This window comes from Bufo gargarizans, chromosome 3 (genome assembly GCF_014858855.1).
Source record: "Bufo gargarizans isolate SCDJY-AF-19 chromosome 3, ASM1485885v1, whole genome shotgun sequence".
NCBI classification, from domain to species: Eukaryota; Metazoa; Chordata; class Amphibia; order Anura; family Bufonidae; genus Bufo; species Bufo gargarizans.
This window is the reverse complement of record NC_058082.1, coordinates 215,008,876-215,288,211: the sequence shown is the minus strand read 5'-3', so window position 1 is coordinate 215,288,211 and position 279,336 is coordinate 215,008,876. Positions and strand designations below refer to the sequence as shown.

Here is a 279,336-nt window from a genome sequence, read left to right as displayed (position 1 = left end):
GGTCTGAACCCAGGGTTAATCTCCCCAATTGTATAAGTTTTGCCTGGAGTGACCTTTCTAAGGTGGTTTTTCAGCTCAGTCTTCTGCTGTTTCACAATGGTGCCGGGTGTCAGAGCCCCACTGATCTTCGGCCTCGCAAACACGTTTGTTTTTGTATAATCTTATTATAGCAGGCACTGTAAATTAGTATTGGAAAAATAAACTCTCCCACAATGCAGTGCAACAGGGTCTGTTGAAAAGCTCTCTTCTGGTTTTAGGATAAAGCTGCAGAATTGTGAATGCAGCTCTGGAACAAGATAAATATCGCAATGCATTTGTCATGTTACTGTTTAGAGGTACATGTTATGGTTTAAAGGTAGACAGAAAAGTTACTGTGTTTTTTTATTTATTTAGAATAAGCCAGAGCAGATGATTTATTATCATCTAAATGGTGTAAAAATGTCAGGATGCAGTGCGAATCTGATCTGTATGATTAATACGTCCAAAACTCCACAGCTGAAAACTCATTATGGACTAACTTTTTGACATAAATAAGCCCTCATTCACGACGACCCTCTTTATTTCTTTTGTTCTGCTCTGTTATAGAGCAGAATTATAAAAATAATGGAGGGTCACAAACAGCGCCCCATGATCCAGCATATTAACAGGCAAAATAGCGTAACATTTTTCATGTATTTTTTTTACTGAATTTGTAAAGGAGGCCTCTGACACAGATGTGAACTCATGCACATGAAAGTGTGTCGGCTGGGCCCATTTTGCGCCCTGCAAACAGTGGGTCTGCAATATACGGGCCCTGGCAGTTTGTGCATCGCATGACTTTCACTTAAATGGGTCCGCAATCCGGAAGGTGCGGTCCAGAACAGAGGAGTGCCTCTGTGGGGTTTCTATCTGTACCGCTAAAAAATAGAACATGTTCTATTTTTGTTTGCGGTGCGGACGGATCATGGACCCATTCAACTTGAATTGGACTGGATCCAAAATCACCGAAAAACCAATAATGTCTAAACTCTTGCAAGAACAGACAGGGATATCACTGAAGGCAAGGATTACATCCAATAAAATCATATAACTCGGATCCACAAAGATCCTATACAAAACCCCGCAGAAAGCTATTGCCAAAATCCACGTGGGCTCAAGCAGTGGGATGAGTACTCCGGGAGACTGTGTGAAAAATATAAGACTGTCCCTGATCTCACCCTCTAAACTGCTCAGCCCGGGGACGCACCTTGATGGTAGATGCTCCCCGTCCTCGTGCCTAGAACTGCACTTTCCTTATTATGTCCTTGGCCTACCCTTGGACAATATTCACTATATCTCAGTAAAGCCAGTCCCAGAATGCACACATACAAAGCCAGTCCCTTGAATAGGACTGGATCCATCTGTTGCAGCCGCACGGATGGTGCCGTGCATTGAGGACCACAAATTACGATTCCCAATGCACAGAACGGCCGGGCAACAGCCGTGTGCATGAGCCCTAAGGCTGAATTCACACTTCAGTTATTTGGTCAATTATTTCCATCAGTTGTGGTGAGCCAAAGCCAGTTGTGGGTCAAAGCCACAGAACAGGAGGAAATGGTCACATTACACCTGCTCTCTGAGTAGGCTTCACTATGGGTTTTGGATCACAATCACTGATGGAAATAACTGAAGTGACATGACATTCCTAATCCTTTGGGTATTGGCTTTTGTGCTTTTAGATAATTTTTTTCTAGTTTTATAAAAGGGTGTATTTTATGCTTTAGGAGGTGTAGGAAATATGGGCACCACAGAAAGTTCATTGTTCTTTATTATGTAGGTAATGTAAGGGAGGTATAATTGCAAAATCCTGCACATCAGTAAATGATATATGATAGATCGCATGCTGCCATCATTTCATGTTTATGGATTATATGATTCTAGGTTTAGGCCCCTTTCAGATGGTTGAGTTCCACACTCTGGACTTGCCGCAGCTCCCGTTCTGACCTCCCAGCACTGCCGGGGTCGCATAGCATTATATTGATTTATGATGGTATGTAACCCTTACAATTCTGGAATGTATTGTATAACACTGACATAATGCTGTAATGGTTACATAGAAGCATAAATTAATATAATGCTATGCGACCCCTTCAGTGCCAGGAGGTCAGGACGGGAGCTGCTGCATACTCGCGCTGCAAGTTCAGAATGTGGAACTCGCTCGCCTGAAAGAGGCCATAGGCTAGGTTAGCCATCTGCTGTGCTGGATCATTGTTCAGTGAATCTTGATGGATCCCATTACAAAAACATGAACCTTTTATGGCGACTTTCAACTCAGTAGCTGTAAGACATGATTGTTGCATTTATAATTTTGACATCACAGTGATATGTCAGAAGATCTTATTTCTAAAACTCCATAAACTCAGACTCCCCTTTGAGTCCTGATAGAATGACTGTAAATTTTGACCACAATCTCTCGTGCTTCAGCTCTCTAGAAAGCGATGGCACAGTAATGAGAATGGTGCCTGAATTGTCCAGTCACTGAAGTCTCCCATTTGGTTATACATCTTAAATTGCTTTATACTGAACAGCCCGTCAAGTTACTCCATCGGATTTTTGCTTTTTGTTTGCGTATTATACATTTCAGTTTACACACATACATTATATATTTAAACATCACACTACTTTAGGCTGCGTTCACACGGGCGAGATTTCCACGCAGGTGCAATGCGTGAGATGAACTTCACTTGTGCGTTGCGTGATATATTGTGTGTTTTTCACGCAACGCAGGCCCCATAGAAGTGAATGGGGCTGCGTGAAAATCGCAAGCATGCGCAAGTAAGTGCGGATGCAGTGCGATTTTCACGTATGGTTGCGAGGAGACGATCGGGATGGTGACCCAATCATTATTATTTTCCCTTATAACATGGTTATAAGGGAAAATATTAGCATTCTTCATACAGAATGCTTAGCAAAATTGTGATGGAGGGGTTAAATAAATAAATAAAAATAAATTTAACTAAAGTGGATTTAACTCCCCTTAATCCACTTGTTCGCACACCCCGACTTCTCTTCTGTCTTCTTCTTTGCTGTCCAGAAGTAAAAAGGACCTGTGGTGACGTCACTGCGCTCATCACCTGGTCCATCACATGATCCATTACCATGGTGATGGATCATGTGATGGACCATGTAATGAGCACAGTGACGTCACCACAGGTCCTTTTCCTCAAAGAAGAACACAGAAGAGAACCCGGCCTGCGTGAACAAGAGGATTAAGGTGAGGTAAATTTATTTTATTTTTTTAACCCCTCCATCACTATTTTGCTAAGCATTCTGTATGAAGAATGCTATTATTTTCCCTTATAACCATGTTATAAGAGATAATAATAATGATCGGGTCCCCATCCCGATCGTCTCCTAGCAACCATGCGTGAAAATCGCACTGCATCCACACTTGCTTGCGGATGCTTGCGATTTTCACGCAGCCCCATTCACTTCTATGGGGCCTGGGTTGCGTGAAAAACGCACAATATAGAGCATGCTGCGATTTTCATGCAACGCACAAGTGAAGTTCACCTCACGCATTGCACCTGCGTGGAAATCTCGGCCCATGTGAACCCAGAAAATAATAAAATCTACAGAACACCTAAGCCAAACCCGAACTTCTGTGAAGAAGTCCGGGTTCAGGTCTGGGTTTCAAACATGCCGATTTTTCTCACGCACGTGCAAAACGCATTAAAACGCTTTGCACTTGCGGGGAAAAATCAAGCATGTTCCTGCAACGCACCTGCATCTTTTCCCGCAACGCCCGTGTGAACCCAGCCTTACTCTGGTTTATGACTGAGGATTGTTCTTCCAGAGGTTTCAGTAGTGTTTTAACATGACGTCATACTATTAATCTTCTATATTTAAGAACTCCAAAATTGTGAAGTTAAAAATGGAATGCTTGGATAGTGCTCTATTTTATATGGTTTTTAATAAATCATTTAGAATTGTAAACATATTTATAAACATTTTTATATAATTTAGAAATAAACATTGGTCTGGAATGTTAACGGGCATGTATTTACCAAATCATCCACTAGATGGTGATATAACAGCTGCCAGTAATAGTTTTAGTAACCACCTATGTTTTTGACCAAGAACAGGTTTTTATTATTTTATTTATTTTACAAACTTATATGGTTTTGAACCAATTCTCTAAAGTAAAAAAAAATATTATAATGGCAAATAATTATTTTGTACAGTCACAAACCAGAATTATATTTTAATTTGAAAGCCAGAATAGTAACCATTGTTCATCACTTGATTATTGCCCTGTGTACTGGCCCAAGTAAATGGGTCCTTAGCTAGAACTGTTGGTTCTTACTACATATTTATCAGGGTATCGTGAATTATGAAATCACCTTTCATAAACCTATTAAAATAATCAATGCATCAATATTTAAAAAGAGATATCCTTAAGATATACCAAATTATTGAGATTAGTTTCATAGTTTTGGAGTTCTTAGATGCAGATAATGAATTGGTAGTATGACTTGTCATGTTAGGAGACTGCTGAAACCTCTGGAAGATCAATCCCCAGTCATAAACCAGAACAATTTAGTGTTATTTGCAAATATATAATTTATCTGTGTAAACTGATTGGGACTGAGCTGCAATATTAGACACAAGAGTAAAGTCTAAGGCTTCCCCATCATTTCCATGCTTGTTGGAATTCCCAGGGATCGCACCCTTTAATCAAGACAATGTATTAGTCATTTGGTAATGTATTATTATGTTTGAAAAGCATTATATTTGCAAAAATACTTCTGTAATTTAAAAGAGCATTGATAACTGGCCTGAATATTACCTAGCATGTAGTTTCCAAATCCTCCACTAGATGGTCACATAACACCTCTGAATAATGGTTATATCGCCCAGCTATATTTATGGCCAGGCCAGGGGAGTTTGACATGCCATATCTATCAGGGTATTGTTCAGTATCAACTCCTTTTGCATAGATCTGTTACAAAATTATAAAGCAGTTATATTTGTAGTCTGTAAATACTGTATGTTGTGTCTACATTGTCTATTTCTTAATATTCTGCACAATAAAGTATTGAAATGGTTTACAGCTGATGTACTGGGTGTATTGTGTATCTTTTATGTTTTACCTGAGCAAGTTTATATATTTAAAAACGTGCAGAAAGTGACGCACAGGAATGGTGCAAACAGTGGAGGAGGTGCTCTCAGTAAAAAAGGAATCACCCTTCCTTTTGGAAATAAATAGTAAATGAATAAAAATACTGGGCACTCTCCAAAATATATGTACCTCACAATTTATTGAAAGTTAAAAATTAAAAGCTAACAATGCATATAACATACATGATCTTAAAATAGCTGATAAAACATACAGATAAAAAAAAACAATGAATAGTTAAAAAAAATATATATAAATATATATATCAAGAGTCCTGGATATTGATAGGATCCAATCTATGGGGATGATGATGATAGAGAAAATAGTCTATTCCACCTTGGTGGTTATACTCTGTGCAGTCTTTATAGGAATTTGAGTCCACAATGTTAGTGTCCTCCGAGTAGGAGACACAGAGGCAGCCGGTAAAATAACAGTGAATGATACGTGCGGCGTCCCGCTGTTACTCACTGTTAGGTGCTATACAAGATTCCGCTGCTGTGCCAAAGCCTTTTAGCCTTTTAGGATCGGTATTTCCTTCGGTCCTTTCACCACACTGTCCTTTAACACGCCGCTCTATAGTTGTAGGTTCCGGCGCTTGTTGTAATCATCGACTCCTTTTTCAGCGCTGGACGGGCGTCATGCGTCCCTCTGGTAAACCAATGTCCAATGCGCCTTGGGTCTCCGATAGTGACAGGGTTAACTTGGGGTGTCCGTAGTGTTTAGGCTGGCAGATTCAATGTCCATAGGGGGGTTTTTCTTTACACCAAACGCGTTTCGGGGTCCTTTATCACCCCTTCCTCAGTGGTAGTTAACACCCCAAGTTAACCCTGTCACCCCAAGTTAACCCTGTCACTATCGGAGACCCAAGGCGCATTGGACATTGGTTTACCAGAGGGACGCATGACGCCCGTCCAGCGCTGAAAAAGGAGTCGATGATTACAACAAGCGCCGGAACCTACAACTATAGAGCGGCGTGTTAAAGGACAGTGTGGGGAAAGGACCGAAGGAAATACCGATCCTAAAAGGCTAAAAGGCTTTGGCACAGCAGCGGAATCTTGTATAGCACCTAACAGTGAGTAACAGCGGGACGCCGCACGTATCATTCACTGTTATTTTACCGGCTGCCTCTGTGTCTCCTACTCGGAGGACACTAACATTGTGGACTCAAATTCCTATAAAGACTGCACAGAGTATAACCACCAAGGTGGAATAGACTATTTTCTCTATCATCATCATCCCCATAGATTGGATCCTATCAATATCCAGGACTCTTGATATATATATTTATATATATTTTTTTTAACTATTCATTGTTTTTTTTATCTGTATGTTTTATCAGCTATTTTAAGATCATGTATGTTATATGCATTGTTAGCTTTTAATTTTTAACTTTCAATAAATTGTGAGGTACATATATTTTGGAGAGTGCCCAGTATTTTTATTCATTTACAAGTTTATATATTTGTATTGCAAATACAATAGATTGGGCAAAACAATAAGAAAAAAACTGTTAAAAACTATACAAAGGTCATGCCTTAGATCCATGATAAGGTCACAAGGCCGTCTCAAGACATAGAAGTCAGAAATTGGCCCAAAAATACATTTGGCTCTATATACAAAAACAATAATTCACCATATACTGTAATAATACAGTGTATTAAAGACATGCATAAAAAACAACACAAAGTATACATATGAATGAAACACACCATGAAGCGGTGACAGATTAGCCCAATAATGCAGTATCTAGCCAAAGGATAAGATGTAATATGAACCTGTTGCAGAAGGAGTATGAATAACCTGAAGATGACCAGCACCAAAATGAAATGTGGGAGGAGAGCCCACGAGTATCGGTGTTAGGCTACTTTCACACTAGCATTTTTGTTGGATCCGGCAGGGTTCAGCAAAAACGCCTCCATTACTGATAATACAACCATCTGCACAGGGGCGTAGCTATAGGGGGTGCAGAGGTAGCAGTCACTACCAGGCCCAGGAGCCTGAGGGGGCCCAAAGACCCTTGTGCCACATAAGAAAACACCAGTTCTACAGAAAGTGCATGCTGGTCAATTTACACCGCTGGCGGGAGGTAAGGAGTTAGGTTAAGAATTTCTCTTTTGTAATTACAATTTTTGCCTCAGGCAGTTCGAGAGCTATGTGTTTCCCTGCCCCTGGCCACAAAGCACTGAGATATAAATGTAAAAACACAAAATGCAATCGCACACTGCAACCAGCACTCTGCCCTGCCTATTGGAGGCGTGGCGATCTCCAAGCAGTCAAGCACACCTGTCCAGTTAATCTGCCCCCTGGAGGCTGGTTTTAAAGTCAGTATAAAACTGAGTCTGCTTATATAGCACCTACCAGGCCATTAGGCTCCAGGAGAAGTATATAGTGGGTTCAGCATGCATGTGAGTACTTGCATCCCTGGATCCGATGAAAGCTGTAATGGCACCGGACGGGGTTAAAAGCAGAGTGTGCTTGGCGTGCATGCTGTACCTGCGCTCCCTGGACTTTATGTGGCTGTCATGGCCCATAAAAGGTAGGAACTAGTGTTAGGGACCACTCATGAAGGCGACCTTGACGTGGTGAGTGGCTTATTACGCTTTGGCCAAAATGTACACCAATGCCTTATTCAATATCCAGCATAAAGGCAGGGCAGAGTGCTGGTTGCAGTGTGCGATTGCATTTTGTGTTTTTACGTTTGTATCTGTATTTCGCCATAGCAATCTGCACCTGCTAGGGGTTGTGCGGGCTGAATTTTCCATATTTTTTCTTTGTAGTATATATTGGAGGTGTGGCGATCTCCATGCAGTCATGCACACCTGACCAATTAGTCTGCCCTGGAGGCTGGTTTTAAAGTCAGTATAAAACTGAGTCTGCTTATATAGCACCTACCAGTAGCCATTAGGCTCCAGGAGAGGTATATAGTGGGCTCAGCATGCATGTTGGTACTTGCATCCCTGGATCCGATGAAAGCTGTAATGGCACCGGACGGGGTTAAAAGCAGAGTGTGCTTGGCGTGCATGCTGTACCTGCGCTCCCTGGACTTTATGTGGCTGTCATGGCCCATAAAAGGTAGGAACTAGTGTTAGGGACCACTCATGAAGGCGACCTTGACGTGGTGAGTGGCTTATTACGGTTTGGCCAAAATGTACACCAATGCCTTATTCAATATCCAGCATAAAGGCAGGGCAGAGTGCTGGTTGCAGTGTGCGATTGCATTTTGTGTTTTTACATTTATATCTCTATTTCGCCATAGCAATCTGCACCTGCTAGGGGTTGTGCGGGCTGAAATTTTCCATATTTTTCTCTTTGTAGAACATTATATATAAGAAGATATTTCGGTCATTTATAAATAGTTGATCAATGGTCTGTAATGTTAACTGGCAGGTAGTTTCCAAAACCTCCACTAGATGGTGATATAACACCTCTTAATAATAGTTTTGTCAACTGCCTACATTTATGATCAAGAAGAGGTTTGGTTTGAAATCCCAAATAAAAAAATATCAACTAATTATTTGGTGCAGTTACAGACCAAAATGATGCTTTAAAGGGGTATTCCAGTTATAACAAGTTGTCCACTATCCACAGGATAAAGAATAACTATCAGCTTGGGGGGGGGGGGTCCTATTACGGGGTCCCATTACCCTGTGGAGCCCCTCTGGAATGGAAATGGTCAGAAAAGCGCACTGCTACTGCATTCATTTTTATGGGGGTATAGCCGAGTGCTGTACTTGGTAATCTCCGTCCGTCCGTCCCCCCCTGTAAAGAACAGTTCCACGATATCTCCATTAAAGTTAAACAGCAGAGCAGTTCAGGGGATAACGTGTCATTTCCATTCCATTCGCCTTGACAGAAAACCCACCCATTTCAATGTTCTACTTTGCCAAGTCCTGATAAAGGAACATTTAAAAAAAAAAAGTCAGTTTGGCGATAATTTTATAATACAAATCTCATTATACCCTAGTGCAGGGATGGCCAACCTGAGGCTCTCCAGCTGTTGCAAAACTACAACTCCCAGCATGCCCAGACTGCCTACAGCAGGGCATGGTGGGAGTTGTAGTTTTACAGCAGCTGGAGAGCCGCAGGTTGGCCATGCCTGCCCTAGTGGCTACCTCACTAGGGGTGTATTTCTAATTCCTATTCCTATAGCAAACGGGTTCCTTTTCTGTGCCCGGCACATATGTATGGAAATCGGTGTGTCTTCTTTGTCGCTGGAATGTTCTCTGATTCTGTGGCGTATTTCTCTTTTCGTTTTACCAGTATCAACTTACATTGATACAGTATTGTTTTCCAGTTCTTGAGCAATATTTAGTCTGAATAACCTGGCTGCAAGCAATACAGTTCCCACATCGAAACCTGTCTTGTTTTGCTTTCTAGTCACATCTCACTCCTTGGCACTGCATTGTGGTGACCCGTGAGTAAAAGGTCTTTCAGACATTAGTCTGAAGGTGATCTGTGAGTACGCCTGCTCAATCTGGATCAGCTCTAAGTATATCCCAATGTTTTGCTAGGATCTTTTTAATGTCTTGGTGTGCTCTATCTTAAAGGGATTCTGTCACCTCCCCTAAGGCAAAAAACGATTTAAAACCAGCCATGCAGCACAGCTTACCTGGATTAGGCTGTGCTGTTCAATCTTGAAATCCGTCCAGCAGTTAGTTCAAAAAACGAGTTTGATCAATGAGGAAATGCGTCCTGAAGGTGCCCAGAGGGGCGTTTTTTTCTTCTGAGAGAGCCCAGTCCCGCCCCTTTTTCAGTGCCCAGCCCGCCTTCCTTTTACTTCCTAACCGCCGCCCCCAGCCTGCCACAGCCTCTCCTGCCTCTCCTCCCCCTCCCTCTTGCCGAACGAAGTCTCGCACAGGCGCAGTACCCACTGAGGGCTGCGCCTGTGCGATCATCAGGAGACTGAGGGCGGCAGCTTCATCTTCGTCACTGGGCATGCGCCGAGCCCAGTGACGTCCGATGCTCGCTCTTCCCTGCTGACTGAGGGAAGAGCGAGCATCGGACGTCACTGGGCTCGGCGCATGCCCAGTGACGAAGATGAAGCTGCCGCCCTCAGTCTCCTGATGATCGCACAGGCGCAGCCCTCAGTGGGTACTGCGCCTGTGCGAGACTTCGTTCGGCAAGAGGGAGGGGGAGGAGAGGCAGGAGAGGCTGTGGCAGGCTGGGGGCGGCGGTTAGGAAGTAAAAGGAAGGCGGGCTGGGCACTGAAAAAGGGGCGGGACTGGGCTCTCTCAGAAGAAAAAAACGCCCCTCTGGGCACCTTCAGGACGCATTTCCTCATTGATCAAACTCGTTTTTTGAACTAACTGCTGGACGGATTTCAAGATTGAACAGCACAGCCTAATCCAGGTAAGCTGTGCTGCATGGCTGGTTTTAAATCGTTTTTTGCCTTAGGGGAGGTGACAGAATCCCTTTAAAGGCCAATCATCTGAATTTTCTTCATAGTATAATTAGATTTTTTGGAGACAACAAACAAGACACACCAATTTCCAGACATATTCACAGGGCACACAAGGGGGAAGCTATTCAGTTTATCAGTATTTCCACTGTACCCTCTAAGAAAACAGGAGGTGTTTGTGACCAGAAGATCCATTCAACTTGAATGCCGATGGAATTACAGGATGAAGTCAGTGGCACCGGATGGACTCAATGAGAGCATTAATTTCAGCTGCTTCATATAGGATGATTTATGTAGACAGAAGAGTTGATACTCTGATCTTTAAACAAAATGTAGGGCCTCCGTGTACTTATGGATACATCTATGACACATAGGGGTCAGATTCTTTTACCAAGCACTAGCAATTATCATACAATTCATACAAATAATGCCTTATTTAGCAGAAGACCACTGCCATCAGTATGGTGCAACGCACTCCTCTTCTTACCATCCAAATGAGCATCACCTTCAGCATTGTGACTATTTAAAGAAGTCCTGTCACCATTCCTGACATGCCTGTTTTAATAGCTTCATGCATTCGCCATGTAATAACAATTCTGGATCATCTATTCCTATGGCTCTATGTTGTGCCATTCCTTCATTATTTCTACTAGAAGTTATGAATGAATTGCTAGCAGTCTGCAGTAAGGGTACAGAGGGGTGTTAACAAGTTGGGGGTGTGTACCTGAACAGACTCACTCTATCCAATCAGTGCTGCCATTGTCAGACTGTTCAGGTATCACACCCCCCAACTGGTTACCACCCCTCTGTACCCTTACTGCAGGCTGCTAGCAATTCATAACTTCTAGTAGAAATAATAAAGGAATGGCACAACATAGAGCCATAAGAATAGATGATCCAGAATTGTTATTACATGAGGAACGCATGTGGCTATTAAAACAGACCTGTCAGGAGAGGTGAAAGGTCCACTTTAACATTCTTCTTTAATATTGACCATGTATCTGATTGCTGACGAAGTAACATCCCCTGCCATGTTTTTATACTGTGGTTTGATAATCGTACCTTGTACGACAATGTAATGAATATGTATACTGTGAAGGCTCTACTTTTTCCTAAGTACCCTCGTGTCATATTGATTATTCCTCATTGATATGACGATCTATGCCTCTGAGTTATACGACCTAACCCCCCCCCCCCCCCCCACTGAACAATTGGGTGCTTTAACACATGAGCATGTCCGTTGACCCTTTGTATAATATTTACCTAGTGATGAATTCAATGTTATATCCTGTAGAGAAGCGATGGACTATGCAATAGGTCTCCATAGCGACATCATTCCAGACCAGTTTGGGCTTACTCTCTTCAGTCCATAAATGATTAGGTAACTATCCTATGGTTTTTTTCTACGCTCCGATTGACCAGGGGGCTTAAACAGCCCATTGTGATGAGGAGTCATATATAAAGAGGGCTCTATGATAGCCTCTATAATAGCTAACTATTCTGCCAGTAAGCTTCTTGATCAGCCAGTCCAAATGACTGGCAAACCACATTGGAGCAGAACGCTAGAATTGAACTTAGGGATAGGTATGAGGACCAGACCCAGGGATCGTCCTTATCCGGAAGGGCGCTCCACTCAGCATCCGGCATAGGGCTTAGAAATACACCACCACTGAGCTAGCCACTAGGGTATAATCAGATTTGTGATATATGAGCCCATCCGTATGCACAAATTAAGGTCAATTGCTCTCTCTGTAGATCACTCGCTCACCTACCCAGCTGACAAGTATGTACCTAATTTACACCAGGTTTTTATGTCCTGCCCTATTTTTAAGTTAACTAATAAAGGTTATCTTTAACCTTCACAAACTAAACTCTTCTCTCTTCCTGTACAAGTATATTCTATGAAGAAAAGTATCCAAGGTGATGGGCGTCAATTCTTTTGCACCTTCTACACGTTTATGTTTTTCTTAACAGTCAAGGGTATGGTCCTATTGGAAATGTGAAATATTTTCTACTTCAGCCCATGGCAGGTCAAAGCCGGTATCTGTTGGGGAAGACATTTGTCTACAGGAGCAAATTGTCTCAAGTGAAATTTTTTTTGTGTGACAATTTTAGTGACTGCAACTTATAGTACTTAGTATACCAAATTCTCATATATTCTTACACCTGTTTTATGCATTCACACGTGCAAAGAAAATTCTGCACTAATATTACTGACCAGATTGTCAACAGAATGTTTCTTCAGCGGGCCCATAAGATCAATGATTTTGGGCGGTCATAAGATATTAGGAAGAATACAGTGTATGCAGCCCACCTATGTGTACACACCCTACAATACAGTCATAATATGTTTAACACACTGCATTCCAGTTCCTTGGCTCGGCTGTCTGAACGTGTGGAATATAACTCTGATGTCCCAGTTAGCTAGGTTGAAGGTTGGCTCTCTCACCTTGAGTTGTGCTCTTACTCCAAATAGAAAGTGACCTACAATCTGTGGCTTTCTTTTTGTGACAATGAGACGTTCAAGCATCTGTTGGAAAATGTAGCTACTAATTAATTTACTTCCCTCTTTGGGAACCCCTTTGAGGAACTATGTGTGATGGACCATCAGACCTTTTCAGTGGACCCTGGTGCTATTTTTGCCTTTGTAGGTATTGATGCCCTGTTATATCTTTTATGATATGATGTGTCTGTGCTGTATTTTCTTATGTGCACTCTTTGAACTTGTCATGGCAACAACTAATAAAAAAATAGATATTTTAAAATAAAAATACAGATAGATGTACAGGTTCAGATTTTTTTTATTATAAAAACAATTGCGCTGCATTTCAGCATTGCTTTATTAAACCTGTTCTAATGTAATAAATAACTTTCTAAAATCAAGGTATATATTAAAATATTAATGAATTATCTTTCTGCAGCAATTCATTAAAAATCTCTTAATGGGAAAGCAGAAGGTGCATGAGTCCACAGGAAGCAAACTGGAATTCTATGGGAATAGCTGCAGAATACACAGTCAATGAGATTTATCAACACTGGTGTAACGGAAAAATGGCTTAGTTGCTCATAGCAACCAATCAGCTTTCGCCTTTCATTTTTCAGAGCTCCTTTAGAAAATGAAAGGATTACTCTGATTGGTTGCTATAGGCAACTAAGTCAGTTTTCCGTTACACCAGTTTTGATAAATCTCCCCCATTGTATTAGGCAATTCACTCACAGAACCGTCACGTATATTTCGGTGCACATCTCTTTAGGAACTGAGTCACAGCACTTAGAAATGTGATCCTGAAATTACCTTTGCAGTAATTAATGACCTGTCTGGGAAATGATCAATATAAGTTTTCACTGAGAAGACAGAACTGCATTAGATGTGTTGAATTTATGCATCCATGTACCCAACAGTCATTTTTTTAATTGGAATTACTAATTTAATTTATTTTAAACCAGGCCTGGGAGTGTCTGGTTATCATTGGAACTAGTCAACACCTTGCTGACAGATACATCCCAGGGAGTTCTTTTAAAGAGGTTTTCCCACCATCAGATGTGATAGTATATTGGGCAGACTAGATGGGCCAAATGGTTCTTATCTGCCGACACATTCTAGAGTTTAACATGACTTCCAAATTAGTGAGGGCCTGACTGCCAGGACCCCTTCATGGTTTTCCTGTACAGTGGGGCCACCATCCATTCCCTGGGCCAGAAGCAGCAATATGGCTCCATTTCATTGAATGGAGTTGTGTCTCCCTGCAAAGTGGGTGAACATGAGCACAACAGTTCAAGGAAAAACCTGAAGGGGCCACAGTGGCCAGGATTGGTGGGTGTCCCATAGGTTTTACTCCCATTAATCATAATGATATGTAGTACCTTAGCAATATGCCATAACATTATGAAATGTTCACAACTTGAAATCATTTCAACTTTCCCACCTGCAGAAAATCAGTGCAATGTACCAATTTAATATAAACACATCTCTCAATTGAATTGCCTCCAGACCTCAAGATCCTGATTTCTTACAATTTTACCTGGTAAGAATTGCTTGAACATGGCACTGGTGTAAGTACTTTATCAAACATTTCTGAACACGACAATAAGTTAAACAATCTGTAGGGAAGACATCTACAGTAAAAGGAGCTAGAAAAGTTGTAAAATACATGGTATCCTGCAGCCCAGATGAATTTAATAGAGTGGCTTCAATTGTTTCATTTTTAAAGCTATTCAAAACTATGGTTGGTTTCTCTACTTTGGTGATCGATGGTGAGGTCTATTCTCTCTATATCTATGTTTTTGACTGTCATGTTCAGATGTTCGTCTAACTCTTGGTGGAGCAACTGGTGCCACAGTTTCTTCAGTTTGCCCCCTGTCCTCTCTTAAAGTGCCAAACCTTGGTTTAGGTAACAGTGGCTCCCGAACTCTTCCTTGTAATGGAGTGTCACTGACTGATTTAGAGTCCTGAGCTTTACCATTCTGTCGCTCATCTGTCCATTCAAACTTGCTGTTGAGCGGAGTGCGTCGTTGCCTCTCGTTCCGCAAGATGTCAGCTGCCCTAGGGTAGAAATTTAACTCTTGGCTGGAGTTACCGCCATCTGAGTCGTCACCACCCACTGTGCAATTACAAGAAAAATAGTTTCTCAGCATTATATATTACATGGCTTATAGTAAAAAATAATAGGCTAAATAGATTATGACAAACTAGTTATGGCAGTTTACGTCATTACCCTAAGAAAAGTTCACCCCAGTTGTAGGAAACTTCTGACGTCATTGAGACATCAAAAGTTTTTAATGATAGATGTTCGTGCCCCTTTGAATGTTCTTGACTTCACTGAAGGAGAAGTGAAGACAGGTCATAGCTTTTCGTAACAATCAAAAGGACATCATTAATGTTTCAAAATCCAAAAAGGCACAACATTTTGATTTGATAGAACTATCGGTAGAGGTACAAGGACGCCTACTGATGAGAATTTCTGATATGTCTGTATGACAAATGTTATATTAGTGTGGAATGATAATATCAGGACACAGGCTAACCATGCTAATATCACAATTCATCTGCCATTGTTGATAGTGATTAAAATAGTTGTCCAGAATTAGAAATACAGGTCCTTCTCAAAAAATTTGTATATTGTGATAAAGTTCATTATTTTCTGTAATGTACTGATAAACATTAGACTTTCATATATTTTAGATTCAATACACACCAACTGAAGTAGTTCAAGCCTTTTATTGTTTTAATATTGATGATTTTGGCATACAACTCATGAAAACCCAAATTTCCTATCTCAAAAAATTTGCATATTTCATCCGACCAATAAAAGAAAAGTGTTTTTAATACAAAAAAAGTCAACCTTCAAATAATTATGTTCAGTTATGCACTCAATACTTGGTCGGGAATCCTTTTGCAGAAATGACTGCTTCAATGCGGCGTGGCATGGAGGCAATCAGCCTGTGGCACTGCTGAGGTATTATGGAGGCCCAGGATGCTTCGATAGCGGCCTTAAGCTCATCCAGAGTGTTGGGTCTTGCGTCTCTCAACTTTCTGTTCCCAATATCCCACAGATTCTCTATGGGGTTCAGGTCAGGAGAGTTGGCAGGCCAATTGAGCACAGTAATACCATGGTCAGTAAACCATTTACCAGTGGTTTTGGCACTGTGAGCAGGTGCCAGGTCGTGCTGAAAAATGAAATCTTCATCTCCATAAAGCTTTTCAGCAGATGGAAGCATGAAGTGCTCCAAAATCTCCTGATAGCTAGCTGCATTGACCCTGCCCTTGATAAAACACAGTGGACCAACACCAGCAGCTGACATGGCACCCCAGACCATCACTGACTGTGGGTACTTGACACTGGACTTCAGGCATTTTGGCATTTCCCTCTCCCCAGTCTTCCTCCAGACTCTGGCACCTTGATTTCCGAATGACATGCAAAATTTGCTTTCATCCGAAAAAAGTACTTTGGACCACTGAGCAACAGTCCAGTGCTGCTTCTCTGTAGCCCAGGTCAGGCGCTTCTGCCGCTGTTTCTGGTTCAAAAGTGGCTTGACCTGGGGAATGCGGCACCTGTAGCCCATTTCCTGCACACGGTGGCTCTGGATGTTTCTACTCCAGACTCAGTCCACTGCTTCCGCAGGTCCCCCAAGGTCTGGAATCGGTCCTTCTCCACAATCTTCCTCAGGGTCCGGTCACCTCTTCTCGTTGTGCAGCGTTTTCTGACACACTTTTTCCTTCCCACAGACTTCCCACTGAGGTGCCTTGACACAGCACTCTGGGAACAGCCTATTCCTTCAGAAATTTCATTCTGTGTCTTACCCTCTTGCTTGAGGGTGTCAATGATGGCCTTCTGGACAGCAGTCAGGTCAGCAGTCTTACCCATGATTGCGGTTTTGAGTAATGAACCAGGCTGGGAGTTTTTAAAAGCCTCAGGAATCTTTTGCAGGTGTTTAGAGTTAATTAGTTGATTCAGATGATTAGGTTAATAGCTCGTTTAGAGAACCTTTTCATGATATGCTAATTTTTTGAGATAGGAATTTGGGGTTTTCATGAGCTGTATGCCAAAATCATCAATATTAAAACAATAAAAGGCTTGAACTACTTCAGTTGTGTGTAATGAATCTAAAATATATGAAAGTCTAATGTTTATCAGTACATTACAGAAAATAATGAACTTTATCACAATATGCTATTTTTTTTTTAGAAGGACCTGTACATGGCTGCTTTCTTCTAAGGCCCCTTTCACATGGGCGAGAATTGCGTGCGGATACAATTCCTGCTGAATGAAGATAGAAGATTTCTATCTTCATTCAGCAGGACCTGCGCTGACGTCACCGCGCTCACCACGTGATTACGTCATCAAATGTCCTTTTGCAGGTCCTGCAAGAAGACTATGCCGGCTGCGCGATCAATTGGATAAGGCGAGTGAATTTATTTTTATTTTTTTAACCCCTCAATCCACATTTTAGTAAGCATTCTGTATTAAGAATGCTATTTTCCCTTATAACCATGTTACAAGGGAAAATAATACAGTGAATTTACTTTAATGGGGTCCGGGGTTGCTTTCATCCCTATAATCTCCTAGCAACCATGCTTACGATTTTTACGCAGACCCATTCATTTCTATGGGGCATGCGTTGCGTGAAAAACGAGTAAAGAACATGGTGCGATTTTCACGCAACGCACAAGTGATGCATGAAAATCACCACTCATCTGAACAGCCCCATTGAATTGAATGGGTCCGGATTCAGTGCGGGTGCAATGCGTTCACCTCACGCATTTCCCCCGCATGGAATTCTCGCCCGTGTGAAAGGGGCCTAACATTGTAGCAGTAAAAATGCTTGATCTTTAGAGAAAGTCAGTGTATTTGAGTCTTACAAGTGTTACCTCTAAAAGAAGATATATTCTTTCTTGGTGGTTCCTCAGACAGCTTTGTATGCCCAGGAAGTGACAAATACCGAGCATGGTGGGCAGTAGCCTGTGTAAAAGAAATGCATGTAGTATGGTTACAAAAGTCATGCAGCTACCAGCACATTGCTTGTTGTTTTGCCATTTGTATCAACCATAATCAAATGAGTAATATTTATTTTCTTACATCAAATGTACCTAAAAGTTGACAAATGATCCCTCTAAAATTAAAGGATCAGTGCCACTAGCACACCCTTATAATCCTGTACTGAAGAAGGGAGGCTCACCCTTGACAAACACTCCCCAAAATTTAATTGCCTCCACTTTCAGACTTATTTTTCTGTAACATTACATTTAGTCGTCATCTACAGTGTGCCCAGCCCGCAATGAACTAGGGATGTCCATCCAGATCCTTTTATCAGGCATAATCATTGTAACCGTCTCAGCTATAAGCGTTACCACTGTCTTTATGAGCACACGACAAAGGAAAATGTCATCACAAACATGGACTCTAATAAGCTAGTATTTCTATTAATTGCATGCCTTACCTACTAGAACCACACGAAAGAGAAAGTTCTGCTAACAAGCTCTACTACATCATACAAAAAGCAAACTAAACATACCGCTCTGTTCCTGGTGACAAGACTATTATGCTTCTTTATACTGTCTCTCATGGTGTGCCTCCGACGAATCAGTATTTCTTTGGCTTGTTTTTCATTGGTCCCACTTGCAAGGTTGTGTCTGTTGTAGGAAAGTGTCTGCAGTGATGGAAATATAATCAGTCTGCATTAAATAGGCATTTTTTTATATTAGTCACTATCACACAATAAGTCATCAAAGCAATCTGTTTTATCTGGATCATAGAAACACAATGATATACACTTGTTCTGAATAGCTAGCTGGTTCTAGATCTAAAAGTTGTGCAGAATTCTTCTCTAAAGTTCTGTACACATTTGTGTCATCATGTCTTCTGGTCATAACAGAGCTATTACAGATCAGACAAAGCCTATAGACTTCTAGTAGGGTTTGATTAGGTTCTGGTATTTTAGACATGTAGAATAGCACTGAAAACTGCTCTGTTCTTGCTCTCAGCAATACTGATGTAAACCTAAAAAAACATCAGTGTTAGAAATGGATTGGATTTTAGGAGCTTTTACACATAAACGTATCAACCAATTTCTGTGCAGTATCATTATCAATTAGTTCCCTTTTACATGGGAAGGTGATCAAGAAGAACAATGCTTGTTCCAGTTCATTATCCCATGTAAACACGACTCCGATAACCCAACAAATTCTTGTGATCTGGTGATCGGAGCAAACGCTTGTTTGTTGGCAGCACATCTCTGCATCTAAAGATTCACTCCCATACAGTGCAATGATTGCTCTAATGCAAGTAACGAGCATTGATCAATATGCTTTTATCATTGATCAGCACTCATTACTGGGCAGGATATCTGTCTGTGTAAGAGGAAGTCTCATTTGTGAGAAATATGATCTGACTTGCCCATCTGAGACAATAGGGGCATGTTGCTAGAACGAGAACTGAGCAGGCAAGGTGGTGGCCAGAGGTTATCCGTGATCCGGCCACCACCAAGCGCCCTGAATGGGAGCGCACAGCGCTTGCATGGCCACCGCTCCTATTCATTTCTATGGGGCCAACGGAAATAGCCAAGCCAGCGCTCGGCTATTTTCAGCGACCCCATAGAAATGAATAAAGGGCGGCTGAGCAGGCGCAGTGCGCCCTCCATAACTTTTGGGGCTCCGTTCTCAGTATAGGCGTGGGACCCGCACCTATCAGACAATATCCTAGCAATATGCCTCCATTGTCTGAGATGGGAAAACCCCTTTAACTGCATCTGAGAGACAAGTCTATTATAGGGAACAAAAGATTTTATTTTAGGATGATAACAACAGATGAGGAACATGAGAGAAATCTGTGTGTAAATCCAGACAACAAAATTAGGGTCTTACCCGTTGTCGTATTTGGTAAAGGTTCTTGGATAACACATCTCGCATCTCATTGACTTCGGTTGATGAAAGAGGCTTCACTCTATTTTTTTCATATGTTCTGGTTTATGAGAAGAAGAAATTAAACAGAAGATGATGAGAAGATGAAACAACAAACTGTAAAATGAAATTCATTAATCTAAATCGGAAACGTGAAACAATATAAACCTAAAATATTGGATAGGTAGGCAGTAACAGAGAATGTAAAACATGACTGCAAGCTCAGGCTTGTATTGTACATGCAGTACATTGGTCACATCCAAAACATCATCACGCCTGGTCCTGTCAATCAAAGTGCAGAGGGCGCATAAGTTGCAGAGAGAGCAGAGCCTCTAGGTATAATGGCAACGCCCCCATTGCTCCTAGAGGCTCTTTTGCATGTATTAAAGCTTAATTTTCCTTAGCAATGTAGACACATATGAACAGGGGCCAACACAGATGTCTTCATCTGCCAAGCGCACATGTAACAGGTCAGACAGTTTCATAGCTACAAATCCAGGGCCGGCTCCAGGTTCATGTGGGCCCTTGGGCGATAAATCCCAGTGGGCCCCCATGAGGCATTTTTTTACATTGACATGTCCCCCTGTGGCTCCCACATGGTATAATGACCCCCAGTGGCCCCTATACAGTATAATGACTACTAGTGGCCCTTCACACAGTATAATGACTACTAGTGGCCCTTCACACAGTATAATGAACCCCCAATTCCCCCCCCCCACTGTATAATGACCACCTGTGGCCCTGCATTCAGAATAATAACCCCCAGTCGCCCCCATTCAGAATAATGACCCCCAGTAGCCCCCACACTGGGGGAATACTGTATGGAGGGGGCTCTGGGGGTCATTATACTGAATGGAGGGTCATTGGTGATCATTATACTAAATGGGGGATACTGGGGGTCATTATACTATGTAAAGGGCCCTCACAGTATAATGACCCCACAGTGACCCTCCATTCAGAATAATGACCCCCAGTCGCCCCCACACTGGGGGTTATACTGTATGGAGGGGGAACGAGGGGTTATTATATTTAATGGGGGCTCTGGTGGTCATTATGCTAAATGGAGGGTCAATGGGGATCATTATACTAAATGGGGGCACTGGGAGTCATTATACTGTGTAAGGGGCCCTCACAGTGTGATGAATGACCCCCAGTCGCCCCCAAACTGGGGGTTATACTGTATGGAGGGGGAACGAGGGGTTGTTATATTTAATGGGGGCTCTGGTGGTCATTATGCTAAATGGAGGGTCAATGGGGATCATTATACTAAATGGGGGGCACTGGGAGTCATTATACTGTGTAAGGGGCCCTCACAGTGTGATGAATGACCCCCCAGTGGCCCCCTCACATACCTATAATTGCAGGGGAGCTGGTGGTCCTGTCATTCACTAACCGCAGCTCCCTGCGCTCCTTCTCTCCGGCGGCCAGGCCTGGAGGAGAGAAGGAGATGTGCAGTGATGTAGCTGGAACTGACAGCAAATTTTAGTACGCCCCCCTCCCCCCCAATGTGTGTTCACATCACGTTTTTCCTATCGGTTTGATGTATACAAATGTGCAGCACTCCACGTTTTTGTATCCTGCAGAGTCAAGTAAAAAAATGCATACGTTAACGTATATGTTTTTTTTCAATGGAACTGTATGGTGAACGGACGCCACTGTATGGCATCAGTCTGAGGATTGTATGGTGAACGGACGCCACTGTACGGCATCAGTCTGAGGATTGTATGGTGACCGGACGCCACTGTACGGCATCAGTCTGAGGCATCTGTTAACGCATACATTTTTGGTATACATTAAATGGATAGCACAACTGGGATGTGAACCCAGCCCTAGTGTCAGAATAGGCACCAGTACACAGCGGAGCAGCGTGGCGGAGAGGGGAGGCCACCATGTACTGACAGAGCGCTACCTGGTCCTGGTGGTCAGGGATGAGGACTGTGCTTCCCAAGGATCATTTTCTACAGGGAAATACAGGGCACAGTATAATACACTAGAATCTATATAATATAAAGATATTAGCCCTACCCCCGAATAATAATACAATTAGGGGGTCATTTATTATATAGAAATACGTCTATGGCCTCTTTCACACTTGCGTTGTCCGGATCCGGCGTGTACTCCACTTGCCGGAATTACACGCCGGATCCAGAAAAACGCAAGTGTACTGAAAGCATTTGAAGACGGATCAGTCTTCTAAATGCTTTCAGTGTTACTATGGCACCCAGGACGCTATTAAAGTCCTGGTTGCCATAGTAGGAGCGGGGAGCGGGGGAGCAGTATACTTACAGTCCGTGCGGCTCCCGGGGCGCTCCAGAAGGACGTCAGAGCGCCCCATGCGCATGGATGACGTGCCATGCGATCACGTCATCCATGCGCGTGGGGCGCCCTGACGTCACTCTGTAGCGCCCCGGGAGCCGCACGGACGGTAAGTATGCTGCTCCCCCGCTCCCCACTACACTTTACCATGGCTGCCAGGACTTTAGCGTCCCGGCAGCCATGGTAACCATTAAAAAAAGCTAAACGTCGTATCCGGCAATGCGCCGAAACGACGTTTAGCTTAAGTCCAGATCAATGCCTTTCAATAGGCATTAATTCCGGATCCGGCCTTGCGGCAAGTCTTCAGGATTTTTGGTCGGAGCAAAAAGCGCAGCATGCTGCGGTATTTTCTCCGGCCAAAATACCTTCCGTTCCGGAACTGAAGACATCCTGATGCATCCTGAACGGATTTCTCTCCATTAAGAATGCATTAGGATAAAACTGATCAGGATTCTTCCGGCATAGAGCCCCGACGACGGAACTCTATGCCGGAAGAAAAGAACGCAAGTGTGAAAGAGCCCTATATTAGGCGTATTTCTGACACAGATGTGGCACAAAGACCCTTAGCACCGCAATCTGTATCTTTTCCCGCTCATGCCAGGTCTAAAAAAAGTGGTGTGGGCATGGAAGGGGATACAGTTATGGCCATGCAGTTATTGGATACCACCGCCATATAGTGATAACACCGCCATACAATGATAAAACCACCATACAGTGACTGGATAAAAGGGTATAAGAGGGCACAGTACAGGGAATGACTAGGGGCACTGTACAGGGTGTGGTAAGAGGGCACAATGCAGGGTATAAAGGGGCACAGTCACATGACCCTGTGACGTTAGAAGGTCCTTATGGTGAATGCTGTTCAGATGCCACCATAATGAGAGGCAGATGAGTGAGACAGGGGCCCTGGATGGACAGGAGGGGTGGACACAGCAAGTAGGTTGAAGGGGCTCTGAGGGGGGTTCATACAAGAAGTAGTGGCAGGAGGTCTGTGCAGGGCAGCAATAGGAGATAAGAGGGTGAAACAGGAGCTCTGGATACATGAGGGAGGAAAGGAGACAGCAGGGGCTCCATGAGGATGAGATAGGACAGGATATGGGGGGGGGGGGCAGGTGTCACGGAGGCAAACTGCTTAATGAAACAGTAATACAACTAAATAGAATGAAGCAGCAGCAGATCGAAGAGTCCCCCCCTTTTGTCCCACAGACAAGAGACAGTCACAGTGCAGACTCACTCACAGACTGTCTTCACACTTCTCTGCTTCAGCTCCAGCCCTCCGTCTCTCTCCTCAGGCAGCATGTCCTGTGTAGAGGGGGCGTGTCTGAGTCTCTGCAGCTCAGAGGGCCCACCAAAGGGGTACTGCGTAAGTGAAATGACAGCAGTGAGAGCTCCCATCTGTATTGATGGAAGTGCTCATAGCAGCTCAGGGGGCCCCCCCAGGAGCATTGGGCCCCGGCACTTGCCCGGGGATGCCGGGTTATGACGCCGGCCCTGTACAAATCTGCTGACAAGGTTATGGCTGATCAGTGTATTTTTAAAATGAAAACTACAATGTATTTTTCATAGAATTCTGATGGAAGTTACCAAAGTTACCAATTCTTAAAGTAGTCTTTTATAGGCACTTTACTTTTAAACAATATTGTTGTATACAGTATATTGTAGATAAAACAAATATGGTGACCGACAAGTAAGGCTACTTTCACACCTGCGTTAGATGCGGATCCGTCTGGTATCTGCACCTATAATGCAAACACTTGTATCCGTTCAGAACGGATCCGTTTGCATTACCATGAACAAAAAAATATATTTTTTTTTTTGTTCATGATAATGCAAACGGATCCGTTTTGACTCACATTGAAAGTCAATGGGAGGCGGATCCGTTTTTAATTGCACCATATTGTGTCAGTGAAAAGGAATCTGTCCCCATTGACTTACATTGTAAGTCAGGACGGATCCGTTTGGCTCTGCATCGTCAGGCGGACATCAAAACGCTGCAGGCAGAGCGAATGGAGGCTGAACGGAGGCAAACTGATGCATTCTGAACGGATCCTTATCCATTCAGAATGCATTGGTGCTAAACTGATCCGTTTTGGGCCGCTTGTAAGAGCCCTGAAATGGATCTCACAAGCGGACCCAGAATTGCCAGTGTGAAAGTAGCCTAAGTAAGCGCATGGTGCATGGTGCATGGTGGATGCATACTGGCTGGAACCCTTGTCGTTGGTATAGTCATACCTGTAAGAACAGATCATTTTGGGGAAATAAATAGCAACAGTACACATGATATATATATATATATATATATATATATTATATATATATATATATATATTATACAGAATCTCACAAAAGTGAGTACACAGTACCAGTGGCGTGCCCGGGGGGATGGGCGGTCCGACCCAGGTGCCGGCTCCCACAGGGGTGCCAGCAGGCCCATAAGCAATGAGCGCTTCCATCAATACAGATGGAAGCGCTCATTACTGAAGCGCTGACACCCACATACTGCGGCGGGGCAGGGAGCGGAGCGCATAGTTGCCTGCCCCGCCGCCGATCACCGCCATAGGCTTCAGGCCTACTAGGCCTGAAGCCTATGCGGTAGTGAAATCCCAGCGCGGGACTCAGCAGCACAGTGCCAGGACTCTGCCAGCAAGCGCAGGTAAGTATTCAGCTTTTAGTTTTTTCTTTTATGTGCCAACTTTGGGGGACATGAGGGGGGTGCACACAGGAGGACAGGAGGGGGGGGGGGATATGGTGGGATACAGGTTGGGGGCAAATTATTATGGGAGGGATTACTATGTGGGGGGGGAGAAATTACTATATGGGCAATGTGGGGGACACTACTGTGTGGAGGGGCAGTGTGGGGGCGCTTGCTATTCGGGAGGCACTGTAGGGGCAATTCTATTATTTCTGGAGACACTATACAGGGATTATTACCTGGAACACAATATAGGGTGTTATTATTACTGGGGGCACTCTAGGGGACATTATAACTGCTGTAGACCCTATAGGGACATTTGGGGTACTGGTGTCAAGTAGAACTAGCTTAGTTGCCCATAGCAGCCAATCAGATTCCACCTTTCATATGCTTGATAAATGACCCCAATTATGTCTATTTTTTTCAGCAGTATAGTACCTGGGGCATTGGGGGGCACAACGGGCACAGTATTGGGGGTGGCAGCAGGATGACACTGTGGGAACACCAGGATGGGGAGGTTGATGGAAAAATTTAGAAATCTAACATGTCTGTGTTACAAACTCTGTAGAGACGAGATGTGGCTGAAAGAATTGGTCATGGCGGTCTAACGGAGAAGAAAGAGAAGGTCTACATGACAGGAGATTTCCCTGGATGTAAGAGGTATGTGGCCAACTATTGGGGGAGAGGGGAAGCGCCAGAGAAATGACCTGCCCCGGGTGCCAAACACCCTGGGGACACCACTGGGTACACCCCTCACACTTCTGTAAATATTTAATTATATCTTTTCATGGGACAACACAGAAGATCTGACACTTTGATACAATGTAAAGTAGTCAGTGTACAGCTTGTATAATAGTGTAAATTTGGTGTTCCCTCAAAATAACTCAACACACAGCCATTTATGTCTAAACTGCTGGCAACAAAATTGAGTATACCCCTCAGTGAAAATAGCCAAATTATGCCCAATTTGCCATTTCCCCACCCCGGTGTCATGTGACTTGTTACAAAGTCTTAAGTGTGAATGAGGAGTGGGTGTGTTAAATTTTGTGTTATCGCCCTCACACTCTCTCATACTGGTCACTCGAATTTCAACATGGCACTTCATGGCAAAGAAGGATCTGAAAAAAGAATTGTTGCTCTACATAAAGATGGCCTAGGCTATAAGAAGATTGCCAACACCACGAAACTGAGCTGCAGCACGGTGACCAAGACTATACAGTCGTTTAACAAGACAGGTTCCACTCAGAACATGCCTCGCAATGATCGACCAAAGAAGCTGAGGGTACTTGCACAGTGTCATATCCAGAGGTTTTCTTTTCAAAATAGATGTATGAGTGCTGCCAGCATCGCTGAAGAGGTTAAATGGGTGGGGGGAGGGGGGGGGTCACCTGTCAGTGCTCAGACCATACGCCACACACTGCATCAAATTGGTGTGCATGGCTGTCGTCACAGAAGGAAGCCTCTTCTAAAGATGATGCGCAAGAAAGCCAGCAAACAGTTTGCTGAAGACAAGCAGACTAAGGACATGGATTACTGGAACCATGTCCTGTGGTCTGATGAGACCAAGATAATCTTATTTGGTTCAGATTGTGTCAAGCGGGAATGACGGCAACCAGGTGAGGAGTACAAAGACATTTGTGTCTTGCCTACAGTCAAGCATGGTGGTGGGAGTGTCATGGCTTGGGGCTGCATGAGTGCTGTCGGCTCTGAGGTGATACAGTTCATTGAGGGAACCATGAATGCCAACATGTACTGTGACATACTGAAGCAGAGCATGATCTCCTCCCTTCAGAAACTGGGCCGCGGGGCAGTATTCCAACATAATAATGACCCCAAACATACCACCAAGACGAACACTGCCTTGCTAAAGAAACTGAGAGTAAAGGTGCTGGACTGGCCAAGCATGTCTGCAGGCCCAAACCCTATTGAGCATCTGCGGGGCATCCTCAAATGGACGGTGGTTGAACGCAAGGTCTCTAACGTCCACCAGCTCAATGATGTCATCATGAAGGAGTAGAAGAGGATTCCAGTGGCAACCTGTGAATCTCTAGTGAACTCCATGCCCAAGAGAGTTAAGGCAGTGCTGGAAAATAATGGTGGCCACACAAAATATTGACACTTTAGACACAATTTGGTCATTTTCACTTACAGGTGTACTCACTTTTGTTACCAGTGATATAGACATTAATGGCTGGGTGTTGAGTTATTTTGAGGGCACACCAAATTTACACTGCTGTACACTGACTACTTTACATTGTATCACAGTGTCATATCTTCAGTGTTGTCCCATGAAAAGATATAATAAAATATTTACAAAAATGTGAGAGGTGGACTCACTTGTGTGAGATACTGTGTGTGTGTGTGTGTGTGTATGTGTATATATATATATATATATATATATATATATATATATGCGATTATATCATAGAGACATTGTTGCACACTATAGATTTAGACTTTTGTCAGGTTTCAGAATTATAGCATATCCAAACCCTTCTGTGATATCAATTACGGTGGACTATTATTGGAATGCTCTTAGTAAGTTAGTATAGGGCAGGGTTTCTCAACTCTGGTCCTCAGGGCCCACCTACCGGTCATGTTTTCAGGATTTCCTTAGTATTGAGCGGGTGATATAATTAGTAGGACTTGCCACAGCTATTCATTCTGTGGGATATTCTCAAGTCCTGACCGGTAGGTGGGTCCCGAGGACCGGAGTTGAGAAACCCTGGTATAGGGAAATTTCTCCCACTGTGTCTCAGGAATCAGTAATGCTGTCATAAACGTAATGCATATTATTTGAAACCCTACACATAATACTTAGGCGGCACCTACCCCAAGGAGGATAGAGATGGATCTCTGCTGAGGCCGGTTTCAGCCATCTCAATAGCTTGCTTTATTTCCAGCTTCTTATATAGGGAAACAATACTTGACTTGGGCACGTTTTCTTTCACCAACAACTTTCTCAAGAATTTTTGATCAATATATTTATACCTAGTTGGAAAACATAACTATTTAGTTCAGCTATAGATATGTTAAAAATGAAAAAATAGAAACATAATCTTTCATGATTTAACCTCTGACAGAAACATCAAAAGGTTAATAAGCAATAAGCAAAGCATTCAACCGACCCTCCAGTCAATTATTGACGTTACATTTATAGACACGCAATAAAATCTAGCAGTCATTGCCTATGTCCAGCATTAAAACCCATAGTAAAATGGTAACAATGTGATCCTTGTGATGTTGTGACCTTGCTAATGGCATGCAAAGTCATGTTGCTTGTGTACAGATTATTCACTCATTATTCATGTATTCATGGGCCATAGGTGATGCTACTATGAGTGAGCAAAGGGTTTAATGGGGCAGTTATTTTTCCACATGGATGTTGTGAGAGCTGGACTCTCCCTCTTAAAGAGGTTCCCTTGAACTACAACATTGTAGGCTTCTTCTTAGGAAAGGCCCTCACTGTGTCATGACCGACAGCGATCAGTGAGATCTTGTCCATTCAGGTGTATCTAAGGTCTATACCAAGGATAGACTGTCAATGCTATTCCTACTAGAAATTTGGCAGCATTGCTAGCAGTCAGCAATAAAGGTTCCACAGGGTGTGAATTTGCTATTACTAGGGGAAAGCAAGTATGTAGTAAAACAGACATGTTAGAAGATCTTTTTAGGATTTGCCCGATTTTTGTTTTTACATTTTAGTTTTTTTCCTTTCTAGCTTCCAAAAGCCACAACTTTTTTTCATTCACATAATCGTGAGGGCTTATTTTTTGTAGGACAAGTTGTATTTCTAATGGCACTATTTATATTTACCATATTTTGCATTGATAAATGGAAAAAAAATTAATCTTTGTGGGATGATTTATTTTAGGTTTTCATATTATGGCATTATATGTGCAGTAGTAATTAGAACATGACATCCTTATCTTATTCTGCAGGTTACTACAGTTACAGTGATACCAAACTGATACATTTTACTTTTGAAAAAATAAAAATTTTCTTGGCTTTGCCATTTTCTTACACCAATAATGTTTATTTTCTATTCCGTCTACAATTCTGTATGAGGCTCTGTTTTTTCCAGGGTGAACTGTAGTTTTTATTGGTACCATTTTGGGATATGTATGACTTTTTTATCACTTTTTATTAAGTTTTCTTAGGAGGACAAGAGGACCAAAAAATGTTGAATCAAGGATTTCTATTTTTTTTCCATTGCGGTGTTCACCATGCAGGAAAAATATTTTGAGATTTTAATAGTTTGGATATTTCCGGACTTGGCGATTCCTGATATGTTTAGTTTTTTATTGTTTATTTTTGTATGCAAAGTTTTTTTAAGTTTTTTTACTTTATTTGGAATTTCATATTCCTGTGTTCAAAGGCTTCCACGATAAAGGTGGCCATATACATTAAAGTAACATCTGCTGAGCCTGCTGAGGTTGAGAGGAACAGTTGTCGGCAAAGCAAGCTATTGAAGGTATATGGCCACCTATATATATATATATATATATATATATATATATATGTGATGGGAATAAATCAGGCAATTCCCAGCCTTGAAGGGGTTGTCCAGCCTTTATTTGCCATCACTAGCTGATGGGCGTAGGACCGAAACCGCGCACCCCGATCAGCTGTTCTGACATAGCACTGTCCACCTTTTAGTGTAGGGAGCTTGTTACTACAGTCCTGCTAGACAACCCTTTTAGTAACCTGCTCAACAGTTAGGCTGTTTAGGACTGTTCCCAGACAACTCCTGTCTGTAGGCCATATTTTTAGGGTATATGAACATTATAAAGGGGTCTCCTTTTAGTTAGAACGTAGAAAGTATCTGCAAAGAACAGTTGTAGAGAAATGGGAGCCATATGTAATAGTAGAAATACCCAGGAGAGGCTCAATTGGGACAGAATATAAAAACATGTGCAGTGTGCTGGCTTTTTCCAGCTACAAACACAAGATCTGAGGATGGGCCAATCCAGGGTTGCCAACCAGAATTTTTCTTTTTTTTTTTTTTGACAAATTATGCCAAAATCACAGACATTCAACTTTTTTTTACGGACAAATAGGAAAAACATAATGAATGATAAAGATTCTAAGTAATACACGTCTATAGCTCGATATAATGATAAGAACTCATTACCAGCATTTACTGTGAGCTGTAAAATGATAATTACCACCAAAATAATCTAGTCAAAAACCACCAGCCTCAAAAAAAAAAAATCACAGACACCCTAAGTCCCCTATTTTTACAGACTTTGCAGAAATTTCTGGACGGTTGGCAACCCTGGGCCAATCACTCATAAGTGTTGCTAACATGTCGCCATAATCGTACTGACCTGAAGAATGAAAGTAACTGGTCAGTTTTACCGTAGAGGGAATGCCGTAAAAGCAAAACCCATAATTTATTTATTTTTTTCAATTTCATCCCATTTGGAATTTTTTTCCAGGTTCCTACTACATCCTATGCAATATTAAATGGTGGAATTAGAAAGTGCAACTTGTCCCGCAAAAAACAAGCCTCATACAGCTATGGAGGCAGGGAGTTTAAAACAAAAATGCAAAAACAAAAAACCCTTCTGGGCTGAAAGGGTTAAAGAACAACTGTTCACATTTCTACAATTCCCAATTTATAATTTATACAATTTCCAAATTTTCATTATCATAAAAGGGTAATCCTACTTGTCTCTGATGTAGTTGTGTCCCCAGTGACCACATATGTCTTCAACGCCAGCTTTTACATGGTCCAAGAACTGTGGATGAAATGACAGTTATTGAAAGAGCCATATTCATACCGTAGATCAACATAAATAATGTGCATGATCATTATAGAAAATATCTGACCCTTCACTAACAGATGAAACTAACCTTGTGCTTCCCTCACAAACTACTATTGTCTTTTCTGGTCCATATACAGTACAGACCAAAAGTTTGGACACACCTTCTCATTCAAAGAGTTTTCTTTATTTTCATGACTATGAAAATTGTAGATTCACACTGAAGGCATCAAAACTATGAATTAACACATGTGGAATTATATACATAACAAAAAAGTGTGAAACAACTGAAAATATGTCATATTCTAGGTTCTACAAAGTAGCCACCTTTTGTTTTGATTAATGCTTTGCACACTCTTGGCATTCTCTTGATGAGCTTCAAGAGGTAGTCACCTGAAATGGTTTTCACTTCACAGGTGTGCCCTGTCTGGTTTAATAAGTGGGATTTCTTGCCTTATAAATGGGGTTGGGACCATCAGTTGCGTTGTGGAGAAGTCAGGTGGATACACAGCTGATAGTCCTACTGAATAGACTGTTAGAATTTGTATTATGGCAAGAAAAAAGCAGCTAAGTAAAGAAAAACGAGTGGCCATCATTACTTTAAGAAATGAAGGTCAGTCAGTCCGAAAAATTGGGAAAACTTTGAAAGTGTCCCCAAGTGCAGTCACAAAAACCATCAAGAGCTACAAAGAAACTGGCTCACATGCGGACCGCCCCAGGAAAGGAAGACCAAGAGTCACCTCTGCTGCAGAGGATAAGTTCATCCGAGTCACCATCCTCAGAAATCGCAGGTTAACAGCAGCTCAGATTAAAGACCAGGTCAATGCCACACAGAGTTCTAGCAGCAGACACATCTCTAGAACAACTGTTAAGAGGAGACTGTGTGAATCAGGCCTTCATGGTAGAATATCTGCTAGGAAGCCACTGCTAAGGACAGGCAACACGCAGAAGAGACTTGTTTGGGCTAAAGAACACAAGGAATGGACATTAGACCAGTGGAAATCTGTGCTTTGGTCTGATGAGTCCAAATTTGAGATCTTTGGTTCCAACCACTGTGTCTTTGTGCGACGCAGAAAAGGTGAACGGATGGATTCTACATGCCTGGTTCCCACCGTGAAGCATGGAGGAGGAGGTGTGATGGTGTGGGGGTGCTTTGCTGGTGACACTGTTGGGGATTTATTCAAAATTGAAGGCATACTGAACCAGCATGGCTACCACAGCATCTTGCAGCGGCATGCTATTCCATCCGGCTTGCGTTTAGTTGGACCATCATTTATTTTTCAACAGGACAATGACCCCAAACACACCTCCAGGCTGTGTAAGGGCTATTTGACCATGAAGGAGAGTGATGGGGTGCTGCGCCAGATGACCTGGCTTCCACAGTCACCGGACCTGAACCCAATCAAGATGGTTTGGGGTGAGCTGGACCGCAGAGTGAAGGCAAAAGGGCCAACAAGTGCTAAGCATCTCTGGGAACTCCTTCAAGACTGTTGAAAGACCATTTCAGGTGACTACCTCTTGAAGCTCATAAAGATAATGCCAAGAGTGTGCAAAGCAGTAATCAAAGCAAAAGGTGGCTACTTTGAAGAACCTAGAATATGACATATTTTCAGTTGTTTCATACTTTGTTATGTATATAATTCCACATGTGTTAATTCAAAGTTTTGATGCCTTCAGTGTGAATCTACAATTTTCATAGTCATGAAAATAAAGAAAACTCTTTGAATGAGAAGGTGTGCCCAAATTTTTGGTCTGTACTGTATGTAGATTAATCTATGTGATGGTATGTACCTAATCTGTATATGCCAATTATTATAAACTACAACTTTTTTGGGTTTATGTCCATCCAATTGTTTGGTAAAGTAACATGTACATTTTATGCGGTTTACTAGGTTCCTTTGATACACAGATTGAGGTCTGAATTCTCAGACATAACTAGAATGAAGCAAAGTGTAGATTGTATCATAGAAAATCACTCTTTGCCCCCTAGTTTGGTATAATTGCAGTATCATTATTACTGTCAATTAGAGCCACATATTTTTTGAGGAGATCCTTCACGGTGTTTTTCTTATCCTAATGACTTTAGTAAAAATAAGTTAATGTTTTTTTTTATAATACAAATTAAATGAGTTCACACTGTTTCAGACTGGGATATTTTAGGACACTGATTTTGAAGTCACACCTTCCATCTATATGGAAAGTGCATATTCACTTTAAATTGCATTGTGAACTTAACATTGCACATACAGGATATATCATTGATGAAGTCTAATCCTGGAGTGCACAACTGTTGGGCTGAGGGCCATTTGCATCCCACAATGCCATTATGTGTGTCCCTCAAATATCTGAACCCAGAAATGCACTGTGTAGACATCTCTGTGCTCCCATATGTCAGGATATTCTGGAGGCCCCTGTTTGGAGCTCCAAAAAGGTGTATATTAGTTAGGGAGGTGGCCACATATACATCCTAGGCTGTTCCAATACCAGTAACATTCAGTGGAGACAGCCACTTGCATACATATCATCTTCTCTATGGAGGACTGATTGGGGGAAGAAAAGGACTTCCCATTCTCCTGATAGGTGGGATTCCTAGAGGTAGGACCTGCAGCTATTAAATCAGGGCTACCATCAGGATTTTCAGGTCCTCATACAGGCAAACCATATGCCCCCACCCCAGCCTTTCTCACATTCATAGCCATAACAGCCATACCTTTTTTATCGCGTCAGGCCATTTTACTGTTTACATCATTAAGATTTTAATTTCTATCAACTTATTATGGGTTAACCCCTTAAAGAGGACCTTTCACCTGAAAATGAAAGTTAAACTAAAGATATAGCCTTACTTACATGCCTCCGGTATTGCTTATTCAGTCATTCATTTTTAAATCAGTGCTCCCATTTGTCCGCGCTGCCCCCCGGAATATTTGCCGCCTTGTATGCTAATGAGCCATTCGGCTCAACTGGGCGGGCTTTCAAAAGTTCTCCCGGGTGTGTCATTCTTTTCCTTAGCACGGAGCGCATCCAATCAGCGTGCTCCGCTCTTAGCCAGGAAAAGGACGCTCCAGTTCTCGCGAGATGGTGCCGGCTCCGGATGGATGAAATCGATCCAGTTCTTGCGAATCTTGCGAGAACTGGAGCGTCTTCTCCCTGGCTAAGAGCGGAGCAAGCTGATTGGATGCGCTCCATGCCAGGGAGAAGAATGACACGCCCGGGAGAACTTTTGAAGGCCAGCCCAGTTGAGCCGATTGGCTCATTAGCATACAAGGCGGCATGCTGCGCTATTTCCTCAGTCCAAAACGCCATTCAGTGACTGAACTGAAGACATCCTAGTGCATCCTGGGCGGATTTCTCTCCATTCAGAATGCATGGGAATGAAAATTATCATTTTTTTCCCGGTATTGAGCCCCTATGACGGAACTCAGTCCCGGAAAAGAAAAACGCTAGTGTGAAAGTACCCTTAGAAGTTTAGAAGCAAATCTTAACATTTTTAAGAAAATTTCCAAAACCCAATTTTTAAGGACCAGTTCAGGTCTGAAGTCACTTTGTGGGGCTTACATAATAGAAACCACCCATAAATGGCCCCATTTTAGAAACTACACCCCTCAAGGTATTCAAAACTGATTTTATAAACGTTGTTAACCCTTTAGGTCTTCCACATCAATTAAAGGAAAATGTAAATTCAACTTCAGAATTTCACTTTTTTGGCAGATTTTCCATTTTAATCCATTTATTCAAGTAACAAAGCAAGGGTTAACAGCAGGGGCGTTGCTAGGGTCTGAAAACATCCGGGGCACAAGCCCATTGCATCACGCCCCTGTGAAGCCATGCCCCTACCCCATGAAGCCATGCCCCCATGGGCCTTCACAGTAGTTATTAACCCCTTTCAGCAGTCCTCCCTTCACAGTAGTTATTAAGCCCTTTCAGCAGTCCACCCTTCAGTGAATGGAGGACTGCTGAAAGTGGTTAATAACTACTGTGAAGGGCCTAGCCGTCTGGGCAACCCAACAGATCATCCCCTCAGTAATCCGTATCCTGCAGTAACTGAACTTTAAATCAGCGCACATCTCATTACTATCTTGACTTAGACACTCAGCTCCAGTAACAGGCAGTGCGGGCGGCGTTCACTCACTGATGTCACGCGCCTGCGCCACCTAGTGGGAGGAGCAGGCACGTGACGTCAGTGAGCGAGCGCCGCCAGCACTGCATGTTTCCGGAGCTGAGTGTGTAAGATAGTAATGAGATCATAAGCCTGTTTTAAAGTTCAGTTACTGCAGGATACGGATTAGGACGGCGGGGCTGTGCAGTGCAGGAGAGTCAGAGCGGCCGACCCTGCCAGCCAGGGGCGTAGCTAGAACTGACTGGGCCCCACAGCAAAATTTTGTATGGGCCCCCCCTCCATGACTATCCTGGCATCCTATATGTGCATATTTAAGGGAGCGTTCACATGACATTTTTGCCATCTGTAATGTTTACGTTGGAAAATGGGATACAAAAGCGCAGCACACTACGCTTTTGTATCCTGCAAAGTCTGTTAAAAAAAAAAAAACTTATACATTAACGTATCTTTTTTTTTTTTATGGTGTCAGTCTGTATACATTACCAGGGGTCAGCCACCTTCGGCACTCCAGCTTTTGCGAAACCACAATTCCCAGCATGTCCCATTAATTTCTATGGGAGTTATGAGAAGAGCAGAGCAATAATGCATGCTGGGAGTTGTAGTTTCACAACAGCTGGAGTGCCATAGGTTGCCTACCCCTGCATTAGACGAATGGCAAAACGTGATGTGAAACCGGCCTTAGTGTGCCATGATAGTGCCAAGTGGCAAGCATTAGAGACAGAGAAGGGAGGTTGCAATGTACAGGGCACAGTATAGTATAGGGGGTACAGTACAGGGCAAGGGGGGGGGGACACACAGTGCAGCATAGGGGGCACACTAAAGGGCAAGGGGGACAGTACAGCATAGCAGGCTCAATACAGGGCAGGGGGCACACACAGTGCAGCATAGGGGGCACAGTGAATTATAGGGGGTACAGTACAGGGCAGGAGGCACACACAGTGCAGCATAGGGCAGGGGGCAGAATACAGCATGGGGTGCACAGTACAGGGCAGGGGGCAAAATACAGCATATGGGGTACAGTATAGGGCAGGGGGTATACACAGTACAGCATGGGGGGTACAGTACAGGGCAGGAGGAACACACAGTGCAGCATAGGGGGTACACTAAAGGGCAGGGGGGACAGTACAGCATAGAAGGCGCAATACAGGGCAGGGGGCACACACAGTGCAGCATAGGGGGCACAGTGCAGCATAGGGGGTACAGTGTAAGGCAGGGGGCACACACAGTGCAGCATAGGGGGCACAGTGCATTATAGGGGGTACAGTGTAAGGCAGGGGGCACACACAGTGCAGCATAGGGGGCACAGTGCATTATAGGGGGTACAGTACAGGGCAATGGGGGGATGCACAGTGCAGCATAGGGCAGGGGGCAGAATACAGCATGGGGTGCACAGTACAGGGCAGGGGGCAAAATACAGCATATGGGGTACAGTACAGGGCAGGGGGTATACACAGTACAGCATGGGGGGTACAGTACAGGGCAGGAGGCACACAAAGTGCAGCATAGGGGGTACAGTACAGGGCAGGGGGCAGAATACAGCCACAACATGCACCTAGAAATGCTCCATTCACATGTCCTACCTCAGGAGTTGATAGTTCCTAGTGGGCAGAAGGACCTTTCATGATGTCAGGAGCACATGATCAGTCACATGAGTGGGCGGAGTCAGGCTCCGGGCTGTGCAGGAGATTGTGTGGAAATGACTGCCAGCATAACATTCGGGGCACTGGTCAAAACATCCGGGGCTCAAGCCCCGAATGTTTTGACCTAACGACGCTCCTGGTTAACAGCCAAACAAAACTAAATATTTATTGCCCTTATTTAGTAGTTTACAGAAACACCACATATGTGATCGTAAACTGCTGTACGGGCACACGGCAGGGCGCAGAAGGAATGGAACACCATATGGTTTTTGGAGAGCAGATTTCACTGGGATAATTTTAAGTTGCCATGTCACATTTGAAGACCCGCTGATGCACACCTAGAGTAGAAACTTAAAATTACCCCATTTTGGAAACTACGGGATAAGGTGGCAGTTTTGTGTGTACTATTTTAGGGTACATATGATTTTTGGTTGCTCTATATTACACTGTTTGTGAGGCAAGGTAACAAAAAAAATAGCTGTTTTGGCACAGTTTTTATTTTTTGTTATTTACAGTGTTCATCTGACAGGTTAGATCATGTGGTATTTTTATAGAACAGGTTGTTACGGATGCGACAATACCAAATATTTTTGTTGTTTGTTTCAGTTTTTCATAATAAAGCATTTTTGAAAAAATATATATTTTTTTAGTGTCTCCATATTCTGAAAGCCATAGTTTTTTTTATGGAGCAAATTTTTTATTTTTTTGGTATGAGATGACGGTTTGATGGGTACTATTTTAGGGTACATAGGACTTTTTGATCGCTTGGTATTACACTTTTTGTGATGTAAGGTGACAAAAAATAGCTTTTTTGACACCCTTTTTTTTATTTAAAATTTTTTTTTTTTTTACGGTGTTCACCTGAGTGGTTAGTTCATGTGATGTGTAGTTTATACAGCAGGTTCTTACGGACGCGGCGATACCTAATATGTAAACTTTTTTATATTTAAGTTTTATACAATAAAAACAAAAAACTACAAAAAAAATCATGTTTTAGTGACTCCATAGTCTGAGAGACATATTATTTTTTTTTTGGGTGATTGTCCTAGGTAGGGTCTCATTTTTTGCTGGATAAGATGCCAGTTTGATTGGTATGATTCAGGTTCAATGGTGTTTTTACTGATGCCGGCGCATACAGCAGGGGTCCGGCTATCAGTGACTGCTGGACCCCTGCTGCTGATCGGGCGGGCGCAGCTCCTGCACTCGCCAATCAGCCCGCCGTACATGTACGGCGCTGGTCCTTAAGTCACGGTCACCAGCGCCGTACATGTATTGCGCGAGTCCTTAAGGGGTTAAATGAAGGGAAAACAAACAATTTTTATTTACATTGTTTAGCGATCACCATAAGTAATATTGTACAGGTTTTTTTGATTACAGGGATACCAAATAATGTTTTCTGTAAGTATGTTGCAAAAACACATTTATTGTAATTGTTTTTGTGCTATTTTTTTGGTAACAATAACCTTGCAGAACGATGTAACTAAAAAAACAGGAAAGTGAAAATTTTCTGCCATAACTTGTAGTAAAAATCTTTTATCATAAAACTATATGTCAGCTCAGTTCCTCTATAACATGCTGCCTGTAGTTTACATTGCATTTTCATGGTGGCAGGTTCCCTTTAACTGGACTGAAGTGAATACTAATGAGGCTGCCAGGGTCTCTGACTGCAGTATCACCAGTACTGCCCTGATGGGGCCCAGCTTTAGATATTTGCTGCGCCATAAATATCTTACATGGCAATAACAGTTTCAATTTTATTGCGGCACTTGGGAGCAGTTAAGTATGATTATGTGACCCTCGAAACAAATAATAAAGAAAACAATGAATCCATAAGGAATAGACCCTAGTCACATATAATGGAACTCAAACTCGGCTTCAAACAGGAGGATCGCCTGGTTTTTACCCAAGTAGGCCACAGTGATCAGGACTAGCACATGGATGGTTTTGCCTTACCCGGTTATGGATTTCTTCACTGATAATTTGCTGCTTTATATTTGCTCTTTTAACATTCAAAAATTCCACCAGAGGACGTATTGAAATTCCCTAAGAAAGAAAATATAAATCACATTCAAAACTTTTTTTGTTAAAGATACAGGAGAACATATGTCAAATCTGCTATGCCAGTTTTTTTTTTTGCGGAATAATCTCACATGTGATATGTTGTGCAACATTTATGCATTTTTTTGCGACTTTTGATGAGATTCACGACTTTCAAACTGAGCACCAGCTTCATAAATTTGGCGCAGGTGCATAAAGCAACTGCAGTCTAAAAATAGCTTCAAATAAATATATATATATATATATATATATATATATATATACACACACACACACACACACACAATGAGGAATTCCCCCTCAAAATCCACCTTCTTTGTAAAGTATAACAATATGTTCTAAAGAAAAATATATAATTTTCCCTGCCCCAACGCTCACCAACAGCTTCAACCAGTGGTGCACTGGGGTGCCAGGGGCCCACCAGTAAATTTTTCTCTGGGGGTCCACAGTGCAGCTACATGCAAATATTACCCCTAAAAACTTTGTCAAAAACATTTTCAGTAATATCCTGGTGTATAAACTGTTCTGTTTTGGAGCCCCTGTCAGTATCATGTTGACTGGTTCTTGCATTGGACTAGGACTCTCTTAGCCATATGAACCAGGAACACATTCTTAAGCCTATATTCACTGGTCGACTATCAGCCAGATCATCGCTAATGAGCGTTCGTAGGAACGCTTGTCAGCGATGATCTGGCAGTGTAATGCTGCCACTGATTACAACTAGTCAGTATGGGGATGAGCGATGGCATTAGCGATTGCTCCTGTCCATACTGTGGAGGAGATCACTCCATGTACTAGCAGCACTCTCCTCCACTAATGAGTAGGCAATTGTCAAGAAGGAACGCTTCCTGATCTGCTAGAGTGCTACTAGTCTTACACAGAAGCAGACAGCAGCAAGATGATAGATGGTTGCCGCTTCTGAAGCAACATCAAGGAGGTGGATCCCCGGGGAAAGAGGGCACTGGCTGGCCTGCCTCTATGCCTGAGGTTATCTCATTCACCCAATGGATGTATAATAAACTAGGTAGTTTGTTAGCTATGGATGCATAGGCTGGTTGAGGTGCTGTACGTTGCATCTGTATGTAGTGCAATCAGTGTGCTATGCCATGTGCCACCTGTGCAGGGGGGGGGGGGAGAGTAGGGCCTCCCCTGGCTAAGGGCCCACTGGGGGATTCATCTGCTCCCCTGTAGGTCAGTCCGAGCCAACAGTATATATGGCCTAGTACAAAAAGTGCATTTTAGAACTTTATTCTCACCTGAATAAAAACTGTAAAAAAGATCACCACTATGACTGATGTAATGAACAGTTTCTTCCTTGGAAACAGAGGCGTATCAGGAAGTAGAAACACTAAGGAAAAGCAGATTGCCCCGCGTAGTCCACCGTATGCAATGATGAACTGATCTTTCGGCGTTAGTTGTATTGTACGGAACTGGTTGATTATCAGAGTCAAAATAAATACACCTAAGAAATGAAAAAAAGAACACGTTTCTCCTACTGGTAACTAAAATTCAGAAGAACAAGAAGAACAATGTCTCAGTGGTTTCAAAGAGCACTTGTTCATCCACCACTTACAATGTGTGTTTCGGTTTACTGCTCTGCTTTGTACAGTGTATATTTATTACATGGGTCCCCATAATAAGCTGATAACAAGGTGCCTACTGCTGGGTCCTCCATTAGTTGTAATCTGTATAAGTATCTAGCAGCAAGTGATGAGTTCTGCTACAGAGCCACCGCAGGGGAAATGAAGCGTTACATCTTTCCGAATGAAATCATCAGACTAGATGAGTGTGGTCTGGTATAGAGAAGTGGTGTTGGGAAGAAATGGTCTGGAAAACACTCACTGAGGAGCCATCTAGAAATGGTCAGTGTGACTTTGAATTTATTACAGGAGGACATAGAATTATTATAAGTAAATGTATCTGTCTGTATATATATATATATATATATATATATATATATATATATATACACACACACACACACACACACACACACTCACACACACTCACCTAAAAGAATTATTAGGAACACCATACTAATACGGTGTTGGACCCCCTTTTGCCTTCAGAACTGCCTTAATTCTACGTGGCATTGATTCAACAAGGTGCTGATAGCATTCTTTAGAAATGTTGGCCCATATTGATAGGATAGCATCTTGCCGTTGATGGAGATTTGAGGGATGCACATCCAGGGCACGAAGCTCCCGTTCCATCACATCCCAAAGATGCTCTATTGGGTTGAGATCTGGTGACTGTGGGGGCCATTTTAGTAGAGTGAACTCATTGTCATGTTCAAGAAACCAATTTGAAATGATTTGAGCTTTGTGACATGGTGCATTATCCTGCTGGAAGTAGCCATCAGAGGATGGGTACATGGTGGTCATGAAGGGATGGACATGGTCAGAAACAATGCTCAGGTAGCCCGTGGCATTTAAACGATGGGCAATTGGCACTAAGGGGCCTAAAGTATGCCCAGAAAACATCCCCCACACCATTATACCACCACCACCAGCCTGCACAGTGGTAACAAGGCGTGATGGATACATGTTCTCATTCTGTTTACGTCAAATTCGGACTCTACCACCATTTGAATGTCTCAACAGAAATGGAGACTCAGACCAGGCAACATTTTTCCAGTCTTCAACAGTCCAATTTTAGTGAGCTTGTGCAAATTGTAGCCTCTTTTTCCTATTTGTAGTGGAGATGAGTGGTACCCGGTGGGGTCTTCTGCTGTTGTAGCCCACCTTTCTTTCCCATTCTGAAAATTCAGTTTGGTTTGGAGTTCAGGAGATTGTCTTGACCAGGACCACAACCCTACATGCATTGAAGCAACTGCCATGTTATTGGTTGACTAGATAATCGCATTAATGAGAAATAGAACAGGTGTTCCTAATAATTCTTTAGGTGAGTGTGTGTATATATATATATAATATACACACACACACACACACACACACAGTGTGTGTAAATAAATAAAATATATACAGTACAGACCAAAGGTTTGGACACACCTTCTCATTCAAAGAGTTTTCTTTATTTTCATGACTATGAAAATTGTAGATTCACACTGAAGGCATCAAAACTATGAATTAACACATGTGGAATTATATACTTATCAAAAAAGTATGAAACAACTGAAAATATGTCATATTCTAGGTTCTTCAAAGTAGCCACCTTTTGCTTTGATTACTGCTTTGCACACTCTTGGCATTCTCTTGATGAGCTTCAAGAGTTAGTCACCTGAAGTGGTCTTCCAACAGTCTTGAAGGAGTTCCCAGAGATGCTTAGCACTTGTTGGCCCTTTTGCCTTCACTCTGCGGTCCAGCTCACCCCAAACCATCTCGATTGGGTTCAGGTCCGGCGACTGTGGAGGCCAGGTCATCTGGCGCAGCACCCCATCACTCTCCTTCATGGTCAAATAGCCCTAACACAGCCTGGAGGTGTGTTTGGGGTCATTGTCCTGTTGAAAAATAAATGATGCTCCAACTAAACGCAAACCGGATGGAATAGCATGCCCCTGCAAGATGCTGTGGTAGCCATGCTGGTTCAGTATGCCTTCAATTTTGAATAAATCCCCAACAGTGTCACCAGCAAAGCACCCCCACACCATCACACCTCCTCCTCCATGCTTCACGGTGGGAACCAGGCATGTAGAGTTCATCCGTTCACCTTTTCTGAGTCGCACAAAGACACGGTGGTTGGAACCAAAGATCTCACATTTGGACTCATCAGACCAAAGCACAGATTTCCACTGGTCTAATGTCCATTCCTTGTGTTCTTTAGCCCAAACAAGTCTCTTCTGCTTGCTGCCTGTCCTTAGCAGTGGTTTCCTAGCAGATATTCTACCATGAAGGCCTGTTTCACACAGTCTCGTCTTAACAGTTGTTCTAGAGATGTGTCTGCTGCTAGAACTCTGTGTGGCATTGACCTGGTCTCTAATCTGAGCTGCTGTTAACCTGTAATTTCTGAGGCTGGTGACTCGGATGAACTTATCCTCCGCAGCAGAGGTGACACTTGGTCTTCCTTTCCTGGGGCGGTCCACATGTGAGCCAGTTTCTTTGTAGCGCTTGATGGTTTTTGTGACTGCACTTGGGAACACTTTCAACGTTTTCCCAATTTTTTAGACTGACTGACCTTCATTTCTTAAAGTAATGATGGACACTCGTTTTTCTTTACTTAGCTGCTTTTTTCTTGCCTTAATACAAATTCTAACAGTCTATTCAGTAGGACTATCAGCTGTGTATCCACTTGACTTCTCCACAACGCAACTGATGGTCCCAACCCCATTTATAAGGCAAGAAATCCCACTTATTAAACCTGACAGGGCACACCTGTGAAGTGAAAACCATTTTAGGTGACTACCTCTTGAAGCTTATCAAGAGAATGCCAAGAGTGTGCAAAGCAGTAATCAAAGCAAAAGGTGGCTACTTTGAAGAACTTAGAATATGACATATTTTCAGTTGTTTCATACTTTTTTGATAAGTATATAATTCCACATGTGTTAATTCATAGTTTTGATGCCTTCAGTGTGAATCTACAATTTTCATAGTCATGAAAATAAAGAAAACTCTTTGAATGAGAAGGTGTGTCCAAACTTTTGGTCTGTACTGTATATATGTATATCAATTAATAAAATTAAGGTAAGGCCTCTTTCACACGACCGTATGGCTTTTTCAGTGTTTTGTGGTCCATTTTTCACGGATCCGTTGTTCCGTTTTTTGTTTCCGTTGTGTTTCCGTTTCTGTTCCGTTTTTCCGTTCCATTTTTCCGTATGGCATATACAGTATACAGTAATTACATAGAAAAAATTGGGCTGGGCATAACATTTTCAATAGATGGTTCCACAAAAACGGAACGGATATGGAAGACATACGGATGCATTTCCGTATGTGTTCTGTTTTTTTTGCGGACCCATTGATTTAAATGGCGCAACGGAATGTGATTTGCGGGCAATAATAGGACATGTTCTGTCTTTTAACGTAAATACTGAAACGGAAGGCATGCGGAGTACATTATGTTTTGTTTTTTTCCCAACCATTGAAATTAATGGTTCAGTATACGGACCGTATATGGAAAGCAAAAACGGTCTGTAAACAGAAAAAAACAAAAACGTTGTGTGCAAGAGGCCTAAGAGTAATACTCCATGTTAATTTATTCAACTCTTCTTATGTCACACTTACCTGTTGCTCGCCAAATCAAACAGAAAAGCAAAGTAAAGCAAACAAAGGCCCAGTTCCATTCATGATTTCTTCCAACAGTAGAAACGCCCATGAAGATAAAAATCAAGGTTTCGCTGACGCTGCTTAACATCTTCATGAAATATTTAATTGTTGTGTAAGACTTCTGAGACACGTTCTCCTCAACATATTTGTTCATGGACATAGCGCAAGTTGTGATCCTAAAATAGGAGCATCCAATAGAGAAGTGTAATAAAATCTGTATTTCTATTCTTGAATTTATCTATGATTGTCACAGTTTCCCATGTAGTAATGAAAAAGCAGTAATTATTTAACCCCTTAAAGACCGGGCCTATTTTCATTTTTACATTTTTCATTTTTCCTCCTTGTGTTCCAAAAGCCATAACTTTTTTATTTTTCCGTTCACATAGCTATATGAGGGCTTATTTTTGGCGGGAGAAGCAGCATTTTTTTTAATGCCACCATTTAATTTACCATGTCTTGTATTAGAAAACAAGAAAAAAATTATTTGTGTGGCAAATTAGAAAAAAAATTCTGCTAAGGTTTTTGGGGTTTTGACATCACAGCGTTCACTATGCATTAAAAATGACCTGACATTCTTATTTTGCGGCTCAATATGGATGCGGCAATACCAAACTTTTACTACTTTAAACAAAAAAAAACCTTTAGAAAAATCTAAATCTTCTTTGCATCGCTATATTCTGACAGCCATAACTTTTATATATTTCGGTATACAGAGCTGTATAAGGGCTTGTTTTTTGTGTAACGAACTGTAGTTTATTGATACCATTTTGGTAGTATATACAAAGATTTGATCACAGTTATTCAATTTTGGGGGGGCAAAATGAAAAAAAATGGCTAATCGCGTGTTTTTGATTTTTTTTTTTTGTTCACTGCACAGGAATTTTTTTAAAATATTTCAATAGTTCAGACATTTTTGGACGCGGCGATACCCATTATGTTTATTTTTTTATTGTTTATGTATTTTGTAATATTCGGAAAGGGGGTGATTCAAACTTTGAATATATTGGTGTTTTAAAAAAAAAATGTTTATCTTTCTTTCACTTTTTTTTTTTTATAGCTATTAGCCCCCATAGGGGCCTCGCACATGGGATCTTATGATCCCCTCTCCTATTCACCCTATTAGAGATCTATTAGGGTGAATAGGATTTTTACTCCCTCCATTCTGAGCTATGCCTCTTTAATGTTCAACGAAAATTATATGTATATATATATATATATATATATATATATATATATTTATATAAAATCCCTGATTGCTCCATATGTCCTTTTTCTTAGGTATTCTCTTATACTAGAGGAAGAGATTGCAAAAAGGTGGCAACCACTAATCTTTGGTTAGAAGGGTTTAAAAGGACTTGATAGTCTTTGCATTCAGCATCAAAATGAAAAATAAACTGAGCAATATACATAATTTTACAGTTCTACTTCTGTCTCCTGTGAGGCAATGACAGGCCTCATATATGAAGAGGGAAGATATATGTCTCCTAGAACGGTGCAGGAAACCTATTAGAGGATATGTATGGTATGATTTGTTGTGTTTTCCCCACGATCACCTGGCCTGAGGTGAGGCCAGGTGCGATAATCACTTGGGGATAAAGCAATCCTCAGGTGTATGAGAGGATGGAGTTGGGCCCCAGGGAACAGACCTGCAGAGAGCCTGTCTGGTCCCAGCTAGGAGGGCTGGGGAAGCCTGTGAGAGAGGAAATTGAGAAGGAAGCCTGCTGAGGCTCTGTGTGGTTCCAGGCAGGAGGGTTGGGCGGCCACAAGGCTGATGAAGCCTGAGTTTGGGGGGGACCCAGCAATGCCTGAAGAAGAAGAGAGGTGTCACACGGTGAGAGTCAAGAGGACGGCTGGACCATATCGCCCCAAGTTATTTCGCTGCTTCCACCAGGAGGACTGGTGGGTTGCACTGGTCACAGCTAGGAGCTAAATACCACAGTGTGAACACTGACCTAGAGGTGAGTTAGGGAAAACCTCTGTATAGTAAGCTCCCAGCTGGGCAAGGATTTATTGTTTTGTGTTGATGTAACACGTTGTGATGTGAAGCTGTGACTTCATGGGGTCAAGTGATGCAAAACTTGGAAGTTCAATGTGCTGTGTGACAAATAAAGCACTGTTTGAGCTTGAAAAACCCCTGTTTGGTGAAAATCTGTCATTGCCGACCCCTGTGAGAGAGAGCGATCCCTTACACCCCATTCCCCATCCCCAAAACATCATGTTCATTGTGATGAGATGTGGCGAGCAAACACTGTCCATAGTGATGAGTTCCATCTACCATGACATCACCGCTATGGACAGCAACTGGCCACCATAATATTACCAATTTCCATAAACAGTGCATTCTTGAAAGGGAACCTGTCACTTGGAACTTGCTGACCGATATGCAGGAAGCATGTTATAGAGCAGGAGAAGCTAAAAATGCTGAAAGTTTGTGACATGAATATAATAATTTTTCACTGGAAGACCTTGGTAATGACTAGTGCAGGACTGTGCTGTGTTTAGGCTTTGTGCAAAATTACATTGATCTCTATGTTGTATTGTTCCATCATTTTAGATAAATGTTTGCATTGAAGGCGTTTTCCAAGAATTCAGTTTTGATGATCTATCTGCTCGTAGGGGGGCTGACTCCCGACATCCCTGCCGATCAGCTCTTTAAAGGGGCTCCGTCACCCTGATCATATAGCCTGGTAGGGCTGATGACGCAGACAAAAACCATACCTTTTACAGTCATGTGAAAAAATTAGGACACCCTTTGAAAGCATGTGGTTTTTTGTAACATTTTTAATAAAAGGTTATTTCATCTCCGTTTCAACAATACAGAGAGATTAAAGTAATCCAACTAAACAAAGAAAACTGAAGAAAAGTCTTTTCAAGATCTTCTGTAAATGTCATTCTACAAAAATGCCTATTCTAACTGAGGAAAAAGATAGGACACCCTCACATGTATTCCCTCTTAAATTGGCTCAGATCTCACACAGGTATATCACACCAGGTGCACATAATTAGTAGATCGTTACTCTGCATGTTGAATGAGGCTTGCCCTATTTAAACCTCAGACATTTAGTTTGGTGTGCTCCTGACTGTTGAAGTGAGAGTGAGCACCATGGTGAGAGCAAAAGAGCTGTCAGAGGACTTCAGAAAAAAGATTGTAGCAGCCTATGAGTCTGGGAAGGGATTTAAAAAGATCTCAAAAGATTTTGAAATCAGCCATTCCACTGTCCGGAAGATAGTCTACAAGTGGAGGGCTTTCAAAACAACTGCCAACATGCCCAGGACTGGTCGCCCCAGCAAGTTCACCCCAAGAGCAGACCGCAAGATGCTAAAAGAGGTCTCCAAAAACCCTAAAGTGTCATCTCGAGAACTACAGCAGGCTCTGGCTACTGTTGATGTAGAAGTACATGCCTCTACAATCAGAAAGAGACTGTACAAGTTTAACTTGCATGGGAGGTGTGCAAGGAGGAAACCTTTGCTTTCCAAGAGAAACATCGAGGCCAGACTGACATTTGCCAGAGATAAAGTTGACAAAGACCAGGACTTCTGGAATAATGTTCTTTGGACAGATGAGTCCAAAATTGAATTATTTGGACACAACAGCAGAGGACATGTTTGGCGTAAACCAAACACAGCATTCCAAGAAAAGAACCTCATACCAACTGTGAAGCATGGAGGTGGAAGTGTCATGGTTTGGGGCTGCTTTGCTGCAGCAGGACCTGGTCAGCTCACCATCATAGAATCCACGATGAATTCTACTGTGTATCAGAAGGTGCTTGAAGAACATGTGAGACCATCAGTTAGAAAATTAAAGCTGAAGCGGAACTGGACCATGCAACATGACAATGACCCAAAACATACTAGTAAATCAACCAAAGATTGGCTGAAAAAATAGAAATGGAGAGTCCTGGAATGGCCAAGTCAAAGTCCAGATTTGAATCCCATTGAGATGCTGTGGGGTGACTTGAAAAGGGCTGTACGTGCAAGAAACCCCTCAAACATCTCACAGCTGAAAAAGTTCTGCATTGAGGAGTGGGGTAAAATTTCCTCAGACCGATGTCGAAGACTGGTAGATGGCTACAAGAACCGTCTCACTGCAGTTATTTCAGCCAAAGGAGGTAACACTCGCTATTAGGGGCAAGGGTGTCCTATCTTTTTCCTCAGTTAGAATAGGCATTTTTGTAGAATGACATTTACAGAAGATCTTGAAAAGACTTTTCTTCAGTTTTCTTTGTTTAGTTGGATTACTTTAATCTCTCTGTATTGTTGAAACGGAGATGAAATAACCTTTTATTAAAAATGTTACAAAAAACCACATGCTTTCAAAGGGTGTCCTAATTTTTTCACATGACTGTATTTCTCATGTAGTAGGTCCGGTGTGGCAGGAAAAGCAACTTTTAAAAATATGCAAATGAGGAATTCGAGCACTCTGAGGCAGGCTTATGTCTTCCAAGAACTGCTTCTGCAATGCCCCCATTCCTTGTTAATGTCATCCTTCTGCACCTAATCACGCCCCCATGACCGCTGAGATTCCGCGCCTGCGCACTTGGTTCCATGCCGGCGCAAGCGCACTGGATCTTTTCCTTCCTTCCCAGCTTGTGTGTCTGTCCAGTGTGCACGCACCTAGTAGAGTAGGCTTGATCCGGGTGACAGAGCCTCTTTAAAGAGGCTGTGGCACTTTGAGTACCTGAAAATAGGCCATCAATATTGAAATCCTGAACATCCATAGAAATGTCAATAGGACTTTTCTAATAGCAAATGCCATCAGTTTACTTCAGTTAGTCTCCATATGCCATCCTACCAAGTAAAAAAAGAAACCCTTAAATTCCCTTTCAATCAATTAAACAGATCCATCTGTCAAAAATTGAAAGGTTTGACCCAGACCTAAGCATACTGTCTTACTTGCACAAAAGGGCAGATTTATTGTTAAATAGAATCTGTCACATCTTTTTACCCTATAGAGATGCGGACATGTACAGCTTTATCGCCGCTAGCATGCCCGCAATATACCTGTCCTATAGCTCTGCGTGGTTTTATTGTGTAAAAAAAGATTTTATAGATATATACAGTACAGACCAAAAGTTTGGACACACCTTCTCATTCAAAGAGTTTTCTTTATTTTCATGACTATGAAAATTGTAAATTCACACTGAAGGCATCAAAACTATGAATTAACACATGTGGAATTATATACATAACAAAAAAGTGTGAAACAACTGAAAATATGTCATATTCTAGGTTCTTCAAAGTAGCCACCTTTTGCTTTGATTACTGCTTTGCACACTCTTGGCATTCTCTTGATGTGCTTCAAGAGGTAGTCACCTGAAATGGTCTTCCAACAGTCTTGAAGGAGTTCCCAGAGATGCTTAGCACTTGTTGGCCCTTTTGCCTTCACTCTGCGGTCCAGCTCACCCCAAACCATCTCGATTGGGTTCAGGTCCGGTGATTGTGGAAGCCAGGTCATCTGGCGCAGCACCGCATTACTCCTTCATGGTCAAATAGCCCTTACACAGCCTGGAGGTGTGTTTGGGGTCATTGTCCTGTTGAAAAATAAATGATGGTCCAACTAAACGCAAACCGGATGGAATAGCATGCCGCTGCAAGATGCTGTGGTAGCCATGCTGGTTCAGTATGCCTTCAATTTTGAATAAATCCCCAACAGTGTCACCAGCAAAGCACCCCCACACCATCACACCTCCTCCTCCATGCCTCACGGTGGGAACCAGGCATGTAGAGTCCATCCGTTCACCTTTTCTGCGTCGCACAAAGACACAGTGTTTGGAACCAAAGATCTCAAATTTGGACTCAGACCAAAGCACAGATTTCCACTGGTCTAATGTCCATTCCTTGTGTTCTTTAGCCCAAACAAGTCTCTTCTGCGTGTTGCCTGTCCTTAGCAGTGGTTTCCTAGCAGATATTCTACCATGAAGGCCTGATTCACACAGTCTCCTCTTAACAGTTGTTCTAGAGATGTGTCTGCTGCTAGAACTCTGTGTGGCATTGACCTGGTCTCTAATCTGAGCTGCTGTTAACCTGCGATTTCTGAGGCTGGTGACTCGGATGAACTTATCCTCCGTAGCAGAGGTGACTCTTGGTCTTCCTTTCCTGGGGAGGTCCGCATGTGAGCCAGTTTCTTTGTAGCGCTTGATGGTTTTTGTGACTGCACTTGGGGACACTTTCAAAGTTTTCCCAATTTTTCGGACTGACTGACCTTCATTTCTTAAAGTAATGATGGCCACTCGTTTTTCTTTACTTAGCTGCTTTTTTCTTGCCGTAATACAAATTCTAACAGTCTATTCAGTAGAACTATCAGCTGTGTATCCACCTGACTTCTCCACAACGCAACTGATGGTCCCAACCCCATTTATAAGGCAAGAAATCCCACTTATTAAACCAGACAGGGCACACCTGTGAAGTGAAAACCATTTCAGGTGACTACCTCTTAAAGCTCATCAAGAGAATGCCAAGAGTGTGCAAAGCAGTAATCAAAGCAAAAGGTGGCTACTTTGAAGAACCTAGAATATGACATATTTTCAGTTGTTTCACACTTTTTTGTTATGTATATAATTCCACATGTGTTAATTCATAGTTTTGATGCCTTCAGTGTGAATCTACAATTTTCATAGTCATAAAAATAAAGAAATCTCTTTGAATGAGAAGGTTTGTCCAAACTTTTGGTCTGTACTGTAAATTAGCCAAGTAAGGTGCCCAAGGCGTGGTTACTTACGGTTAAGGAGCGCAGCCACGCCCCCTGTGAAGGAGCCCAGCACCGCCTGCATCCAGGAATCTCCTCCTTGCTCACAAAGTTACAGTGCTGTAATCTTGTGATGCGCAAGCTAGCGCATGCACAGTGCCGGCAATGTGTTCGTTCCCTTTGCTGGCATCAGCCTCAGTGAACGAACTGCGCATGCACTAGCTCGCGCATCGCGAGATTACGGCACTGTCACTTCATGAGCAAGGAGGAGATTCCTGGACTCCTTCACAGGGGGCGTGGCTGGGGTCCTTAACCCTAAGTAACCACGGCTTGGGCTCCTTACCAGGCTGATTTACATATCTATAAAATAATTATAAATTAATAAATTATAAAAATAAATATAAATAAATAAATATTGCGGACATGCTAGCGGAGATCTATACCTGCATGTCCACAGCTCTATAGGGTAAAAAGTGGTGACAGATTCCCTTTAACATCATAGGATACGTGCATTTAGTCAACAATTTATCAAACTGTTCAGGTAAGTGAAACCCACCATGTATTCCAATTTTGGGGGGCATTTTGAGAGCCTTATGTTGATCGTCTAAACTCTAAAGAGCTTATAGACACTATTTAAAGACATGTCAAACATCAATTATTGGATGTGGTTGAGCCTATAGGAGACTACTTGCCAGCATTTTCTACAGAAGTGTTCCTCAACTCCAGTCCTCAGGGCCCACCAGCCGATTTGAGAATATTCCACAGAGTGAACCCCTGTGGTAAGTCCTGATGCATTGAAACTAATATCACCTGCTCAATGCTAGGGAATTCCTGAAAACAAGAACGACAGGTGGGCCCTGAGGACTGGAGTTGGTGAACACTGATCTACAGAACACATTAGGGCTCCATTCACATGTCCGCAACGTGTTTTGCAGACCACAAAACACGGACAGCGGCAATGTGCGTTCCGCATTTTGCGGACTTCACATTGCCGGCACTAATAGAATATGCCTGTTCTTGTCCACAATTGCGGACAAGAATAGGACATGTTCTATTTTTTCCGAGAACGGAATTGCGGACCAGGAAGTGCGGGCCCATAGAAGTGAATGGGTCCGCAATTCCGTTCCGCAAAATGCGGAACAAAATTGCGGACGTGTGAATGGACCCTAAAGGAGTTTTGCAGTGCTAGTATATTGATGACCTATCCTCAGGATAGGTAATCAGTATCTGATCGGTGTGAGTCCAACTCCTGGCACCCCTGCTGATCAGTTGTTTGACAAGGCCACGGCACTCCTGTGAGCACTGCTGCTTCTTTACTGTTAACTGCACATACCGCTTAGATCGTAGTGGCGGTGCCGTGTAACTACAGCTGCTCGTCCCATGCTTGAATGCACAACCCCTCTTATAACTGTGTCATTTGATAAGGATGCACTGGCTGAGAGTTTATGGCTTCTAGCAACCAATTTGCCTCTGACAAGAATCCTACTCGTTTCTCTCTGTCACTAGCATATTATTATTTTTGATTACTGATTTGTATAGAGGAGTACCTTTCTGCTTTGAGGGGGAAATACATTGTTAAGCATGGTGGTTCAGGGACTAGCACCGGTCCCTTGCAGCGTTGGGGTTCTGGGTTTAAATCTGACCATGGGAAATATCTGCATTGAGTTTGTATGATCTCCCCATGTTTGTCTGGGTTTCTTCCCAAAGACAAAGAGACGGGGAACATACATTGTGAGTCCCACTGGGGACAGTAATAGGATAGTAAGGAATATGCTAGTGCTATATAAGCAAGGGAAGAAAATAAATGAATTGAATGTAGTCAGATCGTTATACCCACTCACAAATGACACTTTAGCCTGTATTACACTGCTCGATTTTTCGGCAGATAATCGCTAATGAGAGCTCGCATGAACGCTTGTTAGTGATCATCTTGCAGTGTAATACTGCTGCCGATTTGCCCGATTAACAAGCAAACAAGTTCATCAGGCCATCAAAATTTTTTGACATGTTAAAAAATTATCATTCGCCAGCAGCGGGTTGTGGCGTCTAATAAAGATCTGCCGCCGGTAAACCACTACACAGGAGTGGAACGAGCGATGGCATAGTGATCGCGCCTCCCCATGCTGCAGAGGAGATTGCTGCATGTAATAGCAGAGCAGGGGCGGACACGGGCAGCAAAGGTCCCCTGTGCAAAGGATGTACCTGCCCCCCCCCCCCCCCATCACACATACAAATATAAACGTATATGTGCAAATAAAAAACATCTTGTGACTATGTTTACAATATGTATATATATTCTTTTCATACTAGGTCACGCCTCAAACTCTGCCCAAATTATAACTATACACACCCAGCCCCCTTAATGCCCCCACATAGTAATTATTCCCTCCTTGTGCCAGTACATAGTAGTAATGGTCAGATATGTGCCCCCTCACAGTAGTAATGGTCAGATTTGTGCCCCCTCACAGTAGTAATGGTCAGATAGGTGCCCCCTCACAGTAGTAATGGTCAGATAGGTGCCCCCTCACAGTAGTAATGGTCAGATAGGTGCCCCCTCACAGTAGTAATGGTCAGATATGTGCCCCCTTCACAGGAAGTTATAAACATATACTCACCTAGTTGCTCATGATCACAGTTCAGCCGCTGGCGCTCCACAGCAGTAGCAGGATGTAGTGTCACACATTGCTCTGCTGGTCTGTGTAGGAGGAGGAGCACAGCAGATTCCCGGCCGCACTGCTCCTCATACGCAGACCAGCAGTGTGATGTGTGACACTACATCCTGCTACTGCTGTGGAACCAGGTCCATATTTAGATTTGATGCTGCCCTAGGCACTTTAGTGGCAGCTTCCCCCCCCCCCCCCCATTAAGTCCATAGCTGATGCTCCCTAGGCCTTCAGCTATCCTCAGGACTCCCTCATACACTTGGACAATTAAAGGGCTGACCTGTTACGTGTGCACTTGGCACCTGAAGGCCTCTGTGTTGGAACCATGTTCTTATGTGGCTGCACTGCTGAGAAAAGTGATGTTTTATTATATACAAACAGGGGCGTTACCATTAGACCTAGAGGCTCCGCTCTCTCTGTAACTGCCGCGCCCTCTGCACTTTAACATGGCCCGGTGGGATGACATTTTCACTGCCAGGCCCTGTCAAAGTAGACAGGGAGCGGCAGTTGCAGAGACAGCAGAGCCTCTAGGTGTAATGGTAACGCCCCCATTGCTCCTAGAGGATCATTTGCATATATTATCATTTTTTCTCAATAATGCAGGCATATATGAACATTCTTAAAAATGCCTGATCAGTCAGAAAAATCCATTGAAATGCTGGATCCGTCTTTCCGGTGTTATCCGGCATAACGGATCCGTCATTTTTTGTTTATTTTTTTCCAAAAGAATTCCGGTCTGCGCATGCGCGGGATGGAAGGACGGATCAGGCATTCCGGTATTTTGAATGCCGGATCCGGCCCTTATACATTCCTATGGAAAAAAAATATCATTCATTCAACTTGCATTCAGGCAAGTCTTCATTTTTTTGGGCCGGAGATAAAACCGTAGCCTGCTGTGGTTTTATCTCTCTCCTGATCAGTCAAAAAGACTGAACTGAAGATATCCTGATGCATCCTGAATGGATTACTCTCTATTTAGTGTTCTTTCACACTAGCGGCAGGACGGATCCGACAGGCTGTTCACCCTGTCAGCTCTGTCCTGCCGCTATTTTGCAGTGCCGCCGGACCGCCACTCCGTCCCCATTGACTATAATGTGGGCGGAGCTCCGGCACAGCACGGCAGTGCAAGGCGAGAGGCCGTCGGACTAAAAATTCCTGCCGCTAGTGTGAAAGTACCCTTAGAATTCATGGGGATATACCTGATCAGTTATTTTCCGGCATTGAGCCCTTTTGACGGAACTCAGTGTCGGAAAAGAAAACCGCTAGTGTGAAAGTACCCTAAACCATGTCATATGTCACCCATTCAATGTGTTCAGGTCATAGAGAAACGCACCATCGAGAAATCAGTAAATATGAATTTATGATGTAACGTTCACCTCGAGCCAAGGGTCTGAATGTGCAAACACAATGAACACTCATATTGTTTCCTAGCTTCCTGCTCCCACAATAATATTGACTTTCCACAAGCACAATGGTGGATTCATAAACAGCATTATTTGGAACAGCACGTGCAGTTTGTCTTTGCAAAATTAAGAAGTGGATTCAGAAGGAATAGTAAATATAAAGGAAGGACTTGTACTACTCCTGCTGGATCCACTTCTGGCATTGGCTCAAAAACTGCATTAAGAACTGCAGCCCAGATTTACTAATATGACTGCACCAAGAATCTGTCTAAAAAGTGGTGTAATTTTCTCCAATATTTCTTGAATAGTGGGGTAGTGCTTAGTGGGGATGGCATGGCTTTGCAGAAAGGGGGCATGACTTAAGATATGCCGTTTTGCATCAAAATTGTGCATCAATTCTGGCCTAAAATTTTGTCTCAAAGTAAGGCTAGTTTCACACCTGCGGTGTGAATTCCGACAGGCAGATTGGAAATCCCAGATACAAACGGAATGCCCGCTGGCCCCATTAAGTATAATGGGTCCAGCAGAATCGTCCAGACACTAACCGCGGCAGTTTGTGCCTGGCTGATTCCCAGCATTGTCTGTTGGAACAGCCTGACGGAATTCACACCGCGGGTGTGAAACTAGCCTTAGCCAACCAATAGTTAGTACAGAATTAGGCAAATGTCCCTATCCCTACACCATAGTTATTATCCAGCCTGACTGAGCTACAGTACTGTGATAAATCTGGTGCAGGTCTAGACAGCCTGTCTATATTTATATCATCACTACAGGATTAGTAAATCTGTCCTTGTGTGTGAAACCACCCTTAGGCTTAGTTGATATATAGGGGCACATTTATTAAGACTGGTGTTTTAGATGCCTTCTTAATATACCCCTAAGCTGGTGGTGGATCCGCAGGAGCTATTAAGAGACACGAGCCTCTCCATAACTTCAGCGCATCCAGTGCCTGTCAGGCTTCAGTGTGGGAGGGAAACACCACACCAAGCATAGGAGGGAAGTGAGGGGACAGGGAATCAGGCCTGAGAACTAGGGAAGGAAGATGGACACCTAGTGAAAACCAAAATCCTGACTGACTACCAATATGAACAGACCCCAAAGGTAGGTGAGTTCATATGCGGTAATACCTAGAGTCCTATCTACCCCTATAGGACCCTGGTACTAATGGCAGGGATGAGACTACCTGTTCCTCCAAAAGGAAGAATGAACAGGAGTCTCCCTCAGACCTAATTCAAACAATAGGGAAATGCAACACTCAGATAACCAAAACAGAATACAAAGGGGAAAGGAAAGACTTAACTTTAAAGGGGCTATGGAAGCACCAGGAACTCAGCCGAGATACAACCACCAACTATCCACAGGTCCAACAGAAGCTATAAACCGCACAGCATTGTGGGAGAAGCAACAATAAATAAGGAAGGTAAAATGACCACATTAGCAACACCTGGAGGCAAGAGGTGTGGACATTACTAGAAACAACACAGACCCCTAATGATCCACAAGGAAACCTGTCAGATCAAATCACGTGTTGCCAGTCTCACAGATCTCCTGCTACTCACTGTCGCCAGGACGTCCGTATGTCTCGGTACGTCCATGACAGCGCCACTTCTAAAAGAAAGACAATTCCCGAGCTATCTTACATTTAGACCTTTTTCTATGCCTAAACCAAGTGTAGAAAATGCCCATGCCAAGCCCACAATTTCTAGACCTGGTGTGAGCGGGGAAAAGTTGCAGATAGTGGTTCAACTAACTGCTGCATCACCATGCCTAATTTAGGCATATTTCAGCTTAGTAAATGACCCCTGTCGTTTTTTGTGCAGTTTTTGCTACTTTTTTGACATGTGTTTTTAGTTTGTTTGTTTTTTAAGCAAAAAAATGCCACCTCTAGATTTTAGCTGGAGTCACTATGATTCTGTAGAAGTAAGGTCAAATCGTGATAATGCTATGCACTCCAAGTCTAGAATGGAGGATCACACTCACACACGGAGTGGACTCACTCGTGTGCAACAGCCATGTTTTTCCATGCCATTATCTATAGCAAAACGGAAATAAAAAAGTATAATCTGTAGGGCATGCTGTGGATTTTTACATCTGTAATATGCACTATGGGAGTCATTGATGGAACATAAATACTCCTATATTAGGCGTATTGCTGTGCAAAGGTTCATTGCACTGCAATCTGCGACTTTTCCCCGCTCATGCCAGGTCTACAAAAGTGGGCATGGCATGGGCGTAGAAGGGGACAGGCCAGCAGGGCTCATCTCAGTTACCATTTTTTTCTACCCCTGTTTTAGGCGTAGATAACAGTTAGGACATCCAAACATGAAGTCACTATAAATAACTCTTTACATACTATAAATAACTCTTTTAACAAAAAGAAGAAGAAAGTAGATGATGCCGGTAGCGCGTATAAGTGGATGAGGTGAGTTCATTTTTATTTATTTAATTTTTAACCCCTCAAGCAACATTTGAGTTAGCATTCTGTATTAAGAATGCTATTATCTTCCTTTATAACCATGTTACAAGGGGAAAATACAGTAAATTGACTTTTATCAATTTACTAACATCTAGCAAACATGCGTGAAAATTGCATTTCATTCGCACTTGCTTGCGATTTTCACGCATCCCCATTCATTTCTATGGGGCCTGCATTGCGTGAAAAACGCAGAATATAAAACATGCTGCGATTTTCACGCAACGCACAACGCACTGCTCACCTGCACATTGAAGTGAATGGGTCCGGATTCAGTGCGGGTGCAATGCGTTCACCTCACGCATTGCACCCGCGCGGAAAACTCGCCTGTGTGAAATGGAGTACTATGCTAAAAAAAATTCCACACAGGAATCCACAAGAAAAAAAAAAGCACATACTGGGTATTCCTCTACATGTACAAGCACACTTAGGACTTGTTTAAATTTCAGTGTCAGTGTGACATGCGTGAAAAAAGCGTCCGTGTCTTCTCTGTAATCCACAGATGCTGCTCAGCTGAAAATGAATTTCCAAAGCATCTCCTCTCAGTCTGTGTCCAGGAAAAGCATTTTACGTGTGCTGCCCATTGCGGACCGCATTTGCGGTTCCGCAATACACGCGCACCGTTCCGTGTGCATTTTGCATCACGGATGCAGACCCATTCACTTCAATGGGTCTGCAAATCAGGAGATACGGAACGGAACACTACGGAGTGCTTCCTGGGGTTCCATTCCATGCCTCCGCATCGCAAAAAGATAGAACATGCTCTATCTTTTTGCGGAACAGAGGGATCGCGGACCCATTTAAGTGAATGGGTCCACGATCCCCATGCGGCTGCCCCACAGACGGTGCCTGTGCATTGCGGTCCACAGCACAGGTACGGGCTTCGTGTGAACGAGCCCTTATTCTGCTAGAAAACAGCTCCTAAGTGCCCAGCTCTCCTGCTCCAAGAGCTAGGGTTGCCACCTTTCCCAACAAAAAATACCAGTCAAGTTATGCCACACAGGGTGTGAAGTCGCTGTCATACTGTGGCTCCCCAGGAATATTAAAGCCCCCAGTAATAGTAATGCACCCAGTAATAGTAATGCACCCATTAGTGTGCCCCAGTAAGAGTAATGGCCCTATTAGTGCACCCCAGTAAGAATAATGCCCCATTAGTGACCCCTAGTTAGAGTAATGTAGCCCTCCTCCCCCGGGAACAGTCACTCGGGGCCGGTACACTGACTGTAGAGTGTTGTCTGAGTCCGGCAGCTTTCCTGGGCCCGGTAACAGATACCGTGGAAGAGGGGAGGTGATAGGACAGGAGCGCAGCAGAAGAGCCAGGGACGGGAGGAGAGCAGCTCCTCCCTGATCTGGGAGCGAGAGCAGCTCAGTCGCCATGCTGTGGGGTGAGGGTTTCCTGCTCTCCTTTAGCAGCGTCTTTGTGCTCCTGCTCCTGACCACCTGCAGCCCCCAGCTCTCCGACTTCCAATCCATCCTGACGGCGGCCTCGTCCTCTTCAGGTTTGAGCCGGTCCCGGAGTGCCGGCTGCTCACAGCTCGCCGCTGATCACTCGCCGCCAGCTGTCAGGACCATGAGCAAGTCAGACAGTCTGCAGTGCAGCTTGAAATTAATCCTGTGCCCGGGTCTGAGAAAGGCTTGTACCCGGGCACAGGATTACAAACCCGGACTGTCCGGGTCATTCCCGTACGGATAGCAACCCTACCAAGAGCCCAAAGCAAACCAGACTGAAGAGGGGAGGGCTGCTTTAGCTGCTCATATCTTAGGATTGGTACCAGCTAGAAACATGGGCCTGACCTTTCAAGAAGAAATGGCGATTAGAAGTCGAGTCAGGAGTCAAGGTTTCATGCACCCGGCCATTTAACGGTCGCTCCGTGCATTGGGGACCGCAATTTGCGCTCCTCAATGCACGGGCAACATCTGTGCGGCGGCTGGGATGGATTGAGACCCATTGAACTTGAATGGATCCGTGATCCGTCCGCACTTTACAAAAATAGAACAGAACACGGACAGAAACACCACGGAAGCATTCAAGTGAATAGGTTTGCATCCGTGACGCGTGGTGCACACAGCCGGTGCTCATGTATTGCGGACCTGCTGTATGCGGTCCGCAATACGGCGACGGCTGTGTGCATGAGGCCTAAAAGTGTTTTCCTGCACATGGAATAGATATAGTACACACAGGTATGCTTGGAAAGCGTTTGCAATCTTCTATGGGGCAGTGTCGTTAGTTGTATTGGTGAAAATGAGGGGACAGACTCCCTTTAAGGCTCTTGCAGATTTGCATTAAATGCTTCACCTCCACATAATGCTAAACTAAAATATCTCTAGGATTCTATTTGAATAGGCGTGAACCTCCATAGGAAGTACAAAAGAGCGCACACACAGTATCTGAGGGCCAGATATGCAAAAGAAGACTGATCAGATTTGAGTCTCATTTAGGCCTCTTGCACATGATCGTATGGTTTTGCGGTCCGTTTTAAACTGATATTTTTTTCAGTTGTGTCTCCATTCCGCTTCCGTTCTGTCATTCCAGTTGGTTTCTGTTTGTGATCTGTTTTATGCGGATCGGAAACGGAAGCATACAATAATGTTTAAGCAGTAAGTACATTAAAAAATTGGGCTGGGCATACAATTTTCAATAGATGGTTTCCCAAAAACGGAACAGATACGGAAGACATACGGATGCATACGGAACCATTGACTTGAATGGAGCCACAGAACGCGATTTGTGGTCAATAATAGGACATCTTCTATCTTTGAATGGAAATACGAAAACTGAATGATATGAAGTACATTCCGTTTTTTCTTTTTGGCGGAACCATTGAAATCAATGGTTCCGCAATTGGAACCCCTCAAAAACGGAACGGAAATGGAAAAAAAGAGGCAAGAGGCCTTATATGTAGAAATGTGCAGCGATTCATCAAATGTGATTATTTAAAAGAAGTTAAAAAGAACTGAAATGGCCTAAAATACTCTTTCTCTGCAATAATAACACATCACTCCACCATCCTCACTGCAAAGCTGTTTAATCACAATGTGAGAGCCAAATACACAGTCAAACTGTGATTTACTAAAGAAGTCTAAGGAAGCAGATGAGTCACCAGAACACAAGAACAAACTGTTTAAAGGGTTATTCTGAGATTTATTTTTTTATTTCATGTTTCCTATCTTATCTGTGAAAAACAACTTTTCCATTGCTACTTGGCCAGCGCTGCTCTGAAATTATGCTGCAGGAATTTCCTGGATTACATGCCACCCATTGCGCACGTGATACTAGCCTGCTGTGAGGGATTAGCTCTCTTTCGGGGGTCACTCTCACAATTATCTCCACAAACAGCCAGGTTACAGGGCAAAACTTGTGCTTTAGTCTCGCTCCAGAAAAACATAAATAATACAAAACCAACACCTGCCCGGCTGGGCTCTAACTAAACATATGATACAATCCCTGACTCACCTATACAGCGCTGTTCAGATACAGCGTCAGGTCCGGCTTCCTCAGCCAAGCATATACCAGCCCCCAGGCTGTAACACGGTCAGTCTAGGCTCTGTCCCAGCCTCATGGTTTCTCAGACTAGCCCGGCTGAAACCACACACCCAAAGCCTCACCTGGCCTCTGTTTGCAACCATGCCCCCGACTGACCGTCTGGGATGGGCTTTTACTCCCCAGTAATGATCCCAGGTGATTGCACCTGGGGATCCCTCATGGTAGGGAAAATCTGCCCTGGAATGAAAGGGGTGGATTGGGAGATCCCACTACCAACCTAGCTCCCAATCCAAGTAAAATCCAGTCCTTAAATACTAAACAAAATAGCTCCAGCAACTATGCCTTGGTGAAGCCAGCACCACTCTGGAACTTTACTTATCTCACCCAGTTGAGGAACCTGGGTGAGATATACCCCTCTTCCGGGATCCTTATTCACTTTAGCGTTCACATCACCACACTGCTTACAACCCACAATAAATGTGACACGTTCATGGCCTGCCCCCGCACTCCATCATCACAGCACATACAGTGGATATAAAAAGTCTACACACCTCTGTTAAAATGTCAGGTTTCTGTGCTGTAAAAAAATAAATCATTTCAGAACTTTTTCCACCTTTAATGTGACCTATAAACTGTACCACGCAATTGAAAAGCAAACTGAAATCTTTTAGGTGGAGGGAAGAAAAAAAATAAAAAATAACTGGGGATGTAGCTGTGTTCAGAATTAAGCAATCACAATCAAAATCATGTTAAATAGGAGTCAGCATACACCTGCCATCATTTAAAGTGCCTCTGATTGACCCCAAATAAAGTTCAGCTGCTCTAGTTGGTCTTTTCCTGAAATTTTCTTAGTCAGATCCCACAACAAAAGCCATGGTCCACAGAGATCTTCCAAAGCACCAGAGGAATCTCATTGTTAAAAGGTATCAGTCAGAAGAAGGGTACGAAATAATTTCCAAGGCATTATATATATCATGGAACACAGTGAAGACAGTCATCATCAAGTGGAGAAAATATGGCACAACAGTGACATTACCAAGAACTGGACGTCCCTCCAAAATTGATGAAAAGACGAGAAGAAAACTGGTCTGGGAGGCTAGCAAGAGGCCTACAGCAACATTAAAGGAGCTGCAGGAATATCTGGCAAGTACTGGCTGTGTGGTACACATGACAACAATCTCCCGAAATTTCCATACTTCATATGTCTGGGCAATGGGGTAGAGTGGCAAGACTAAAGCCTTTTTTTACGAAGAAAAACATCCAAGCCAGGCTACATTTTGCAAAAACACATCTGAAGTCTCCCAAAAGCATGTGGGAAAAGGTGTTATGGTCTGATGAAACCAAGGTTGAACTTTTTGTCCATAATTCCAAAAGATATGTTTGGCCCAAAAACAACACTGCAGATCACCAAAAGAACACCATCCCCACAGTGAAGCATGGTGGTGGCAGCATCATGCTTTGGGGCTGTTTTTCTTCAGCTGGAACTGGGGCCTTAGTTAAGCTAAAGGGAATTATGAACAGTTCCAAAGGTGGAAAAAGTTCTGAAATGATTTATCTTTGTCTAATTTTTTTTTACAGCACAGAAACCTGATATTTTAACAGGGGTGTATAGACTTTTTATATCCACTGTACGTGAGAATGAATCTCTCACTGGTGCAGTAAAAGCACAAAATAGTATCGCACCCCCTAACCAGGCCAGCTGGAAAAATTGGGAGACATTTATCAAACTGGTGTAAAGTAGAACTGGCTTAGTTGCCCATAGCGACCAATCAAAGGAGCATTGAAAAATGTAAGGTTGAATATGATTGGTCACTATGGGCAACTTACACCAGTTTAATAAATGACCCCATTGTGTTTTACATCAAGGGGGAACCTAAAACCATAAAATAAAATTGTCAAAATACCCCTTTAAAGGGGTATTCCCATGACAATGATCACTGTTAAATCTGTTAATGATTTGACAGTGATCATTTTGTAAATACATTACCTAATTTCCACCCTTCTTAAGAAAATAAGTCCCCTCTTACCCGATCGTTGTCTTTCGTCTCCCCTGGTTACGGCCACCTCTCCTGTCGAATCCCGCCGGGCCGCGCTTGCGAACGCGCACGCCGGCTCTGTACTATACAGGCCAGGAATAAGTCACCATGGCGCGTACGCATTCAGGACATTGCGTGGCCTGGCCAGGAGAAAATCTTCAGTCTCTTGCGCAAGCGCGGCCCGGCCGGGAGAAGAATCCAGGAAGTGAACGTCGCGCTCAACAAGGGTAAGTATAAAAAGTGAAGATGGGAATACCCCTTTAAGCTCTGTTCCCAAAAATTCTAGATGAAATCTGAATACGTCCTTGACATTATCCCTATAAATATGAGGTCAAAGCCTCTTGCACACGACCGTATGGCTTTTTCAGTATTTTGCGGTCCGCAAAAAACTGATCCTCAAGAAATACAGATGGCGTCCGTGTGCATTCCGTTTTTTGCAGAACGGAACAGCTAGCCCCTGATAGAACAGTACTATCCTTGTCCGTTATGCGGACAATAATAGGACATGTTCTATCTTGGAACGGAAATACGGAAACGGAAGGGATACAGAGTACCTTCCGTTTTTCTTTTTGCAGCTGCATTGAAATGAATGATTCCGTATACGGAATGCAAAAAACGGAACGTAAACGAAAAAAAAACGTTCGCGTGCAAGAGGCCTAAGAGTATAAAAAAATTGCACCTTTCCATTGCTTAAAGATGATCATGCCTCTTTAACCCCTCAAAGCAGTGATGTCCAACCTGTTGCCCTCCACCTTTTGCTCTACTACCATTCCCAGCATGCTCTGATAGCTGTAGGATGTCCAGGCATGATGGAAGTTGTAGTTTTGCAACAGCTTGAGCCCAGTTAAAACCAGACTGTGACACATCTACTTTTTTCTAATTTGTTTTTATTTTCTGATTGTAGATTTTTTTTTTAATTCTATTTCCTGAATAATTATGGGGGCGGGCATCTTGCCTGAACTGTTAACAGCATACAGAGATCTACTTTACAGCACCTACATGGGCCATAGACACAATGGTCAGGAGCTGACGCATTCACTTCTATGGCAGAGTTTTCTAGGCATGCTCAGTGACCTGTGCAGGGGTCAGGAGGGAGCAGATGTGATATCACCTATTATAAATGGTGGATCCTGTGTTATCTGTATATAAGGCTTATTGCACACGAACGTGTGCGCCCCGTGGCCATATTGCGGACCGCATTTCCGGATCCGCAATACACGGGCACCATTCCGTGTGCATTCTGCATCACTGATGCAGACCCATTTACTTTAATGGGTCCGCAAATCCGGAGATGCGTAATGGTGCGGAACGGAACCCTACGGAAGCATTACGGAGTGTTTCCGTGGGGTTTCGGCCTGTACTTCCGTTCCGCAAAAAGATAGAACATGTCCAATCTTTTTGCGGAATGGCCGGATCACGGACCTATTAAAGTGAATGTGTCCACGATCCGCTGAGGCTGCCCAACAGTGGGTGTTACGGGGCGCACGTTCGTGTGCAAGAGGCCTAAGTGAAAGCTGTCATTGTTATCCTACCTGTGATGATGATGAAAAGTGACCAAGAAGTGGCGCCTGTTATTAGGCTTAGTGGCCAGTGCAAAAACCGCAGGATTATATATAAAATTTAAAATCGCACACAAAAAAACACAAAAATTCTTTAAAAATATGTTTGACATAAAACATGCCATTTTTTTGTTTGTTGCTCTCCACATGACAAAAGCCATATTTATTTTTCCATCAACATACAGGTCCTTCTAAAAAAATTAGCATATTGTGATAAAGTTCATTATTTTCTGTAATGTACTGATAAACATTAGCCTTTCATATATTTTAGATTCATTACACACCAACTGAAGTAGTTCAAGCCTTTTATTGTTTTAATATTGATGATTTTGGCATACAGCTCATGAAAACCCAAATTTCCTATCTAAAAAAATTAGCATATTTCATCCGACCAATAAAAGAAAAGGTGTTTTTAATACAAAAAAAGTCAACCTTCAAATAATTATGTTCAGTTATGCACTCAATACTTGGTCGGGAATCCTTTTGCAGAAATGACTGCTTCAATGCGGCGTGGCATGGAGGCAATCAGCCTGTGGCACTGCTGAGGTGTTATGGAGGCCCAGGATGCTTCGATAGCAGCCTTAAGCTCATCCAGAGTGTTGGGTCTTGTGTCTCTCAACTTTCTCTTCCCAATATCCCACAGATTCTCTATGGGGTTCAGGTCAGGAGAGTTGGCAGGCCAATTGAGCACAGTAATACCATGGTCAGTAAACTATTTACCAGTGGTTTTGGCACTGTGAGCAGGTGCCAGGTCGTGCTGAAAAATGAAATCTTCATCTCCATAAAGATAAAACACAGTGGACCAACACCAGCAGCTGACATGGCACCCCAGACCATCACTGACTGTGGGTACTTGACACTGGACTTCAGGCATTTTGGCATTTCCCTCTCCCCAGTCTTCCTCCAGACTCTGGCACCTTGAATTCCGAATGACATGCAAAATTTGCTTTCATCCAAAAAAAGTACTTTGGACCACTGAGCAACAGTCCAGTGCTGCTTCTCTGTAGCCCAGGTCAGGCGCTTCTGCCGCTGTTTCTGGTTCAAAAGTGGCTTGACCTGGGGAATGCGGCACCTGTAGCCTATTTCCTGCACACGCCTGTACACGGTGGCTCTGGATGTTTCTACTCCAGACTCAGTCCACTGCTTCTGCAGGTCCCCCAAGGTCTGGAATCGGCCCTTCTCCACAATCTTCCTCAGGGTCCGGTCACCTCTTCTCGTTGTGCAGCGTTTTCTGCCACACTTTTTCCTTCCCACAGACTTCCCACTGAGGTGCCTTGATACAGCACTCTGGGAACAGCCTATTCGTTCAGAAATTTCTTTCTGTGTCTTACCCTCTTGCTTGTCAATGATGGCCTTCTGGACAGCAGTCAGGTCGGCAGTCTTACCCATGATTGCGGTTTTGAGTAATGAACCAGGCTGGGAGTTTTTAAAAGCCTCAGGAATCTTTTGCAGGTGTTTAGAGTTTAGAGAACCTTTTCATGATATGCTAATTTTTTTAGATAGGAATTTTGGGTTTTCATGAGCTGTATGCCAAAATCATCAATATTAAAACAATAAAAGGCTTGAACTACTTCAGTTGGTGTGTAATGAATCTAAAATATATGAAAGTCTAATGTTTATCAGTACATTACAGAAAATAATGAACTTTATCACAATATGCAAATTTTTTTAGAAGGACCTGTAATAGCTTGTGTTATGTGGGGCAAGTTGTAATTTTCAATGGCATTACTTGAGGGTACATCAGTTGAATTGTATAATTTTTTTACAACTTTTTGGGGCGACTTTGCAAAAACAATGCAATTCAGGCAATTTCTTTTTTAGGGTTTCCTTTTTGGACATTATGGACACTCCAAATGTATATGTTTTTGTAGGATTTACTACTTGAGCTGTGTGAGGCCTAATTTTTTGTGGGATGAGCTATAATTTTTTATGCATACCTTTTTGATAATTTTTTAATTTAATTGTTTGGGGAGAGGCAAGGTGACCAAAAAAACTATATTTCTGGCATCAGGGACTTTTTATGGGGTTCACTGAGCAGGTTAAATAAGATATTTTAATAGATTGGGTAATTGTAGACGCAGCAATACCAATTATTTTCATCTTTATTATATATATTTAAAAAATTGAGTTTTTTGAATATTTTATATTATTGCTATTTCAATATTTGAGAAAGACTTTGTAGAGTTGTTGTTTTTTTGTCTCCTTAGGTGAAATAAACCTGTGACCTTCTGATCTCTTGTACTATGCACTGTAATACTCCTGCATTACATTGCATAGTCATTCTGATAGGCACGCTGTACATCCTGCCAGAACATGGCAGGCCTGAGACTCTTTAGGCCACTGGCTGCCATACCAAATACTCTGCACCCTGCATTTGTGGGGTGCCGATTGGAGGACAGAGGGAGCTCTTTCCCTCTGTCTAACGGTTGAGATGCTACGGTTGCTATTGACTGTGGAATCTGAGGGGTTAAACTGCTGAGATCTGAGCTATCCCTGATCCCAGCCATGTAAGCTGGGTACCTGCTGTATTATAAAAGTGGCACCAGCAGGTGATGACATAGGCCTAGGTCCTGAGCCTACACCATTACCTTGACATACAGAGCATTAAATACCATCAATAGTATGAGACAGAACAAGAATGGAATACTTTAGGGCAAAATGTCTGTGGGTGCTAACTGTGCCTCTGGAAGGAGAATGTGATTCACAAACACATGGGCATATTTATGGCACCATCCTAGCTAAGGTTTAAATCTTCTTAACTAGGGATGAGTGAATCGACTTCGGATGAAACATCCAAAGTCGATGTGCATTAAACTTTGTTTCAATACTGTACAGAGCGAAGCTGTAGGGGATGTATCAATATCAGGTGCCTGGGGCTGCCTAAAAGACCCCCTGTTATATTGTACACTGGGATCCAGGAGGCTTCTGGGTGGACAAGTAGAGCAAAACATTGGCAGTATGGAATACATGTGTAATTACTTACGCCATAATTCCTGAGAGATGGAACATTTCTGCAGTTAGGTACGACAAGTAGCTATACAGGAAGACGAAAAGCGGCTCAATCACCCGGATATTGCGAGTGAATCGGGTAGTAAAGGCAGCCACAAATCCAAGTACAATGCCAATCAAAACTCCTCCTATTCCCACCACAAAAAAATTAGCCACTCCAGATAGGATGTCAGTCGTTCCAATTGTTTTCATCTCACAGAATGATTTGAATAAATTATACAGCACCTAGAAAGAAACAGAAACAAGCATTATGTATAAATAGGCAAATGCATACCAACAAGGATTTATTTCCTGCTTTGAATGGGATCCTATTTTAGCACCTGGCACAGTTGAAGATACAGTGTGTAATCTTTGGCAGGGGTCCATAACCTTTTGTAGGTCACAAACCACTTTCAGATCTGACACATGGAATATTTAAAGGTTAAAGAGCCAATTAAAGAGGTTTTCCAGGTAATAGATATTGATAGGTCATTAGAAAGGGTCATCAATAAAAGATCGGTGGGAGTCCAACACCCAGCACCATTCTTTGTGCTATCTGCAGTGCCATCAGCTACTACGAACGGCTAATCTATGAAGGTGCCGGATGTCGGACCCTCACCAATCTGATACTGATTGGTAAAGATAGTTAATCAATATCTATAACCTGGTAGACCTCTTTACATTTATAGCCCAATGAGGTGGCTTTCACGTTAGTGTTAACTGCCAGTGATATGGTTTATTACCTGGTACTTTGTTCTTGAATTGCTACTACCTCCCTGGTGTCAGTAGTGTACAATAGTGTATGGAACTGCAAACAGGTGGGGAGCCACTTGTAACCCCCGTAATCTGTGCTCGTACGAAACCCTCCTCCTCCTCCAAATGTATCATGCCCAGTTCTTGATCTACTAATTTGAGATCAACAAATCTATTCTAAACTAATTGAATTCAATTCAGATTGGGTAAAATGAAAATTTTTGCCAATTCAATTTGGGCAAATTGCTCAAAATGGCATGAGTCATTTTTCGAATCAGAGGACAGAAAAAGTGAACACACGACCTCAGGTGGTGTGTGTGTGTGACATTTTTGGGCCATTTTTTTTAAACATTGACAACATTCTTAAAGTGCTGTATGTTTTTTTTAACCCTTTAATGTCACTGTAGGTCATAAGCAATAAGGGGAGGTATGGAGAATGCTCCCGCATGTCCCATATTGCGGTGGGTGCCGGCTGTGTAATACAGCTGACACCTGGTGGCAGTGACTGGGATCGCAGTGACTTAACTTCTCAGATGCCGCTGTCAATACGACAGTGGCATCTGTGGGGTTAGACAGAGAGAGGGGGTTGACTCTATTGTCTGTGTGGAAACCCCGTAGTGAATTGTGGTGCTTCGATTGGCTGCTATGATAGCCCGGGGCCATATGAATGCTCTCCGGCCTGTCATAGTGAGCTTCCTGCAAAGCCGTTACCAAGGCACGGCTTCACAGGAAGGCTGTGAAAATGCTTATTACTATTGCAGTCTATAAGTCAACCAACAGAAGACTGCATGTACAAGTGGACTAAAAAGTACCTAGAGAAAAGTGGAAAAAAATATTTAACAAAAATAACAAAGACGAAAATATAAATTCCCATTTTCCAATTTTACGCATAAAAATAAACCTCATTGGTATCACCTCATCAAAAAAATATCCGAACCATTAAAATATAGCAATATTTGCCGTTTACTGTGAACGCTGTAACAGGTAAAAAATAGCCATTTTGCAGTTTTTTGGTCACAATGCTGAATAAAAAGTGATCAAATAGGCACATGTACCTCACTATAAAAAATGACAGCTCGCTCAGCAAACAATGAGCCCTAACACAGCTCTGTAGGCAGAAAAATAAAGCTATAGCAGTCAGAATATGGTGATGCAAAGAAAAAAAAAAAACACAATAGAAACTATATTAAAATTGTCATGTCATTTTTAGTGCACCGTGAACACCATAAACACAAAAAACATAGCAGAATTGTTTTTTTTCCCCCTCTATTTTCCAGTACAAGCTATGGTAAATTAAATGGTTTCATTAAAAAACTAATTGCCCTGCAAAAATAAGCCCTTATATGGCTATGTGAATGAAAAATGTATAACTTTTGGCAGGTAGAAAATTGGCTGTCTCTAAACAAAGAGGCTGTTTGTTACCACCACCAGTCACCATTTAGCCATAGCCATATATGTTGCTGTCACTTTGACATTACTAATGCTGTCTTGAAGAGGTTGAAAGGGGCCAGACACAGTCCTAGGAGACGTCAGTGTCATACATGACTTTTCAGGGAAATTGCAGTACATTCCATTCAGGTAAAATGTATTCAGACCCGAAACAAACCAATCGTTTTGGCCAAATGAAACCCAAAATCACTTTTACCTATTACCTAGTACTCTATTACCTTCATTATTGGTAATATTTAAGTTACTTCTCATGTAAGGTCTCCTCCACTCTTAAAAAGTTCCTTTACTATATTTGGCTTCCATAAATCGCTGCCCAGTGTGAAAATGGAGCAGTTTTCAGGAGACAGTGGCTCCATGCTTTGCCCTGACTGTAGTAGTTGTATAGAATTACAAGTGCTGTGTTTGGATTGAAATTGTAAAAATTTACTTCATGGGTATGTTCACATGATGGCGCTTGAACGTTTGCCTACAAAATTCAGTGCAGAATCCGCTTGTTTTGTTTTCAGTGCATATTTTCCATGCTTATTTCATTAGGCTTTTGATGCATTTTTATGCAGGTTTTTCAATGGCTGTTTATTTCAGTCCAAAACAGAATTTTTAGCTTGTGGTTTTTCGTATGAATCAACTACAAAAAAATTGGAAAAAACATTCGGACATGTACCAAGTGGTTTTTTGACCCTTCCCATTCATTTCCATGGGAGAGTCGATGCAGATTCCGTCCCCTGCTTCTTTTTCCCATGCTTCGTTTATTTCCACATGGAAAAAAATCAAGTGCTGCTTCCCATTGAAATGAAAGGAAGGTTGTTTTGAGTTTTTTCCCCCGTTGATTTTGAGGTGGAAACGCGCCAAAAAAACCTTTGTGTGAACTGGCCCTTTGAATAAAAAAGGTTATAGTGTGCCTATTTTGCAAGGCATGATTTTCTCTGATTATAGGATAGACACCATCCTTTCATAAAGTAATGATTAAAACATTCCATATTTTTACCCCAAAACCAGGAACTTTCTGCGTTCTACTTACCTAATGTACTTTACCACAAAAGAATGTCAACTGTCAAGTACTGGTATGTCTTGTGAGCACTATGCAGAAATGAATAACTTCTTCACATGCGTGTATTATGTATCTGTACGACTGGATGACATTGCTTGTTGTGAAGTAACCCTCAGTGGATTGTTTTACCTCAGTTTTAATAGCAATTATAGTTAGAACTTTCAGAAGGTTACTCTTCATCGAGTTTGACGTGAGGCTAGTTCACGCTTCAGTGTGGTCAGTGATTTCCATCAGTGATTATGAGCCAAAACCAGGATTGGAGGCTACACAGAGATGAGGTATCAGGCAAACAGCGGGTCCGCAATATGTGGGGACCGGCCGTGTGCTCCCTACGGTGCGGATGGATCACGGGCCCATTCAAGTTGAATGGGTCTTGTCCCGGCCGCGGAACAGACATTGCCCGTGCATTGCAGTCCCCAATGCATGGAACGGCCACACAACGGCCGTGTGCATGAAGCCTAAAGGAAAGATCTGTACCTGTTCTGTTTTTGACCTGCACCTGGTTTTGGTTCCCAATCACTGATAGAAATCACTGACCGAACACTGAGGCGGACATTTATCATGCCAAAAGTGGCGTAAAGGTGTCACAATTCTTGGCACACAGCTTATTCACACCCCTTTTCCAAAGTGTCGAGAAAAAGGGGGAGTGATTTGGACAGGGACAGCAGAGGGGGCTGGCAGTGTTAGGCCTCGTGCACACGGTCGTTCCGTGCAATTTGCGGTCCCCAATGCACTGGCACCATTCGTGCGGCTGCCACAGATGGAACCAGACCAATTCAACTTGAATGGGTCCATGATCCATCCGCACCGCAAAAAAATTAATAAAACATGTTTTTTTTTTTTTTGCGGTGCAGAGAATCGTCATGGAAGCACTCCGTAGTACTTCTGTGGGGTTCCATGCCTCCTTCCAGATGGCACCTTCTGGATTGCGGATCCATTCGAGAGAATGGGTCTGCACCTGTGATGCCGTGCACAAACGGCCAGGGCCCGTATATTGCGGACACGCTGTTTGTGGGTCGCATTACGGGCACGGCCGGGCAGTTGTTGCACAACCCGGGTAACGTGAGGGCGTTTTAACCCCTTAGTGACATAACTAATTTTATCCTTAAAGGGGTATTCCAACCGGGGACATTGTGATATTACTAGGATATACCATCAATGTCAGATAGGTGTGGGTCTCACCTCTGCGACCCACTCCTATCACCAGAACTGGGTCACCGGAGTTAGGGATGGCACACCACTTCAGAAAGTAGCCGAGCCAGTGTCAAGCTATATTTGAAAGTCCCATAGTAGTAAATGGTGAACAAGCTGCACAAGCTCCGCCACCTCTTCTATGGGACTGCTGGAGATGGCCGAGCCAGCACTCTGCTTTTTTCAGAACTCCCCTAGTGGGGGAACAGTGGATGGACTCCATTGTGTGGCTGCTCTCCCCTGATTTGACCCCGTTCTGGAAATTGGAGAGGGTCACAGAGCAATATACCATCAATGTCCCAGATGGAAATACCCTTTTAAGGACCGGCAACATTTTCCTGCTCGGCGTTCTAGCGGTCAGATATTTTTTCTTCAATTTAACTGTATGGGAACTTGAAATTTGCAGTAGTTGTTGTTTTTATATGAACCATGTTGGGGCAAATATAATGTATTACATAACTTTTCTTATTTTTTGAGAAAAAAAAAAGAAAAAAAAAAGAAAAAGCAATTACATCGTTTTGGGGATTTATTTTTACAGCGTTTAATGTGTGGTATCAATAACATGATAACATTATTCTGTGGGTCAGTACGATGACAATGATACCAAATTTATAACGTTTTTACATAATTTGTCACTGCATTCCAAGAGCCATAACAAAGTATGTGAGGGCTAGTTTTATGGGGGATTATTAGTAGTTTTTATTAGTTCCATTTTGTATTACTTTTTAGCAGCATATCTAGTGTTGCCATCTTTACCAACAAAATATACTGCCCAAGTTTAGACAGTAATAAAGTGGGTGTAGATTCAGAGGCAAACATCAGGAGTTATTTAACACCAAAAGTTTGTTCATATTTTACTTGTATTTTAATTTTTTAAATTCTTGTCATTTTTAAAATAAAATGCAGTCAAAAATGATGCAAAGGTCTCACGTGGAAACAGGTGTTATTTAATGAGCGCTAATGGAGGAGTAAATACCCACAGAACCAGGAAAAGTATATCCTCTATACCTCTTTCAGTGCTGCCCCTGAACCGTATAGCCCTATGCAGGAGCCCAGTTTGCCACCCCTTTATTATACACTGCTCATATCCAGGGGTGACGAGTACCCTGCAATCCAGCAGCATTGGCTGTGCTTGCACACTATAGAAAAAAGTGCATGCCTATGCAGACTCCTGCAGTCCTAGGCACCAGAGACCGGTGCTTTTTACTATAGTGTGCAAGGACTACCACTGCTGGTAGATTGCAGGGTGGTCATAACCCCTGGATACAAGCAGTGTATAATGTGATGGAAAAATGAGTCAGTCCACCAAAGGAAGCAATATGGACAATCACAGTACATTAGTAAGTGCCTTGTATTAACCTTCTCTACATGATAGATGCCATTTGCTGAAGTGAGACAACCCCTTTAAGTCTAATTTGGATAGTCAGCAATAAGTATATTTTATGTACTTTGATTTCAGCAAGCAAATACAAGGGCTGTCTATTACTACTTTACTAGGATCTAATTTTAGATACTAGATTTATTAGCAGTTCACAAATGGTTGTGTCTAGCATTTTTGGTAGATTATTAACCTCGCTCCTGTCATAAAGTTTATAACTCTCACTCATAGCTCAAAAAATGTTACCAAAGGAAAATACTTTTAATATGTTCTTCTATTACCTCATCATATCTGAGATCCATTATCATTGTTTGAAGGCCTATTATCATTTTTAGACCTTCTTTATTTTACCCGTGTGAGTATTTTACATTGGAGGGCAGCACTTCTGATGTTTTAGAAACTAAGGGGGTTATTTAATATCAGACATACACCAGTTTTCTGGTGTATATCTTTCACAGATTGTGGCGCAAAGGTTATTTATCAGAGGTTTTCCTTTTCTACTGTACAGAGTGTTGTAAATTTCAAAAACTAAAGCTGTCTATGAACTTCAGTTTAGCCCATTTTAAGTTGAGAATGAACTTTTTGTTTTGTTTAGTTTTTTAGGGGGGGAGGGGGATTTTTATTGCCTATCCTCCCCTGTTTTCCTTAGGAATGAGTTGTGCCAGAATTGCAGTGCTACCATCCTTCTCTCTTAAATAGTATTTTTCTTTCACTTTCCTTGTTATAAACACATGCACTCCCCAAAATGTTGCCCTACTTTTTCCCAAAGAAACAAAAACATGCAGTCATGCTAAAAGAACAAGAAAACGTTTACGCTGGGTTCACACCTGAGCGTTTTACAGCGCGTTCCTACGCGCTGTAAAACGCACAACAGGCAAGAACCAATGATTCCCTATGGGAATGGTTCTCACCTGGGCGTTTTACAGCGCGTACGATCGCGCTGTAAAACGCCCGACGCTCAAACAAGTGCTTGAGCTTTTTTTTGGGCGTTTGTCGCGCGTTCCCGCACATAGATATTTGGGAACGCGCGACAATGTGTGCACCCCTGTCTCTGTATGCGCGATTGTAAACGCCCGTACAATCGCGCATACAGAGCGCTCGTTTCCGAACGCTCAGGTGTGAACCCAGCGTAAATAACTAGAATGTGGGAACACAGAAGACTGTGCCCTGAAGACCTGAATTGACCTGGTTAGAAGGGGTTACATTTTTACCCATTTTATTAATTTTTTGCTAAATCTGTAATTACACAAAGGCAAAATAATACAATGAAACTTGTTGAAGCACCGGACAAACCAGAACTTACTGTATTTAAAAGCTTTCATGATAAAGAACAAGAAGTCTATTGTATAACGGCTCAGTGTGCGCTCTTCCTCACCCAGCACGCCTAAGTCTATCACAATGCATCAGGTCCGATTCCTCATCCTTTATACAAATAAAAGTAACTTTATATATTAGAAAAGATAACAGTGTGAACCTAAATATCATGTTGCTTCAAAAGCTACCTTTAGAGTCCATTCAAATTTTTATTTTTTTATTTATGGTGAGGGTGTTCTACAAGCCAAAAAACGCACCCCCCCCTCCCCATAGTGATAGATCAGGCATGCCAAGTGAGGAAGGGCACACACTGACGTTATACAATTCATTTTCACACTGCTATCTTTTCTAATCTATTAAGTTACTTTGAAATTCATGCATTTTTACACATGTTTTTATGGCGTGGCATATTTTAGTTGCAATTTATTTGCGTTGTTCAAAGTTTTTATTTCCTATAGAGAAGCCTATGGTAAGGCATCTAAACTAACATACCCAAAAAATAAAAATGGCGATGGACAAAAAAAACTACAGAAAACTGTCTTTAAAATACCACCCCAAATTTTTTTTTTTGCAAATGATGGCTTATCCTCAACATTAGCGATCGGCGGAGGTCCGACACCCCATATCACCGTCGATCAGCCCATTTCAGAGTAGACATTTGACAGTGTAGTGTACGGAGCTGGTAGTACTGCAACACTGCTTGAAGTGAATGGAAGCAGCACTGCAATAACCAGGTCTGTCCAACACAGAATGGACCGAGCTGTGTAATCCAGCGCAGGTTGTCAGACCCCCCATGATCAGACTTTGATGGAGATAGGTTATTACTTGTAAAATCCTGGCCAACCTCTAAGTGACAAATAAGCCTGGTTGTCAATGTGTTAAATTTGCATGTTCATCCAATACTTTCTGCTGAAAACATCCAACCAAAGTAAAAAATACTGGTGACAGCCAAATGAAACTTCTTCAGCTTTCTCATTATGAGTTTCAGTGTGGAGCAGGTAAGACTGGTTTTCAGACAGCGACAAGAAACTCATGCTCCAGTTTTATTCGCACATGAATGGTGACCTTGTAGTGTCCATTTTTCCCCACAGACTTGACTTGCTAGAAAAACTGACAAATATAGAAATGTCTACAATTTTCTCAGCATGGACCAACAGACCAATCCCCTGTGCAGAGACCTATTCAATTAAATGGGTCAGTGTTCAGTCCCGTTACTGTCCATTCTAAACTCAGATGGGAACATTTACTGTCTGTGTTAGGTGGCTGTCCTCCGACAATCCCCCAGGATTCCATGTTGGCTCGGTGTTTGCACATTGTAGTTTTCATACTATACTAGACATGTTACAATAATTTGATGGAGGAAACTGTCCACCTGTGTTAATAAGTTGTCAAGTGTTGATGAAATGTTATCTAACTCTTAGGGCTGAAACAATTACTCAAAAAAAATCCTCAATGCAAATTTTTTGCATCAAGGATTTGTTTGTGACATGTTTGTGTCATGTGGCCACGGAGCAGAAAGTGTCATGTGCATGTGACCACGAAGCTCTTGCTATTACTTACCGCTCCGTGGTTACCCGCGCCAGACTGCAACGCGCTGTACTGGATCCTGACACATCGCCAGGTCACAGTGCACGTAAGCGCGCACTATGACCCGATGCTGTGTGCAGAGTGGCTGGCAGCGGAGGAGGCGGGGAACGAGTGGCAGTACAGATCAGAGCTGTTGGTTATTGGCAGAAGGCTGGTAAGTGGCTGCATGTATGGAGGGGCACTGGGTGATTAGTGCTCACCATGTGTGTCCCGGCACAGAGAACCCCTCTGATAAAACGTTTACCGCCCAGTGGCGGAGCATGGACTTCTAGTTAGAGCTGTGTCACCTGTGCCGGTATGGCCAGAGGATGATAGGGGTAGTACTGCTCACTTGGCTTGTTCAGAGGGGCTGATGACTGGCAGCATAGGGTGTTAGAGGGCCCCCTGTCATTAGTGGCTGTTTAGGGGCGGTTTGGGTTTTGTTTCCTTTTAGTCCTTATAACTGTTATAATATTCTTTGCTTGTTTCCCTCATGGGTCTCCTCTGCTGCCTGGTTGCTACTGTCTCAGGTTGCTGGTGACCTTACATGTCAACCTACTGAAGCCTGTGGGGCAAGGGAAGTGTCAACAGTCCTGAGCCCATCTCTGATGCAGGTATATCCCTGCACCCTGACATCACACCGCGCACTGTGACATCACTGTGCACACTATCCCTGCACTGTGACATCACTGTGCACACTATCCCTGCACTGTGACATCACTGTGCACACTATCCCTGCACTGTGACATCACTGTGCACACTATCCCTGCACTGTGACATCACTGTGCACACTATCCCTGCACTGTGACATCACTGTGCACACTATCCCTGCACTTTGACATCACTGTGCACACTATCCCTGCACTGTGACATCACTGTGCACACTATCCCTGCACTGTGACATCACTGTGCACACTATCCCTGCACTGTGACATCACTGTGCACACTATCCCTGCACTGTGACATCACTGTGCACACTATCCCTGCACTGTGACATCACTGTGCACACTATCCCTGCACTGTGACATCACTGTGCACACTATCCTTGCACTGTGACATCACTGTGCACACTATCCCTGCACTGTGCACACTATCCCTGCACTGTGACATCACTGTGCACACTATCCCTGCACTGTGCCATCACTGTGCACACTATCCCTGCACTGTGCCATCACTGTGCACACTATCCCTGCACTGTGCCATCACTGTGCACACTATCCCTGCACTGTGACATCACTGTGCACACTATCCCTGCACTGTGACATCACTGTGCACACTATCCCTGCACTGTGACATCACTGTGCACACTATCCCTGCACTGTGACATCACTGTGCACACTATCCCTGCACTGTGACATCACTGTGCACACTATCCTTGCACTGTGACATCACTGTGCACACTATCCCTGCACTGTGCACACTATCCCTGCACTGTGACATCACTGTGCACACTATCCCTGCACTGTGACATCACTGTGCACACTATCCCTGCACAGTGTGTGATACCAGTGATGCCGGCGTCTTCTCTTCCGGGTGTAGGGCTGATGTCATCAGCGCAGGCACACTAAGGAAGGAGCAGCCAAGCGAGTGTCCTCCTCTCAGAGCGCCTGCGCCGGATGAGGACCGGTACGGCGCAGGCGTGGGATTTCAGCTGCAAACAGGGCCAGCGGAAGGAGGAGAGCGCTCGCTGGCCCTGTCACTCAAGTGGAGGTGGGGGCGTTATTTTAGACGGAGGATGCGGCGGCTACCGGCAAGTCCGCCCAACTTGCTGGTAGTGAAGAAATTTGCATATCACACTAGTTTTACTATTTTTAAAGAATTGTAAGCACAGCCAGAGGTTAGAGGGGTATATATGGACTATGCGTACATTAGCAATTATATTAAGTCCAATACTGAAAATTGCTGTTTGGGGGGTGACAGAAGCCCTTTAACCCTTAAATGTGACCATGGCATCTGAGATGGCTTTCTCCAGGAGCACTGCACTCCTGGGGTCTGAACGACTTTCCCACGCTAAGATGGGGAAGCTGTTCATTTCTGGTTATAGGCCTAGTAGCCTAGTACAGGCTACAGCCTATCACAGATATATTCCAATGTAGGCCTACAGGTGGCAGCGTTGCACTGGAATACACTGAATTTCCCATATACTGCTGTATTAAATCACAGTAGTATATGGAAGAAACAATTTCATGAATGCAAGTTCACGTCCCGTTGGGAGGCTAAACAAAAAAAAACAAAAAAATATTCCAATCATTCTTTCCCCATAATAAAAATAAATATTAAAATAATAAAGATCATATGCACCACCACATTCCAAAAAAAGGTTCAAAAGTATGGTGCAATTGCGTTTTTCTTTTTTTTTCCGAGTTCCACTCCATTTAGATTTTTTTTTACAGCTTCCCTCTACATTGTATGTAATATTAAATTGTGACATTACAAAGGGTCCAGCAGATATTTATAATGGAAAAATTGGTGGAGTAAAGGTAAAACATAAAAATAGAGCTAAATATCTCAAAATATGGCAATCCTGGCTTGACTTCATGGCTCGGAGTACCAAATTCCTAGACATGTTATGAGATTTTAAGACTATCTCACTGGACTGTAATAACCCCTCCTTCCAACTGGAGAAGTTAGATTCCTTCTATATACATCTTTTTACAGTACAATAGAATATATTTTTTGGTACTTCATAACTCTTATGTGACCATTGCTGTGAGAGGATACCCCTGCCAAGAATCTTTTCATCTTGATCCAACGGACTGGACTTGTTCATTTTACCTTCTTAAGTTTCTAACCAAGACCATGCTTCTCATATTTTCACCTACTGTATGTTGGGAACCACACGTACCCATCGGCTCTCTTCAGACTGAGTGGTTCTTTGGTGATCTTTCTCCTAATTCTTATGTTATGCTTGTTAGTACACAACCTGATTCTTGTTTTATGTTTTTGTACTAAATAAAAACAGATTTATAAAAAAAAAGAAAAATGTACAACATATTCCACAAAAAACAAGCCCTCATACAGCTTTGTGAATGGTAAAATAAAAAAAGCTGTGGCTTTGGGAAGGTAATAATTCAGAAGGTTAATGTCTCTAAATGGAAGCCAGCACTGCAATTAGCTGATTGATTGTTTCAAGCTTAATTTCTGTCTCTTATTGTCAGAAGCCTCACCTGACCAGACATTTCCACTGCAGTTGCCGGGTGAAATATAGTAATACAAGACAGCCGTGGGATTATAAATCATACCACACTTTAGAAAAAAAATGACAAGACAACCCTTTGAAGTGATGTCAAATTGCACACAGCCTTCTTTATTACCCATAATTATTTAATTAAATAAAATAATTCCTAATTATTTTAAAATTAACACCATTAAAAATGTACATATACAACATAAGCTTCAGCCAACAAGCAGTGTAAAATGTACTCAAAAGGAGCAATTTCACCCCAGGTAAACCTAGTGGTGAGCTGTCCCACAGCTAGCCACTGCTTAATGACCCCAGGCAAGTCACCTTGGAAAATAATTCCCAATTAGGCTATATTGACACAACAGTGAAACAAAGGCTATTAAAATGGTTAAACTGTCAGTTTTTCAGGGCAGTTTTTTCACTGATGCCTTTCTGAAAATCAGCCATTAAAAACAGTCCCCTTTGTAAGGGACTGCCAGGCTATGAAAACTTAGAAAGGGCTCATTCACATGACCGTATTTGTGTCTGCATCCTTTCCGCAATTTTGCAGAAGGGATGCGGGCCCAATCATTTCAATGGGGCGGCAAAAGATGTGGACAGCACACGGCCGTACTTCCGTTCCGCGGCCCCACAAAAAAGATAGAACATGTTCTATTCTTCTCCGCAGTTGCGGACAAGAATAGGCATTTCTTTCAAAGGGCTGGCCATGTGCGTTCCACAAAATGAGGAACGGATGCGGTCGGTCGGCTATGTGCGGACCACAAAACACACATGGTCCTTATAGGTATTCAGTCTGTGCCAATAGACTGTCCTTGCTCTGAAAAGGGCCGTCACATCGCCATTTTATACTGTCATGTGGATGTAGCCTAACAAGCTAATTACTGGCCACAGGCAAAATCTGGAGCCGCATCTAAAAAACATAATCCGGTTGAGTATAGTTATTCCTCTGAATTAAAAGGTTAATAATTAGCATTACATTGCATGACTGTCCGTACAGTACCTCACAATATTTGTCTAGTAACAGATTTGTGCCAGGAATACTAAAGCACTATTACATGAGGAAATAAAGTATGAGCCTGTTCTTTGTCAAATATCAACTCAATGACTACACTTTTTATTGTCTTTCCAGAGAGAGCTGCAGATATCTACCTACCTTATACACCATAGTTACACTGAGGCTCATATTACAAGGGCAGAACTTAGCCTGATTGTCTCTAATTACAGACAGTAGCATGAAGCTGCTATTAGTTACTTGTTTGTATCCTTGCCTACCTCTTCCCACAAAATAAAACACGGACTCCAGGTTGGATTAACAAAATACATACAGTTGCAAGAAAAAGTATGTGAATCCTTTGGAATGATATGGATTTCTGCACAAATTGGTCATAAAATGTGATCTGATCTTCATCTAAGTCACATTAGACAATCACAGTCTGCTTAAACTAATAACACACAAAGATTTAAATGTTACCATGTTTTTATTGAACACACCATGTAAACATTCACAGTGCAGGTGGAAAAAGTATGTGATCCCTTGTATTTAATAACTGGTTGAACCTCCTTTGGCAGCAATAACTTCAACCAAACGTTTCCTGTAGTTGCAGATCAGACGTGAACAACGGTCAGGAGTAATTCTTGACCATTCCTCTTTACAGAACTGTTTCAGTTCAGCAATATTCTTTGGATGTCTGGTGTGAATCACTTCTTGAGGTCATGCCACAGCATCTCAATCCGGTTGAGGTCAGGACTCTGACTGGGCCACTCCAGAAGGCGTATTTTCTTCTGTTTAAGCCATTCTGTTGTTGATTTACTTCTATGCTTTGGGTCGTTGTCCTGTTGCAACACCCATCTTCTGTTGAGCTTCAGCTGGTGGACAGATGGCCTTAAGTTCTCCTTCAAAATGTCTTGATAAACTTGGGAATTTATTTTTCCTTCGATGATAGCAATCCGTCCAGGCCCTGACGCAGCAAAGCAGCCCCAAACCTTGATGCCCCCACCACCATACTTCACAGTTGGGATGAGGTTTTGATGTTGGTGTGCTGTGCCTCTTTTTCTCCACACATAGTGTTGTGTGTTTCTTCCAAACAACTCAACTTTGGTTTCATTTGTCCACAGAATATTTTGCCAGTACTGCTGTGGAACATCCAGGTGCTCTTGTGCAAACTGCCACAATGTTTTTTTGGGACAGCATTGGCTTCCTTTGTTGTATGCTCTCATGAAATCCATTCTTGTTTAGTGTTTTATGTATCATAGATTTGCTAACAGCGATGTTAGCATATGCCAGAGACTTTTGTAAGTCTTTGGCTGACACTCTAGGATTCTTCACCTCATTAAGCAGTCTGCGCTGTACTCTTGCAGTCATCTTTACAGGACGGCCACTCCTAGGGAGAGTAGCAGCAGTGCTGAATTTTCTCCTTTTTTAGACAATTTTCTTACCGTGGACTGATTAACATCAAGGCTTTTGGAGATACTTTATAACCCTTTCCAGCTTTATGCAAGTCAACAATTCTTAATCGTAGGTTTTGGATGCGGACCAGAACTACGGTCGTGTGCATGAGGCCTTAGTCTTTCTCTCAGTGCCGCTCCTCGCTCACTAAAGATCACCTGTTTCTTGTCAGAATTCTCCGGCCTCCTCAGACATCCAGCTGTTTCTCCCCACAACAGCATACTATACTGCTGGTAGTGGTCTTCTCTCTCTGGATTGAACAGTTTTCGCCTAAAGGGGAGGTATAGTGAGCAACACTTAAAGGGGTTCTCTAGAAATAAAAAAAATGAAAATACTTCAATATTATTTTATAATAAATATATTCACAAATACCTTTCATTACTTAGAATGGCTTGTTTTGTCTAGGGAGCAATCATTAGGAGAAATAAAATGGCCGCCGTCCTATCAGTACACACAAAACCTGTCCTAATCACATAGGAGGTCAAGTTACTTCACCACAATGAGCCATAGTGCTGCCTCATCCTCCTCTCTGCTTTGCTTGTCAGGATGAATTTCTGGTAATGGAGATGATGAGGAGACAGCAGCTCTTGTATGCAGCCTCCATTATCACAGTATGTCCTGTCTGTCCTCTTTGTACTTCATGTCTCCTCATGAACTAAATTCCCCAGAGATTCAGCTAAAGTTCTTATTTGTATTTAGTATCATAATCCCTGACTAGTAGAGAGGAGGAGGAGGATGAGTCTGCTCTTTACCTCAGTGTTGTAAAGTAACTTGTCCTGCTGTGTGATTAGGACAGGTTTTGTGTGAACTAATGGGACAGCGGCCATTTTGTTTCCCCTGATGATTGCGCCCCAGACAAAACAAGCCATTATAAATAATGAAAAATATTTGAGAATATATTTACAATAAAGTAATATTTAAGCATTTTCATTTTCTTAATTCCCCTTAAAGAACTCCCGCCAAAAATTGTATTCTCTGGCCTGCTAGAAAGGTACATGATGTAATCTGTACTGAATGTAATATTCTTACCTGTGTCTGTATATGTGAGTTATACCTCCCTTATGCTTCTCACCTGTGTCATGTGACCAGCAATCAGACTCCCCGAATGACACATCTTATGTGTGGACAGGAAGTCACTTTCTCTATGTGTCCCTATGGGAGCCTCAATTTCAGTCTCATAGGAATGAATAGAGACGTAACTGACTTCCTGTCCTGTGTCAGTTGGAGATCAGAGAGTTGGTCACATGACATTACTTTCTAGCAGTTAAGAGAATAAACATTTTGCCGGAGTTCTACTTTAAGGGTCCATTCACACGTCCGTGTGTGTTTTGCGGATCTGTGGATCCGCAAAACACGGACATCGGCGATGTGCGGTCCACATTTTGCGGACCGCACATCGCCGGCACTTAATAGAAAATGCCTATTCGTGTCCGCAATTGCGGACAAGAATAGGACGTGTTCTATTTTTTTTCGGGATTAGAATTGCAGACCCGGAAGTGCGGGTCCGCAATTCCAGACCTGGGCCGCACAATGTGCGGCCTCATAGAAATGAATGGGTCCACAATTCCTTTCCGCAAAATGCGGAACGAAATTGTGGACGTGTGAATGGACCCTAAAGGGGTTGGCCACTTTCTGGTTACTGTTGATTAGTGTGTTTGTAAGATGACTCTATGGCACTTACTAATATAGCCTTTGTTGAAATACTGTGCCATATTCTATATTTCATAAGGTATGTTCCCCTTGATTGCCAAGTCTTTTGTGCTGTCCACACAGAGGCCCTGACTCTTGTCCATAAAATGGCTGCTGATGGAGGGTCATGTGACCAGACATATCACCTCCATTTAAATACACTGAACCTGCCATCTGCACTTTCACTTTTGGAGTTTAGTGAAGGTGCGGTGTGTTTGAATGGATGAGACTGAGTGATGTGTCTGGTCACATGACCCTCAATCAGCGACCATCTTATGGACCGGACCTCTATGTGGACAGAACAGAAGATTTGCTAAACATGTCTTATGAAATATGCCAAAAGGTACAGAATATCAGCAAAAAGCTATATTAGTGACATCTGGTCACCCCACATACACATTGGTCACAAGTAGCCAGAAAGTGCCAAACCCCTTTATCAAGATTCATAGCTCCCATCGGCTAAGTTAGTTTGTGCTGTGCTCCACTACCACCAATGAGCACAAAAATATACACCGAGACAGCGTACATTAGGAAGGGAGACATGATATGTGCACAATAATTTAACAAAATGCTTCCATTTAAAGGGGCAGCAATATTTAAAGGGAACGTCTTCCTTATAACCAGAATATATCTAATGATTTGCCTCCTAAAGGCTAAAAAGCATATAATAAAAATGGGGGCACACTGAAAAAAAAGAATAGCAGAGTTAAATTCAGGCGACATTGGCACATGCATAATGTCAGCCTGTTTAACAGTGAAAAGTGTGGTGACAGAAACCCTTTAATAATATGGCTTAACATTCCTGACTGTTTAAAAATGATGTATGGAGTAGAATGTCTTTCCACATGCAACATCTCTCAAGTGCAACTCCTTAAGTGCACAGTCTGAATTATACCAGAATTGGACCAGAAGGGGACCACAGGTAATTAGACATAGTCAATGCAAACAATGTTTAACTTTTTCCTCTTACTCCTCCTACTTTGCCACAACCTCCTGAAATACCCCCACATCCATTCACCCAGCAAGGAACTATTCATCACTTCTTCCATCTTACCTTCTCATCTGATCGCTTGCACAAACCTGTTTGCAAACATAAAACACTTCCTTCCAAAACACACACAGACACCTCATGCCCTCTCTTATTCTCACCTATTAACACTTTCTCTGCTTCTCCCTACTGCTGGTGATATCTCTCCAAATCCAGGACCCCCTCAGCAAATCCCCACCATCACCTCCATGTACCACTACAAATCTCTTTCTACAAATTCCTGCAACCCCTTAAACCTAATTACCATTCCTCTGACCCCTGCCCCTTTGGCTCCTCTTGCAGGAGCATTATGGAACGCGCGCTCTGTCTGTAACAAACTGTCATACATTCACGAACTGTTTATCTCTCAAAACCTTTCCTTTCTGGGTCTCACAGAAACATGGCTGACACCCTCAGACACCTCCTCCCCTGCTGCACTCTCTTATAGTGGATTTCAATTCACTCACACCCCCCGCCCCGGCTGCAAACATGGTGGAGGAGTTGGTATTCTCCTATCAGACACCTGCTCCTACAGCCCAACTCCACTGCCACCCTCCATTACGCTCACCTCATTTGAAGTACACTCTGTTCGCATCTACTCTCCCTCCAACCTTCAAGTAGCTGTCATTTACCGCCCTCCAGGCCCAGCAACCATCTTTCTTGACCACTTCAACACCTGGCTACTACACTTTCTTTCTGCCGACATCCCCACTATCATCATGGGTGACTTCAACATCCCTATTGACACCTGCCACTCGGCCGCCTCTAAACTCCTGTCGCTCTCTTCCTCCTTCGGCCTATCACAGTGGTCCTCAGCTCCCACCCACAGAGAATGTCACACTCTGGATCTGTTCTTTACCCGCTTTTGCTCCCTATCTAACCTTTCTAACTCGCCTCTCCCCCTATCCGACCACAACCTACTCACCTTCTCTTCACTGGTCTCTTCTGTAGCCCCCCCGGTCCACACACCAGCACACCCCCGCAGGAACCTTAAACATCTCTACCTTCGCTTGCTTTCTGACTCTCTTCTCCCACTCTCTACCATCTGTTGCCTCCAAGACCCAGAAGCTGCTACCACCCTATACAACACCACAATAAGTACAGCTCTGGACACTGTTGCCCCCCTCACACATAACAAAATCCGGAAAATCAACAGACAACCCTGGCACACCAACCTGACCAAGAAACTCAGACAAGCTTCCAGGGCTGCTGAGCGACGATGGAAAAAATCCCCTTCTATAGATCATCTCACTGCATACAAGCAATCCCTTCTCATATTCAAATCCTCACTCGCTGATGCAAAACAGGCCTACTTCTCATCTCTCATATCTTCCCTGTCACACAGCCCTAAACAACTTTTTAGCACTTTTAACTCCCTTCTCCGCCCCCCAGCGCCCCCACCCTCTCCTCTCTTCTCAGCTGAGGACTTTGCCAAATATTTCAAACAAAAGATAGTCCACATCAGAGAAAGCTTTACTACACAGTCCCCACAGACCCTCTACACATCTGCTTGGTCCTCTCCCCCTAAAACCCGCTTCTCCACCATTACAGAAGAAAAACTCTCCACTCTACTCTCCAGATCACATCTCACCACCTGTGCACTTGACCCGATCCCATCCCACCTCATCCCTAACCTCACCCCAGTGTTTATCCCAGCCCTAACTCATCTCTTCAATCTATCACTAAACTCTGGTGTCTTCCCCTCTGCTTTTAAACATGCTACCATTACACCCATCCTCAAAAAGCCTTCACTTGACCCATCTTCCTTGTCCAGTTATCGCCCCATATCACTTCTTCCATATGCCTCAAAGCTACTTGAACAACATGTCCATTCTGAACTGTCCTCCCACCTCTCCTCTTGCTCCCTCTTTGACCGCCTACAATCCGGCTTCCGAACCCACCACTCGACCGAGACTGCCCTTACCAAAGTCACCAATGACCTACTGACAGCCAAAACCAAGAAACAATACTCTGTCCTCCTTCTCCTTGACCTGTCCTCTGCCTTCGACACTGTTGACCACACCCTTCTGTTGCAAACTCTCTCATTTTTTGGCATCACTGACCTGGCTCTCTCCTGGATCACATCATACCTCACAGACCGGACATTTAGCGTCTCCCACTCCCGCACCACCTCCTCGTCTCATGCCCTCTCTGTTGGTGTCCCGCAAGGCTCTGTCCTAGGACCCCTGCTCTTCTCAATCTACACTTTTGGCCTGGGACAGCTCATAGAGTCCCATGGCTTTCAGTATCACTCCTATGCTGATGACACACAAATCTACCTTTCTGGTCCAGACATCACCACCTTACTATCAAGAATCCCACAATGTCTATCTTCTATATCATCCTTCTTCGCCTCTCGCTTTCTTAAACTTAACATGGATAAGACAGAATTCATAATCTTTCCCCCATCTTGTTCAACCCCCCCAACAGACCTATCTATCACGATCAATGGCTGCACATTATGCCCAGTCAAAAAAGCCCGCTGCCTTGGAGTGACCTTAGATTCTGCCCTTTCCTTCCGACCGCACATCCAAGCCCTTTCCACCACCTGCCGCCTCCAACTCAAAAACATCTCCCGCATCCGTGCTTTCCTTAACTTTGAATCTGCGAAAATGCTCGTACATGCCCTCATTATCTCCCGCCTAGACTACTGCAACATTCTCCTCTGTGGCCTTCCATCTAGCACCCTCGCACCCCTCCAATCTATCCTCAACTCCGCTGCCCGACTAATCCACCTCTCACCTTATTACTCCTCTGCCTCTCCCCTCTGCCAATCCCTTCACTGGCTCCCCATTGCCCAACGAATCCACTTCAAAGTACTGACAAACACATACAAGGCCGTCCATAACCTGTCCCCTCCCTACATCTCTGAGCTACTTTCCCGATACATCCCCACACGCACTCTCCGATCCTCACAAGACCTCCTTCTCTCCTCTTATCGCCTCTTCCCACAATCGACTCCAAGATTTCTCCCGTGCATCCCCCATACTCTGGAACTCGCTACCCCAACATATCAGACTCTCACCTACAGTGGAATCCTACAAAAGAAACCTGAAAACCCACCTCTTCAGACAAGCCTACAACCAATGACCCTGCTGCCTCTATACCCCCATGACCAACTCAACCCGCACCTACTGTGTCCTTCTCCCATACCATGTAGATTGTAAGCCCTCACGGCAGGGCCCTCTCTCCTTCTGTACCAGTTTGTAACTCATCTTGTTTATGATTAGTACAATTGTCTGTTATGTATGTGCACCGCTTATCATATGTACAGCGCTATGGAATGAATGGCGCTTAAATAATAAATAATAATAATAATAATATACCACCCCAGTCACATCAAAAGTATGTCACTTCAAAAGCAGTATTACATATTATAAATCCTACCATATAAAGGAAGCGGTAAGCAGGTTTGCATGATATTTTATTAGCATATAAATCAGTCAGGTACTACTGAACGAGTCGCTCCAAGAATTCCGATCCAGCGGCAATACTCCTCCCACTCTCACGCTGGGTAACATGCATTGTCTCTTATCACTATTTCTGCACTGTATGGATACTACATTATTTTTGAGGGCTTATCTACTATTTTTTTTTCTCATTATCATGTTATTTGATTATTTATTTGGGTTGTATATGATGGCTTATCCAAAAAGTGTGGGATGAGTTATCTGGCTGTGGGCACAGCTTATAAGCATCCATATTAGAGGTCGGATCATTCTCCCTTTTTTGCATTTTTTTATATATTTTAAATGTTTTTACCTAAACCTTCTTGTGTTTTTTTTATAATGTATTGGATGGTGTTAAGGAAGTGCTATCTATTTTTTGTTTGTGCATGATTCACTTTCTTTTGTATGACACAAATGTCAATTTTTTTAAGTCCTAAATTGGAACCCTCATTGGAATTTTTTTAATGGGACCACTAAGAAGCCTCGTCACTTACTAGTGGTATTGATCAATTTCTAATCTAACTAACCTCCTCCCTGTCATTCAGACTTAGGCCTCATGCACACGACCGTTGTTGTGTCCCGTGTCCGTTGTTCCGTTTTCCGTGATTTTCTGCCGACCCATTGACTTTCCGTATCACGCGTACGTGATCCGTGTTTCCAAAAAATAAGACCTGTCCTATTTTTTTCACGGACAACGGTTCGTGGACCCATACAAGTCAATGGGTCCGTGAAAAAACACGGAGGCACACAAGATTGTCATCCGCGTCAAACTTCATGTCTGGTGATCCTCCAAAAATCAAGGAAGACACACGGAAACGGACACGGATCACGGAACAATGGAACCCCGTTTTGCGGACCGTGAAAAAATACTGTCGTGTGCATGAGGCCTAAAGCTGTTATTAAACTCAGACAATGTTGCCTTTGGATGTTACTGGAATATTTAAGGCTAGTTTCACACTAGCGCTTAATATACAGCATTAGTGTTGAGCGAAGCAAAGCATCCAAAGTGGAATTCGGTCCGAATTTTAGGAAAAATTTGATTCTAAAGAAAGCCGAATTTCCTTGCGCTTCGTGGTAATGAATAATTTTTTTTCTACAATGGCAGCTGGAGTTGTATTAGAAAGAACAGAAAAAAATAATCACTGATGATGTCTCCAGGTGATCATGCTGGGAGCGCACAGTGGCGTCATCACGCTAAGTGTAGGTCCTTCGCCAGGTCTTTTTCAATAAAGAGAGGAGTGGACTGCCTCTGCGATAGCAAGTGGATGGGGTGAGTGATTATTTTTTTTTTAAACCCAAAAAGGCCACATTGCACTAGCATATTATCACTTTTAACTGACGTTAGATGGGTGCTTTTCTGTCTAAGCGGCCATTTAAAAAGGTCCCATTGATTGAAAGGCTGAATGGGGTTTTAACGTAGCGATTCGCAATGAATTAATTTGTAACAAATCAAATTACTTGTCAAACGTCAGCAAAGCTGCCTAATCAAATTTTTTAAAACTTCGCTCATCTCTGTCCAGCAGGGTGTTCTGGCAGGGAACAGCCTGCTGAATATCTCTGCATTTTGGCATTGCTGGAAGCTAAAGCGTCGCTGTCCGGCACCATTAACTATAATGGGGATTGGCGGACATCCGGCCGCAACCAGGTAAATATGGCGAGAATCAGTGGCGTGTGAAACTAGCCTTACACTATTGCTTGCTTTTATTTCTTTACATTCAGTTCAAAGAGGACCTGTCACCTCTCCTGACATGCCTGTTTTAGTAGCTTCATGCATCCCCTGTGTAATAACAATTCTGGAGCATCTATTCCTATGGCTCTATTTTGTGCCATTCCTGTATTATTTATACCAGAAGTTATGAATGAATTGCTAGCAGTCTGCAGTAAGGGTACAGAGGGGAGGTAACAAGTTGGGGGGGGGGTGTACCTACACAGTCTGAAAATGTAGAAAATTCAGCCCGCACAACCCCTAGCAGGTGCAGATTGCTATGGCGAAATAGAGATATAAATGTAAAAACACAAAATGCAATCGCACACTGCAACCAGCGCTCTTCCCTGCCTTTATGCTGGATGTTGAATAAGGCATTGGTGTACATTTTGGCCAAAGCGTAATAAGCCACTCACCACATCAAGGTCGCCTTCATGAGTGGTCCCTAACACTAATTCCTACCTTTTATGGGCCATGACAGCCACATAAAGTCCAGGGAGCGCAGGCACAGCATGCACGCCAAGCACACTCTGCTTTTAACCCCGTCCGGTGCCATTACAGCTTTCATCGGATCCAGGGATGCAAGTACTCACATGCATGCTGAGCCCACTATATACCTCTCCTGGAGCCTAATGGCTACTGGTAGGTGCTGTATAAGCAGACTCAGTTTTATACTGACTTTAAAACCAGCCTCCAGGGGGCAGATTAACTGGACAGGTGTGCTTGACTGCTTGGAGATCGCCACGCCTCCAATACGTACTACAAAGAGAAAAATATAGAAAATTTCAGCCTGCACAACCCCTAGCAGGTGCAGATTGCTATGGCGAAATAGAGATATAAATGTAAAAACACAAAATGCAATCGCACACTGCAACCAGCACTCTGCCCTGCCTGTGAGTACTTGCATCCCTGGATCCGATGAAAGCTGTAATGGCACCGGACGGGGTTAAAAGCAGAGTGTGCTTGGCGTGCATGCTGTGCCTGCGCTCCCTGGACTTTATGTGGCTGTCATGGCCCATAAAAGGTAGGAATTAGTGTTAGGGACCACTCATGAAGGCGACCTTGACGTGGTGAGTGGCTTATTACGCTTTGGCCAAAATGTACACCAATGCCTTATTCAACATCCAGCATAAAGGCAGGGCAGAGCGCTGGTTGCAGTGTGCGATTGCATTTTGTGTTTTTACAGTCTGAAAATGGCAGCACTGATTGGATAGAGTGAGACTGTGCAGGTACACCCCCCCCCCCCCCCCCAACTTGTTACCTCCCCTCTGTACCCTTACTGAAGACTGCTAGCAATTCATTCATAATTTCTAGTAGAAATAATGAAGGAATGGCACAACATAGAGCCATAAGAATAAATGCTCCAGAATTGTTATTACATGGGGAATGCATGTAGCTATTAAAACACGCATGTCAGGGATGGGGACAGGTCCTCTTTAAAGTTGGTTGAAATCACTTGTAACTTTGTGCTTGTAGTGTATTTTGCCATTGAACAGCTTTTTCAAGCACAATTTACATACAATCGTTTTCACACCGATAAATACGTGAACCCCGACATCAGAATGAGCAGTAGTTTCTACAAATTGTCATAGAATTTATATTTTTTTTTAGGTAGGTTGTTTTATTTTATTTATTTTTAAAGAGAAGCTGTCACCACAAAATGCAGTACAATCTGCGGACAGCATGTTATAGAGCAGGAGGAGCTGAGCAGATTGATCTATAGTATTATGGAAAAAGCGTCAGTAAAACTTGTATTTTATACATTGATATATCTGTTTTTTTCTGAACTATATATCAATCTGCTTTTCATGGCAAAGCCTTGTGCACTGAGGGTATAAAGCTGCACACTTATTACAGGAAAGTAGGTGCCCATGTGTCACCATACAGGTATATATAAGCTCTGTATTCTCCCCTAGAAGTAATACTTTGTAAAAAAATTTTTTAAAAAAAAAGGGGCGATCTAAAGGCCCCGTACTGCGCTAAAGGCATCTGCAACTTTTATACACAGATATTTGGTGGTGGGCTACACCAGGTGCAGCTGGCATAGTTCGGCGGCTGTGCCACATTCTTTAACTAGCATGCACGGTGTTGATCATCTATTGTAACAAATAGAGCAGCAAAAGTCCATTGTGTTAAATAAAAGTGGCAGTGAAGCACAGGTAAGAGAAAACTATCTACTCAATGAACATCTACATGGAGGTTTCACTTTACCTAATGACGTTCAGGAATCTGGAACCTGCTGGATCAGAGTGCAGATAAGCGAGATTTTCTTGTTTCATTCATTTCATCCCACTAAACATTAGAGGCAAAGTTCTACTGGTTCCTCTAGTCTAAAACAAGCAAACTGGTGTGAATGATCAGCAGACTAAACTTTCACAAGATTTCAGACTCCCTCTTGGGGTCCCTTAAAGGGCATCTGTCAGCAGATTTGTACCTATGACACTGGCTGACCGGTTACATGTGCACTTGGCAGCTGAAGGCATCTGTGTTGGTCTCCTGTTCATATGTGTCCGCATTGCTGAGAAAAATTATGTTTAATATATGCAAATGAGCCTCTAGGAGCAGCGGGGGTGTTGCCGGTAAACCTAGAGGCTCTGCTCTCTCTGCAACTACTGCGCCCTCTGCATTTTGATTGACAGGGCCAAACAGTGAAAACATTATCGCACTTGGTCATAATCAAAATGGATCGGGCACGGCAGTTGCAGAGAAAGCTGAACCTCTAGCAACCTCTTTGCTCCTAGAGGCTCATTTGCATATCTTAAAATATAATTTCTCAGCAATGCGGACACATATGAACATAGGACAAACCCAGATGCCTTCAGCTGCCAAGTGCACATGTAACAGGTCAAACAGTGTCATAGGTACAAACCTGCTGACAGATGCCCTTTAAGCGAACCTTCTCCGGTCTTTCCGACACAGGCAGCGCTTCTTCCCTTTCTGTATTATTGATGAAGGGAACTGGCTGCCTGGCACTGCTCATTAACTAAGCCAGTTCCTTTTCTATCTCTATGTAAGCCACTTCTGAGACTGCAGTCTGCAATAGGCCATCTGTACTGTTTTCTGAATTAAAGTAGTAAGGTTTAAGAACCCGTTCCAGACTGGGTCCTTTACCCTTCTTTCTGATCAAGCGCATTTTCGCATGAGGGTCTTATGTTGTCATTAGCGTATTTGTGGAAAAATTGTTTCTTTTTTTTTCTTTTTAAAGTGCAAATAAATTATTATTATTTTTGTCTGCAAATTATGCATGTTCAAAAACAACCTTCAAGAGTTGTGTCGACTGCCCAGATGTTTATAATCAACAGGTGGTTGTCAATTGGGTAATTTACATTGGCAAAACAACCAGAGAAGTGTGTTATGTTGCTGGACAACCCCTTTAAAAGAATGAAGCAAAATGTGATACAGTTTAATAAAATGAATAGTGGATTTTTTTCAATGAGTCTGAAAATATCAATACAATTTAAAATAAAGAAATTGGTTCTACTGATCTTCTTGGTCTATGTGCAGATATCTGATTGGAGCTTACTTAGTGACTTCTTTTTTTCTCTTTTGCACATAAACGGTTAAACTATATTCCTTAGTAAAAAAAATGACCACTCCACACCACACCATGAGGGCCCCCCTGAGCAAAGGGTGACACCAGCTATAGCAACGCCACTGCCTCTATCTGTAAGTCGCTTGAGTCCACGGCAGGCTCGCTTTTCTGAAGAAAGTGGAACTGTGAACTGTCTGAACCCTGAATTATTATTTTTTGTGTGTGTTGTGGTGGAGAGCGTGATTGCCTGCTAGGGTGTGTGACGGTGGGATCCAGGGGGCCCAAGTAAATTCTTGCCCAGGGTCCAATCAATATTAAAGACGGCCCTGGTTGGATGGTTTGCGCTTGTGGACAGTAATCTTTAAGTCTTACCACAGATTTTCTATTGGATTGAGATCTGGGCTTTGACTAGGCCATTCCAACACATTTACATGTTTCCCCTTAAACCACTCCAGTGTTGCTTTAGCAGTGTGTTTGGGGTCATTGTCCTGCTGGAAGGTGAACCTCTATCCTAGCCTCAAATCACGCACAGAGTGGTAAAGGTTTTGCTCAAGAATATCCCTGTATTTAGCACCATCCATCTTTCCCTCAACTCTGACCAGTTTCCCAGTCCTGGCTGCTAAAAAAATGGATGGTGTTCTTTGGGTGATGTGATGTGTTGGGTTTGCGCCAGATATAGCGTTTTCATTGATGGCTGAAAAGTTTAATTTTAGTCTCATCAGACCAGAGCACCTTCCTCCATACATTTTGGGAGTCTCCCACATGTCTTTTCTCAAACTCACAACATGCCTTTTTGTTTTTAGCTGAAAGTAATGGCTGTCTTCTGGCCACTCTGCCATAAAGCCCAACTCTATGGAGTGTACGGCTCATTGTTGTTCTATGTACAGATACTCCAGTCTATGCTGTGGGACTCTGAAGCTCCTCCAGGGTTACGTTAGGTCTCTGTGCTGCCTCTCTGATTAATGCCCTCCTTGCCCGGTCCATGAGTTTTGGCGGACGGCAGTCTCTTGGCAGGTTTGCTGTTGTGCCATGTTCTTTCCATTTGGTTATGATAGATTTGATGGTGCTCCTGGGGATCATCAAAGATTTGGATATTTTTTTTATAACCTAACCCTGACTTGTACTTAACAACATTGTCCCTTACTTGTTTGGAGAGTTCCTTGGTCTTCATGGCAGTGTTTGGTTAGTGATGCCTCTTGCTTAGGTGTTGCAGCCTCTGGGGCCTTTCAAAAAATGTGTGTATATGGTATGACAGAATCATGTGACTTAGATTGCACACAGGTGGACATCATTTCACTAATTATGTGACTACTGAAGGTAATTGGTTGCACCAGAGCATTTTATGGGCTTCCTAACAAAGGGAGTGAATTTTTCTGTTCTCAATTCCTAAACAATAGTTTAATTTATATATTTTTCTAATTTCACTTTACCAACTTAGACTATTGTGTACTGATCCATCAAATAAAATTCAGATTAACAAAACATTAAGGCTGTAATGTAACAAAATACAAAAAAGTCAAGGGAGTTGAATACTTTTGCAAGGTACTGTATATCCTATTCACAAGTATGAAACCATAAAGTAGGTGCTTTTATTTTATTATATATATACTATTTTGCTAGAAAGAATTAAAAAAAATCACCAGTGATATTTCCAATCTGAAGATCCTACAAAAGGAAACCCCATATCTTGACTTGACATCACATGGATGGCTTATATAGTTGATAAGGACTAAAAAGGACCTACTGCCAGGTTGTGCTGACTAAACATATCTGTCAAACATAGTGAAAAGTGTGTACTATACACAAGGTCTTCTAGGAAGCAGCAGTGAAAATGTGTTTGCTAGCTTAGCCTTACATTTCATGTTGAGGGTTGTTCTGTGATACAAAATTTTACACCATTCTGAGGCTTGTGTAAATAATTTCTCCATTCTAAGGCTTTTATACACAATTTGTATCCCTAGTCAACCCCTTTAAAGACAGGGCCTTAAACAGGACTGGACAAATCCAAAGTAGCCAATGGGCCTATCAATGTGCTGTAGACATACCACAATTGCCCATTCATTATTCACCAGTAGTCCATATTTCTAAAACAATGCAGCAATATTGTCATCTAGGTCACTCAATTAGGGTGCATTCATGCAACCATATGAATGGGTCCGCATCCGTTCCACAATTTTGCGGAACAGATGCGGACCCAATTATTTCAATGGGGCTGCAATACATGCTGACAGCACACGGTGTGCTGTCCATATCCATTGTTCAGTTTCGCGGCCCTGCAAAAAAATATCGAGCATGTCCTATTCTTGTCCGCAATCCCGGACAAGAATGGGCATTTTCTATATTGCGCCAGCCATGTGTGGGCATTTTGTGGGCCTCAAAACACTGCACGGTCGTGTGAATGCACCCTTACACTGACAGGGTCATGCCATAACATGGTACATAATTCTTCTCCTGCTGCAAGGCCAAGAGTGATAAACTAGGGGAATGAAGCTGATGTATAAGCTATAAGGTCTCATGCGAATTGCTGTATTACAGAGGTATTCACAATTCTTTTTTCTGTTGGATTTCTGTAGACATATTGCATCATACTCCATCAGTATTTTTTTTAAGGGATAATAGTTGTTTACACGGGGCACCAGATAAAGCCTGAATAACAGCACCCAGAGGCCATTTACAGGGGCGTAACTACCATAACGGCAGACCACGCAACTGCTATGGGGCCCAGGGCAAGACGGGGCCCAGTTGGGATCATCTCCTCTTCTACTGGGGGTGAGAACTTGGTCAGGACTCTCAACTCGAGACCCACCTATCGGTCGATATTTGAGAATATCACACAGAATAAATATCTGTGGTAAGTCCTGATACATAGACACAAATTATATCACCTGCCAGTGGCGTACATAGAGAAATAAAAGCCCCATAGCAAGGATCAAACCAAGCCCCCCACACAGAACAAAAGGGTTTCTGCCTAAACCCCTTTCAATGACCCTTGCGCCATTTTTTCAACAGTCTCATTTATTAAAAGTTGTTCCTTTAGAGCAGGGTTTCTCAACTCTGGTCCTCGGGACCCACCTACCAGTCATGTTTTCAGGATTTCCTTAGTATTGAGCAGGTGATATAATTAGTGTCCATGGATCAGGACTTACTACAGGTATTAATTCTGTGGGATATTCTCAAATCCTGACTGGTAGGTGGGTCCCGAGGACCGTAGTTGAGAAACCCTGCTTTAGAGGGTAGAGTCCTGACTAAGGGGTTTAGGCAGAAACCCTTCTGTTCTGTGTTGGGGGGCCTGGTTTGATCCTTGCTATGGGGCCCTTACTTTTCTATGTACACCACTGGCCATGTAGTACCCTAGGTATTTAGCACTGACGCCCAGGCTCTGTTCATATGGCTATGTGCAAGAGGCCCCAAACTTGTACATTTACCAGTCACCCAGCCACTTTTGCACTTAAGTTGGGGTGGGGGGCAGCCAGAAGAATTTCACCCAATAATTTTGATCTGTCATTTTTCAAGGTAGTTATTTTTAATACATATTCTCACAGTTGCCTTTTGAGCCACTATTTCATTTAACATGTTCTCTACCAGGTGTGAGGCTTTAGTAGCCAAACCAAGAGAAATCAGAAAAAATATGAAAGAATTGTTTTGTACCTGAGTAAAGGTAACACAATGAACTGACAACGTCCAAGCACAACATATAGTTACTGCATATAGTTTCAAAATAGAAATAAATACACTGGTTGTCTCCTCCCTCCTATGATTAAATAATGTAATGCTTGGGTCTACACCAGAATAACAGTAGAAGAAAAACTGGTTTTATATAATCAAAATGGTTGTTCAGAAGTACTGTGGAATCGGCATACACCTACTATAATAATTCTGTCTGTTTTAGCTGAATAGTTATACAATGTTTTCTGCATTAAAATGAATATAAACTTGATAAATTTAGAATTTTGAAAAAGAAAAAAGTGATAAGAAATAGAAAAATGTACTATTTAGAAGATAAATAAGGAAATTTGATTCTGTAAAGAATTAAAGGGTTTTTCCAGGACCTTAACGATCAGCTGTTATCTAATGATCTAATGAAAATATAACTACTAGTATTATAATAAGACAATTAGTAATAAGTATCATCATAACTATTAAAGGTGTTTTCCGGGAGTAGAATATTGATGACCTATCCTCAGGATAGATCATGAATATCTTGTTGGTGGGGGTCCAACTTCCAGCGAGTGTTGCAGCCTCTTCCTAGGCCAGTGATGTCTCGTTTATTGATCACTCAACCTATGTGCAGATCAGTCCCTTTCGAGTGAATGCGCCTGGGTTGCAATATCAAACACAGCAGCTATACAATGTACAGACTGTTTAGTAAGCTGTGAGGAGGTTGCAACCAGTGGTGGACTGAGAAGATAAAGTGTCCCCATTTTGTAGTAGGGTAAAAATTGAAGGAAGGTAGGACCAGCACAAGTGGACGGGACCAGCAATAGCATATTATAGCACATTATACCACTCCAACGGAGCTAAATACCACAGTGCATCACAAAGTATCTCCCCAAAAACCGCTCCTATGTGGTGGTCAGCACGTGCTGACACATTCTCTTCCACTACTCTAGTTGCCTCAGGATGGCAATATAGTTCAATCCAGGAGTCAGAAGGGGAGCATTGGATCATTATTTACCTGGTTACTGGCTCAGAGGAGGTCTCAGAAGGCCCTTGGGCATTGGTCCCACTGGGAAGTTTCCCTGTAGGGTCTATGGCCAGTCTGCCCATGACTGCAATGTCCACAGGAGTGCCATGGTCTCGCATGGTCTCTTCAAACAGCTGATCAGCAGGGGTGCCAGGAGTTGTACCCCTACTAATCGGATATTGATGACCTACCCTGAGAATAATATTCTACTCCCGGAAAAAATGCTTTAATGTATACAAACGAAAGTGAAATGCTTATATACTCACCACTGTGACAGCATCATTCAGCAAGGATTCCCCAAATACTAAAATGTACAGCTGTTCATTTACGTGGATATTTTCAAAAACGGCAAGAACGGCCACTGGGTCCACAGCTGAAATTAAGCTGCCGAACAATAGGCATTGCAACAAACTGATGTTTAATAATCCGAATGCTTCGATCTGACAAATCCCAAACAAAGATATACCGATCCCAAAGGCATTCCACAGAGTACCGACCAAGGCATACAAGAATATTGTGCCTATGTTGTCAAAGAAAGGGCGTGTGGGGAGGAAGTAACCTGCATCTAGCACAATTGGAGGTAGAAGATACAGGAAAAAGACATCAGTTTTCATTGCAGGAGGAGACTTTTCATTGATAGCAAACATTATTCCACCAAGGAGAAGTCCAACCAGGATAAGTAGGCAGCTCTCTGGTACTATGGTATGCAGCTTGTGGTAGAGATGGAAGCCTGTATAAGAAAGGGAAAAATAAGCTGTAAGAAAATGCAGTGGAAATGCATGAGCTAAGAGCATTTTGTATCCCTTCACTGGAGAGAGGTTACAACAATATGTTTGCAGCCATTTTCTTTCTCCATCGAAAGAAGACGAAATTGTGTAAATGATGCATTCCTTTATTTCACAACCTTTAAATCTGAAATAAATTTAATCTGTGGCAATATAGGTGTAATGCATAACTTGTCTTTCCTGTAGTGTGGCATAGTACTGGTACATTTCTTCAGCTCCATTGAGTTTGTTGCATAAATGAAGACTCAATGATTTTAAGGCCTGAACGACATGGCAGTTTTCCAACCGAGAATGATTTCATTCAGAATGAAACCAGATTACAGTCAGCTGCAACTCTTGTGTTACATAGTAGTATCACACAACATTTCCATTCATCCATTTGGCAACTTTTTACATAGAGGTGTAGTTGCAGTTCTGCAATCTAAAATACTATAGTCTAAGGCTGTATGGAGCTCTCCTTCTAGAAGAGGCTATCTAATGAACTTCAAAAAAAAAGATATCTGGGTGTAACATTGACATACACTATATTGACATAAGGAATGAGACACCTACACATTACATGAGCTTTTAGGAAACCATAGAACAGCTAAAACAGCTTCCAATCTTCTGGGAAGGCTTTCTACAATATCTTGGAGTGTGTCATCCAGAAAAGCATTTGTGAGAACAGCCACTGATGTTGGAAAAGAGGACCTGACTTGCAATCTCTGTTCTAGTTAATCCTAAAAGTCTTCGATGGGGCTGAGGTCAGAGCTCTGGTGAGTCATATTCTTCCAAGCAAAACTCAACCAACCATGTCTTTATGGACTTTGCTTTTGTGAACTGGGGCACAGTCATGCTGGAGCTGAAAAGAGCCTTCCACAAAGTTGGAAACATGCAAGTCTAAAATGTCTTGGAATGCTGAAACATTAACCCTTTCATGACCAAGGGTCATTGGTGCCCCAGTGTCCAGGTCAAAATTTACAAATCTGACATGCGTCACTTTATGTGGTAATAGCTTTGGAACACTTTTACTTATCCACGCCATTCTGAGATTGTTTTCTCGTGACACATTGTACTTCATGATAGTCATATATTTGAGTCAATATATTTCACCTTTATTTATGAAAAAATCCCAAATTTACCTAAAATTTTGAAAAATTCTAAATTTTCAAAATTTCTATTTCTCTGCTTCTAAAACAGAAAGTCATACCTAATAAAATATTTATTACTTAACATTCCCATATGTCTACTTTATGTTGGCATCATTTTGGAAATGTCATTTTATTTTTTTAGGACGTTAGAAGGTTTAGAAGTTTAGAAGCAATTCTTACAATTTTTAAGAACATTTCCAAAACCCACTTTTTAAGGACCAGTTCAGGTCTGAAGTCACTTTGTGGGGCTTACATAGTGGAAACCCCCATAAATGACCCCATTGTAGAAACTACACCCCTCAAGTTACTCAAAACTGATTTTACAAACTTTGTTAACCCTTTAGGCGTTCCACAAGAGTTAAAGGAAAATGGAGATGAAATTTAAAAATTTCACTTTTTTGGCAGATTTTCCATTTTATAATTTTTTTTTTCTTTAACACATTGAGAGTTAACAGCCAAACAAAACTCAATATTTATTACCCTGATTCAGCGGTTTACATAAACACCCCACATGTGGTCGTAAACTGCTGTACGGACACACGGCAGGGCGCAGAAGGAAAGGAATGCCATACGGTTTTTGGAAGGCAGATTGTGCTGGATTGGTTTTCTGAACGCCATATTTTTTTTTTTTTTACTGCCGATCGTCTTGTGCAGGGGCTCGTTTTTTACAGAAAATGTTGAGGTTTTTATTGGTACCATTTTTGGGTGCATAGGATTTTTTGATCATTCATTATTACACTTTATGGGGCAAGGTGACCCAAAAATTGGCTGTTTTGGAACAGTTTTAATTTATTTATTTTTACAGCGTTCATCTGAGGAGTTAGGTCATGTGATAGTTTTATAGAGAAGATCGTTACGGATGTGGCAATACCTAATATGTATACTTTTTCTTATTTATTTAAGTTTTGGGTTGATGAATAATGGTTACTGAAATACTTGGCTGTCGTCACATGGGAGGCAGTGATCTCAGCAGCTTTAAAGGTCCCTCAGCGTGACCTGTAGTCGGCCCCTCCCCTCCAGACCTCTGGGAGGGGTCCACGACGACTCTTCTGGGCTGACAGCCAGCGACCCACAAAACCTATTAGGGCTCATGGCTCCAGACAGTCACAGGGACATGGTTCTGGGACGAACAGGTCTGCCTGGGTTCTGGCTACAGGTAGAGTCCAAATATGGTACCGTTATTAGGTTTATGTGGGGAGATTTCCGTATCTCCCCTCCTTGGCATCCTACCACCAAACTATGAGCAGGTGCCTATACGTCTTGGCCACAGGGTCGCAAATATATATCTGGTTTATGCCTGTGATGGATGGGCAATTCATAATTCCTTATGAATCGCCGGTTCCATGATGTCTGATAGTTGCTTTTGTTCTGAGGAATGACTTAGACCCCCTGCAGGGAAGTTTTCCTGCAGAATCCATGCTGTCTAAATGGAGGTGTGAAATGTAACCAAATGTGGCCTGCTAGGAGTTTTCTGCTATTTGGCTGCGTTTTGAAGCAGGGCCCCCCCCCCCCCCCCCCCTCCGTCCCCCGGAGTTTGATTTCCTCTGCCCACTCCTGGAGCAAATGGCAGGGATAAAATCATAACTCCATATTCCTCACAGAAACCACCCATAAATGACCCCATTTTAGAAACTACACCCCTCAAATTATTCAAAACTAATGTTACAAACTTTGTTAACCCTTGAGGTGTTCCACAAGAATTAAAGGAACTTTTTTTGGTCGATTTTTTTATTTTTAATTTTTTTTAATGTTAATCAATTTTTTCCTGCAACACAGCTAAATAAACCTCAATATATATTACTCTGACTCTGCAGTTTACAAAATTACCCCATATGTGGCGGTAAGCTGCTCTATGGGCACGTGGCAGTGGTCAGAGCGCCATATGCATTTTGGAGGCAGATTTTGCTAGAATGGTTTTTAGGTACCATTTAGTATTTAAAGAGACCTTGACGTACCCCTACAGTGGAAACCCTCAAAAAGTGACCCCATTTTGGAAACTACACACCTTAAAGAATGTATTAAGGGGGGTACTGAGCACATTGACCCCCTAAGTGTTTTACGAAATTTGGAAACACTTGGCTGTGAACATGAAAAGTTTCATTTCTTCCAAGAAAATGTTGCTTTAGCCCCAAATTTTTCATTTTCACAAGAGGTAGAAAAAGCACCCCATAATTTGTCACCCACTTTTTCCTGAATACGCGCAACACCCAATATGTGGTGGTAAACTGCTGTGGGGGCACATGGCACGATTCAGAACGGAAGGAGCGCTATATGGCTTTTGCAGCGCAGATTTTGATGGATTGTCTTATGTGGGGGCTAATTTTTTGCGGAATGAGGTGACGTTTTCATTGGTGCCATTTTGGGGTACATAAGACTTTTTGATTACCTGGTATTACACATTTTTTGTGTGGCAAGGTAAAAAAAATGGCTGTTTTGGCATAGTTTTTTTAATATTTTTTTTTTTACAGCATTAACCTGAGGGGCATATAATGTGATTTTTTTTTATAGAGCAGGTTGTTACAGACGTGGCGATACCCAATATGTCTATAATTTTTATTTTTACATTTTTAAGTTTTACACAGTAAAATCCTTATTGAACAGAATAAAATCTTGTTTTTGTGAGCCATTTTCTTAGAGCCATAGTTTTTTTTTTTTTGGGCTGATTGTCTTAGGTAGGTTCTCATTTTTTGCCGGATGAGATGATGGTTTGATTGATACCATTTTGTGCTAAATACACCTTTTTGATCACTTGATATAACACTTTTTGTGAGGCAAAGTGACCAGAAAATGGCTGTTTTGGCACAGTTTTTTTATTTAGTTTTTTTTATGGCGTTCACCTGACGGGGTGGATCATGTGATATTTTTATAGAGCCGGTCGATATGAATACAGCGATACCTAGTATGTCTAATTTTCTCTTTTTTACAATACATCTGTATTGTAATGCATTGGCTGTAAGTATATTACTCGGTGTAATACACTTACAGCCAGTGTCCTGTAAGATCCAGGGGGCTGGATCTCACAGGCTCACAGGGATGGCAGCCATGTTGCCTAAGACAGCACTTAGGCTGCTGTCCAAGCCATCGGGTCTCCGTCACAGCAGCGCAGGGACCCGATAGACACCTGGGACCCGTGAGGATACTGCACATGCCGCAGTCAGTGCAAGGGTTAATGCACCGGCATTGGTGTTTTCACTGATACCGGCGCATACAGCAGGGGTTCGGCTATCAGTCACTGCCGGACCTCTGCAGCTGATTGTGCCCACCCGATCACTGCACCATAGCTGTACGGCGCTGGGATTTCAGACCCAGTTCCCAGCACCGTACATGTACATCGCTGGTATCCTACAGGTTAATAGTGTGGGCTTAATCCCATGATAGGTGTCATTATCTATTCTATTATGTGATACACCGCCTGCTCAGTCATTGCAATGTCATTTGGATAAGAACAAAGGTGTGTCATAAAGACAGTGGCAGCTCCCAGGCAATAATACCACCATTTTATTACAGTCATGCTCCAGTTTTTGTGGCAGATTTGTGATTTGTTAGAGAACTGCACAACTTGCCATTCACTTGTCTAAGGCTGGCCATACCCATTAAATAGCTGTCGGCCAAAAGCTCATTCTGCAGACGGCTATTTCTCCTATTTCTCATGCACACGCCTGCTCAGCAAGAGTGCAGGTATCTTGAGTCGGGTGAGGGGAGAAAACAGCTGAAAGTTGTCTGTTTATCTCACCCAATACAACAAGGCTGGAAGTTTGGAATTCAACTACTGATCCTTATTTCCCCTGCCATGAGTCTAGTCACCCATACACATTAGATGATCGGCCATCCCAACCAATATTGGCAGGATACAGGACCTTGGGGCACATTTACTAAAGTATTTGCGCCTATTTTTACTTAACAATAAGTTACAGGACAAAAAGGGAACAGCTGCACTGTGATATGCGTCGCGTCTACCAATGTGGCGCAACATTTTTTATAATGAGTCATGGGTTTTGCAATGTTTGATTACTGCTGCTGCGGATTTTGTCGAAGAAATTTCTGCAACTAAAAATCAGTCCCATGCATTTGAATGGGGCAGCAATGACGGGAACTTCTGCAAGTCCCAAGTGAATGGAACTGATTTTCAGTCATGGAAAATTCTACAGGTGCTAAAGATGCCTAGTCGTGTTGAGCTACCACGGACTATAAGTTATGGTTCGCGGTAGCCGAATCCATAACGGAATTTTTAGATAACCCGAACCTTGTACGCCGAATATGAAACACAAGTTCGCTCATCCCTAGTACCTAGCTATTGAATGCTGGTTTGTTGTCCGTCACATCTTTTAAGAGGGAATAAAAATGATAATTTGATCAAAGGTGTGACGGATACAAACCAGCATTCAATAGCTAGGTACTAGGGATGAGCGAACTTGTGTTTCATATTCGGCGTACAAGGTTCGGGTTATCTCTTACGATGAGAGTAAAATTATATTTGGCTAACGTACATTTTGACAAACTGTAACAACCCGAGAGCGCATACTGCCATAAAGAGCTCCTGCTGGCCAGGTGTGAGATATCTGATAAAAACAGCACCACACATGTCCACAGGCTGTGTTCGGTATTGCAGGTCAGCCCCATTCACTTCAAAATACATCAACTGCAATACCAGACACAACGCACAAAGAAGGGGAAAAAAAAGGTATTAACTATCTTGAGTGTCTACTCCAACTCTCTTCTTTGTGTATTTGTTTTATATACCAATAAAGTTATTAAATTAAAAATAAAGTGCGGCACTATTTTTGAAAGAAAGCATCACGTTTTTCTACTCCTGACAACCCCTTTAAGTTAGGGCGGGTTCACATCAGCGTTATGTATTCCGTTATGGCTTTCCATTATAACATGGTTATAACGGGAAAATAACGGAATTCTTAAGACGGAAGTAAAAACGGAAGCCTTTAAGAGGCATTCCGTTTTGTTTTCCGTCCTAATAGAAGTCTATGGGAATCATAACGGATCCGTCTGGTTCCCTTCATGCAGAACGGACAAAAGACCTGTTGACAGGACTTTGTTTTCTGTCTTGCATAACGGGAACCAGACGGATCCGTTATGATTCCCATAGACTTCTATTAGGACGGAAAGCAAAACGGAATGCCTCTTAAAGGCTTACGTTATTTTCCGTTATAACGGAAAGCCATAACGGAATACATAACGCTGATGTGAATCCACCCTTAAGTAATTGCAAGATATACAATAGGCTGATAATTGAGAAAGTGTATGTAATACAGGTGTGGGCATTTTCCTGGGCAGTGTGATATTATTATACCCATTGCACAATAGCACTATATATTATACATGCCAGAACATATTATTATACAGTGATCATAATAATAAAAACTTGCCCTACCCTGGCATACATGCCTTCAAGCTGCAGGGCAGATAAACCCAAGATTTGTAAATGACTGTTACAGTGTCAAGTGTACAGCCGATCTGTAACAAGAAGACATCTGATCTACTCACCAATTTTTGCCAGGGAAGCCAGCAGAATCCATAGAGTGATCTCAAATGGCACCTGTACATGCAGGTAGTCAAGTGTGAAGACTGACAGCCGAGTCTCAGGGTGGGCGACCTCATGCTGGGTGCTGGTCTCTGGATTGGAAGCAGGTGATGAACTGGTTAAGCGGGCGACTGTGATGAGACAGATGGACAATGAGTACAGAAAGCATCTGCGCATTGGCCGGTTCATGGTGTATCACTCAATCTTTAGTAATAAGCATACAGATGTGCCCCTGTTCACAGTATATGGGAAGGTTACGCAGGCATTGGCATTATCCTTGGCAGTGGTGGTTCATTAGAATCAGTGTCAGCTCTGCAGGCAGAGAACTGATTCAGAGAGACCTTGCCCTGACTTCCTGCCTTGTCTCCAGGAGTCTCATAGTGGGAACAGGTGCTGAACACAGTGCCTGCCCGTCAAGACAGGCACAGCCCAGCAGCTCTGCCCTAACCCCGCCTGCCTGCAGTACGTACACTGCAACCATCATCACAAAAGCTGAGTCTTAGGAAGCTGAAGAACTACTAGAAATATCCAATGATCTAACATTACTTTAGGATTCCCTCTCCCCAACTGTGGGAACAAAGAGTAGTAATAGTTTTTTACATGGATGGATGGTGGAGCCAATTGCTTTAGGGTAAATTCTCACCAAACAGATTTGTTGTAGAAATGTATGCAACTGAAAGCCATGTACTAAACAAGCAGCAAGTACTTTTGTCCTACAAGTTCTCCTGAAATGTAAAAGTATTGAAAACTTCAGAACAATATCAGATCTCATGTGTAACATATACCTGATACACATGAGATGATATTGCATGTTCGTCGCATGGACAAATCTGACATTTGCAACTTTACTTTCATTAGTACTCAGCACAGAGTACAGGCTGCTATAGACAGCTGATACTAGCATGGCAGGGGTATTTGAAATTCTCTATGCCTGGAGCATCATGTGGAATTATATATTCTTTATAGCATCACCAAAACTATGAGCTTCACTTAAAGGCGTTTTCCTACCAATTGTAACAACACCACCAGGACACTAGATGTCATAATCGGACTTCACTTTTAGCAGTCTTACGCTAGTTTGACATTTGCGACACAGCTTTCCGGCAGGCTGTTCCAGCAAAGAACAGTCTGTCAGATTTCTCCGGTTCCAGCATTGCCAGATATTATGGGAATGCCCGTAAGCCCCATTGACTATAATGGGGTCTACCAGAGATCCGGCCGCTCCCCAGAAAATATGCCAGGATTCAGCCAGACAAAAATCACTGCATGCGAAGGTTGCTGCCCAGCCGATTCCTGGCATTCTATGCCGGAACAGCCTGCTGGAGAACTGTGCCACAAATGTGAAAGTAGCCTTTCCTGGGGTACTAACAGTGTCTCCCAGTACTCGGATACTCCCAGGAATTACAGTAGTACTAAAGAGTATAACAGCTGGATAGTTTCATGAACAATATTATGAAGTACGTAATGAAATAAATCTATTGGCCCTCAGGCAACCCACATGGATATATAGTTATCCTTATATTTTATAAAAAAAATGTATAAAACACACAGGAGAAATTCCAGGTTGGCCTGAATACACCTAAACAATGTCAGAACCGTGATGGGATGTGGCGCTTCAGTATATCTTAAGGCGTTATTGTCCATGGCCCATGTCATACAGCAATTTTCTTTATGCTTTTAAAATGCTGTTAAGAACAGATCAGGCAATATAGCTGACCCCATAATCATGTTCAAGAAAAAAAAAAAGAGCCCTATTACACAGGAAGATAGAGCAGACGATTGTCGGGAGGGAAGCGTTCGTCTCTATATTGTCTCATTGTTTGCCAGCAGCAAAGAGCCTATTACACAGTGCAATCTGCCGCCGACAAACCAGGATTTCTTAATATGTTAAAAGAGCCCAATTACCTGATGAACGAGTAATTCATTGGGTAACCGGCAGCAGTATTACATTGCCAGATGATCGCTAACGAGCGTTCATACAAATGCTCGTTAGCGATCATCTTAATAATAATCTGCTGTGTAACACGACCTTCAATGTGAACTCTGAATTTTGTTCTATTTATATGGACCAGGAAATTAAAATCTCAACTACTATCAAAACCATATTGGCCTTAATTGAACCTAATATACCCTTTTTAAAAGCAAAGAAATAAAATAATTAAACTAACATAATAATACTAACGTAAAAACTAAAATATATCATCAAAATAAAAAAAAAACACTGTATTTGAACATGGCCTGATGTATATAAGGTGGATAGGTCTAGTCACAAAAGACATGACCGCATCGGAAATCAGCCTGGCTTTGATGTCTCATGGGGCCAGGCTCATCCACTATTCTGAATCTCATAGGAAATCAAGTCTCGATATCCACATTTAGACCCTTAGGAACCAAGGTGTCAAAATCAAAGATTAATCTGAATTCTGAATGTGACATCTGCACAACATAGTTGCCTCCTCTCCAATTTCTTCTAATTTAATTGGAAAGCACGTCATATTTATTAATGATTATATTTATTGTAGCTGTCCAGCTAGGACCTGTCCTAGGTTGCTAGTATAGCTTTTATGTGTATAGAGCTAGACCTGCCAATAGCCTTAATACAGTTCCTATGTTTATGTGTTAAAGACAAAAGCAGAGTTATTTACTGTGACATCATGTTTTGGATGATTATATTTTGTGTTCACAGAAGCAGAAAAAAGATAATATGCCTTTAAGATTTATTTTGTAATGTAAGGTAAGCTCAGTGACACAGCAGAAACAGAAAGCATAGTGTTAATCTGTTGTTACTGGGCAGAAGTCTAGACCAATCGCAGCCAGCTTCTCACACAGCAAGAGTTTTCACCAATCACAGCCAGCCTCACGCACAGCCTGTCTGGGAATTCCCCTAGCAGGAGCTGCTAGAATCATTATTTACCAGAGACAGGAGCTGAAGAGACATTCACTCCACTAAGAGCTGTGTTTTTATGGAAGCAGAGAGGCCAAAATAGTTCTACCAAATTGCAAGCATACAAACCAGATTCCATACAAATTGCAAATACAAATTGCAAGCATACAAACCAGATTCCATACAAATTGCATACAAAATGCGAACTGCAAACCAAGTCGAGCAAGTAGAACTATTAGTTAGACCTCAGATATACCTCTCAGAGAGATCATAAAGTGCTTAAATAACTTAAAGCGAGAGTACAGATACTCAAGAGAGAAATATATCCACCATTTTATATTGAATGACAAGATTGAACAGTTGAACCACCATCTTATGCATACCGCCAGTTTGTGATATCTTTTCAACATGTGTTTTGTACATGGACTATCTGCTGTGGAGGTGGCAGTGTTATATATGAAGAAAAGTTGAAGTTGATAATGCAAAATGGTACCCCCAAGGGGAGAGTGTACAGTGCTGCCCATAATTATTCATACCCCTGGCAAATTTTGACTTAAAGTTACTTTTAATCAACCAGCAAGTAATTTTTTGACAGAAAATGACATAGGTGTCTCCCAAAAGATAATAAGATGATGTATAAGAGGCATTAATGTGGGAAAAAAACATTTCTCAGCTTTTATTTACATTTGAGCAAAAAATACAAGATGTTCCGCACTGTGGAAAATCTCAAAGGACACCTGTGCTGGCCAGGAGGATAGTTAGGGAGGTGAAAAAGAATCCAAGGATCACCACCCAGGCCATCCTGGTGAATCTGGGCTCTGCTGGTGGCAATGTCTCAAGGCAGACAATCCAACGGACACTGCACAATGCAGACCAATGAGGACGCCTCTTCTCCAGATAAGACACACAAAAGCTCGCTTGGCCTTTGCAAAAGCGAATCTGGACAAAGAAGAAGACTTCTGGTCTTCTGTGTTATGGTCAGATTAAACAAAATTTTAATTGTTTGGTCACAATGATGTTTCCTTCATTTGGCGTAAAAAAGGAGAAGCCTCCAACCCAAAGAACACCATCCCCACTGTCAAACATGGTGGAGGTGAACCTAATGCTTTGGGGGAGTTTTCAGCCAATGGACCAGGGAACCTAATCACAGTAAACGGCACCATGAAAAAAGAGCAATACATGAGGATTCTCAATGACAACATCAGGCAGTCTGCAGGGAAACTTGGCCTTGGGCACCAGTGGACATTTCAGCATGACAATGACCCAAAACACACAGCAAAAGTGGTGAAGAAATGGTTAGCAGACAACAACATTAAAGTTTTGGAGTGGCCCAGCTAGAGTCCAGACTTGAATCCAATTGAGAATCTGTGGAGGGAGCTAAAGATCAGAGTGATGGCAAGAAGACCTTCCAACCTGAAAGATTTGGAGCTCATTGGTAAAGATGAATGGGCAAAAATACCTGTGGAGACATGCAAAAAGCTGGTCTGCAATTATAGGAAGCTTTTGATTGCTGTAATAGACAATAAAAGCTTTTCTATTGATTATTGAGAAGGGTATGAATAATTTTGGACTGGACACTTTTTGCTCAAATCTAAATAAAAGCTGAGAAATGTTTTTTTCCCCACAATAATGCCTCTTGTACATTGTCTTATTATCTTTTGGGAGACACATATGTCATTTTCTGTCAAAAAATTACTTGCCAGTTGAATAAAAGTAACTTTCAGTCAAAGTTTGCCTGGGGTATGAATAATTATGGGCAGCACTGTATATATCTAAAACATAACTTTTAATTGATGATGAGAGAAAACCTGGTACCCCAATAATACTGGTAGACAAAGAGAAATTCTGCTCCACCCAGTGAAAGGTGTGAGCAGTCTTACCAGACCAATCGATATACCGGGACCAGGGAAGCCTGAGGAGGGCGAATCTGACAGACTTCAGGTGTAGGTCCAGTGGAGGATCACTGTAATGGACAGGGTCAGTTAAAGATGGTGGAGATCTGTGCCCTAATACACCCTATTGAAGGTGAAGGGGGCTAGTTTCATTCTACCTATCTACACAGAGCACCCTCCCCAAGAGGGGCGACCCCTTCCGGATACTTGTCCTTCCTCGGGCCCGATCCCTAAAAGTATGAATAGCCAGCTAGTGTGCTCCTGTTACCATCCCGACATGGCACTGTCACGGCCGATGGTATGTTGTGTGACGCTTTCCTTCATTTGGTTGTCCGTGGCAACGTGTGGTGTTGAGTGCGTGTGGTGGCAGTGTCTCAGCCCTATGGCTGATCCCCAGGACATGATTGCCACACATGTCGTTGCCCGCGGCAACAGGTGAAGTGTGAGGTTTATGTGTGTATTCCCCTTTTAAGTGGCCGTCTTCCCTTGCCTTGTGTTTGAAGGGTTAATTCCCTTCTGTGTGTGTGAACACTGGGTGTGTCTGTGTGGGTGTGACTACTTGGGCCTATAAAGCCTCAGTGTTAATCTCCAGTCTGAGGGGTACTTCAGCCATGGCTAGCTGGAGTACCCTCCTGTGTTATATCACCTGCCAGTGGGGGCCACCCTTGTGGTCATAAGTTTAAGTTTTATGTCATGATGTTCAGTTGATGTTTTCCTTGTTATCTGTTTATTGCAACTATGGATGTCCTGGTTACCTGTGTGATATGTGTGCTGTGTCTTTTAGTGTTCTGTGGAGATTAGTAGTCATGCATGGGTTCCAGTCAGCGTGGCTGTGACAGGTACGTTTGGAACTACTTTAGTTCGCCTGTCATATCTGTATGTTGTATTTGTTCCCCCATTCCTTGCAGCTTGGCCAGTGAGACTCCTGTTCCTCCGTGTCCAGAAGGAACAGGTCGTCTTACCCTACTCCTAGTTCAGGGACCGGTCAGAGGGTGAGTAGGGATCCGAGGTTCCTGAGCATGGGCCCTCCTACCTTCAAGGTCGGCCCATGCAGCTAGGAGTTAGGGACGGATTAGGGATGTATTAGGAGGTGACCTGCTCCCTAATTCTGTCGTCCTGGCCGAGCAGCCATTAACATCTTCTGGCATCGCACGGCTGAGGGTTTTCCCCATCCTCAGCTGTGACAGGCACATTTCTGTTTGTGTCGACTCTTCAGGGGAATTCGTACAGAACGATATAGACACCGCAAGTAATAACCTGTGGCGATAACTGGGTCAAAATGCCTCTCAGATGGGAGGGTGCATTTGTAGTACAGAGGATTGGTAATCCTAGGCTGAATGGTCAGGAGGATATAATAGTCCTCCGCTTTATAGTACCCCTATGGTTGGGGGAATCAAAACTACTAGTGGGTTTTTAAACTTTACCTGTCCGCGCTTCTCCATGAGCAAGGCCCCCCCCCCCCCCCCCCCCCCCGCATACAGAGCTGGCGTGTGACGTCAGACGCACGCATGTGATACGAATCTTGTCCAGCATTTTATTTCTCTCATTGTGTAACAGTGGGCATAAGTAATAAGGTCAATTGCTCATTATAATTGTTTGACTACTAATTTACATCTTTGTACATATAGCCTATTCTTTGCCTCTACTCTTGTCCTCATACATGTCAACAATGCCATTGTCTTCACAGACTGTATTGACTAAGTTACCATGATGCACATGATCTGTGCGTCCTAAACGGTTCCTGTTTACTTCGGTAACCAGGTAACCACCTACGCTGCCTCTCCCGACTCTGTCACTGACCGCCCCAACCCACGTGACTGCAGTGCCGGTACTTCGCGTCACATGCGTGCGTCTGACGTCACACGCCAGCGCTGTATGCGGGGGGGATGGGGCATTCCTTATGGAGAAGCGATTCCCCCAACCATAGGGGTACTATAAAGCGGAGGACTATCATATCCTCCTGACCATTCAGCCTAGGATTACCAATCCTATACTACAAATGCACCCCCCCATCTGAGAGGGATTTTGACCCAGTTATCGCCACAGGTTATTTATTACCTGCGGTGTCTATATCGTTCTGTACGAATCCCCCGGAAGAGTCGACACAAACAGAAATGTGCCACGTCGGGATGGTAACAGGAGCGCACTAGCTGGCTATTTATACTTTTAGATTTAGGGATCGGGCCTGAGTAGGGACATGTATCCGGACGGGGTCGCCCCTCTCGGGGCGGGTGCTCTGTGTAGATAGGTAGAAGGAAACTAGCCCCCTTCACCTTCAATAGGGTGTATTAGGGCACAGAGCTCCACCATCTTTAACTGACCCTGTCCATTACCATAATCCTCCACTGGACCTACACCTGAAGTCTGTCGGATTCACCCTCCACAGGTTTCCCTGGTCCCGGTATATCCATTGGTCTGGTAAGACTGCTCACACCTTTCACTGGGTGGAGCAGGATTTCTCTTTGTCTACCAGTATTATGGGGGTACCAGGCTTGGACCCCTTACATTTTTAAAGTTTTGCATCACAGTGGTGTGTTTTATTTCATCATCAATTAAAAGTTATGTTTTAGATATATACACTCTCCCCTTGGGGGTCCCCTTTTGCTTGAATATTGGAGTGTTCGATTGAGCCTACACACTTGAGAGCTCTCATTTTGCTAATTAGTGAAAAGTTGAAATTAATAAATACCGTATTTATCGGCGTATAACACGCACGGGCGTATAACACGCACCTTCATTTTAGAGGGAAATTTCAGGAAAAAAAATTAAATTTCAAATAAAGCCTCTGATCTGCCCCCTCTGGTAACGCAAACCCCCCCCCTCCCTCCCCAGTATTAATCATTGGTGGCAGTGGCCACAGGGTCCCCCTCCTCCCCCCCATCATTGGTGGCAGTGTCAGTTCCTATCGGAGCCCCAGCAGTGTAATGCTGGGGCTCCGATCGCTTACCATGGCAGCCAGGAGTCACGCTACTGAAGCCCTGGCTGCCATGGTATGTTAGTGAGCAGAGAGCAGCGCATGATACTCACGTGCGCTGTGGCCGCCGGTCGCTCCTTCTCATAGGTCTGTGCGGCGCATTGCTAATGCTGTAAGCATTAGCAATCCGCCGCACAGACAGAAGAAGGAGCGACCGGCGGCCACAGCACACGTAAGTATAATGCGCTGCTCTCTGCTCACTAACATACCATGGCAGCCAGGGCTTCAGTAGCGTGACTCCTGGCTGCCATGGTAAGCGATCGGAGCCCCAGCATTACACTGCTGGGACTCCGATCGGAACTGTGGGATATGGCCGGCACATTCATTGGTGGCGCAGTGGCCACAGTCCCTCCCCTCCTCCTCCTACTCTGTCCTCGTTGGTCTTCAGCGGCAGCCGCGCACAGTGGGGAGGGAGGGACTCCCTCCTCCTTCCTCCTTCCTCCTCCCTCCTCCTCCCTCTGCTGTGCCGGCCGGCTCAGTCCTGCCTCTCTGGCCTCCGGAGGACACGTTTCAGCCCTAATCGGCGTATAACACGCATACATCATTTGCCCCCTATTTTCAGGGGGAAAAAGTGCGTGTTATACGCCGATAAATACGGTAAGTTATTTGAAGCATTTGGTGTGCTCTTTAAACCTACTATTTCCGTAGAACGGCGCTAGAGGAATTACAGAGTAATAGACAGTCTGGTTAGTTTAAAAGTCGGAGATATCAAAATTCTTCTAATGCCACAACACAAAAGGCACTTCATAGTGCTGCGCCTGCCACATTTATTAGGGTTATTTCATTTAGAAAAAAGGTGACTGAAGGACAATCTAATGACCATGTATAAATATATCAGGGGTCAGTACAGAGAACTCTCCCATCATCTGTTTATCCCCGTGACTGTGACGAGGCGACAACCTCTAGGTCTATAGAAGGTTTCTTCACAAACATAGAGGATTGTTTACTGTAAGAGCAGTGAGACTATGGAATTCTCTCCTAGAGCATTAAACGAATTCAAGGGGGTCCTAGATATATTTCTGGAGTATAATAATATTACAGTGAAGGGGCAGTTACTGTGGAATTTTGGAGTGGATACCCACTCTGAAATTTGCTGAAAACCCACCAGCGTCCACGTCCTTTCTGCCTCCCATATATTTCAATGTTTCACATTAACTTTTCGGTGCAACCATGGATTTAAGCTGCCGCTTCATGATTCTTAGCACTGCCTCTCATTAAAATGGGAGGGCACAGCCACTAGTTATGGTTTTGGTTAAATTTTGGCAAAACCCTCTGTGTGAACAGCTCCGTATTGTTATCAGAATTGTAGGGTCGTTAATCCAGGGAGTTATTCTGATCGCATGATTAGAGTTGGGAAGGGAATTTTCCCCCCTAAAATTAGGAAAATTCGTTTGTACCTCATAATGTTTTTTTGCCTTCCTCTGCCTGACTCTGCTCAGTTTCCTGATCACTTTGCTCACTCTAATACATTGTAGCTTGCAATTCCTCTTTGGCCTAGGACCTGCAGTCTCCCTGCGGCAATTATGTCTTCCTAGGTGAGCTGCCTCTGTGGGCCACCTGGGGCAATGACATCCTCTTAGGTAAGCCATCTATGTGATCCACCTGGTCTGGAGGAGCGGAAGATGGATTGCATTTTCCCTCACTCTCCAACTCTAGACTAACTTTCCCTAGCTGAGCCCCACCCTTGGCAGGAAGTCGGACCACCCACTACTACCAAGAGGGGAGGAATTGAATGGTAAGTTCCATTCCTGTTACCAAACATTGCCAACAGTCTGGCCCCATCTACTGGTGAACATGATGTATTACATTACATTCACATTGCATTTAAAACAGTACACAATTGCAGACACCATAGTAGCTCCCCCAGATCTAGGATATTACAAACACACAGAGCTTACACTATAATAAGCAACTCACTGTAGAAGACAGAAATATTTAAAGTTTGAAGTTAACCAATCAGAAACTCTTCTCCTAAACAAGCCTGAGCTACAGCAGAGAGCTGACCCACACTAATGAATCTGCTCTTAGACAGTTACATAGCAACTGTACCAAACAAATAGCCAGGAACAGATGAAACCTCAGGAAAATTCCTACTGATCATAACACCAATAATATTTATACCATATCAATCAGAGTGCTGCTGTATACTCTGTGCTACGTACACAGCTTAGGATACATTTATTCCACAGATGACATTTGGGACAATATTGCCTTTGGAGAGACTCAGGTGCTGGAATGCAAGAAATCCGATGGCGCACTCGCTTCAACAATAAGGATATGGTACTCTGTACTGATTCAGGTACTAACTTCCACAGAGGCAATGACATTTATAATGCCAAAGTGAAGGAAATGCATAAGTTATTGTGTTTAATAAATGTTCTTTAATCTACACCATTAGAGTTTCACAAGATAAAGTAGCAACATTTTGCACTGAGGCATCATGTGCTACTCTGCCTTCTCTCTTTTTAGGGGATACTATATTTCCATATGGAGAGCACCCAATCGGTGTGAGGAGTATTTTAGGCCAGTCAGTGCTCCTGGGAAAAGGGTATCTAAATCGGCTCTCAGCAAGGTCTGCCTCTAATGCCACCAGATCTAAGGTAGCTATCCTATAGGTCAATGTTTGACATTTTAAACAGGCCTTGAGACATGAGCCAACACCTCATCTGCAGACAGCTCTTTCAGGGTGGTGGCCAACTTTTCATTCAAGAGGCAGAACCATGTTCAAGGGACCTCCATCCTTGAAATAGGTGTGGATAGAAGTGACATATCAGACATTAATGGCATATCCTGTGAATAGCGCATAATGGGAATACACTTTACGCTCAACGAGCCTTTTTTTTTCACATTACAGTACTATTCCCAATTAAGAACTTAATAGAAATTAGGAAGACACCACATCCAGTTTGCCCATTAATGGAATTGAAAATCCCCTTCGAAAAAGGTCAAACTTTATTTTATTGGTATGAAAAAATAGAATCTTTTATTGCAATAGTCATGGACTGTAAATGGATAATGTAATGTAAATGATAAGTGCTTCTTTCCTGACTACAGATGCTGAGGGACTGTTGTGCTTTGCTCCTATGTAATGACTCCAGTATAATAATGTCCAGTATAATAACTTGTATCATTTACTTACCATTGGACCCCTGTATCATTTATAACCCTGGTCACTGAAATCTAAAAAAAAGTCTAAATAATGGACATGTATTTACAGAATACAAGCAGTGGCGTAACTACCGGGGAAGCAGGGGAAGCGACTGCTTCGGGCCCGTGCTGACAAGGGGCCCGGCACCCAGCAGCATGCCCTGTCTATCCCTGCATAGCTGACAGGCACGCACTCTGAGCTACGAGACCCTGGTGTATTTAAATCTCATTTGTCTTTCAGAAAAGTTTATCCTGGGATTCAAACTCACGACCTTTCACATCAGAGGCAAGGCATTTACCCTCAGCGGTATTACCAGTTACTTAAAAAATAAATAAATATATATATATATATATATATAAGACTTCTACTGCAGGTAACTTTGATATCTAGTGTACATACACATGACAGCTTCCCCAGCACACTGTGTATGGATATAGCAGAGCTGGGTGTGTTGGGGCAACTGTCATGTGTATGGTTGTATACTAGGTATCAAAGTTATCGACAATAGAAGTCTTATATTTTTTTTATTATTATTTTTTTTTTAAGTAACTGGCTGTACAGCTCTCATAGCTGTGTGGGTAAGTGCTTTGCCTCTGATACAGAAGGTCATGGGTTTGAATCTTATCATAAACTTTTCTGAAAGACAGGCTAAATAGGAACACGAGCACCAAATCTTCAACACAATAGGCTGGTGGGAATACAGGAAGAGGAAGAGACCTGCATCGCATCGCTGACATGGAGGTAAGTAGAAAAGTGTCATTTTTTTTTTTTTAAATACCAGACTGGCAGATTGGCACCATGATACTGGCACATGGAGGGGGGAGGAGATAGGCACTTGATACTGGCACATTAGGGGGCAGGGGGAGAGGATGGCACTATGATATTGGCACATGGGGGGGGGGCAAAATGTATTTTCGCTACCGGCCCTGGATAGGTGTTTAGCGTAAATCCAGCACAGTAGTGTGTGTGGTGTATGTAGCAGAGCTGTATGCGACAGACAAATGTATAATGTGCACAGCACCGCTGTGTATGTAAAATGTGCAACACAGTGATATATAATGTGCCACTCAGAGCTGTGTGTGTAGCAGAGCTGTGTATGTAAAATGTGTAACACAGTGATATATAATGTGCCACTCAGAGCTGTGTGTGTAAAATGTGTAACACAGTGATATATAATGTGCCACTCAGAGCTTTGTGTGTAGCAGAGCTGTGTATGTAAAATGTGTAACACAGTGATATATAATGTGCCACTCAGAGCTGTGTGTGTAGCAGAGCTGTGTATGTAAAATGTGTAACACAGTGATATATAATGTGCCACTCAGAGCTGTGTGTGTAGCAGAGCTGTGTATGTAAAATGTGTAACACAGTGATATATAATGTGCCACTCAGAGCTGTGTGTGTAGCAGAGCTGTGTATGTAAAATGTGCAACACAGTAATATATAATATGCCACCCAAAGCTGTGTGTGTGTTTGCGCATGTAGCAGAGTTGTGTATGTAAAATGTGGAAAAAACCCTGATGCTCTCAAAAAGAGCAAGCAATATAAAACCCGGGCCCATTTTTCATTTTTACATTAGCCATAATCTTTTTATTTTTCCATTCACATAGTCATATGAGTGCTTTTTTTGTGTGGGACAAGATGCATTTTTTAAATGTCGCCACTTAATTTACCATGTCTTGTATCAGAAAGCAGGAAAAAAATTAATTCTTTGTGGGTTAAAAAAAAACCCACACAATTCCGCCAAGGTTTTTGAGGTTTTGACTGCGGCTTAATACGATACAAAACTTGTATAGTTTTTATTTGGTTTAATTACTTAAAAAAATTACTTTTCTATATTTCGGTCTATGTGAGGGCTTGTATTTGTGTAACGATCAGTAGTTTTCTTGGGAGGGGGGGCGCCATACAAATATTTGCTGTGGGGCGCAGTCACTTCTAGTTACGCCCCTAAATACAAGAAGAGGTGTACAATTCTGTAAATATACTGCCCCTACAAAACCCAATTCTCAGAAATTAAGGGGTTGTGCTTTGTATAAAACTATAATAATAGCAAGCATGCCTTGTCTGGTGACGTTGCTAATATGCAAACATGTATACTGTGTTGGTTTTAGTTTTCCTGTGGCTAAAAGGAGCAAATCTTATGAAAATGATTGCATAGGGGTTTGAGACTTTGGCGCCATTACTATTTTGTGTCATAAACCTGCCATAAATCATGTAGAGAAGTATTGTGGAATCGCACTCACCAGAACTTGTGGTCATCCGGAATGCAACAGCCTGCCTGGAGTCCTAGATCCATCAGGGCTCCTATATATGCAGTCCAATGAATAGAAATGGAGGCAGCATGTCCGGTACAAAAAATCCCTTTATTGGGAGCCACTTCAGTGAACAAACATGTTCAGAGGGTAGTTACGTTTCGGCTGACCCACAGCCTTTATCAAACACAATGTGTACTCTAAAAGATCATGTTTAAATACCATAAGCCACACCCACTCTCACAAATGTGGCCAATTGCCCACTCAGTGGAGTGTTCTTTACATCACAGGTGTGTATATACGTGCTCATAAATAGTGTCATAATACACTACGTGCAGAATTATTAGGCAAATGAGTATTTTGACCACATCATCCTCTTTATGCATGTTGTCTTACTCCGAGCTGTATAGGCTCGAAAGCCTACTACCAATTAAGCATATTAGGTGATGTGCATCTCTGTAATGAGAAGGGGTGTGGTCTAATGACATCAACACCCTATATCAGGTGTGCATAATTATTAGGCAACTTCCTTTCCTTTGGCAAAATGGGTCAAAAGAAGGACTTGACAGGCTCAGAAAAGTCAAAAATAGTGAGATATCTTGCAGAGGGATGCAGCACTCTTAAAATTGCAAAGCTTCTGAAGCGTGATCATCGAACAATCAAGCGTTTCATTCAAAATAGTCAACAGGGTCGCAAGAAGCGTGTGGAAAAACCAAGGCGCAAAATAACTGCCCATGAACTGAGAAAAGTCAAGCATGCAGCTGCCAAGATGCCACTTGCCACCAGTTTGGCCATATTTCAGAGCTGCAACATCACTGGAGTGCCCAAAAGCACAAGTTGTGCAATACTCAGAGACATGGCCAAGGTAAGAAAGGCTGAAAGACGACCACCACTGAACAAGACACACAAGCTGAAACGTCAAGACTGGGCCAAGAAATATCTCAAGACTGATTTTTCTAAGGTTTTATGGACTGATGAAATGAGAGTGAGTCTTGATGGGCCAGATAGCTGGATTGGTAAAGGGCAGAGAGCTCCAGTCCGACTCAGATGCCAGCAAGGTGGAGGTGGAGTACTGGTTTGGGCTGGTATCATCAAAGATGAGCTTGTGGGGCCTTTTTGGGTTGAGGATGGAGTCAAGCTCAACTCCCAGTCCTACTGCCAGTTTCTGGAAGACACCTTCTTCAAGCAGTGGTACAGGAAGAAGTCTGCAAGGTAAGAAAAACATGATTTTCATGCAGGACAATGCTCCATCACACGCGTCCAAGTACTCCACAACGTGGCTGGCAAGAAAGGGTATAAAAGAAGAAAATCTAATGACATGGCCTCCTTGTTCACCTGATTTGAACCCCATTGAGAACCTGTGGTCCATCATCAAATGAGAGATTTACAAGGAGGGAAAACAGTACACCTCTCTGAACAGTGTCTGGGAGGCTGTGGTTGCTGCTGCACGCAATGTTGATGGTGAACAGATCAAAACACTGACAGAATCCATGGATGGCAGGCTTTTGAGTGTCCTTGCAAAGAAAGGTGGCTATATTGGTCACTGATTTGTTTTTGTTTTGTTTTTGAATGTCAGAAATGTATATTTGTGAATGTTGAGATGTTATATTGGTTTCACTGGTAAAAATAAATAATTGAAATGGGTATATATTTGTTTTTTGTTAAGTTGCCTAATAATTATGTACAGTAATAGTCACCTGCACACACAGATATCCCCCTAAAATAGCTAAAACTAAAAACTACTTCCCAAAATATTCAGCTTTGATATTAATGAGTTTTTTGGGTTCATTGAGAACATGGTTGTTCAATAATAAAATTAATCCTCAAAAATACAACTTGCCTAATAATTCTGCACTCCCTGTATGCGCCCACTACGGGCATACGATCCAACCCCCCACATACCTTCATGGTGCACGTCTCTCGAGCGTCCACCAACAGTCAGCGCACATGTCAGAGGAGGCGGGGCCATGTCATCACATGTCCGTTTGCGAGTCATCTGATCGCCAGCAGCACCGCCTATGTGACCATGGTGTCATCGAAACTCCTCCCAATCCTCCTCCAACCAGCGCACTGCTGCTAGGGACGCATCAGGAACCAACCCGCCCACAGCCCCGCCGTGCGTGTAGCGAACCCATACCATCGCGTCAGGGATCCCGGCGGAAGGGCAATCGCCCTATCAATAGATTAACTGTAGCGCAACAACATGCCTCATGTCAATCGCCTCACCCGTGTCATCTGGCAAGCAGGGGGACTGTCTGGGGAGGCGAAGTCACATAGTCTCCAGGTCACCAGCCGCACACCTGACCGAAGTGACGTCAAGACTTCTCCCCATCTCCGTCCAGTTAACCCTGCGTTGCCAAGGACGCGCAGGGGGCCATCCGCCCGCATCTCCAACGCGCATACAGGGATCCACACACACACGTCAGGGATCCAAGCAGGGAAGAACCACACTAGGATCAGGTGCATCATGACGCAGTGTAGGCTGGAAAATTAAGTGCATGTAAAATAGAAAAAAACAAAAATCCATTAAAAACACTATACAGATAGCAGATTCTAATGAAAGGTCACTGGGATCATTTACACATTCCCCACATAGAAATCAAGATTCATCCCAAAGGGCTGGAGTGCCCTCATATCAAAGATCCATTTTAGCTCTTTTTTACGTAGGATCCGATCCTTATCTCTCCCACGTCTCATTTTGCCAACCGAATCAATGATTCGGAACCTGAGTTGGTTGACCGAGTGTCCACGCTCCAAGAAATGTTTCGCCACAGGTTTGTCAATCTGGGCCCTTCTGATATTACTCTTATGAGAGTTAATCTGTTCACGGCCTTCCATTGTGGTCTCACCTATATAGATGAGGCCACAAGGGCACGTGATCATGTATACCATGTCCCGTGATCTGCATGTAAAAAAATCGTTGATCTTATAGGTTTTGCCACTGTAGGGATGGGCAAAGGTATCTCCCTTCACCATGTTGCCGCAGTTGCAACAGCCAAGGCAAGGATAACATCCTAACTTCCTTGGCGCCTTAGGACCACCTCAAGGAGATGGAGGACAAACCCACGGCCCCCCGGGGAGAGCCCGGTGCCGGCCAGGGCCACATCGACGACATCTAATCCATATTTGTGTTCAATGGAGGTATACAGCAACCATCCACGACGGATGGTGGAGTCACTGCCCGGGAGCCAGCTGTTGAGGGTGAGATGGGTGGTATCGGGGGACGAGTTGTTTGAGAAGAGAGTGGATGAGATGGGGAAGAAATTCCTTGACAGGGGCTATCCACGTAAATTAGTGGAGAGGATCTCACAAAGGGTTGGGACGGTTGGCCGCGAGTCCACGTTCCAAGGAAAGAAGAAGGATAGGGACCTGAAACGGATCCTATTTGTTTCCACATATGGAGCCAGTAGTGGAGATATAGCCCGTATCATACGCAAAGAATGGCATATTCTACAGAAAGGGCTACCCGCGATAGATGAATTTGAGAGTTTCCCCATGATGGCATACAAGAGAGGTGCCAACCTACGTGACAAGTTGGTAAAAACGGAGGTTGGGGAGCCCCGTGGGGATGGGCAGAGGTATCTGGCGCCAAGGAAGTTAGGATGTTATCCTTGCCTTGGCTGTTGCAACTGCGGCAACATGGTGAAGGGAGATACCTTTGCCCATCCCTACAGTGGCAAAACCTATAAGATCAACTATTTTTTTACATGCAGATCACGGGACGTGCTATACATGATCACGTGCCCTTGTGGCCTCATCTATATAGGTAAGACCACAATGGAAGCCCGTGAACGGATTAACTCTCATAAGAGTAATATCAGAAGAGCCCAGATTGACAAACCTGTGGCGAAACATTTCTTGGAGCGTGGACACTCGGTCAACCAACTCAGCTTCCGAATCATTGATTCGGTTGGCAAAATGAGACGTGGGAGAGATAAGGATCGGATCCTACGTAAAAAATAGCTAAAATTGATCTTTGAAAGGAGGGCACTCCAGCCCTTTGGGATGAATCTTGATTTCTATGTGGGGAATGTGTAAATGATCCGAGTGACCTTTCATTAGAATCTGTTATCTGTATAGTGTTTTTAATGGATTTTTGTTTTTTTACTATTTTACATGCCCTTAATTTTCCAGCCTACACTGCGTCATGATGCACCTGATCTTAGTGTGGTTCTACCCTGCTTGGATCCCTGACGTGTGTGTGTGTGGATCCCTGTATGCGCGTTGGAGATGCAGGCGGATGGCCCCCTGCGCGTCCTTGGCAACGGGGGTTGACTGGACGGAGATGGGGAGGAGTCTTGACGTCACTTCGGTCAGGCTTACGGCTGGTGATCTGAAGACTATGTGACTCTGCCTCCCCAGACAGTCCCCATGACACGGGTGAGGCGATTGACATGAGGCATGTTGTTGCGCTACAGTTAATCTATTGATAGGGCGATTGCCCTTCCGCCGGGATCCATGACGCGATGGTATGGGTTCACTACACGCACAGCGGAGCTGTGGGCGGATGGTTCCATATGTGTCCCTAGCAGCGGTGCGCTGGTTGGAGGAGGATTGGGAGGAGTTTCGATGACACCATGGTCACATGGGGGCAGTGCTGCTGGCGATCAGGTGACTCGCAAACGGACATGTGATGACATGGCCCCGCCTCCTCTGACATGTGCGCTGACTGTTGGTGGACACTCGAGAGACGTGCACCATGAAGATATGTGGGGGGTTGGATCGTATGCCTGTAGTGGGCGCATATTATGACACTATTTATGAGCACGTATATACACACCTGTGATGTAAAGAACACTCCACTGAGTGGGCAATTGGCCACATTTGTGAGAGTGGGTGTGGCTTATGGTATTTAAACATGATATTTTAGAGTACACATTGTGTTTGATAACGGCTGTGGGTCAGCCGAAACGTAACTACCCTCTGCACGTGTTTGTTCACTGAAGTGGCTCCCAATAAAGGGATTTTTTGTACCGGACATGCTGCCTCCATTTCTATTCATTGGACTGCCATAAATCAGTCATTGACATACAGGGCACAACACATTACAACAAAGCATGCACAATCATATATTGCTTTGGAGATTATTTCACCATCATATTGGGCAGAAAGACAATTGCTTTGGAAAATAAATCCTTTTGTTGGGTTTTCACCAAAGAGTGGAGTCAAGCAGACCAGTGTCACGTGAATTGTTCAAAAGTAGTAAAGTTGGTATACCGGTAGTTCTTTTATTATCTCATAGATCACAATAGTTAAAACCTACAAAATCCATTTTATAAGAAACTATGGGAAAAAAAGAAGCAAATTTTATTGAACGTGCACAATATTCTTAAAAATGCTGGGTATGTATAGATATTGTAGACCTTGGTGCAAACCCTTTTTAGTGGCAAACGCCCATCAAAAATCAGCCATTGACATATCATGCACAAAACTGCAAAAAAACTGCAGTAACAACATATAAACATATAAATCACATATATGAGGCTTTAACTAATTTAGTGTGAATATTCACATCTAGCAGTTGTCATCTAGCTGCTTTTCGTCCTTGAAGTCCAGATCTGTGATTTATGGATCTGTTCACTGTGTACAGTTTATTTTAAAGGGGGTAATCCAGGACTTCAAAAAGATGGCTGCTTTCTTCCAAAAACAGCACCTCTCCTGTCCACAGATTTTGTACGGTATTGCAGCTCAGCCCCATTCACTTCAATGGAGCTGAGCTGCAATACCAGGCGCAACCCATAGTCAGGTGTATTTTTTAATAAACCAGCCATGTTTTTCTAATCCTGGACAACCCCTTTAAGGCCTCATGCACACGACCGTTTTGGTCTGCATTCGAGCCACAGTTTTTGTGGCTTGGATGCGGACCCATTCACTTCAATGGGGCCGCAAAAGATGTGGACAGCACTCCGTGTGCTGTCCACCTCCGTTGCTCCGTTCCATAGTCCGCAAAATAAAATAAAACCTGTCCTATACTTGTCCGTTTTGCGGACAAGAATAGGCAGTTATATCAATGGCTGTCCGTGCCGTTCAACAAATTGCGGAACGCACACGGACGCCATGCGTGTTTTGCGGACCACAAAACACACAACAGTCATGTGCATGAAGCCTAAGAGTATGTTTATTGGAAAATAATAAGACTAAGGGCTCATGTACACGACTGTTGTCGTTTTGCGGTCCATTTTGCGGTATCTGAGTTTTTTTTTCTTCTAATTTAAGTCCTCTTCCATCCCGTTATTCCACTAAACATATCCGTATGGTTTCCGTTTGCGAACCGTTTTTTGCGGTTCGGAAACGGAAACAGTAACTTATTAATCACCAAACATATGAGCAATATGGGCTGGGTGTAGCATTTCTACAGTATGGATCCGCAAAATATGGATGAAATACGGATGTGTTCCGTGTGCGTTCCGTATTTTTTGCGGACCCATTGACTTGAATGGGGCCTCGGACTGTGATTTGCGGACAATAATAGGACATGCACTACTTTTTTGTGGAACGGAAATATGGAAACGGAATGCACATGGAGTAGCTTCCGTAGTTTTTGCGGACCCATTGAAGTGAATGGTTCCGCATACGGTCCGCAAAAAGAAATTGAACGGAAGTGGAAAGAAAATACCCAAAACACAAATATATAAATAGAAAAGATAGTAGTGGTGTCCTCAGAAATTAGATATTAGTTAATATAAATTGCAGAAAAAGACCCTTAAAACATACATTTTATTAGGGATAAAGTTAAAATCCCCCTATAACCCCAAGGAGGATAGAGCATAACTATGGGCAAAAAAAAAAATTAGCCCAACTATCATTGTGCATGTAGCATCCAATTAATAGAAAAAAAAAACCTTGAAATTTATTTAAAGAAGAGGACAGGGTCATGGAACAGTGCACTTTGAAAACAGCGAGCTGGGAACACTTTCTCTAGAAAGGCTATGATTCAAACTCAGCCCAGGGACAACCCCTGATGGTGGGAATTCCCTGTCCTCGTGCCTGTCCTGCAAGACCCTGGAATGCCCTAGATGGTTTGGATTTTTAATACCCCAACGCATTTCTCCCGGTTGGGTTCCTCAGGGGGTCGATACTAGTTAGGAAAAGTCCCATTTATATTGATAATAGTACAGACCAAAAGTTTGGACACACCTTCTCATTCAAAGAGTTTTCTTTATTTTCATGACTATGAAAATTGTAGATTCACACTGAAAGCATCAAAACTATGAATTAACATATGTGGAATTATATACATAACAAAAAAGTGTGAAACAACTGAAAATATGTCATATTCTAGGTTCTTCAAAATAGCCACCTTTTGCTTTGATTACTGCTTTGCACACTCTTGGCATTCTCTTGATGAGCTTCAAGAGGTAGTCACCTGAAATGGTCGTCCAACAGTCTTGAAGGAGTTCCCAGAGATGCTTAGCACTTGTTGGCCCTTTTGCCTTCAGTCTGCGGTCCAGCTCACCCCAAACCATCTTGATTGGGTTCAGGTCCGGTGACTGTGGAGGCCAGGTCATCTGGCGCAGCACCCCATCACTCTCCTTCATGGTCAAATAGCCCTTACACAGCCTTGAGGTGTGTTTGGGGCCATTGTCCTGTTGCAAAATAAATGATGGTCCAACTAAACGCAAACCGGATGGAATAGCATGCCGCTGCAAGATGCTGTGATAGTCATGCTGGTTCAGTATGCCTTCAATTTTGAAGCACCATTTTCGCTGCTTCTGTGCCGTGCTGGTGGAGTGATGGGATCCGAGGCCTAAGTGGCTCTGCCTCTCGGTAGGGCCGCGGTGTGGCTGCCGGATCCTGTTGCCTGCTGGAGCGGTGTGGAGGCGCGGTGGTCGCCGCACGGCGCCGCGCTATGGTTAGAGTAGGTCCCCACTTAACAAGAGGCAACCTTGTCGCGGTAAGTGGGCCTATGCTCTTTGATCAAACTGTATACTAATGCCTCTTCATTGTGCACAGCAAATGATTGATACTAGTGCTGTATAGCCTTGTTTTATCAAACGAAATGCTGAAAATTACAGTTGACATTTTAGAAGTATAGGAATGAGGATGTGCGACCCAGATTCTCTCTACATTATACCAGGCATGTAGAGTCTATCCGTTCACCTTTTCTGCGTCGCACAAAGACACGGTGGTTGGAACCAAAGATCTAAAATTTGGACTCCTCAGACCAAAGCACAGATTTCCACTGGTCTAATGTCCATTCCTTGTGTTCTTTAGCCCAAACAAGTCTCTTCTGCTTGTTGCCTGTCCTTAGCAGTGGTTTCCTAGCAGATATTCTACCATGAAGGCCTGATTCACACAGTCTCTTCTTAACAGTTGTTCTAGAGATGTGTCTGCTGCTAGAACTCTGTGTGGCATTGACCTGGTCTCTAATCTGAGCTGCTGTTAACCTGCGATTTCTGAGGCTGGTGACTCGGATGAACTTATCCTCCACAGCAGAGGTGACTCTTGCTCTTCCTTTCCTGGGGCGGTCCGCATGTGAGACAGTTTCTTTGTAGCACTTGATGGTTTTTGTGACTGCACTTGGGGACACTTTCAAAGTTTCCCCATTTCTTAAAGTAATGATGGCCACTCGTTTTTCTTTACTTAGCTGTTTTTTTCTTGCCAAAATACAAATTCTAACAGTCTATTCAGTAGGACTTTCAGCTGTGTATCCACCTGACTTCTCCACAACGCAACTGATGGTCCCAACCCCTTTTATAAGGCAAGAAATCCCACTTATGAAACCTGACAGGGCACACCTGTGAAGTGAAAACCATTTCAGGTTACTAACTCTTGAAGCTCATCAAGAGAATGCCAAGAGTGTGCAAAGCAGTAATCAAAGCAAAAGGTGGCTACTTTGAAGAACCTAGAATATGACATATTTTCAGTTGTTTCACACATTTTTGTTATGTATATAATTCCACATGTGTTAATTCATAGTTTTGATGCCTTCAGTGTGAATCTACAATTTTCATAGTCATGAAAATAAAGAAAACTCTTTGAATGAGAAGGTGTGTCCAAACTTTTGGTCTGTACTGTATATCTGTTTTTTCATCTGTAGGCTGCATCCTCTCCTATTAGCCCTGAAGGAACATGTGATGTATCTGGTACCCATTTTTAAGTCTGCCTAATCTGTCGTATTTTGTGTTCATCTTAGTATATCAAGTATATTATAAATATAGATGGGACTATTCCTAAATAAGCCCATCAGCCCGCCCATCAGTGCTGGTGAAGTCACAGGGAACACTGCTAGGCGGAAGCCTCTGCCTAGCAGTGAAAAATGTAATGCTCCGATGCTCATATCAGAGTGGCTGCCTCAGTGAAAATGGGGATATGTCCAGGTTCAGCTCTGAATCGGGACAACCCCAGTAAGAAAAATGGGTAGATTAAGATAGATGGGTATGGGGTTATAAAATATTTTATTTCGGTTTATGTTGTGAAAACTAGCCTGGAACAAATAGGTTAATACTGAGAAAATCCCTTTAATAATAAAATACTTGGGCATGTTAAATTTTAGTCTGAAAAATGATTTTATTAACACTTACATTTACATTGAATGTTGGCTGCTAAATGTTTATCAGTAATGGTACACAATGTCACATATAAAATGGTATTGCACCATCACTGATAATTTAATCTATTAATTAATAAATATGCGCCTAAGACACCAGTCAATCTAATGATATTTCTGCTCTAATCCTTGGTTTACCTGTGACGCATGTGAATAAGAGTGTTAGAAAACTTCTCACACCTGAGGGTATTTTATATACATCTGTTCGGCTACACACCTTACTCATTGTTAAACGCCCTTGTATTGTTCTATCTGTTTAGCATTAAATAAATTAAATTTTTCAAGCTCTCAAGATTCCAGGAACCTCCTGTACTTTTAAGGCTAGTTTTACATCTGGGTAGGCTGGAACAGCATGCACAGTTTTTTGTCCAGCCAAACCCGGAACTTATGTATCACCGACGGATCCCATTATAGTCAATGAGGTCCTACAGTGATCGGCTCTGCTGAAACAGCCTGCTGCATCAGCTAAATGCAGATATGAAACTATACTAACTTAAGAGGGAGATACTGAGGTTCAGGTGCTTTTGCAGTATGTTTTTTGTTAAAGGGGTTATCCCATAATTGAAGGGGTTGGCCACTTTCTGGCTACTGTTGACCAGTGTGTTTGTGAGATGACTATGTCACTTACTAATATAGCCTTTGTTGAAATTCTGTACCATTTTCTATATTTTCTAGGGTATGCCCCCTTGTTTACAAAGTCTTTTGTACTGTCCACACAGAGGTCCATAAAATGTGACCAGGCAAATCACCTCCGTGTGATGTCTCTTCTAGTGTTGAGTGAGCATGCTCGGCCGAACTGCTGTTCGGCTCAAGCATCGCTATGCTCGGCACATGGCGGTACTCGGCCGAGTACCGCATGTGCTCAAGCGCCATGCTCGAGTCTCCTCCCCCCACGTTTCGCTGCTGCTATGCAGACAATAAACATGCAGGTAAGTACTGCCCTCACGGGGACATGCAATCGCCCAGAGGTTATCTAGAGTCACCAATGCGGCAGCAGGCCCTTGCCCCTAATGTTTTTGAGGGTCACCAGCAGGCCATTAATCATAATTTTTCAAAGGTGTGCGCCTTTATGTGTAACAAAGGGTGTATTGGAGTGCCAGTTCCTTGTAATTTTTGGCAGCCCTTTAACTTAGTGCATAGGCTTTGAGTGTAGGAGTCCCACTACCTGAACTATTGTACCACAATGTGAATGAGGCCCTCCTTTATGTGATATACAGGTTGTATCGGAGTGCCACTTCCTTGTAATTTTTGGCAGCACTTGCACTTTATATACAAGTAAATATACAGGAAAGAATGTTTCTTAACATTTTTTTTTTCTTTCGGTTTTGTGCGTATTATTGTCAGTCTGTAAAAGTGGCGTACTACTTAGGCTACTTTCACACTTGCGTTCAGAGCGGATCCGTCTGAGACGGATCCGCTCATATAATGCAGACGGTGGCTCCGTTCAGTACGGATCCGTCTGCATTATAATGTTAAAAAATTTCTAAGTGTGAAAGTAGCCTCAGACGAATCCGTCCAGACTTTCAATGTAAAGTCAATGGGGGACGGATCCGTTTGAAGATTGAGCCACAGTGTGTCATCTTCAAACGGATCCGTCCCCATTGACTTACATTGTAAGTCTGGACGGATCCGCACGGCCAGGCGGACACCCGAACGCGGCAAGCAGCGTTCAAGTGTCCGCCTGCTGAGCGGAGCGGAGGCTGAACGCTGCCAGACTGATGCATTCTGAGCGGATCCGCATCCACTCAGAATGCATTAGGGCAGTACGGATGCGTTCGGGGCCGCTTGTGAGCCCCTTCAAACGGAGCTCACAAGCGGACACCCGAACGCTAGTGTGAAAGTAGCCTTAAACAACATGGTTCCTAGCAGCGACCTGGGAGTCCAAGATGCATCGTGACACCCTCCACATGCCGTTCCCGAACCATTTCAGTGGTGTTTCCATCAATTTCTGACCTTTTCCTATGAACCAGGCACCCTTCCCTCTTCAGAGCAGGGGGTGCCTCATTTAATGTTTGGGTTTTCCCATCGACTTCCATTATACTCGGGTACTCGACAGAGCACCCGAGCATTCCGATGTGTTTGGCCAGAGCACCCGAGCATTCCGATGTGTTTGGCCAGAGCACCTGAGCACTTTGGTGCTCGATCAACACTAGTCTCTTACATTCAAACACACTCCACCTGCACTAAATTCCTAACAAAACAAGTGCAGGTGACAGGGGCAGCGTATCTGAATGGAAGAGGCATGACATGGAAGTGATTTGCCATGGAAGTGATTTGCCAGGTCACATGAGCCTCCATCCATCTTATGGACTGGACCTCTGTGTGGACAGCACAAAAGTCTAGCTATTGCTCTCATACAATGTTATTTTGCCCCCTGGTGTTCTTTTGATTCCCTCACCTGAAGAGTTGAATGCTGGTGAGAAAGTCTGTTTTAGAACAATGATTCTTATTGGATGTGCACAAGAAGATCTAGACAGTGGGATTGAGAGACTGAGCATGTGTGACCATCGACTGTGGACACTTTATGTGGATCTTCTAAGAGAAGCAAAAGAATAACAGGGAGCACTATAACACAGAAGCCTTTTTAACAAAAATTATATTTGAAATTTCATTGTTTTGTGTGATATAACAGTATATTAATATTTATTCACGGGACAATTCCTGTAAGAAATAATGTATGCAATGAATCCGTTCCTGAGTCCTTATCATATTTATGAGAATCAATCTTATGTCAAAATGCCATCAGTTTTATGCCAGTCTCACAGGATTTGTCACAATCATTTGAAGCCAATGAAGGACAGACAATGCGGAAAATTTATTAACCCTGTCTAAAATGTATACAGTGTAAACATCGGCAGTCTGAGGATGCACCAAATTTATCACAGTGCCTTAGGTTAGATGATAGATTTGGTGCCCAGCTAGGCACTTTTTTGTTATACCGCCTATTGATTGGCTTAGTTTCAGACAGAATTTTGCAGTGCATCTTAAAGCGATTGTCCAGGAATAAATAATTTTTCCCAGATGCTTGCAACCTGCTTCCCGAATCATATTTACCAGCTTTCAGCAGCTCTGGTCCTGCGCGCTGACATCTGCGTGTCCATCCTCCGGTCTGTGGCTTGTTTACTACCTCCCCGGCATGGACAAGGTCACCTGCTCTGCTGCTGCCAATCACTGACTTCAAGTGTGACATTTCAAACAAACAATCACGGAAAATAATGCCCTAGCACAATAGATGCAAACATTATAGCGTAGGTATGTTTAGAGTAGGACCTGCCTAACTGAGACCACCTTGGCGCGGGTAGGCCGGCACAGATGTGTTTTGATCAAAATATATTGTCTGTTTTTTGTTTTTTTTGTTTGACAATAAAACTGTCTCTCTAGGTTGCTTTTCTGAACATTTGAAAACTATTTACTGATAAAAACATTACCAAGTGTCTAGGCCACTCAAAAGGCATACTGGTCCAGATGTACTAATGTGTCTGCACCTCAAGTCTGTCTAAAACAGGGATGCCCAACTTACGGCCCTCCAGCTGTTACAAAATTACAATTCCCAGCATGCCTGGACACCCTGCAACTATTAGTGCATGATGGAAGTTGTAGTTTTGCAACAGCTGGAGGGCCACAGGTTGAGCATCCCTGGTCTAAAAGGTAAAGTAAATTGGTGCTAGATTTTTTTCTAACTTGCTTGAAAAAGGGATGGAGTTTATCAGAAGGGATGGCGCTTAGTGGGAGGGGCGTGATCTAAGGTGTCATTTTGCACCACAATTATAGTTTAAAATTCTGTCTGAAAGTAAGCCAACCAATAGCTTTTATAGAGTTGACAGGAGTGTTTATCCCTGCACCAGATTTTTCATCTAGTCTGAGCCATTGTAATAAATCTGGTGCAGATCTAGACAAGCACCGGCAGTGTACCCCCAATGTATCTAACCACAGGCTCATGCACTACATATAAATGGGGCCATTTATCAAACTGGTGTAAAATAGAAGTGGCTTAGTTGCCCATAGCAACCAATCAGGTTCCACCATTCATTTTGACAGCTCCTTTGGAAAATGACAGGTGGAATCTGATTGGTTGTTATGGGCAACTAAGCCAGTTCTACTTTACACCAGTTTGATAAATGCCCCTCAAAGTGCCTATTATTGCAATTCAATTCTTGCTGGGTACCACCCAGCTTTCCACAGTATACACAACTTTACAATCCACAGTCACGCAGAGTAAATGGAAATAGTTATGACCTATGATGGTTCTAGGACTTGCTGAGAGGCCTGTTTACTCCTATTCCATGAGGACTATAAACTCAACAGACTTGTTGGCCACCACCCAGCTTTCCACAATGTACAATTGCAAGATAACATAAGTGAACCCATTGAAATGACCTGAATTATGCATTTCTTGCTACTAAAATGTGGCCCCTGTTATCTTGTCTAATTATAGATAAATACAGTCTAAGCTAATAACACATCATTCATGTATTTTAGGCTACTTTCACACTAGCGTTCGATCGGATCCGTTCTGAACGGATCCGATCATATTAATGCAGACGGAGGCTCCGTTCAGAACGGATCCGTCTGCATTAAATTGGCAAAAAAAAGCTAAGTGTGAAATTAGCCTGAGCGGATCCGTCCAGACTTTTACATTGAGCCATATTGTGGCATCTTACATTGTAAGTCTGGACGGATCCACACGCCTCTGCACGGCCAGGCGGACACCCGAACGCTGCAAGCAGCGTTCAGGTGTCCGCCTGCTGAGCGGAGCGGAGGCTGAACGCCGCCAGACTGATGCAGTCTGAGCGGATCCGCATCCATTCAGACTGCATCAGGGCTGGACGGAAGCGTTCGGGTCCACTCGTGAGCCCCTTCAAACGGAGCTCACGAGCGGACAGCCGAACGCTAGTGTGAAAGTAGCCTTATTAAGCACACTGAGTAAACGTCTATAGAGCAGGGAGAAAAAGTAAGTGTACCCTTGAACTTAGTAATCTGTAGATTCACCTCCACCATACATTTCTTGTACCGCCAAATAACAGCCCTGTACATCACATGGATCCAGAGATCTCCACATTCATTGCTCTGCTAGATTTAGATCAAGCTGGCAGCTCAGCAGGGGTGTCTTTTCTAGTGCAGCTCAGGAGGAGTGTCTTTTCTGCTGCAGCTCAGCAGGAGTGTCTTCTCTAGTGCAGCTCAGGAGGAGTATCTTTTCTGCTGCAGCTCAGCAGGGGTGTCTTTTCTTGTGCAGTTCAGCAGGAGTGTCTTTTCTGCTGCAGCTCAGCAGGGGTGTCTTTTCTAGTGCAGCTCAGGAGGAGTGTCTTTTCTGCTGCAGCTCAGCAGGAGTGTCTTCTCTAGTGCAGCTCAGGAGGAGTATCTTTTCTGCTGCAGCTCAGCAGGGGTGTCTTTTCTAGTGCAGCTCAGGAGGAGTGTCTTTTCTGCTGCAGCTCAGCAGGAGTGTCTTCTCTAGTGCAGCTCAGGAGGAGTGTCTTTTCTGCTGCAGCTCAGCAGGGGTGTCTTTTCTTGTGCAGCTCAGGAGGAGTGTCTTTTCTGCTGCAGCTCAGCAGGAGTGTCTTCTCTAGTGCAGCTCAGGAGGAGTATATTTTCTGCTGCAGCTCAGCAGGGGTGTCTTTTCTTGTGCAGTTCAGCAGGAGTGTCTTTTCTGCTGCAGCTCAGCAGGAGTGTCTTCTCTAGTGCAGCTCAGGAGGAGTATCTTTTCTGCTGCAGCTCAGCAGGAGTGTCTTTTCTAGTGCAGTTCAGCAGGAGTGTCTTTTCTGCTGCAGCTCAGCAGGGGTGTCTTTTCTAGTGCAGCTCAGGAGGAGTGTCTTTTCTGCTGCAGCTCAGCAGGAGTGTCTTCTCTAGTGCAGCTCAGGAGGAGTGTCTTTTCTGCTGCAGCTCAGCAGGGGTGTCTTTTCTTGTGCAGCTCAGGAGGAGTGTCTTTTCTGCTGCAGCTCAGCAGGAGTGTCTTCTCTAGTGCAGCTCAGGAGGAGTATCTTTTCTGCTGCAGCTCAGCAGGAGTGTCTTTTCTGCTGCAGCTCAGCAGGAGTGTCTTTTCTAGTGCAGCTCAGCAGGAGTGTCTTTTCTAGTGCAGCTCAGGAGGAGTGTCTTTTCTGCTGCAGCTCAGCAGGAGTGTCTTTTCTGCTGCAGCTCAGCAGGAGTGTCTTTTCTGCTGCAGCTTAGCAGGAGTGTCTTTTCTGCTGCAGTTCAGCAGGGGTGTCTTTTCTAGTGCAGCTCAGGAGGAGTGTCTTTTCTAGTGCCGCTCAGGAGGAGTGTCTTTTCTGCTGCAGCTCAGCAGGAGTGTCTTTTCTGCTGCAGTTCAGCAGGGGTGTCTTTTCTAGTGCAGCTCAGGAGGAGTGTCTTTTCTAGTGCCGCTCAGGAGGAGTGTCTTTTCTGCTGCAGCTCAGCAGGAGTGTCTTTTCTGCTGCAGTTCAGCAGGAGTGTCTTCTCTAGTGCAGCTCAGGAGGAGTATCTTTTCTGCTGCAGCTCAGCAGGAGTGTCTTTTCTAGTGCAGCTCAGCAGGAGTGTCTTTTCTGCTGCAGCTCAGCAGGAGTGTCTTCTCTAGTGCAGCTCAGCAGGAGTGTCTTTTCTGCTGCAGCTCAGCAGGAGTGTCTTCTCTAGTGCAGCTCAGGAGGAGTATCTTTTCTGCTGCAGCTCAGCAGGAGTGTCTTTTCTAGTGCAGTTCAGCAGGAGTGTCTTTTCTGCTGCAGCTCAGCAGGGGTGTCTTTTCTAGTGCAGCTCAGGAGGAGTGTCTTTTCTGCTGCAGCTCAGCAGGAGTGTCTTCTCTAGTGCAGCTCAGGAGGAGTGTCTTTTCTGCTGCAGCTCAGCAGGGGTGTCTTTTCTTGTGCAGCTCAGGAGGAGTGTCTTTTCTGCTGCAGCTCAGCAGGAGTGTCTTCTCTAGTGCAGCTCAGGAGGAGTATCTTTTCTGCTGCAGCTCAGCAGGAGTGTCTTTTCTGCTGCAGCTCAGCAGGAGTGTCTTTTCTAGTGCAGCTCAGCAGGAGTGTCTTTTCTAGTGCAGCTCAGCAGGAGTGTCTTTTCTGCTGCAGCTCAGCAGGAGTGTCTTTTCTGCTGCAGCTCAGCAGGAGTGTCTTTTCTGCTGCAGCTTAGCAGGAGTGTCTTTTCTGCTGCAGTTCAGCAGGGGTGTCTTTTCTAGTGCAGCTCAGGAGGAGTGTCTTTTCTAGTGCCGCTCAGGAGGAGTGTCTTTTCTGCTGCAGCTCAGCAGGAGTGTCTTTTCTGCTGCAGTTCAGCAGGGGTGTCTTTTCTAGTGCAGCTCAGGAGGAGTGTCTTTTCTAGTGCCGCTCAGGAGGAGTGTCTTTTCTGCTGCAGCTCAGCAGGAGTGTCTTTTCTGCTGCAGTTCAGCAGGGGTGTCTTTTCTAGTGCAGCTCAGGAGGAGTGTCTTTTCTAGTGCCGCTCAGGAGGAGTGTCTTTTCTGCTGCAGCTCAGCAGGAGTGTCTTTTCTAGTGCAGCTCAGGAGGAGTGTCTTTTCTGCTGCAGATGCATTTTATTGAATAGCTCACTGGATATAGTAATTTTTTTTTATAACATGCAGTTACAAAAGTATTCAGCTCCAGGTGCTGGTTTGAAAACTGTAGAATATTCTTTGTGGGACTGTTCAATACACCTGGCACCCTGCTCTCACTGCCGGGATTGGAGATAACTCTGATCCCATCACTTGAACCTCCCAGATTCTGTGGTCAATAACAACTGCAGCACCTGGGAGGTAGAAAGATCCCTCTGTCCTCTGATCAGCACCCTGAGTACGCACTCACAGGGGAGCCGAATACTTGTCATGGTAACCTAGGACCTTCTGAAGACCACCAGGATGGCCATTAACCAGCCACTATTAGATTGTATAAAAATACAATATAATACAAGGTAATAGACTACCTGTTACAATCACCCTGTGGAGTATTACAGTGTATACTACAAGAGATGCAATGATTGCAGGTTTAAGTCCTGTAAGAAGAGTAAAAGATGTAAAAAACACAAATATTAAAGGGACTCTGTCACCAGTTTCTGACCCCCACTTTTAAAAATATGGTTCTGTGCATGGAGCCCTTGTGATTACTATTGTGGTGTTATAAGCTAAATCTGCAGGCTCATTTAGTTAAAAAAACGTTTTATCTAACCTGTCAGTCATCTTGTTAAGGTGCCCAGGGCGTTGCTCATGGCTTGAAGATGCCGCCCGCCGCCGCCGCCGTTGGTGCCCAGCTCCTCCTCTGCTCTCATCAGCGCCGCCTGAAAATACTTAGATACGCCTCCGGCACTCCCTCACTCCCCCCTCCTTCTTTTCTAAGATCCCGCGCGTGCGGCAGTGTTCGCGTTATCGGGAGGTTGAGCGAGGTGCCCGCGCATGCGCACTTCGCTCAATGAGGCTGAACGGAAAAGTCTGCACGGGCGCATCAGGCACAGGCCTGTGCGCACGCGCGGGATCTTAGAAAAGAAGGAGGGGGGAGTGAGGGAGAGCCAGAGGCGTATCTAAGTATTTTCAGGCGGCGCTGATGAGAGCAGAGGAGAAGCTGGGCACCAACGGCGGCGGGCGGCATCTTCAAGCCATGAGCAATGCCCTGGGCACCTTAACAAGATGACTGACAGGTTAGATAAAACGTTTTTTTTAACTAAATGAGCCTGCAGATTTAGCTTATAACACCACAATAGTAATCACAAGGGCTCCATGCACAGAACCATATTTTTAAAAGTGGGGGTCAGAAACTGGTGACAGAGTCCCTTTAAACATAAAAAAAAACTTTCCTTATTTCACATATATTGATATTGCCACATCTCTGTCGAGATCTACATATTTTTGTAGGAATTTATCTATAAATAATGTAATATGTGTTATTTGTATGTGACACCTGATGAAGGGGAATCTTTCATCCCCAAAACGCGTTGTTTCTTATTAAAACTAAAAGAATCTACTTACCAAGACCGATCTTACTGGTGAATTTGCGCCGATGCAGAACTTTTTTCCTTTACCTACGAATTCCTTTGGGGGGACTGAACATCCCAGCCAAGAGATCTTAAAATCTGCGGCTGCAATCCTGGTTTAAAAGGTCTTGTTCCTATTAAGTCTACAGTAGCGTTGTGCCTGCCGGAGCACAACCCTAAAAGGTGAGTTTGGATATTTCTCACTCTGACATCCCTATCCGGTGTTTGAACATACTACCCTATTGTGCGCTCTTTTTTCTCTTTTTTTCCTCGCTCACGAGGGAAATTTAGATCTGTCCGTGTTCTATGCTTGAGATCTACATATTAACATAGTTTATAAGGCCGAAAAAAGACATCTGTCCATCCAGTTCAGCCTGTTATCCTGCAAATTGATCCAGAGGAATTTTCCCCACTTCCCAACTCTTTAATATTATTACACTCCAGAAATACATCCAGGCTCCTCTTGAACTCTTTTAGTGAACTCAGCATCACCAGCTCCTCAGGCAGAGAGTTCCATAGTCTCACTGCTCTTACCGTAAAGAATCATCTTCTATGTTTGTGTACAAGCCTTCTTTCCTCCAGACGCAGAGGATGTCCCCTTGTCACAGTCACAGTCCTGGGGATAAATAGATGATGGGAGAGATCTCTGTACTGACCCCTGATATATTTATACATAGTTATTAGATCTCCCCTCAGTCGTCTTTTTTCTAAAGGGAATAACCCCAATTTTGATAACCTTTATTGCCCTCCTCTGAACCCTCTCCAGCTCTGCTATGTCTGCCTTGTTCACAGGAGCCCAAAACTGTACACAGTACTCCATGTGTGGTCTGACCAGTGATTTGTAAAGTGGTAGGACTATGTTCTCATCACGGGCATCTATGCCCCTTTTGATCAGGGCCGTCTTTACCAAGGGTCAAAAGGGGCAGCTGCCCTGGGCCCAGTTGCTCCTGGGGGGCCCAAGGCAGCTGCCTCTTGAGCCCTGCTAGCTACTGCCCCGGGTGTCAGGCTGTCGGCTACACGGGCATCATGATCGTACTGTGTTAATGATCTTAATTCTAGGACCTTAATGAGTTTTGCTCTAGGACCTTAATGACATCATTACCATGTGACCAGTAACCTATCAATTACTGGTCACATGGCTATGAGGTCATCACAGGTCCTACTGAGTGTTGCAGAAGTTAACTGTGGAGCTTTTTTGTGTAAAGATTACATCAGAAAAAGGGTGACAGGGGCTGTTATGTTAATATACTGTAAACTACTGTATAGTGGGGTGCTGTATACTGTGTGGTGGGATGTATACTGTGTGGTGGGCTATATATTGTGTAATGGGCTGTATATTGTGTGGTGGGCTGTATACTGTGGGGGGGGGGGGGTGGCCTGTATACTGTGTGGGGGCCTGTATTCTATGTGGTGGGCTGTATACTGTGGGTGGCCTGTATAGTGTGGGGGGGGGCCTGTATAGTGGGGGGGAGTGCTATACTGCTGTACTGTATAGTGTGGGGGGGCTGAATCATGTATAGTTTGGGGTGCTGTATACAGTGAGGTGTTGTATACCGTGAGGTGCTGTATACTGTGGGCTGCTATACTGCTCTACTATATACTGTGGGGTACTGTATAGTGTGGAGTGCTAAACTGCATACTGTGTGGTGCTGTATACTATAGGGTGCTATACTGCATACTGTGGGGTGCTGGGGTGCACTGTAACACTAGGGTGAGCCGAGCCCTGGTCTCCTTCCTGCAGAGCGGTGCCCACTTCCAGCCCAGAGCACTGATCCTGAGCCGCTGGAGTCTTCAGAACTGGAAGTATTTACAGTCATTCACTGTACTCTACCAGATGTGTGGATTTTTTGTGTGTGTGTTGTGGTGGAGGGCGTGATTGCATGCTAAGGTGTGGGAAGGCGGGATCCAGGGGGCCCAAGTAAATTTTTGCCCAGGGTCCAATCAATATTAAAGACGGCCCTGCTTTTGATGCAACCCATTATCTTATTGGTCTTGGCAGCAGCTGCCTGGCACTGGTTTCTACAGTTTAGTTTGCTGTTCACCAAAATTCCTAGGTCCTTTTCCATGTCAGTGTTACCCAATGTTTTACCATTTAGTATGTACGGGTGACTTGCACTATTCCTTCTCATGTGCATAACCTTACATTTGTCAGTGTTAAACCTCATCTGCCACTTCTCTGCCCAAGCCTCCAATCTATTAAATTATTCCATTATTTAAGCCACACAATGAACTCCATAAAAAATGCTAGAATTATCATTTTTATTGACAAATCACCTCCCAAAAAAATGGAATACAAAATGATCAAAATGTCACATGTAACTCAAAATGATATAAAAAAGAAAAACACATTGGTCCACCAAACCTGAGCCCTCACATAGCTTTTCAGTAGAAAAAGGAAAAATGTATGGGTGTCACAATATCGTGACACAAAGCTATCTGTATTTATATTTTTCTAAATAAGAGCTTTTAAATACTTAAAAAGTAGTAAAACTTAACAAAAACAATATAAATTTGGTATCTCCATAATCGTACTGACCAGCATTATAAAGTTAACGTGATTATTACCGCACAGTGAACACCATAAACACAAAACCATATAAGCAATGGTGAAATAGCATTATTGCTTACATTGTTGCCCTAAAATGTTTTTTAACATCTATACATTACAGTAGAGGTTTCCCAGAACTTTAAAAATACAAGGTGTTTCACATAAAAGAAGCCCTCATGCAGCTATGTTGACTGAAGACCAAAAAAAGTTATGTCTTTTGAAATGCAGAGATAAAAAATAAAAGCGAGAGCGTTAAGTATCAAACTAGACTGTGTCCTTAAGTCCTCATTCGTACATCGGTGTCTGTGCTGACATCCATGAGAAGATGGTCTGTGGTTCATCCATGAAGATATCTGTGAAGGGTCTGTGTTTGGTCCATGTGTCCGTTCTTTGGTCTCCGTGTGTCTTCCATATTCAATTTGTACTTCTAGGCCGAAAATTAATTTCCAAAGTTTATTCTAGCAACAATCCGTTAAAACCATGAACCAATCACGGATGGCATCCGTGCTGTGTCTGTGGTTTTGGGAATGCTTCTGTGGTGTCACCATGGACCCACAGTCCGTGATAAACCACTGAGATGTGAATACTCACATTAAAGTCAATGGATACGTGTGCTGTCCATGGAATCCATGGACAGCACACTTCCATGATTCACTGACCTGTAAAAGGGGCCTAAGAAGTTCATCAATAACAATGTCCAATTGTGGTTTTGAATTGGTCACAAAATGGGAAAGAAATCTATGTGGAGATGCTGCTGAAGTGAAACGAGTGCTTGTTCCGCTCTGACTGGGAATTGTTTCCTTACTAATGGTGATTGATAACACATTGTGGACTACAGTTTTTCATATTAGCAAATAAAACTAAAACTAAGATGAGCTGCTTATTGTTGGAAGTAGCGCCATTATAAGGTATCAAATGTTTGCCCACCAACAGTCATATCCAAGTTAGTCAGGTAGTTGAATAAAACAATGGTTGCTATTCTATTCTTTCAATGTACATCTTACTGGCGTGTAGAAAGGTGTGATCTGCAGAATAGTGGCTAATAACCTATATATGCAAAGGTTTCCAGAAATGTAATAGCTGACTACAAACACAGTTAATTAGGCGCAAGCTAAGCATAGGCGGAAGCTACAGGGGGACAAAGGGGGGAAATTGCGCCCCCTAGGTTATTCCTTGCCCCCCACGTTACCCCCTGCTGATTCCCCTGTAGCGACGCCCCTTAGCGCTCTATGATGAGTATACGCATCATGGCATTAAACTGTCACCATGTCTGCGCTGAGACCCTGGCTGTGTGATCTCAGCTAACTGGCCCGGGACCAATGAGGGTGGTCCCGGGCCAGCGATCACTCTGATTGGTTAGTCTGTACAGACTAACCAATCAGACGATCATAATGCCGGCTGACAGGTTCTGATCCCCACAGTCACGGACAGAACTTTCTAAAATGTATATATAATATCCCCCCCACCCCCGCAGCCCTCAATGTGCCCACTCCTCATTTTATAGATGGCCAAGCGGGCAGGTGGGCGCGCGAACCACTGCGTGCGATCCCACTTCCCCAATTTTCAGGGTGGCAGAGCGGTTTCACAGAGTGTCAGCATACAGCTTGACATCGGTGCTGGCCGTTTAACCCCCTTCCATGCCGCAGTCCATAGGGACCGCTGTATGGAAGGGGTTAACAGGGAGGGAGCTCTCTCCCATCGGGCGCTGCTGTGCCGTTGCAGTGCGTTACTTGACAGGATCACAGAGGGAGGGGGCTCCCTCCCTCATCAGTCGCTGCTCTGTTGTGGCAGTGTCCTATGGTTACCATGGCAACAGGGCTCTTCACAAGTTTCTGGCTTGCCATGGTATAGCTAAGCCGGTTCAGGCTTCTGCTAAAGGCAGCAGCCTGTTCAGGCTAAGTGTAAAGTCACAATACACTACAGTACACTATATAGTGTACTGTAGTGTATTATATAGGCATCAGACCCACTGGATCTTCAAGAGCCAAGTGGGTCGGGGTCAAAATTTTTTTTAAAAAAAAGTAAAAAATAAAATAAAAATCATTTCTTCTTATAGCCGCACTGATTAAAAATTAAAAAAAATGAAATACACTACACATGTTTGATATAACCACGTCCATAACGACCTGATCTCTGAAAGGGTCATGTTACTTTTCCCGCACGGTGAATTCCATAAAAAAGAAAAAACTATGATGAAATTTTGCCCACCTCACTTTCCAAAAAAGGTAATAAAAGTGATTAAAAAAGTTGTATCTACGCCAAAATGGTGCCGATCATACTGTCACCTCATCCCGCAAAAAATGAGCCCCTACATGAGACAATCACACAAAAAATAAAAAAAATATGGCTCTCAGACTATGGAGACACTAAAACATGTTTTTTTTTTCTAAAATGCTTTTATTGTGTTAAAGTAAAATAAATAAACAGTATACATATTAGGTATTGCCGCATCTGTAAGTACTGTAAGTAGTGTTCAGGTGAACATCGCAAAAAAATAAAAATGGTGTAAAAAAAGCCATTTTTTGTCACCTTACATCGCAAAAAGTGTAACACCAAGCGATGCCTCTCAAAATAGTACCAATCAAACCGCCATCTCATCTCGCAAAAAATGAGATCCTACCTAAAAAGTTATCACTCTCAGACAATGGAGACACTAAAATATGATTTTATTTATTTTTGCTTCAAAACTGCTATTATTGTGCTAAAGTGAAATAAACAAGAAGTAGACATGTTGGGTATCGCCGTGTCTGTAAGAACCTGCTCTATAAAAATATCACATGACTTAACCCCTCAGGTGAACACAATAAAAAAATAAAAATTGTGGCAAAAAAGCCATTTTTGTCACCTTACATCACAAAAAGTGTAATACCAAGTGATCAAAAAGTCATATGCACCCTAAAATAGTGCCAATCAAACCGTCATCTCATACAAAAAAATGTATTAGGTTAGTACAATAAAAAGGTATCCCTGCATACCGCAATACTCTCGTATTTTGTAATCTTATTTATATATACTTATTTAATTTTTTCAATAGTATGATTTAAGTGGTGAAAATTATTAGTGCCCCCCCCATTTTTAACTGTGGTATCTTATGTGCCCGCCCCCCCCCCCCCCTATATATTGTTCCTAGAATCGCCACTGAAGCTAAGTATGTGGTCTTCCTAATTTATCTTGTCACTGGGCAAGCATAGTGGTACCATAAGGACAGTACGGTGGCTCAGTGGTTAGCTTGTCCTTGGGGTTTTCAAATTTGTCCAAGGACAACATCTGCATGGAGTTTGTATGTTCTCCCCGAGTTTGTGTGAGTTTCCTCCGCTTACTCTGGTTTACTCCCACACTCCAAAGACTGATAGGGAACTTAGATTGCAGTCCCACTGGGGACAGTGATGATAATGTCTGTAAAGAGCTGTGGAATATGTTGGTGCTATGTAGGTCAGAAAACAAATAAAATAATAAAAGTTGCAGCAGAACCCCAACCTTGGTGCCTCAGGGAGCAGTATAAAGGGGAAGTACAGAGACATAGTTACAACTCTTCTTCTTTATTACATAAATGTTAATATACTAGTGGATCTGTTATTCTTGATTCCCATGACATCATTTATTTGAACTGGAAAAAAAAGAATAACAAAATTCATGGTTGACACAGAAAATACTAAAACCTCTCAAAGACGCATGGGCTTACCTTTGTCAATCTAAATCAATGTCTTAGAGAAGTGTATGAGGAGAATTTCTCAAATCTACTGTACATCAGAGGGGGGCAGAAGGGAGTTCAGATTCCCCATAGCTGCCATTCCCATGGGGCCACCAGCAGAACAAGAGTGCTGTTCAGTGACTGAAGACAGCCATAATACAATCCCTTGTGTATTCCAGTCTCTTCACTGCAGTCTGGTTACAGAATAATAAATCCAGCCGACACAACTGTCATATTTTATATCATTTTACATTAAATGGAGCGAAATCAAGTTGATATAAAACATCTTGCCTATACACATGGTCACTTATTCTTCTGCTTAGCTTGAGGCAAGTAACATTGTTTTCCACATAGTTAAAGGGGTTGTCTGAGTGTTTAATACTAATGACCTATCATCAGGATAGGTCATCAGTATGTGTTGACTGATCCGCTGTATGAAGAGGCTGCTGAGGACTTCCACTGACCACATACTGATAGGCTAGGTCGTCAGTATTAAACACTTGGACAAACCCTGTAATATACAGAAGCAAAAGTATCATCTTTATATAAAACCGTGACCCTCTCTATCTACTGAGATATGACTGTATAACCTTTATAAACTGACCATTTGTACATAGCACACATTAATCACCTAGCCATGTATTTTCTATAGTCAGCACCAGGTGGCAGTAACATCCTTTCCTATTTTCACTGAAAGCAATTCCTCCAATGGAAATTATAACTCACTGAATAGTATTTTTTATCGTGCCCCCTCAGAAATGAAGCTTGTTACCTTCTGTTCTGGTAGTTTATTGCTTTATTAGTAGTAGTATACATTATTACTAGTATGACACTTGTGCAGTGTCGGACTGAAGGGCCTAGGGCCCATCAGTAAAATTCATTCTGGGGGCCCACTGTAAACTACATGCAAATATTGTCAGCTCCTATTGGGTCAGACGGCAGCAAGACGCTACAAGATGATTATGGGGGTCCCTGCAATGACTTTAAGAGGACAGGTACCTGATGAAAGATGATACTGGCTGGCCCGCCTGTTTACCTACAAATCATCTCAGCCCTCTGATGCAGCCCTCTTGGCTGCAGAGGTCACATGTTGTCGACATGATGTCAGCGCTACAGTCAGGTAAACAGAGCCGCACTTGGAGCACCAGAATCGTAACACGGAAGCTGTCAGTGACGATCTGTTCTTTATTACAGGTGGATCGTTGTTTGGTTTCCTCCTGAAACTAGACTACTCCTTTAAACACATTGGTGGAGTCTTCTACTTCATTTTTTATGGTAGAATCCAATAAGAATCTTGCAACTACTATAAAAAAAAAGCCATGGCATAATTATAGGTATTGCACATGTAGCACTTAGCACCTAGAACCTTGGGGGCCATGGGTCTACAGAGGTCAGTAAGGGTTAGCATATTAAGGGTGGTTATAGTGATCATCCTTCTCTCATACATGTTCTGTAATTATAATTTAAAGGGAACCAGTCACCATGAAAGTTCTGTGCAATCTGCAGGCAGCATAATATAGAGCAGGAGAAGTTGAGCAGATTGATGTATAGTTTTGTGAACAAATTTCAGCAACACTTGTAATTTATACATTGAAGGCTTTGAAGTCAGGGAGGCGGTCCTATCAGTGATTGACAGCCTTCCCTCTATCACTGTGTATACAGAGAGAGCTGTCAGTCACTGATAGGACCGCCGCCCTGACTTCAAAGTCCAGAATGCGTAGGGATATTAATGTATAAATTACTAATTTTACTGATACTTTTACCACAAAACTATATACAGTTGCAAGAAAAAGTATGTGAACGCTTTGAAATGATATGGATTTCTGCACCAATTGGTCATAAAATGAGATCTGATCTTCATCTAAGTCACAACAATAGACAATCACAGTCTGCTTAAACTAATAACACACAAATAATTAAATGTTGCCATGTTTTTATTGAACACACCATGTAAACATTCACAGTGCAGGTGGAAAAAGTGATGGCGAACCTTTTAGAGACCGAGTGCCCAAACTGCAACCTAAAACCCACTGATTTATCGCAAAGTGCCAACACAGCAATTTACCCTGAATACCAGTATAGTATATCTTCCATGTACTTTATCATTTAGGGTGGGTTCACATCAGCGTTATGGATTCCGTTATGGTTATAAAGGAAAATAACGGAATCCATAAGACGGAAGTCAAAACCCAGGACGGATCCTTTATGCTGCCCATAAGACTTGTATTATGACGGAAGTCAAAATGGAAGCCTTTAAAAGGCATTACGCTCTGCTTTCCGTCATAATAGTAGAAGTCTATCGGAATCATAAAAGATCCGTCTGGTTCCCGTTATGCAAGACGGAAAACAAAGTCCTGTCGACTGAACTTTATTTTCCGTCTTGCATAACGGGAACCAGACGGATCCGTTATGATTCCCATAGACTTCTATGGTGACGGATCAAAGCGGAATGCCTCGTAAAGTCTTCCGTTTTGACTTCCGTCTTATGGATTCCGTTATAACTATGTTATAATGGAAAGCCATAATGGAATCCATAACGCTGATGTGAACCTACTCTTAGCTATAACAGCCTGCCTGCATTCAATGCGCTGCCTGTGCTGTTCATAGTGCGCTGACGAATGGCAGAAGTCTAAGGCATACTGGTACACCAAAGACTTTTTCCTGGATGTGGGTGCCCACAGAGAGGACTCTGAGTGCCACCTCTGGCACCCGTGCCATAGGTTCGCCACCACTGCCCTAGACTAATGACATCTCCAAGAGCTAATTGGAGTGAGGTGTCAGCCAACTGGAGTCCAATCAATGAGATGAGATTGGAGGTGTTGGTTACAGCTGCCTTGCCCTATAAAACACACACACCAGTTCTAGGTTTGCTTTTCACAAGAAGCATTGCCTGATGTGAATGATGCCTCGCATAAAAGAGCTCTCGAAAGACCTACAATTAAGAATTGTTGACTTGCATAAAGCTAGAAAGGGTTATAAAAGTATCTCCAAAAGCCTTGCTGTTCATCAGTCCACATTAAGATAAATTGTCTTTAAATGGAGAAAGTTCAGCACTGCTGCTACTCTCCCTAAGAGTGGCCGTCCTGTAAAGATGACTACAAGAGCAAAGCGCAGACTGCTCAATGAGGTGAAGAAGAATCCTAGAGTGTCAGCTAAAGATTTACAAAAGTCTCTGGCATATGCTAACATCCCTGTTAGCGAATCTACGATACGTAAAACACTAAACAAGAATGGATTTCATGGGAAGATTCCACAGAGAAAGCCGTTGCTGTCCAAAAAAAAACTTTCCTGCACGTTTACAGTTTGCACAAGAGCACCTGGATGTTCCATAGCAGTTCTGGCAAAATATTCTGTGGACAGATGAAACCAAAGTTGAGTTGTTTGGAAGAAACACAAACCTCATCCCAACTGTGAAGTATGGTGGTGGGGGCATCATGGTTTAGGGCCTGGACGGATTGCTATCATGAAAGGAAAAATTAATTCCCAAGTTTATCAAGACATTTTGCAGGAGAACTTAAGGCCATCTGTCCACCAGCTGAAGCTCAACAGAAGATGGGTGTTGCAACAGGACAACATCCCAAAGCATAGAAGTAAATCAACAACAGAATGGCTTAAACAGAAGAAAATACACCTTCTGGTGTGACCCAGTCAGGGTCCTGACCTAAACCCGATTGAGATGCTGTGGCATGACCTCAAGAAAGCGATTCACACCAGACATCCCAAGAATATTGCTGAACTGAAACAGTTCTGTAAAGAGGAATGGTCAAGAATTACTCCTGATCGTTGTGCATGCCTGATCTGCAACTACAGGAAACGTTTGGTTGAAGTTATTGCTGCCAAAGGAGGTTCAACCAGTTATTAAATCCAAGGGTTCACATACTTTTTCCACCTGCACTGTGAATGTTTACATGGTGTGTTCAATAAAAACACGGTAACATTTAATTCTTTGTGTGTTATTAGTTTAAGCAGACTGTGATTGTCTAATGTGACTTAGATGAAGATCAGATCACATTTTATGACCAATTTGTGCAGAAATCCATATCATTCCAAAGGGTTCTCATACTTTTTCTTGCAACTGTATCAGTCTGTTCAGCTTCTCCTGCATCATGAGAATGGTTAGTTAATTCTACACGGACCCTGGGTGTATAATGCTGCAGAATGTGCAGACACTTTGGACTAGTGGACATTCATTTTTAATAATGTATACATTGTATGCACGCCAGTGTCCCTCAGAGCACATGTATATGGTATGTGTGACTCTAAAAATTTGTTAAAACAACATCACATATATGGTAATCAGATATTGGTGATGGCAGAAGGTTCCTAAGCTTGAGAAACTGAAATTTTCCAGTGTTGTAAGACATCAAGAAAAAACTGTTTGAGTTTCAGTTAATGAGTAATGGCATTCTAGAAAGATAGAACAAGTTATCATTAAGTATTTTATTCCAGAGTACTAAATACTTATTTACCTGCCTCACGCTAATCATAGCAGATTTGTTAACCAAATAAAAGCCTTGCCTCTGAGTCCTTTATAAGAGACTGCACAGATTTCCTACATCACGGAGCCCAACAGAAATAGTTCATGATTAAAGGCGGCCTTCTTACACATAGTCTAAAGTTGATCAAAAACGGACGATTTCAACCAAAATGAACATTTGTCGGTTGAAAATGTAACAATGAATGATCGTTTTAACCGATCGATAATAGATCATTAGTATTTGAAAATGTTAATCATTTTAAACATTTGTAATGGATAAATATCCATTACAGAATACAAGTGGAAATCTATTGAATGCATGTTATAGTCACCTAGGTAAACAGAAAAAAAGTTAAAAAAAAATAAAAAATTTAAAGTTTTTAAAAATATAAAACAAATAAAAATGCACATCATCCTTGTTTGCCTATAATAAAACATAAATAAAGAAGTAAAAAATAAAAAAATAAAATATCTTGGCCATCACCGCATCCAAAAACTTATCCCATACGGAGAACCGCACAAGAGGAAAAAAATCTAAATGGGCGATTTGCCATTTTGTCTTCACTTTATCTCCCCACCAAAAAAAAAAAAAGAAATAAAAAGTGATCAAAAAGTCATACACACTCCACAATTGTATCAATAAAACTACACATCATCCCGCAAAAAATGAGCCATCATATAGCTTTGTAGCCAGCACTATGACAAAATCACAGGGTCGAGAGGTTCATTAGGTTCATTACTCTTTTTCATTTAAACCAGTATTTCCTGCATGCAATAGCAAAGTATCTTTGTTCCATCAGAATCTACTCCCCTGCATTGTTCTCTCCAGACCACAGTAGAAGCTGGAATTTTCTAGTGATGAGATGGTATAAGATAAGAAAACCTGTTTGAGTTTCGCTCAGTGAGCAGCGCCATTCTCAAAAGATAGCTGCAGTTAAAAGTGGCTTGTGGGATCGTGAGTTTCATGAGTTTGGCAGGCCAGTATTAAATGCCGATGGATGATAAACTTGTCAATCTGCACGTGTTTGCACCAGCCTTTTACACAGGCCAATGCAAAGTATATGGGGGAGAAATGATCGCTTCCACACTCATTCCTCCCTTATTCAGCTGTATTGATTATCGGCAGCACATTCCTGATTACACAGGGTGGTGTTCTGTTGATAATCGACCATATTTTTGGCTACCTGTACACAACTCGGCCCTGGAAGCAGAATCAGCACATGGTACTTGCCGGGCTGCACCAGTTTGTAACAAATAGCATATACAGGCGTCAGCTGACAATTACAGGTGCAGCCTAGCGATTAGCTGTAAGCAACATACAGATCCCACTGCCGAGCCGCATCGTGTGCATGACAGTCTTATGCTGCAGAAAAGATACCATCAACTGAGCCACAGCGCAATTACATAGGCAAATTATCGGGGACTTGTTCCTGCTAATTGGCCCTAAAATGCGGTGTGTAATAGGCCCTTAAAGGGGTATTCCCATCTCAGACAATGGGGGCATATCCCTAGTATATGCTACCATTGTCTGATAGGTGTGCATCCCAGACCCACAGCTACATCGAGAACAGATCCCTGAAATTTGTGGAGGGCGCACTTCACATGCGCAGCCTCCCTCCCTACATTCATTTCTATGGTGCAGATGGAAATATCTGAGCTGGCTCAGCTATTTCCGTCTGCCCCACAGAAATAAATAGGATTGGTGGCGCACAAGCGCGGTGCACTCCCATTAACGTCTATGGGGAGAGCACTTGGCGGTGGTCGAAACCTGGAAAACCCGGGGTCCTCCAGCAACCACCTTCCCCGCTCTGTTCTCGGTGGAGGTGCGAACCACACCTTTTAGACAATGGGGGCAATCAGATCTATCCTCAAACCTGTCAAACATTTCCTAAAAGCCGCCAAAAACTGAAAGTGCGACAAAAAGGACCCATCTGCGTGCCTAAGAAGAGGACCGCTGCTGAGACTTGCAGTAATATTGCATAAACTTCACCGGACACAAAAAACACCCTTGAACCGAAAACAAACTAACCCTGCACCCTCTACCTTCCCTATCCGTTTTTGACCTCCGAATCCTGATTTACTACCTTGTCTTGATACACCTCAACATCTTCCGCATAAAGCCCCCCAGCACACTTTTGCACACCAATTCCCCCAGACGAAAAGCACCAAAAAACGCCAGCGAAAAAGCCAACTTAAATAAGCAAACTTCCCCTAGGGAGTTGCACACTAAGTGCACCTGCCCGCCAATTTTTAACAATAAGGCAAACGGCCTTCTTCTATCCTCAGTGCGCTTTCCCGGTCTCCAACCTTTTAAAACTTGTTTCACTAAGAAACCCTTTGTGACGTCTGGGAAACTCCTTGCCTTGAAACCGAAAGCCAATCCCGCAACACATCTATTCAACTGTGCTACCGACCAACCCTCTTCCTTAATGTGACCGAAAAATAACAAAAAAGGTACTTTCCCTTCGTCAACCCTCACCCCAATATTCTCACACTAACTTACCCAAAGATTCCAAGCTTTTCTGAAAAGCCGACCATTTCCCTGCACTTAATGATGCCTTCAAAAGACCCCCTATTGTACCGCCAAGAGCTCCCACAAGGACTCCGGACACTCCAACCCTTCGTATTCCGCTTCCGGGGCCAGATGACAAAATCGCCTCCACTGCGAACGAGAAAGGGCATCCGCTATGCAATTAGAAACACCAGGCACATGAACAGTCACCACCCACGCATTAAGCGACAAACACAATACTAAACGCTGCAACAACCGAACCACCGGAGGTGATGAGGTGGTCAAACCGTTGATCGCCTGGACCACCCCCAGATTGTCACAATGAAAACGGATCTTCACCCCCTAAGACCACCGCCATAACAATCGGAAACAATTCCAAGAGAGCCAAATTCCGCACCCAACCACGCAAACACCACAAATCCGGCCAGTGACCTGCACACCATTGTCCATGACAATGGACACCAAACCCAACCCCCCCAGCTTCATCTGAAAATGAATCAAAGTCAAAACTGTTTACCACCTCCCCCATCACAAACGTTCTGCCATTAAAATTCTCCAGAAACCCCGTCCAAACCTTCAGATCTCCCCTCAATTCTCGACCCAGCATACAAAATAACCGACCCATTGGCATAATTTGACACGCGAAGTTCAACTTGCCTAATAATGACTGTAGCTCCCTCAGGCGAATTTTGGGCGACTTCCTTGCCTCTTCCACTGCCGCTCGCAAATCCTCCATTTTCTCGTCTGGATTCCATTCTTTCCCTATTTATCACAATCCCTAAAAAACTCAATTCTGTTGACGGACCTACTGTCTTGTCTTCTTCCAGTGGCACACTAAAAAACCCAAACATAGCTCGCAACGTGCTTAACAATAATGAACAAACTCCTGAATCCGCTGTACCTAAGCATAGAAAATCATCCAAATAATGGATGATGGATGAACAACCCGCCACATCCGCCACCGCCCACTCCAAAAATGAACTGAACGCTTCGAAATAAGTGCACGACACAGAGCAACCCATCAGCAAACACCTTTCCACAAAATTGTCCCCTTCCCAAAAACAACCCACCAAATGCAAACTATCAGGATTAACTGGAAGGAGACGAAAAGCCACCTTAATGTCCGCATCAAATGACATATATACCACCGAGCAAAGTTCAGGATCTATACCATCATTGACTGACGCCCCTTTTGGAAAAGATAAATGGTGAATTAGCAGAAACTTGTTCGGCTCTTTCTTAGGCACTAATCCCAATGGTGAAACCCTCAAATTAACTAACGATGGTTCCGCAAATGGGCCATCCATCCTCCCCAACAAAACCTTCTTGGCCAATTTCTCAGACACTACCTCCGGATGCTCCACAGCCAAACGCAATTTTTTTCCCATGCCAACTGCCTTAACGGGATTCGATGGTATACTAAAACCCAGTGAGAATCCCTTTTTTTTAATAACAATGCCGCTTCCCTTTTAGGATATCTATCTAGATACTGCTCCATCTTTCCCATCCGTACTGGCGCCAGACCCTTTTGGAGCGACCTTGGCCCCCCTTTGCCTGTTACATTTAAAACGATTGGCTCCGTGATCCCCCCACAATGTGAGCATTCGTGCTTGAATTTGCACTTGGCCCCGAACTCGCAACTTTCTTCATTAAAAAGGAAGCACAGCCCTTTTGCGGATGCCGCTGCGAAGCTGCCCTGCGCTGCTCTCCCTGAGTCCCCTCGAAAGGACTGCCTTTGCCTCCCCGATACTGTCACCCTTAACCATAAACCAATATCTTTATGGTCCCACCTGATGTTAGGGCGATCTGCCTAAAGTACTCATCATAGCGGAGCCAACCCAAACCCCCATAAACCTGGTAAGCCTCCCCTTTCGCATCTAAATAGCAGAATAAGGCCGAGCAACACTCAGGTGTTTTCTCCCCAATAACATTTGCTAAAATGGCATACGCTTGCAACCAATTAGTGAAAGTGTGCAGGATCAATCTATGCCGGCGCTTCTCATCCGTCTGTCTTCGACCTGTCTAAATTAAAGCGCTCCATTTGGAAGTAAGGAAAATATATCTATATACTCCCCCTTCCATATGTACTCCCGAACATCCTGCTTCAAGTGCGCCCCTAACGGGCCTTTAAAACATACGTATACTTCTCCTTTTGCCCTGTCGTCCACCTGGGGCCTTTTCCTTCTCCCCCCAGCCTGTGTCTGCACAGACACTGAACCCCCAGCCCTCATGGGGCCTCCCCTTAGGCTAAAGCCCCAGTCCGGCCTTACTGGAGTATTTCTGGATCTGTCCCCCAACAGCATCTTCTACCCTGCAAACACTCTGTCTCCTGCCTACTACTGACACATGCATGCAGGACTTTCGTCTCCGCTCAAAAATCATATTCTGAGCGGACACCGAACGGACCCCATTATAGTCTATGGGGTCTTTAGGCTCCGTTACGCTCAGTTAGGTCTCAGTTATCTGCAGAATCTGTCCTCAACGGAGCCGGAGAACGGAAAGGAGAAACGGTGATGTGAAAGAAGCCTAATCAAAACAGTAATGTACTGTATATATACTAATCCTCTGTAAGTCATCTAGCAGCCTAGACAAGCAGAAATGTCAACCTGGGTTAGCTGTTCATAAGCCAGAAGCTGCCATTGTTTGCACTGACGTAGAATAGTGGCGCTCAAATATTGTCATATGCTACCAAAATAATACCGCCATACATGTTATATGTGGAATAGAAAGTCATTATAATGTCACCAAACAGAAGTCATATTATAATGTGATACCATACAAATTCAATTACAATATACACAAATTACATACACTCAAATACAAACCATATATACTAATTATATACTGTATAATCACACCTACACAACTTACACACATCTAGATGGGGGTATATACTGTACAACCATGAGTTACACATATAAGTATATGACTGATTGGGAACAAGAGCGGGAGGAGAGGCATCATTTCACATGTAAACAACACAATCTAGCTACATACAGTTGAAACCAGAAGTTTACATACACCATATAAAAAGACACATATGCTTGTTTTTCTCAATATCTGATATGAAATCGGAACAAACCTTTCCTGTTTTTGGTCAATTAGGATTATTATAATTATTATTATTATTATTAGCCAAATGCCAGAATAATGAGACAGAGAATGTTGTAAGGCATTTTTATTACATTCTGCAATGTCAAAAGTTTACATACACTGAGATTACTATGCCTTTAAACAATTCTGGACTGCCCATATGATGATGTCATGTGTTTGGAAGCTTCTGTTAGGTTTGTTGGCAACATCTGAGTTAATTAGAGACACACCTGTGGATGTATTTAAACGCACACCTGAAACACACTGCTTCTTTGTGTAGCATCATGGGAAAGTCCAAAGAAATCCGCCAAGATATCAGGAAGAGAATTGTGGATTTGCAGAAGTCTGGCTCAACCTTGGGTGCAATTTCAAGATACCTGAAGGTGCCTTGTTCATCTGTACATACAATTATACGCAAGTACAAACAAGATGAGAATGTCCAGCCATCATACCGCTCAGGAAGGAGACGGGTTCTGTGTCCTAGAGGTGAACGTGCTTTGGTCCGACATGTGCAATCTTTTGCAATTTAATGATACATTAATTAATTGAGTGGTTGCATCTTTTTATACTGCATGAATATTTTATTTTTATGAATATTTTATTATGTACCTTGTGGACATGTCACAGCCGTGTGCACAGAGACTGTACAGCAGCACATACATATTGTACCGCAACCGCACCAAATAATTAAGATTACCTTTGTGATACAGTGTGCAGTAAGGCTGCATGGAAGGTTTCACATTGTGGCTTCAAACAACAAGTGATTGTACACAACCATAATATATTCACGTGCATGACCTCTAGGTGAGTTACTCAATCTAACCTTGCATTTACAATTGTGTTATTTCATAGGTCATTGGCTCAGCATTTAAAGGGGTGAACCCGGACATATCCCCATTTTCACCCCTCCAGCCCCTGTGATACTGCATAAGCATCATAGCATTTCATGCTCATATGCTCTCCTTTGCCCTGTGCTGGATCGCGCAGAGCAAGGGCCTGTTTGTTTCTTTGGTACACTGCTAGGTGGAGGCCCGTTATGTCACCGGAACTCCATAAAATGCCTTTGCCCAGCTCAATTCAGTGTAGGGCCAAGGAGAGCATCGGAGCATGAAATCTCATATTAGCTGCCTGGCTGAAAATGGGGGTATGTCTGGGTTCAACTCTGAACCCGGTCAACCCATTTAAAGCGACCTTCCAGTTCAATAAAAATAAAAAATCACATTAACTGGGGAATGAACAGAACACTTACCTCTCGTCCTCCTTCTCATCCATCTTTTTAGTTGTAGATTCTCCTGGGCTTCTCTTCTGCCATCCAAGATGGCCACACTGCTTTTTAGACTATCTAATGCATACTGTACATTTAATAGTGCAAGACATTTCCTGCAGCTCTTGGATTGGCCACCGCTGCTCACGTGAACAGTGCTGACTAATCCAAGAGCAGGCCTGGACAAATTGGAAAAGGAGCCAGAGAATTAGTGGATCTGCAACTAAAAAGATGAAAATTAGATTTTTTATTTCTTAAACTAATGGGTTAATTTAAGTCCACAGCCCTCTTAGATCATGATACAGACCATTTATGCCAGGGAATGCATAAACATACATAGGCAAATTTTCTGCAAAAATAGTATTGCTCCATTTTACTGACACTGAATAAGAAAAATATTGAGGTGACACTTATTTCCTTGTTCCATTTTCTTTCATATTATTCCATCACTAGAGTTATTTCTTCTTGTAGCTTTTCCAGGCTTTTCCACTGCTCCATCATTACTGTACCTCATTGTTGCTGTCTACATTTGAATCTTCTTCTTCTTCTACTACTATGTCAAAGTATGATTTCGCAGGTTGATACGTTGATCTTGCTGTCACTTGTTTCTTGGGCTTTAGTGGCCACTGCAATCCTCTGGTTCTGCTTCTTGTGTCTTTGATTTCCTGCTTTTTAATTTGATGCGATGGTGGTTTCGCTAAACCAGCCTGAGGGCTAAGTAAGATCTCACTTTTTTCTTCAAATACAGAATCATCATCATTAGAGTAATGACCTGAATTAAAACCAATAGACATTTAGAATATAACCACAGCTGAGCTATAAATTTATGTGTGTGTGTGTGTGTATATATATATATATATATATATAGTTGTTTTTTGTTATATTTTATATTGTCAGCCCATTTTTATGAAAGATGAGCCACATTTGTCCATGGACCATGTCTGGTATTGCAGCTCAGTCCTATTCAGTAACCAAACTAGCCGAAAGACGAGCACATCACTGTTACTAGAAAAAGGCAGACCCTTTTTATAATATTTTTGAAGTGTGTGGACATTATTGGTTGACTGCAAAAAGCTAATTTAATGCAGCAACTTGAAGAGGACCTAGAACACCTGACTTTTGTTTGGTGAGTCCCAATGGCCCCACTAGGGCGCATTCCTCTTTTAATATTGGTATATACAGTAATATCACCCATATTCCTTCACATCCCTCCTGTGTCGTTTTTTCATCTAAACTGAGCATATGCAGATACAATATATATTATTCCACAAGTTTCTGTCTGCTAGAATGACCCCATTTTACAAGGTTCTCTTCATCTTTAGCCAATTTTTTGGGGGGGATTATTATAGACTTTCATACTAGCGTAATTTAAAATATACAAAATATATTACCTTGAAGGGATTCTTGATCAAAGTATTCTCCTGACCTATAACAGTCATGAGGCAGTGATAAATATCGGACATTTTGTGCGTCTGTCTATTAAGAGAAAGATAAATTAATCAACTTTTTCCCCAAACATTCTGGGGAGATTTGAGAGATCTGGCTAAAATACAAACTGTACATGTCGCCCATGAAAACCAACTGCAGCTTTCTTTTCTCCTTTTGAAAATGCTGTGGTGTGGAAAATAAATACCCTTCTTTTAGACATGTTTTCATAAATTTGTCCCAGTAGTGCCTTTTTTTACCATGGGTAGAAATGAGCAAATTAATTCTAATGAATCGAGTTCTTCATCTGTGAGGGGCTGTCTCCACAAATGAAGTGGCCTCTGGATTGACCAGGTCGGACCTCACCTGGCAATCTCACACCTGTGCTGCTGCTCTGAGTAGCTGGACAAGTACGGAGACCCTGTTTCCGCTACTGGAGTAGCGACGGTTCATGTGCCGCTACTTATCCCTTTTGTTGAACTTGATGGACATGTCTTTTTTTTTTTATGTATTAACTATGTAACTCTTGCTGATGAGACAAGTCGATTTGTTCATCTCTAACCATAATATCAATATTTTAATATTGCGACTTACAAATCAATACAAAAATCACTTGTCAGTGCACACATAGGCTATTGTGTACAATTCTGGACACTTATGTGTAAGGACATAACTAAACTACAGCGGGTGCAGAGGAGTACGACGAGTAATAAAGGGAAAGGCTAGATAGCAGTACCAACTTGGGTTTGTGTAGTATGGAAATAAGATAGCTTAGTGGAGATCTAATTACAATGTACAAATACAGTTGCAAGAAAAAGTATGTGAAGCCTTTGGAATGGTATGTATTTTTGCACAAATTGGTCATAAAATGTGATCTGATCTTCATCTAAGTCATAATAGACAATCACAGTCTGCTTGAACTAATGACACACAAAGAATTAAATGTTACCATGTTTTTATTGAACACACCATGTAAACATTCCCAGTGCAGGTGGAAAAAGTATGTAAGTATGTGAACCTCTAGAGTAATGACATCTCCAAGAGATAATTGGAATGAGGTGTCAGCCAACTGGAGTCCAATCAATGAGATGAGATTGGAGGTCTTGGTTACAGTTGTCATGCCCTATAAAAAACACACCAGTTCTGGATTGCTTTTCCCAAGAAGCATTGCCTTATGTGAATGATGCCTCGCACAAAAGAGCTCTCAGAAGACCTACGATTAAGAATTGTTGACTTGCATAAAGCTGGAAAGGGTTATAAAAGTATCTCCAAAAGCCTTGTTGTTCATCAGTCCACGGTAAGACAAATTGTCTATAAATGAAGAAAGTTCAGCACTGCTGCTACTCTCCCTAAGAGTGGCCGTCCTGCAAAGATGACTGCAAGAGCACAGCGCAGACTGCTCAATGAGGTGAAGAAGAATCCTAGAGTGTCAGCTAAAGACTTACAAAAGTCTCTGGCATATGCTAACATCCCGTAAATCACTAAACAAGAATGGATTTTATGAGAGGATACCACAGAGGAAGCCACTGCTGTCCAAAACAAACATTGCTGCAGGTTTACAGTTTGCACAAGAGCACCTGGATGTTCCACAGCAGTACTGGCAAAATATTCTGTGGACAGAAGAGTTGTTTGGAAGAAAAACACAACACTAGGTGTGGAGAAAGAGGCACAGCACACCAACATCAAAACCTCATCCCAACTGTGAAGTATGGTGGTGGGGGCATCATGGTTTGGGACTGCTTTGCTGCATCAGGGCCTGGACGGATTGCTATCATCAAAGGAAAAATGAATTCCCAAGTTTATCAAGACATTTTGCAGAACTTAGTGCCATCTGTCCACCAGCTGAAGCTCAACAGAAGATGGGTGTTGCAATAGGACAACGACCCAAAGTATAGAAGTAAATCAACAACAGAATGGCTTAAACAGAAGAAAATATGCCTTCTGAAGCTGCCCATAGTCCTGACCTCAACTTGATTGAGATGATGTGGCATGACCTCAAGAAAGCGATTCACACCAGACATCCCAAGAATATCGCTGAACTGAAACAGTTCTGTAAAGAGGAATGGTCAAGAATTACTCCTGACCATTGTGCACGTCTGATCTGCAACTACAGGAAACGTTTGGTTGAAGTTATTGCTGCCAAAGGAGGTTCAACCAGTTATTAAATCCATTGGTTCACATACGTTTTCCACCTGCACTGTGAATGTTTACATGGTGTGTTCAATAAAAACATGGTAACATTTAATTCTTTGTGTGTTATTAGTTTAAGCAGACTGTGATTGTCTATTGTTATTACTTAGATGAAGATCAGATCACATTTTATAAACAATTTGTGCATATGTATATGTGTAGACAGTACAGAGATCTTTCTAAACATGACAAGATGGAATCTACTAAGTCTAGAGGAAAGAAGGTTTCACCAGCATCATCGATGAGGATTCTTTACTATAAGAGCAATGAGATTATGGAACTTTCTGCCAGAGGAGGCTGCAATGGTTGATTCAATGGTCAAGTTCAAGAAGGGACTGGAATGCCTTTCTTAAAAGTAATAAATATTACATGTTACTAGATTTCTGGTGTAGACGCATTTATCCAGGGATCTATTCTTTAGAGTCAGGAAAGAAGTTATCTCCATTAATATTGGACACTTGATATCTGCCTGCTATGTTTTTTTTTTATTTAGTTTTTTACTTGCCTCTGGATCAATGTGGTTGGATTATAGGTTGGACTTGATGGACAACCTTGTACTCTATGTAACTATGACAATTGTGGATCTTTTGTTATATCATATATTAATACAATAGTGAACCATAGATCACACATGAACTATTGAGATAGGGAAACTAACATACTCTCAGAAATCCTTTATCATCATTTCTCCTATGGTGCATTTGTATTTGATTTACATATGAAGTCCAAAACTGACAACTTCTGAACATGTTGGCAGATCCAAATGTGTTACGTGCCATTTATTAGTGATATCACCAATTGCTCCTATTACTATTTGTCTAAGCACAACATCAATGATTTTAATAGTTCTAAGAACCTATAACATTTTAACTGGCTTATTTTGGAGACAAAAGCAAAAAAGCTGGAAGATGCTATTTTGTATTTGCCATGTATACCCAGTGTTGTCGACCTGGGTGGGATTATACATCATGCATCATTTTTTTTGTTTAAAGAAACTTTGCACATTTAGCACTTTGAGAAAACACATTATTATCCATATATACAATTTACCTGTCTCTCCCATGGAAGACTGCTTCCTTTCTTAATGTTTGAAAAGTGACGAATCAATATTTCCCTGTTTTGCTTTTCAGTGTCTTCTCTTGGCAAATTGTACTTTACATATGAAGATGTCTGAAATAAAAGATTACAAAAAAGTCATTTATGTTTGTATATTGAACCCAAGGGTGTTGCTACAGTCTTAAATTGTACTGAATAAAGAAAAATACATATTATAAATGAATGCCCTTAAAACACTGCATCAGCTGCACACTGTCCCTGGATGGATATTACTTTAGACCTAAAATTCGATGCTGAAAATACAGGAACATACAGCACTGATCAGACGCAGTCACATGGAAAGTACACAACTGCTACATTCAATGACTTACAGGTGATGTGTTCTCTGATTGGATTTGTTTTAATTCCCCATCTGTTCCATCCAGACCAGACCACCATGACATCTTCTTCCAGCTACAATTGGTCTCTACAATGTTTTCTGCCCAGGCATCCTTGGCTGTCCTATGGGCTGTATATGCCATTGGACACCAGGATGAGGTCACTGTGTGTACCACTGTGCATATATAACTGGTCACTATGTGTTATATTGTACTTACCACTGTGCAGAAGACACTACACATGGCATATGTGAATGATCACTGCACTCGCTATGTACTAAACACCAGGATGATTTTATTTGTACAGCAGAAACTAGACACAGCATATATCATAATGGTCACTGTGGTCTGCATGTACCATCATGCAGCAAAGACTATAAATAGCATATATTAGAGGCCATTATGATCTGTGTATGTCACTTAATACAAGTAAATGAACACAGTAATCAGCTGCTATAAATGTATTCCTATTATGTCAAAGAATTACCTATCTACAGTGTTCTTTCCTGTCTTGTTTCACAGGGAACAAAAACAACCATAGTACCATAGTGACTATAACATGAACAATGCACCCAAAAGTAGTAGTGCCCTCAAGTACAGTGCCTGTGCTCCAACCAACAAAAAACATCAAATACTCACATAATCCTGTTACCATGTCATGCCCAGTGGTACAGACTAGTGTTGGGCTCGAATATTCGAATAGCCAATATTATTCAAGAATATCGGCACTTCGAGAATTTGCGAATATTTAGAATATTGTTATTTACAGTGCCTGTCCAAAAAAAAAGTCTCCCCCAAAGTCACACACTCTTATTATAGCACGCATTCGCTGTGGCATTGTTTCGATAAGCTTCTGCAATGTCACAATATTTATTTACATCCAGTGTTACATTCACTTTTCACTAAGATCTTGCATTGATGATGGTAGAGTCTGACTGCTGCGCAAAGCCTTCTCCAGCACATCCCAAAGATTCTTAATGGGGTTAAGGTCTGGACTGTGTGGTGGCCAATCCATGTGTGAAAATGATGTCTCATACTCCCTGGACCACTCTTTTACAATTTAAGCCCGATTAATCCTGGCATTGTCATCTTGGAATATGCCCGTGCCATCAGGGAAGAAAAAATCCTCTGATGGAATAACCTGGTCATTCAGTATGTTCAGGTAGTCAGCCGACCTCATTCTTGGAGCACATACTGTTGCTGAACCTAGACCTGACCAACTGCAGCAACCCCAGATCATAGCAGTGCCCCCACAGGCTTGTACAGTAGACACCAGGCATGATGGGTGCAACACTTCATCTGCCTCTCTTCTTACCCTGATGCACCCATCACTCTGGAACAGGGTAAATCTGGACTCATCAGACCACATGACCTTCTTCCATTGCTCCAGTCTAATCTTTATGCTCCCTAGAAAATTAAAGCCTTTTTATCTGGTTTGCCTCACTGATTAGTGTTTTTTTATGGCTACACCCCTTGAGTTCCCTTCGCATTGTGCCTGTGAAAATGCTCTTACTTTCACTATTAAACATAGCCCTGAGTTCTACTGTTGTTTTTCTTCGATTTGATTTCACCAAACATTTAAGTCAGGCATCCTCAAACTGCGGCCCTCCAGCTGTTGCAAAACTACAACTCCCAGCATGCCCGAACAGCCTACAGGTATCAGCCTACAGCAGGGTATTGTGGGAGTTGTAGTTTTACAACAGCTGGAGGGCCGCAGTTTGAGGATGCCTGATTTAAGTGATCGTCGATCACAATCATTCAGGATTTTTTCGCGCCACATTTCTTCATCCAATACGATAGGTCCCCACTATCCTTCCAGTTTTAATAATGCGTTAGACAGTTCTTAACCCAATTTTAGTAGTTTCTTAGATGTTTCTCTAGCATCTCCTTAGATGTTTTCTCTGCTTGATGCTGTCACGGCGGGCGTGCAATCAGACTCACAGATAACCCACCAACCAGGCTCTGGGCGAGAGACAGGGGAAGGGTCACCTCCTAGCTAATCCCTTTCCCTGCACTGCTCAGCCCACATGCAGACCTTAAAGGTAGGTATGATGTGTTCCCGTGCCTGGGCTGACAAAACCCTAAATTCCCTGAGATGGTGAAGAGGGGAAATAGGAGCAGCCTGCTCGCACAGAACCTGGATGGGAGAGATGACACAAAACAACCAAACTTAAAAACACACTTAGCTTTCTGAGCTGGAACAGACAACCTTCCTTCCTAGCTTCCAAGACCACAATGATTTGTATAATCTGCTCAGAGCACTGGGATGGTGTGCTATTTATACTAATGACCCCACCCAGTGCACCTAATGAGAGGCGGATCCAGCACGGCTCCAAAACAAACACTAAACTCATGCTGCTATCCTGGCCGACCTCCGCACATCATCAGAGTGGGGCATGACAGATGCATGCCAATGATTTTCTTTTCCACGACCACGAGATGTGTTTTTTGACATGGTTGTTTAAGAAATGAGAAGCAACTCATTGCACCAGTTGGGGTTAAATAACTTGTTGTCCACTAAAATATAATCGCCCATGCAGTAATTATCCAATAGAGGCTCATAATTATTTGCTTAGTTAAATCCAGGTTGCAACTTTTTTTTTGGACAGCAGTGTATATTCGTAATTTCGAATATTCTAGATTTTTTTTTTCAACCATGACCTCCCTTCTTGCTTGAGGGCCAAGGAGAAGGCTGCAATGTCTTTGTCTGCGCTTAGCAACACCCCTAGCAACCAATAGGAAAGTTGCCTACCCCTTACTATATAAGAACCTCCCCAGCAGCCCTTGTATGCAGTATTTTGCAGATCTGAGAGAGACAGCAGTGTTATTGCTGTGCTGTCTGCTTTCCTGTGTCATTACATTAGATAGATAGATAGATAGTTAGCTTATATACAGTACATACATAGTGCTGTGATGTCACAAGTTCACAACAATACTTAGTGCACCAATCATTAATAAGTAGTCAGACCTGTTAAAATGTGAAGTCACATCATTGGTGCCGATTTCGCAATCACGAATATATTGGAGCACTCTATCTGCATATAAAGCTATTGTAATGTTCTGCAGTGCCAGCCATTTTCTCCAGTCTCAGGAAACTTCTAGCAGCTTGAAAAATGTAGCCTGTATTTCAAGCGCATTACACAAATATTACATTGCCGATTTTTCACAATCAAGAAAATAATCTCGAATTCTCGAATATATGACGAATATTCTACCAAATATTCGCGAAATATCGCAAATTCAAATATTGCCTCTGCCGCTCATCACTAGTACAGACTACAGACCTCAGTCTATGAGGTAGAATTGGTGGGTGTGGAGACCTGTAGGCTGCAAGCCTTCAATGGTTGAAAGTGTCACTCAATGGAAATCCAAAGCGTTGATTAAAAAAAAACTCTGTGGCATACGTTATGTAAGCCTTGTGCTAAACAACTTTTACCTTTCTGCTCATTTGTCACGGTGCAGTTCACTGTGACAGTTGTGACCCTGTAGGCTGGCTGCATGCTCTCTTGCATACTGGCTGCAGGCTGACACCTGTGTATGCTGGTTGCTCAGAGCTGCATGCTGGCTGTGGTGTTGTGTCTGAACTGTTGCCTGTGTTTGTGTCTCCCCATGTCCATATCTCTGTGGATCCTGTCACCGGTGCCGTGCAGGCTGGCTGCATGCACTTTGTGTACTGGCTGTGGGTGTTCCCATGTATGCTGGGTCTGTGATGCATGCTGGCTGCGGCCTTGTGTGTGAACAGGGTCTGAGTATGGATGCAGTGTGCGGTTCTGTCACTCCTTGTTGTGTAGGCTGGCTGCCTGTACCTCGTTCTGGCTACAATTATCCTGAATATGTTGGTTGTCGTTTGTGGCATGCTGGCTGCAGCATTCTGTGACTGGTGGGAACTGACACTTGTATTGTTTGTTCTTTTGTTCTGGTTACTTCTGGTTTTGATGATTAACATTCCCTGATCTGTTCCTGGGTGGGGCTTATCAGGTGATAATCTATTTCTATCTGTGAGCTGTGGGGCTTGGGGTCAGTCTGTCTCGTGCTTTGCTGCGTGTAGCCCCCTGCTGCTGACCCAGGGTTTTTTGCCATCTGCCCTTCTGTGTGGTGTTGCCTGGGGAAGCATTGATGTTGTTGTATCCTTGTCCATGTCTTGCCTGATAGTCTGTACCTGTTATGTGTCATTGATGTTGTATCATGTCTGTTCCATGTATAGTTTAGCAGTGCTCATCTGCTTCTGATCCAGTCTGTTCCATGTATAGCTTGGCAGTGCTCAACTGCTTCTGATCCTGTCTGTTCTATGTCCAGCCTGGCGGTGCTCAACTGCTTCTGATCCTGTCTGTTCCATGTATAGCTTTTTGGCGCTCATCTGCTTCTGATCCTGTCTGTTCCATGTATAGCTTTTCGGCGCTCATCTGCTTCTGATCCTATCTCTTTATTGTATAGCCTGGCAGTGTTCATCTGCTTCTGATCCTGTCTGTTCCATATGTAGCTTGGCAGTGTCCAACTGCTTCTGATCCTGTCTCTTTCTTGTATAGCCTGCCAGTGTTCATCTGCTTCTGATCCTGTCTGTTCCTTGTTTAGCCTGGCAGTGCCTAACTGCTTCTGATCCTGTCTGTTCCATGTCTTGCCTGCAGTGCTTTACTGCTTCTGTTCCTGTCCTGTGTATACCCTGCCTTCGTGAGACGGCTCCTGGGTTCTCCAGAGGGAGGATATCTAGTCTGTGTGCAGCTCTGCCTGTGACCGCTATGCTTCCGTTCCGCATGGGGTCCAGGCATCTGCTTGTGTGCTGGTTCCTGTTTGTTGTCTGATCCATGTCCTGTGTTTGTTTGGGTTCCAGTCCTTTTGTTGTCTGTGATTCTCTGCAGGTTGTGGCCAAGTGTACCGGCACCTTCCTGGAGGTGCAACCAGTGAGCCCTCAGCCAAGTTCATCCCCACCACCAGGGGCTCTGTGAAGAACAGGGCTAGCTGGTTCTTCGCCCTCTGGGTTTGTCCTCCTGCCTTGCCAGTGCACTTGGTTCAGTGGTAGTGCTACCACTATTGCCTAACCTGCTTTTCCTTACTGTCCTGTTCCTTTATTACATGTGTAATAAAGTATTCTGTTGGTCCCTGGTCTGTTATCTACCTGTATTGTCCTGTTTGCAAAATGTTCCATCGGTCTGCTCAGTCCTCCCACAGTACAAACTTATCCCTTATCTGGTCATTGGCAACCCAAGTGCTGACAATCCTATTTATCTTAAAAAATTGAGGTTTTATTCCATTGAATAACTGGAACAGCAGCTTGTGCATGGGTACTATTAGTCCCTTTACTCTCTCTGTGACTAACGGAGACAGCCAAGTGCAGCACTTGGCTATTTCTGGCAGACCCATAGACAGCATGCATGCTTGACCTATTGCTCCCTGTATTCGGGCAAGGGGATCCCCATCTTGTGCTCAGTGGTGGTCCCAGCTGTCAAACCACTAAGGATTAGATTCTTATACAATATCTAGTAGATTGGGGATAATTTTCTATTTTGGGAAAACGCATTCAAGGACCCTGATTTCTCATGATACAAATTCAAACATGAGCACAACATACTAGCAAAGCCCTCTATATGCAGCAGTTGAACACAACCACTGAGTGGCCTCAGAAAAATAGATGTAGCATAAACGACTCCTGACAGAGTAATTATCTTCTATTTCAAAGCTGGCCATTTTGCATCATTCATCTTGGAATATATTAAGTGGAAAGGAAGGACACATCTATAGTACTATTACAGCTATTATACCCTAGAAGGAGGGGAGAATAATCTGTAATTTTGTAATATAGCTCTGTATGAAAAACAATGCAAATTCGCATGGAAAACCCAGAGTTTCATAGTGCAGAATTGTAGGGATTCAAGCTGTGAAACCTCCTTGCACATGTTTCTTGAGGCATTGGTTTGATCTTTGTACATAAAAACAAAGCCGTTAAATGAGTGATATCTTACCCTTTGACGCACACTGTATAGACTATTTCTTAATATGTCCTTCATCTGTACAACATCTTCTGAAGAAAGTGTGCTTGCAAGTTTTCCTTTTCTATAAGCTCTAGAAACAATGAAAGAACACAAGTATTATTATTACTGTAACAGTTTAGGCTTACTACCTTATGTAGCTAGAAGAATCAAGAATTTGTGAAGTTCTAGTAGTCAGTAGCAGTATAGAGCATTTTGGTAATTAAATGGGTTATCCCATAACTAATGTAAAAACTGAAAATCGGACATCATATAGTACATGACAATCTCTTTCTAAAAAAAAATAGAACCAGCCCTGTACCTCATAAGGATCTAGAGATCTCCACATTCATTACTCCAATTGCTTTGCTAGATTCACTTCAGGCTGGCAGCTGAAGTGGCAACTCCTTCTCAGTGGGCATACTCTTTCTGCTACACCTCTCTCCTTCTAAGACCTGGGCTACACAGCAATCCCATTGCACAACCAGCAATCACTGTATAGAAATGCAACTATTGAACTGAATGGGGTCACAGCATGACTTGCAAGTTACTGTGACCCTAGAGTCACAAAAAATCCACCAATATAAAATAACTTTTTTCTGGGGTCGCACTGCAACCCCATTCCGTTCAATGACTGCAGTGCTACATGGAGATCATTGTTCTTGCAACTGGTGTCATGTAGCCCTAAACTAGCTGTCCCAGCTACTAACAGTAGATACGAACAGTGGCAGTTGAAGGATGGAATTGACCTTGTGCAACCACCTCAGTAGATGGATGTGCACATTACTGTATAGATTAAACACTAGGAGGCACCACTATAATGAAGTAAAGAGAATATCTCACAATTCAAGCATTTTTGTAACAAAAATGAAATTGCAAAAGCAACTAGTTTTCCATGCTGAATTATATTTAAATAAGATTTAATTGTGGCACATCCTTTTAAAGGATTTTCTGGTCCCTTGATACATTTTTTTATCTTCTTGAAGGGTTTTATCATGGAATTTTGGTGCTGACAGCCCTGATGAAATTCTGCCAAAAACTCGCTGACAGACGTGTCCTTTCTGCCTCTCATACAGTACATCTCAGTGAGAGACAGTGCTGAGAATGTCCCTTTTCGCTGTGGCTGTGGTTATAAGTCACCTCTACGTAATTCTTAGGCCTGCCTCCCATTGAGATATATGAAAGGCAGAAAGGACGTGGCAACCAGTGGGTTTTCGGTGCAGCTGTCTGCACCATAATTCAGCAGTACAACCTGCCGCAGGAATGGGCCCTTAGTATCTAAGAAACTGCATAAATACCAGTTTTCTTTTCCTATTCTGGCTACACCTATCACACTGTTTCCTCTTCATAAGTCACACCTCCTACACCTTCCATGGTCATGATAGTACACCCATACATAGATCCAGCTAGCCTCTCTTATCAGACTATTGTGTGATACTGTATAATGAGTTGCTTTTCTAATTCTATCATATTTGACACTGTCTACTGTGTTGCTTACCTAAGTTTTCCATGTGCAATACTGTCTGGTAAGCCTCTGTGTGGCAGGCGCAGCACTATGAAGTGCCTTTTGCGCTGTGGCATTAGAAGAATTTTGATATCTCTGACTTTTAGTCTAACCAGACTGTCTATTACTCTGTAATTCATCTAGCGCCGTTCTATCTAAACAGTAGGTTTAAAGAGCACACCAAATGCTTGAAATAACTTCTTTATTAACTTCAACTTTTCTTCATATATAACACTGCCGCCTCCGCAGCAGATAGTCCATGTACAAAACATGTGTTGAAAAGATATCACAAAATGGCGGTATGCATAAGATGGTGATTCAACTGTTCAATTTTGTCAGTCAATATAAAATGGTGGATATATTTCTCTCTTTAGTATCTGTACTGTCACTTTAAGTTATTTAAGCACTTTATGATCTCTCTAAGAGGTATATCTGAGATTTAACAGTTCTACTGGCTAAACTGGGTTTGTAGCAACTATTTGCAGATTAGTTGAGTATGATCTGGTATGGTTGTATGCAATTTGGATTGCAATATGGAATTTGAATTTGGATTGTGAACTGTGTAGTTTGCAATTGTAGCTTGCAATTTGTATTTGTACTTTGCAATTGGTTTAACTGTAAGTAAACACACATATAACTGGTTCAATATACAGTTCCAATCACAATACTAACAAAAGGAACATTATATAATTGTTTTAAATACAAACCGGATTCCAAAAAGTTGGGACACTATACAAATCGTGAATAAAAACTGAATGCAATGATGTGGAGGTGCCAACTTCTAATATTTTATTCAGAATAGAACATAAATCACGGAACAAAAGTTTAAACTGAGAAAATGTACCATTTTAAGGGAAAAATATGTTGAATCAGAATTTCATGGTGTCAACAAATCCCCAAAAAGTTGGGACAAGGCCATTTTCACCACTATGTGGCATCTCCCCTTCTTCTAACAACACTCAACAGACGTCTGGGGACCGAGGAGACCAGTTTATCAAGTTTAGAAATAGGAATGCTCTCCCATTCTTGTCAAATACAGGCCTCTAACTGTTCAATCGTCTTGGGCCTTCTTTGTTGCACCTTCCTCTTTATGATGTGCCAAATGTTCTCTATAGGTGAAAGATCTGGACTGCAGACTGTCCATTTCAGTACCCGGATCCTTCTACGCAGCCATGATGTTGTGATTGATGCAGAATGTAGTCTGACATTATCTTGTTGAAAAATGCAGGGTTTTCCCTGAAAGAGATGATGTCTGGATGGGAGCATATGTTGTTCTAGAACCTGAATATATTTTTCTGCATTGATGGTGCCTTTCCACACATGCAAGCTGCCCACGCCACACGCACTCATGTAACCCCATACCATCAGAGATGCAGGCTTCTGAACTGAGCGTTGATAACAACTTGGGTTGTCCTTGTCCTCTTTGGTCCGGATGGCATGGCGTCCCAGATTTCCAAAAAGAACTTCGAATCGTGACTCGTCTGACCACAGAACAGTCTTCCATTTTGCCACACTCCATTTTAAATGATCCCTGGCCCAGTGAAAATGCGTGAGCTTGTGGATCCTGCTTAGAAATGGCTTCTTCTTTGCACTGTAGAGCTTCAGCTGGCAACGGCGGATGGCACGGTGGATTGTGTTCACTTACAATGGTTTCTGGAAGTATTCCTGAGCCCATTCTGTGATTTCCTTTGCAGTAGCTTTCCTGTTTGTGGTGCAGTGTCGTTTAAGGGCCCGGAGATCACGGGCATCCAGTATGGTTTTACGGCCTTGACCCTTACGCACAGAGATTGTTCCAGATTCACAGAATCTTCGGATGATGTTATGCACAGTTGATGATGATAGATGCAAAGTCTTTGCAATTTTTTTCGCTGGGTAACACCTTTCTGATATTGCTCCACTATCTTTCTGCGCAACATTCTGGGAATTGGTGATCCTCTACCCATCTTGGCTTCTGAGAGACACTGCCACTCTGAGAAGCTCTTTTTATGCCCAATCATGTTGCCAATTGACCTAATTAGTGTTAATTGGTCTTCCAGCTCTTCGTTAGGCTCAAATTTACTTTTTCCAGCCTCTTATTGCTACTTGTCCCGACTTTTTGGGGATTTGTTGACACCGTGAAAATTTGAATCAACGTATTTTTCCTTTAAAATGATACATTTACTCGGATAAAACGTTTGATCTGTCATCTACGTTCTATTACAAATAAAATATTGATATTTGCCATCTCCACATCATTGCATTCAGTTTTTATTCACACTTTGTTTAGTGTCCTAACTTTTTTGGAATCCGGTTTGTACCTATTTTGGACTCTCCTGCTTCTATAAAAACACAGCTTTCAATGGAGTGAATGTCTCTTCAGCTCCTGTCTCTGGTGAATAATGATTCCAGCAGCTCCTGCCAGGGAAATTCCCAGACAGACTGTGTGTGAGGCTGGCTGTGATTGGTGAAAACTCTTGCTGTGTGAGAGGCTGGCTGTGATTGGTCTAGACTTCTGCCCAGCAACAACCGATTAACACTATGCTTTCTGTTGTTTCTGCTGTGTCACTGAGCTTACCTTACACTATAAAATGAATCTTAAAGGCATATTATCTTTTCTGCTTCTGTGAACACAAAATATAACAGTTATATGACATCCAAAACATGATGTCACAGTAAATAGCCCTGCTTTCATCTTTAACACACATAGGAACTGTATTTAGATTATTGGCAGGTCTGGCTATATACACATATAAGCTATATTAGCAACCTAGGACAGGTCAACTGGCCAGCTACACTCTGTATCTAAGTCTATCATGTGCGATACGGTGTGAGAAGCCTGTATCATAGCCCATCTTGTCTGACATGCAGAGTTATGTATCTTACATTATCATGTGTGATAATACTATCTGATCAAAAAGGGGACACTTAGTGTCACAAAGTTTGGCCCATGCCCCACTAGTGCAAAATTTGGGGACTTTTGGAGGTTTTGAAGCCCACTTGCCATTTTTCTAAAAGTAAGCAGAGCAGCCCAAGGAGTGGCCATTGCAGGTATAACCGCCTTAGCACATTTACTATAATCTACACCAGGAAACTGGCATAGATTATATGTATAACCTACAAAACCCCCCTTTCAGTTCTGGCTTCAATAAGACAGGTGAAGGGGAAAAAAAACACTCACATGTCTCTCTATGTGTTGAAGTGTTTCTCACACACAACTCTTAGTACATAAAAATGTTGCTGGAGAAACATACATACAGTTTATTAAGAGGTGCAAGCCTCTTTTGTTGCTTCAGCAACGTCCATGTGCCAGAAATTGAAATCTACACAAACTGAGATCTGGGGTACATTTAATTTATAATTTATACCAAATTTCTGGAATAAATTATAGTGAATGTGTTGGGCTGCAGCAACTACACCCCCTCTGCTTATCTCTGCCATTTCTTAAAAAAAAAATAACAAAAAAAATAAAACATTTTGCTAAACAATTTGCAACTTTTTGAGTTTTAACTGTGTAGTTCCCTGAATCAAGGGTACTTTGGACTATGGGCATTTGTGGACATTTGCCACTATTGCTACTATGCAAAGCTATCAACTCACTACTGCACTTTGAAGGGTTAACTTGCACTTAGATTTATGCTGTTGTTTTATATTGTTGAACTGCAATTTATATGTTTATTGTAATATATCCTGTTTTCTTTGCACTGTTATTGCACTATATCTGTACTGCGCTGTGGAAAGGGTTAATGCTCAGCCAGCTAATATTGAAATACTTTGGGACTTTCTATCTATGCACTGCAAAGTTAAAAATCTTCCACGATTACTACAGTTAATTCTTGTATAAGGGACTATGCAAAGTTTTGGAGGGAAAAAAACAGCTTAGCTCTGTTATTTAGCTCTGAAAACTGCCTAGTCCTTCCTTCCTGGAGTCCCAGGCTATAAGCTGTGCGCTACGATTGGCCAGCGCTGCCGCAAGGGACAACCCTAATACAAAAAATCCGCCCAGTACAACAGAGGGAGCTGCAGACACTGGAGCCTATACCGGGCGAACGGAGCGGCGCCCAGACATACTAGTAAGTGCAGGGGGACCCCTGGGCGCCACTCTGCCCACTGATATAGTTAGTTTTTAGTTTTTAAACTAGTGAAAGGTCCTCTTTAAGTCTTGTAAGTTGAGGTAGGGCCTCTATGAATCAGACTTGTTTTTCAAAAACATCCCACAGATGCTTCATTTATCATGTTCCTCAAACTATTCCTAAACAATTTGTGCAGCATGGTAAAGCACATTATCCTGCTAAAAGAGGCTACTGACTAGTGTTGGGCAAGCATGCTCGGTCAAACACCAGTTCAGCTCGAGCATCGCTATGCTAGGCCGAATATCGCGTGTGCTCGAGCGCGATCCTCAAGTCAGTGTATTTAAATCTAATTTAGCCTCTATTTTTAAAATGTTTCTGGTGGGATTTGAACTCACAACCTTCTATATTACAGGCAAGAATGTTAACCACTACACTATAGAGCTGCATTGCCAGTTGCTTAAAAAAAAAAAAAAATTAGACTTCTGCTGTATAGGAATACTTACTAGTATTATATATATATATATTATTTTTTTTTTTTTTTTTTTTAGTAACTGGCCATGCAGTTCTATAGTGCAGTGGTTAAGGTTCTTGGCTGTAATGTAGAAGGTTGTGAGTTCAAATACCGCCAGAAAGTTTTTAGAAATAGAGGCAAAATTGTGTAAAAAATGTGTAATTACAAAACAAAATGATAAAATAGACAAATCGCCAGGACCAGATGGTATACACCCCCATATCCTAAGGGAATTAAGTAATGTCATAGCCAGACCCTTATTTCTGATATTTGCGGACTCTATACTGACATAGAATGTTCCACAGGATTGGCCCATAGCAAATGTGGTGCCAATATTCTAAAAGGGTCCAAAAACAGAGCCTGGAAACTATAGGCCGGTAAGTTTAACATCTGTTGTGGGTAAACTGTTTGAAGGTTTTCTAAGAGATGCTATCTTAGAGCATCTCAACGGAAATAAGCAAATAACGCCATATCAGCATGGCTTCATGAGGGATCGGTCATGCCAAACTAATTTAATCAGTTTCTATGAGGAGGTAAGTTCTAGACTTGACAGCGGCGTATCAATGATGTTGTATATCTGGACTTCTCCAAAGCATTTGACACTGTACCACATAAAAGGTTAGTATATAAAATGAGAATGCTCGGACTGGGAGAAAATGTCTGTATGTGGGTAAGTAACTGGCTGAGTGATAGAAAACAGAGGGTGGTTATTAACGGTACACACTCAGATTGGGTCACTATCACTAGTGGGGTACCTCAGGGGTCAGTATTGGACTCTATTCTCTTCAATATATTTATTAATGTTCTTGTAGAATGCTTGCATAGTAAAATATCAATTTTCGCAGATGACACTAAACTGTGTAAAGTAATTAACACTGAAGAGGACAGTATACTACTACAGAGGGATCTGGATAGATTGGAGGCTTGGGCAGATAAGTGGCAGAGGAGGTTTAACACTGACAAATGTAAAGTTATGCACATGGGAAGGAAAAATGCAAGTCACCTGTACATACTAAATGGTAATATGCATAAGGCCTAAGGCCATCCTTCATATAAGATAGGGCCAGGGGCTATCCATAGTATTTAGTATATTGGGCAGACTAGATGGGCCAAATGGTTCTTATCTGCCGACACATTCTATGTTTCTAAAACATTCAGTAACACTGACATGGAAAAGGATCTAGGAATTTTAGTAAACAGCAAACTAAGCTGAAAAAAACAGTGTCAGGCAGCTGTTGCCAAGGCCAATAGGATAATGGGTTGCTTCAAAAGAGGCATAGATTTGTACAGCGTTAGGGATCTCGTGACCATCGAAGGTAGCTTAGCAACAATTATTTGGTACTAGTCCTACCTTTTGGCAACATTGGGGAGTTTTCTCATCCCCCCTCCCCCATCCCTTCCATCCCCTCGGACCTTCCTACGTTATTGTCTTCCCCTTTTTATTTGTTATTATGTGATATGCACTTTCTCATACGACTGTACTACTTCAGATGCATTCTTGTATTTGCGCCTATGAAGGCAAACAAAGGTTGTACGTCATACTGCTGTAAAACTAATAAAAACAATAAAAAAAAAAAAGAGGCATAGATGCCTGTGATAAGAACATAGTCCTACCACTTTACAAATCGCTAGTCAGACCACACATGGAGTACTGTGTACAGTTCTGGGCTCCTGTGAACAAGGCAGACATAGCAGAGCTGGAGCGGGTCCAGAGGAAGGCAACTAAAGTAATAATTGGAATGGGGCAACTACAGTACCATGAAAGATTATCAAAATTAGGGTTATTCACTTTAGAAAAAAGACGACTGAGGGGGATCTAATTACTATGTATAAATATATCAGGGGTCAGAACAGAGATCTATCCCATCAGCTATTTATCCCCAGGACTGTGACTGTGACGAGGGGACATCCTCTGCGTCTGGAGGAAAGAAGGTTTGTACACAAACATAGACAGGGATTCTTTACGGTAAGAGCAGTGAGACTATGGAACTCTCTGCCTGAGGAGGTGGTGATGGTGAGTACAATAAAGGAATTCAAGAGGGGCCTGGATGTATTTCTGGAGTGTAATAATATTACAGGATATAGTTACTAGAGATGGGTTGTTGATCCGGGGAGTTATTCTGATTGCCTGTCTGGATTCGGGAAGGAATTTTTTATTCCCCTAAAGTGGAGAAAATTGGCTTCTACCTCACAGTTTTTTTTTTGCCTTCCTCTGGATCAACTTGCAGGATGACAGGCTGAACTGGATGGACAAATGTCTTTTTTCGGCCTTATGTACTATGTTACTATGTTACTATATAATCATACTTCTGATATATATAAATGCATAATACAGTATGTGGGAAACTACTACTGATGTTTTAACCATAATATAATTGCATATATTATAATACATTAGATATTCTAAATATATAATATATGTAAATATATTATGGCTAAATATTTACAGTTAATAAAAAAAAAATACATTAGACTTCTGCTGTATAGGAATACGTACTAGTAGTAAATATTCCTATACAGCAGAAGTCTCATTTAAAGTTTTTTTTTTTTTTAAGTAACTGGCCATGTAGCTCTGTAGTGTAGTGGATAAAATTCTTGGCTGTAATGTAGAAGATTGTGAGTCTGAATCCCACCAAAAACTTTTCAGAAATAGAGTCTAAATTAGATTTAAATACACTGGGTGTCGCCCAGGCACTGTGGACTTAGCTATATATGGAGTCAGAGCAGGGACTCCTTAGCCGAACTAGAGTCCGGAAACCCTCCCCTCTTCAGAGCAGGGGGTGCCTGGTTTAATGCTCTAGTTCTCCCATTGACTTCCATGGTGCTCGGGTGCTCTGCAGAGCACCCAAGCATCTGGAAGTGTTCTACTAGAGCACCAGCGCACACGAGCACTTTGGTGCTCGACCAACACTACCACTGACATAAGTGGGGATCATCTCGACAAAGGCATATACTTGGTTTTCAACAATGTTTAGGTAGTTGGTGGTGTTTAGAACATAATGGCAATGTTTATTATATTTCCGGGAAACCCCTTTAAAATTTAAAAAAATGTTATGCTTGAATATAGAGGAAAGTTGTTTGCCTCTTTAATGTAGCTTTCCTAGTATTTAGAAAATGTACTGGAGTGTCAGAAGAATGCAGGGAGAGCTGCTGTAATGATTGAACCAGTGAGTAATAGTAACCCCTTTACACAGAAACAGTGTTAAATAACATCTACCTCAGACTGGGCAGATAATTGCTGGTAAACACAATTTTAGGGCATTTGTTTGTGTTGTATCTCAAGGTCTGGTAGTATAACGCTATGGTAGATTTATCCAACAAGTAAAAATGCCACTTACTGTAATGATGTTTGTGAAATATCTCTGTTCATTCCAAACTGTGTCATTTCAATAGCTTGCTTAATTTCAAGCTTTTTGTGGAGATCAACGATCTTTGATTTAGGCTGATTTTCACGAATAAGAGCTTTTCGTAGAAACTTCTGATCAACTTTTTTAAACCTGAAATACATTTATTTATCTGTAATAGCTTTAGATTACCAAATGTCTATTAACAAATTGATTTATATTAGTTCTCGAAAATCTGTTTGCACGGTGCTACATGAAGACTGGCACATATGGTAACTACTTAAAATATATCCAAAAATATATAAATTATTATACATAGTTTCTACAGTCCTGTACAGTATACAGTAGTAGAGGATACAATAACATCCCATACATTAACCCCTTAAGGACCCGCTGCGTACATGTACGGCACTGGTGGATGTGACTTAAGGACCAGCGCCGTACATGTATGACGGGCTGATCGGGCGAGTGCAGGAGCTGCGCCTGCCCGATCAGCGGCATGGGCCTGGCACCGTGCTGTATGCGCCGGCATCGGTGAAAACACCAATGCCGGCACATTAAACCTCGCACTGCCGCGGTCAGCGCTGACTGCGGCATGTGCGGGATCTTGCCGGGTGCGGATCCTTCCTTAGGCATCGTGGCTGCCTTCCGTGACAGCCTGTGAGATCCAGCCCTCTAGATCTCACAGGAAGCAGGCTGTAAGCGTATTACAGTGTGTAATACACTTACAGCCAATGCATTACAGTACAGAAGTATTGTGATGCATTGTAAAGGGGATCAGACCCCCAAAAGTTGAAGGGACAAAAAATTAAGTTAAAAAAAGTTTTAAAAAATTGTTTTACAAAAATTGTTTCAAGTAAAAAAGTGTCCTTTTCCCAAAATAAAGTAAAAAAACTAATTGTAAAAAATAGGTAAAAAAGGAAAAGTAGACATATTAGGTATCGCTGCATCCATATCGATCGGCTCTATAAAAATATCATGTGACCTAACCCCTCAGGTGAACACCATCAAAAAGAATAAAATAAAGACTGCTAAAAAAACATTTTTTTTGTCACCTTGCATCACTAAAAGTGCAACACCAAGCGATCAAAAAGGCGTATGCCCACCAAAATAGTACCAATCTTACAGTCACCTCATCCTGCAAAAAATTAGCCCCTACTTAAGACAATCGCCCAACACATAAAAAAACTATGGCCGTCAGACACTAAAACATGATTTTTTTTTTGGTTTCAAAATGCTGTTATTGTGTAAAATGTAAAAAAAATACAAAAAGTAGACATATTAGGTATCACCGCATCCATAGCAACCTGCTCTATAAAAATACTACATAACCCCTTAGGTGAACACTGTAAAAAAGATAAAATAAAACCGGTGTCAAAAAAGCTATTTTTTGTCACCTTACATCACAAAAAGTGTAATACCAAGCAATCAAAAAGTCATACGCACCCCAAAATCATACCAATCAAAACATCATCTCATCCCGCAAAAAATTAGACCCTACCTAGGACAATCGCCCCCAAAAAAAAATATATGGCTCTCAAAATATGGAGACACTAAAACATGATTATTTGTTTCAAAAATGCTGTTATTGTGTAAAACTTAAAAAAATAAAAAAAAAGTATACATATTAGGTATTGCCACATCTGTAGGAACCTGCTGTATAAAAATATCACATGATGTAAACCCCAGGTGAACACCGTAAAAAAATGATCCCCTATATAAGACAGTCGCCCAAAAAGAAAAAAAATATGGCTTTCAGAATATGGAGACACTAAAAATATAATTTGGTATTTTCGCGTCTGTAACAACCTGCTCTATAAAGATACCACATGATCTAACCTGTCAGATGAATATTGTAAATAATACAAAATAAAAACTGTGCAAAACAACTATTTTTTTGTTACCCTGTCTCACAAAAAGTGTAATATAGAGCAACCAAAAATCATATGTACCCTAAAATAGTATCAACAAAACTGCCAACTTATGCCGTAGTTTCCAAAATGGGGTCTTTTTTTGGAGTTTCTATTCTAGGACTGCATCAGGGGGTCTTCAAATGTGAAATAACAACTTAAAATAATGCCAGTGAAATCTGCCTTCCAAAAACCATATGGCGTTCCTTTTTCTTCTGCGCCCTGCCGTGTGCCTGTTCAGCAGTTTACGATCACATATGGGGTGTTTCTGTAAACTACAGAATCAGGGCAATAAATATTGAGTTTTGTTTGGCAGTTAACCCTTGCTTTGTTACTGGAAAAAATTGATTAAAATGGAAAATCTGCCAAAAAAGTGAAATTCTGAAATTTCATCTTTATTTTCCTTTAATTCTTGTGGAATGCTTAAAGGGTTAAGAAAGTTAGTAAAATCAGTTTTGAATACCTTGAGGGGTGTAGTTTCTAAAATGGGCCATTTAAGGGTGGTTTCTATTATGTAAGCCTCACAAATTGACTTCAGACCTGAACTGGTCCTTAAAAAGTGGGTTTTAGAAATTTTCAGAAAATTTTCAAGATTTGCTTCTAAACTTCTAAGCCTTCTAACGTCACAAAAAAAGAACATGTAATTTACTAAATGATCCAAACATAAAGTAGACATATGGGAAATGTAAAGCAATAACTATTTTAGGAGGTATCACTATCTGTTTTAAAAGCATAGAAATTTTTGAAAATTGCGAATCTTTCCAAATTTTTGGTAAATTAATATTTTTTCATAAATAAAAATTAAATATTTCGACTCATATTTACCACTGTCATGAAGTACAATATGTGACAAGAAAACAGTCTCAGAATGGTTTGGATAAGTAAAAGCTTTTTAAAGTTATCACCACATAAAGTGACACATGTCAGATTTGCAAAAAATGGCCAGGTCCTTAAAGGGATTCTATCACCAAGTTTTGGGCTATAGAGCTGTGGACATGCACTGCTAGATCGTCGATAGCATGTCTGCAATATATCTGTCCTATAGGGCTGTGTGCATTTAATAAAATAAAAAAAAGGATTTTATAGATATGTAAATTAGTCTGGTATGTGTCCTGCCACGCCCAACTGTGAAGGAGCCCAGCACTGCCTATGTCCTCCGAATCTCCTCCTTTCATCAACGATAGATTGCTGTAATCTCGCGATGCGTAAGCTCGCGCATGCGCAGTTCTTTCCCTGAGGCTGATGCCAGCACAGGGAAAGAACACTATACCGGCACTGCGCATGCATGAGCTCACGCATCGCGAGATTACGGCAATCTATCGTTGATGAAAGGAGGAGATTCGGAGGACATAGGCGGTGCTGGGCTCCTTCACAGGTGGGCATGGCTGGGCACGGCTGGGCTCCAGGAAGCTTAGTACAGCCCCTTGGACACATACAAGATTTACATATCTATAAAATCCTTTTTTAAAGAAATTAAAAGCACACAGCCCTATAGAACAGGTATATTGCGGACATGCTAGCGGCGATCTAGCAGTGCATGTCCGCAGCTCTATAGCCCCAAACCTGGTGACAGAATCCCTTTAAGGTGAAAAATGACAGGGTTAACAGCAATCAATGTAAACAGAAGAGTTCTATGTGCTCTTGCCAAGACTCTGTTGAGGCAGAGAATTTATAACATAGACTACATGCAGTATGATTTCATGTTACTTTATGGTGGAAAATTTCACCTACCTCAGTCTAACAAAAAAGTTGCAAGTTGTATTTTTGCATGACGCCCATAGCGTAATTATCAGGGTATATGGCATAGCATTAAATCTCATAGTTACATTTTCGATTCCTGTACAACTCAATGTCTTCCTTTGTACAGCAACTCCTGTCAGCTATTGATATGTGGAAGAACTTTGTGTGTAGCCCTAACCATAAACACATGAGTATATTGGGGCACATTTATTAAGACTGGCGTTTTAGACGCTGGTCTTAACATGCCCCAGCACTGGCGGTGCCTCTTCCTAACTTCAGTGGATCCTCCGCCAGTTCTTTTTTTATAATTGTTTGTTTTATTCATTTTCATCAATAAAAAATAATACAGGTACAATGTCATATTGCATATCATCAATATCAAGAGTGTACATTGGGAAAGAAAACATGTATTTTGCATCAAATGCCAATGGCCACAGTGAGAGTTGGTACCTGAAAGACATAGGATAATGACATAGACACGACACATAAGGGAAAAAGAGAAAAGGAGAGAAAAAAAAGGGAAAAACTGATGCTCAGGGGACCCTTATTGTAAATGGTCAAAAGTATCATCCCATGTCTGCCAAACCTTTGTAAATCTATCAACTGAGTTAGTGACGCATGCAGTTAGGTATTCCATTTTCCTAATCTCCATCACACTTTGGATGAGGTCTAGTCGAGTAGGCGCATCTGTCCTCAACCAAAACCTCTCAATTAGGCGTCTAGCCGCCGTCAGCACCTGAGCACCTGAAGGACTAGAAGCAGGGATTGTTTCTTTAATTACATTTTTGGCATATTTAATAAGTAGAAAAGGAAATTGGATTGCGAGGAGTTGAAAGAGGACCGACCCCACCATTCTCCAAAATGGCGCAATCATAGGACAGTCCCAAAAGATATGTATATGAGTTCCCTCACCTGTCATACATCTCCAACATCTACCTGAGATATCCAGGTTGAAGTGTTTTAGAAGCTGTGGTGTATGATACCAGAACATTAGCACTTTATATGTGTTTTCCCTATGCATAATACATGAAGACGACTTCGCTGCCCTTTCCCATATCTGTTTCCACTCCGTAGGTGTTATAGGGTAGTCAAGAATTGTCTCCCATTTAGTCATATAGGAGTGAGTAAGAGAGGAAGATGATAGGATAAGATAGATATCTGATATGAGACCCCGCGTGGTAACTGTCAGCTTACACGTTCTCTCAAATGGTGTAGGGGTTGACACTTTCATTGAGTGAAAGTGGTCTCAGAAAAAAATGGCATATCTGCATATATTGGAACCTACAGGACTCCGGTAGCTGATACAAAGATTGTATCTCATCAAATGACAAAAAGCCCAAAGTCCTATAGTTTACAACATCTGCAAACCGGAACAGTTTTTGGGGAAACCATATTTTAAGAAAAGATGTTTGCATTCCTATTGTAAATAACGGATTAGACAGAAAGGAGATCATCGAAGATTTCTCTGATGCAAGTGAAAATAGTCTGTTACAGTCTCGACCAGATGTTACAGGTGAAGGACATGGGGCCTAATAGTTCCGGTCTAAGCGAAAGCTGCGGAGGATACCAGATGAGTGAGTTTGGATGAACAGGGGCTATCCACAACTTCTCTATCTCCATCCATCTGGAGTACACATATATGTTAGACCAAGCTGGCAGTCTTCTAAGGTGTGTGGCCCAGTAATATTTTTTAATATCTGGGGCAGCTAACCCTCCTTGAGTTTTAGGTGACATCCTCCGCCAGTTCTAAATGTAAACCTGTTTCTCTACGACCTAAAAACAGACATTGATAATGGTAAACAAGATGGGCCTGCCGTCCCATCCTACTTTTTTAGACATGGCCTGAGCAGGGAGAAGTTGCAGATTGCGGTGCAACTAAACGTTGTGCCGCAATCTGCGCCTGAAATACAATGTTTTAGAGCAGGGGTAGGCAACCTCCGGGACTCCAGCTGTTGTGAAACTACAAAGCCCAGCATGCATATTTTCTCTTCTCTTCTCAGAACTCTCAGAGAAATGAATGGAGCATGCTGGGAATTGGAGTTTCACAACAGCTGGAGTGCCGGAGGTTGTTGACCCCTGTTTTAGAGGATACACATTTTCTTTACTAATAAATAAAAATGTATTTGAAAACCAATCTAATAAATTAAATGTTTTTTAAAGAAACCTTTAATCGGGTAAAGTCTGCACCATGAAATCCCGTGAGGGTCCCTTATGATGGGCAAAAATGAATCAGGCCAGTAATGGAGGCAATATGGACAATCATACATTAGTAAGTGCCTTGTCTACATGATAAATTATATTTACTGAAGCATGACAATCCCTTTAAGAGACATTTATGGTTTTCACAGGACTAAATGACACTGTTCTACATGTTGAAAAATATTTTCTAGGCAGATGTAAAAATCAATAGCTTCCTCCATCAGTGGACCAAAGAAACATCTTAACACTTGTGTTAACAAGGTCTCTGTCTCCCAAAAGTAAAACACTTATTGACAGAGGAAAGCTTTGTATGTTAAAATACTTACTGCTCCCTCATTTGATAGTGTCCCCAGTGGCCACATATATCTGCAATTCCAGCTTTCAGGTGATCCATTAACTGAAAAGTAATGAGAATACTTGTAGAAAAACATCATTAACATAGCTTTCCTCAAAAAAGTTCTAAAAAAAAAAAAGAGTTCTGAGTTAAGAAGGGGAAAATTGGGTCAAAATTGGGTCTTGGAGGGGGAGGAGTGTTCAAAGCCACATCTATTAGCTAAAGTGGAAAAATTGAAGATCTCTTGGTTTGAAAGACTTGGTGCCCTTATTCATTACACAGCCAGTAAATTCTAATAAGAACGACAACCTCTATAGATTATATCGGAAGTTTGGGGATTTCAGTAGTCGGAGAACCTGTGGCCATCATGTTTATCAATCATCGTGGGACCTTGTACTAAAAAGGGATTTATAATACACATTAATGCAAGTTTCCATTGACACATCAACATGGCAGAACCTAGCAAGATATGTGGTGCTATGTAGACACCTCGAGGGTCATTTATTAAGACCGGCATTTAGACCCCTATATCTGGCAGTGGATCCGCAGAAGTTATGAAGAGGCGCCGGCCTCTGCAAAACTTTGGCACATCCAGCGCCGGTCTAAATGCAAGACCGCTTCCTAGCTGGTTTACATTTAGACCATTTTCTACGCCTAAAACATGTATGGAAAATGATGAATGAGACGGGCCTACCGACCCATTCCCTTCTCTGGCCGCACCACGCCCACTTTTTCATACCTGGCGTGAGTGGGTCCACAATCTGCGCCAGATATACGCCTAATATAGGTGTATTTCTGGGTAATAATTTACCCCCATGTTTCTCTTCCTGCAGAAGTAGTCAATTGCAGATTATTGTTGTAGAAATTTCCTTAACCCATGCCAACAACTGATTCACATAAATTCTTCAATCTCGAATTTAAAAATAGGTTCTCCAGCAGCTGCTGTTTATAGTGCTGTGTCCCTGTCCTGCTGTCATTATTTGATCTATAGCATGTAACTACATTATGTAAGGTTCTGGATTTGACGGAATTTTACAGGAACCTGGAAGTAAAAGGACATTCAATTCTTGTCAGGCTCGCTCAGAGTAGATCCCCTAATGTCTGTATTTTAAATTGTTCCACCTGTTTAACAGCACGGGCAGGGATCCTTTGGTTTTCTGTCCTGTTTTTCAACTTTTCAGTATTGTTTTTATCTATCACTTCTTGCTCTTGAGGATGGGTTTCTAAATACTTGTGGCTACCACTGTAGACAACATTCTGTCAGAGTCTGGTTTCGGATATGAATTCATTTTTGGGCCTGGTCTGGGGTCTCGCCTAAGAGATTGTATTTTTATGGTTCTTTTGGCACAGTATATCTGTGAAAAATGTGTTGCCACAGTACTTTATTTGTCTGGGAATGTAGTATATCTGTGGGGACACATATAGTACCACAGAATATCACTCGGTGCACATATGGTGGCACAGTATATCTGACATACATATGGTGGAACAGTGTATCTCTAAGGTAAATGTGTGTGACACATGGAACCATTTTTAGGCTAATCTCTGGGGCACAATATTGGTGGTACTAGAACTCTGGGGGACAGTAATTGTGGATCTGTAACTTTCTTTGGCATGGTATTGGCAGCACTATAAGCCTCTGGGACACACTTTACTTTGGGGCTCAGTAATCGTGGCACAGTACAATAATGTAATGGCACAAGAGCACAGTATTCATGGCTCTAAAACTTTTGGGCACTGTATATATCTCTAGGACACATTATTGGCTGCACCTTATATGACTCTGGAGAATTAAAATATGCATTTTAACCCCTTAAGGACATAGGACGTACCGGTACGCCCTATTTCCCGAGTCCTTAAGGACCGAGGACGTACCGGTACGTCCTGACTTAAAAATGTAATTCCGGCGCCGCGGGGGTTAATCGAAATGGGATTTCGGCTGAAATCATTCAGCCGGCATCCCGTAACAACGCAGGGGGGGGTCATTGGACCCCCCCGTATCGGCGATCGCAGAAAACCGCAGGTCAATTCAGACCTGCGGTTTTCTGCGTTTCCGGTCCATTCGGGTGTCCTGTGACCCGATGAACCGGAAAAAGACTGCGATCGGTGGCGTAATTTTACACCACCAATCGCAGTCCGAGGATTTGAGGAGGCGGTGCTGGCCCTGGTGCTGAACGCCACTGTCCAGGGTGCTGATTGGTGCAGGGGAGAGAGGCGCGAGATTCAAACTTCCTGCGCTCCTCTCTCCCCTCCTCTTCCTGTTCTGCACGAGCACCCGGCAGCATCGTCCAGCACCAGCTCCTGTGTCCCCCTAATCGCCATCCATCACCCTCCTGCACCCATCGCCACCCAGGTAGGTTAGGGTCAGTGAGGGAGAGGCACTGTTAGGCAGGGAAAGAAGGGAAAAGTAAGTTAGGAAAAAAAAAAAAAAAAGTACTTTTATTCCAAACTTCCAAACTTCCATCTATCCATCTAACCCTAACCCCGACCTCGTGCTGCATATGGGTCTAGTCCAAAAACCCAGTGTCAGGCAATACTGGAGTGGGGACGTCCTGTACCAGACCCCACTGTACAGTATGGTCATGACACGTCACCGGTTTGAGGCCATCCGGAAATGTCTGCATTATTCCGATAATGCAGCATGTCCACCCCGAGGTGATCCTGCCTATGACCGGCTGTATAAGATACGGCCGGTCATCGATCACTTTGGGGCCACATTTCAGCAGGCCTACGTACCTGGAAGGGAGGTCGCGGTTGATGAGTCTCTCGTTGCGTTCAAGGGGAGACTCAGTTTCCGCCAATACATTCCCACAAAGCGGGCGAGGTATGGCGTGAAGCTATACAAAATTTGTGAGAGTACCTCAGGGTACACTTACAAATTTCGTGTGTACGAGGGGCGAGATTCCCGTATTCAACCCCCAGAATGTCCCCCCACTCTGGGTGTTAGCGGGAAACTCGTGTGGGAGTTAACAAAGTTTGTAAACCCAGTTTTGAATACCTTGAGGGGTGTACTTTCTTAGATGGAGTCACTTTTTTGAAATTTCTATTCTAGGGGTGCAACAGGGGGCTTCAAATGGGACATAGTATAAACAAAACCAGTCCTGCAAAATCTGCCTTCCAAAACCCATATGGTGTTCCCCTCCTTCTATGTGCTACCGTTCGGCCAAACAGTAGTTTACGACCACATATGGGGTGTTTTTGCAAACTACAGAATCAGGGCAACCCATTTTGAGTGTTGTTTGGCAGTTAACCCTTGTTTTACTCCTGGAAAAAATTGATTATATTGGAAAATTTTCCCAAAAATAGAAATTTCAAAATTGTTTCTCCATCTGCCATTAACTCTTGTGGAACACCTAAAGGGTTAACAAAGTTTGTAAACCCAGTTTTGAATACCTTGAGGGGTGTATTTTCTTAGATGGAGTCACTTTTTTGAAATTTCTATTCTAGGGGTGCAACAGGGGGCTTCAAATGGGACATGGTATAAACAAAACCAGTCCTGCAAAATCTGCCTTCCAAAACCCATATGGTGTTCCCCTCCTTCTATGTGCTCCCGTTCGGCCAAATAGTAGTTTACGACCACATATGGGGTGTTTCTGTAAACTACAGAATCAGGGCAACCCATGTTGAGTGTTGTTTGGCAGTTAACCCTTGTTTTACTCCTGGAAAAAATTGATTATATTGGAAGAATTTCCAAAAAATTGAAATTTCAAAATTGTTTCTCCATCTGCCATTAACTCTTGTGGAACACCTAAAGGGTTAACAAAGTTTGTAAACCCAGTTTTGAATACCTTGAGGGGTGTACTTTCTTAGATGGAGTCACTTTTTTGAAATTTCTATTCTAGGGGTGCAACAGGGGGCTTCAAATGGGACATGGTATAAACAAAACCAGTCCTGCAAAATCTGCCTTCCAAAATCCATATGGTGTTCCCCTCCTTCTATGTGCCACCGTTCGGCCAAACAGTAGTTTACGACCACATATGGGGTGTTTCTGCAAACTACAGAATCAGGGCAACCCATTTTGAGTGTTGTTTGGCAGTTAACCCTTGTTTTACTCCTGGAAAAAATTTATTATATTGGAAAATTTTCCCAAAAATAGAAATTTCAAAATTGTTTCTCCATCTGCCATTAACTCTTGTGGAAGACCTAAAGGGTTAATAAAGTTTGAAAAAACAGTTTTGAATACCTTGAGGGGTGTAGTTTCTAGAATGGGGTCATTTTTGGGAGGTTTCTATTATCTAAGCCTCACAATATGACTTCAAACCTGAACTGGTCCATAAAAAGTGGGATTTTGAAGATTTCTAAAAAATTTCAAAATTTGCTTCTAAACTTCTAAGCCTTGTAACATCCCCAAAAAATAAAATATCATTCCCAAAATGCTACAAACATGAAGTAGACATATGGGGAATGTAAAGTCATCACAATTTTTGGGGGTATTACTATGTATTACAGAAGTAGAGAAACTGAAACTTTGAAATTTGCTAATTTTTCAAAATTTTTGGTAAAAAATGTATTTTTTTATGCAAAAAAATTAACTTTTTTGACCCAATTTTAGCAGTGTCATGAAGTACAATATGTGACGAAAAAACAATCTCAGAACGGCCTGGGTAAGTCGAAGCGTTTTAAAGTTATGAGCACTTAAAGTGACACTGGTCAGATTTGCAAAAAATGGCCTGGTCCTGAAGGTGAAAATGAGCCTGGTCCTTAAGGGGTTAAATGCTATTTATATGTGGAGTAAAGCGTTGGTGGCTTTATGACATTCTTGGGCAGAGTAAGGGGGGTAGGCATAGAATGAGTAATTGATGGGTGAGGATCTGCTGGAAAGATAGGAGCTACAGTACATCTGGCTTAGAAAACTGTGTAGCATGCCCTTACTATTATTTACTCTGAAATAAGATGAAAAGCCTAAAAGACCATTAGCACAATTTATTGTTGTTCGTCTCCAAATTACATAAAAATTGGATGTCAAATAGACTATTAGAATCAAACCAGGGGCAAAAATCAGTTTTGAGGCTAAATCAAAACTGATTAAAACTAGAGAACTAGAGCGAATCAAAGTTGACGAAGTGGAATTCAATCCGAATTTAAGGAAAAATTAGATTTACACTGAATCCGAATTTCCTCACGCTTCGTGGTAACTAATCAAATTTTTTCCTAAAATGGCTGCTGCACGTGTTAGGACATGGAGCAAGGAACTCTGGGAATGAGGGATCACCCACAATGCCATGCATGCAGCCAATCAGCAGCTAGTCAGCCCTGTGATGTCACAGCCCTATAAATGGCCTCAGCCATCTTGGATTCAGCCATTTTCCAGTGTACTTAGTGCAGGGAGAGACGTCAGCAGGCGCTAGGGACAGTGGTAGAAAAGACTAAAACTTTTATTTTGCTGTATAGAAGTTCAGGGAAAGGATAGGGAGGAATCATTCCACAGTATTGAAGCAGAACAGGGTTCAGTAGGGGAGTTTACAGCCTAGGTAATAGGAACAATCCTATTACACCTTGCTGCACTGACTGCGGATCCAAATTGCCATTATACAGCTCTGTAATTCCAGCAAACCGTTCTTTTTATTGGGGTGCAAGTGCTGTTTGATACAGCCATTAACAGGGTTTATTACAAGGAAATATTTCTATGTCTTATTTGCCCTTGTGCGGTGCAGTTATATGTTCTAAAGCATTTTTTAGCTTGTATTAGTGGGGGGGGGGCTTATTAGCCTTGTGTGGTGAAGTGAGAAAATTACAGCCCTTTTTGGCGTGTATTAGTGGCAACAAAATATATATTATTTGCCGTTCAGCGGTGCAGTTATATGTAGTGTTGATCGCAAATATTCTACTTGCGAATTTTTATCGTGAATAACGGCACTTCGAGAATTCTTGAAGATGTAGAATATAGTGCTAAATATTCGTAATCGCGAATATTCTAGATTTTATTTTCATCAGTAACCTCCCTTCTTGCTTGTGGGCCAATGAGAAGGCTGCGATATCTTTGTCAGAGCTTAGCAACATCCCTAGCAACCAATAGGAAAGTTGCCTACCCCTCCATACATACATGCTACAGAGATAGTGCTGTGATGTCACAACAATACTTAGTGTACCAGTAATCAGTATTATCTACTCAGACCTGATAAAATGTAAAGTTGCATGTATTGCGCAAAAAATATGCGCATCAATAGTGCCGATTTTTGCAATCGCAAAAATGATGCCTGGAGATTATGAATTCTAGAATTTGCTAATTTATTGCGAATATTTTGCAAAAAATTTGCTAAATATCGCGAAAACTAATATTGCTTATGCCGCTCATCACTAGTTATATGTTCTAAAGTCCTTTTGGCATGTATTAGTGGCAAAAAATATATATTATTTGCCATTCTGCGGTGCAGTTATATGTTTTAAAGCACTTTTTTGCGTGTATTAGTGGCACAAAAAAGTATTTGCCGTTGTGTGGTGAAACAAGAAAATTACAGCCCTTTTTGGCTTGTATTAGTGGCAAAAAATATATATTTGCTGTTCAGCGGTGCAGTTATATGTTCTAAAGCCTTTTGTGGCGTGTATAAGTGGGGAAAAAAAGGGCTTATTAGCCGTTGGGTGGGGAAGTGAGAAAATTAAAGACTTTTTTGGAGTGTTTTAATTTCCATTTTATTTATTTATTTGTGCCAGGCCCTGCACAGGGGAGTGGCAGAGGCCTAAATGTTTCTGGCGCATGCACAGGTCGCAGCAGAGTAAGGGGGCGTGGCAGCAGGAGTCACAGCGAGAGGCCGGAGCTCCTTGTGTCATCTAGCGGTCTTGTCTTGACCAGCAACCCGGCGGTTCTTGAATGGTTGACTCGTTCTGTCACTTCGTACCAAGTGACGTCAGACACCCCCAGCCAAGAGTCGGTGGGTTCGTCAGACACAACCCTTAGTTGGCATGGCCCAGGAGAAGGCCCTGTGCCCTCACCTGTCCTCAACCTGTCTCTATCCTTTTTTTTCTGTTCCCTCAGCCAGACAAGTATTATATGCTGTGGGCTCAGCTTTACTATACAGCGAGGACGAGCTACTAGAGGACAGTCAGCAGCTACTGGGCAGCCAAGATGTGGAGGAGACATCCGCCGCTTCCCCCAGTATGCGGGCAAGTAGTGATGAGGAGAGTGGCTTGGACACTGGTGTTGCGAGCGGTCAGGTTCCTGACCCAGAGACCGTTGAGGAGGAAATCAGTGACGTGCAGACAGTACTTTATGATGATGATGTAGCTGATCGCACTTGGGAGCTGGGTGAATTAGGGGTTTCATCATCATCGGGAGAAGAGGGTGGCAGCTTGCCCGTGAGGCAGTGGTGGAGCCAGCAAGTCACTAGTGTGGCCGGGAGTCAGCAGGGTGGCAGCAGTGGGAAGTTATGAGCCAAACGTGCCCAGGATAGACCACCCGCTTCACAGGAGCCTACCTGCCTGGAGAGTAGTGGTGCAGGGGTTCGCGGAAGCAGCGGCGGTAGCAGTCAGTCAGTGCGGATTTGGGGGTAAAATCACCTACTCGGTGGTGTGGCAGTTTTTGTTAAGCTGTCGGAGGAGGTGAACATGGCCATTTGTAGAATCTGTGGGCAGAAGGTGAAGCATGGCTAGGGTGCCAATGTTGGCACTATGGCCCTGCGTCAACATATGCAGCGTCACCATAAAGTTGCCTGGGAGAACCGTGGTTCCGATGTGGTGGTCCAGCCTGCCGCAGCTACCACTGCATCACCTAGTGGCACGCACCCGATTTTAGGCAGTCAAGGCTCCACCACCTTAGCCAAAGGGAGCTGTCTGTCCTTTCCATCATTTGCTGGTCCTGATGCTACTGCTCCTCCTACTCCTCATCAGTCATTCCGTCAGCAATCGATCACCAAAGAGATTGCCAAGAGACAACAGTATGCGTGCACTCTCCAACTGCGCAGAAGCTGAATCTGTGTGGTACCAGTATTTTCAGGGGGACTGTTTCTGCAGGAAAGTATTGGGGAGCACAGTGGACACAGTATTGGGGATGGCAGGACGGTGGCAGGACGGGGTGTTGAGAAGGTGGGAGGATGATGGAAAAGTAGGAAAGTAAGATGTCTGTTTGCTAAACCCTGCAGAGACGAGGCACGGCTGAAAGAAGTCACCATGGTGGTCTGGTCTAACAGGAGAAGGAGAGGAAAGAGAATATCTACATCAGAGAAGAGAAGTCACTGGATGTAAGAGTTATGTGGCGCTGTATGACCCTGTATGTTCTGTACCGCTCTATGTAATGTTTTCCAAGTGTGTCTTTAAAGGGGTTGTCTGCTTTTTTTTTTTTTTGTATGAGCACCACCTGCTCTGTTTACCTGCTCATCACTTCAAATGCTATGGTGAGCAGGTGAACAGAACAGAGAAAGCAGCTCTCATATTAGTGCTGCCCTCTCTTCAAACAGCTGGGGGCACAGAGGGCATTACTACTATGAAGGGGGCACAGAGGGCATTACTAATGTGAAGGAGGCACAATGGGCATTTCTACTATGGAGGGGGCACAGAGCCAGAGGGAATTACTACAATGAAGGGGGCACAGTGGGCATTATTACTGTGAAGGGGGCACAATGGGGATTTCTACTATGGAGGGGGCACAGAGGGCATTTCTAGCAAAGTGGGCATTACTACTATTAAGGGGGCACAATAGGCATTATTACTGTGAAGGGGCAAAATGGGCATTATTACTATGAAGGGGGCACAGTGGTCATTATTACTATACAGGGGTCACAATGGGGATTATTACTGTGAAAGGGGCTCAATGGGGATTATTACTGTGAAGGGGGCACAATGGAGATTATTTCTGTGAAAGGGGCAAAGAGAGGGCATAACTAGTGTGAGGGGGAACAATGTGAGCATAATTACTGTCAGAGGACACAATGTGGGCTTAACTACTGTGAGGGGGCACACATCTGTACCAAACTACTGTGAAGGTTGTACAATGAGGGCAATACTACTGTGAGGGGGTACAATTTTTTTAAAGTATTGGGGTGGGGTGCAGGGCTGCCAGAGAAAGGACTTGCCCTGGGTGTCAAACACCCTAGGCATGCCACTCCCCAGCCGTCATTTCTTTTCCAAAAAGGCAGTACCAGTCCTGCACACGTCTGTTGAACAGAAGGTGGGCCAGTCCTTGAGCCTATTGGTGACTGACAAAGTGCACAGCAGCGCCAACGTGTGGAGCTGTAACTACGGTCAGGGACAATACATGTCCTTTACAGCCCACTGGGTGAATGTGGTTCCTGCACAGCCACACCAGCAACTTGGCCATGGGACGCTGTAACACCCCAGAGTGGTGTTACCACTTTGCTACTGTCTTTATTGGTTTAACCTCATGTCATCTTATGCATTTATTCCAGGTCCTCCACACTGTGCATTTCTAATGTTATGTAACTATTCATTCACCAGCAGGTGGAAGCCTAAATGGCAGAGCTATAGTTAGAGTTACCATTCCATTCTAACCCCTGTCTGTAGGGGAGTGGGCCAGCCATACTTCTTGCAGGAAGGGTGGGGCAAAAGTTCTAGTCAGTCTAGTTTACACCCAGCTAGGGTTAAGCTCTGCTGGCCATGGAGGCCTAAGCTTGAAGCCTTAGGAGCCAGGAGAAAAGTTCCCTGGCATAACCTAGAGTCAGACTACAACGTGAAGTGCAGCATACAGAAGAAGCTAAGTTATACAGCCAGCCTGTCAGTACAGCAGATTCAGAGACAAACAGATGTAGCAGAGTGGAGTTTGCCTGCCAGTTTTATGCTGAAGCCTACTGGAACCAAGACAAAGTCTGTAAACCATTCTGGAGAATGTTTATGCAAAGTAAAGCTGCCATTGAACTTCATCACAAGGTCTGAACTCAAGTTATTCTTTTATCCCTCAATTATTCCCCATATTTATTGCTTCGGCGACAAAGCCTGGGATCCAGCCGTGTCCAGGTAGGATCAGTCATAATGAGATGGACAAGGCTGCAATATTAAGTACTTTGCCCAAAAAGGGTGTTTTTTTAATATCAGAATATGACAGCAGTATATAACGCTTGAATTTCACACTGACAGATGCAGACAAGGCCGCAAATTAAGTATTTTGCCCAAAATGGGTGTTTTTTTACTAACAGAATATGACAGCAGTATATAACGCTTGAATTTCACACGTACAGATGCAGCAAGGACTGTAAAATTGAGTATTTTTCCCCAAAAGGGTGTTTTTTTTTAAAACCCAGAAAAATAAAACTGTATTTCTAGCTTAAATTGAACACTGACTAATGCGGCAGAGGCCCCAGATGGAGGGTATTGTAAAAAATTGGTGTTTTTTAAAACCCAGAAAATTATTGAAGTATTTAAAGCTTGTTTTAACAATTACAGATGCAGCAAAGGCTGCAATATTAAGTACTTTGCCCAAAAAGGGTGTGTTTTTTAATATCAGAATATGACAGCAGTATATAATGCTTGAATTTCACACTGACAGATGCAGCAAGGGCTGTAAAATTGAGTATTTTGCCCAAAAAGGGTGTTTTTTTTAAAACCCAGAAAATTATAGCTGTATTTCTAGCTTAAATTGCACACTGACTAATGCTGCAAAGGCACCAGATGTAGGATATTGCCCAAAATGGGTGTTTTTTTAAACCCAGAATTTTATTGCCGTATTTGAAGCTTGGATTTCGATGTCACAAAAGCACATATGCAGTGCTGGTGAACTGAGCTTGCATATAATGGCCACTGCCGCCCACCTACCTAAAAGTTATTTTTCTCTGTCACTGGGCTCAGGGCACGGTTAAAAAAATTCTGCATTGCACCCACACAACTAAATCTATGTAGATCGCTGAGTTCAATTGCTGTTCTGATTAAAGTTTATTTCCTATTCTCTCCCTCACAGCAGCAGCATCCTCTCCCTACACTAGTAACAGCAGCTTATATAGAGGCTGGGTCACATGCTGCACTGGCCAATCACAGCCATGCCATTAGTAGACATGGCTGTGATGGCTTTTAAGGGCACAGAGTAAAACGCTTGTTGATTGGCTGCTCTGCAGCCTTTCAAAAAGCGCCAAGAAATCACCGAACCCGAACTTTTACTGAAATGTTCGGGTCCGGGGTCCAAAAATCCTAATGTTCGGTACGAACCCGAACTTTACAGTTCGGGTTCGCTCAACTCTACTCAGGCCCTTTGAGGAGGCCACGTTATTTGTCAGGCACCAGGACTACGGGATGAACAACGTCATTCCACCGCTTCATGTCCTGTAACAGATGCTGGTAAATCTGGCTGGTCAGAGGACTATAGACGTGGTGCCTAGATCTCATGGCCACGTGAGCCCTGTGGGGGCTGAGCCAAAGGAGGAGGAGGAAGACATTGAAGCACAAGCAATGTGTAGCGAAATGGGTGTTTTTTCTATACAGGTGACAGGAGAGGAGGAACAACCAGAGGAGCTACAGGGCGATGAGCAAGACGAGGCAGAGGACCCAGACACACTGTGGCAGTATGCAGTGGAGATGGAGGCAGGGAGTCACTCCAAGTCACTTCACAAATGGCCCGATGCATGCTCACTTGCTTGCGTTGTGATAGCCGAATTGTAACCATTTGGCAGAGAGATGACTTCTGGCTCTCCACCTTGTTGGGCCCTTGCTACCGGTTCAAAATGGGGGCCTTTTTTTTACACCCGATGAGAGGGAGGACAAACTGCACTACTATAGAGACATCCTGCGCCATCGTCCATCCTCTCGCAGGTCTGACCGGGGGGGCCCTCTGCGCTCACATTCCTCTGTCATGGCTGCTGTGGCAAGGTTGGGGGGTAGGAGCAGTTCCAGCTCTATCAACAGCAACTTAAGTCTAGAGTCGCTGATGAGCAGCTTTCTTCACCCGCCTAGTGAAGAAACTACTCACCAGCAGCAGCAGCAGCAGCTAGACATGGAGCAGGACCTGAACCAGCAGGTAATGGCATATTTGGACAGCACCCTGCCACCCCACATTGAAGATCCACTGGACTATTGGGCAGCCAAACTGGATTTGTGGCTGCAACTGGCAGAGTTTTCCCTGGAAAAGCTGTCCTGACCGGCCAGTAGTGTGGCATCAGAGTGGGTGTTTAGTGTGGCAGGGGCCATAGTTACCCCAAGAAGAAATCTCCTGTCCACCCAAAATGTGGAGAGACTGACCTTTGTCAAGATGAATCAGGTGTTGATCAGCCAGGATTTCCACCCACCAATGCCTGATGCATCAGACTAGAACATTGATGGTGCCACACCAATACTTTGACAAAAGAGACCGATTTCTTCTGGCTACCTGCCTCAGCTACTATTCTGATGCTGCCACCCGCCTGATGCCACACATCTGATGCAAAGTGCTCCTTCTTTCACCCACCTTCTTCAGCTGGTACTGGTATTGCCCCCCACCTCCCTACTGTGTCACCTTGCCACTCTGTGGCCTCCTGATGCTGCTGCTGCCACCTCCATACTGTCATTGTGCCACCCTTTGGCCTTCTCCTGATGCTGTTGCTGCTACCTCAACACTGTTATTGTGGCACCCTGTGGCCTCCTCCTGATGCTGCTGCCACCACCTCCACACTCTGTGATTGTGCCACTCTGTGGTCTCCTCATGCTGCTGCTGCCACCTCCACACTGTCATTGTGCCACCCTGTGGCCTCTTCCTGATGCTGCTGCCACCTCCACACTTTGTCATTGGGTCACTCTGTGGTCTCCTCATGCTGCTGCTGCCACCTGCACACTGTCATTGCGCCACCACCCTGTGGCCTCCTCCTGATGCTGCTGCTGCCTCCACACTCTGTCATTGTGCCACTCTGTGGCCTCCTGATGATGCTGCTGCCACCTCCACACTGTCATTGTGCCACCCTGTGACCTCCTCCTGATGCTGCTGCTGCCGCCACCTCCACAATGTCATTGTGCCACTCTGTGGCCTCCTGATGCTGCTGTCACCTCCAAACTGTCATTGTGCCACGCTGTGGCCTCCTCCTGATGCTGATGCCACCTCCAGACTCTGTCATTGGGCCACTCTGTGCTCTCCTCCTGCTGTTTCCACCTCACTCCTATGTCATAAGGCCACTCTGTGGACTTCTCATGCTGTTCTCACCCACCCCACTTCATGACTGGGCCACTATTTTGCCTTTCGGCCTGGCTGAGATCATAATTTACTTGACCCTTATTCTGATCTGTCAGAAGGAAAGAAAAATGAGACGCACAACGGATCCTGTCTATCTAACAACTGTAAGGCCTGCATGACATGGTTCCTATTTTGCATCAGAATTAGCTTATGATTTGGTAGCCAAAAGCAGGAGTGGGTACAAAACACAGAAGACATGCAAATATTCCATTCACGTATCATCTCTGTTTTGGATCCACTCCTGTTTTTTTTCTCTTTAGCAATACTGATGGATTACTGACCAAATGCTGACCGAGTGAAGGCGGATGCTCCACAGAAAGGATCCGTTTTTTTGGGGTTATTGTTCTGACGAATCAGAGGAAGGGCAAAATAATCAGTGATGTCAACACAAACTTATTGCTGACACCCAATCCACCCTGTTGGGGGGCTCTACTTGTATAAGCGTTTAATGGAACAGGTTCTGTAGACATCTATGTGGAATCAGTAAAAGGAGCGCGCTTCTTCTTGGCGCTAACATTGACCTGTAAGACTGAGTTCATGCTTAACTTATCAGTTTTGGCCCCGTAATTGCACAAATAAGTGAAGTGTGCATTGATTCTAAAAGCGACGCCTGTCATATGCATGTCATATGGACTCACAGTATTGTTTCACTACCACAGCAGACTCCCTATGCGTGTTACTGCAAGGCCCAGTGTTCTACACCACTATATAGGCTCTCTGCAGCCAGGAAATAGCCGTTTTTTAACGCGATTCGCCACAAATAAATTTGGATCGAACTGACTTTTTCGAATTTTTGCGAAACTCGCTCATCTCTAATTAAAACCAAAAGCAAAGCACAAAGGTTGTTCGCATATCATTAATTGGGAGTGACCTTGAATTTTCAAGACCTTTACCCTTGAACATTTACATGGTCATATCGTAGGCACATTATCCAACATATACATGAGAGTATATCAAACGTACCCGTGTATGAATCTCTTGGTTAATTGTTTCTTCTCTGGATGTTCTTTTCACATTTAGAAATCTAACTAATGGTCCAATAGTTATTCCCTGTATTAAAATAAAGATACAGTACATTATGATAGATAGATAGATAGATAGATAGATAGATAGATAGATACTAGATAGCTGAGTCTTACCATGATAAATACTGTGAAGTATATAACTACAATTGTAGATGTAATAAACATTTTCTTTCTTGGAAATAATAGAACAGGCAGCAAAAACACAAGTGAAAAGCTACTGGCGCCACGTAAACCACTGTAGGCAATGATGAACTGGTCTTTAAAAGTGAATGGATGTGTCCGGAAACGGTTTATGATGTAGAACAAAAGGAAGACGCCTACATTGTGCAGAAAAAGAAAATAAGTTATTAACATAGGGATAAACCATTTTATTGACAGACGCAAGTAGATTTTCTTAGATTTATGTAATTTAATATTCTTCCAAAGCTACAACTTTACTATGCAGTAGGAATTATTCAAATTAAGCAGAGTAGTATAGGTGTTTCAAATTCTTCAATTTGAAGAGCCCATCAGCTGGCTAATGTATCAACCACCATGTTGATTTTATTATCAGCTCCATATTATAAAACTGTGCTTCATGAAGTTGCTTAAAGCCTCATTCACACGTGCATTGTCACTCACATTAAGCCTGATCAGGCTCCTGCCTTTAGCAGGAGCCTGATCAGCTATACCAAGGCAAGCAGGAAGCCTGTGAAGGCTTCTGGTTGCCATAGTAACCATCGGGATGCTGCCACAGCAGCGCAGCGCTTAATGGGGGAGGGAGGGAGCTCCCTCTGTTAACCCATCAAGCATCGGGCTGCTGCCACAGCACAGCAGCAGCCCGATGGGAGAGGCAGGGAGCTCCCTTCATCTCTTAACCCCTTCCATACAGCAGTCCCTATGGACCGCAGCATGGCAGGGGTTAAACGGCCGACATCGGTGCCAACAACAACAGCGGGCCCAAATTAAACTAATAAGAACCACACTGTTTAGTATCCTGCAACACTGCACATCCATTTACAATACAGATCTACAACAGTGCATTCCTAATTAGTTTAGTTAGAGCCTGCTGTGGCATGTATGGCTGCACGATACTCGACCACATCATGACCGCGTGATGTGGATGCACCCTAAGGGCCACAGACTGAGCCAGACGAGTGTGAGGCAGAGAGCCTACTACTCTGCATATGCACTGAAACTGAAAGCTATAGAAGAAACATTTTTAAGACCAACAAAAAAATAATAATAATAGAATGTAGGGATGAGCTAATCAATTTGTATGAATCGATACATTCATCTGAATGAATTCCATGTCTGTGAGGAGCTGTCCTTCTACAGACGGTTCTTCACCCTACCAGTTTATTAACAGGGCTAGACATCTTGTGGGGCCCTGGCAATCTCGCACTTGTGGCGTTACTGCATGCACAGAGGCTCTGACTTTGGTTATGAAGCAACGACTGTGCATGCGCCATTAAGCTTTGTTTAACAGCACATGAAAATTCGCTGCTGCAGCTTCATAGACGGAGCTTCTTGCAGGAACCCCACAGGCGCAAGATTGTCAGGGCCGGGGAGTTGTCTGGCCCTGAAATCTAGTGGTCATGGGAGCGTCTACAGCTGTGGGGGCGCTCCCGCACAGGTGTAAATTTTGTTCAGATCAATGAATTGATTCATGTGAATCAATTCTCTCACCCCTAGTAGAATGCAATATTAAATATTATTGCAAGCAAAGGTCTCCATAGCCTTTAAAAAGGCCTTTGTCAAAAAAAGTATAAAAATAACAATTTGAAATATCTTACTTAGTGCTCGCCAAATGAGACAGAAGAGCAGTGTGAAGCAGGTAAAAGCCCAGTTCCATTCATGGTTTTTTCCTATTGTAGAGACGCCCATGAAAATAAATATCAGAGTCTCGCTCATGCTGCTCATCATCTTCATAAAGTATTTTATGGTTATGCTTGAATTCTTTGAGATGTTTTCTTCAATATATTTTTTCATGGTCATTGCACAGGCTGTAATACTGTTGAGCATAAAAAGCTAATAAATCCATGTGCATCTATGAAAAATTCATGGAACTTGTGTATTGATTTGTTAAATGTATACATTTGTGAAATGCACTAAATGTTGAGTTCCACTATTAGGGCTCATGCACACAAACCTATTTTTTGTCCGTATCCGTTTTTTGGCAGCCAGTATGCGGAAGCATTTATTTCAATGGCGCTAGAAAAAAACATGTGAATTCCATGTCTGTATGTCCTCATGTCCGTTCCTCAAAAAAGGTCTTATTCTTGTCCGTTTTGCAGACAACGATAGGCATTGTTACAATAGATCTGCAAAAAGACTGATGCAATACAGATGTGACATGGATGTCATCCTTTTTATGCGGATTGCAAAATACATACGGGTGTGTTCATGAGACCTAAATCATAGATTTATCACGTGTGGTAATGGGAATAGTGCTGGAAGGCGTGTATGTCCCACTCAGGTACCTCAGCTGGGTGAGACATCTAAAATCCAGAGAGCGGCAGTCGTCTCTGCAAAGCATAGTTTGCTGAGACAGTTTTGTTTATTGATTCTGGACTGGATTTTAGTTGGATTGGCAGATAGGACTGGAAGTGGGATCTGCCAATCCACACCCTTCCAGGACAGGTATTCCCTTCTAACTGAGGTGATCGCAGGTGAGGCCTGCTGTTATCAAGCGTGCATAAAGCACCTCCCAGTAAAGTATGTCAGTCTGGGGGAGAGAGTGATTTGGAACAGAGACCTGCAGAGGCTCTGAGTGGTCTCAGCCAGGAGGACTGAGGGGTCACAAGGCTATGTGAAGCCTGATCTCTTCCCGATGTGGACTGTGGGTTGGTGAGCAGACCAACTAAGGCTTGGAGTCTGATACCCTGTGCATAAAGCTGTGATTATAGGTGAGACAGGGAAACCATTATATGTATTAGTTAGAGCCCAGCGGAGCAGGTGTTTATTTTGTATTGTGTATGTTTGGGCTAGTGAAAAAAAAACACGTAATTTGGTGTCCGTGAAGATATCTGTGATTGTAACCCCCTGAGAGAAGGGGATCCCTGACACATGTTATTATGGGAGTGTTCCATGTTTACAAATAGTTGTGATAAGACACCAAGGTGTACATTTAGACCTTAGAAATGGCCAATAAGGACTGAACCCAGGTCCATTGCGACCACATCTCCAATGTCCGACAGGTGTCATGTCTCACCCTACCCTTAGGAAGATGTCTTCTACACTGTTATGGTAGACACTGGCCCAGATTTACTAATCATATAGATATATAAATTAGACAGGCTGTCTAAAAATTCACCATATTTATCACAGTGGTTCATGATGGATAATAAATGTGGTGCAGGGATAGACACTTTTCTTTGACTCTATGCCAACTATATTTTGATTGGCTTACTTTGAGACAGTATTTTATGCCACAATGGTGGCACAGTTTTGCAAATGTTACGATCCAAATTGTGACAGAATTGTGCTACTTTTCAGACAGATTCTAGATAGACATATAAATGCCTTAAATGTTGACCCTTTAACCCTATCCTGCAAGGTTGGACAGATCTACTAATATGACTGAATATATTATACAGAAATACAGGAACATGATATGTAGGGCTTTACATTACAGATAGTGAAACTGGAACAACATTACAGTCTAATACTTACGCCAGGATTCCAGAGAGGTAGAATGTTTCTGCAGATAGGTAGGACAGGTAGCTAAACAGGAAAACTAAAAGAGGCTCAATAGAAGTGATGTTCCTGGTAAAACGAGTGATGAAGGCAGCTAGGAATCCAAAGATGATCCCAAAAAACACTCCTCCAATGCCAACCACAAAAAAACGCCCTATACCAGCAAGAATGTCCACAGGTTCAATTTGTTCATAGGTTTGCATTTGGGTAAAAGAAATAAAAATGTTGTAAAGAACCTAGAGGAAAAAGACAAATTGGAAGGTTTACAGTTACAGAACACAAAGTATACATGTATACAGTGACGTACTAAAGAGGGGGAAAGTGGTCCGCCCGGGTGCCAGCTCTCGGGGGGGGGGGGGGGGGTGCCAAAAGCAATGAGTACTTCCAAAAATACAGATGGAAGTGCTCATTGCTGGAGAGCAGGGAGCTGCAGTCCTGTCACTTACTGCTCAGCTCCCAGCTCTCCTTCCCTCCTTCAGGGTGGCGGCGTACAGAATGGTGAAGTAGGAAGACTTCTCCCCACTCCACCATTCAGCCTGCAGACACAAAAGAACAACACATAGTGCAACAGCACTCTACAAACCAAATAAAGTGCAAAGACATATTACATTGCCGATGCTGTGCTATAAAATTAGAGATGCTTGGCAAATATATTAGGTGCAAAAATATTTGAGCCCGTCTGCTGCACGTCAAGGCGATCTCTCTAAGATGGGAACCTAACACTAAGTTCACCTGTTATGTGCCATGACAGTGACCATGAAGTTCAGGAGGTGTAGGTTCCACATGCATGCTATGACCCTTTTGGATTATATCTCTGTGGTGCCAAAATGGCCTCCATTAAATCCAGGGACTACAAGTACCAACATGCATGCAGAGCAAATCATATACTCATGCTAATTAAAATCAGCCTCTGAGGCAAAACAGGCTACAGGAGTGCACGACCAAATAGGAGTGAGTCACGTCTCCCATATAAACTACAAAGGAAAAGGGGGTTAGTCAGCACATCCCAATGCACAGGTGCACATCGCTATGGCAGAAAACACAAATAGAACAACACATAGTGCGACAGCACTCTACAAACCAAATAAAGTACAAAGACATATTACATTGCCAATGCTTGGCAAATATATTTTGTACAAAAATATTTGAGCCCATCTGCCGCACCTGCGCATTGGGTTGTGCTGACTAACCCCCTTTTCCTTTGCAGCCTGCAGACACAGATTGCGCTGCCAGCCTGTGTGGGTGGAGCCTGCAGCACATAAATCTGCATAAGCTCTACCCACACAGTGCTGCAGAGCGATCTGTGCCTGCAGGGAAGAGAGGTATGTGAGCTTCAGGAATGGAACAAGGTGAGTAGTTACTGCACAGAGGGCTTTATTACTATGGAGGGGGCACAGTGGACTTTATTACTGAGGAGGGGGGCACAGAGGAATTTATTACTATGGAGGGAGCACAGAGGACTTTATTAATATAAATGGGCACCACAATGGGCATTTCTACTATGGAGGGGGCACAGAGGGCATTATTACTGTGAAGGGGACACAGTGGGCATTATTATTGTGAAGAGGGCACAATAGGGATTTCCAATATGGAGGGGGCACAGAGGGCATTACTAGCACAGTGGGCATTACTACTATTAAGGGGGCACAATGGGCATTATTACTGTGAAGGGGGCACAATGGGCATTATTACTATGAAGGGGGCACAGTGGGCATTATTACTATAAAGGGGGCAGGATGGGGATTATTACTATGAAGGGGGCATAATGGGGATTATTACAGTGAATGGGGTGCAATGAGGATTAGTACTGTAAGGGGGCACACATTTGTACAAAACTACTGTGAAGGTTGTACAATAAAGGCAATACTACTGTGAGGTGGTACCATTATTTTTAAGTATTGGGGAGGAGGGGTGCAATAGAAAAGAACCTCCCCGGGTGCCAAACACTCTAGGCAAGACATTGCATGTATATGAGATTGTAAGGGTCATCTAACATATATAGTAGTAGGATCCCAAATATAACAAAGTGATTGAATTTATCTAATATTGTATGTGGAATCAATGTTCTTTATGGCTGTTTCAGATGAGTTATGTGACAATATTGTGGACAATATTGAGTATTTACGGAAACCCATGCCACTTATGTAAACTTTATAGTATAGACATGGATCCCAAAAAAATACATTGACACAAAAAAAACACTGCAAGTGGAACAAAATGGCACTACAAAAAAAAGCATGTTTACACTATACTTTATTATTCCCCATACACTTATAGCTAAGGCTTCTTTCACACTTGCGTTAGGATTGTCCAGCAGGCTGTTCTGGCAGGGGAACAACCTGCCGGATCCGTACTAACGCTTGCGCACGTGTGCTGCCGGGAGTCCGCTCCGGCCCCATTTACTATAATGGGGGCGGGTCGGCGATGCGGCCACAGCACTGCAAACATGACGAGAGGCGAACGGACAAAAACTGCAGCATGTAAAAGAAGCCTAAGATGCCACAAAAAATTATGTAAAAAAACATGCAAAAGTTGGCATAAATGCCACAAAATAACTGTGTGAAACCAGTCTAAAGCCTCCTGCACATCACCGTACCAGTTTTGCAGTCCGCAAATCGTGGATCTGCAAAATACGGATAAGGTCTGTGTGCATCCCTCAATTTTCACAAAATGGACAAGAATAGGACAGGTTCTATAATTTGCAGCCCAGCCATAAGGATGCAGACAGCACACAGATTACATCCGTGTTCTGTCCATTTTGTTTGTGGACTTGTAGAAATGAATTGGACCATGTGCGATCTGCAAAAATGCAGATCGGGCATAGACCAAAAATACGGTTTTATGCATAAGGCCTTAAGGCTTCCTTCCCACACAGTTTTATGTGGTCTTTTTTTTTGCTTATAAAAAAACACCATGAAATGTGTGTTTTTTGGTTGGTGTTTGTTTTTTTTATTCACAAATTTGTAACATGTTTTATGTACAGTCGGGTCCATAAATATTGGGACATCGACACAATTCTAAATTTTTTGCCTCTATACACCACCATAATGAATTTGAAATGAAACGAACAAGATGTGCTTTAACTGCAGACTGTCAGCTGTAATTTGAGGTTATTTACATCCAAATCAGGTGAACGGTGTAGGAATTACAACAGTTTGCATATGTGCCTCCCACTTGTTAAGGGGCAAAAGTAATGGGACAGAAAATTAATAATAAATCAAACTTTCACTTTTTAATACTTGGTTGCAAATCCTTTGCAGTCGATTACAGCCTGAAGTCTGGAACGCATAGACATCACCAGACGCTGGGTTTCATCCCTGGTGATGCCCTGCCAGGCCTCTACTGCAACTGTCTTCAGTTCCTGCTTGTTCTTGGGGCATTTTCCCTTCAGTTTCGTCTTCAGCAAGTGAAATGCACGCTCAATCGGACTTAGGTCAGGTGATTGACTTGGCCATTGCATAACATTCCACTTCTTTCCCTTAAAAAACTTTTTGGTTGCTTTTGCAGTATGCTTTGGGTCATTGTCTATCTGCACTGTGAAGCGCCGTCCAATGACTTCTGAAGCATATGGCTGAATATGAGCAGATAATATTTTTCTGAAACACTTCAGAATTCATCCTGCTGCTTTTGTCAGCAGTCACATCAACAATAAATACAAAATAATCAGTTCCATTGTCAGCCATAAATGCCCACGCCATGACACTACCACCACCATGCCTCACCGATGAGGTGGTATGCTTAGGATCATGAGCAGTTCCTTTCCTTCTCCATACTCTTCTCTTCCCATTACTCTGGTATAAGTTGATCTTGGTCTCATCCATAGGATGTTGTTCCAGAACTGTGAAGGCTTTTTTAGACGTCGTTTGGCAAACTCTAATCTGGCCTTCCTGTTTTTGAGGCTCACCAATGGTTTACATCTTGTGGTGAACCCTCTATATTCACTCTGGTAAAGTCTTCTCTTGATTGTTGACTTTGACACACATACACCTACCTCCTGGAGAATGTTCTTGATCTGGCCAACTGTTGTGAAGGGTGTTTTCTTCACCAGGGAAAGAATTCTTTGGTCATCCACCACAGTTGTTTTCCGTGGTCTTACTGGTCTTTTGGTGTTCCTGAGCTCACCGGTGCGTTCCTTCTTTTTAAGAATGTTCCAAACAGTTGTTTTGGCCATGCCTAATGTTTTTGCGATCTCTCTGATGGGTTTGTTTTGTTTTTTCAGCCTAATGATGGCTCGCTTCACTGATAGTGACAGCTCTTTGGATCTCATCTTGAGAGTTGACACAACAGATTCCAAATGCAAATAGCACACTTGAAATGAACTCTAGACTTTTTTATCTGCTCATTGTAATTGGGATAATGAGGGAATAACACACACCTGGCCATGGAACAGCTGAGAAGCCAATTGTCCCATTACGTTTGGTCCCTTAACAAGTGGGAGGCACATATGCAAACTGTTGTAATTCCTACAACCATTCACCTGATTTGGATGTAAATACCCTGAAATTAATGTTCGTTTCATTTCAAATCCGTGGTGGTGGTGTATAGAGCCAAAAATGTTAGAGTTGTGTTGATGTCCCAATATTTATGGACCTGACTGTATTTTTAAAGACCTAAGGAGAAGCCTATGGAAAAATGTCTGAAAAAAGCCATACCTAGGGTTCTGAAAAAAGAAATGCCATAGGCCTCTAAAAAAATCAGCGAAAATGGCATTAACATTACATATATGAGCTATGTGCCCCAAAATGCTTCAAATGGCAGTTAATTTCCTTTTTCATGTGCTTTAAAAACTAACAAATTTCATTGTGAAGGACGTATAGGGCTCCTTGAAACTTTAATTTGTCTCTAAAAAGGCACGAGAAGCAGACAGTCTATGACTTGGTTATTCATTTTCTATTTATTTTCTTCCTTTCTTTAGTATTTAATAAAATGCCTACTAAAAGGATTCATAAAAACGAAATTATCTGAAAAAAACACGAGATCTTAAATCTTGCTAAAATATTAGCCAAATAGCTCAGGCCGTACGCCCCATACTTTTACAAAATGCATGTTTTTTTCCCCAAAAAAATGAATCCATCATTTGGCAGTTATTTAATAAGTGTATATTTTAGCTCCATTATCCATCTGACCATCTGTACCATTTCTTTAATTGTTCAAATCTTTTTGTTTCCAAGCAATTGCAAATCAATTTTTCAAGAGCTCTGTACAGAACAGGGACATATTTTAAAGCAATCAATATTTATTTCCTTATGTATTTGTGAAGAATACACAAGAAACAGGATGTTACTATGCAAAACAGCACACTTAAATAACCATGAATGTATCCTTCAGGAAAAGAACATTCAACAATAATTCAAATATTTATTTGATAAAATCAGAGAGCACATGGTGCATTGATCAACAGTATGTGTATAAACTCTGGATGGGGGATCCGTTTATAGAGACTAATACTAGTAGGAACTGGGCAAACACAAAGCTAAGGGCAAGCATTTTCATGTTTACACTCACCACCTAGTCAAATTCAGCAGGCTGAGGCACCTTTCGCAGTGCCCGGAACAACCATGGTTCCACTGAATCGGACACAGATCACCATAATGTCCATCCAGTTCAGTAGAACGTGGGAGATCCAGGTACTGCGACCGTAATTTGGACACTAAAACATACTTTCTGTATTACTGCAGTATAAACCTTACTATTAGAAATTCGCCTATATTAGGTGTATTTCTGATGAAGATTGCAGCGCAACTGTTATTTATGCCGCAATCTAGGACTTTTCCCCACTCACGCCAGGTCTAAAAAAGGGAGGTGGTGTAGGTAGGGAAGGGGACGGGGGGCCCGTTTATTTATTATTTTCTATGCAAGTAAGCTGGCTTACATTTAGAACGGCGCTGGATACGCCACAAATATGTTGAAGCCGGCGCCTCTACATAACTTCGGAGGATCCACCGCCAGCTAAAGGGATTATTAAGACCAGCATCAAATGACCCCCATAGTTTGTAAATTTTTATCTTTTTAAAGGGTATTCTAGCTTTAAAAAAGATTACGTTACTGTATACTATTTTAGTCAATATTTGTATTTCCATATTTATTTATTTTTTTATCATTATGATCATCTATTCATGAGATCCAGCATGTTATCATGTAGCAGTGCTGCAACTCTTTGAGTCTGCAATTTCTAAGCATCTTGATATCTCTTGTGGTTTTCCAATATTAGAAAAAAATATGTCTGCTTTCTTCCCTAACCAGCACCCCACCTGTCCAATGGTGGTATTGCAGCACCATTCAGTTTAATAGATCTGAGCTGCCATACCAGACACAGCTGATGTACAGGTGTGCTGCTGTTTCTGAAACAAAGCATCCATGCTTTCCTAATCTCCTTAAGACAACCTCTTTAAGATAATGCAATAAAAGAGCCTAGCATCCTGTGCAAACAGATCTTAATAGCACAAAGGAGTCATTTCCAAGCATTTGTATGTTTTTGGTGTAAAAAAAAAGGCTGCAGGACCCCCTTATTGCAATAGGAGTGTCAAGGGTGTGGTGATGGCATGTCGGGGGCCAGGACTTCTGCCCCAACAAATTAACATTTACACCCAGGAAACAGGCGTAAATATTGGCGAATAACTACTCCAGCCAGGGGTTGGTCTAGTTTTTCCGCCAGGCGCAAGGACTGCATTATTCGCATGACTCATTATAAGTTAGACACATGTTCTGCCAGCAAAGCCAATGCAAAAGGGGAGGGAAAGACCAGCATAAAAAAACTGTCTTTGTAAATATCCCCCACATGCATTGTGTAGAATTACTAAACTCTGCTACATGCATATGGTTACATGCTGTATTTGGTTAGGTTGAAAAATGGCGCAGATCTATCAGGTCCAACCTATAATCCTACCATGTCAATCCAGAGGAAGGCAACACTACCCCTACTCTGTCATTCACTTTGGGGTGCCTGTTCTATAGATAAGTTGGGTCCCAGAGGAGTTGAGACAATCCCTTTAAAGTAGTAAAAATCTTTCCCAACTCCAAATCTGGCAATGAAAATAAATCCCTGGATCAACATCTGATCTTCAGAGATCTACTAACCATAACCAACCTCCTCTGAGAGAGAGAGGTCCATACTCTCACTGCTCTTACAGTAAAGAATCCCTGCGTATGATGATATACAGTATTACCATTTACTTACTTTATGACAAACAGATGTTTCCATGTACTTACCTGTTAGGCCTCTTTCACACTACCGTATGGCTATTTCAGTGTTTTGTGGTCAGTTTTTAACGGATCCATTGTTCAGTTTTTTTGTTTCCGTTGTGTTTCCGTTCCGTTTTTCTGTATGGCATATACAGTATACAGTAATTACATAGAAAAAATTGGGCTGGTCATAACATTTTCAATAGATGGTTCCGCAAAAACGGAACGGATATGGAAGACATACGGATGCATTTCCGTATGTGTTCAGTTTTTTTTGCGGACCCATTGACTTGAATGGAGCCACGGAACGTGATTTGCGGGCAATAATTAGACTTGTTCTATCTTTCAACGGAACGGAAAAACGGAAACGGAATGCATACGGAGTACATTCCGTTTTATTTGTGGAACTATTGAAATGAATGGTTCCATATACGGACCGTATACGCAATGCAAAAAATGGCCCGCAAAACGGGAAAAAAAACGGTTGTGTGAAAGAGGCCTTAATGTCTCCTCTCTTACTTAGTGTTTCCCAATTGTTGCTGTTTGAATGCAACTGCAGTGGGGGACTTGGTATTTCTGTGGACAAAATGTCACTATGACAAGAGCTTTTATCTAACATCACCTATTTATCACCTATGCAGAGCAATGGTTGCTGGAACCCCCACCGTTCACTACCACAGTGGTCCCAAGAACCCTGTTCCAGAGGAGTCTTCATGGAGCGGTGGTCACACTTGCGCAATACTGCTAGATTCAGAGATTTTGGGACTCTCAGACACAGCGCTGTGCTATCTCTGTTGGTACATTTAATGGCGTGGCAAAGTGTGTGCGCGATCAGCACTAAATTCAAACTCATGCAGAATCTGGGGCTCAGGGCACCCGTTGCAGGGATCAATGGGGTCCCAGCCCAGCATAAATTCATTACCTGTCCTCTAGATAGATGATATATATATTTGTAGGTGCCTCTACAGTCGTGTTACAGACCTGATTTGATATAGATTCCACATCACAGTTACACACTCAGGTAGTACACGCCTGATGAAGAGACTGTTGATTTCTCAAAAGCTCGCTATGTAACGTCATTGCTTCTATTTTTGTTAGCCATATAAAGGTCTCAAACCTACAATACTCTTATTTTATTTCTCTTAGGCCTCTTTCACACGACCGTATGGCTTTTTCAGTGTTTTGCAGTCTGTTTTTCATGAATTCGTTGTTCAGTTTTTTGTTTCCGTTGTGTTTCCGTTTCTGTTCCATTTTTCCGTATGCCATATACAGTATACAGTAATTACATAGAAAAAATTGAGCTGGGCATTACATTTTCAATAGATGGTTCCGCAAAAAATGGAATGGATACGGAAGACATACGGATGCATTTCCGTATGTTTTCAGTTTTTTTGCGGACCCATTGACTTAAATGGAGCCACGGACATAGGACATGTTCTATCTTTCAACGGAACGGAAAAACAGAAATACGAAAACGGAATGCATATGGAGTACATTCCGTTTTTTTTGCGGAACCATTGAAATGAAAGGTTCCGTATACGGAACGCAAAAAACGGCCCGTATACGGAAAAAAAAAACGGGTGTGTGAAAGAGGCCTTAATGAGAGCACTAAACTAGTTTTCTACTCGCTAACATAGTACCAGACTTTTTCCTTTTTCTTATGGTTATGGTCCGCATCCGAGCAGCAGTTTTTGCGGCTCAGATGCAAACCCATTAACTTCAATGGGGCCGCAAAAGATGCGGACAGCACTCCGTGTGCTGTCCGCATCCGTTGCTCCGTTCTGAGGCCCCTCAAAAAAAAATGCAAATTGCGGAAGGCACATGGGCGGCTTCCGTTTTTTGCGGTTCCGCGGACCGCAAAAAAACTGCATGGTCGTGTGCATGAGGCCTTCTTCTGATGGATCAGAAGAGAGGAAAGCTATAGGTGATGTGAACTCAGCCTAAGGCCCCTTTCACACGGGCGAGATTTCCGCGCGGGTGCGATGCGTGAGTTGAACGCACTACACCCGCACTGAATCCTGACCCATTCATTTCTATGGGGCTGTTCACATGAGCGGTGATTTTCACGCATCACTTATGCGTTGCGTGAAAATCGCAGCATGTTCTATATTCTGCGTTTTTCACGTAACGCAGGCCCCATAGAAATGAATGGGGTTGCGTGAAAATCGCAAGCATCCGCAAGCAAGTGCGGATGCGGTGCGATTTTCACGCATGGGTTCTAGGTGACAGTCTATTCACTGTATTATTTTCCCTTATAACATGGTTATAAGGGAAAATAATAGCATTCCGACTACAGAATGCTTAGTATAATGGTGCTGGGAGGGTTAAAAAAAATAAAAAAGTTAACTCACCTTATCCCCATGATCGCCTAGTTCCCGGTCGGTCTCTTCTTTAGCTGTGGCTAAAGGACCTTTGGTGATGTCAGATCACATGCTCCATCACCATGGTGATGGACCATGTGATTGGAGCATGTGATCTGACATCACCAAAGGTCATTCAGCCCAAGCCCACAGCTAGAGAAGAGACCGACCGGGAACTACACGATCTTGGGGATAAGGTGAGTTAACGTTTTTATTTTTTTTTAACCCTTCCAGCACTATTATACTAAGCATTCTGTATTCAGAATGCTATTATTTTCAGAACATCAATCCCAAGCCCGAACTGCTGTGAAGAAGTTCGGGTTTGGGTACCAAACATGCGCGATTTTTCTCACGCGAGTGCAAAACGCATGACAATGTTTTGCACTCGCGCGGAAAAATCGCGGGTGTTTCCGCAACGCACCCGCACATTTTTCCGCAACGCCCGTGTGAAACCAGCCTAACTTGTCAGCAACTGCACAATCCACATACAGCTCTGCTCTGCTGACCTTTTTCAGCAACTGAAATAGTACTAAATCAGGGCGCCTGCTATATGCTTTAGTGCTGCCTGTGACTGGAATTGCTCTGTACACAAAATCTAATCATCCATCACAGGCTACTTTATGATGAAGTCTACATATCTACCAGTCTCTGCTCTATTGTAAAAATCCTAATTATGGATGAATATTTATTGTTCAAACATGTTCAGCCATCTTTTCCAATTGGTCTAGGTCAGAACAATAGTCACCTTCCTAAACCCTTGCTGGAACCCTAGCAGTCTGACAATGGAAGGGTTTGACCAAAGTGGCTCCCCAAAGTGCCTCAGTTGTTAGCACTGGTGCCTTGCAGCGCTGGGGTCCTAGGTTCCAATCTGACCAAGGACAACATCTGCATGGAGTTTGTATGTTCTCCCCGTGTTTGCGTGGGTTTCCTCCCACACTCCAACGACATACTGATAGGGACCTTAGATTGTGAGCCCCATTGGGGACAGTTGGATGATAATGTCTGTAAAGTGCTGCAGAATATAGTAGGGCTATATAAAGTGCATAAAATAAATAAATTAGACTCTCTCCACTTCTCATTTGTTCTACATCACAGTATCCTGCACTTTGCAGATTCCCAGTATCTCGTAGCAATAAGACCCCAGGCAGTCTTTGTAAAAACATGTGAATCGATATCATTACTGACTTTTCATACTATAAATGTTTTGGAAACTATATTCATATTTTAATTGCTTTGCATAGTTATTATCTAATTTGGGAACCCTGTCACTCTCACAAGCATCTAATAATCCTGAGATCTGTTATTCCAAACCACTGCAACCGCTTTGGACAACCTAAAGGCCTCTACACTGCCTATAGCCACTTCCTAATTATATGTAACTGTGAAAAATAATATCTAATTATATGTAAATATACAAAACAATAACACCACCTAAAATGTTTTGGCAACATTTACTAAGGTGAACACAAATAGCACCCAGTGTTCACAAAAGTGTCTACATGGGAAAGACCTCACCTGTGAAATATGGTTTTACATCTCAGCCGGGACAGTGTCTTCCTTTACATTATTAGAACAATTTGTTCCTTTGCAGCCTCAGTGTTTGCATTGCCCACATTTCTAGGTACTGTATAAATGAGATGTCCTCTTTCATCTATTGTACCACATCTCTCTCTAGTACACATGTATGAATCATGAAAAATACATTAGCTAAATGCCTTTTCACAGTGGCCTAACACAAAGAGTGAATTTGCTGGCGGATAATCACCGTCTCAGCTCATTATTTGCTTTAATAGTGACTTTTCAGGTTGTCCCATGAGCCCTTTCATCTCCCAACACAATGAATGTATGTGCACGCACTAAGGGGATATGTGATTCAGAGCTAAAGCCTACTCTTAGTGCCTAATACAAATGGTTAATAGGTAAATACAGCGCCATTCTGGTGTGCAACCCTTACTTTTTAGCTTGAACTTGTACCAAATTTGTCTGTCTGCACCGTGTGCACGGCTGCATTAACATTTCATTCTACCCCAGGCGCTGAGGTTGAATACGCCCTGGGCTGTTTGATCAGCTTTTAGCCTCATGCACACGACCTTTCCGTTTTTTGCATTCTGTAAAACACGGAAGCCGCCCGTGTGCCTTCCCCAATTTGTGGAACGAAACAGGCGGCCCATTGTAGAAATGACTATTCTTGTCCGCAAAATGGACAAGAATAGGACATGTTATATTTTGTTTGCGGGGACACGGAACGGAGAAATGGATGTGGACAGCACACAAAGTGCTGTCCACATCTTTTGCAGCCCCATCGAAGTGGTGCGGACCAGAACAACGGTCGTGTGCATGAGGCCTTTGTCAACACAAGTTTTACGTAGATAAAAAGGAGATGGTCTTCTACTCACATTTTCTTTTTAAAGTTTTACCAACCAATGTCAGCCATTTTTCATCATAAAAAATAAGTGAAGTACACAAGATAAACTACACAAAATCTTAGCATTTTGTTTCAATAGTGTTTTCCAAGGTTGGGCATTCACAGTATATTTCTCATGATATTTATACTGAGATTTCACAATATCTAGCCTAATTCTAAAGGTAATAAAAAACAACAACACACAACATGCTAAAAATACAGATACACACGCTAACTTTACTCAGTCATGTTCATCTATGCAAACACACTACATACATACATGCACACATGTACATTCAGTGTATGCAAGCATGCTCACCCATACATTCACTACATTAAACATATGCACATTTACTCCGTCATGTGTGTACTCAGAAAAGATATTTAGGGTACAACCACACAGTGCAGTCTTGATACAAGTACTGAAATACTGCACTGCCATTACCAACTAAACACAGAGGACCTTGTTAGTTAGGGTGGGTTCACACTAGCGTTAGGGATTCCATAATGGATTTCCGTTATAACATGGTTATAATGAAAAATAACGGAATACCCAGACAGAATGCAAAATGGAAGCCTTTAAAAGGCATTCCGTTTGCTTTCCATCCTAATAGAAGTCTATGGTAAAAAAGAGAAAAGGGTCCAGCTCGGTTAAAATGTTACCTTTATTTTTCAGTGCAGATAAAAGCCAGTTACTGTCGACAGGACTTTGTTTTCCGTCTTGCATAATGGGACCCAGACGGATCCATTTTGATTCCCATAGACTTCTATTAGGACGGAAAGAAAACGGAATGCCTTTTAAATGGCTTCCATTTTGCATTCCGTCATAATACAAGTCTATAGGCAGAAGAAAATTCGTCCTCCCATCTTATGGATTCCGTTATAGAGCCATAACGGAATCCCTAACGTTAGTGTGAACCAGCCCTTAATTGGAGCCCACAACATTGGCCAGATGATGGGAACTCCATTTAAAGAAACAAAATGCATTCATTATAATGCTAAATTCTGCAGTCGGGATCACCCACCCACCCATGAAAACATGTCTGGAGTCAGTGATGATTCGGCCACAAAGATAAGCAATCTGTTGAATTTCTCTGACAATGTGACAAGTCGTTTCTAAAAGGGTTATCCCACAAAAATCAGGTCCTTAATTGGAGTGGTAGAAAATATTTGTTTTGTGAGCCCTTAGCAAATATGGACATTCACTGAACTGCCCCAATTCATACACATCTGTACCTACACTGAAACATTATTCATATAATGCCTATACTTGTACCCTACACATTTCAACATGTGTTTCTCATCATGGGTGCAGTGGCATGTAAAGGCTGCACCTTAGGGTGCTTGTTGTGCAGAATGTCTATAGCAGTGTCCAACTCTGTGTGCCAAAAGGACCTTCTGACATCACAGGGCCACATGACCTTCAAAGCCATAATTTCTGTGACAATGCACCTCACCTTAACCCCTTAAGGACATAGCCTTATTTCACCTTAAGGACCAGGCCATTTTTTGCAAATCTGACCAGTGTCACTTTAAGTGGTGATAACTTTAAAACACTTTGACTTATCCAGGCCATTCTGAGATTTTTATTTATAAAAAAATACAAAATTTACCAAAAATGTGTAAAAAATTGCAAATTTCCAAGTTACAATTTCTCTACTTCTATAATACATAGTAATACATACAAAAATAGTTATTACTTTACATTCCCCATATGTCTACTTCATGTTTGGATCAATTTGGGAATTCTATTTTATTTTTGGGGGATGTTACAAGGCTTAGAAGTTTAGAAGCAAATCTTGAAATTTTTCAAAAACCCACTTTTTAGGGACCAGTTCAGGTCACTTTGTGAGGCTTACATAATAGAAACTACCCAAATGACCCCATTCTAGAAACTACCCCCCTCAAAGTATTCAAAACTGATTTTACAAACGTCGTTAACCCTTTAGGTGTTCCACAAGAGTTATTGGCAAATGGAGATGAAATTTGAGAATTTCAATTTTTTGGCACATTTTTTCAATTTTAATCCATTTTTTCCAGTAACAAAGCAAGGGTTAACAGCCAAACAAAATGCTATATTTATTGCCCGATTCTGTAGTTTGCAGAAACACCCCATATGTGGCCATGAACTACTGTACAGGCACACATTAGGGCGTAGAGTGAAAGGTACACCGTATGGTTTTTGGACACCATGTCCCATTTGAAGCCCCCCTGATACACCCCTAGAGTAGAAACTCCATAAAAGTGACCCCATCTAAGAAACTACACCCCTCAAGGTATTCAAAACTGATTTTACAAACTTTGTTAACCCTTTAGGTGTTGCACAAGATTTAATGGAAAATAGAGATACAATTTCCAAATTTAACTTTTTGGGCAGATTTTCCATTTTAATATTTTTTTTCCAGTTACAAAGCAAGGGTTAACAGCCAAACAAAACTCAATATTTATGGCCCTGATTCTGTAGTTTACAGAAACACCCCATATGTGGTCGTAAACTGCTGTACGGGCACACAGCAGGGCGCAGAAGGAAAGGAATTCCATACTGTTTTTGGAAGGCAGATTTTGTTGGACTGTTTTTTTTGACACCATGTCCCATTTGAAGCCCCCCTGATGCACCCCTAGAGTAGAAAATCCAAAAAAGTGACCCCATTTTAGAAACTACGGGATATGTTTGCAGTTTTTTTGGTACTAGTTTAGGGAAAATATAATTTTAGGTTGCTCTATATTACACTTTTTGTGAGACAAGGTAACAAGAAATAGCTTTTTTGGCACCGTTTTTTTTGTTATTTACAAAATTCATCTGACAGGTTAGATCATGTGGTATTTTTATAGAGCAGGTTGTCACGGACGCGGCAATACCTAATATGTATACAATTTTTTTTATTTATGTAAGTTTTACACAATGATTTCATTTTTGAAACAAAAAAATCATGTTTTAGTGTCTCTATAGTCTGAGAGCCATATTTTTTTAGTTTTTGGGTGATTATCTTAGCTAGAGTCTAATTTTTTGTGGGATTAGATGACTGTTTGATTGGCACTAATTTGGGGTACATATGACTTTTTGATCGCTTGCTATTACACTTTTTGTGACGTAAGATGACAAAAAATGGCTTTTTTTACACCGTTTTTATTTTTATTTTTTACGGTGGTCATCTGAGGGGTTAGGTCATGTGATATTTTTATAGAGCCGGTCGATACGGACACGGAGATACCTAATATGTATACTTTTTTTATTTATGTAAGTTTTACACAATGATTTCATTTTTGAAACCAAAAAATCATGTTTTAGTGTTTCCAAGAGCCATCGTTTTTTCAGTTTTTGGGCTATTATCTTGGGTAGGGTATGATTATTGCGGGATGAAATGACTGTTTGATTGGTACTATTTTGGCGTACATGCAACTTTTTTTATCACTTTTATTACCTTTTTTGGGAAATAAGGTGGGCAAAATTTCAATTTCCTCATAGTTTTTATTTTTTTATTTTTATGGCGTTCACCGTGTGCGGAAAGTAACATGACGATATGTTTTATAGATGAGGTCGTTACGGATGAGGCGATACCTAATATGTGTAGTGTATTTTATTTGTTTAATTTTTATTCAGTGATAAATGTGTTTTTTTAATCTTTACTTTTTATGACCCAGACCCACTTGGTTCTTGAAGATCCAGTGGGTCTGATGTCTGTATAATACAGTACACTATATAGTGTATTGTACTGTATTTTACTTACACTTTGACTGAACAGATCTATGCCTTTAGCACAGATCTGTTCAGCACCATGGACAGCAGGATGCATGAGAAGGCATCCTGTTGCCATGGGAACCTTCCCCGTCTGCCACAACTGAGCAGACAGGGAAGGGTAAGGAGGGGGCTCCCTCCCTCTGTGACCCCATCCTGTCTGGGGGCTGCAAAGGCACAGCAGCCCCCCGATGGGAGAGATAGGGAGCTCCCTGACTAATAACCCTTTCCATACTGCGGTCCGTACGGACCATGGTATGGAAAGGGTTAAACGGCTGACATCACAGCACAGGTGTCAGACGTTTATACCAGAGTGTCAGCAATGTGCTGACACTCTGTTATAACCACTGGCCGCCAATGAATATTCAAGAGTAGGCGGGCGGGGGATCGCGATCCCGCCTGCCGCACCGCCCGCCTCCCGCACTGCCTGCAACCCCCTCTGCACCACCCGCTGGCATAAAATCATTCAGCGGTGCAGGGGGGGGGACAAATATATATTTTAGGCATATTAAAGTTTCTAATCCGGATCAGAAACTGCAGAAAGCGCAGCAAACCGCAGGTCTGAATTGACCTGCGGTTCGCTGCGATCACCGACACGGGGGGGTCATGGGACCCCCCGTGCATTTAGTCGAGCTGCCTGCTCAATGATTTGAGCAGGCACCTTGTTCCGATCACCGCCCGCCGGGCGGCGGTGATCGGAACAACAAATGACGTACCGGTACGTCATGTGTCCTTAAGGGGATAAACACCATTATTAGGCTTAGTTATTATTATTTTTCAATTATATTACTATCTTTATTACCACAGGGATGTAGATATTACCCTGTTGCTATATCCTGCGGCTGCTTCAAACTGACGTGACTTTAGCATCTCATATGACTCTTACGGTGCATGGAGTTTAGACACAATCCTTAATAAACCCTCTGATCCACCCCTCAATGTAGCATCAGCCATACGGGCAAAGACTGGGATCGTAAGACACGGGGTCTAGCTAAAGGCTCATGGGCCATGATTCAAGAGTTCAGCTTGGGCCCCCCTTCCCTTAGTGCTTTGTGGCCAGGAGCAGGGAAGCCTGAGGCAAAAATTTAAAATGCACCCCCCATGCCAAATTCTTGACCTAACCCCTTCCCTCCAGCCAGAGGTGTAACTTGACCAGCATGTACTTTCTATAATACCGGTGTCTTCTTATGTGGCACAAGGGTCTCTGGACCACCTCAGGTTCCTGGGCCCGTTAGAGACTGCTACCTCTGCAGCCCCTATAGCTGCGCTTCTGGTAGGACATCACCATGACATTACCCACTGGTCAACCAATTCCTTATGCCAACCTTGGGGACCGGGCAGAGGAGTGTCAATTGTCCCTTGTTACCCAGGGAATTGCTAAGAGGCTCAAATATAGCTGAATAAATATACAGTGAAACGTTCCAAGATTACTGATACTGTAGAATGTTAAAGCTGCTAACACACAGTAGTAGCTGATTGTAGTAGTTTTAACAGCGATGCACTCAAAAAGATAACTGGAACAGTAATAATACACTCAATATGGTACACCTAATTATGATAATTACCACTGATATTTTCCTATGCTAAATCTGTAGGACATTGAGCTGTAAGTTACTGAACCAATAAAGTCTATATAGACTCCAAGTGCAGCTTGTGTAAGTCTAAAGACCCATTTACACAGTGTTCTTTGCAGGTGGAATTTTGGTGCGGACACCCTTGCTGAAATTTCACCGGCAGCCATTGGTTTTCTGCCTCCCATTCATTTCAATCAGTTTAATATTTGTCCAAAATTCTGCTGGTAAAAAACACCATGTGAACAGGCCCTACGGTTCAGGTTCACTGTGCCCAGCCTAAATATTACTCAGGCCTCCCATTTTAACACTTTATGATCAGAATCACCACTTCTTATTGGTGGCCTGGAAGGAAATGAATAAAAAGTCCCCTCCATGACATTCCCTGATGTGTTGAGCGACCGAAGTATCATTCTCCAGGTGAATAATGCTGGCATGATCCCTAATTCTTTTACTGAGCACTCGTATGGTCTTGCCCACATATTGGATGCCACATCTGCAGGTAAATAAATAGATTACCCCTTGTGTCCAACAATTGATAAATGCGGTCATTTGAATGACCTCCTTAGTTGTAGTGCTGGAGCTGCATGCCACACAAGAACTACATCTGTATGTTCCATTGATTTTTCTTGACAGGCAAGTGCCACCATGCTTCACTTGTAATAGGTAGCTATGCACCAGTCTATTGCCAGTATTCCTACCCTTGTGTAAGTAATCTGTTCTGCAGATTTAGTATAGGTAAATATTCAGTAGTAGGGATGAGCAAACCCCTGGAAGTTCGGGTTCGCCGGGTTCGGCCGAACTTCAGGTCAAAGTTCGGGTTTGGGACCCGAGCTTGACCCAGAACCCGGACCCCATTAAAGTCAACGGGGACCCGCACTTCACTTTATTATTTTCCATTATAACATGGTTACAACGGAAAATATAAGCATTCTTAAGACAGAATGCTAAATAAAATGGCTATTGTGGGGTTAAAAATAATTTTTAAAAAAACTCACCTCGTTTACTTGATCGCGCAGCCGGTATCCTCTTCTTTCTTCTTTCTGCAGGACCTGCAAAAGTACCTGCGATGCCGTCACTGCACTCACAACGTGGTGAGCGCAGCGACATCATCGCAGGTTCTTCTATCTTCATTCAGCAGGACCTGCGATAACGTCACCGCTGTCACCACATGGTGACGTCATCACAGGTCCTGAAGAAAGAAGAGGCTGTGCGATCAAGTCAATGAGGCAAGTTTTTTTTTTTATTATTATTTTTAACCCCTCAATGGCCATTTTATTTAGCATTCTGTCTTAAGAAAGCTATTATTTTCCAATATAACCATGTTATAATGGAAAATAATAAAATCACCCGAACACCGAACCCGAACTTCAGTGAAAAAGTCGAAAAGTTTGGGTTCGCTCAACCCTAATCAGTAGTAATTATCATAATTAGGTGTACCATATTGAGTGTATTATTACTGTTCCAGTTATCTTTTTGAGCGCATCGCTGTTAAAACTGCTACAATCAGCTACTACTGCGTGTTAATCCACAGTATGGGGAATCTTGGAATGAGCTGCAAAATCTATTTTATTCACTTCCGTCAGTTCCTACAGAAGTAGTGGTACTGTTTCTCGTTATCATTCCCTAGCTGTATTTGAGCCACCTAGAGATCCCCTTGGTAACCAGGGACTTTATGCTACTCTGCCCGATCCCCCAAGTCCGGTGGATGGCGTCATGGTGAGGTCCTATGATCTCATAAATCTCATACATCATCTGTGTGGCTGATGCTACATCAGGGAGTGGAGAGTTTATTAAGGGCTGTTACATGTGCAGCCGAACATTATAGCCAGACACTGCTACTGTACATATTCTGCACAACAAGCACCCTATGATGCGGCCTGTACTGTATATGCTACTGTACCAACTTGTGTTGAAATGAGTAGGGTGAAAGTGTAGGCATTGTATGAATCACAATTCAGTGTCGGGACAGATGTCTATGAATTGGTGCAGTTCAGTCAATGTCTGTATTTGCTTGGAGTCACAAAACAAGTATCTACAACCCCACTCCTGTGCTCCCTATAATAAGCCTGATGGACCACTAAGGTGGTTGGTAAAAATACATTTTATTAACCACATAAATAGTGTTTTTAAATCATTCCTATTCAGGCTTGATTAGCTTTTTTTTCCATGGCTCTGCCTCTGAATATAATGTTTTGGAAGTTTAAAAAAGCGTTTCATACTGTCCAAATGCGGAGACTGGTTTAGAAAGTATACTGTAATTTGTAATTGGATTGAACTCTGGATCAAGGGCAGTATGTCGAGAGTTATACTATAGTTATACTATACTATAGTAATGACCTGAAGGTTTGTTTTTGATCAATGACGTATAGCTACTTACCACAGTCATGCCATCATTCAACAGTGACTCTCCAAAAATAATCATATTTAGCTGTTCATTGACAGAAACCTCCTCAAACACAGCAAGGACAGCCACTGGATCCACTGCTGAAATAAGACTTCCATATAACAGGTTTTGTAGCAGAGATACGTTACTTAATTCAAAGGCTTTAATCTGGCATATACCATACAGGGAAAGGCCAATGCCAAAAGCATTCATTAGGGTCCCCATCACTGACCACGTAATAATGGTTCCAATGTTGTCAAAAAAAGGTCGAGTAGGTAAAAAATATCCTCCTTCAAGCACAATTGGAGGCAAGAGATAAAGGAAATAAATATTAGTCTTCATAGCAGGTGGAGATTTGTGATCTGTTCCAAAAATAATTGCACCAAGTAAGACACCAATGGCAATCAGGATGCAGCTTTCCGGCATTATTGCTGGCAATTTGTGGTAGAGATGAAATCCTGAAGAATAAAAAAAATTATATCAATGTTGAAAATAGTACTGTGACAGACCTGAAAGAAACTTATGTTTGATAAGTCAAAACCCAGAGCGGCGTCAGCTGTAGATGACTTTCAGAAATGGGCACACACTCAGCACACCTTCACCAGTAGCTCAGGGAAATTGGGGTAGGTTTTGAGAAACTGCTGAACCATTAAGTTGAACTTGTGGGCTAGGCATGGTATGTGTGTGAGCTTGCCGAGCTCCAAAGCCGCCACCAAGTTACGGACATTATCAGACACAACCATGCCTGGTTGTATGTTGAGTGGTGAGAGCCACAGCTCAGTCTGGTCCCTTATCCCCTGCCACCGCTCGGCAGCGGTGTGCTGTCTGTCACCTAAACACATTAGTTTCAGCGCGGCCTGTTGCCGTTTCCCCACTGCAGTGCTACACTGCTTCCAGCTGCTGATGGCTGACTGGTGCTGCAAGATGACAAGTCAGAGGTGGAAGTGGAGGAGGAGGTGGAGGAGGAGAAGGGGGGGTTGCAGCCACTAATGTAGGTGGTGGCGGAAATCCTGATGGTAGTAGGGCCCGCAATCCTTGGCATCAGTAGCACCTGTGCCATCCCAGGGTATGACACACTCCCGGCCTCCACAAAATTCACCCAGTGTGCCCTCAGGGAAGTGTAGTGTCCCTGGCCACAAGCACTTGTCCATGTGTCAGTTGTTAAGTGGACCTTCCCAATAACTGCATTGGTAAGGGCACGGGTGATGTTACGGGACACATGCTGGAGTAAGGCTGGAACTGCACACCGTGAAAAATATTGGCGGCTTGGGACAGAGTAACGAGGGACCGCTGCCGACATCAGGCTGCGGAAAGCCTCAGTGTCCACAAGCCTAAATGGCAACATTTCCAGGGCCAGCATTTTGGAAAGGTGCGCATTTAGTGCTATGGCCTGTGGGTGGGTATTTGCGCTTTCGTTTAAAGGCCTGGGGTATGGACATCTGTACACCGCGCTTGGACACAGAAGTGGATGTGCTAGATGATGGTGCTTGCGAAGGTCCAGATGCAGGGCGGGAGGCATCCGGGCCTGCGTCTTGGACAGGGGATCGGCCGGCACTTGATACAGGGGAAGAAGAGGCAGTGGTGTGACCCGCAGACACTACCAGGTGTTTGGCCCACCTATTAGGGTGTTTGATGCCATGTGGCGGATCATGATGGTGGTAGTGAGGTTGCTAGTGTTCACGCCCCTGCTCATTTTGGTACGGCACAGGTTGCAAATGACAATTCTTTTATCGTCCGCACTTTCCTCAAAAAAGTGCCAGACTGCGGAGCCCCTACCACTTGGCAAGGGAGACTGCCACAAGGGGGTTCTCTGGGGAACAGTTGTGGGCTTGTTTGGAGTGGCCCTCCTTCTCCCTTTTGCCATCCCACTGCCTCTTCCAGCCTGTTGCGGTGCTGTGGATCCCTCCCCCTCTGTACTGCTGTCCTCGCTCGGCTTGCCACCTTCCCAGGTTTGATCAGTGATTTCATCGTCCACCACCCCCTCTTCAACTTCCTCACTCTGGTAATCCTCCTGACTTGTTGACCTAACAAGAACCTCACTTATTGACAACTGTGTCTCATACTCATGATGAACCTCTTGAGACACTAATTGCGGTTGACCTATTGGTAACTGTGTCTCATCATCATCATCCACCTTGTGAAACACTAATTGCCATTCCCCACCGTCGTCTTCTTGTGACTGCGGATGCTCAAGTCCCTCTTCAAGCAGGCTTGGCGAGAGGAGCAAATCAAGGAATGTGCTGTTACCTGTAGTTCTACTAATTCCATTGTGCTTCAGCCAAGGTAGCGTGCACCTGCGTTCTCAAATTTACCTTTTATGGAGGTGCTGGTTCGTTTGTTTTTCTTCCCTATTGTCACTGCCACTGGGGGGGGGGGGGGTTGGCGCCTCCTGGTGGTGAGTTTGAACCGTGCACCACCGCCCATTTACCATGTGCTTTTAATTAGATAGATTGTACAGCTGTATTCTACTTTGCCCATATTGCAGGCTGACAGCCTGGCAGGGGCATGTGTAGGATATAGCTGGGTGCTACTTTGCCCAGATTGTAGGCTGTAAGCCCAGGAGAGGCACGTTAGAGTAGGCCCCATCTGATTGGAAGCTACCTTGTCGTCCGGTAGATGGGCCCGACATATTTTTGATCAATTATATGCACAAAGAGCTTCTAACTGCCCTTGCAGCAAGTATGGCCACCAAGCAGCTATTTTGTATTCAGTATTTGCTTATATCTTTGTGCAATTGACTAGCAGTGTGCTGTTACCTGTAGTTCTACTAATTCCATTGTGTTTCAGCCAAGGTAGCGTGCACCTGCGTTCTCAAATTTACCTTTTATGGAGGTGCTGGTTCGTTTGTTTTTCTTCCCTATTGTCACTGCCACTGGGGGGGGGGGGGTTGGCGCCTCCTGGTGGTGAGTTTGAACCGTGCACCACCGCCCATTTACCATGTGCTTTTAATTAGATAGATTGTACAGCTGTATTCTACTTTGCCCATATTGCAGGCTGACAGCCTGGCAGGGGCATGTGTAGGATATAGCTGGGTGCTACTTTGCCCAGATTGTAGGCTGTAAGCCCAGGAGAGGCACTTTAGAGTAGGCCCCATCTGATTGGAAGCTACCTTGTCGTCCGGTAGATGGGCCCGACATATTTTTGATCAATTATATGCACAAAGAGCTTCTAACTGCCCTTGCAGCAAGTATGGCCACCAAGCAGCTATTTTGTATTCAGTATTTGCTTATATCTTTGTGCAATTGACTAGCAGTGTGCTGTTACCTGTAGTTCTACTAATTCCATTGTGTTTCAGCCAAGGTAGCGCGCACCTGCGTTCTCAAATTTACTTATTATGGAGGTGCTGGTTCGTTTGTTTTTCTTCCCTATATTATTCCTATGTCACTATGTGCCGCCGTTATTTAGAAAAACAAACTTTTATAATATACTGCGATGTATTCAGCGCAGGTGCAGTAAGGAATTGCGCCTACACCGAATACTGAACGGGGCGGCGCAGGCGTGACATTTCCCAGGCAGACAGTAGACCAATGCTGGCCTGGCCCTGTCAAGTGTAGAAGGGCGTGGAAAGAGGTGAGTGAACGGAGCCTCTAGGAGCAGGAGCAACGCTCAGACCCCCTCCCCCCCCCCCCCCCCCGCTCCTAGAGGCTAATTAGCATATTATAAAAGTTAGTTTTTCTAAATAACAGTGGCACATAGTGACATGGGAACTAATATAGTTATGTTCAGCTGACATTAGCACATCGCTAATATCCACCAGGTTGATACCCATTTTTCTGATGACAGAAACCCTTTAATACTTTTAATACTTTGCTCATCATTAATTTTAAAGTTATTCTCTGGTTTTGACTTCCCTTTTGTCTTCCCTAATCAGATCCTGTGCACTTAGTTGGCTCAGGGACCATCACCCAGTTAGGGGGTCACCGTTTAGGGAGGATCATGCAAGTAGGTAGGGACAGTGGTATGGGATCAGGTCTGCACTGTTCCCTAACTAACATAACAGGCTTCATATCTCCTCATGAACTGCATTTCAGCTGAAGATTTTATCATCTGTATTCAGGACCATAATCCCTGACAAGTAGAGCAGAGATGAGGATGAGGCAGCTCTTTAGCTCAGTGTTGTGAAGTATCTTGTCCTCATGTGTGATTAGGACAGGTTTTGTGTGCACTAGGACGGTGGCCATTTTATTTTTCCTAATGATTGCTTCCTAGACAAAACGAGCCATTATAACTAATGAAAGGTATTTGGGAATATATTTATAATAAAGTAATATTTAAGTATTTTCATTTTCTTAATTCCCTGAGAACTCCCTTAAAGAAGAATAAAGTTTTGGAATGGCCAAGACTAAGTCCTGACTTTAATAAAATAGAAATGATGTGGAAGGACCTGAAGCAAGCAGTTCATGGTAGGAAACCCACCAACATAACAGAGTTGAAGCTGTTTTGTACTGAGGAATGGGCTAATATTCTTTCAAGCTGATGTGCAGAAATAATCAACAATTACTAGAAATGTTGAGTTGCAGTTATTGCTGCACAAGGGGGGTCACACCAGATACTGAAAATAAAGGTTTACAAATTCACATACTTTTGCCACTCAAAGATACAGTATGTCATATTGAATCATTTTCTTCAATAAATAAGTGGCCAAGTCTAATATTTTTTACTCATTTGTTTGATTTGGTTATCTTTACCTTTAGGACTTGTGTCCTATAAGGTAAAATTTATGCAGAAATATATACTGTACAATTCTGAAGGGTTTTTAAAATTTCAAGCATCACTGTACACTCAGTTAATTGAATTTGACTGTAAATAAAATGTTTTAAAAACTGAAATATAAAAAAAGATTTTTTTATGGATTTTTTGCCAGATGTATATATGGAAATTATGTAATGTAAAATTAATACAGTGATATTTAATCATGTAAAAGATAAAAGGTTTTAAGGATACATTCGCATTCATAGTTATACATTTCATATACTAATACAGCAGATACATTTCATATACAAAAAATCAGTTCTATACATGTGAATTAGATTTTTTTTTAAGTATGTGCTTGGATTATTATAAGCTCCTTCAGATATATGGGATAGTCACAGAAATGTCTGCAACAAATCTCTGTGTGAACATACCCCTATATGTCTTAAACCTCTAAGGTGCATAGAACTTCAAAATGTATTTTGTTGGCTTTTACAGTTCATATATTTTTTTTTTTTTAGAAAGTGTGAGAACAAGCAGAGATTTACCTTTCCATGAATAAATGACCTATGTTGAAAGGGTCAACAATACTAGACTATAGAAGGATATATGAAATTTGCATTGCAAACAACTTACCGATTTTAGCATAGGAAGCAAGAATAATCCATAGTGTGATTTCATAGGGGATTTGGACCAAACTGTAATCCACAGTGAAGGCATGTAATCCTGCATTGGTTTCTGCACCTTCTATAGCTGGGCTCCCAACGGTGACTTCTGAGCTTCCACTTGCGATTTTGAAAATCATCAGAAATGTGAGAAGAACGCTCGGTTCCATATTTTATGTGTAAGTCATTTACTTAGCAACAATAAAAATTAAACGTTACCAATACATTGTTATACAGGCAGGAAATAGGGACGTGCTATAAATGTATGTAACGTGGTTCTAATACCATGCTGGGAAAGAAGGATGATTCTCTTAGGAGAAAGTTATCTGAGGGTTAAGATATTATTCATGTTCTCTTAAAAATACAAAAATGTAATTTTGTCCACCAGTCTCCCCGACAAGAACGTCCACCCAGACGTTGCTTACTGACACTGTGCCATTGTCAAACATGATACAACGGGAACACTGACATCAGCAGTAGTTTTGTGTGCACAGGTGTGGTTTAGAAACTCTCTGAGCTTAGAGATAACAAGGTTGCCACCTTGTGAGCAGTCCGATAAATTACTTTAATGATTTCCTTCTCTGAACTGAGATTTGTTTCAGTATTTTATTTTATTTTTTGTGAAATAACATCTAATGGAAGATTTTCAATTGTGTTTAAAACCAATGTTATTTTTCTAATCATATATTTTGCACAGGTAACATATGCAATGGGGGGTTGAACAAGGTTTCCAATCATACATAAAGTCATGCAGTCTTTAAAAAAAGGAGACTTGTCCATAAAAATATTATGATTATCATTTTGCAGATTACATCAAAAGATTATAAGACATTCATATCAGTATGCTGACCTGTATAATTACTTATTATTTTGGTTTTCAATTTGACTGTAAAAAGCTGCTAAACAGCAGAAAATTAAAAAGAACACAATGGCAGTGCACCAAACAAGAAGAGGAAGGAGCTCACCCTTCTTTAACTACAGCTTTCAACAGTTTTGGAAGGCAAAAAGTGGCGGAGACTCTGTTAGGGGTGAACAGATGGTGAAAGTGGTACTGTGGGCTGCATAAGGCAAGAGGGACAGAATATGGAGATGGAAATCTAGGTTGTGCAGTAGCGTTGAGCGTAAAAATTCAAAAAGCGAATTTTTACGCTAATATCGGCACTTAGAGAATTTGCGAATATTTAGAATATGGTGCTATTTAGTCGTAATGATGATTAATGTTTTTTTTTTTTAACACAGTACACATCAGGTGATCATCCCTCCCTTTTTCTAGCTTGTGGGCCAATGAGAAGGCTTTGTCATAGTTTAGCAACATCCCTAGCAACCAATAGAAAAGTTGCCTACCCCGTACTATATAAGAACCTCCCCAGCAGCCATTTTCTAAAGCTTATTGCAGTTATGAAAGAGACAGCAGTGTAATTGCTGTGTTCTGTGCTTTGTGTTATTATATTAGACAGTTAACTTATATATATAATTCAGATAGTTAGGGGAAGATAGTCACTATAAGTTAGATTGATCTATAGTGTAGCAGATATTGCCAAAATTTTGCAAGCGCGAACATATTGGAGCACTCTATCTGAATATAAAGCTATTCTAATGTTCTGCTGTGCCAACCATTTTCTCCAGTCTCAGAAAACTTATACCAGCTTGAAAAATGTAGCATAAGTGACCCACTCCTGTATTTCGCGCGCATTACACGAATATTACATTGCCGATTTTCACAACAAAGAATACAATCTCAAATTTGCGAATACATGACGAATATTCTACTAAATATTTGCAAAATATCGCTAATTCGAATATTGCCCCTGCCTCTCATCACTATTGTGCAGGTGTCACAGAAGAGGGCACTGACTGAGTATGGCAGGTGGTTGTCTTCATAGCTTGCTTGGCTGGCCATTGACAGGCACTCAGGACTCCCGATGCTGCAACCTGACACAGACCCCAATGCACTGGCAACATCCGTGCAGTGGCCGGGACGGATTGAGACTAGTGTTGATCAAGCACAAAAGTGCTCGGGTGCTTGAGTAGAACACCTCGGGATGCTCGGATGCTCTACCGAGCACCCAAGGACAATGGAAGTCAATGGGAGAACTCAAGCATTAAACCAGGCACCCCCTGCTCTGAAGAGGAGAGGGTGTCGGTTCACAGGAAAAGGTCAGAAAAGGATGGAAACACCACTGAAATGGTTCGGGAACAGCATGGTCGCTGCTGGTAACGATGTTGTCTGAGTAGTACACCACTTTTACAGACTGACAATAATACGCACCAACCTGAAGATAAAATCGATTTTAGAGGGAAAAATTTTAGGAAACATTCTTTCCTGTATATTTACTTGTATATAAAGTGCAAGTGCTGCCATAAATTACAAGGAAGCGGCACTCCAATAAACCCTTTATTACACATAAAGGAGGGCATCATACACACCCTTGAAAAATTATGATTGATAGCCTGCTGGTGACCCTCAAAAACATTAGAAGCAGGAGCCTGCTGGTGACCCTCTAAAACATTAGGATTGAGGGCCTGCTGCTGATCTGACCATCTAAAACATTAGGGGTGAGGGTCTGCTGCTGAGTTGACCCACTAAAACATTAGGGGCGAAGGCCTGCTTCTGATCTGACCATCTAAAATATTATTTTTGAGGGCCTGCTGCTGAGCTGACCATCTAAAACATTAGGGGCGAGGGCCTGCTGCTGAGCTGACTGTCATGGTGGGGAGTGGGGGAAACCCCCTACCGTGCGGTGTCAAAGGATAAAAGGGGATTAGCCTGGCCAAAAGGAGTAATAAGGGAGCAGGTCACCTTCTACAGCGTCCCTAATCCTCTTCCTGACTCCTCACCGTATGAGCGGACCCCGATGGCAGGACGGCTCATACTCTGGATTCCTAGAGACCCTGAGTCGCCCTGGTAATCCCTCACCAAGGAGCCGGGAAGAGACGACCTGTTCATCCCAGTCATGGAGGAACAGGAGTCTCTATCCGAGGCCAGGCTGCAAGGAGAGGGGAACACATACAGCATATGGCATTGCCAGGTAAGGGTAACCCATAACACACTTTCCTGCAACATACACACTGACTGGAACCCGTGCACAAGTGCTCGTGTCTATACCAACATTAAAGGACACAGCACAAACCACAACCACACAGGAACCCAGGACAACCATAGCTGCATGTTCTCACAACAAAACATTGCCGCGAGCAACCGCAAGTGTGGCAACACTGTCACAGCACAAACCAAAGGCACTGACCATCTAAAATATTATGGGTGAGGGTCTACTGCTGAGCTGACTCTCTAAAACATTAGGGGCGAGTGCCTGCTGCTGAGCTGAGCATCGAAAAAATTATGGTTGAGGGTCTGTTGGTGAGCTGACTATCAAACAAATTATGGTTGAGGGCCTGCTGCTGAGCTGACCATCAAAAACAATAGGAGTGAGGGCAGCCTAATAAGCATGCTGATATGATGGAGGAGGAGGAGGAGGATTAAAAAAAAAAGAATGAACCATATACCCTTTTTTGTGGTGGAAGGGTGCATAGGAATACAGTGCATTCAATACAACAGAAAAGTCACATTTAAAGTGCCTTTATGTTGAGCCACTTTCCTCTGGTGTAGTAGAGAAGTCAGGGGCAATCCAGGCCTTGTTCATTTTGATGAGTCAACCTGTCAGCATTTTCAGTTGTGACAAAACGTTGGCGGCAGGGCAGGCCAGCACCTCCAAGGCGTAGAGCGCCAGTTCGTGCCACATGTCCAGCTTGGACAACCAATAGTTGCAAGGCACAGAGGGATCATTGAGGACACTGACACGGTCTGCTTCGTACTCCTTCACCATCTTCCAAAACTTTTCTCTCCTTGTGACACTAGGCCGTGCATCAGGGTGAGGTTTCATGAGATGAGATGCTGGCGGGGTTTCATGAAACTGTCCCAGGCCTTGGAGAGTGTTGCCCTGCCTCTGCTGCAACTGCTGTGTGTTCCCCTCGTCTCCCCTCCTCAGGTTGCCCAAGGAACTACGTACTCTGCCTCCAGCGTTGTCAGCTGGAAATTTGTTTAAGAAATTTTTCCACAAGAATCTTCTGGTATTGCACCATTTGCTAGTCCTCTCCACCACAGGAATGGGAGATGAGAAGTTATTTTTGTAGCGGGGGTCAAGAAGGGTGAACAACCAGTAATCGACGTTGGCCAAAATGCGTATAACGCAAGGGTCAAGGGAAAGGCAGCCTAACATAAAGTCAGCCACGTGTGCCAGAATCCCAACAGACAAAACTTTGCTGTCCTCATCAGGAGGATGACTCTCAATCTCCTCATCCTCTTCCTCCTCTTCGGCCCATCCACACTGAACAGATGGAATAAACCTGCTGTGGGTACTACCCTCTTCATTGTGAGCAACGAGCATTTCAGTAGACACAGAAGTGGGATGGTTGCACTGATAATAGCGGCACCGCCACTCACCATCTGTGTGGATTCCTTAAAGTTGCGTAAAACCTCACAGAGGTCAGACATCCATGCCCACTCGTCGCTTGTGAAGAGCGGAAACTGACTGGAAATGCAATGACCATGTTGCAGCTGGTATTCCACTACTGCCCTCTGCTGCTCACAAAGCCTGGCCAACATGTGGAACGTAGAGTTCTAGCGTGTGCTCACGTCGCACAACAGTCGGTGAGCTGGCAATTGCAATAGCTGCTGCAGCGTTGCCAGACCAGAGGCAGCTGTAGATGACTTTCGGAAATGAGCACACCTGCGGTGCACCTTCACCAGTAGCTCAGGCAAATTGGGGTAGGTTTTGAGAAACAGCTGAACCACTAAGTTGAACACGTGGGCTAGGCATGGTATGTGTGAGCTTGCTGAGCTCCAAAGCCGCCACCAAGTTACAGCCATTATCAGACACAACCATGCCTGGTTGTATGTTGAGTGGCGAGAGCCACAGCTCAGTCTGGTCCCTTATCTCCTGCCACCGCTCTGCGGCGGTGTGCTGTTTGTCACCTAAACATATTAATTTCAGTACGGCCTGTTGCCACTTTCCCACTGCAGTGCTACACTGCTTCCAGCTACTGACTGATGGCTGACTTGTGCTGCAAGATGAGAATTCAGAGGTGGAAGTGGAGGAGGAGATGGATGAGTGGAAGGAGGGGTTGCAGCCACTAATGTAGGTGGTGGCGGAAATCCTGATGGAAGTAGGGCTCGCAATCCTTGGCATCGGTAGCACCTGTGCCATCCCAGGGTATGACTCGCTCCCGGCCTCCACGAAGTTCACCCAGTGTGCCCTCAGGGAAATGTAGTGTCCCTAGCCACAAGCACTTGTCCATGTTTGAGTCATTAAGTGGACCTTACCAATAACTGCATTGGTAAGGGCACGGGTGATGTTATGGGACACATGCTGGTGTAAGATGGGGATGGCACACCAGAAAAAATTGTGGCGGCTGAGGACTGAGTAACGAGGGACCACTGCCGCCATCAGGCTGCGGAAAGCCTCAGTGTCCACATTACAGTTAATGGCAGCATTTACCTGCACGTTTATTGGCTGCATAGCAGCCAACAAACGTACAGGGAGGAGACCCGATCATCGCTCTCGAGCACACGCGGTATTCGGCCGAACACCGTGATGTGCCGAGCATCGCGATGCTTAAGCCAAACTGGTGTTCAGCCAAGCATGCTAGATCAACACTAATCGAGACCTATTTAACTTTAATGTGTCCGTGATTCATCCTCACCGTAAAAAAATAGAACATGGAATCCTTTCCTGCATAACATAAATGGGACGGATCTGTTATGCAGCCCATAGACTTCTATTATAATGGAATGAATAACGGAATGCCTCTAAAGGCATTCCGTTATGCATTCTGTCATACAATTGCATTATGGTCTGTGGTAATGGAATCCATAAAGCAATTTACCTTTTACCAGTAAACGAATCGCAAATGAATTTCATAACCGGAAAATCGCTCATCTCTAGCTTTAATGACCGCGATCGGCATTACTGCTGGTTGCGGTCCTTAGAAGCGAGTCTCTGCTGTTTGAAACAGTGGAGACCCACCAGCCATGATGCCCGCTGCATGAGCGAGTGGGCGCCATGTTTGCACTTTGCTCCAGCACCGTACATGTACGGCACTGGTACCAAAGGGGTTAAAGGCTGTTAAAACTGGATACCAAATGACCATTAAAAATAGACAGATGGCTAGAAAATAGATGCAGAAATGGTCGAAAAGTGGCCATGAAAAAGTGTGTCCATTTTTAACAGCTTGTTTTTTTTTTCAGCTGTCTTGTGAATGTGGCCTAAAGTTTACAAAGCCAATAACCCACGTAGTCTTTGAAGGTTCATCACACAGATTATGTTGCCAACAGCATTAAATAAAAACAAATAACCTTTTTGTAGCTTTATTGAACAAATGATAACAAATAAATATTATTCAATAAATAACATAAAAATATGATTACATTCACAATATGTTACAGAAAAATGTTTGTTTGCTAATCTTTAATTTTTTATTAATAGTATAGAATAAAGTTTTTCTTTGTTTTCACTTTAATGCTTAGTTGAGGCAGTGAGTTGATTGAATCTGGAACGTGTACCTTTACTACCTTTAATCCTGTGATTTGTTTGCTAATCTGCCTAAGGTATTATTATTAGTTTAGTTCATGACTCACTCACTTATTATTAAAGGGGATCATTAGTATTGAGGTCATACCCCTATTCTAAGGGATATGTGTTAGGGCTCATTCACACTACCGTGGTCTGGTTCTGTGTGAGGACCCATTCACTTCAATGGGGCTGCAAAAGATGCAGACAGCCGGCTCCGTTCCATGGCCCCGCAAAAATTATAAGTCATGTCCCATTTGTGTCCATTTTGCGGACAAGTATAGGCATTTCTATAAAGGACCGTCTGTTCTGTTCCGCAAATTGCGTTAGGCACACGGACGGCATCCGTGTTTGGCGGATCCGCAATTTGCAGACCGCAAAACACGGCTTGGTCGTGTGAACAAGCCCTTAGGTAGGTAAATGCCTTACAATGCATTTGTGTCACCTCTTTTACTTAGTCTGAAACTACCTGTAATAGGATGTATTTCTTTGACGCAGTGTCGTCTACTTTGAAAGTGTTCTATCTGGTAGGGTTATTGCAGAATGTAGTGTTCTTTTGTTTAAAGGAGTTTCCTTTTGCAGACCAAAGACTCTTTTACACAAGACGATAATTTGTTGAAATTATCATTCTCAGTCCTTGGCCATGATTGTCAGCAGCACATCAACACATGTAAACAGGCATCTGAGAGGAGGTAAAGATGAGGGGGAAAAACACAATTATCGTAAAATGTGTATGCTAATCTTGTGCTTGTGTCCGTGTAAAGGGACCACTAAAAGTAAGACAGATCAATTGGGTTTCTATGAACATGTCCTGTGTGTTATTTTGGTGCTACATGCGCAAATTTATAATGGATCATACATAAATGGCTAGACGAAAGGGATTAGGTCAAGAATTTGGCATGGGGGGAGGGGGGTGCTGTTTAAATGTTTGCCTCAGGCAGCATGAAGGCTATGTGCTCCCCTGCCCCTGGCCACAAAGCACTGAGGAAAGTGGGGTCCCAAACTGAACTCTTGTACCGGGGCCCGTGAGCCTTTAGTTACGCTCCTGGATATATGTAACACATTTATACACAATTTCTTCGTTTTGGTCATTAAAGGGTTTCATTAAAGGCATCCTATAGGTCATCAGTATCTGATTGGTGGGGGCCTGACGCCTGGGAATCCCGCCAATCAGCTGTTTGAGAAGGCAGCAGTGCTCGCAGTAGCTTAAATGGGGGGTGAGCTGCGCCCAGGCGATGTAACATAGTTGTAACGTCACTGGCCTGTGGGAAACGGCGAGAAGGCCGTGGCCCTACCAGTAGCTGATTGGTGGGAGTCCTGGGTGTCGGACCCCCACCGATCACATGCTGACAACCTATCCAAAGGATACATCGTTAGTAAGAAAAAGGTATAGAATCCCTTTAAATGGCAATAATAATAATAATAATAGAAGACATTAGTGAACATGTGCAGCGCAGTTTGAAAGATCAAATTCAGAAGAGATTCAATAACTTCACATTTTCTCTTTTAAATCTGTCTGTTGTTTCCAGTTCTTCCTGCTTTGAATAGCTGATGATTTTTAGTTGTTTACGATGCTGTTGTGTGATGAAACGAAAAGTTTGAATGGTCGTCTGTTGCACAGAAAAAGCAGTTGTCCACTGTGTCAAATATTCTCTACTGTCCCCTTTAGCTTCATGATCAATCCCATTAAACCTGACATACTGCCTAGTAGGGTACACCATGGTGAATAAAATGAGCCCTCTATGTTGCCATTGCAACATAATTACTTACTTATTTTTATGCAGATAAAGTGATCAGAGCACTGAGGGTCTGGCCTAGCCCCTCAGAGCACCACTTCACCTCCGTCTCTCCCCCATGGCCACTCTCCTTCATGGCCTGATTGACAAGGCCAGGCATCCTCACTGTCCAGCTACTTCATTCACGCATGCAAGGTTGATCTCAAGAGGCTCTCCTTGATGAAGTTTCCCCAGTGCAAGCATGAGATTTCAGGGCCGGGAATCCAAAAGTGAAGATGTCTGGCACTGCCAGGCCATGATAGGGAAAGGAAGAGGTGAAGCGATACTCTGAGGGGCTTAGCCAGACTCTTGGTGCTTTGATCACTGCATTTGGATAAAAATAAAAGTAATAATAGAAGGCTCAACCTTACCAGGCAATATGTCTGGTTTAATAGTGTTAACATGATGACATGATGACAGATGCTCTTTAAAGACTTGCATCCAATCAGTGATATATATTCTTAAAGTGATATAATGATCTGACATAAGTTTTTGAGACAATAGAAAATCATAATTTTAGATTCCCCCTGCTTTTTTTCACCGGCATATAATATCTGATCCTTTTCCAAAACTTTGCAGTATGAGCAGATTTACTGTTGAGGTCCCCTTTCCAGGAGACTATAGGTAGAGCTCTCAGAGCTCTCTTCACTATATGTGGTATACTCTCTGGTTCTTTAAAGGGCTCCAGCTTAATCAGAATTAGTTTGAGGCTCTCTTGTTCCTCCAGAGAGCATGTAATAGCTGCCTGGAGCTCAAATAGGCTTGGTCCTGTGATGTATCTCGGAGTCAGTATGAAAATAGCTCGTCTGCTTCTCTTAACGATCTTGGCAATATCTTCAACATAGGCTAGAAAATACAAAGAATTGAAAAGAATGGGTAGAAATATCATGGTTCTACATTAGCACCTGATAAGAGGTCTCACTTATAGCCATTTCATACTTTGTATTGTATTTTTTTTTCCTTAAGAGACCAACTTCTCTACATCTGGAGAAATGGCATCACATCCCTAGTAAAACTGTCCCTTCCTGTCCAATGCAGTAGAACAGGGGTGAACAGTTCTGGGATATTCAAGAGGCTGTAAATGGGAAACACTGAAGTACACTGCAGTTTTCTACTATAGTTTCAATATTATATGATAGATGGCTATAAAATGAACGCCACTGTACCTTACAGTTATCTCATTGCCTAGTCACAGTGATAAATGCAATGTATACCTCCAAAGACAAATAAATCAATTGTGGTCAATTTAAACCAATCACTGAACATAAAATATATTCCAACTGTGATGTTAAAGAAAGTCTGTCAACAGTTTTGTCTATGCAAAACTACTGACAGACATAGGGAGGGGCAGGTGACGAGACGAAATACAGTACATACCTCTGCCCCATCAAGGGAGTGATGTAAAAATCCACTTTGATTGGTGACTGCACCACCCCTGAGAGGTGAACTGGGGACAGTCCAGTTTACCAAGCCCCTTCCCTCTGCTGGTGACAGCTATAGCATCCATCCAGGAGACCACTTCATTCACTATATCTACACCAAGCCTAAGGCACTGCAGTCTGCGGGCCCTCCCCCTGTGCACTTCTACGACAATCAAAGTTAATATATTCATCACTCCATTGATTAAAAGCAGGGAAAGAGGTATGTATTACCTGCTATGCCTGCCTTGGCCATACCCATGTCTGTCAGTAGTTTGGCATTGACAAAACTGCTGACAGACCCCTTTTAGTAAAACTCACAATAGAGTTCTTCAGAAAAGAAGTTCTATATGAAAATTCTTCCGTAAATGTTTGCCCTGGTATACACTCACTTAAAGAATTATTAGGAACACCATACTAATACGGTGTTGGACCCCCTTTTGCCTTCAGAACTGCCTTAATTCTATGTGGCATTGATTCAACAAGGTGCTGATAGCATTCTTTAAAAATGTTGGCCCATATTGATAGGATAGCATCTTGCGTTTGATGGAGATTTGAGGGATGCACATCCAGGGCACGAAGCTCCCGTTCCACCACATCCCAAAGATGCTCTATTGGGTTGAGATCTGGTGACTGTTGGGGCCATTTTAGTACAGTGAACTCATTGACATGTTCAAGAAACCAATTTGAAATGATTCGAGCTTTGTGACATAGTGCATTATCCTGCTGGAAGTAGCCACCAGAGGATGGGTACATGGTGGTCATGAAGGGATGGACATGGTCAGAAACAATGCTCAGGTAGCCCGTGGCATTTAAACGATGGCCATTTGGATCTAAGGGGCCTAAAGTGTGCCCAGAAAACATCCCCCACACCATTACACCACCACCACCAACCTGCACAGTGGTAACAAGGCATGATGGATACATGTCCTCATTCTGTTTACGCCAAATTTGGACTCTACCATTTGAATGTCTCAACAGAAATTGAGACTCATCAGACCAGGCAACATTTTTCCAGTCTTCAACAGTCCAATTTTGGTGAGCTCGTGCAAATTGTAGCCTCTTTTTCCTATTTGTAGTGGAGATGAGTAGCACCCGGTGGGGTCTTCTGCTGTTGTAGCCCACCTTTCTTTCCCATTCTGACATTTAGTTTGGAGTTTAGGAGATTGTCTTCACCAGGACCACAACCCTACATGCATTGAAGCAACTGCCATGTGATTGGTTGACTAGATAATCGCATTAATGGGAAATAGAACAGGTGTTCCTAATAATTCTTTAGGTGAGTGTATATAAGGAAACTGTTATGTAATAAATTGCAGAACTTTGGTATACACGGGAATTATAGGATGATCGGATCCCATTGCAAAATGCAGAATGGGTCAGATTTCCATAAGGAGTATTTGCAGTTCACTTTTTCTGACACAGAGTTGAATGTGAAAATTCTGGCTTCCTGCAGCCAAGACTAATTGAAGCTCAATGTATATGTATTTCTACATGTTCATGCATGTAAGCAGAATTCCTAGTTTATTTCCGACCTATGCTATAAATACGAACCCGTTGCCGTATTGCGGACTGCATTTGTGGATCCGCAATACACGGGCGTCGTTCCGTGGGCATTCCGCATCACGGATGAGGACCCATTCATTTCAATAGGTCCACAAATCCGGAGATGTGGAATTGTGCGGAACGGTAGCATGGAACGGAACCCTATGGAAGCACTACAGAGTGCTTCCGTGGGGTTTCGTCCCGTACTTCCGTTCTGCAAAAGATAGAACATGTCCTATCTTTTTTGCGGAACAGGCGGATCGCGGACCCATTAAAGTGAATGGGTCCACGATCCGCTGCGGCTGCCACACGGTTGGTGTTTGTGCATTGCGGCTTACAATTTGCGGGCCGCAGCACGGCCACGGGACGCACCGTTTGTGTACAGGAGACCTTACCTAATTGTCGTGCTTACAGCTAAACATTTTTTTTTTTCAATTTGTCAACACAGCTCCCAAAGTCAGACTATGATCAATTGTATAAGGCCGAATGCACACGGCCGTGTTCCGCGGCCGAGAGGGGTCCGTGGAATGCCGGCCTGGATTCCTGCTGACAGCAGGAGCGCACGGCGTCATTGGTTGCTATGATGCCGTGCGCTTCCTGCTGCCGCCGCAGTACAGTAATACACTGGTATAGATCATACGAGTGTATTACTGTAGTGCAGCGGTAGCATGAAGCGCACGGCGTCATAGCAACCAATGACGCCGTGCGCTCCTGCTGTCAGCAGGAATCCAGGCCGGCATACCACGGAGCGCTCACGGCCATGTGCATTCGTCCTAAGAATTATTTTTCATCTTTAAAAAAAATGACTTCATTGAAAAAAAATTTAGATTGCAAGAATCTCACAGAACGATTGTGTATAAATGCAAAAATGAAAGGGATATTTAAAGGTCATGGGTACCTTAAAAGGGCAATGTTTACAGAACGGCATGCATTTTTGATTAAAAATTATTTTGTAAATGGAATTAATAAAAAATTTCCAACGGACTTTTGCAGCCACCATGTATTCTCATACATTGCAGGCTGCTCAGTTACGTTCAGTGTGAAATTAATTTGGAATAGATGTCTGTCAGCTTGGTCTGTAGCCCCTGCTATCCTAAACACAGGTTTACATCCAAATAAAATAAGTCAAAATGGATGTCCGCTTTATCAATGTTCAGAAAAGCAGAGAGAAGCTGCAGACTGAGCAGTCAGAGGGCTAGTCTGATGGATTTCTCACTATAAGACTGAGCAGCCTGAAATGTATGAGGATACATGCAGACTGTAAAAGATGGCTAGATTTTTTTTTTTTATAAAACCCAATTGCAAAAATGATTTTGAAAAAATTATGCATTTCAGCAAAAAAAAAAAAAAAGAAAGGTTGCCACAACTTTTAGGCCTCTTTCCCACAGGAGTGTGCACCCCGTGGTCGTGCTGCGGGCCGCAATGCACGAGCACAGTCCGTGGGGCAACCGCGTCGGATCGCGGACCCATTCACTTGAATGGTCCGTGATCCGGCTATTCCGCAAAAAGATAGGAAATGTTCTATCTTTTTGCGGAACGGAAGTACAGGACGAAACCCTACGGAAGCACTCCGTAATGCTTCAGTTGGGTTCTGTTCCGTGGTTCCGTTCTGCACTATTCCACATCTCTGGATTTGCGGACCCGTTGAAGTGAATGGGTCCGTATCCGTGATGCGGAATGCCCACGGAATGGCGCCTGTGTCTTGCGGACCTGCAAATGCGGTTCGCAATACGGCAACGGGGTGCACACACCCCCTGGGGAAAAAGAGGCCTTAAAGGCATATTCCAGGATTTTGTGCTAGGAAAACAGCTGATTGGTGGGGGTGTAGGGTGTCAGATCCCTACTGATGAGATATTAATGGCATATCCTGATAATAAGCCATCAATGGCATTATCCTAGAATACTACATTAAGAGCTAATTCACATGATCGTGACTGGTCCGGGAAACACAGTCCATGTGTCAGGGGAGCAGCTGTCAGTCTGGAAGATGCGGCCAGCACACAGACCGTGTTTCCCGGACTGATCACGGTCACGTGAATCAACCCTCATCTTGGTTGCTCATATTAGGGGTGTCCAAAAACAACTAGTGGAGTAAAAGTATAGTCATCTAATATATATAGTACTTCAGTTTTTTAACAGATTTTCTACAAAGGAGTGTGTCAGTTTAGAGGCAGAAATATGCATGTATTGAGAAACAATACTAGCCTGTCTTTTCCAGTGGACTGAAATTAAATATAATAATAAACAAAAACAAAAAAATCTCACCTCCTCCTGGCAACATATCTCTTTCGGGGATACAGAGCTTGTAATTATAACTGTCCTCCAGCACACTTGGTAACAACTGTGTTGCGAATCGCTGTTCCTCATAATTGTCGTAAGAACGTTCTTCACTAAACTCAGTAGTCTGTGTTGCATATGAAATAAAGGCATCAAAGTCTTTGTTATCTAAAAAACAATAGTAATACATGTCATTTCTGTGACCATAATCTCTGCAATGTACAGTGTTCAATTTAGGACACGGTCAGATATCCAAGTAACAGAATAATGTCAGTTTGAGGCAAAACATTGTGAACCTGACCGATATCTTACTCTGACTTTGATGTCTGACTTTCTTTACAGGTCAGGGTCAAAGTCAGAATGCGTTATAGATGTATGGGGTCATTTATCAAACTGGTGTAATGTAGAACTGGCTTAGTTGCCCATAGCAACCAATCAGATTCCATCTTTCATTTTTTGACAGCTTCTTTGGAGAATGAAAGGCGAAATCTGATTTGTTGCTATGGGCAACTAAGCCTGTTCTACTTTACACCAGTTTGATAAATGACCCCATTACTATTTATTTGTATGCTAAATCACACAGCCAAAGAAAGTCCTTAGCTGAATATAGCTAAGCCTATAGCTGTATGGTATATGCAGTTGCAATAATAGACCTTTTACGTCTCTGAAATGCTGATGAAAAATTGTCATTTTACTTGTTTTCAAGAACTTATAAAACTGTAGAAGAGCCTATAGTTAAATGGTAAGATTGCTGCCTTGCAAACCATAGGTTTTTGGGTTCAAGACCCAATAGAAACTTTAAAGGGATTATCCAACCCCTAAAATACCTCCCCATACACCCGGGCCCCTCATACAGGTTGTACTTACCTGGTTCCCTGGCACCCACGTCGCTTCTGACACCTGCCACGCGAATGAAAACATCTGGCGTCGGGAATGGGGGGGGCAGCCAATAGCATGCAGTGACGGGAACAAGCCTCCCTAGCATCACCCGCAATGCTAGGGAGGCTCATCCCCGTTGCGGCCTGCTATTGGTTGTCCTTTAAAAAGGGTTTCTATCAGTGGTGGCATAAGCAGATATAAATAAAGTGTAGTATCTCCTATATATCACAAAAATCAGAACTGCATTACTGCCATATAAAGGTGATTTATACATATAGTACACACAATGTAAACAAAAGAGTGAAAATCATGGGGAATATAGGGTTCCCCCCCAAAAAAACTCCTCCACACCGGTGGATACATTACCCCTAAATGTCACAGGGCTATGGGGTCTACAGAGGTCCCGATATGACCCCCAATGTTATTGGTTCCTCAGAGGACAGTACAGGGTAAGGTTGTTGCGGGTATCGAAATTTCGATACCCAATCGATACTTTTGACCCAGTATCGATACGATACCGGGATTCCCATTTTTTTCGATACTGGGCTGCGCTTCTCCGCAGCCTAACATCACAGAACATGGAGTGCACTGCTGTCAGCACGCTCATGTTCCCTCAGCAGCACAGGAGAGAAGGAAGCACTGTCTCCCTCCCCCTGTGCTGTTGCTACCAATGAGTAGAGAGGGGCAGGCGCACTGCGCCACGAATGATAGCAGGACTTTTCATGGGTTCCGGACTTTAAGTAAGAAGGCTACATAGAGCGGCGCCCAGGGATCTCCCTGCACTTACTATTATACCTGGGCGCCGCTCCGTTCGCTGTGGCCCAATTATCGTCTCCTGCTCCATATGCTAATTACTACTATCGGAGCAATGGGGAGGAGACATCAGCTTCTCTCCTGGGCGTTCCTTCTCCCTGCTGTAGCGCTGTCCAATCGCAGCGCAGAATGTCACAGCCAGGGAAAAGGAACGCCCAGGACAGAAGCTGATGTCTCCTCCCCATTGCTCCGATAGTAGTAATTAGCATACGGAGCAGGAGACGGTAACGGGGGCACAGCGGGCGAACGGAGCCCCCTTTCCCAATTTTACATATAAAATATATAAACAATAAATAAATAAACATATTACATATTGCCAAGTCCGAAAAGTCCAAACTATTAAAATATAAAAAAAATCTATGCGGTGAATGCCGGAATAGAAAAAAAATTGCGATTCGCCATTTTTTTTCAAATGCGGAATGCACTTGGCTTTTTTGGTGCTTTATTTTTTTTGCGTGGTATCAAGTATTATGGTATCGAAATCGTTATTTAAATCTCAGTATGAGTATGGAGAAAGATATGATCCTGGCTATTGTTTTGATCAGTGGGGGTCTGACTGCTGAGACTCCCACCAATCCATAGAACAAGGAATGATAAGAGCTTGCAAAGCTATGTGAGCGCTTCTCTCTCCTCGTTCTAGTGACTGGTGGGGGACTCGGCATTCAGACCTCCACCAATCAAAACGCTTGATATGTCTTTGATTTCTCAAAAGTTTTTGAAAGTTCAGTGACATTTGAATGTACAATCTAATATTAAAATCAAATATCACAACTACCATCAATGCTGGGCATTTGTGTCATACAGTTACATCAGTCACGAGAAACATCACTCACATAACTAGGACTATGGCATTCGGCAAAACCAGGCAATATGCATACATGAGACCACATGAAGGGCAGTGGTCTGTACTACTTTTGGGGCAATTATATATGGGGTTTTTACATTTTTTTTTGTATACACTTGGTTTTCCAGGATAGGGCAAAATTTGCCAAAGGGGAGAAATGGAATAAAACAATTAAAGAGGCAGTACTCATCTGGTAGATTCCTCCTCCTGTTCCGGCACTGTTTCTCCGGTGGTGTTTTATTATGGGTGCAGCAATACATTGACAGTACCTGTACCCTAAAGCTAATTACTAAGTACTAAGGTCAGTACGGGATCTTTTATTACTGGCCATGCTATTCCCCCTTTGAATTTTTTGCCCTATCATGGAAAACCCCTTTAAATGTATTTTACTAACTATAGGCTGGTAAGGACATACTACAAGTATTCCATAATACGCACACACAAGAGACAGCTGGGGGTTTTCGTCAGGTTTTAAGCTGTTTCTATGATGACAGCGGTTCCACAGATTATTGGCAATCACCATTCTCAGGGGGCTACGCCCTTGTACAGTTCTACCATCATGTTTCATTGCCATAAGGGGTTAACTGCTCTTATCGGAGTCTTCTCCAATTCTGTCAGTTGTGACAGAAACAGGGCTGGGTATTACTAACCCCCCGTCGCTGTTCTTGCATGTGCACTGACAGATCTTGCAGGATCATCATGACAAACATGTTCCTCCTGGTGCACCAAGTTTATACAGTATTTTTGTGATTTTTAAGTCAGCAACAGGGGCGTCGTTAGGTCAAAACATTCGGGGCTGGAGCCCCGGATGTTTTGTCCAGTGCCCGAATGTTTATGCTGGTGGGATTTTTTATTTTATTTTTTATTAGGCTATTCCTAGCCGTCTGGGCAATCCGACAGTCATCCCCCAACCCTCCTTGTACTTGTTCTGCTACTTGCAGGCTGCGCGGGCAGGAGTTCAGAAAGTCAGTCACTTCGGTCCACAAATCTGTTCTGCAGCTTGTGATCCCGCGAGACCCGCCGTGGGAGGTTTCGAGTCTTGCAGGATCACTCGCCACAGAACAGAATTGCGGACCGAAGTGACTGACTTTCTGAACTCCTGCCCGCGCAGCCTGCAAGTAGCGGAACAAGTACAAGGGGGGTTGATGGGTTCTAACTTCTGTGATTAGTTTATAGTTGGGGGGTTTGATTCAATTTAAATTAGTCTGACCATAGGTTAAGATGATCTGTGGGGTTGCCCTGGCGGCTAGGCCCTTCACTGTAGTTATTAATTTCTCTTTCAACAGTCCCTCATTCACTGAAGGGGGGACTGCTGAAAGGGGTTAATAACTACTGTTAAGGCCCCCCCCCCAGTGGCAATGAGGGTGTGGCTTCACATGGGCTCGTGCCCCGGATGTCTTCAGACCCAGGCAACGCCCCTGGTCAGCAACCAAGGGAAAAAAGACGTCATTTCTAATTAGTTTCTAATACTAATTACTATTACTCTAGCATAGGAAACACCAGACGTTTCTATGCATAGAAGGTATAATTTCTCTCCTTGTCAGTAGCAAACAATAAAAGCTAAAAGCTTGATATAGAATCCAGTACAAGGGTGATTTGTGTTGAATATGCTCTAATTTCATGGAAAGGGATGAAGATCTCACCTCCAATGGTCTCATCCTTTGACAGATAATGACGATAAAGCAAGACTATTTCAATCCAGTATACGTATACTGCTCCAGCACACATGAGTAGGATTAGCAAAAAGATTACTGATGCGGTCAACGTATGCCTAAGGAAGACTACATCTGTTGGGAGAAAATTATTGAAAAAAAAGTTAGAAAATTGTGTAATCTACAATGATTCAAATGAATTAGACTGATACCAGACACGGCCTAGGCATAGGAGTGGTGCTGTTCCTGAGATTAAAAACAATATCTCTTTTTACTACCGAACACCCATTTACTTCTATAAACAAACTAACCATTAACCCTTTTTACCCCGGGCCAGTTTTCACCTTCCTGCCCAGGCCATTTTTTGCAAATCTGACATGTGTCACTTTATGTGGTAATAACTTTGGAACACTTTTATTTATTCAAGTTATTCTGATAATATTTTCTCGTGACACGTTGTACTTCATGATAGTCATAAATTTGAGTCAATATATTTCACCTTTATGAAAAAATTTAGATTTTCAAAATGTCAGTTTTGCTGATTTTAAAACAGAAAGTGATACCTCATAAAATATTTATTACTTAACATTCCCCATATGTCTACTTTATGTTGGCATCATTTTGGAAATGTAATTTTATTTCTTTAGGACGTTAGAAGGCTTAGAATTTTAAAAGCAATTCTTAAAAAAATTTACGAAAATTTCCAAAACCCACTTTTTAAGGACTAGTTCAGGTCTGAAGTCACTTTGCGGGACTTACATAGTGGAAACCCCCCATAAATGACCCCATTGTAGAAACTACACCCCTCAAGCTACTCAAAACTGATTTTGCAAACTTTGTTAACCCTTTAGGTGTTCCACAAGAATTAAAGGAAAATGGGGATGAAATTTCAAAATGTCACTTTTTTGGCAGATTTTCCATTTTAATCAATTTTTTTCTTTAACACATTGAGTGTTAACAGCCAAACAAAACTTAATATTTATTGCCCTGATTCTTTGGTTTACAGAAACACCCCACATGTGGTCGTAAACTGATATAAGGGCACACGGCAGGGAGCAGAAGGAAAGGAACGCCATATGGTTTTTGGAAGGCAGATTTTGCTGGACTGGTTTTTAGATGCCATGTCCCATTTTAAGCCCCCCTAATGTACCCTTACAGTAGAAACTCCCAAAAAGTGACCCTATTTTGGAAACTAGGGGATAAGTTGAAAGTTTTATTGGTACTATTTTTGGTACATATAATTTTTAATTGCACTATATTAAATTTTTTGTGAGGCAAGGTAACCAAAAAATGGCTGTTTTGGCACCATTTAATTATTTTTACAACATTCATCTGACAGGGTAGATCATGTGCTATTTTTATAGAGCAGGTTGTTACGGATGCAATGATACCAAATATGTCTACTTTCTTTGTTTGTATTTTTGAAAAAAAATATTATGCTTTTGTGTCTCCATTTTCTGAACGCCTTATTTAAAAAAATAATTCTGCCGATCGTCCTGTACAAAGGCTTGTTTTTTGAAGGAAGAATTGACATTTTTATTGGTACCATTTTTGGATACAAATGATTTTTGATCATTCATTATTACACTTTAAAGGGCAAGGTGACCAAAAAATTGGTAATTTTGGCACAGTTTTCATTCATTTATTTTTCCAGCATTCACCTGATGGGTTAGGTAAAAAAATTATGTTTTAGTGTCTCCATGTTCTGAGAGATATATTTTTTTTTCATTTTTTGAGCAATATTATTATTTAGGGGATCATTTTTTTTTTCGGGATGAGGTGACGGTTTTATTGGTATCATTTTGTGGGACATACGCCTTTTTGATTATTTGGTGTTGCGCTTTTTGTGATGTAAGGTGACAAAAATGGCTTTTTTTGACAGTTTTTTTAAATTTATTTTTATGGTGTTTATCGGGCGGGGTGGATCATGTTATATATTTATATAGCCGGTCGTTACGGACGCAGAGATGCCTAATATATGTGTTTTTTTTTATTTTTTTATTAAAATCTGTACTGTAATGCATTGCCTGTTAGTGTATAACACAGAGTAATACGCTAACAGGTTGCCTAGGAGACCCAGCCTGAGCCTAGATCTCCTTGGCACCTGAGTAACGTTATACTTTCCTACCTCGTGAGATTTTCCTAGCCTCGTCACTTCCGGTCGCACCGGACATGACATGAGGAGGTGTGCCGCGCCGCGCAGGCGCACAACGACGGGTTAGGGAAATTCACAGCAGAGTGCGCATGCGCCGGGAGCCTCGCCAGCGGTTAGGGTGGGGAAAAATTATGGGCCAGTGCGCAGGCGCGGTGATCGGATGGATGTTCTCAGCTGGACACCGGCCGACACTGCACATGCGCTGGGAGCCTCACCAGCGTTTAGGGAAGGGAAAAATTACATACGGGCCAGTGCTTTTTCCCTACCCTAACCGCTGGTGATGCTCCCAGCGCATGCGCAGTGTCGGCCGGTGTCCAGCTGAGAACATCCATCCGGTCACTGCGCCTGCGCACTGGCCCATAATTTTTCCCTACCCTAACCACCACCGAGGCTCCCGGGGCATGCGCACTCTGCTGTAAAATTTCCCTAACCCATCGTTGTGCGCCTGCACGGCGCGGCACACCTCCTCACGTCACGTCCGGTGCGACCGGAAGTGACGAGGGTAGGGAAATCTCACGAGGTAGGGAAGTAAAACGTTACACAGGTCCCGATGCCATGCAAGGCATTGGGCAGCCTCTGCATGGCATCAGGCTGCCTTCTCACCCATAGGGTCCCAGCCACTGCAGCGCGGGGACGCGATGGGCTCCCTCACCTGCAGCAAACCCCTTCTATGTTGCGGTCAGCGCTGACCACGGAATAGAACGGGTTAATGCGCCGGCAACGGTGTTATCACCGATGCCGGCGCATACAGCAGGGGTCCGGCTAATGAGAACAGCCAGTCCCCTGCAGCTGATCATGCAAGCACAGCTCCTGTACCCACCCGATTAGTGGGCTGTAATAGTACGGCGCTGGGCGGCAAGTTACATTCCGCTGTGCCGCACTATTACGGCGCTGGTTGGGAAGGGGTTAAACCAGTAAACATTTGATTCCAGTATGAGTAAACACATATACTGAGATGCAAACATTTCTACCTCTATTAGCGCCTGCTTGCATTTGTAACTGTGACGGACTGAACCGCCACTGGGGCTGCTGGAGTGGCCTGAGGGCTAGCCTCCTTACTATGGACTATGGACTCAGAACTATGGAGACCCCCCTTCCCGACTCATTATTCTACAAAGGGAAAAAAAGGGGAAGGTTCTGTCTGTGAGAGATTACGTTTTCTCATTGTGTTGATTAATTGTATCACAGGTGTGTGTTTTCTGCCTTTGAGTGATTACGCTATTCCATTGAGTTAATTAACTGTATCACGTGTGTGTGTTTTCTGCCTGTAACTGCAAGTGATTGGTTTATGTAAGAAACTGTCTCAGTCTTTGACAAGGTCCCCCATGGGAGTGTCCCTTGGTAGAAAACCTGCATAAAAGGCTGACATGTTGCCCCATTAAAGTGTCCTGTTCTACCCTTCATGAAGTCTGGGCTCATATTTGGGGGATTGGAGAACTACACTCTGGGGATTGCTATAATCATTATACTCTCCAGAGTATAATCCCTAGCTCTTGCAAGAGCTTTTCCTGTTCCTGCATCGCTCTCTTAAGGAAGAGAGGTGCACCCACTGGAACCTGGAAACGTTGTCGTAGGTCCAGGGTGTGTAGAAGACGATGAGATCCCAACCAAGCTACGGCAGTTCGTGGGGTCGGCAGTGCTTACAGTGTCGAGCGGTGTGCTTGGAGCCCTCGGGAAGCACTAAAAGCATCCATCAACAGAGGTACCCAGTCGGGGTGCTAGGAGTTCCGTTACAGTAACTCCTTCAGGACCCTGCAATTTTCCATTTTAGCATGTTCCTTTTTTACTCCCTACCTTCCCAAAGCCATAACTTTTTTATTCTAGTCGTATGAGGGTTTAAAGTGGTACTTTCTAATGGCGCAATTTACTGTTGCATACAATGTAGTGGGAAGCTGCAAAAAAATATTTCAAATGAGGTGAAATTGGAAAGAAATGCTATTCTGCCACAATTTTCTAGGTTTTGTTTTCACGGCATTTCCTATGCAGTAAAAATTGACCTGTGCCCTTTATTCTCTGGTTCAGTACGATTACAACAATACTACAGTGCCTTGCAAAAGTATTTAGCCCCCTTGACTTTTTTAGTATTTTGGTGCCTCACAACCTGGAATTAACATGGATTGTTTGAGGATTTGCATCATTTAATTTGCAGAACATGCCCACAACTTTGAAGGTGTTTGTTTTTCTTATTGTGAAGAAAACGACAAATAGGACAAAATAACAGAAAAGTTCAATGTGCATAACTATTCACCCCCCTAAAGTCAATACGTTGTAGAGCCACCTTATGCGGCAATCACAGCTCTAAGTCGCTTTGGATAAGTCTCTATGAGCTTGCCACATCTTACCAATGGGATTGTTGCCCATTCCTCCTTGCAAAACTGCTCCAGCTCCTTCAAGTTGGATGGTTTGCACTTCTGAACAGCAATCTTTAAATTTGACCACAGATTTTCTATTGGATTGAGATCTGGGCTTTGACTAGGCTATTTCAACACATTTACATGTTTCCCCTTAAACCACTCAAGTGTTGCTTTAGCAGTGTGTTTGGGGTCATTGTCCTGCTGGAAGGCGAACCTCCATCCCAGCCTCAAATTACACACAGAGTGGTACAGGTTTGATTCAAGAATATCCCTGTGTTTAGCACAATCCATCTTTCCCTCAACTCTGCCCAGTTTCCCAGTCCTGGCTGCTGAAAAACATTCCCACAGCATGATGCAGCCACCACCATGTTTCACTTTGGGGATGGTGTTCTTTGGGTGATGTGATGTGTTGGGTTTGCGCCAGATATAGTGTTTTCTTTGATGGCTGAAAAGTTCAATGTTAGTCTCATCAGACCAGAGCACCTTCCTCCATACATTTTGTGAGTCTCCTACATGCCTTTTCGTAAACTCACAACGTGCCTTTTTGTTTTTTGCTGAAAGTAATGGTTTTCTTTTGGCCACTCTGCCATAAAGCCCAACTCTATGGAGCGTACGGCTTATTGTAGTCCTATGTACAGATACTCCTCTCCAGTTTCTGCTGTGAACTTTGCAGCTCCTCCAGTGTTGCCTTAGATCTCTGTGCTGCCTCTATGATTAATGCCCTCCATGCCCGGTCCGTGAGATTTGGTGGGCAGCTGTCTCTTGGCAGGTTTGCTGTTGTGCTATGTTCTTTCCATTTGGTTATGATAGATTTGGTGGTGCTCCTGGGGATCATCAAAGATTTGGATTTTTTTTATAACCTAACCCTGACTGCTCAACAACATTGTCCCTTACTTGTTTGGAGAGTTCTTTCATGGCAGTGTATGGTTAGTGATGCCTCTTGCTTACGTGTTGCTGCCTCTGGGGCCATTCAAAAAAGTCCTGTTTATGTAATGACAGATGGAGATGGCCTTGTGGTTCCCCAGGTGGTTGTTTCACAGCGAAATTTACTAGTTTGCGATTCGCCAAACAGGCGAACATATGGCGATGTCCACCGGCGCCATATTCTTTTGCATTCTGCAGAACTTTGACCCATGACACATCAGGTGTTACAGGACAGCCAATTGAGACGTTTCAGTACGTGGACGTACCCCCTACCTTATAAATAAACCTGATCTGGCCGCCATTTTACATTCTGTGTTTTGCCAGTGTAGGGAGAGGTTGCTGTGTGGAGCAGGGACAGACTGTTAGGGACACCAAACGCTAGCTAATGGACTGGTATAGGTGTGCTATCGACAGGTGTGACATACAGAGGGGTGTACAGGTTTGTGGAGGGGTATAGTTATAATATACTTTCTAACATAGAAAGTATATTATAGTTGTAACAGATCTCCTGGCACCCCAACCGGGTACCTCCGTCGATGGATGCTCCTCGTGCTTTCCGAGGACTCCAAGCACTCCACTTGACACTGTAAGAGCTGCAGACCCCACGAACCGCCGGAGCTTGGTTGAGGTCTCACTGTCTCCTACCCACCCTGGACCTACGACAAGGCTCCAGGCTCCAGTGGGTGAACCTCTCCTACATCCAGAGAGCAGGAGCCATGAACAAGCTCTTACAAGAGCTTATACTCAGGGGAGTATTGTGATATAGCAATCCCCAAGAGTGTAGTTATCGCATTCCCCAAACATGAGCCAAAACTTCATGAAGGTATAAAGCAGCCTCTTTATTTTAACACACAAGCATTTTATACACATCTTCCAACAAGGTTACCACCCACAGGGTTTTGTAAAAACAGCCAATAACCACGTACAATACACTCAGACTCTCCCACACAAAATCCTCCCCTCTGCCCATGATAGAATTACCTCACACTGGGTTGATGCAATCATCACAGGCAGGCAAATACACAATATCCTCTGTCCTGGAGACAACTGAGAAGTAATTCAATTATCTCTCAGAACAAAGGACATCGCCAATACACACAGAGAGACAATGGAACAGACCTCCCTACTCAACATATACAATGTCCCACCCTTTTCAATACACATAGACATTTAACATCCCAAAATTAGACCAGGGGTTCAAGTTAGTCCAAGTCCTTTGTGAACAACGGAGGCCTGGCTGATGAGAGGGCCCATAATCCTGGGGCAAGAGGCTAGTAGCCAGCCCCCTCCAAAACCCAGTGGCAAGGTTGGTTTGCCCCACATCTCCCCCTCCCAGGGAAGACTAGCCAGATACCTGACCTCATGCCGGTCGGTATCTGAGTTAGTCTGGCAGTCCACCCAAAACCCAATACTGGACCTGTTGAATTTTGGGCCCTGGCTCTGTTCTGTATGTCCCCAGCTGTTGAGGGGGCATCTGCTACTCCTTGCTTCCTTGTTGCTCTCTAGCTTAGAGCTGTAGGTACTTGGTGGGCAGAGGCCGACGGCGCTCTGCCCCGATGCCAACTCTTCCGTTGGGGTAGCCTGTGGGAAGTCCGGCTCTGGAGAAGAGGATAGAGGAGGGCAGAGGCCAACTGCGCTCTTCCCAGATGCCAGCTATTCCGCTGGGATGGAGTCAGGGAATCCTACCCCCAGGACCTTATTGCGGATCAGCTGTGGAGAGGAAGGATCGCTTACCTCCTCCACCCGGAATTCCTGCGGGTCGGTGGAAACTCTGTACCGGCCGTCCAGCATCCCGGTAGGCCTGGTGCAGAGACTGCGGTCCCATCTGCATCATTGGAGTTAGGGGTGCTGTCCCCCTGTGGTTGGGGAGAGAGACCGGTTGTCTCCTCTCCCTTCAAAGTACACTGCCATTGGGGAGCAGGACCAACTGTCCCTACTCCCTGAAACTCTGGCTGCCGTTGGGGATCTGGACCGACTGCCCAGCATCTCTGTAGGGTCGGTGGAGAGACCTCGGTCCCATCTCCACCTGCCATATGGGGTTCCCCCCAGGACCAGTCTATGAGGTCCCCTACATGTGTAGCTGGGACTGAAGCAGGGGATACTTCAGTCGGGTCTTCCCAGTAAACCTCCACAATATCCTCCCAGCTGAAGGGTTCTGGACCTGGGTCTGACACTCTGCTCTCTCGCTGAGCCCTCTCAATGGAGTGGAAGAGATCTCTGTAGTCCTGCTCCAGTTCCCACTCCAGGGTTGCTAGGTGAGCCAGGTCTTTCTCTACCTCGTGGGGGTCATCCCAATCCTGCCTAGCCTCCCTCTCGTAGAAGATCTTCTGAAGTCTGGACTGTGCAGGGCTCCCGAAGTCAGGCTCTGCAAAGGACTCCCATAACAAGCCAGGACCATAAAACTACTCTCCCTCTGGCTTGTCATGCTCAGCTGTCCAGAGTATATACTGTGCCATATACCACCAGAGCGCCAGGTAGGCCTCCTCCAAACATAGCTCCTGCCATTCCCAGTGCTCTAGTTCCTTCACCCATTCCTCCAGGGGCTGCTCTCCCAGGAAGGGCATCCGCAGGGCCACTTGCTTCTGCAATCGCTGCTCTACACTGGGGAGACTCTCAACTCGCTGGTATTGTACATTACCCAGGGCCTGGCACCAGATGTCTTTCCTTAATGCATCCCGGCCATCCAGGTCTTCCTCATCGTAGTGGAACGCTGTTTGAACACTAGTCGATTCCATCCTGCTGTAGCCAGGGGCGCTGTACGGATACTAGCGTTGCCCTCAATATACTCCACGAACTGTGTCTCCGAGCTGCTTCTCCTCACACTAGGGCGCCATCCCACTGCTTGGCACCAAATGTAACGGATCTCCTGGCACCCCAACCGGGTACCTCCGTCGATAGATGCTCCTAGTGCTTTTCTGAGGACTCCAAGCACTCCACTTGACACCATTCAGCGGCGACACTACTTGCCCGTCAGACGTCTGATTTGTGACTGCCCGACACAATGGAACTCCACCTTGTATATGCTTGATTGGCTGCTCCAGCAGAAATGTGCCGTTAACGACTACCTGTATAAACTCTGCGGCAGGACAGATTCTGGGGAGCTTGTTTTTTTTTTCACCGCGCCAGTGGCTGCTCATACGCAACGCATGCAGACTTCTGCGTCCATTTGATGAGATTACCAAACTGGTCAGTCGCAGCCAGGGCGCCATCAGTGACATCGTACCCTACGCCTTCTTTCTGGAGCGTGCATTGCGTTGTGTCATTGATCAAGCCGTCGAGGAGCAGGAAGATGAGGAAGTCGCAATGCTGAATGAATTACCAGAGGGGGCTACTCTATCTGAGACAAGTCAGCAGGAGTCTGAAGAGGAGTCAGAGGAGGATGGTGCCTGGGGGGAGGAGGAGGAGCAAGAAGAGTTTGAAGATGTGTTAGTCACTTCGGATATAGAAACATAGAAACATAGAAACATAGAATGTGTCGGCAGATAAGAACCATTTGGCCCATCTAGTCTGCCCAATATATCTGAATCCTATGAATAGTCCCTGGCCCTATCTTATATGAAGGATAGCCTTATGCCTATCCCATGCATGCTTAAACTCCTTCACTGTATTTGCCGCTACCACTTCTGCAGGAAGGCTATTCCATGCATCCACTACTCTCTCAGTAAAGTAATACTTCCTTATATTACTTTTAAACCTTTGCCCCTCTAATTTAAAACTGTGTCCTCTTGTGGTAGTTTTTCTTCTTTTAAATATGCTCTCCTCCTTTACCGAGTTGATTCCCTTTATGTATTTAAAAGTTTCTATCATATCCCCTCGGTCTCTTCTTTCTTCCAAGCTATACATATTAAGGTCTTTTAACCTTTCCTGGTAAGTTTTATCCTGCAATCCATGGACCAGTTTAGTAGCTCTTCTCTGAACTCTCTCTAGAGTATCTATATCCTTCTGGAGATATGGCCTCCAGTACTGCGCACAATACTCCAGGTGAGGTCTCACCAGTGTTCTGTACAGCGGCATAAGCACTTCACTCTTTCTACTGCTTATACCTCTCCCTATACATCCAAGCATTCTGCTAGCATTTCGTGCTGCTTTATTACATTGTCTTCCCACCTTTAAGTCTTCTGAAATAATTACTCCTAAATCCCTTTCCTCAGATACTGAGGTCAGGACTGTGTCAAATATTCTATATTCTGCCCTTGGGTTTTTACGCCCAGGTGCATTATCTTGCACTTATCCACATTAAATTTCAGTTGCCAGAGTTCTGACCATTCTTCTAGTTTTCCTAAATCCTTTTCCATTTGGCGTTTCCCTACAGGAACATCAACCATGTTACATATCTTTGTGTCATCAGCAAAAAGACAAACCTTACCATCGAGGCCTTTTGCAATATCACTTATGAAGATATTAAACAAAATTGGTCCCAGTACAGATCCCTGTGGAATCCCACTGGTAACATGACCTTGTTTTGAATGTTCTCCATTGACTACAACCCTCTGTTGTCTGTCACTCAGCCACTGCCTAATCCACTCAACAATATGGGAGTCCATGCTCAATGACTGCAGTTTATTGATAAGTCTTCTATGTGGGACAGTGTCAAAAGCCTTACTAAAATCTAGATATGCGATGTCTACTGCACCTCCACCGTCTATTATTTTAGTCACCCAGTCAAAAAAATCTATAAGATTTGTTTGACATGATCTCCCTGAAGTAAACCCATGCTGTTTTTCATCTTGCAATCCATGGGATTTTAGATGTTCCACAATCCTATCCTTTAATAGGGTTTCCATTAATTTGCCTACTATTGATGTCAGACTCACTGGTCTATAGTTGCTCGATTCCTCCTTACTACCTTTCTTGTGAATGGGCACGACATTTGCCAATTTCCAATCTTCCGGGACGACTCCTGTTACTAATGATTGGTTAAATAAATCTATTAACGGTTTTGCCAGCTCACCACTAAGCTCTTTTAATAATTTTGGGTGTATCTCATCAGGCCCCTGTGACTTATTTGTCTTCACTTTAGACAGCAAACTTAGAACATCTTCCTCTGTAAAGACACATGCATCAAACGATTTAATAGTCATCCTTTCTAGTGGAGGTCCTTCTCCTTCTTTTTCTTTTGTAAAAACTGAACAGAAGTATTCATTAAGGCAGTCGGCTAGCCCTTTATTCTCTTCTACATACCTTCCGTCCTTTATTTTTAATTTAGTTATTCCTTGTTTTAATTTCCTTTTTTCATTTATATATCTGAAGAATGTCTTATCCCCTTTTTTCATAGACTGAGCTAGTTTTTCTTCTGCCTGAGCTTTAGAAGTTCTTATAACTTGCTTGGCCTCTTTCTGCCTAATCTTGTAGATTTCCTTATCTTCATTGCTCTGGGTTTTTTTATAATTACAAAATGCTAGCTTTTTATTTTTAATGATTTGGGCCACTTCTGCTGAGTACCACAGTGGTCTCTTCCTTTTTTTGCTTTTACTGACAAGTCTAATGCAATTTTCTGTTGCCTTCAATAATGCACCTTTTAAGTAGTCCCATTTCTCCTGGACTCCATGTAATCCGTTCCAGTCTGATAAGGACTCATTTATGACTAATTTCATTTTTGAAAAGTCTGTTTTTCTAAAATCTAAAACTTTTGTTTTTGTGTGGTGGGACTCTTTCACAGTTCTTATATTAAACCACACTGACTGGTGATCACTAGATCCCAAGGTTTCGCCGACAATGACATCATATACCGAATCCCCATTTGTGAATATCAAATCCAAAATGGCCTCCCTCCGGGTTGGCTCCTCAACCATTTGTTGTAGGGATAACCCCAGTAGGGAATTTAGAATATCTGTACTCCTGGTAGAACTTGCTATTTTGGTTTTCCAGTTTATATCTGGAAGATTGAAATCTCCCATAATGATAACTTCTCCTTTCATTGTCATTTTAGCTATTTCTTCAACTAGTAGATCATCTAGTTCTTTAACTTGATCAGGTGGTCTATATATCACACCTACACGAGTTACTGCATGATTAGCAAACTGCAACGTAACCCAAACTGACTCTATGTTGGCCTCACCAACTTGTATTAGGTTAGATTTAATGCTATCTTTCACATACAGGGCCACTCCTCCTCCTTTCTTGCCTTCTCTGTCTCTTCTGTATAAAGAGTACCCTGGTATGGTTATGTCCCAGTCATTTCTTTCATTAAACCATGTCTCTGTAACAGCCACTAAATCTACATTCTCAGATGCCATTATTGACCCAAGTTCATTGATTTTTTTACCTAAACTGCGAGCATTTGTAGAGAGGACTCGGAGCTTATTTCTTACCCTCTGTGCTTCTGACCTGTTCTGGCATTGTTTCGGGGGGCAATTGGACTCTTTTATTTTCACTCTTTTGCCCCCCCTTCCTAGTTTAAATACTCTTTCACAAATTCTTGGAGTTGTTCACTAAGTACATTTGTTCTTTTGAGAGAAAGATGCAAACCATCTTTTTTGTACAGTTCCTTTCTATTCCAAGTAGAGCTATTATGAGAAACAAAGCCAAATCCTTGCTCTTGACACAATTTACCAAGCCATGTGTTGAACTCCTTTATGCGCCTCTGCCTATCATTCTGAACATTATGCACAGGCAGAACTTCAGAAAATGAAATGGTGGATGCAAAATCCTGTACGTCATTACCAAGTGTGATAAAAGATTTTTTCACCTCTGACACTTCATTGCAAGCCAGGTCATTTGTCCCTAGATGGACAAGAACATCCACGTCCCCTTCCTGCTTTGCTTGCTTAACAATATTAATAATACGTCTTCTATCTCTTCTAGCAGTAGCCCCAGGGAGACATCTCACAAAACCATTTTCTTTAAGCTCCACACTTCTTATGATTGAATCACCCAGCAACAGCTGCTTCCTTTGAGACTTCACTTTATCTTTTTTGTCCTTGGCTGCAGTCTTGCATACATTAGACATAGGAGTCGATGGTTTCTCTCCCTCTGTGCTTGAGTCCATATCCATGTTGTCCTTACATTCTGAGAGTGCTGCAAATGAATTTTGGAGAATCACCGACTGTGGGACATGTCTTCTATCCACCACTCTAAGTCTTCCAGAACCTACAGTAACCCATCTGCCATTTCTGGGGGTCCTCTGTGGCAGTGGCATTGCAGCAGTCCTAGCTGGAGTTTGTTTAACAGATAATTTAAATATCTCAGATTTCAAAAATGCGATTTCCTGCTGCAGTAAGGAGAACTGTCTACAGATCTGACAGCATCCGAATCTCCAAAGAGTGGAACATGAAATAAATGCACAACAATTCCTGCACTGAACCAAGTCTGCCATTTTAAAGAGGAGAAAAAAAAAAGAAATAAAAATTTGTCAATTTAAATCAAACAAATCTTACCTTTTTTTTTGTATTGTTTCCACCTTCCAGCCTACCTCCTGACTATCTCCTGCAATATCTCTTCACTGTACTTAATGTAGTACTTGAAGGTAGAACTTGCAGCTAATGAATTAGGCCAGCTAATGAGTCTGTCTCTATAAATACACACACTCCTTCACAAGCTCCTCCCCCAGCAACAAATGTAACACCTCAATGAGCTAGGCTCATTAGCAAACGCACAATAGCAAACACCTGAGCAAATTCCTTACCTCTTCTCAAGCAATGGTTAGCAAAAGAACACACAGATGAGCCAGTTGCAAACTCCAAGCCAATCTCTTGCAGTATCTCTTCAGTCTCCTGCAATATCTCTTCACTGTACTTAATGTAGTACTTGAAGGTAGAACTTGCAGCTAATGAGATCATTCTTGCAGCCAACCCATCGACAGCCACCCTCCGGATCCAGCCTCAGGGAACGCCTAGACCGGCAGGTGTCCAACTACATCGGGTTAACAGTTAACAATTTGCCATGGAACTCTTGGCTTGCCCCTCGTCAAGTGTCCTGTTCGAAAGGACGTTCAGCGCAGCAGGGGGGATCGTGACCGATAAGCGCACTTGCCTAGCTCACGACAGTGTGGACTACCTCACATTTCTAAAAATGAATGAGGCATGGATCTCGGAGAAATTCAACACCTGTGACTACCACGTTTAATTGAATTTCACCTATTACCATTGTTTTGTTTTTTCAAGAGGGGGGATTTCGTTAGCCATGTTTTTAATCCAATTTTATATTTTTAGTTCTTTTAAACATATGTTTTTTACATATATTTGTACTGGCCTGCAGTAAAATTTATATCCAATAACCGTCTAATATACCTCCAGCCACATAATCACTTGATGTTTTCTGTCCGGTGAATGCCTAATGTTTGGGGCCTGTATGCCACCGGCCTGCAGTAAAATTGATATGCAATGACCGCCTAATGTACCTCCAGCTACATAATGACTTGATATTTTCTGTACGGTGAATGCATAATTTTTGGGGCCTGTAATCTAACTGGCCAATGGTAAAATTGTTATACAGTGACTGCCTAATATACCTCCAGCCACACAAAGACTCGATCTTTTCTGTATGTTGAATGCATCATTTTTGGGGCCTTTAATGCAACTGCCCAACAGCAAAATTATTATACAGTGACCGCCTAATGTACCTCCAGCCACATAATCACTTTAATGTTTTTTGTCCGGTGATTGCCTAATGTTTGGGCCCTGTACTCCACTGGCCTGCAGTAAAATTGATATTCAATGACCGTCTAATGTACCTCCAGCCACATAATCAATTGGTCTTTTCTGTACGGTGAATGCATAATTTTTGGGGCCTGTAATCTAACTGGCCAACAGTAAAATTGTTATACGGTGACCGCCTAATGTACCTCCAGCCACATTATCAATTGTTCTTTTCTGTCCTGTGAATGAATAATTTTTGGGGCCTTTAGTCCACTGGCCTGCAATAAAATTGATATTTTTTGACCGTCTAATATACCTCCAGCTACATAATCACTTGATCTTTTCTGTATGGTGAATGCCTAATTGTTGGGGCCTCGGAGGAATTTAACACCTGTGACGACCACGTGTTATCGAATTTTACCTATTATCATTTGGGGTTTATTCAAGAGGGAGGATTTCGTTAGCCTATTTTTAGTTCTTTTAAACATATGTATTTGACATGTATTTGTACTGGCCTGCAGTAAAATTGATATCCAATGACCATCTAATATACCTCCAGCCACATAATCACTTGATGTTTTCTGTCCGGTGAATGCCTAATGTTTGGGGCCTGTACTCCACTAGCCTGCAGTAAAATTGTTATCCAATGACCATCTAACATACCTCCAGCCACATAATTACTTGATGTTTTCTGTCCGATGAATAAATAATTAATTTGGGGCCGGTAGTACACTGGCCTTCAGTAAAATTGATATCCATTGACCGTCTAATATACCTCCAGCCACATAATCACTTGATGTTTTCTGTCCGGTGAATTCCTAATGTTTGGGGCCACATGCCAATTTTCTGTTTTCTATTTCTAAACATGAGTTTTATTTATATATTTCACTTCACCAACTTAGACTATTGTGTTCTGATCCATCACATAAAATTCAGATTAACAAAACATTGAACTTAAGGCTGTAATGTAACAAAATACAAAAAAAGAGTCAATGGGGTGAATACTTTTGCAAGGTACTTGTACAGACCAAAAGTTTGGACACACCTTCTCATTCAAAGAGTTTTCTTTATTTTCATGACTATGAAAATTGTAGATTCACACTGAAGGCATCAAAACTATGAATTAACACATGTGGAATTATATACATAACAAAAAAGTGTGAAACAACTGAAAATATGTCATATTCTAGGTTCTTTAATGTAGCCACCTTTTGCTTTGATTACTGCTTTTCACACTCTTGGCATTCTCTTGATGAGCTTCAAGAGGTAGTCACCTGAAATGGTCTTCCAACAGTCTTGAAGGAGTTCCCAGAGATGCTTAGCACTTGTTGGCCCTTTTGCCTTCACTCCAGCTCCAGCTCACCCCAAACCATCTCGATTGAGTTCAGGTCCGGTGACTGTGGAGGCCAGGTCATCTGGCGCAGCACCCCATCACTCTCCTTCATGGTCAAATAGCCCTTACACAGCCTGGAGGTGTGTTTGGGGTCATTGTCTTGTTGAAAAATAAATGATGGTCCAACTAAACGCAAACTGGATGGAATAGCATGCTGCTGCAAGATGCTGTGGTAGCCATGCTGGTTCAGTATGCCTTCAATTTTGAATAAATCCCCAACAGTGTCACCAGCAAAGCACCCCCACACCATCACACCTCCTCCTCCATGCTTCAAGGTGGGAACCAGGCATGTAGAGTCTATCCGTTCACCTTTTCTGCGTCGCACAAAGACACGATGGTTGGAACCAAAGATCTCAAATTTGGACTCATCAGACCAAAGCACAGATTTCCACTTTTCTAATGTCCATTCCTTGTGTTCTTTAGCCCAAACAAATCTCTTCTGCTTGTTGCCTGTCCTTAGCAGTGGTTTCCTAGCAGATATTCTACCATGAAGGCCTGATTCACACAGTCTCCTCTTAACAGTTGTTCTAGAGATGTGTCTGCTGCTAGAACTCTGTGTGGCATTTACCTGGTCTCTAATCTGAGCTGCTTTTAACCTGCGATTTCTGAGGCTGGTGACTCGGATGAACTTATCCTCCGCAGCAGAGGTGACTCTTGGTCTTCCTTTCCTGGGGCGGTCCGCATGTGAGCCAGTTTCTTTGTAGCGCTTGATGGTTTTTGTGACTGCACTTGGGGACACTTTCAAAGTTTTCCCAATTTTTCGGACTGACTTTCTTAAAGTAATGATGGCCACTCGTTTTTCTTTACTTAGCTACTTTTTTCTTGCCATAATACAAATTCTAGTCTATTCAGTAGGACTATCAGCTGTGTATCCACCTGACTTCTCCACAACGCAACTGATGGTCCCAACCCCATTTATAAGGCAAGAAATCCCACTTATTAAACCTGACAGGGCACACCTGTGAAGTGAAAACCATTTCAGGTGACTACCTCTTGAAGCTCATCAAGAGAATGCCAAGAGTGTTCAAAGCAGTAATCAAAGCAAAAGGTGGCTACTTTGAAGAACCTAGAATATGACATATTTTCAGTTGTTTCACACTTTTTTGTTATGTATATAATTCCACATGTGTTAATTTATAGTTTTGATGCCTTGAGTGTAAATCTACAATTTTCATAGTCATGAAAATAAAGAAAACTCTTTGAATGAAAAGGTGTGTCCAAACTTTTGGTCTGTTCTGTATATATATATATATATATATATATATATATATATATGTGTGTGTGTGAATACATACATTTTTTTAACTTTATTTAAGTCTCACTAGGTGACTATAACAAGAAATTGCAGTACACCAGACTTGGGGAATATCTGCAAAGTTTGGGTTTGTAATTCTAACTAAAAATAAGCACAATTCTTGATATTTCATCATGATATTACCCTGGATTTTACCTGTTTCTCTTCTGGACAGCTTGAATGTAGTTGTAACATTTCCCACTGCATTCTGAGCAGAACATTGAAATATTGTCTCTAGATCATTATTTGTTACCCTCTCCAAAGTCTTCGTAATGAGGCATTCATATCCTTTCAGACCGTTGCTAATATTTAAACTAGAAACAAAATAAAAAGTGATCACCAATACATCAAAGTTAGAGTTTAGGGTTTAAAGCCTACAATATAAATGCTGTAATTGTCCCTTCTTTCCGGTTCTAAGGCACTAGGTTGCTCTTCGTTTAGGTCTGAGAAATGAGTCTAAATTTGCCAAATGCTGTCATTTCTGTCCTCAACATAGCCATCTTTTACAGTGCATCTACTGACTTGGGGTATAATTAATTGCATCCAAGTGTTATTTAGATAGTTAACAGTTTAATACATAATAATACAGTTAAATTATTTCCAGCAGCACATCCCTTTTTGCACATGGAGATGTGCTGCCGACACATTTGATGGCTGGACACCTGGTCACTGGGTGATGATCAATTACCAGTGTAAAAAGCCCTTTGGAATCTACCAGCTGAACAATGCTACAAGTAACATATTTTATAGACAGATTTTCTCTTACCAATGTTCACGTCCTTCAAAACGTTCCTCTTTAAATTCAGGTTTCAGAACTGTCCATGTCCTTACTGGATTCAAATATCTTTCATATCCAAAAAAAAATCGACAAGTTAATTCGATGGGTTTTCCTGAAAAGAAAAAATATATACTCAATGTCCAATTAATCCACAAAACAAGAGAAGTGAGTCAGCAGTGTCCTGACCTAGTAAAGTGCGCATAGAGCCTCAGCATTACTTTATGAGATCTTTCATGAGTCAACTGATGTACGCTATAGCGGTGCTCATCGGCAGTGTTGGACTGGGGTGCCTAGGGCCCACCAGAGAAATTTATTTTCGGGATACATTCAAATATTACTTGCTCACACAACAGCAAGATGCTGCCAGATGATTGAATATGCGGGCCCCTGCAGAAACTTTGAGAGGTAGGTCCTGGAGAGAAGAGGACACTGGTAGCTTTCCTCTATACCTAGAAGTCATCTCAGCTCTGATCGTGTCTATAATAATAAACTGGGGAGTTTCTTTAATAATTTATCAAGTTTTTTATATGAACATAGGCTGGTTGAGGTGCTGTACATTGAATATATGTAGGTAGTTCAGTAAATCTCCTGTGTTATGTGCCACTTGTGCAGGAAGGCTAGGGGCCCACCGGGGGATTCACTTGTACCCCTGTGGGCTCATCGGCATATGTAGTAAAAGTCACAGATGATGGAAAGAATGAATATCCATGACACTCAATATTAGCAGCAATCTGCTTTCCAGTATTAGGAAGGCCTTGAGAATGCATGAGAGCACTGGAAACAGGAGTAGGCTGTAATCCTGATGTTTTGTAATGCTGTTTGTATGCAGGGTCCTGTGAGTGGTCCTAATCGTGATTGACAGCCATCTCTGTATGCATGCTCATATAGGCAAGGCTGCCAATCAGTGATTGAGACCACCCACTGGACTCCTAAACATAGAAAGAGCAGGGGTTTAAGTTAGGTACATTCACATGACCGTATCCACTTTGCATAGAAGATGTCCTATAATTTGCGGAGTGGACATGGATACAGACAGCGCACAGATGACATCCGTGTGCTGTCCGCATTTATTGCAGTACCAAAGAAATTAATAGGTCAGCGTGCAATCTGCATAAAATGTGGATTGGACGTGGACCCAAAATATGGTCGTGTGAATGGACCTTTATACTGATAAAGAAAAAAAATGATATAGTAATCTGCTCAGCATCTCCTGCTGGAAAATTGGATACCATGTACAAAGTGACAAGGCTCAATTGAATGAATACATTAAATAGTAATAGTATAATACCCCTGCGAAAACTCTCCTCATCTGTAACACCAGTAAAAATCTTACCAAGTTCAGCTTCTATTTCTGTCCCATTGGAAGGACCCAATATTTTTGGGGGGTCTTGTGTATCTGCAACTGCAAAAAAAAAAAAGGATACATACAGTACTGCACGAGGACCTTGTTTATCCTATAAAAACAGTAATAGGCAATTGAACAAATTCTAATCTATTTACTTCCTTCATTTTTTAAACTATATGGGAAGATTCCTACACCAGTTTTCTGACATAGAAAAATAGCATATTTTGGCACAAGTCCAATTTTGCTCCAAAATGGGGGACTTTTACACCACGTTCACCACTTTTCTAAAATAAAACGTAAACATTTTTAAATGTAGATGGGCCATGGGCAAGAGGAGGAGGGGTGTAACTGGCAGACCAACACATTATACCAGAAAACTATGCTAGCACTTGCGTCTCTTAATAACATACATGTCTAATATGGTTCCATTGTTGCATTAAAGGGGTTGTCCAGGATCTTGGTAGCTTATGCTGAGCATAGGCTATCAATATCAGATCTGATACCCTGCACCACTGTCAATCAGCTGTTTCCTTGCAGTTCCGGCACTGGAAGTCGGCGTCGGAACTATGTAGCTCCATCCAATGTGTAGTGGATGTTGCAGGGTACAGTGGGAGCAGGACTGCCGGTACCAGCTCCATCAATGACACAATGGATAGAGCTATGTGGTTTTCGCACCACAGCTACAAGGCGACAGCTGATTATAGGGTGTCCTGTGTACAGGACCGGCATTAGGGGGGGCAAACAGGGCAATTGCCCAGGGCCCCTGGTGACAGGCCAGAATTATCCACAATCCTCATGCCACAGACCAGCATCAGGATGTTCTGTGTGGGCGGGGCTAACATTGCTCCCCCCCCCCATTTGCCTGCACTTGCTCCAGGCTACAAGGCCCAAACGTCAGACTAGGATGAGTGGGCCTTCTGCTGTGTTCAACCCACAGGCTCTGACCTCAGCTGCTGGACTGCAGGAACTCCCAAGACCCTCCTATTAAAGCACCTGGTAAGTCCATCTAGTAAGAAGCATGCAGCAGTGTCTGTGGAGGGGGTTCAGGGCTGCTGGGGTCACACTCTCAATGTAGCAGCCCTGCACTGCCCTCAACTACTGATGGTCACTGACCTGTGAGTTCCCACTGTCAGCTCTGTGTTTCCCCTGTGCCCCCTCCTGTGTGGTCCCTGTGCCCCCTCCTGTGTGCTCCCTGTGCGCTCCCTGTGCCCCCTCCTGTGCCCCCCCTCCACCCCACCCCCCCACCCCTCCCAGTGTGACCCCACTGTGTGAGCTCCCTGTGCCTCTGTGTGAGCTGCTTGTGTCCTGTGGGCTCCGTGTGACTCCGGGGCACAACCAAACGGTATGCTCGTGTGGTCCTTGTGACGTGGCCTTGCTGTGTTCAATTGCCACATGGCTGTCTGGGCCATAGAAGGCTCTAGTTAAACTAATGAAGACCACATTGTTTAGGTGGTCTACATTGTTAATGGGGGGCGTTGGAGTATAGATTAAGAACCTGAGTTAAAATTAGCAGTGATTGTTTTTTTTTTTTTCAGTACTTGGGAGCAGACCAGAACTGCTAATAAAATAAAGGAATCTGTAATATCACAGCCAGATACCCCTTAACAGTGTTCTCCACAGATCCCCATAACATTGTGTTCTCCACAGATCCCCCATAAGTGTGTTCTCCACAGATCCCCCATAACAGTGTGTTCTCCACAGATCCCCCATAACAGTGTGTTCTCCACAGATCCCTCATAACAGTGTGTTCTCCACAGATCCCTCATAACAGTGTGTTCTCCACAGATCCCTCATAACAGTGTGTTCTCCACAGATCCCTCATAACAGTGTGTTCTCCACAGGTCCCCCATAACAGTGTGTTCTCCACAGATCCCCCATAAGTGTGTCCTCCACAAGCCCTCCATAACAGTGTGCTCTCCACAAATCCCTCATAACAGTGTGTCCTCCACAGATGCCCATAACAGTGTATCATCATCAGTAGGGTTGTTGCGATACCAAAATTTTGATTCGCTTTCGATACCATAAAAAAGTATTGAGATACTCTATACCATTCAATACCACGCAAAAGAAAAAAAAACACCAAAAAAGCAGCATGCATTCCGCATTTTATAGAACGTCTGGCCCATAAACGAACAGTCCGATCCTATTTATTGGGGGGACAATGTGACTAAAAGATGGCGAATCACACGCCATTCACAGCATAGGAGATATTTTTTATATTTTAATAGTTCACACTTTTTTGGCCGTGGTAATATGTTTATTTATTTATTGTTTATACATTTTATATGTAAAATTGGGAAAGGGGGGGATTTAAACTTAATATTTTGGCACTGCCACCAATGATTATAATACTGGGAGGTTGGGGGGCTCACTGCCCCACCAATGAAGATAAGTAACCTTTTAATACAAATGCAGGTGGCGGGTGCCGGCGGCAGAATCACATAGCCGGCACCCGACCTCTATGACACCGCACCTGAGGGGTTAACTGCCGCGGATCGCAGCGCCCTGTCATAGAGGTCGGGCGCTGGCTATCAGATTCTGCCGCCGGCATCCGCCTCCTGTATTTATATTAATGGTTTAGTGATCATCATTGGCGGCGCAGTGGCCACAGCACCTCCCCTCCTCCGCCCCTCTCTTCCCATTGGTGGCAGAGGCAGCAGCGGCACAGGAAGTAGGGAGAGAGTGACTCTTTCTCACCTGTGCTGCTGAGAAGAACATGGAGCGCGCTGAGAACAGCGTGCGCCATGTTCTCTGATACTAGGTTGTGCAGTAGTGCAGCTTAGTATCGGTAAATGTCAAATCCCGGTATCAAATCGATACCAGTACAAAAGTATTGATTGGGTATCGATAATTCAATACCCGCAACAACCCAAATCCCCCATAATAGTGTATCATCCACAGGTACCATAACAGTGTCATCCATAGATTCTCCACAACAGTGGGATGCAGACCTATTTTGCAGACGTGTAAATGGACCATAACAGTGCGTCATCCACAGGTCCCCCATAAGGGTCCATTCACACATCCGTATGTGTTTTGCGAATTTCGGATTCTCAAAACACGGACACCGGAAATGTGCGTTCCACATTTTGCGGACTGCACATCGCCGGCACTCTCATAGAAAATGAGGACGTTCTATTTTTTTGCGGAACGGAATTGTGGATCCGGAAGTGCAGATCCGCAAATGCGGACAGCACATTCCGGCCCCATTGAAAATGAATGGGTCCGCACCTTTCACAGATCCCCATAACAATGTGCATGCGCAGCATTATCTCCATTCACTGCTATGGAATTGCCAGTGATCAGCTATTATCAGAACACTTATAGCATAATGGAGGATGACCATGCATGCACATTGTGCACTCCCTTCACTTCAGGGGCCTGGATGGGACAGCTTGTGGTTTTATAAACTGCACCATGGAAAAATAGAAGTGCCCTGGCCATTCATAATGCGGAGTCCATGTCCAGAATTCCCATTGAAAATGGGAGGGAATAAAAATCCATGCCAAAAATGCATCAAAAAGTGTTTTATAAATATTAGTCAGAAAAAAAACACATCCAAAAAAAACTGAAGCCAATTCTGCATTAGGTTTTTTAAGCACAGAAAATACCATGTGTGAACATACCCAAAGAGGCTGCAGGATCAGTAGTTTACAGTGGAAAGGCTAAAGAGAGATAATGTGGCATTCTACACTAAGCTGTTCGTGCCTACAAAATTCTGTCAGACTGCTAGTCCAATATTTCAGGATTTGGGGCCCCACTTTCAATTTTTCCCAGGGTTATACTTTGTCTCAAACCGGCCTTGCCTGTGTATATGCCATCAGTATGAAAATCCTGGACAACACTTTTAAAGTGAATTTCCCATGAGGATGGCCTTCTGGGGCTTTTTCCACATTTCAACGTATATGGTTGCTGCAGATAGTAAAACCGGTGATATCATTATCCAGTTAAACAGAAGTGCTTTCTGGAAACATGATTATAGGTTACAAAAGCCCAATATGATGTGTCTATTTAATATATTGCACTACTCTCAAAGATTATTAGTTTATTGCAGATTTTTCACAAACAAGAAAATAATCTCGAATTCGTAAATATATGACGAATATTCTACCAAATATTCGTGAAATATCGCAAATTAGAATATAGCCCCTGCCGCTCATCACTAGTTACTACTGCTAGTTAGACATATAGTCCTATGTTAGGCAGCCATTTTACCATATGCTTCACTGTTATGCAAATGTTATAGTACATGCTATCCATGCTTAATACTTATACATGCTATTTGTATTCTTGTAGTTTTACCAAACAATTCTGTTTTGCTAATCAAACAAACCTGTTGACCAATAAACAAGTTAGACTACATAGAATAGTCCTCTCATTTGGAAGACAGCAATGGTTTATGCTGAATGTCTGATTGCACACTGTGTGAACGTGTATGAAGACAGAACAGTTACAGATGAATACTTGCCATCAACTGAAACCTGAATGGTTGCTCTCATTATCAATTCCTCTCCTCTCATGTTTACAGCATAATCACAGGTGTAAATTCCAGCATCTTCTACATAGATCTCTGAAAACTGGACGTCATTATTAATTATCTTCAAAGTGAAACGGTATGGAGATTCCACAGGTTCTAAAAATGTAGTCTGAAATAAAAATTTTAAGTCATTCTAAAATATATAAACAGGCAATACTACAGGAGCAAGAAGTTATTGTTTCTCAGATTTTACATATTACATTTTTTATGTAAGTTGGAGAATTTATTCTTCACAGATAATATGGTTCTTGAAACATGTAAAGTGCAAGCATAATACTAGTAGTTAGTGTTGTGTGAATCGAAGTTCACAAAATGGACTTCGATCCGAATTTCAGGAAAAATTCGGCTGTGAAGCTGAATTTCCTTGTGCTTCGTGGTAACGAATCAATATAGGCTCCGGTATCTTCAGATTTTTGGCTCAACTGGGAGGAGTCTGCTCTTGTTCTCCTGGGCATCTCCTTCTCCCAGGCTGGAGTGCTGGCCAATCGCAGCACTCAGCTCATAGCCTGGGAGAAAAAAAACTCTCAGGCTATGAGCTGGCCAGCGCTACAGCCTGGGAGAAGGAGACGCCCAGGAGAACAAGAGCAGGCTCCTCCCGGTTGAGCTGAAAATCTTAAGATACCGCAACCAATATCGGGAGAATGGAGCAGGGCCTAGGGATTATAGTAAGTGCAGGGAGATCCCTGGGCGCCACTCTCCATGTCAGCATACTTAGTTTAGATTTTTTATTGTAATGAAAGGTCCTCTTTAATGTATATGTATCTATATATGTGTATCTATATACACTGACAAGCAAAAGGGTAACAATGTTTTGAACTTTTGACTTTCAGGCTCCATATCTCGCCATCCACTACAGCTTCCAACATGAGCCTACCATCATTTTATAGGCAATCATATTGGCTATCTCTTACATAAATTGGACTTGCAACTATTTAGCATATAATTAGTTATGCAGATTCTTGTCATGTAACTGCATTGTTACTGTTTTGTTCCTGGTGGTGGGACAATCTTTTTCTTCTTTTATATTACAAATTACACCCTGTTCTCACATTCCCTAATAGCTCAGTATGTGATTAGGTTTATTCCTAAGCGAAAGGTCACTGGTTTAAATCCAGGAGCAGCCATGAAGAAGATTTCCCAAGAAAAAAGAAACAGCATCATCCAGCTCATCGATAGAGGTATCTCGGCCAAGAAAATTTCCAAACTGCATCATGTGAATGCCATGTGAGAATATGAAATGAAGTCCATCCATCCAGTCCAAAGCCAAGAGGTGTCAACAAATTGGCTCATCACACAGTCCATCAGTTCTGGTGAGAAAAACACTGCAGTGGATGAGGCTCGGTTACTTCGTAACAGTGAGATCACAGACATCCATGCAAGCACCGTGCAACGCTCATTACAAAAGTCTGGAATGGTGGCCCGAAAAAAGGTGAAGAAGCCTCGACTTCAATATCATCATAAGAAGCGTTGACTTGAGTATACAAAAAAGTATTAACAGTAGAAGTTTGGAAACGTGTGATTTGGAGAGATGAGAAAAAGTCAATAGACCGGGCTCTGATGGGTACAAATGGGCCTGGAAGAAACAAGGGAAAAGGTGGCTAACAGATTGAGAGATTGAAGTAACTGTCAAGTTCGGTGGAGGAAGCCTGATGATACAGGGTTGTTTCACAGCCAAAGGTGTTGGATACTTGACCAGGATCGATGGTGGTCTCAATGCTGAGCTATACATATATCTCTAGTATTAGAGATGAGCGAATTTCTCAAAAATTCTATTTGGTCGGTTCGCTGAATTTTCCGAAAAGATTCGACAGGCAGGTATAAAGAACCATGCAGATGCCCAAGATCCTACTGTAGCGTGAGACCGCACTACTTTTACATCATCGTCAGCTGATTCCACATAGATGTCTACAGAACCTGTTCTATTAAACGCTTATACAAGAAGAGCCCCCCTGACAGAGTGGAGAGGGTGTCAGCAGTAAGTTTGTGTTGACGTCACTGATTATTTTGCCCTTCCTCTGATCCGTCAGAACAATAACCCCCCAAAAAATAGATCCTGTTTATTGAGCATCCGCCTTCAATCAGTCAGCATTTGGTCAGTAATCCATCAGTATTGCTAAAGCCCAAAAAAAACAGGAGTGGATCCCAAACAGAGATGACACGTGAATGGAATCTTTGCGTGTCTTCTGTGGATGTCTCCTCCAGAACAGTAGTTGCTGACTGTCTTCTAGTAGCTCGTCCTCGCTGAAAAGTGGAGCCGAGCCTACAGCATATAATACTTCTCACGCTGAGGGAACTGAAAATTACAGAGGAAGGTTCAGGACAGGTGGGGCCACAGGGCCTGCTCCCAGGCCATGCCAACTAAGCGTTGTGTCAGAGGAACTCACCAACCCTTGGCTGGGGGTGTCTGATTTCACTTGCGACAAAGGACAAAGTCAAAGACTGAGTCAACCATTCAAGCACTGCTGGGTTGCTGGTCAAGACACGACCGCTAGATGACACTAGGAGCTCAGGCCTCTCACTGTGATTCCTACTGCCACCCCCCCCCCCCCCTTCTTCTGCTGCCTGCAAAAGAAACATTTTGATCACTGCCCATTCCCTTTGAAGGGCCTATCACCTGTCTGTCTGACATACTGTATAATAAAATAATTAAATTAAAATAATACCTCCCAAAAAGGCTGTAGTACAGTGCTACTTCACCACTGAACGGCAATTAACAGCAAATTATTTTTTGTCTGATTATTAAACTCCCCCCCTAAAAAAATAACAATCGCAATTCACTGAAGAACAGATAATAGGAAGTAGGTTTATTTCCCTTCAATACACCCCATAAATGGCTGTAGTACAATGTAACTTCAGCGCAGAACGGCAATTAAGGCGTATTCTTTTTCCTATTTCTACACCCCAAAAAAAGAAATATAACAATCACAATTCACCGCAGAATGGCTAATGGGACATACATATATTTCCTTTTTATGCACCACGTAAATGGCTATAGTACAATGTAACTTCACCACTGAACGGCAAATAATATATTTTTTCCCTTTTTTTTTCTTATTATTACACACCCCCCCCCCCCATAAAAAAGTAAAACAATGTAAAATCAACGCAGAACACCAAATTGGACGTACGTATCTTTCCTATTAATACACCCCGTAAATGGCTGCATCACACAGAACTTGCACCCCAATCACAAGCAAGGTTTGCTGGAATTAGTGATGTATCATATAGTGCAATCAACCTGAAAGCAGCAGTATAACACAAATTTTGATCCCCAATTAGTTCAGCAATGTGTTATAGAATCGCTCCTATTACCCAGGCTGTACACTCTCCTATTACACCCTGTTCTCCTTTTATAGCGTAGATAATGCCTCCCCATCCTTTCCCCAAACTTGTAAATCATTTTTTCAGCACAATTAAGTCTTTCCTAGCACTGTCTCTAGCGCCTGCTAACGTCTCTCCCTACACTAAGTACACTGGAAAATGGCAGAATCCAAAATGGCTGAGGCTATTTATAGGGCTGTGACATCACAGGGGCTGGCTGGGTGCTGATTGGCTACATGCATGACATTGTGGATGATCCTTCGTTCTCAGAGTTCTTTGCTCCATGTCCTAATACGTGCAGCATATATGTAAAAAAAAACGCAGCACTCGCTTACCTTCAATTATGCAGGATTTATTCACCAACAAAAATGCGATGTTTCGACCGCCACGGTCTTTCTCAAGCAACATTGCAATCCTGCATAATTGAAGACAAGCGAGTGCTGCGGTTTTTTGACATATACAAGGCATTTAAGGGGGATCTTCAGACTGGCTCTCAACACGGCTGGCACCACCACAATAAAGGTTTAATTTTTTCGTTGTGCTGCTATAAACATTTTTCTATGACTAACACATGCAGCAGCCATTTTAGGGAAAAAAAATCCTGAAATTCGGATCTAATTCCACTTCATCAACTTCGATTCGCTCATCTCTAGTCAGTATCCTACAAGACAAGTTACTTCGTACAGTTGAGTTCTATGGGTATGAAAAGGACGACATAGTGTTCCAGCAGGACAACGACCCAAAGCATATGTCGAGATTGGTGAATAAATGGTTCAATGACAATGAAGTAAAGGTGCTAGATTGGCCCCCACAGAGGACAGACCTCAACTCAATCAAACACTTGTGGGTAGAGTTGAAGAAAAAGCTTGTATTTGTATCCAAGTGAGTCAGCCAGTATGCACCAACATTGGGAACATGTACAAGACCTGGGAACAGATTTTGGTCCAGCTAAGCTTGAATCTGATCGAGAATATGCTCAGTAGGATCTCAAGCAGTGTTGAAAGCCAAAGGAAGATTTACAAACTACAAAAAAAATAAAAAAATTAAAATCTAGAATTTTAGGAGCAAAACAGTAATTATTCAGTTACATGACAAGAATCTGCATAAATGATCATATGCTAAATAGTTGCAAGTTCAATTTATGTATGAGATAGTCAAGATGATTGTCTATAAAATGATGGTAGTCTCACGTTGGAAGCTGTAGAGGATGATGACATACAGTATGGAGCCTGAAAGTTCATAACTGTTACCCTTTTGCTCATCAGTGTATGTATACTATATATATATGTGTGTGTGTGTAGATATATATATATATACAGTATATATTTACACAGTACCTTGCAAAAGTATTCACCCCCTTGACTTTTTCCGTATTTTGGTGCTTCACAACCTGGAATTAACATGGATTGTTTGAGGATTTGCATCATTAAATTTACAGAATTTATAATTTTTTCTTTATTGTGAAGCAAACAACAAATAGGACAAAATAACAGAAAAAGTCAATGTGCATAACTATTCATCCCCCTAAAGTCAATACTTTGTAGAGCCAACTTTTTGCGACAATCACAGCTCCAAGTCGCTTTGGATAAGTCTCTATGAGCTTGCCACATCTTACCACTGGGATTTTTAGCCCATTCCTCCTTGCAAAACTTCTCCAGCTCCTTCAAGTTGGATGGTTTGCGCTTGTGAACAGCAATCTTTAAGTCTGACCACAAATTTTCTATTGGATTGAGATCTGGGCTTTAACTAGGCCATTCCAACACATTTACATGTTTCCCCTTAAACCACTCAAGTGTTGCTTTAGCAGTGTGTTTGGGGTCATTGTCCTGGTACAGGTTTTGCTCAAGAATATCCCTGTGTTTAGCACCATCCATCTTTCCCTCAACTCTGACCAGTTTCCCAGTCCCGGCTGCTGAAAAACATCCCCACAGAATGATGCAGCCACCACCATGTTTCACTGTGGGGATGGTGTTCTTTGGGTGATGTGATGTGTTGCATTTGTGCCAGACATAGCATTTTCTTTGATGGCCGAAAAGTTCAATTTTAGTGTCATCAGACCAGAGCACCATCCTCCATACATTTTGTGAGTCTCTCACATGCCTTTTCGCAAACTCACAACGTGCCGTTTTGTTTTTTGCTGAAAGTAATAGCTTTCTTCTGGCCACTCTGCCATAAAGCCCTACTCTATGGAGTGTACTGCTTATTGTTGTTCTATGTACAGCTACTCCAGTCTCTGCTGTGGAACTCTGTAGCTCCTCCAGGGTTACCTTAGGTCTCTGTGCTGCCTCTATGATTAATGCCATCTCTTGGCAGGTTTGCTGTTGTGCCATGTTCTTTCCATTTGGTTATGATAGATTTGATGGTGCTCCTTTATAACCTAACCCTGACTTTTACTTCTCAACATTGTCCCTTACTTGTTTGGAGAGTTCCTTGGTCTTCAGGGCAGTGTTTGGTTAGTGGGGCCCCTTTCTTAGGTGTTGCAGCCTCTAGAGCCTTTCAAAAAAGGTGTGTATATGTAATGACAGATCATGTGACACTTAGATTGCACACAGGTAGGCATCATATCACTAATTATGTGAGCTTTTTATGGGCTTCCTAACAAAGGGGATGAATACATACACACGTGCCAATTTTCTGTTTTCTATTTCTAAACAATAGTTTTATTTATATATTTTTCTAATTTCACTTCACCAACTTATACTTTTGTGTTCTGATCCATCACATAAAATTCAGATTAACAAAACATTGAACTTAAAGAGGACCTTTCACCTGAAAATGCAAGTTAAACTAAAGATATACCCTTACTTGCCGGCCCCCGGTGGTGCTTTTTCAGTTCTTCATTTTTCACTCAGTGCCCCCATTTGTCCGCGGTGCCCCTGCAATATTTCCCTCCTTCTATGCTAATGAGCCATTTGGCTCAACTGGGTGGACCTGCAAAAGCTCTCCCGGGGCTTGTCTTTCTTCTCCCTGGCACGAAGCGCATACAATCAGCGCACTCCACTCTTAACAAGGGAGAAGAAGCTCCAGTTCTCGCAAGATTCGCGAGAACTGGAGCGATTTCATCCATCCTGAGCCGGCGCCATCTTGGATTCCCGCGGCAAGCATTGGAGCAGTGTTGGAGGCGGCGGCTCAGGATGGATGAAATCGCTCCAGTTCTCGCAAATCTCGCGAGAACTGGAGCTTCTTCTCCCTGGCTAAGAGCAGAGCGCGCTGATTGGATGCGCTCCGTGCCAGGGAGAAGAAAGAGACGCCCGGGAGAACTTTTGCAGGCCAGTTGAGCAGAATGGCTCATTAGCATAGAAGGCGGGAAATATTGCGGGGGGCATCGCAGACAAATGGGGGCACTGAGTGCAAAATGAAGAACTGAATAAGCATCACCGGGGGCCGGCAAGTAAGGGTATATCTTAAGTTTAACTTGCATTTTCAGGTGAAAGGTCCTCTTTAACGCTGTAATGTAACAAAATATGAAAAAAGTCAAGGGGGTGAATACTTTTGGAAAGCACTGTATATGATAAGCAAATGCAACTCACCTTATACCATGTCACGTTTGTTATATTGTTTCCTTGGTGACAGTTTAGTGATGGGCATGACACAGACACTGCACCTGTATTTCTAAGAAATAGACTTTTAGGGCCATATTTTGGACAGCTTTCTTCTTTGACGTGTACTATCATTTTCATGCAGTGATTTTCCATTCTGTATTAACAAAGCAGAAAAAAAAAAATTGTAATTGAAGCCCCTTTCACAGATACAAGGTCACTCAGAAATGGACTGGAGCAGGGGCAGACTGGGCCTAGACCCTACAGGGAAATTCCTCAGTCTGCCAAAGCCCAGAGGGCAGCCCAAACCCTCCTCATGGCCTCTGGTCGGGTACATAGCGACCTGCTGCTCTTAGCAGTAATTAATGCTGGGAGCGTCTGGTACTTTTTGCAGCTGGCTGGCAAAAAAAAAGTACCTTACTGCATTCAACCGTATTGCAGTCTTCAGGACAGTGGTAGAGTTGAATGCTCTTATGGGGATGTCAATATGTGATGCCGCATTCTGTATTTAGTTTTGCTGGGGCAGTATTTTGTGCGGCACTACAGTATTGATAGTCCTGCCTACCTATGTTGGCTCTACCTATTTATATTGGCCCTGCCTTCTGTCAATTTGGACCCCCCCCCCACAACATCAGGCCACTTTTTTTCCAGAGCTACTTTAAATTTCCAGTCCGCCCTGGTGTATGTGTGAACCCAAAGATCTGCAATATCTGGCCTGAATTTTACCTAGACCTTTTCCCCCTACTGCCCTAGTAGAAACTCCAGTTAATGCCTAAGTCAGCAGTAAATGTTCTGCAAGACAACAGTGGGTGTGTGTTGATGATGTGTGTGTCATGTGCCGGGGACTGAAAGAACCACTGGAACTACAAGACAATGGCTAACTGGAGAGAAGAGTAGATTTTCATACTTCTTTCTGTAAGGGCCAATGCTGAAATAGTGAAACAGATTCAAGGAACTTGAAGAGGTTCAATTGTCTACGACCAAATAACGAGTTTAAGTGACCGTACTGTTATCCGAACACAAGCTCAGGTAAACAACAAATTAAAGCACTGAAAACGCAACACCACAAAATCTTTGATCACATTGACTGGAGTGGAAACAACTGCAAAACATGGTGCTTCTAGAGTTTGTGCAAGGGTATATGGGGCTGTAGTCCCTCTATGAACCCCATGGGCGTTAGGTGAGACTAAAGAGAAGACTCTGGACCATGAAACTGATGTGTCTGTCAACAATTCAGTTTAAAGGACAGGTAAAATTATTATAATTAGGTCATCCTGTTAATATGGGGTAGGCTTTACTGATGTTTACATCCATATTTATTTCAGAGCTGATAAATAAAATCTAGTGAATTGATTTGAAGGGCTTCAACCCCCCAACCAGACACTCACACGTTAAAAAGAGATATACAGTAAAATTGAGAACAGTGGCATATAAACTGATATGTCATAGTATACAACTAGTATACAGGTCCTTCTCAAAAAATTAGCATATTGTGATAAAGTTCATTATTTTCTGAAATGTACTCATAAACATTAGACTTTCATATATTTTAGATTTTTTACACACCAACTGAAGTAGTTCAAGCCTTTTATTGTTTTAATATTGATGATTTTGGCATACAGTTCATGAAAACCCAAATTTCCTATCTCAAAGAATTAGCATATCATGAAAAGGTTCTCTAAACGAGCTATTAACCTAATCATCTGAATCAACTAATTAACTCTAAACACTTGCAAAAGATTCCTGAGGCTTTTAAAAACTCCCAGCCTGGTTCATTACTCCAAACCGCAATCATGGGTAAGACTGCCGACCTGACTGCTGTCCAGAAGGCCATCATTGACACCCTCGAACAAGAGGGTAAGACACAGAAAGACATTTCTGAACGAATAGGCTGTTCCCAGAGTGCTGTATCAAGGCACCTCAGTGGGAAGTCTGTGGGAAAGAAAAAGTGTGGCAGAAAACGCTGCACAACGAGAAGAGGTGACCGGACCCTGAGGAAGATTGTGGAGAAGGACCGATTCCAGACCTTCGGGGACCTGCGGAAGCAGTGGACTGAGTCTGGAGTAGAAACATCCAGAGCCACCGTGTACAGGCGTGTGCAGGAAATGGGCTACAGGTGCTGCATTCCCCAGGTCAAGCCACTTTTGAACCAGAAACAGCGGCAGAAGCGCCTGACCTGGGCTACAGAGAAGCAGCACTGGACTGTTGCATGTCATTCGGAAATCAAGGTGCTAGAGTCTGGAGGAAGACTGAGGAGAGGGAAATGCCAAAATGCCTGAAGTCCAGTGTCAAGTACCCACAGTCAGTGATGGTCTGGGGTGCCATGTCAGCTGCTGGTGTTGGTCCACTGTGTTTTATCAAGGGCAGGGTCAATGCAGCCGCTATCAGGAGATTTTGGAGCACTTAATGCTTCCATCTGCTGAAAAGCTTTATGGAGATGAAGATTATATTTTTCAGCACGACCTGGCACCTGCTCACAGTGCCAAAACCACTGGTAAATGGTTTACTGACCATGGTATTACTGTGCTCTATTGGCCTGCCAACTCTCCTGACCTGAACCCCATAGAGAATCTGTGGGATATTGGGAAGAGAAAGTTGAGAGACGCAAGACCCAACACTCTGGATGAGCTTAAGGCCGCTATCGAAGCATCCTGGGCCTCCATAACACCTCAGCAGTGCCACAGGCTGATTGCCTCCATGCCACGCCGCATTGAAGCAGTCATTTCTGCAAAAGGATTCCCGACCAAGTATTGAGTGCATAACTGAACATAATTATTTGAAGGTTGACTTTTTTTTGTATTAAAAATACTTTTATTTTATTGGTCGGATGAAATATGCTAATTTTTTGAGATAGGAAATTTGGGTTTTCATGAGCTGTATGCCAAAATCATCAATATTAAAACAATAAAAGGCTTGAACTACTTCAGTTGGTGTGTAATGAATCTAAAATATATGAAAGTCTAATGTTTATCAGTACATTACAGAAAATAATGAACTTTATCACAATATGCTAATTTTTTGAAAAGGACCTGTATACCAGAATTTATATGTAAATGCTCAGTGGACCAGGCTTGAGGTGTGAGACAGGCTATTGTTTTTGCTCTCCTCAGTGCAAATACAATAGCATGTCTCACACCCATGCCCATGTCTTACATATAAATCCTGTTATTAAAATATGCAATAGCCACTTTATACTATGACATACCTGTTTACATGGCATTGTTTGCACTTTTGAGTTCTAATTTAACCTTTTATTTTATTTTATTGTAACTAATGTTGATGTTGCTATTGTTAGGCTACTTTCACACTTGCATTTGGGGTTCCGCTTGTGAGATCCGTTTGAGGGCTCTCACAAGGGGCCCCGAACTGATCCGTTCATCCCCAATGCATTCTGAATGGATGCGGATCCGTTCAGAATGCATCAGTTTGGCTCCGTTCCACCTCCATTCCGCTCTGGAGGCGGACACCAAAACGCAGCTTTCAGCGTTTTGGTGTCCGCCTGGCCGTGCGGAGCCAAACAGATCCGTCCTGACTTACAATGCAAGTCAATGGGGACGGATCCGTTTGACGTTGACACTTTGCAATTGCAAACGGATCCGTCCCCCATTGACTTTCAATGTAAAGTCAGGAGTCCCAATTAATATACCATCGGATCTGAGTTTTCTCCAATCCGATGGTATATTTTAACTTAAAGCGTCCCCATCACCATGGGAATGCCTCTATGTTAGAATATACCATCGGATTTGAGTTAGATCGTGAAAACTCCGACAGTATATTCTAACACAGAGGCTTTTCCATAGTGATGGGGATGCTTCAAGTTAGAATAAGTTAGAATATACTAAGAACTGTGTACATGACTGCCCCCTGCTGCCTAGCAGCACCCGATCTCTTACAGGGGGCTGTGATCCGCACAATTAAACCCTCAGGTGCCGCACCCTGATCGGGTGCAGCCAGGCAGCAGAGGGGCAGACCCCCCTCCCTCCCCAGTTTTAAATTTATTGGTGGCCAGTGCGGCCCCCCTCCCTCCCCAGTATTAAATTCATTGGTGGCCAGTGCGGCCCCCCCCCCTCCCTCCCCAGTATTAAATTCATTGGTGGCCAGTGTTTTTTGTTTTTTTTTTAACCCCTCCAGCACTATTATACTATGCATTCTGTATTCAGAATGCTATTATTTTCCCTTATAACCATGTTATAAGTGAAAATAATACAATCTACAGAACACTGATCCCAAGCCCGAACTTCTGTGAAGAAGTTCGGGTTTGGGTACCAAACATGCGCGATTTTTCTCACGCGCATGCAAAACGCATTACAATGTTTTGCACTCGCGCTGGAAAATTGTGATGACTAGAAAACTAGGTCAATGCATCTCAAAGCAACTGGTCTGGTGGGTAGTTCCCCATATGTGGTGGTCACACAGAAGAGTTACTGTTACACAAATTGCTTCTCATTAAAACTGTCATACTTAAGTCACTTACCTACATATGTATGTCCCTGAGTGTTTTCTTTCCAATGGGGATATCTCAAGGATAGTTTTATTTTTGCCATTAATAACATTGAAGTTCTTTCCACTTTTCACTTCTTCAAGACTTCGGTCAGGTTTTTGTAAGAACCACTTAATGTTTTCTTCACGTTTTACAGGTGGATTAGAGGATGATGTATTACACTGAAAGTATGCAGTCTCTCCAGAAAATACTACATATTGATAGCGTGGTTCTTCGTCTATACAATCTAAAAATTGGAGAATCATCACAAAAGAGAATGAAAAACCTTGTCATGAGAGACAGAGCACATTACCCGAGTTATATACATGACAAAGGATATTTCCTCATGGTAGAACATAAGAGGAAGTGCACAGTAATGGGATTCTTAAGGTGCTAATTCAGCCTAAAATGTTTCTATAATCAAAATCCAGAATCAATCAAAACAGCTCATGAGGAGATTAATTTTGTGTGCAATTATAAAGTTTTTTGGGGCAGAGGTTATGGGTTGGAGCACAGTGGATCTCTATTCCTGGAAAATTACACACACTGTCTCAAGGGGGCAGGGTTTCCATAGCAAACTATAAAGGGCACCTGTCAGCAGGTCCTCTGCTTTGTATATAGGGAATTACTTCCTGTACACTGTGCCAAAAACTGTTTCATATAAGAGATTGGCATATATTTTGACAATTTTGTTCTTTGTAGTAATAGTGACTGCCTACTCGGGAGATACGTGCAAGGTAGTGCTGTTTTTGTGCTAATAGACATTCAACCCTGAGTCTAAAGTTCCAAGATTGGGTAAAGCGCTAGTTATTTGTGCTGAATTTCTGTACGCCTATTTTGTCTTGTTCTTTGTGCATACTGTACATCAAGGAAGAATATCAGTAATAACTAACCTGACCCTGTATTATTATTGCAGAACAAGGATAACAAAAACTCTTAACAGGATCGTCACACAATTTACACAGTCAACATCAACTTCTATACTAGAGATGAGCAAAGCCAAATTTCCTTGTGCTTCGTGGTAGCGAATCGATTTAACCTGAAATAGGGTAAAAAAAACTATAAAAAAAACATACTTACCTCCTCCATTTGCTTACAACGGGCTAGCCACCGCCATCTTGATTGAAGATCTTGGCTAAAATACCGTGGGTGAGGAAGTATGACGTCAACACGCAAGCCGGCGTGATTACGTCACCTCGGCCCGTGCAAGATCCTAAAGCAAGATTGCAGTGGCCAGCCCGTTGCGAGCAAATGGAGGTGGTAAGTATGATTTAATATATTTTTTTTTTTATTTTACACTGTATTATTACTCATAGATGCCGCGATCATGTATGAACGCGGGATCTGCAAGGTACAATGATGGGGAGCGGCGCTATCGCAGCTCCCTGTCAATGCACCCACTTCTTGCAACAACAAAAAATGCGCTTCGTGACAAAGTAATTCATAACTACGTAAATTTTTTTCGTAAATTCGGCAAAGCAGCTGAATTGAATTTTCCAAAACTTCACTCATCTCTAGTCCATACTAATGATAATACTGCTACTAATAAAACGTACTGTAACACAATGTAAAGAGGGGTATAACTACAGTATGAAGAAGGTTGCTGTCGCGCCTGGTCCGTGATGACTGAGGAACACAATTTTTGGTCTGTCCTACAAGCATACACCAGGACTGTCACTGGCATGACATAGTAGGTGGTCATGTTACAACTTTTAGGCTACGTCTACATGACAACATTTGTCGCACTAATGTCGCGCGACAATTTTTATAATGGCAGTCTATGGTGTCGCACTGCAACATGCAACATGCTGCGACTGCGACGCGACAGTCGCAGAAAATCCATTCAAAATAGATTTTTCTGCGACTGTTGCATCACAGTCGCAGCATGTTGCATGTTGCAGTGCGACACCATAGACTGCCATTATAAAAATTGTCGCACGACATTGGTGCAACAAAATGTCGCGCGACAAATGTTGTAGTGTAGTTGTGCCCTATCTGTCACGCGACTTATTGTCGCGCGACAAATGTCGTCGTGTAGACGTAGCCTAACTTTACAGACCTGCAGCTTCAACTTATGTCCCTGTGCAGTAAACATGTGAAAACATAGCCTGAACATGTTCATGCTAACTTACAATAATGTACATAGTATCCAGTTATTACTTTTCACATGCAATATAGAACTAAACTTATCTTGTGTACAAAAACTACAACAACATCCATATTTTCTCCACTCCATTGGAAATGAACTAACATTTCAAGGTAAAGTGTCACTGACGAGATGTCATCTTGAGAACGTCTTTAAGAATTGTTCTTACCTGATACACCATCTTTCTCTAAAGAGGAGTGCCGTACAAAGCAGAAGAGAAGAGTCAGGTTTAGCCAGACCTTGCTAATCATGCTTTACATATAATGTCTATACAGGAAAACATATTTCAGCATGTGTTGCATGTCAGAGAAGAAAATGGACACAAGAAGCAAAAATATTTCCTTCTTCTTACAGCAGACGCCTCTAAGGAGGTTTCAACAAAGGAAATGAATCTGCCTTCATTCCCGTAGTTGACACATGATGACGCGTTTCAACATGTCTTCAGAGAAAGGGTGTGGAGCTTATGTACTAGTAGTGTCCTTGCTTACCTTTTCCCTTGGATCGAGATGTCACAAGATGAATGGCGCAAGATGATGAGCTTTTAAAAAAAAAAATTAAGCATAATTTACAATGCTCAACAGCGCAATGTAAAAACGTTATCTGGAGCCAAGGGCAGAAGTAAGGAAGGGCACATCTGTATGTCCCGTGTTCAGTTTGTTTTTGTTCTTTTTTATTTCTCCACTTTAAACTTAAAAATAATCAAATATGTTATATTGAATTATATTGATTCTGAAAATTGCATGCTCTTCACTACATTTAGGCGAAGTTTAGGCTCATATTTAGTTTAGTTCTGCACTACTATTTCTGTTTCTCTGTTCCACAGAAGGAACATAAAAACTAAAATAACAGCAGTGCCTATCCATCACATGACACACACCAACGGCGACCCCACTGACTGGAATGGGGTCCATAAGTTTCTGTCGTTCTACCTGAAGCAATAGCAGAGCATCCTGCTATCTTCAATAAAGGCAGACCACTTACCAGGCGCTGATCTCCTTCTCTGCTTTTTCTATTCTGAAGTGAAAAAAACTGCATTTTCATGCAGCCGCCACTAGGGGGAGCCAAGTGCAAAGACATTTTAACAGCTTCCATTGCACTGTATACATTTCTATGCACTGAGTTTCCCCCTAGAGGTATCTGTAGGCAGCCAGCTTTGTAATATGTGAAGTAATGTATAAGATGTATCAGTATATTTGTGTCAGTTGTGGGCAGCACGGTGGCTCAGTGGTTAGCACTGGAGCCTTGCAGCGCTGGGGTCATA

General features: G+C 42.8%; 3 protein-coding genes across 3 annotated transcripts; all 3 read right to left on the bottom strand.

Moving 5' to 3' along the window:
- Window positions 1-13,344: 13,344 nt before the first annotated feature.
- Window positions 13,345-105,267, bottom strand: LOC122931152 (sodium/hydrogen exchanger 2-like). The gene is made up of 12 exons (XM_044285137.1): window positions 104,866-105,267; window positions 97,718-98,181; window positions 67,032-67,282; window positions 43,704-43,921; window positions 39,780-39,985; window positions 38,419-38,508; window positions 30,614-30,684; window positions 27,773-27,931; window positions 19,897-19,993; window positions 18,549-18,683; window positions 17,905-17,995; window positions 13,345-15,136 (listed from the first exon to the last, which is right to left on the bottom strand). Exons 1-12 carry the CDS (start codon window positions 105,089-105,091, stop codon window positions 14,772-14,774), a joined length of 2,373 nt encoding a protein of 790 aa, XP_044141072.1. The 5' UTR covers window positions 105,092-105,267; the 3' UTR covers window positions 13,345-14,771.
- A 37,873-nt stretch (window positions 105,268-143,140) lies between these two features.
- On the bottom strand, window positions 143,141-223,829 carry SLC9A4 (solute carrier family 9 member A4). Its single transcript, XM_044285552.1, has 15 exons — window positions 223,436-223,829; window positions 218,102-218,565; window positions 198,445-198,704; window positions 196,566-196,783; window positions 194,905-195,107; window positions 194,729-194,815; window positions 180,686-180,756; window positions 174,505-174,663; window positions 165,097-165,196; window positions 158,757-158,876; window positions 155,483-155,567; window positions 154,596-154,863; window positions 154,077-154,270; window positions 149,726-149,884; window positions 143,141-143,256 (listed from the first exon to the last, which is right to left on the bottom strand). Exons 1-15 carry the CDS (start codon window positions 223,632-223,634, stop codon window positions 143,141-143,143), a joined length of 2,703 nt encoding a protein of 900 aa, XP_044141487.1. The 5' UTR covers window positions 223,635-223,829.
- Window positions 223,830-230,317: 6,488 nt separating this feature from the next.
- Window positions 230,318-278,437, bottom strand: LOC122933158 (interleukin-18 receptor accessory protein-like). The gene is made up of 10 exons (XM_044287978.1): window positions 278,245-278,437; window positions 275,924-276,176; window positions 271,441-271,606; window positions 264,521-264,698; window positions 260,041-260,109; window positions 258,696-258,819; window positions 258,086-258,243; window positions 241,225-241,368; window positions 237,034-237,213; window positions 230,318-232,651 (listed from the first exon to the last, which is right to left on the bottom strand). The coding sequence occupies exons 1-10, from the start codon at window positions 278,324-278,326 to the stop codon at window positions 232,314-232,316; spliced, it is 1,692 nt and encodes a 563-aa protein (XP_044143913.1). The 5' UTR covers window positions 278,327-278,437; the 3' UTR covers window positions 230,318-232,313.
- Between the last annotated feature and the right edge of the window lie 899 nt (window positions 278,438-279,336).

Coding starts and splice junctions, on each gene's coding strand:
- SLC9A4 (XM_044285552.1), bottom strand. CDS start 223,634: ATGGAACCGAGCGTTCTTCTCACATTTCTGATGATTTTCAAAATCGCA. Junction 154,864..155,482: donor TGATCAAGAATCCCTTCAAG/GTAATATATTTT, acceptor GTTTTAATTCAG/GTCATTACTCTAATGATGAT. Junction 143,257..149,725: donor GAAAAGCTTGGAATCTTTGG/GTAAGTTAGTGT, acceptor TGTATATTACAG/GGTTTGTCCAAGTGTTTAAT.
- LOC122933158 (XM_044287978.1), bottom strand. CDS start 278,326: ATGATTAGCAAGGTCTGGCTAAACCTGACTCTTCTCTTCTGCTTTGTA. Junction 276,177..278,244: donor AGAGAAAGATGGTGTATCAG/GTAAGAACAATT, acceptor TCCAATTTTTAG/ATTGTATAGACGAAGAACCA. Junction 264,699..271,440: donor CAAACGTGACATGGTATAAG/GTGAGTTGCATT, acceptor TTTTTATTTCAG/ACTACATTTTTAGAACCTGT.
- LOC122931152 (XM_044285137.1), bottom strand. CDS start 105,091: ATGAACCGGCCAATGCGCAGATGCTTTCTGTACTCATTGTCCATCTGT. Junction 67,283..97,717: donor TGAATGATGCTGTCACAGTG/GTGAGTATATAA, acceptor GTTTCTTTCTAG/GTGCTGTATAATTTATTCAA. Junction 39,986..43,703: donor TTTGATTTGGCGAGCAACAG/GTAAGTGTGACA, acceptor TTCATTTCTTAG/GTGTATTTATTTTGACTCTG.